The 288,358-nt window shown below is 46.9% G+C and overlaps 3 protein-coding genes and 1 long non-coding RNA gene across 16 annotated transcripts; 1 reads left to right on the top strand and 3 right to left on the bottom strand.

Annotated features, from left to right (window-relative positions):
• Positions 1-157,015: 157,015 nt before the first annotated feature.
• RPLP1 (ribosomal protein lateral stalk subunit P1) lies at positions 157,016-159,476 on the bottom strand. The gene is made up of 4 exons (XM_004421753.3): positions 159,281-159,476; positions 158,498-158,572; positions 157,353-157,470; positions 157,016-157,132 (listed from the first exon to the last, which is right to left on the bottom strand). Exons 1-4 carry the CDS (start codon positions 159,350-159,352, stop codon positions 157,053-157,055), a joined length of 345 nt encoding a protein of 114 aa, XP_004421810.1. The 5' UTR covers positions 159,353-159,476; the 3' UTR covers positions 157,016-157,052.
• A 131-nt stretch (positions 159,477-159,607) lies between these two features.
• Positions 159,608-213,919, top strand: LOC147917591 (uncharacterized). The gene is made up of 3 exons (XR_015551548.1): positions 159,608-159,970; positions 210,939-211,058; positions 213,791-213,919. It is a non-coding gene; the product is annotated as an uncharacterized LOC147917591 (long non-coding RNA).
• Positions 174,443-204,118, bottom strand: KIF23 (kinesin family member 23). Of its 11 annotated transcripts, none has more exons than XM_087428603.1 (24): positions 203,961-204,118; positions 202,327-202,396; positions 201,104-201,232; positions 197,058-197,163; positions 196,405-196,541; positions 195,700-195,809; positions 195,118-195,288; positions 193,737-193,778; positions 192,914-193,026; positions 192,366-192,487; positions 190,995-191,097; positions 186,238-186,317; positions 186,035-186,154; positions 185,691-185,817; positions 185,195-185,353; positions 183,124-183,281; positions 182,255-182,428; positions 181,777-181,956; positions 181,146-181,457; positions 177,835-178,065; positions 176,845-176,927; positions 176,574-176,652; positions 175,839-175,969; positions 174,443-175,070 (listed from the first exon to the last, which is right to left on the bottom strand). In XM_087428603.1, exons 1-24 carry the CDS (start codon positions 203,969-203,971, stop codon positions 175,055-175,057), a joined length of 2,964 nt encoding a protein of 987 aa, XP_087284729.1. In that variant the 5' UTR covers positions 203,972-204,118; the 3' UTR covers positions 174,443-175,054. The 11 variants fall into 11 exon arrangements, with proteins under 11 accessions (XP_087284729.1, XP_087284730.1, XP_014636348.1 ...); XM_087428604.1 differs by having other exon boundaries at positions 181,813-181,956; XM_014780862.2 differs by having other exon boundaries at positions 175,839-175,909; positions 203,961-203,986.
• PAQR5 (progestin and adipoQ receptor family member 5) lies at positions 207,117-286,944 on the bottom strand. Of its 3 annotated transcripts, none has more exons than XM_087428612.1 (8): positions 286,876-286,944; positions 252,728-252,892; positions 234,381-234,508; positions 231,197-231,402; positions 226,893-227,019; positions 219,554-219,650; positions 217,269-217,410; positions 207,117-208,424 (listed from the first exon to the last, which is right to left on the bottom strand). In XM_087428612.1, the coding sequence occupies exons 2-8, from the start codon at positions 252,776-252,778 to the stop codon at positions 208,378-208,380; spliced, it is 798 nt and encodes a 265-aa protein (XP_087284738.1). In that variant the 5' UTR covers positions 252,779-252,892; positions 286,876-286,944; the 3' UTR covers positions 207,117-208,377. The 3 variants fall into 3 exon arrangements, with proteins under 3 accessions (XP_087284738.1, XP_004421808.1, XP_087284739.1); XM_004421751.3 differs by lacking the exon at positions 207,117-208,424 and adding an exon at positions 211,047-214,000; XM_087428613.1 differs by lacking the exons at positions 207,117-208,424; positions 286,876-286,944 and adding exons at positions 211,047-214,000; positions 280,276-280,334.
• Between the last annotated feature and the right edge of the window lie 1,414 nt (positions 286,945-288,358).

Here is a 288,358-nt window from a genome sequence, read left to right as displayed (position 1 = left end):
ATACCAAAACCAGACAAAGATACAATTATCCCTCATAAATACAGATGCAAAAGTCCTTAACAAAGTATTAGTAAATAGAATTCAGCAATATATAAAAGGAATTATACACCATGACCAAATGGGATTTGTTCCAGAGATGCACCTTGGTTCAATATTTTTAAATTATTCAATGTAATCAACCATATTAATAGATTAAATAAGAAAATCACATGATCATATCAACTGATGCAGAGAAAGCATTTGACCAAATTTAACAACCATTCATGATAAAAATTTCTCATAAAAATGAGAACAGAGGGGTATCTTCATCAATTTAATAAAAAGCATCTACAAAATACCTTCAGCTAACGTTATACTTAATGGTGAAAGATCAAATCCTTTCCCTCTAAGACTGAGAACAGGCAAGATTATCCGTGCTCACCACTCTTATTCAATATAGTTCCGAAAGTTTTAACCTAATAAGGCAAGAAAAAGAAAATAAAAAGCAGACAAATAAGAAAGGAAAAGGTGCCCCTATGTGCAGATAACATGATTGTCTACACAGAAAATCTCAAGGACTCTACAAAACAAAGAAAAAAACCCTAGAACTAATCAGCAACCTTGTATCACAGGATACAAGATAAACGTACAAAAATCTATTGTACTTCTATACACCATCAATGGACACCAAAATTAAAAATACAATACCACTTACAATTGCTCCAGAAAAGGGGATACTTAGGGTGGAAATTTAACAAAACATATACAGGAGTTGTACGCTGAAAGCTATACAATACTGATGACGGAAATCAAACATCTAAATAAATGGAGAAACATACTGTACTCATGGATAGGAAGATTCAACATAGTAAAATTGTCAATTGTTCCAAACTAATATACAAGTTAAAGTTTAACACAATTCCTATCAAAATACCAGCAAGAATTTTGTAGATAAGATTATTCTAAAATTTATACGGAAAGGCAAAGAACTAAAATGGCTAAAACGATTTTGAAAAGGAATAGTAAAGTGGGAGGAATCAGTCCACCAGATTTCAGACTTATATAGTCACCGTACTCAAGACTGTATAGCAATGGCAGAGGGACAGACACATAGATCAATAGAACAGAACAGAGAACCCAGAAACAGACCCACGCAAATATGCCCAGCTGATTTCGACAAAGGTGCAAAGCAGTTCAATGGAGTAAAGATGCCTCTCCAACAACTGGTACTGGAGCAAGTGGACACCCACAGGCTTGCTGGGCCTGCTTCCAGACTCGCCAGTGTTTTTACAGAATCTAGATAACAGCTGAAGCAGAGGGAACATGGTAAGAAGCCCGAGCGGATAAGTTGCTCTACGAAATTAAAAGAGCTGAGGGAAGGAGAGGAGAAAGGCGAGACACAGAAAAGCTGAGTATTGGAAAGAGTGTTGATGGGACATTGAGAAGCGTGTCTAGATGGGGAGAGGCCATGGAGCAGCCACGGGGCTGAGAGGGTTGGAGGAGAGGCAACAGGATTTTAAGAAGGGTCATAAAGTGGCTCTCCTTTAATGCCCTGTAAGAGATGCCGTAAAGATTGGAATGACTTTTATTTTTATTTTCTGGACTATTTTCTTTGAATGTGATATCATGGTGAGATTGGACTCTGTGGGGCCCGCCTTATATTAGAGTTACACATTCTTCTTGCTACCTCCTCCCTTCAGCTCTGCGCCACAGCCAAGCCAAGGAGCCAGGGACAACAGCCCTCCAGGCTTGACCTAGACCCTCAGACCGACCTTCCTGAAAATCACGCTCCCATTCAGCTCTTCACAGTCCATGAGGGTGGCACACGGACATCCAATTGGCAGGGGGGAGACTCTTCTTTGACATTTCAGGGATTAAAAAGTAACGTGACAAGAGGGTGCTTTAGGAAGGCAAATTGAATAGGGATGTGCAGAACAGACTGACGGGGGAGAGATGTAGCACCTGGCACGAGTCGTCACCCTGACACAGTGTCTGGCACACACACAGCATATTCTTAGTAAATATCTGATTGATGGCTGGCCCAAGGGTCCACCGACATGGGCTTGAGTTAAGACAACAGAGGAGGAGAACTGACAGAACCGAATGTGAGGCCCGTGGAGAAAAGGATGAGACAGCAGGACTATGAGATTTGAGGTGCCGGAGCCTGGCGAGACATTTTGCTGCAATAAAGAAGCCAGAAGGGGGGACCCAGGGTGGACGGATGACCACAGTTTGGAGTGCTCAGAGCTTCTGATGCTGTTTGGCTGTCGGGGTAAAGCTGTCCAGTGGGAAGATGGACATGGGGTGCTGGGGTCCAAGGGGCAGCTTTGGGGATCCTTCCCACCAAGGCGACCTCGGAGCAATGGAGGCAGAACGACGAAGGTCCTGGCAGTTTGCTGTCTGTGAAGGAAGAAAAAGAAGTTTCCAGTCCTGGACCCATGTCCTTCCAGCAACCATATCTCCTCCCACAGCCCTTCCAGCCCCGGGGGGACAAGGCCCCCACCAAGGCCAAATAAAAAGGTTCTTCATGACACCTGTGCTCGGTTCCAAAGCCGGCATGCCTACATTGCTTCCTGACTCTCTCCTGCTTCTCTCTGGCCTTTATACCCCTTACCTCAGCAGCCACTCTCCCTGCTCCTTCCCCTCCCCTGAACCCTCCCTCCTACATTTTACTCTCTTTCCTCTCTGCTGCTTATATCTTCCTCCCTCATCCCCATCTCTTTTCTCTCCTTTTCTCATCCCATTATTTTCTCTTCTCTCTTTCTTCTTCTTTTCATCTCTCTTTCTGCCTCTCTCTTCCCATCCTCTCTCCATTTCTCTGCCTCTCTGTTTCTGCCTCCCTCTCTCTATGCTCACACACTTAGAAGCACATATGAATTTTTTTTTTTTTAAAGATTTTATTTATTCATTTTTTTCCCCCCAAAGCCCCAGTAGATAGTTGCATGTCATAGGTTCACATCCTTCTAGTTGTTGTACGTGGGACTCGGCCTCGCGTTGGACGGAGAAGTGGTGCCTCGGGGCGCGCCCGGGATCCGAACCCGGGCCGCCAGCATCAGAGCGCGCGCACTTAACCGCTAAGCCACGGAGCCGGACCGCACATATGAATTTTTAAGAGACCGAGAACTCAGGGAGACTCACTGAAAGGAAAGGGCTCTAGCTGACTGGCATCAGCAGGCCTCCTTGGCACCTTCAGTGAGTGATATATTACAGAAATACATTAAGGGGCCATCCCGCTGACAGCAAGCTAAGGTACTATGTCAAGGTACCAGCCCTAGGATGATGAACATCCTCCATAGATCAGGACACCATCACTCTGATTACACTCCAGCACTGCATGTCAGAGTGCTGCAGGGGCGTGATGGACGGTGGGGATCCATCACCAGCTGATGGCCTGTTCCCAGCACAACACTCATATCCAGGAGATGATTTAGGGGCAGAGCCGGGATCCCTCCCAAGATGCACACACAGCAAAAGTGGACTCTTTCCTTTTTACTAAAGAGAGAAGTTTAGGGAGAGAAAAACTTGTAGAGTATAGCTTCAAGGTCAAGGGCTTGGGAATCAGACAGACCTGGGTTCAAATCCTGACTCCTCCACCTAAAGCTATGTGACCTTCGGGCTAATTTTCCTCCTTTCCCGAGGCCATTGCCTTGTATATAAAATGGGGGTAATAATATTAGCCTCCCAGAATGAAAGTGAGGCTCAAATAACATAATACAGGTCAAACACGCAGCACAGAGCCAGCCTGAGGGTCCTGGGACCACCAGCCTGACCTGTTCAGTGTGCACACAGCAGGAGCTGCAAGCCCCAGCCTCCACCAGGCTGCAGCCTCCTGCACATTCTCTTCTCCTGCACCACCTGTACCTTCTCCTCTCTTCTTCCCTCCCTGATGGTTCCAAGGCCAGTGGGGAGGTCCTGAGAACACCCATCTCAAGTCAGCCACCCAGCCTGTCTTTCAGGATTGCCCATCAATCCATCTCCCTACCCATTCTTCATTTAATCGATAGGTGTTGAGCACCCACTGGGTGCCAGACCCTGTTCTAGGCACTGGGGACACAGAAATGAATGAAACAGATGTAAACTCCTGCTGTCATGTGCCAACATTGAGTCCTTCCATCAGTTAATCTGTGTGTCTGTGGGCAGTAGCCCTGCGCGAGGACCCTGTAAGCTCAGCCCTGACCCAGATGGACTATGAGATGACTGTCAGTTTTAACTGTGAGGTTCAAAGAAAATTGCATCATGACAGCTTTTGAAGGGACCGTAGCTATTCCCTCATTTGATCCTAGGGAGCTGAAGCCCCAAGGTGGATGATGAGTTGCCTGAGGTCATGCAAGGAGCATGCGGTTGAGTCAGGGCTGGAACTCAACACAGTCCCAGAATTTTAAAACATACTTTGGGATCTTAATGATGACAAGTCCAATTCCTCCTCTTACAGGGAAAGAAGCCACTTAATTTCTGCCCTTAGGAAAATCCAGCCTCCCAGGAGAGAGCAGACACAGGTGCATGAAAAAGTAGAACTCACATTATGTTCACACGGGACATCTCCTTCTTCTCCACACAGCCCTGACAGTCAAGATTATGATCCCATTTTATAGGTGAGAGGACTGAGGACAGGAAGTTAAGTAACAGACCGTGTCAATTCTGCCTCTCCTCCACACTGTATAGGGAAGAGTAGAAAATTGAGATTTGTTACATATACACATGTGCACACAAACACACATGCAGCTTTATCTTTTAATTTTTAATATTCCATTGTAAGCATTTTCCCATGTTATTAAATATTCTTTGATATATACTTATAAAAATGTATTCTGCAACATAAATGTACTCTATTTTGTCAATCCTTTGTTATCATATATCTCAATTATTTCCAATATTTAGGTCTGATAAATAATGTTGTGATGAACATTCTGATTCTGTCTCCAGTGTTTTCTAATGATGAATTCCTAGAAATGGAACTAAGTTGAAAAATATGAAAATGTTGAAATTCTTCCAGACATTATGCCAATTTTTGTTCCAATTTCATCACATGGTCGCCAACATTTATTTCATCATCATCATCATCATCAATCTTAACAATTGGACAGGTGAAAATGGGATATTATTGTTTTATTTGCATTTCTTTGCCTAACAGTAAAATTAAACATTTTTTCATATGTTAGCCATTCATATATCTTATTTTGTAAATGTTCTTTGCCAATTTTTCTACTGGGCCATTAGTCTTTTTTTTAGACTTTGTAAGAACTCTTAACATACTAAGGCTATTAACCTTTTGCCATCTGTTGCAAATATTTTTCTCAATTTGTCCTTTGCTTTTCTATTTTTGTAGTTTCTTTTTTAATATGTCTTTGGAAGTTTTGTGTAGGTAATTTCCTTTGTGATTTCTTCAATTGCTTTTAAGCCTAGATAGGTGTCACCCACTCTAAGATAATTTAAATATTCACTAATGTTTTCTTTTATTGCTATGGCGTTTCTTATGTTTAATGCTATAATTTATCTGAAATTTACTTGAGGAAAAGATAAAGATCTAAAATGATTGTCTCCTGAGTAGTCGATTTTCTCAACACCAATTGTTAATCCAACCTTTTCATTGATTTGCAAGGCTTCTCTTTCTCTCATTTTGCTTTTATACCCATTGTAAGGTTGGTTTGACAGTTATCAGTTATGTGCTATTGATGCTGGCTGGTTCTTGAGCTCGTGCCACGCTGTACAGTTACGGTAGCTTTAAAATACATTTCAATATTGTTAAAGCAAATCATGTCTCGTTCTTTCATATATTTCTTAGCTATTTTTAGCTTGTTATTCTTTCAGGTTCGTTTTAGAGTTGTCTTGTCAAATTACCAAAAGTTTCCATTGCGATTTTGATCACATTTTTGCTAGATCTACATATCAATTCAGGAAAAACTAATATCTTTTCATTGTTCCTTTTTCCCAACCAAAAACATGTTATGTTTCTCCACTTATTCAAATCTTCTCTTACACAAAACTAATAAAATTTTGTGGTTTTCTTCACAAAAGTCCCATCCAATTCTCATTAAGAATCATTCAGAGGTAGATTATGTTCTTGTTTGCTTTTCTTCAAACTGGACGTTGTGGGTATATAAGAAATTGATTGATTTTTGTATATTTATCTTGTGTATCAGGGAGGAGAATATATTCCCTAGCAATGTCCCCAGTGATTATTCACAAGAAAATGCTCCCCAGGGGTTTAGCTCTTCCCTCACTGTGGGTGTGAGGACAACCAGGAGGCACAGCGATGCCCGGTCCTCCAGCCATCCTCAAGTGTCAGACACAGGGCCAGGGCGTCCATGGGTGCAGGACAACATGGAGGCGGGAGAGGAAATGGCAGTAATGACAGAGCTGTCTGAACAGAGAAGCGCCCATGGATTAGCTGCTGCCTGGAGTATATGGCTTTGGGAAAAGAAAGCCTAGAGAGAATTTCCGGAAAACTTTCTACGTAGTGGGATGTGTAAAACTTCTGGCATGGCAAGTCCTCTTAAGAAAGCCTACAGTAAAGATCCACATGACTCTTTAAGGTTTCTAGAGCCAAACGTAGTTTTCCTTTTACTATACCTCTGTGCTGAGACCGAGCCACATGGATCCTGAGATTACTAGGGCGACCATCCCTTTGGCCACTTTGGCAAGCTCTAGTATAAATTCTAAGAGTTTCTCTATTGATTCTCCTTGTTTTCTAGGTATATGATTATATAACCTAAAATCCATAATTTTTTCTTATTTTCAATAGTCAAGGCGCTTTTTTTTTTTTCTACTTTATGAAATTTTGCCTTGGCTAGAAGTTCCAGGAAAGTGTTTTAAAAAATATTGCTGACAGAGGATATCGTTGTCTTATTCCTATTTTAAGATAAGTTCTCTTTATCAGGTTAAGAAAATCTCTTCTATCCCAGGTTCTCTGAGTTGCGTGTGTGTTAGTTCTTTTCCTCAAGAGTGGGTGTCTCTACGGTCATTTCAGCGGAAGGTAGGAAGAGGCCTTTCTGTCACAACTGCTGCCATCACAGCTACAACTCTGCTTATTCCAGGCTGAGCATGTGAGTGGTTCTGATCCACGTGGAGACTGGGCAGCGGCCTGAAGACCGAGGGCAGGAGAGGGCCCCAGACGGCTGCTCCTTCGTCTCTCTGCAGAAGAGAAACAGCCATCTGGAAAGGCAGTCGATTTTCTGATTAACTCCTGGAAGTTGGTCCTTCTGTGGCACTTTGGTTCTGCGGAATCCAGATATTTATCCCAAGTATTTCCGGCAAGAAATAGCTGAAGCCCTAGGGAGGATTAAATGGATGCCATTGGCTTTTTCATCTTCCTGTTCCTCTCTGTTTTCTCTCCTTTTCTTGTCCCTCTTTTTCCTCTTCTCTCTCTTCCTTTTTCCCTCTGTTCTTTCTTCCCTCATCTCCTCTCTCCTCCTTCCCCCCCCCTTCCTTCCTCTCTCCTCTCCCCTCTCCAGGCTCCCCTGAACTCCGCCACTTCTCTACCCATTTCCTTGTTTTCCTTCTTTGTCAACTTCTTACCTTCTTCCTTCATCTTTCACTCCTTTTCCTCCCTCCTCCCCCCTCTCCTTCCCTTCTCTCTACCTCTTCCTCCTTTTCCACTCACAGCTCACCTTACTCTCTCTCTCTCTTTCCTACAAGAAAAACCAATTAAATAGGAGAGAAAGAGAAATTTACTTGATAATGTTTGGATTGCCAAAGGCTGAAAGAGGCAGAGGCCATTTTATTACCCACTCAGAGCAGAGCCCACATTTCTCGTCAAAGCTTGAGCGAAGGTTGCTGAGAGCTGCTGCCCCCTCACACTTCAAGGTCAACCAACACAAAGCCGAACAGTCAGGAGCAGAGGGGCCCGAGGCAGGTTCTGACGCAGTCTCCTGCAGATAAACCTCCCCCTCGCACACACACACACACACACATACCTGGCTTGGCCCCACCATCATTGGCCTATGCTTCCCTCATCTTCACCTTCACAAATCCTCCCCAACCTCCCAAGCTGAGTTCAAATCCCACCTCTTCCCGGAAGCCTTCCCTGACTGCCCCAGTTATCAGAAACTTCCTTTGTCTAAACTCCTACATAACCACAGGATTCTAGCACTTCAGAAACCTAAAACTCTCCTAGCCCAGCGTCAACCCAACCAGCATACATCTGGGACTCCGGAAAGCTAAATGACTTACATAAGCAAGTCATATCTATTAGCCCCTAATGGTAAGAACAAAGAAAAATATATCCTCTGTGACTGGGAAATCACGTATTATGCTCTTTCCCATCATTTCTCAAAGTATAAGCTTCTCAAAGTCAAGAATCACAACTTAGCATTCTCTTTATCCCCTAAAGTGGCCAACATCAGCTGAACTCATAGTAAACACTCAACAAGGACTTAAATGAATGAATGAATGGGGTGAGCAACTGAATAAATGGGGTGGTGTGTAAACAAATGAGTGATTCAGAGAGTGAGTGAATAAATGAATGACTGTAGGAACAAATCATTATGTTGCTGTTTTAATAACTCAGGCAGGGTGAGAAATGCCAGGGAAATGTCTTTAGTGATGTTTCCCTTTAGAACGATGGAGAAATCTGAAATGAGGCTGAGAGCAGGCTGAGGTTGGGAGGTGTCGGAGTGGAGAGCAGTGAGCACTGGATTTGGAATCCAAAGACCTGGAGTAGGTCCCACACGTGCCTTTCACGTGACATCACAGTGGTCCCTGCTCTGCCCGCCTCTCAGTGTTGTGCGAGATCAAATGAGATCAGGGATAGGACAGCATTTGGCAAACTCTGAAGTCTTATACATACACCTCGTTGTGCCTTTTAATCTTAGTATGAGGCCAAAGGACGTTGATGGTGGCAGGCTGCGTCTGTGTGTGAGCAGGAACCAGGGCCACACTGCTGACCAGGAGGGCCTGTATCCACACTGGTCACTGCCTGGGTCATGCGTTGGCTGCTCTCCGAACCTCAGACACTGAGGACAAGAAGAGACACTCAAAGGTCACGGAGCACAAGCACTGACCAGGGACTTGCTCCTGGGAAGGGCTGCAGGCGGGAAAGGCTTTCCCCACCCCCTGCACCGCCCACAGTGGAAATGGTGGGTGCCCACCTGGTCCCAGGCCTCCACTCTCGCCCACACCCCTGTGGACGGTGGAACTTTCAGCATCTGCATTTTGCTGAAGCACACACACTTACATACTCTGATGAAAGAGTGTATTGGGCAGAGGAAATGGAAACCTTGGGGCCTGATTCACACTTACCAACACTCAGAAAGTCCCCAAAACAGTCTCCACGACGGGGACTCGCCCACCCACCCAGCTGCCCCAGCTGCCTCGTGATGGATGTCCCAATTTGCTCATGGCGGCCCTGTGGAAGGCAAGCCATGCGGAGCCCTGCGGGACAGTCCCTCTCACTACAGCCACGAAGGCTCACGTTTCACCAGAGCCTTGGACCCAGGTGTCAGCTACGCCAGAGGTTTTCAAGTACTTTTTTTTTTTTTTGTGAGGAAGATCAGCCCTGAGCTAACATCCATGACAATCCTCCTCTTTTTGCTGAGGAATACCGGCCCTGAGCTAACATCTATTGCCAATCCTCCTCCTTTTTTTTTTTTCCCCCTTTTTCTCCCCAAGGCCCCAGTAGATAGTTGTATGTCATAGTTGCACATCCTTCTAGTTACTGTATGTGGGATGCGGCCTCAGCATGGCCGGACAAGCAGTGCGTCGCTGCGCGCCCGGGATCCAAACCCAGGCCGCCAGCAGCGGAGCGCGCGCACTTAACTGCTAAGCCACGGGGCCGGCCCCCAAGTACTTTTTAAGCAATAGAAATCTTTCTCTGATTAGAAGCCCTTAAGAAACCCCAGTCATTAAAGCAGATATAAGTGGAGCTGCCTCCATTTGGCTGGATTGGGGATGAAAAGCCTGAATCCCCCTTTACCAACACACATTTGTACTTGGAGTCAAGTGTGCCAACCACTGAAGGCTCCTGAGACATTTCTACAGATTGCTGAGACAGTGCCAAACACAGACCTCTTTTTAAGGGTGGGTAAACTGAGGCCCAAAGGGAAGACAACTCTGGGCCAAGATCAAGCAGCATATCAATGGTAGCAGTAGGGCTAGAATCCTGGCTCTGTCTGCCAGCCCAAGACCGGTGGAGGCAGAAGGGCTGTGCTCATGGGAATTAACTTCTGAATCAGGGTGAGGTGATGAAGAAGCACTAATAGTGGTCATCAGGCAGTCTGCTTAGACAAAATGGTCTTACCCAAAGCCTGCTCCGAATTGCGACACTTGTAAAAGTACTTTGGAATCCTGGGCTACTCAAGGAATCAATCAATGGGAGCTTGAGAGCCAGGGGCCGAGGTTCTAGCTTCTGCTCTTCCTCTGCCTTCCAGAGATCTTGGGCCAATGACTGCCTGACTTGACTTTGACTCATGATCTTCGGGATCCCTTCCAGCTTCTGTACTCCACATATGGGTAATGAGGTGAAGCTTTGTCACCTACAGCTGGTACCAGCGTTCCTCTAAGGAGCAAAAGGTCTCTATCTGGGGAGACACCTTAAAGAGCAGATAGGGAGGTCTGAAAGCATGGGTATGTGCCAGGTCCAAGGCCATGGGGGCAAAGGCCAACCTTCTCTGTAGGAAACAAGGAAAGGAATTAGGGATTGCTTAAAATGGGGAAAGGGAGAGAGAGAATCAGAGAAGAGGGGAGTTGGGGAGCAGAAGATAGTGCAAAGCTGTAACTACCTGGAGTGAAAGGCAAGAAAGAAGCATCCAGTGATGGGGTGGCCAGAATGGCATTTTAAGAATGGAAACACCTAACGTTCAACTTGAAGTTGTTTGCATTGGTGTGACGTAAATCCTTCCTTCATTCCCACCCCTGCCCCACATGTATCTTCAAATAAATCTGCCTCACCCACGAGTGCTCTGTGCCGGCGAGTTGTTCTATGGAAAATGAGAAGAGGCAGAGCTTCCAGTCCTGGGTCCATGTGCTGTGAGATGAAGAGAGTAGGCGTGAAAGCAAGAGCCTGAGGCAGTGAGAGCCAACAGAACGTGGATCCCCTGGAGAGCCTCAGAAATCTTGGGGTCCCTGGATCTCCATGGGGGATGGATTTTGGGGGTCTAAGCCAATCTTACCTGGATCTCAAGAGGCAGAAAAGACCCCACATAACAGATTAGCTCATTACAATCATATGAAATATTTATGTTGAACCTACTATGCATCCAACCACGAGCTCTAGTCTGTGGGAACTCAGAGAAGCCAGAGGCAGTGGTCGTTATCAGCATGCCTACGCAGGACCTTAGGAACCTGTTAAAGATGGAGGTTCCTAGGCCCCATGTTGTAGACTCTGATTCAAAGGGATTTTGACAAACACTGGGATGAGGTGGTAACATGATCCTAGCCCTCAGGAGCTTACAATGCCACTGACTACTTTAGTAACAGGATTCACCTGCAGATCTCTGGCCATCTTGCGGCCCCTGCCTGTTCCTGTTGGTCAAGAGCCCCCAGGCCCAGCACAGAGCAACCAATCTCAGCATCGAGCCACGAGTCTTTGCCTTGGGATCTGAGCTCCAGATGGCCAACGCTGCTGTCATTAGCACAGCAGTTCTTCTCTGCTAATGCTAGCCCTCGGGAATGCTGTACCTTCTAGATGGAAAGACTCATTGACCTGAGCTCTAAAACCCGTGGTCCGTGCCTGATCTCACATCCCCAGTGTCCCAGCCTGTTTCCAGGACCTGACTCCTCGCCTACCTGGACCAACGATTCCACCTGTCCTTCTCGGCCTCAGCCGGCCCCTCTGGAGCAACCGTGGCCAGCTTGCCTTACAGCTCTTCTTCTAGGATTCCCTTGGACACAGCTCAGTTGAGAGAAATAAGACAAAGAGTGTTAGAAGACAGAGAGAAGAGATTCTTCAACATAGCCAAGCATAGCCTGGGATGAAGGAGCCAGACAGAGATAAAGCATCAGGAGGCACACCCAGGAAGTCAGCCCAATGCGAGGGAGAGGGCTCTAAGGGCTGGGCGGTTCCTGAGAAGGACTTAAAAAGGAAGCAACATAGAAAAAAGGAAAGAAAGGAATTGGAGTTTCATTCATTCATTCATTTATTCATGCAACAGACATGTGCTGAGGCGCTTCTGCAGAGGGACACAAGCATAAATGAGCGCAAGCTTTTTCTTAAGAAATGTCCCATCTAGCAGGTGGTGGAATTGGTCCCTGAAGGGTGACAAAATTCCGAGCCGTGGAAAGTCGGTAGAAGAGCATTCCTGCAGGGGGAACAGCTTGAGCAAAAGCTTACAATGCCACTGAAAAAAAAGTGGAAGCAAATGGCAGGCTGAAGAGCCAGTGGGTTGACCGCCTTGAGGGGAATAGAAGTATATGGAAACACCTTCTAACTCGACAGACCTTCCTGTGCTCTGAGCAGGCCTGGGCTGGGTGCTGAGGACACAAACGTGAATTAGGCAGTCTCTGCCCTCAAGCGCCAGAGTCTATATTACCATTCTAGAAAGTGCAAGGGAGCCACATGGCGGACGTCTGCTCTCACAAAGCGCTGCCGGCGATCCCCGTGGGTTACACAGCAGACCCAGGCAGCCTCACCCCTGAGGGAAAGGCCGGGTCAGCTGCTGCTATGAAGATAGCCGGCAGGAAGGGCTCCAGCCGCCTGACAATAGATGAAATTGAGTTTGGGGAGATAGCCTCCCAGCACTGCAATTAAGTCCCTGGCTCTGCCTGGGGGAGGCAGAGCCTTAATGAAAACAGCCCAAGAAAAACAAAGAGCAGGGAGCGCTCTTGAAGACCATCTAACCGAAATGAACAGACATAAAGCACCTATTAAGGCAGGGCGGGATGTGATCCGGGAAGGAGCCGCTCTCCCCTGCAAAACGACCCTGGTCAGAACAGGCCCTGGGGAAACCCCTCCCTCGGATTCATGCAGCGAAAGCATCACAGCAAAAGCTGGGGAATCCTGGAGGGTTTTATTACCTTCTGTTTTTGTTGCTTTTTCGGTTCTCAGTGAGGTCTGAAAAGTCAAGATGGTTCAAGGTGATAATGTTTTAAGCCAAAAAGGCAGGCTGAGATCACCAGCCAGCACTGAAGAACGACTTGTTGGTGGGGCAAGGAGCTTTGGAGGAAAATGGCTGACCCGGGAGTCAGGGAAATTCTGGCCCCAGCTTTGCTCCAACAAGCTGTGTGACCTTGGGCAAGGCCCTTCCCCTCTCTGGGCCCAGTCCTCAGTTAGCCACCTTCCTCACCATGCTGGGCCAGGGTCCATAACTATAAAAATAAGAAATTATTACTTTTAAAGAAGTAGAGGTTGAGGGAGAAGGGCAAGAGCTGAGGCTGTGGGCAAAGCAGGAGCTTCCAGAAGCAGATCTTTGGCCAACGTAACTGGAGGTTGTTAGAAAATGGGGGCGATGGCAGACAGAAGTTCCCAGGGTCGTTCCCCTAGAAACAAACTGTGTGGGGTGGGGTGTGCATTTCACTTGGTTTGGGGGTAGGGCTCAGTGTCCAGCTCCCACCAACGTGGCCTGAGGCTGAAATAACAGTGCCTTCTGTGGATGCTGTCCACTCGGCTGAGAACATCCTGAGTGCCCCGGGAGACGCTGAAGGAGGGAAAGTCAGAGCAGAAAGAGCAACCTGTGCGCCTTGTCTTCAATTCAGGGAGAGGGAAGAGAGAGATCCCAGAACTTGCTCTCCACCCTTTTGCCAATGGATACAGCCACGCGCTGCATAATAACGTCTCCATCAACTATGGCCCACAAACGGCAGTGGCCCCACAAGATTAGCATCATATAGCCAGGTGTGTAGTGGGCTCTACTATCTAGGTTTGTGTATGTACACTCTGCGATGTTCACACAATGACAAAACGGCCTAAGGACGCATTTCTCAGAAGGTATTTCCGTCCTTAAGTGATGCATGACTGTAGTCAAAAAAATAAGAACTCATTTTGGGGTTCCCACGGTCATCTTAGAGCTAGTGGAACAGCGCCTTCCCCACGGGCTCGCCTGCCCCTGCCCAGCATTCCAGACTCACCGACGTTTATGAGACCCCCGGACCTGCCTTCTCAGGCCTCAATCCCAAACCCACTCCATGAATTAGAGTTTTCTCAAAGCGAAACATTCCCGAACACTGGACAAAGGTCAGGAACGCTTGCCTTTGAAAAGTCTTCCCCTTGTTTCTCTCCATTTCCTGGTTCTATGTCATTGCCACAGCCAGAATCTTGATCTGCTCCAGGGGGGTCTGGGAGATGGCCAAGTCTGGTAGTGACCAACTGTCAAGCCAGCAGGGCCACGCCTCCACGAGCGACTAATCACAAGGAATCTTCCCTGGGGTACATGCAGGGCTTTGGGTCAGGGGTCCAGAGTTAGGTGGGAAGGAACTCAGCTGGCTGTGAGGACGGAATGTCTGATTCTGTGGAGGAAGGAGGGAACTCCTCCCTCTGAGTGCCATCCCCCTCCCCTTGGGAGAGCCGAGCTGACCTCTAGCCCAAGGGAGTATGCCGCACGTGTAGACTGGACAGTAGCCCAAGTAGGAGTCTTTGCGCTCAAAAATATATTTAAAGGTAATAATGTAGGTGAAACTAGCAGGCACTCAAAACATGTTTGGAAGGAAGAGTGAGAGTGATCAAGAAAGGGAGGAGAGAGAGGAAGGGGGGAAGGAAGGAAGGAAGCAAGGAAGGAAGGGAGGGAGGGAGAATAGGAGGGAGGGGGTCACTTCAATTCCTGAAGGCTCCATTTCATCATCTGTAAAATGGAAATCCTAGCATGGACATCAGGCTTTTTGTGAGCATTAGGAGGCGTAACTTCTATGAAAACCCCAATATGAAGCTCGTGCTCCACAATATTGAAAAGATGAAGGAACTACCCAGTGACGCACAGCTCATGACAGACGGAGCCAAGCTTGGAGCCCAAGGAAGTCTGACTTGAAAATCAGTACTTTCCACACCAAACTGCCACACCCCAACCTTCTTGGAGATAATGTCACTAACACTTAATCATGTGATCTTTTCAGACAACAGGTGACTCCCACCCAAACGTGCTCAGAATGCCCCACGGACCCCAAATAATAACCCAGGGAAAACCCAGCCCAGGCTGGGATTCACCAGAGGAAATTACCTGTTGAGAGATTATAGGAGATTAGGGAGAGAGGCTGGTGAACCCCAGGTTTCTCTTCAGGCTGATGCCACCTAATAACTTCAGGCCGCAGAGGTACTTTGATTCACTGCCTTGGGAGCCTCCCAATCTTCATCACTTCCCCCACACCCCAAGTTCTACACAGGTTCTCACGGGTTCTCCTTTTTCCTTTAAACCATCTCAGTGCCAGTGCAGGAATCTCCCAGGACTCCCTCGCATCCTCAGCCAGCAGCTGGTAAGTAGACCTTGTGGTCACTCAGGACCACCTATGTTAGGCAAGAAGGTAGGGCGCCCAGGGCCCAGCTCTGGGAGAGGCTGGGAGGTATGATCAGATTTCAGAGTCCATCCCTCTGCAGTTCTAGTTTATCTTACTAAATGCACGAGGAAACAAGAGATTTTCCAATTAAGGTAGAAATTACATAATTTGTATAATTCCCAAGACACAACTTTAGTTTCTTTTAAAATGTTTGGTCCAGACAATAAGGGTTCCTTTCCTTTCATTAAACAAAGAGATCAGAGGGACCTGGAAGCTTTCAGGGGTGGGGAATGAGAGTGTGTTTGCTGAGGGTGTCCACGTCCCAGGCTCTGGGTCTTTAGGGTCATTCAATCCTCAAGACCACCCACAGGAGAGGTAGGACTTTGTCTCTTTCAGGTGAAAAAAACTGAAATTCCAAGAGTATAAATGACTTACCCAAGGACACACCAGCTTCCAACTTAAGGCTGCTTACATTCAAAGCTGGTCGTAGTCCCATTACTTTCTCTCTGGGTTTTTAAAGTCTCCTAAACAAGAACCAATATCTTCCATCTGTGCCCAACATCATGGTGCTCCTCAACTCTCCTGGATCTAAAGTCCTCTGCCAGCTATGCACTTAATTAAAGGCAGAGATTGAGTGCTCCTGGATTTGTTTTCAAGAACCCCTTCAAGGAGCGAATGTTCTAGTCAATAATCAGGGCTGAAGAAATTTTCAATGTTTTTTATTAAAGTTTATCAAAATTGATGGGCCAATTAGCAACCAAGCATCAGTCTGGGCCCCTGCAGGGAATGTTGCAGGATTCAAATGAAGCCCAAGATGATGTTCTTATCGGCCTGGGTGGTTAGATAAGACGTAGGAAACAGCAGAGAGCAATGTGGAGAGTTTTTAATCAAGGATACAGAAGCTTGGCTTCACCTCTGCGTGACATCGGGCAAGTGTTTTAATCTTTCTGAGGCTCCATTTCCTTATCTGCAAAATGGGGACAATGATGCTATCTTCTTACAGAGTTATGATGAGGTTTACGTGAGGCCATCACAGTAAGCTGTGTAGCACAGTGCCAGCAGAACAAGCTCTTAATAAATGCTAGTTAATATTGTTGTTGTTGCAAGGGAGGTTGGAACTAATATTCAATAAACAGCTCCTATGCATCTATGACTATTCAAGAAATCTTTCGATCTTCAACCTCGTTATTCCTCTATTATTTTTCTTTTTTTCTTTTTGCAGGGGAAGTTCACCCTAAGCTAACATCTGTTGCCAATCTTCCTCCTTTTTCTTCCTTTTTCCCTACCAAGCCCCAGTACATAGTTGTATATTCTAGTTTTAAGTTCCTAGTTCTTCTATGTGAGCTGCCGCCACCACAGCATGGCTACTGACTGATGAGTGGTGTGGTTCCACACCTGGGAACCGAACCCCAGGCTGCTGAAGCGGAGCTCACCCAACTTGAACCGGTAGGCCATCCGGGCTGGCTCGTTAGTCTTCTATTATTATCTTCATTTTTTAGTTGAGAAAACCGAGGTTTGGAAACTCATCGCACGATTATTCACTAGCAAAGTGAAGATTTGGGGCTAGGTCTATTTGATATTAGGACAGAAAAAACAGATCAAATCAAACAAACAGGTATTTTTTTAGCACTGTTGGGACCCTAAAATCTCTAGGATGTTCTGGACCAGGCTGTATAATAGAACATTCTGTGATGATGGAAATGTTCTAACTTGCACTGGCCAACACCATAGAGCACTTGAAATGTGGCTAGTGTGACCAAGGAACTGAATTGTTAAATTTAGTTAATTTTAGTTAATTTAAATTTAAATAGCGTCGATGGCCATACTGGACAGCAGTGGTCTAGACTATAGCTCCAGCACCCTCTTTAACCTGGCGTCCAAGCCCCCTCCCCACCCATTCCAATGTCTTGCTGGTGATGACTCCCTCGCTCAGGTCCCCCTGGCCCTGCACTCCCAACTCACATCCCATTTCAATCCCTGTCTCAGCCCCTTGGTTTGGGTGACACTCCCTGTCCCCCTCACCCCAACTCCTCCTCCTGTGTGTGACCTTCAGCTTCTCTCTGCTAACTCCAGAGCTCATGTTGACCTCTGCTGCCTTTATAGCCAAGAGAACGTGGGCGCCTTGGCAGGCATCTGCAAAGACAGAGCTGTCAGAGCGGCTGTTGCTCCCTTAGCTGAAAGGATACAGAATTCTTTAATGGAATCATGCGTTCATACATGTAGAACGACACAAATACCTTAAAGGAGAGGTGAAAAAATTCAGACTATATTTCTCAAATCAAAAAAAAAAAAAAACGGAAAGAGGGGCTGGCCCCGTGGCTTAGCGGTTAAGTGCGTGTGCTCCACTGCTGGTGGCCTGGGTTTGGATCCCAGGCGCACACTGACACACTGCTTGTCAGGCCATGCTGTGGCAGCATCCCACATAAAGTGGAGGAAGATCGGCAAGGATGTTAGCTCAGGGCCAGTCTTCCTCGGCAAAAAGAGGAGGATTGGCATGGATGTTAGCTCAGGGCTGATCTTCCTCACAAAAAAAAAAAAAAAAAGGAAAGAAAGACTGCTTTGGCTGAAATTTTGCCAAGACACCATAACAAAAAGATTTTTGCATTATTTGCTCCCACTTCTTTATTTGCTGAGTGTCAGGATAACAGCACTTTGATCTTCAGCAGGTTTTTTAAAAGAAAGATTTTCTATTGCTTATCCTTTTTTCACAGGTAATTGGTAACATTAATTACCTAAATAGACCTAAAATTTCAAGGTTAAGTGCAATTGCTGATTTGTTGGTTTTTTTCTGCCATCCTAATTAATTCATGGGGATGAAAAGTCCACTGTGAAGAACACACAGAAGGTGAAAACAAATGTTCCAGTGACCCCCTTAGAAACATTACCAATTAAGCCTGCTTTGTGAAAACCATTAAGTGAAATTGACAAAATTTAAAGTATCCCTATATTTGCGAAGGGAGTATAGAATGGTACATGTCTACATGTCTTTCTGTAGGATGTTATCTGTTCATTTTATTTTTGACAATTCCTGCCCCTGTATCTTAAGCAGAACATTCTTTCTCCAAATTAAAACCAATTAAAAACTATTTAAGGAACACTCTGTGACAACAACGTTTAACAGAATTAGCACCACTCACTGCAGAAACAAGGCAGCAGAAGCTGCAAACCCTATCGATGATTTTGCCAATGCCAAATCACAACAAAGTTTCAAAGTTTGCTTCTAATATTCAAATTGGTCTGTGTTGACTGAATATCTCTTGGTGCTGACATGTTTTACTTTAGAGTATAAGTTTTGAAGTTTGTTTAAATAGTTCTTTTTTGGTTATATCAGGAAAGAATGATATTTAGTAATTAATACAGTTTCTTATTTTATGGTACGTGGGGAAGGTGCCACATTAAACTTCTACTTTGAACCCATTTTTACAGATTATGCAGTTGCTTTGAAGGAGAATCTAAAATAGTTATATTTGTGCAGTGAAGAGCAAAAACTAAACCATTACAGTTCTTCAGAAGGGCAAAAGCGGGAAATTGAGAGCTCCATCTGTGCTATGTACCTTACCATGCATTTTACTACATAATTAATTTTCATCTTCCCAACAACTTTGAAAGGCAAGAATGTTTATCTTTTTACAAGTGAGAGGACCTTCACTCAGGGAGGTTAAGTAACTTGTTCAAGGTCAAGTAACATGGCTAGATTCCAGCCTGGGTCTGTCTGGCTCCAAAACCCTCAAAAGGTCAAAGAGGACTCTTTCCCATGAATCCAGGATCACGAGATGTTTCCTGCCCGCCTTAATGACCATCTGAAATGGTGGAGCCGGGGGCCACCGAGGCAGAACTTGGCCTTCTGAGGTGATCTAAGGGCACATTTGGCATTAATCCAATCCCCTGGCCCAGCTCCAAGAGCTGCCCCATTTGCATTGAGGGCACTTGCAACATTAGCTCTGCGATTAGGCTTGTGAGTTAGGTGCTCAAAGGCCAGCTCGGCGCAGAGGAAAGACTTGGGTGTGAGTCCCAGCTCTGCCATGTATACAGACTTTGGGCTAGGCACCAAAACCCATTGCACCTGCAAAAAACTTTTTTAAGAAGTGGGTGGTAGGGGTGGGAAATAATCTCTCCAACATCAAAAGGCTGTCTGGAGGAATAAATTAAGTGAGCTGTGAAAAATCCTTGGAAAGGAGCATATACCCAGAAGGTGCTTAACGAATGTCAGTTGCATGTGAAAGCTATTAAGCCTGCAGTGAAAGGGCACTGCCCCAGGTTCAGAGTGCTGCCTTAGATCGTTGCTGTTCAAAGTGCAGCCTGTAGACCAACAGCATCGCCACCACCTGGGAGATTGCTAGAAATGCAGAATACTGGCCTCTACCCCAGACCTACTGATTCAGAATCTGCATTTTTTAACAAGATTCAACATGCACATTCACGTTTGAGAAGCACTGCCTTAGACCTCCTGGTCTGGCTTTCTAGGTCTCAACCTCCAGACAGGGAGGTTAGCATGATTCACTTCTCGATTATCCCTTATCACAAAAATAGAATTGAAAGGGCCCTTGAAGATCATCCAATCCAGGAATGATCAATACATGGCATAGGTGCGGCCATTCCCTTCCCAGAGACCAGGGCAGACTTTGTTAATCAATCAGGGAATTCTTTTTCACTGAGCTCAGAAGCAGCTGTGTTATCCCCCACAGCACTCCAGGAACACACTCTTTCTCTTGGAGTTGATATGGACATGAAACCTACTTACTACCCCCCCCCATGCTTTATTCATAGGTGGACCTTATCTCCAGTTTAAGCCTGTTTTCCCAGCTTTCCATCCAATTTAACATTCATCGCCTACGAAAGTGTTCAATAAATTATATGGTTACACTGATTAAACAGAAACTGAGTGCCACCAAGTTTAAATGACGTTCCCCAAAGTGGAGAATTCTAGTCCTCTGGCTCAACTTTTCTTTTGTTGTCATGGTCCCTCTCTGTTCCATCATCCACGTCAACATTTTAGACCAAGGGAGAGAAGACTTGAAACCTCACAAAGAACCTAAGACATTACCCTGAGGCACTCAAAAGCCAAGGCAGAAAGACACCAGAAAGTTTTTTTAAATGCTCTGAGACCTTGAACCACACTCCCGTGTGCCCTGGCAACCCAGGCTGTCTCCTGCTGGGAGCTGGAGCTGGGACCTTCGCCACCAGGAAAGGATGGCGTGCCGAGCCAGCCTCACTCCTGTGGACTTTGCCCAGTTTCCCAGCCGCCTGCCTCAAATGCTATGTGCAGAGAGTTCCAAAATAGGAGTGATTTTCTGAACTTAATTTTTGTTCACATGTAATAGGAGACTTATGTCCCCACTAAGCTTTTGTGCCAATTAGCCAGCAGGAAGCAGCCCATGCTTTTGGAAGGCAAATCATTAAGAAATGGAATACAGGGTAGGCATATATACCGGCTGGATTCAATTTTAAGTGAAAATTAATGGCAAATTCTTGTAACCACATTAAGGGCCATTGTCGTTCATTTGAAATCAGTTAAACATGAAAACAATATGAAAACCATCTTGAGTTCATGGAATATAAATATTTGTCTATATTTTTTGCCAGTGCCCCAGAAAGACTAGGAGATGTTGGCAGATTGGTGTTCTGTAAACATGCTCACAAAAGGGAAAAAATAAGGAACCTGACTCTTGTTGAGTTAAACTATTTGTCAACTTTTCCATTTCCTCAGTTAGAAGATAATTAAACAGTAAGCAGATGTCAGAATCTAATTGATTCAAGGAAAGATTGCTCAATGATTTTCGGTGCTTGTAGTATTTGTGTACTGCCTGCAAACAACCCTTGGGTTGGTACAAGAAGCAGAAAGTCACCCAGTTAGTTTCTCTTCCCATAGAGACAGAGGCTCTCTGAACAAAAATATCTATGTACGATCACTCTTGATATCAAGAAGCAAGCAAGAAAGTTCCTGAAACGATGCTTTGGGTGTATCAAACCAGAGAGAAGTGTGGCTTTTCAGAAGAAGGGGAGAGGGAAAAAGAAAGAGAGAGGAGGAGACAGAGAAGAGAGGATGGAGAAGATGGAGATGAGGAAAGGAAAGAGCTGAAGGAACGAGAGAAAAAGAACAGGAGGTAATTCAGAGGAAGGCAGTGTTCGCGGAGGGAGGGGACCGAATACGATCCAACCAAAAGGGCCTGGTCTTCAGAGTCAAGCTCACTGTTTGATTCCATCACTTTCCACCTGTGGGAGCTGGGACCATTTATTTGACCTCAGGAGGTCATCTGACAATTGGGTATGGTAATCCCTGCCCTGGCTCTATCACAGGCCTGCTGTGAGTTGTAAAGTGTAAAAAATATGAATGTCTCAAAATCGTAAAACACAATACAACTGCTTTAATTTTTCATAAAAGAGCAGAGAGAAGTTGGGTGAAAGCGAGTTGAGACAAAGCGAGATCTTGGTGGGTGAGGGCGGGCTCTTCTCTCTGCCTTGTGTTACGCTCCATGTAGGGGTCCCACAGCAGTGTTGCTCTGGATTCAGTGTGTTTCAGAGTTTAGCAAAACACCTATTTCCAATTCCACTACAGAGCCCTCCCCTTAAAATACACGCACACGCACACGCACACGCACACGCACACACACTACTCTCTGTGGGATTCAAATATGTGTCCAGGGAGCCAGGTGAGGAACCAGCTTGAGAAACAATCACAACGCTGTGTTGCTAACTTCAGTTCACTCACACCTGGGCAAAACACATTGTTAGTGGCGTCTCCCTTCAGGATCGTTCTCCTCCCTAGAGGTTGTCAACCGTCCCTTGCAAACAGACCCTCATTAGGGCATCTCACCAGTTACCAAGCATGGCCAGCATGACCAGTACGGCTGAAACTCAGATTCCTATTGTGTAACTTATTAGGTAGTCTGTTCCAAAGAACCAATTTACTAACAAACCATGGGACTCACAGTTCCTCTTCTCTGACACAACCCTACTGTGTGGTCTCAGACCAGCACCAACTGTCTCTGGGCTCCCATTTTCCTGTCTGTGAAATTAAGTTGAAGAGCTTGATCCTAAGAACCTTTCTACTTGTGACATTCAAAGTTCTCGTAACTTACCCATCAGAAATCAAAGGTATGAGGTATAATCTCCCTCCCCCTTCTCTGCCCCTCCAGATTCCTCTCTGCCCTCCAGCACTCTGCTGCCTGCCCTGTGGGCACCTGCTGGGACTACATAAAGGGCTCCGTTGCCCCCTGGCTTCCGCATGGCCTCAGCTAACAGCAAGACCCAGCAGGAGATCAGAAAGAGGAGGCTGAGGTCAGAGTGTTCATTCTCCTGTCCCCGCCCTCCCCAAGCTGACTGCATCGCTCCGGGAAGGTCACTGACCCTGAATCTTCTCTATGGGACTCTCTCCTTGCAGGTTTTGTCAACAGCTTCCTCCCTTTGTTTCTTAGGGCCTCCGGGAGGTAGTAGCTCTACTGTGACTAGCTCCAGGTGACTGTATTATCCCTTGTGGTTCTCCCACTCCCAGACAACACCTTAGTAAGTGGTCCTTTGTAAAGAAACCCTCCCTAATGGGGGAAATCATGGGTGGTCAGCCAAGGGAGAATAAATGGGTAGTCCTATGGGGCTGGGGGGTGATTGAACAGAGGGACCCAGGAAGACCTCCGAGGGAAGATGCAGACCTCTGTGTGACTTAGCCTGTCTGGAAGAAAAAGAAGTTTAGATAGGCAACAGCGGGGTGGGAGAGGGCATTTTAACCAAGAGAGTGGTGTGGAGGCAGCCGTGATGCCTGTCTGTCTGGAGGGAAGACCTCAGTAGAGAAGGAATGAGGGTCATTGTTGGAAAAGCCAATGAAGGCCAGATTGTAGGGACCTTGGGGGCGAGACTGAAGCCTGAGACTTTATTCTGGGAAGACAGGAGGCTTCAGATGGTTCTTGAGCAGGGGAATGGCCCAATCACACCGAGCTATTTTGGGAACATTAATCTAGCAGTGGGGAGCAGACGGTACTGTTACCAACGGGCAAGCCCTATGTAAAGGGCACAGAGAGGATGATGCCAAAAGTGACTCACCTACCCCCCATTTCTCCTAGCAGTGGGGGTACAGGCAGTGCAGGTGTCACCCCCAAAGCAATCTCACATTTATGCCAGCCTCAAAAGAGCAGAGAGTGAAGTGCATCGCATCCTGAAGATGTAAGGGAAAACACATTCTTGGAAGAGCTCTCCTCTCAAAGCCATCCACCCACAGCCCCCAGAATAAGGGATAGGCAATCTGTTTCTCCTGGCATCTGATTCAAAATGCTCCTGAGGCCAGGAGGACCTAAAAGAATACCTCTGCGCTTGTGTGCAAGAACAGCCCAACGGGGGACCATCTGTCTCAGGATGGGCCCAATGTGGGGGCAGAAACAGTAGCCCCCAAAGGGGTGCTATTTCAGAGTTTGCAGGAAAGCATCCTGTGAATATCCCCAGCCACTAACTGGAGATCTTGTTTTAGCTTTCTGCTTAGTTCTTTGCTAAATAGAAACCCCCTAGGTGGTGGGGGCTGCTCTCTAAGAGGTTCTCTGTCGTTGACATCTCAGTGTGGACACGTGTAGGGGTGGAAGGAGTCCAAGGGTTCTGATCACTTGAGACAGTGCAGACACAGTAAGCAACAGAAAAGATAAAGGCATGCAGATTTGAGAGACAGAGACCCCTCAAACTACCTGCCAAAACTTCTGCTCAGGATTAGCCATATATCTCCTCCTTGAAAAGATTGCTTTTAGTCCCAGGTGGGCCCAGGTGGGAGGGCCAACCCTAAGGGCCACTTGCCTAACCATCCCCTGGTGATGTGAGGGTTATTGTAGTGTTGCAAGGGTGGGCTCAATGGTTGCATGGACTAGGGAGGAAGCAATTAGAGATCCTGGATGAAAACAGGAGAGGGCTAGATCCAAGCTCTGGAACATTCAAATATTTAGAGGTCCAGTAGAAGAGACGGAGCCAGCAAAGGAGGAGGGATCACTGAGTCAGAAGGAAACCCAGAAGGTGAGCGTCACAAAAGTCAGGAGGAGGAAGTGGTCAGACGCCTCAAACGCTCATGGGGAGCGAGTGTCATGACGACAACTATGGAGGTCACCAATGAGCTTGACAAGAGCAGTTTCTGTGGAGTGCAGGAAACAGAGGGCTGATTTCAGGATCTCACCTACTTTCTGAGGTAGTTATGTTTACCCCATTTTATAGATAAGGAAGCTGAAGCTGAGAGAGATGATCTGACTTCCCAAAAGCCTAGCTACCCGTTAGACTCTTACCCTGCTGCCTGGGATCATGGGGCCATTGATGGGATGTTGCTGATGAGGTTGATGGTGATGTTGGTGATGTTGCCAGTGACGTGAATGGTGATGCTGATGTTGATGCTGTTGGTCATGTTGATGATGATGGTGATGGTGACAGTGATGTTGTTGGTGGTTGTTCAGATGGGGAAGTTGATAATGCTTGTGATGTGAAAATTGACTGGTCTGTGGAATCAGACAAACTCAGAGCTATATCCCAGCCAGTCAGCAACATATAAGCTTTTCAACCGGTGAGCCTCAGTGTCCCTAACTATAAAATAGAGATAATATTGTCTGCCTCAGAGGACAGTTGTAAGAATGACATGGATGGGAGAGTACCTTGAAGTGCTTGGCTCCTAGTAGACCCTCAATAAATGTCTGTTTAATTCATTTGTCTCCAGGGCAAATTTAGGGAGTACAGTGGCCATTACTGCATGAGCCTTAGCTTCCCTAACTAGACCCATCCCTCCCCAGGCTAACCACACTCCCCAACCAGAGTCAACTCCAGCCTGAAGATCAATCAGGGCCATCTTGGTGACTGCCTGCTCCCCAGGCGCACCACTTTATGCCCACACCTTGCTCTGGCGATGCTGCCCTGCCAGGAGCCCCACGTTCTTGTGTGTCTCCCTGGTGGATGAATGCCCAAGAGACTCTAAAAGGAAGAGGGATGGGAAAGGAATGAACACTCACTGAGCACTATTATGTGTCCACCTCTCTGGTCTCATTCAACCGAGAGAGAGGGAGTGTAGGCTTACGAGTTTGGGCTTTGGAATCAGACGTGCCTGGAATCAAGCACCTCCCCTCCTTCAAGTCTTTACTCAGATAGCAGCTTCTTCAGGAGGCCTACCCTGACCACCCTACTTAGACTGCATAAGACCCACCCATAAGACCTTTCCTCTCACCCTTATTCTGCTGTTTTTTCCACTCCCTTTCCAGGGTTCCATGTTTTTCGTATGTATTGAGTTTGTCTGTCTTCTTCCACTGGAATGTAGTTCCGAAGGGCCGAGACTATTACCTGTTTTGTTCACCAATGCATCCTAACACTTAAAATAGTGCTGGCACCTAGGATGTGCTCACTAACCAATTGTAGAATGAATGAAGGACCAGCTCAACCCTTAGCAAGACAAACATAACAAACAGCTTACCCGCAACTGAAGGTGAACCAGGTCTGCCTGGCTCCAAAACCAGGGCCCTTTGCATACCAACAAACTCACATTTCTCCCCAGTCACAGCCCCTCCGCCTAATTCCACTCGTCATCTCTAGAACCCTTTCGTTTTGAAGTCTCCCTCTGCATGAATCCATTGAAGTATTACAGGGCCAGGCTGCTATTTGAGGAAGGCTGAGTGCTTCCTGGACTCAAGGGACTCTCAGGCCCAGCTCAGGCACCTCGTACGATGAGAGGAACACGGGCTTTGAGGTAAAGCAAAGAGAACGGCCAGTCCCACCCCGCCCTGGCTTGAGGAAAGCCCTTTCAGTTTAAATGCTCTGCAGTCGATTCCAGGTCCAAGGGGCAGGAGGCAGGTCTGCTCCGTGTTTGCTCCAAGGGGTCCACCTACTGGGAAAAGGTAGGTAAGTCAAACAAGCCTGTTTGTTCTCCCAGTACAGCAAACAAAAAACAGAACGAATTCTCCACCAAGGCCTCCCCGCTGGACCCGAGAGGCATGATTAAAGCAATGGGAAGACAAATATTTTCCTGGAGAAAATGATAAAACTTGAGGCAGGAAAAGCAAACAGCATCTTCAAAAGGGCAGCTGTGGAGCTGGCGTGGAGCTACCGCAGGAGCGGTGAGGGAAGATTCTGGAAGGGGGAAGCATGTGGCCTGTGGGCCCCTGGCTTGGAGGGATGGGCTGAGGGAAGTGGGGGCTTTGCTCAAAGCTGCCAGCACATTAGGAGCAGGGGGCAGCTCTGTTATTCATCCTCCCCACCATTAGGATTAGCATTATTGTTCCTGAGGTGGAAAAAATTCAGGCCACATGGTGCAGGACAGGCCAGAGCTTGAGCTGAGAGCCAGACATGCTTGAGCTTGCATTCTATTATTCATTCACTCATTCATTCATTCACTCACTCCTGTGGCCAATCAGTCAGCCCTTTCACACATGTATATTGAGTACCTATGTGGTCTTGAGCAAGTCCTCTATCCCCTCTGAGCCTCCAAGTTCTCATCTGTAAAACGGGCTGGTGCAGGATTGTTGGGAAAATAAAAAGTGATGTTCAAAAATCACTTAGCATAGGATCTGGCTCATGACTGACTCTCCGGTACAGTCACCTCGGGCGCCTCCTCTCGCTGACCATATGGCCTTATCTCCAGCTCCTCCCTCCTCTCTCCCCCCAGGCCCCAGCCAAGGGTTCTCACTGTCCCACCTGCCTATGCCCCATTCACTCGGGCCTCTCAGCCTTTGTCCATGCTGGTCTCCCCACTGCCAGTGCCCTTCCGCTAACCAATTTCCACTCGGCAGTCCCACGGGGACTCCAAATCAAACAGGCTCTGGACCAGCCTCTTCATTCCATTGTCCCCCCAAACCTAATCCTCCTGTGCATTTCCACCAAGGCCCCTCCATGCCACCAGTGCCCTTCCAGAAACCTAGGAGGCCCCATGGACCCTCCTTCCTGCTCCCCCAGGAGCAGGCCGTTGGCCGTCTGCAAGGTCACACAGTCTTGGCCCAGCCTCCTGCTGTTCCCAGCTTGCCTTGCTCACTCAGGACCTGCCTGGACATCCACTTTCCTCTTTCCCTTTTTGGCCTTATATGTCCTACTGAAACTAAAACTGCCCTTCAGCACTTCTTCTTCCAGGAAGCCCTCCCTGACCCCCTCAGGCTGGATTACCTGTCTTCCCTGTGCTCCTTCCCAGAGCACCTGGGCTTAATTTGGCCAACTCATCATCCCATCCGGCCTGGACCTGTCTCCTGCTCTCTTGGTGAGCTTCTCCAGGCCCAGGAACATGGCGCAGTTATCTCTATGTCCTTGGGTTTAGCCAGGGCTTAGCACTTGGAGGACTCGAGAAAGGTTGGTGGTGCTTGACTCGGGGCTAGGCACTAGAGCTGAGACCAAAGGCGGGAGCTCTGACAACGTGGGACAGGTGGACTCACCTCATCAACTGCAGGGAGGATGGGGGAAAGGGGGTGTCAAAGACAGCTGCCAAGAGAAGGAAATGCACACGCTGAGATGGAAGGAAGAGGAAAAGTTAGCCAGAGAGAGGGGGTGGAAAGAGATCCCCAGGCAGAGGAAAAAGCACGCGCAAAGGCTGGGAGGAGGCTCTGATGGCCCCTGGCAGGCGTGGACGACTGTAGCAAAGAGACCTCTGGAGGTCTCTCTGAACCTTTTCCTACAGGGAGGGAAAGGCCCTGCGGGGTCCTGAGCTGAGGTGGGGCATGCCCACACTGTGTTTTGGAAAGGCACGGTGGAGTGCTCTGTGGACGGACAAGAGAGTCAAGAGATGTCACACTCGGTTAGATGGCCAATGCCAAGGTCCATGGGAGAGATGCAGGAGCAGGTGGCGGCAATGCAGAGAAATGGATGGATGCTGAGGTGTTTGGAGGTGGAGTCAACACAACTTGGTGATAGATTGTGTGTGGGACACAAGGGAGAGAGAGGGGTCAAGAATGACAGTGTGAATAAGTGAATTCTTTGCTCAAAGTTTCCAGCCAACCCTCCCACGGTGATCTCGCACTTCCCCAAACTGAGACAAGAGTTCAACCACCAATAGCAGATTGGCCAGGGTCTGTCCTCCTCTTGCCAGAGCAGAGATCTCTGCTGGACCACTCAGTTGTCAGCAAGTTCTTCCTTTCACCGGGTTGAAAGGAAATCTCGTGCTACTTCCACCCATTGGCCCTGGCTCTGCCTTCACATAAGGGGAAATGAAGGAGTGAGAGGGCAGGGGAGAGGACCAGCATTTAGTGAGCACTTCCTAGGTGCAGGCACGGGAGGAGCACTCTCTCTAGGAGGCTTCCTTTACTCTGGCAGTAATCTAGGAGGTAATTGATTACCATGCCTAACAGCTAGGGGCAGAGCGGACTGTGTGGGTTCAAATGCCAGTTCTGCCACTCTATCTTTGTGATTCTGAGCAAATTACTTAACTACTCTGAATCTCAGTTTTTTCATCTAAAAATGGGGCTATTAATTATCCCTAATTCACTGGGTTGAGCTTATGGGCCTAAAGCACTGATCGCGGTTTATATTATAGGTTCAATGCATATTATCTATTTTTACTGTCCCATTTTACTGATGAGGAAACAGCAGGTGATCACGTGCTGGGGTTGGGATTCAGACCCAGGTCTCTTGGCCCCAGGGCCAGTGTTCTTTCCTTCACCCCACCTACTGCCTGCAGTGCAACTAAGAGGCCGGTCTGCAGGAGTAGTCCAAATGGGGAGCGATCTGTGTACCAGAGCCAGCTGCTGGTGGTGCCATGAAGGGGTGGGGTGGCAACAGCTAGAGCTGGGCTGAGAGGAGCAGGATTGGGGGATCGAGGGTGGAATCTCAGACCCTCGGGCAGGCAAGAGGAACACCTGCGGAGCACCTACTGTTTGTAAATCTTTGTGCCAAGTCCTATGGGAAACAAAGCATGTCCTCTGCCCTCGAGTATTTGCAATCTGCTTGGGAATATGAGACACACAAACATGAATCCATTAATTGCCAATAAATGGCCGTATAGAGAAATCAACACCTAGTGCATTTGATCTTGTTGTAATATTAGCCCAAACCCAAGGCCTGCATTGGGTCCAAAATGATTAAGTGCCTCTGGAGCATCCTGACTTGGCAGCAGTCCCTGTGAAAATGACCCAGGGGTTTCAGGTGTCCCCAAAGCTTCATGTGAGCCCACATAGGGCTGTGGCTGCTTCCGAAGCGAATGCGATCCTGGGATCAGAGATGGAGGTGTAAAGTTCAGGCCAGCAGAGGTAACAGGCACAGGGCTCGGACTTCGTTTGGAAAGGTACCAGCCCTGGGTGCTACATTTCACTAGGAACGCAGACCAAGAATGTCACTTGAGAGGTGAGCAGTCAGAGAGCCGTGCCCCTTGAAGAGCTGTCTAAAGAAAATGTGATCCCAGGCCTGGACAGAAAGGGAAGGCATGGCTGAGTGTGGGTGCCGTCTTCAAATACCTGCCACGTGTGAGTCAGCCTAGAGAGCAACAGACCCGTCCATGTGTCAGCTCCACCACATACTGAGTTGGGGGACCTTAGCAGGTCACTTAATTCCCCTGAGCCTCAGTTTCCTCATCTCAAAGAAGGGAATAATGGAGTGTTCGTGAAAGTTAAACGAGACGGCAGAGCTGGACACATAGCAGTGGTCAATAAAGCTTCATCTCCTTCCATCTCCAAGACACTGGAGGCCTGCGTTGAAAGGCGAGAGCATTACCTGTGGGGAGGGGAAGAGGTAGCCACAGGCGCTCGTTAGCACATGTGCAGAGGGCAGAGCCCCAGTGAAATGACGCAGCAGGATTCAAGGGCCCCAGAATGAGGTTCCGCAGAGGGGACTCAGGGCACCCATGGTCACGATATAAGCACCAAGGACTGGATGCTGCAGTTGAGGAGGGGTCGCACCAGGGGGCCTCCGGGGGTCACTGAAGACAAGCTTCCCTGCCTCAGCTCTCCTTCGAGGGCCCATTGCTCCTCCCCTATCGCCCTCAGCTCATCCCCATGACTCCATGGAAACAGCCATCTCTAAGGTCTTGGTTTGGGTTCCCCAGGAAGCAGACCTTGAACAAGGACACAGGTACATATAGTATAATTGAGAGGTGATCCAGGAAGTGAGGATGGGAGTGGGGACTGGGGGAAGTGAGACAGGGAAGGGAGAAAAGCTAAGCAAGAGCAATTACTGAGCAGGTCACCACTGTGACCAACTGAGATGAAACCTTCTAGACTCCCTCTGAGGAACTGAGTGGACTGAGCTCCCGGAGGCTGGGAGGCTGGAGCAGTGATCCCCCAACTTGCATCCCCCAATGGTGAGGGCTGCCCTGGGGGCATTTGCTTTCCTGCGTTTCCAAGTTGTGCCTGCCTGCAGCCAACCTGTACTGGGGAAAGCCCTCAGGCAGCGACACAGAGACCTACAGGCGCTGTCACTGTGTTCCGGGAACAGTCCGTAGCTGCAGAATTCTGATGAACCCAGAGGGTATGCGATAGGGAGTGCACGAATTTGCTAGAGTCACTGCTGACCCGACATAGTCAATCAGTGGTCTCTTCTCAGGGCATCTCACTGCACTGCCACGCACGCTCACGACCTGCCTTCTCGGGCTGCCCGCTGATACCACCCAGGCAGGTCTTCCTCCCGCTACTCAGTCTGTTCCTCCTTGGGCACATCTGCTCGCTTCTTTCTTCTCTCGCTCTAAGTGCTGAGATCCCTGGGGTCCACTCCTGAGCCCTCTCCCTACCTTACTCTCCTTCAGTGTGCCTCACAGGGTCTCACATGAGAGCCTGCTGGGGAATGGGTCAAAATGCAGGTTCCCAGGCCTTGCCCCCAGACCTATTGAACTGGAATCTCTGGGAATGGAGCCCACGAATGTGCCTTTTAACAAGCTCCAAAAGTAGCGTTGCCAGATAAAATTCAGGATGCCCAGAGGTGCATGCCACATTTGAGGCATACTTATACTAAAACATTACTTATTGTTTATCTAAAATTGAAATTTAACTGGGCATCCTATGTTTTCATTTGCTAAACCTGCCAATCCCATCCCAAGGTGCTTCTGATGTACCATAAAGTTCAAGAACTTTTTTATCTACTCTCCTGGGTTACCTTATCCACATCCCCAATTTCAATTACCAGCTACACGTTAGTGACTCAGATTTTTCTCGCCCAGACCTCTCCCCTGAATTCATAGATCTGATGGCCCACTGGACATCTCAAATTTGGTGTGTTCAAAATAGAGCTCATTGTTCTCCACCTCCTGCCATACCTGCTCCCCAAATCTGCTCTTCTTCCTTCTTTCTCTATCTCAGTTGGTAGCCCCACCATCCCCTTGTTGCCCAAACCATAACCAGAGGGGTTATCTCAATCACTCCTTTCTCGCCCCCATTGCGCCATAGTCAGTCACCAAGTTGTGTTGGCTATATCTCCCAAAGTCCCCTGCAACCATGTAGTAGACTGAATAACGGCCTTCCAACTATGTCCACAGCCTAATCCCTGGAACCTGTGAATGCTAATTTATATGGTAAAAGGGAATTTGCAAATGTGATTAAATTAAGGACCTTGAGATGGGAGATTATCCTGGATTATCCAGGTGGCCCCTGGATACCCACCACCATCCTTATAAGAGGGAGGCAGGAGGCTCAGAGTCAGATAGAAGGTGATGTGATGATGGAAGCAGAGACTGGAGTGATGTGTATTAAAGATGAAGGAAGGGACCACGAGCCAAGGAATGCAGGTACCTCTAGAAGCTGGAAAAGGCAACGTGGGAACAGATTCTCCCCTGGAGAAGAAGAAGCCAGAAGAAGCCTCCAGAAGAAGCCAGCTCTGCCAACACCTTGACTTGAGGCCAGTGAAGCTCATTTTGGATTTTTGACCTCCAGAACTATACAAAAATAAATTTTTGTTGTATCAAGACACTAAATTTGTGGCAATTTGTTACAGCAGCAAGAAGAAACTAATACAGTCCATCAACTTCTTTAGCATTGCCCTGCCTGCCTTCTATCCCCCATCCACTGCAACCTCCTCATGAGGGTCTCCTGCTTCCAGCCTCGCATGCTCCATAGCACCACCAAAGTGGTCTTTCCTGTGCTTCATGCCCTTGGATGCCCCTCCATCAGTGAAGAAAAGTCCAGACCCATTGCCAGCTCGGCTTTCAGGGTTGGCCCCTCCCACCTCTCTCTCCTCATCTCCCTCCATTCTATACTTTCAGACTGCTGGCTTCTGAACTCACTTCCTGCTTTAATAAGCCCTGGTTCTCCTTCTTTCTGACAAGAATGCCTTTCCCCAACTTTTGTTCTTGCCAAACTCCTATTCATACAGCAAAATCCAAGTCGGATATAACTTCCTCCAGGAAGCTTTCCCTGGCTCTCTCCCTGTCCCTAAAAGAGTTAATGAGAGCCCACCCTAACCTCATCCAACCTGTATTCCTTGACCACATTCCCACTGTTGTGGTTTCCCCACTAGTCCTTGCCCTACTAGACTCTGAGCTCCTTGAGGACTGGAACACCTTCCTGTTTGCTTTCGAATCCCCAGGACCTAGGAGATACTCCGCACATGTTTGTTGAATTAGAGCAAAGACAAGTTTCTCTCCATGCCAACATTCTATGACTTTATGCTACTGTTATTTCAGGCTTCCTGCAAATCAGCTGTTCCCTACAAAGGAGCAGAAAGACCTCTTTTTTTTCCATTCCTAGTTCCTGTTAATTCACTCAAGATAAATAAAAATTAATAGGCACTCATTTGTCATGTGGACTTAATAATCCAAAATTACATTTGTCTTGGCCCAGAGTGTTAATACATCTCATAATATTTGCAATTTACCAAGAAAAATTTAGGATCCAGTGTCTCTCTCACTTAAATGAATACATACACACACACACACACACACACACGCGCGCGCGCGCGCACGCGCAAATACTGGCCTGAGGTCTGCAGAAACTAGGGAAGGAAGACAGAACAAAACAATGGACTCTGAGACTCCCCAAAGAAGGCCCCACCCAGACCAGGACACTGCTCCTTGTCAACCAACTGTCCCCAGTCCTCCCGGCCAAACCTACTGGGGGAAAAGACAATGGGGTTCCTGGAAAATTGTAGTGGAAGGGACATAACTTTCTTTTTAGCTCCATTCCTAGACAGTGAGCCTTGAGGCCCCTCTCCTTTCCAAAGAAGTCTGGTCATCGACCTATAAAAGCCCCCAGCAAAAGGCGCAGGAAAGAGAGAAAGGCATTTTTCTTAGCACTTCACTCCACAATCCTCTGCCAGTCGCCAAGATTTTCTGGGCTGGTAGGAAGCTGCTTTCCCTCCTTCTGCTTGACGGACTCCAGAACCCAGTGGTTACCCAGCCCTGCCCAGGGAAGATGGAAGAGGGGCGTCAGCTTGGCGCCCACACAGTCCCCGAGTGGAGTTCTGTGTCATGTCTGAATGAAGGACTCCGTTGCTAGAGGAACTTCAAAACCACAGGTTGGAAAGTGGTATCTCGAGTGTTTGAGTTTGATTCTAAAGCAAGAGGTATGATTTCAGAAGCAGCAAAGTGCATGAACGTTTAGTCCATAGACAGTAGCCCACAGTCTTCCACTGATGGTTGAAGAGATTTCAGACAATTCTAGAGAGTGGCAGGGGCAGGAAAGACACAATTTCTTAAGAGGAAGTTTGACAGGAGTCAGCTGGTTTGGGAAATGGAGCAGAGGGTTGGAAGGCCTGCAGATCTAGTTCAGATCCCAGCTCTGCCCAGCAGCAGCTGTGCTGGGCTGACTGTCAACTCGGCCTCTCACCACCTTCCTCCATGGTCTCCTCTGGGAATTAGGGTTCCCAGGTTCCCCTTCTGCATAGGGTCCTGATGAGATACTCTGCCAATGAGACACGCATGTGAATTTGGAAGGCGAAGGAGAGGAGAGGCCATTCCTCTCCAAGGCAGTTGGAGGTAGACCCGCGGGCCCATGTGAGGTTTGCAGCTGATTCCCGGCCAGCACCTGCCCTCACCTGCTCACAGCTGCGGGCTGTTGGCGCCAGCTTCTCAGAGGTTCCACACAGCTTCCAGGCGAGCTCTGGAGAACCATCTGTTTTGGAACCTGCAGATGAACCAGCAATGGCTTCCCGACCTTCACTCGTCCACCCTTCCAGCAGCTGCATCAGCCTCTAATTCCCTGAATTAACACCTTTTGTACTTGGGACACACGGAGTCCATACAGCAGCTCTGCAACCTTAGACGAGTCATCCTACCTCTCAAAGGCAAAATGGGGTCATTAACACGTACCCATGAAGTCGTTGTGAGGATTAAACAAGAGAACTCATGGAAAGTGCCCAGCCCGGCCCTGTCTCCTCCCTTACCAGGCCTCACATTTCTCTGCCCTTTTACATGTCCCCTACCCCGCAAAATGGCCATTTTATGGCTGGTTCTTTGTGAGGAATCTTGTCAATGAGACTGACCAGCATGAGGTTCAGCAAACAGTATTACTGATACGGAACCAAGTGGGCTTGCCTCCTGGTGAGTTAAATAAGACTCTACACCAGTGGAAGTTGTCTCATAAAGTAAAGTGTATTTGCAGCAAATAGGAGACCCTGAGGATTCATTTCCAACGTCATGGCGTCCCTGAACAAAGGAAAGCAGGAACTTTTATTTGGTTGGGGAAAGAATATTCAAAAGGGAGAGGCGGGTACTGGCTTGCACAGGCTCTGTTGGAGAATATGCTTCCACATAATGAGGCCTAAGCTCCTCCTAGAGAGATCTTTGCATTAAAAATAAGGCAAAGGTCATGGGCCATGGGCGTAGCTCTTGCACAAGGCTTGGTCAGTTTCAGGATGGCTGGTGGTTACATCTCCTTAACACACAAAAGAGAAAGAAACAACTTGGAAGAACAGTTAATTGCTTCCAAACCCACCTTTGAGATTCTCGAGGCACCTAGTCGGTGACATTATGACCAGTAATAAAATGGAAGAGATCGAGCCACAAAGAATGAGGTAATAGAGAAGAAGAGACCGAACATGTGAGGGGGAGCTGATCCAGGACGTCCCTCGCAGGGGAGGGGAGAGCCAGAGCACAGAGGAGGGGGTGATGTGTGAAGCAGGAGAGACCCTCTTCCAGCAAGAACAGGGAGAAGGAGGCCAGGTGGTTGTGGGCACCCCAGGTGTGCAGATGGGGCAGGGGCGAGTTGTCGAAGGCAGTTCCCATCTAATGGCTCGTTTTCCCTATGAGGCAGGAGGCCGGGCGTTGCACTCTATCCTTCTTCACAATCCAGAGCACTGACAGTGATTGCTCATCTGTTTCCCACGTTAGGCTGTGAGCTCCAGGAGGGCAGGGGCCCTGTCTGACTTGCTCAGCACACAGTAGGTGCATAAGGTGATGGGTGCTGAGATGGAGGATTGAGGAAAACAGTGGAAGCTTGAAATGGCTGTGGAGGAGACTGGGAGACGGGGCTGACAACTCATGAGAGGATTGCCAGGAATTCCAAAGAACTCCAGAAAGTGTGGATTTCTTGCACGTGCATGTGGCAGTGATCCCAGGGGAGATCAGGGACAAGCTGGTGGCAGGAGTGAGAAGGGTGATCTCTGATTTTATTGGACAGGTGTAGTGGGAGGCAAGCAGGGACAAGGGATGAGGGTATGGGCACAGGTGCTGAAGTGTGGCTCCCACAGTCTAGGCTGACACAGGGGACATAGACTAAGACAGGAGGAAGCTGATGGACAGGAAGGAAAGAGAAAGGTCAAAAGCCTCAGCGACTTGATGAGGGGACCCAGGTATAGTGAGTGAGGGGCCTGGAGGTGACTGGTTGTGGTGGGGGGAGGCTACTATCAGGTTGAATTCCGGAGAGAACCACAACAAAAGATGACAGGATCCAGTGGTCCCCAACCTGGCTGATCATCAGCATGTCAAATCCAGTTTCTGAGTCCCATTTCTGGAGTTTCTGGGACCTGGGAATCTCCCCAAATGGTGCTGATGGTCAGCCAGCTTTGGAACTCCCTAGCCTTTAGGGGAGAACTGCAGGCATGAGCATGGAGGATGGTGATGGCTATTAGATCTGAAAAGGGTTAGGAAGCACATGAGTGTGGGTGTATCGTGATGGATATGTCATTCACAAGAATGCTGAAGTCCCCTGGGATGATGGCAGGCCTTGGGGAGGAGGAAGACTGTGATCAGTGTCAAGGCCCTAGACAAATGCAGGGGCATGTTCTCATAGGGATGATGGCGATGAGATGGTGTACTGGCAGCTGAGCCTCCATGTGAAAGATGGAGCTGAGGAAAGAGGCAAAGATCATCCCACAGAGCCGCCTCCGTTTCCTCAGAGCTACCAACCAGCCCCACCAGCAGGTTTATACCCTGCCCTCAGCCCTCCACGAGATGCCACGGGACTGAAGGAAGGGAGAAACATGTCTGCCGCATCAGGATCTCAGCGTCTTTCAGGGAAGGATGGCGACTGTCCCCTGCCCAGCCCTTGGACTGTTTTCAGCTCCAATAAGAATAAGGGTGTTGGCCAGAGGCCTTGAGGATCTTTCAGCAGGAGGCACTTTGTAGCACTTCGTGCAGTTTTAGGGCCTGGTGGCAACTGTGACACCGAGTTGCACAGGGCTGCAGCCCCATATTCTGCCTTGGACCCAGCCCCGCTCTGACACCGCATCACGGCACTCTGGACGCATCTGGAGGCAGTGCCCTCGTCACGGACAACGGCTGGAACGGGGAGACTCACTCAGCAGCCTCGAGAGCAAAGGGCACGACAGGTGCGGACAGGGCAGGACAGAAAGAACTGGACAGGCAGAGCGGTGACTGCATCGTGATGGGGGGGAATCTCAGAAGTACTTGAGAAGACTTTGCCGGTGGTCCTGCCGAGCAGGTGGAGAGAAGAGTATGTGTGTGCAACGTGGCGGCCTCCCCTGTACACACCATCTGGCAAGGCCCCGGGACACTGGGATCACACACACCCTGTACCGTTTCTCAGTGGGCTGCTCGTCACAATCACTCACCTGCTTATCTAAAATGCAGATTCGTGGGCTCCACCCCAGACCAACTGTGTCAGAAGTTCTGGGGCGTCTGTGACATCGTGACAGCACTGTTTCCACATACACACGTTGTCTTGTTCAATCCTCAGAACAGCCCTGTGCTAAATGTTACTGTCCCCAAGTTGCAGGGGGGACAACTTGAGCTCAGAACAGTTCAATCACTGTAAGGGCATGTGGCCAGTAAGTGGGGGAACGTGGATTAGAACTCAGTTAGCCCTGGCTGGGGAGTCAAATCGTTTTCCACAACAACTGCAACTTTTCTTTCCTCAATGGCAGAAGCCTCTATTCAAACGAAATCTGACACAGGATCTCAGGACACAAGAGAGAGAAGAGTGGCTGGAGCCAAAGTGTGGGACCCAGAGCCACCCTCCGCATCCCCACCACTGCCCCTGAGGCCTCTCCACCACAGCCGCAGCCCCTCGGCACACCACCTTCCCAGCGGGAAGAGAAATAGGCCTGCGGGGAGCCGGGAACAGAGGAGCCAGGATACGGCAACAGGGTGGCTCTGACGGGGGTGGGCCATGGCCCGGGACTCTCTCCAGATGTTCCCAATACAGATCTCACTTCCCCTTGTGGTTCCACCAATGGGGGGGCTTTGTAAGGAGTGTGTCCTACCTTTGGGCCTTGGAGCTATGAGGCTAATCATGGCAAGCAGCTCTCAGCCAAGTCTCTAAAGAAATCAGGCAGCAGGTCTGAAAAGTTCTGAAAGACGTCCATCACTCTGTGAGCCATGAGTTGGCAAGTGCCTTCGGGAAGCAGCCTCTGTGGCAGGTTTGTCACACACGTTCTCCTAACCCTTCCTAAGGGACAGAGGTGTGAGGACCGAGGGGAGGCGGGTGGGAGAGGCCAAATGGGGTGCTGCATAGAGAGGTGTGTGTTAACTTCAGAAAGAGAAAAAAACAAAAACTCTCTGCCTTTCTGCAGCTGCTTAAACGCGCTAAGCCTGCCCAGCTCTGCTCTGACCGCCCGCGTCCAACTTCCTGACAATAAAAACATCTCCTTTCTTCTCAACTTCTGAGCATCCAGGACCCTTCCCTCCTCCTGAGATACTGCCTCCTGGAGCCGAAGCCAATGCATATGGCGGTCACCACTCCACATCACCATGGCTGCTCAGGTCTGAACCCCTCTTCTGCTCCCATCATCCCAAAGGGATCAACATGCAAGAAGGGAACAGCACTTAAAGCTCATTGTTGCCAGTGCCATTATTTTGATTCCTAATCCACCCCAGCCCCAGCATCTTGAGAGCCAGCCTAGAGAGGGCTCAGGCATCAGGACGCAGCCAGAGCTGTTCAGCAAGAGCTCTCTGGCCACCTTCCTGCGCCAGCTTAAGGCCCAGCAGCGAGGATGGTAGTGACGACACAGAGAGCCCCTGACAGTCCGTGCTGGCCCCAGGCTATAAACACTTTCTCTCCTGCCCTGCCGAGGGGGGAACAAAGGTGAGCCTGGATGCAACCTTGCAGAGCTTGAGGCCCTGCAGCCTGTCCCCAGGGAGGCCCCTGTGGCCGGTGTGCCCTGCTGTCCTCCCTGCCACGTACCCTCCCACTGGGCCCAGCCTCGGCTACTCGCAGGATTCAAGAGCGCACAGGCCAACCCTGGGTGGCAAAGGGGAGGACGCAGAGCCAGGGACGGATTGTTATAAATAGGCATGCGTGACTGAGAAGGTCATCGGCCAGAGGGAAACATGCCAGAAATTCTACAAGAGAGACAGACATGAATTATCTGAGTGGCTCACAACCTCTCTCTCTCAGGGTGAGAACAGGAGCAGGTTCCAAGGCAGGGCAAGGGCCACAGTCACCAAGCCAGTGGCTGAATAGGCTCTGGGATTGAAGAGGCCCTTTCACGTTGCATTTATTTCTTAAGGAGGCTGGCTTTTCTCAGCACTCACGGGAACCTGGCCATGCGAGCTGGAGGGCAGAAGGGTCAAGGAGGCTGAGGAGGTCCTTCTCCCTCTCACAGTCTCCTGCTCCTCAGCCCGGCCCAGGACCGAGCTAGTGGGTCTCAGCAGGGGGAGATGCCCCCCGGGGACATTTGGCAATGTCTAGAGACATTTTTGTTTGTCAGGCCTGGGGAGGGGATACTACTGGTATCTAGTGGGTAGAGGCCAGGGATGCTGCCCAACACCCTACAATGCACAGGACAGCCCCACAACAAAGACTTATCCAGCCCCAAATGTCAATAGCGCCCACCCAGGTGAGAAACGCTGGCCTAGCCCCTCTCCCGGCCCCTCCACCTCCAGACAGCACCTCCTTTCCGTTCATTTCCAAGGGCCCTGTCAAGGCAGCCGGAGCACACAAGTACTCATAGCTACGCAAATAGCAACTCCTTATTTGCGGTGTTTGCTCAGCCAATATTGACTCTGCAGCCTAACACTGGTGCTATTGAGCCGGGGTTATTCTCAATATTGTTTGAGCAGCATTAGAACAGCCTGTGATAACCGGCAGCAGAACAGGAAGCTGCGCCTCCCTCCTCGGCACCCCCCTTCCCCCGGCCGCACCCCCTCCGTGGGATGCTGCTATAAAGACAGAGGAAGCTGTGTGCTCATGGAGTCAAGCGGACCTAATGCCTGCTCCTCTACTGAGCAAACACGCCAGAGGTTAGACAGGGAGCGTGCTCTCCGGCTAAGTCAACACTCCGGGGAAGTTGGAGCAACTGAAAAAGGTTAGACGGGGAGGCCGTCCTTTGGGGTGGGGCCCGTGAAAAATGATGGCAAGGCAGCCCCAGGCTATACGCCAAACCCTGCGGTTGGGATCCACAGGGAAAGGCCCACAGGGACTGGGGTTCATTGGCTCCAGGTGACTAAGCAGTGAGATGATGAATCCATCCACTAACCAAGCACTGATTAGGTCAGGGCCTACTAAGTGCCAGTCACTGCGCCAATTAGGAGTGGAAGGTTAGAGTGGGAGGGCCCTTGTGGACAACGTACTGCAGTCGCCATGTTTTAATGATGAAGACCTAGAAAAACAGCTTCCATCTTGGGGCTTGTCTTTGCTGTAAGGAAGTAACCAGCCGCTGGGCACGAGTTCAGAACCAAGAACAACCCGCTCCTCAGAAAAGCACTGTCCCTGCCAGCTGGGCTCAGGTCCTCTTAACAGGAGCCAAGATTGAATAGGCCACAGCAGAAGACCTTAAAATGGAGTCCAGGAGAGGGACTACAGGGACCTCTATTCATATCTGGACATAAGGATGGATGTCGGGTTCTTCCTGAGAGGCATCTCAAAGGGGTCGGGGGACCAGGGGAGAGAAACCAGCAGCCAGGCCTGCACAAGCTGCATGGGTGAAATTAGAGGAAGGCATGTCTCCTGCATTCCAGATGGGGAGCCCAGAGCACAGAAACAAAACTGCGAAACCAGTGTGGAAGCAAGGCTCCTGAGAGGTTCTAATGAGAGCCGTGCTCATGGGTTGCGTGCCACCTGCCCAACCACAGCCAGCGACTCCATGGCGAGACCAGACAAGCCATGGAGTGTTCAGAGAGGAGAAATCCACATGGAGTAACTGGGGCAGCTTTTCCTTGCCCACAGTAAAGCAAACTTAGGCTTAGCTGTACATTTGGATCTGGGCCCATTGTGTGTCTCTAGGTCAACATTAAACAAGTTGCCAGAATCATCGAGGGGGCATTCTAAAAATTAGCTCTGGCCAGCACCTAGTGTCCTGGGAGCGCCAAAATGGTCATTTGCTAAAATTAGTCATTAACATTTTCTACTAACTGCTCTCTCTGAAGACTCAGAAAATGAAGGGGAACTCCTCAGGAATCAGCTGTTATGTAGGCCCTTATGATGACCTAGACTCTAAGCTTCAGAAGCTCTTCATTTTTAAAAGTACATGGCCGGCATTTTCTACACGTGGTTGAATAATTTCCTTGAACAGCCAAGTCGTTCCAGTTTTCTCCCACAGCAGACACATTAGCCAATGCACCTGCCCAGTCTGTGCCCCCTTCTCTGAGGAATGCCTTCCCACCCACAGGACCAGTCCCTGTAGCCATGTTTATGCACCTGAATGCACCCTGTTGGAACAGAGATAGACACCCGCCTGAGGGGAGGCACCCCATTGGCCGGCCATTGGCCAATCAGATTCCTTCTTCTGAGAATTTGGATTTAGACTCTTGGTCTTGGGTCCATGATCTGAGAGATCATGTCCCGATTGAGGTGAACGTTTTTGGACCTAGAGAAGGCCAGTCTGCAGAGACAAGAATGAAACAGACCGACCAAGAGAGCCTGAAATAAAAGACAACAAGGCTCCAGAGAAGGAAGGACACAGGAAACAGCTGTCTGGGTCTCTGATAAGTTTCCAGTAGCTCCATCTTCAGCCTCTCATGGGGACTGGTTGTCATCCCTGCCCTTGGGTTCAATGAGATTCCTCGTAGCCTTCCAACAAATTCATTATTATTATTATATTGAGGGCTAAGTTTATAATAATTCTGTTTCTTGTTTAGCACTGAGTATCTTCCCCACTCTTAGTCTAATTTGACTCCTTCCCCTCCTGATATTCCTATGTCTTCCATTTTTAGTGCTTCCTTTTAGTGTTTCAGGTAATAATAACCAGCAGTGTGCCCCAGTGATGAGCAGATGAGTAAGCTGTGTAACCTAGATACCACGTTCCACTCAGTGGTTTGTTCAGCCTACTTCAATGGAGGCTGTTAGTCTATCAGTCAATAATCAGTCATTTAACCAACATCCATCAAACTATGCTCCAACCCCAGCAAAGATATGTTGAAAAAACAAACAAATATTTAAAGACCACAGAGCAAATGTAAGCACATTTTTCCATTTTCCTGTCACAACAGAGGAGTGACTCTGGTGTGCTACCAGCCCCAACGCAGCTAGAAGTCGTCACTTATACCAACAATCCAGTCGGAAAGAGAGGTGCCCAGACAGGCACAGCTTTTACTTAGCCAGCTGTGGAGAGGTGTTAGCTACTTGGTGCTCATGAAGGGAAACAAATCATCCTGTTAGCCCCCAAGAGAAGTGGAAATGTAGCTGGACCACCCCTAGTATCAGGGCTTCCCTCGGGGGCTTGCAACTGCCCTGACCCAGCCACAGGAGAAGACCTACCGGGGATTCATCCCCTCCTATTTTTTTGGGCACCTTTTACTACGTTTAAGGAATCTCAAGGGAACATCTCCCATCCCCAGAAGCTTTAGTATTGCTCTGCCTCTCAATTCTAGTATTACCATTATAATAATAAGATTATAACCACTAACATACTAAGATTAAATTTTTAAAAGCATCTAACAAATCACTCAGCCTTGCCTTTAATGCAAAGAGTCTTTTTCTTTTCTTTTTTTTTGCATATTACCTTCCACAGGCAGTACTTTCTCATTTGCATATTACCTTCCACAGGTAGTATTTTTCTTATTTGCATATTACCTTCCACAGGTAGTATCTTCTCATTTGCATGTTACCTTCCACAGATAGTACTTTCTCATTTGCATTACCTTCCACAAGTAGTACTTTCTTATTTGCATATTACCTTCCACAGGTAGTATTTTTATGTAGTCATGACCCTAGCATACATAGCAGGTTGTGATTTGCTGTTTGATCTTACCTGCCACTTTTCTATGTATAAGCAGTATTTCCCAGGCTCATGTTCCCCACGCATGACCTCCAGCCCCACTCAAAGCTCTACCCACTTATTACCCCATGGAGTACCTGTATTCCCCTCCTCTGCTTCTCCAGCTCCCCTTGGCGCCTCTGCAGTGGAGGCCCTTGCACTTGAAGAGCTGCGGGAGGGTGCCTCACTGCTGCTCACAGGACCTAAGGACCAGCCAGGGAGGCCCCTTCCACCAGGCACAGCCGCCCCAGCTGCACACTGCCACTCCTGCCTGGATGTCCAACCCCTGCCCATCACCCACTCTGCCTTCCTGGGTACCACCATTTCCCCAGAGCACTCCAGGCCTTTGCAGGGGCCACATCTCTCTTCTCCATCTTTGAACACTCAGCACCTAACACAGAACATAGCAGATGGTCAAAAATATCAGGTGAGAGAAAGAGTGAATAAATGAACTATTGCTTTGTGATGAATAAAGGAGCCATCAGGGCCCCCGGTTTCCTCTTTCTGCACCTGCTTCCCCTCCACCCATAGTTCTCCACCACCCTTGCCAACGTACGTGCTTTGAGGGCTCACTCCCCAGCCACCCACGCCAGAGCGCTGCAACCTGCAACACACAAGAAGGGCCAGGTTGCAAGGGTTGGGGCTGGTTCAGTTTGTTGCCTGCACAGGGAAAGGAGCAGCCCAGAACTTTCCCCACAGTTGTCTGTTCTCTCTCACTGGTTCCTGTCCCAGCTCTAGCTTCCCTTCCCATCTTGCCAAGAATTCTTCCCATCACATCTGGGAATTTCCTTCCCTCATTCACTTAAAATAGGTATTGAGCGTCTGCTGTGTCCTAGATGCAGACAGAACCCCTGCCTTCAAGGAGCTCCTAGTCTGGTGGGGCACAGAATGAAAATAAATACAGTAATACAATCTCCTGGAGCAGAGGGCTGGGGAGCCTCATTACAGAACATAAGTCACATTTCCAGCTGTTCACGTGAGTGGCTTTTGTGCTGTGCTGTGCCCAGGTCCCTTAGGGGCCTGCAGTGGGGTCTGATGTTCTGGTCCAGGGGTGCCCCTTCAGGTTAAGCATTGCCTTCTTCCTGCATCTGCCTTCAAAGGTGAATCCCCACCCCCAAAGGAGACCCCAAGCAGGCACTCAGACTCGGCGGGGATCTGAAGCTCTCCTTCCTCTCGGAAGGGTGAGGGTTGCAATAACGTAAACGCTTGTCAGGAGTTGGGGAAGAAGTGTTAGGCTGAGGAAGACACAGAAAGGGGGCCTGAAGCTCCAGCAACCCACTTCCACAGGCAGTGTCAGCTCCAGGGGAGGCGACCTAGGTCTCTGCCTCCCTCCCTCACCTCATAACCTCATGCCCTGTAGGATGTCACGGGCCTCGTTCCCCAACCATCAGCAGAACTTCCAATCTGTACGGAAACCTGTAAGGTCTAATCCAACCTGCTCAGTTTACAGCTGGAGAAACTGAACCCAGAGAAAAGTAAAAGGACTGAGTCTCTCTTTCCCTTTAATTTTGCATTGACTCCTGTGCTGCAAAATGACACAGGGACATGTTTATCTCCCTCAATCAAATAACTCCATTTCTGAGAATCTCCTCTAAGGAAGTACTTTAACTTAGCACAGGAAAAGCTTTGAACACAAAGATGTTCATCACAGCATCATTCCAACTACATGCACCAGAAGACAGGGCCGGCTCCGTAACTCCCCTTGATGGAAAACAGGTTGCCACATATCCACTAAAAATTATAGTTCAGGCCAGCTTTTAATAAATGGGAAAATTCTGTTAAGATATTGGAGAGGAGCAAAAGACACAAATTTTTATATGAGCCTAACTATGTCAGAAAAGCAACTACACAAAACCAAGACTGAAAAGAAAAAATTGGTTTCTTGTGTGTTTTGTTTTGTTCCCTGTGTATTTTTAAGTAGTTATTGTAGGTAGTGAGATTATAAGAGAGTCTTCTCAAAGAGACTTTCAGATTGGAAAAAATTAAAATCATGTTTTTAAATGATGATATTGGGGGGCCATTTTGCCAGGAAAGGAAAGATAGTTCCTAGCAGCCTGATCAGCTAAAGTTGCTTCTCATAATTATTACAAAGGCCACTGTCAGAGCCACCCTTTCCTTAGATGATCCTGTTGGACCCCTGCTAAACACCAAGTACTCATTGGGATGTATTCATTCATTCATTCATTTAAGAAAATTGACTAAGGGCCGACTGGCACTAACAGTGCCAGGCACTGTATTGGTTGCTGGGGATACAGGAGTAAACAAAGCAGATGGGGTCCCTGCCTTCATCAAGCACACTGTCTAATGATGGAGGCATTAAAAGGGTCTGCACATAACTAGCATAAACTATGATAAGAGCTACAAAGAATGTTCTACCAATTGGGATTGAGTTTGGCTGCCAGGAATAGAAATCCAACTAAAGTGATGAAAACAAATGAGGGTTTTCTCTCTTACATAGAACAAGTCCAGACGTGGGCAGCCCAGGGCTGGAGTGATGGCTCCCACAAAGCCCTCAGGGGCCTAGACTCTTGCTATGCTTCTTCTCTAACATAAGAGCATCCTTAATATCCTTAACATAAAGATCCAAGACAGCTGCTAGTGCTCCAGCCATCACATCTCTTCCAGACAAAATGAAGGAAAAGTGCAAAGAGCAAAACGCAAAGAGAAAACATAGTCAACTTGTTCTCAATTTCTCAACTTGTAGCTGCCAGGAAGGCTGTGAGAGGTAGTCTTTTAACTGTACACATTGCTTTCCTGCTAAATCAGGATTTGATAAAAGATGAAAGTAATCATGTATATCAGGAAGGAACCAGCAATCTCTGCCCCAGATGATGTTGTGAGAGCAAAACACGGAGGGATTTAACTAGCTCAAGGCCATAACATTTAAGCTAAGTCCTAAAGGATACATGAGAGCTGGATAAGCTAAGGGTTGGGGAAGAATTCCAGGCCAAGGACCAAAAGCTCAACCCAAGAGGACAACCCTGCTGTGAATTCAGCGAGGCCCACAAGGAGAGCACTGAGTGGGGTCAGCCCCGGCTTCAAGTCCTGACTCTGCAGGAATGTCACATCCCTCTCCGAGCCCTTCCGGCTGTAAAGTGAGCACTCTGCGCTTGGATCCTCTGAAATATTTACTAGGGCCTCCGCGAGCTTATGCTAGGGCAGGGAGAGGGCACACCGCTTTATGCCATAGCCCCATCCTCTCCACCTTTCAGACAAGGTGGACAGAGGAAACGAATGCAGTGCGAAAGCCGTAAGGGGAGAACTGGATCAGGGAAAGAAACCAAGCCCCCCTGGAGGGTTCAGAGGAGTTCACGTCTGGTCACCGCCAGCCTCGCATCAACCCTGGGATGGTCCACTGCAGAGCCAGCAGCTCTGCCTGCAGGGGTGGACAGCGTGGTTGCAGGCATCCCTGAAGGCCTCTACATAGACGTGATTATTGACGAAGGTACAGATAGGGCTGGACTGTGTGGTTCAGAATGGGGAGGACCACCGCTTACTCAGCATGTTCTGCATGCCTGGCGCTGCACAGCTTCACGTTTATCATTTCACGTAATTAATCCTCGTAATTGTTCGATCAGATAGGTATTAATTATTCCCATTCACAGATGAGGAAACTGAGGCTCAGAAAGGGAATTTGTGCACATGATGATTCAGAGTGACTATAAACACTAGCGAGACGATGCTGATGAGAGTCCTTTGAAGATCCCCAGTCTCTGCCTGTGACTGTGCGACTTGGGTCAAGCCTCCCCTTGGGGCTCATCTGTAAAATGAGGTCCCCTTGCTTTGCACTAACAGCAGTCACAGCTCTCAGCATCCAGGGTCTGCCCCACGCAGGCACCTTCCCCACGGCCTCTTGTTGCATCTTCATGACAGCCCTGCCAGGTGCTGTTAGCCCAGGTCATGGTCCAGAATTTGACCCATGACCTCTCTGCTCTCTTCACCACACGGAGGGGTGTGTGGAGCCGGGCTGTGGTTCCTGGGCCAGCTGCGGGAAGACACCAAAGGAGGCCTGTCACATTATTACTATTCAGGTCAAAACACCTCCCTGTGTTTAAACAATTACAATCCATAATTAGTTGCCATCACAGTGGAACAAGCCCGCTGTGGTTTCACAATCACAGTGACGGCTTTATTTAGCTACAACAACCACAGCGGGGGGCCACTGGAATCTTCCTCAAAGAAAACGTCTCGGCTTTGGCTTCCCAACCTTCTCTTAGCCAGTCTCCCTCCCAGTCCCACAAGGACACACCCACCCCACCCACTGATCCCCACGCTCTACCACTGTCTCAGAGTGGGCTCCTCACACCCATCCTTGAACTCTTCTATAGTTTATCCTTCCCCCTCGGTGCTTGTACAATCCCTACCCATCCTTTAAAGCCCAGCTGGGGCCTCCTCCTCCAGGAAGGCTGCCTTGACTCTTGCAGGACCATTGGCCTCACCCGCCTCTCCACTCCTATTGCTTCCCCAAGTGATTGGCTCACTAGTCTCTCAATGTGGGGACTCAGGGGCCATGCAGAAGAGAGAAGGATGGGAACACAGACTGTGGAACAGGAGGAAGAAAGATGGGCCACACCACAGGCCTTGGTACCACGTTCCTGTGTTCTAAGGAAAAGAGAGCCAGGATGGGTGGGAGGGAGAGGCTGATGGAGCCAGCTCGGGGGGCTCTTCCTGCTCCAGTGTGGAGGGGTCTCAGCAGGATGAACGCTCTATATTCCTGAGGATTGGGGAGGTGAGGCTGGAGATGTGCCCTAGGGTGAAGCGGGGTTCTCCCTTAGAGATGCTGACCTAAGAGAGTGCTTTCCTGTCAAAGGCCGCTGATGGGCTCTGCAAAGCCAGGACATCAGGGGCCAGGACAAGAGGATCCCACAGTGCTGAGAAACATTCAGTGGCTCCCTCGCCAACTGCTGGAAGAGATGTTGAATTTTTCTTAAGAAAGCACAACTCAGAGTATTTCCACCCAATAGGCTTTTTTAACAGGAATCTAGCATGAGGTTGGGCATTCGGGGCTTGGAATCCTTGTACTCTGAGTGAGAGGTGGGTCCACAAACAGCCCGCCTGGCCGGGGGGGCTGGGGACAGGCGGCCCGTCAGAGAGGGCCCAAGAGAAGCTGGCGTCTTTTCCCTTTGCCTGAGAAGTGGCCCCCCACACTGCTCACTTTCAGACGTTAAAGGGTTAAACCTTTAAGAGCCTCCTGTTACTTCTGGCCCAGGCTCTAAGACAGGCACACCTAAAATTACGAGGTGACTTCAGAAATCAGGAAGTCCAACCTGTGTCTCACGGTGAAACCTTCACAAACCCCCTGGTGAGCAGTAGTCCAGGGACTAGATTCCTATCTCACTCAACAGAGGAAGCAAGGCAGCTCATCAGAGGCTCCAGGCCAGGCCGTAGGAGAGGGAGTAGGCACTCTCTCCATTCTTGGGTCAGTGCTTTCCCACCCTGGGGGGCTACATCCCACTTCCCATTCCCATGGGGCCTGGCTCTCAGCTGTTTGTCCACTGACACCCCCCCAAATACGGCACCTAACAACGGGCTTACAGCATCAGTGTCCACCATTCTGAACCAAGGCCTGCACCACTAAGGCATGACAGGGGTCAGGGGTCTCAGTTGACCTCTGGGGTCTTAACCTCCTCCTCTTGCAAAGGTCAAGTTGAGCTAGCTTCCCTTCAGCTCCAACATTCTTTGGTCCCATAAAACATTTAATAAGGGGCAGGGGAGGGAAACGCAACTAATTCTACACATCGTCCATATATTTTTTCTTTTTTACATTTTTATATCCAGTGACATGGGAGTGGGGAGGGGAGAGGGGCCAGTGCAGAACCAGCTCACTGGCCTCTGAAGTAGCTTAAAGCCAGGAATGGGTTAAAGGGGTGGGGTACCTGTGAGAAACCAGAGGATTAGGGCTTCTCCCTCCCCAAGGCCGTGAGCTGGAGGCCCATGCCGGCCCTTGTCTGCCCCGACCCACTCAGCCTGGGCAAGCAGGTAAAAGAAGGTTCTGGCAGCAGCTTGTTCAGGTTTGAGCCACTCTTCTCCCCAAGGGGCCGGGCTAACTCTGGGCTCTGCCAGGACAAGGGGGGTCATTCACCCAGGCCGCCCATTCCTGAGCCAGCCATAGCCCAGACAGCAGACAGGACTGGCTGAGGTCCTCCTGGGTGCAGACAGCTGGCCAGGCCTCCCTCCAACTTTTATTTGCTCAGACTGCAAGTCCCACTCCCTCCATGCAGAACCCCAATAAACCCCTCCCCAGAGCTGCATCCCTCCTTGGAGAGCCTACGAACCTTATATTCTGTGCCACTCAGGCTGTCCGCTGTTCCACCTCGTGGAATGTTTGCTGGTGGACAGACTCCAGCCCCCAGAGCAGAGGCCAAGACCTGAACTGGGGACAGACCAATGAGGGAAAGCGAATCAAGCTCTATGCGGGAGTGCCAGAAGGAGTCAAAGAGAGAGGCATCCGGCAGACATTTATCCTTCCCTGCCCTGCTGCCCCAACTTCATTCATTCATTCAAAAGCTGTGTGCCAGGCACCGTGTTAAATGCTGGGATGTAGCAGTGAACTAGACACAGCCTCTGACTTTGTAGTGTTCATAGACCAGTCAAAAGGGAAGATATTAAACAAGTAATTACATAATGAATTAACTAACTGCTGTTATAAGTGATGCTGTGAAAAATAAGCACAGATGCTGAGAGAACACTTGCCCGGAGGCAAGGTCACAGGGAAGGTCACAGGAAGTTCACAGAAGAAATGATATTTTAGCTAAGGCCTAAAGATTGTCTTTAGTGGGGAGGTAGGAAAATGGAAATAGCCTATGCGAAGGTCCTGAGACAGGAAGGAGCTTGGAACATTCCAGAAATCTATAGAGAGTCAGTGTGATTGGAGCTCAGAGCCATTTGGAGAAGAGGAGGCTATGATGAGGCTAGAGCAGCAGCAGGACTTCCCAGGCCAACAAAGAATCTATCTGGGCAGGTAGGGGGCTCATAAAGAATTTCAGCAAAGAAACAGTTCTCTGCCTTTTAACTTGGCCATGGCAATTTTTTCTCCTGGCCTAGACCAACTCTCTTCCAAAGAGAAAAAAACGTCGGGACTGGCTCTTCCTATCCAGAATTCGTGCCATGTTAACATCCCGCATCTGCACAGCTCCGTGAATGATTACAGCCTTACAAATAAATGATTGTCTCTCTCCACACTCACAGAAACACCATCAGGTAGATGTTTTAGCCCCACTTTGCAGATGAAGACAATGAGACTCAGTGAAGTTAATTAACTTGCCCAGAGGTCCCCTGCACCGTGTTCTGTTCAAGAATCCATGGTAGCCCGAGGCAAAGACAAAGAAGAAAAACCCGCGTTCAGTAGGTACCAGGACGCAAGTGTACATGGAGCCTAGTAAGAAGGAAAATCTAGCGACAAAACAGTATCAGACATTCCAAAGCATAAGAAAATACTCAGGATCCATCTGCTTTTTTGAATTGCCTCCTGACTGATACAGGTACAGGTACAGATGTAGATGCAGAAATAGATAATAGATATAGAAAATCAAGAGTTGAAATAACTGATTTATTCCCATAACTCAAGATCTTAAACTGCTTGTTTTAGGTGCTTAGCACATTCTAATAGGACGATTCTAAACTAAACTTCAGATTCTAAAATTTAATAAATAAATAAATAAAAGGTTGCATCTCTTCACTTAGAAATGCTCCCAATTTCAATGTCTATTACAACTTCAACTGAAATGATAAATAATAATAACATGAGCATGAACCCTAGATCACAAACCCAGGTGTGCAAGAAATATCCTTCTCTTCCATTCCTCTAATTACCCCAGTGCAAGATCTTGAGCCCCCTCAGAGGAAGAGTCTGGGCCTCCACTCCATCAGGGACCCACTCTCATTGCCCGTGTCCAAGGGCAGACACAGGGTAAGTTTGCAAAAAAAGAGAGAAGGCAGAAACTGCATTTGAAGAGAAAGCCCACCTAGAAAGCAGAACAGAGACAGATTCAGGGGCGAGAGTAGGGGGCTGGGCAAGCCTATCCTTTCCACATAAAATATTGAGTGCTGGAGTCAGACTTAGCATCAGAAATTTGACACTCATGCAAAATTCTGCTGCCAGAACTGCTGCGCAAAGCCGCAGGGAAACTGAAATTTAAAAAATGAATCCTCAGTCCTACGGCAAATTAGTCATTCAGTGAATTGATCATTTGGCAAATTGGCTTTTAGCAAATTGATTTTGGGTGTCTAGGCCTGCTCCCGGAAGGCTGTCCACCAGCCAGCAGAGTGTGCAGAGCCTGGTGGATGAGAACACAGCTCCCAGGGAGCAGGCCTCTCCCCTTTGCCTCCCAGGAGAGAGACCGCCAGGCGCGGCGGAGGCCCAGCAAGGAGACGCGACGTCACGGGATGCTGGGAGGCCTGGCTGCCTTTCTGGCAGCCTTAGATCTGGGTCCGTGAGATGCATCTCTCCCGCCCACAGTCAGCTGTGCACGAAGACCAGCAGGGTGTGACTTGAGCCACTCTGGAGAAGGGGAGCAAATGCATGCTCCATCCCAGGGGCCATGGGAGGGTCTCTACATTGAAGAATTGGTGAGGAAAACTGAGGCTTGGAAGCAAGAGACAGCTCACCTCTGCTCCTACAAGCAGAGCAGCAGCCAAGACCTGCTGACTCCAGAGGTCTCCTTGCCTCCCCACGTCCTGCTACCTCCAGCAGACAGCAGTAGCTCCTGTTTCTACGAGGCTCCCCGGCTGGCCACGGGCTAGCTTCTCACAGGGTGTCCCATGGGAGCATCACTCACATCCCAGGATGTGGGACCATAAGGCTCCCTGTCCAGATGAGGAAACTGAGGCTCAGAGAGTTGAAGTGAGGATTCCATAAGGTAATCCTCATTAACAGATGCCTCTGTAGCCTTCCAGAAAAAATGAAAAAAAACCAAGGTCTCTCCTGGGATATATATGCATAAGCTTTTAAAAAACTGACATAAATGGATTCATACTTACATGTTCTTCTCTACACCTTGCTTTTTTCATGTATTAAACGATCACTTACAATTTTTTAGCAACTGCACCACATTCTATAGCATGCAATTCCACGATCTATTTCTCCAGTGTCATCTTGAGGGGTAGCGCAGTGGTCTCTGGTGTTTGCTGTTACATATAGCTCCCTATAACATTTCCAAAAAATACGTCCCAAGGATTTTGTGAATCTCTAAATTTACTAATATTGGTACAATACATAACTTTTCCCAGATGATAAAATTTTAAGTTACCTTGAGTTTCCATTTTCTGGCTTCAAATTTCCCTTTCTTAGACCCCACGACCTCCCCCTCACTGCCACCCCACCCCAGCCGTTGGCTTTCTTTGTTATCCCCTCCTGAGTGTGAGAGTTTGAAGATGGTTGGAGAACAGCCAATCCACACTGAGATGAGATGCTGGACTACGGATGGGACCCTCTGCAAGCCAAATCTCTTTCTCTCCCACGAGCCTTGAGTGCCAACAATTCACATCCAGCCTCAGCCAATTTACAAATGGCGGCACGTAATGGACCTTGATGTCATTTATAGGTAGTTAAACCTCAAAGCTTAATCTATGAAACCCAGCGATCCCCTGTACCTCCTTAAACTTCTGCCGGGCCACCCAAATCTGAACATCTGCATGAAGACCTGCTGATGGATGGGGTGGGCCTGTGTGGGGCCCTGCATTTGAACCATACCCACCGTGGCCCTCCTGATTCACCACAGAGCAGAGGGCTGACAGGTTTGCTGAAAAAGCCACCCATACTCAAGGGGCACCATCCAAGCAATGTTTTATCCCCATGCTCTTTTCGGCCAGAGCACATGCTCTCCAAGGCTTCCTCCTCCTCTAATATTTTGTGGTTTGAGGCCCAAAATCCTTTGGGCTACAACTTCCATAAATTAATAGAATAGAGTCATGACAAGAAATCAGCAAATCCTGACCAGTGAGCCAGACACTCAGTGGTCATTTAGATCTACAGAAGGATACACTGACTATCTTACTGAGTAGACATGTCACTGAGTGGTCCATCAGAAGGAGAGAGGAGGGTGGAGCCCAGAAAGGTGGACCAATGATGTCTAAGATGATGAATTGATGTCAGTGGAAGAGGAGGAGGAGGAGGAGGAGGAGGAATCTTTACAATATTTCAAAGCTCTCTCACAACCTCACTGTATCCTCACAAGGCACATAGAGCGTGTATTAAGAGTTTCATAATGCAGACGGGGAAGTTGAGTCTCATTAAGGTTCAGCACTCGTCCAAGTTCACCCACCCAATTTGAACACAGATCTTTCATGGTCGGGAGCCAGCTGTGTCCACTGATAACCATCTGCTGCCCTGGGATGCTCACACGCACATCTCAGGACAGCGATCTTTGCCCATGTCAATGGCCAACGTGTTACTGCTGCCAGATAACAGGTGAGGCAGCCTCTGCGGTCAAGATGACAAAGCAGAAAAAACAACCCTTGACCCTACCCAGCATAAACTCTTCCCCACCAGAACGGAGAGAGGGGGAATTCCCAGCATCACCTACTCCCAAGCAGCAGACCCTACTGATTCTAGTGCAATGTCAGAGCTGTGGCCACCCTCCCAGCCTGGGGCACTATGCTCACTGACCCATCAGCTCCACCCTTCTCTTTCTCCTGCAGACAGTGGGGGCAGGGATAAATATGGTCAAAGGCAGGCTCTTATCCCAAGGTCTGCCCACTTGTTCTGCCCTGAACACTTAGTATTTTGTAATCATAGCATCTAGTGAGCACTTTGTCACTTTTTGTTGAATTAATGCATGCATGCACGAAGGAGGGAATGATTGAACAAAATTCTAGCACTGTCTACTTATCACATCAGCTTTGCATCCACTATCCCATCTTATCCTGGGGGTACCCCTGTGAATGCAGTATTGGAATCCCTGCTTTACAGATGGGGAGACTGAGGCCCAGAGAGACAATTGTCTCACATGAGATAATGGCAGAGCTCGGGCTAGAATCCTAGCCCAGGCTCCTACTTTGGTGCTCCTCCCTTGTGATGGCTGTTGACCGGGTCCAGTATCTCAGGGACAGGAGCTTTGCCTCCAGAGCCAGCCAGTTAGAGGTCCCCTGAACCACCAGAGGTGACTGATGAGGCTGGAACTACAGGAAAGTCCCCAGAGAAAAGGAGTTCTCACCCCCGTGCCAGGGAGCACTCATGACTTTCCAAACAGGCCTCCACACTTTTCCCAAGTTAGCTTATAATTTCTAGATCTGGAAAGGACTGGAAACCCCCTGTCCATTACCTTTCTGATTGTGACTCACTCTGGGGGCAGGGAGGTGGGAGAGGTGAGACGCTCAAATCTCCAGTCCCACCAACCTCAAAAACAGAAAAGGCTCTCCTTCAACCCCACAGTCATTCATTCAACAAGTTTGCCTGACCACGTGTGATACGGAGCACTGAGTTCCCAGAGTTGTGCTCAGCTGTGCAGGCCGGAGCAGGCACTCACGGTCAGCACCGCAGCCAAGCCCCTCTCCCGACAGTCCACCATCATCGCTCAGGCCAAGGGTGCCATTGACCTTCCCGCCAATGGTCACCCGAGGCTTGTCTGGCTTGTTTGTGCAGCCCTTGGAAATGTTCCCTCCTCCTTCTTCCTGGTTCCTCCCCTGACCTCCATCACACCCTTCTCCTACTCCGTTGCTTCTCTTTTCCCTGCGCCCTCTACCCACTCGTTACCGCCAGTGCGCCCCAGAGCTCCCCTCAGGCCTTCATCTCCCTCCATCCCTCCCCTTTAATCATCTCATCTCCACCACAGGGATTCAAATACCACCCAAATGCTGGGGATGCCCACGTCAGTTCTCCACACTACACGAAAAGCTTATTGGGCAACCTCTCCTGAAGTGGCCACGGGCACCCAAAACTCAGCATGTCCACGCCTGAATCCACCCTCGTGCCCCACACCCAGCCTGCCCCTCCTCTCCCACACCCTGCTCAGTGCTGAGCGGCTCCGGGCAGTCAGCCACCGGAGCCAGGAACCTGGGAGTCAGCCTCTCCTCCACCCTTCTGCTCATCACCACATCCAAATGGTCATCGAGTTGAATGGCTTCTACCCACCCAGTGTCTCTCAGAGCTGTTCCCTACTCCTTCCACTGCCCACCTTAATTGACCTCCTCCTCCTGCTCCTCCTTCTCTGTCCCAGACTAGGACAATAACCTCCACACTGGTCTCCACGCTGCCTACAAGCTGCAGCTGGACCGCTCTGGCCTGCCTCCTGAGGCCCTCCATGATCCAAGTCCCACCTTCCTCTCAGCCTCATCTCCGCGCATGTGCATCTGCTCCAGGGGCACCGAACACCTCCAATCCCAGAAGGGACCCTGCTCTCTCCCCCTGCCAGCTTATGTGCGTGTTTTTCCCCTTTTCTGGAAACTTCCCTCCCACCCCTCCACCCCCACCTAGGGAAATCTTACTGCTTTTCCTTCACCACCCAACTTAAACCTCACCTTCTCTGAGAGCCCCACTCCCATTCCTCTCGCCCCCCCACGCAGGGCCAGGCTCCCCACCCCATGCACTCATGAGAGCCAGCACAGGCCATTGTCACAGCACTTGCCACCCTGGATTGTCAGACCTTATTTACAAGTCTCCCACCCCACTAAAGTCAGACCCCTGGTGTTCTGCTCCTTTATCTCTGTATGTCTAGCTCCTGGCGATGTCACGCCCATGGTGGGTCTCAGTGAATGAATGAATGAATAGCGCAGGTGGGTGGACCTGATGGAATAAAGAGATATTCACCAGGGACTAAACAGGACAGTACCAACAAGTCAGGAGAAGGAAAAAATACCAGAAACCCCTCTGCCAGGCCCTAAGGCATTTATAACCAGCTCTAGAGCGACAAGACTTTCAAACACCTAACAAACCAGAATGGCTTACAGTTAGCTCTGCAATGTCCTGATTCCCTCTAGGGTTCGGAGCAACAGGGAACTGGGGAGAGCTGAAGACTTGTTTGGAAGCGGCCTGCCTCTGTGCTATAACCCCAACCTTGCAGCAAAACCCCACCCAGAAGCCGCCATCCAGAGCTCCTGCATTCTTGCTGGCAAAAGCTTGGTGCCTCCTTCCTGCCAGGGAGCCTGACTAGCTGGTGAAGGTGGGTAAAGGGTGACAAAGGCATTCCAAGCAGAAGGGGGACGTTCCCCATTCCGCCCCCATGGTGACGGCCTGGAGTGTCCATCTGCTTGACTTTCTGGAAGACAGGCCTGACTAGGGCTCTGGAGACCAGGCCAGACCCCCGGCTCAAGTGGAAGGGGACCACCACCAGGAGGCCAGGAACAGCATGCAGAGAAGGCAGGGAGGGCGGGCAGGAGACTTGGGGCCAGCCAGGTTAGGTATAACGGTCTTGACCTGACCCTGGTCTTCATATGACCTGGAGGACTATAAACACTGACATGCATGCCAACGCTAGAGAGAAGCCAGCCGATGCAGGTAATCCAGCCACTCCCGGCAAAATTTCACAACCAGCTGGTGACTCAGTGGCCCAAGTTTCCCCTGTCCTGCACACTTTCCCTCCTGGGAGCCCCCTCCTCCCTCCCTCCCACCCCGTCCCCAGGGCCACGCTGTCTCCCCATTCCTGAGTAGCAAAACCTGCTTCCAGAAGCAGAGGTTACCAAAGCCGGAAGGGGCTCAGAGCTTGGCTGGCCCAGACTCCCTTTTACAGAGGAGGAAACTGAGGCCCAAGGAGGGAAAGGGACTTAGAGGCATCACACAGCTGCGACTCCCAGGACAGAGGTCTTTGTGTGGGTTAAGCTCGTAGATCCTTCGTGCACACTGTGGTGTCAATCCAGGAAACAGCTGCTGTTGGTCCTGCCCCCTCCAACTTCCACCCCATCCCCCACCAAAAAGAAAACAGGGGCTGCATTTGAACACAGATGAAAGCTGTGTGCTAAACAGACAAAAGTATAACGGTGGAATTTGAGGCATCATGAGCGGAAGCCTTGGGGAAGGCCAGAGGCCACGCTGCTCTGTGCCAGGGCGGGCAGCTGTATGTAGGCAGTGCCCATTATTCCCTGTCCTGGCTTCCCCTCCCAGCCTCCCTCTGGGTCTGACGTATCACAACTAAGGCAGAGCCAGGACAAGACAGACAGAGTGAGAGCAAGGACTGCTCTTTAGAAGCCATGGTGAGGCCCCTCGGCTCCCGGGCCCCAGTGTTCTCTGCAGTCTACTGAAGGGTGAGTCCACACCTGGCACCTGCTACAGCCCCAGCTCCACCAACACCGGGGATGGCACTGTGCTGGGGAAAGTGGAGACAGGCCTCTGGCGCCCTCTGCTGTTCGGCACTCCTGTCCCACAGCCTGAGAGATGGCACTGAGGCTGGCAGGGGAGGCCCAAGGAAAGTCACCGGTCCCGGGGGTTGCCCCAGCTGGTAGCAGCCCGTCCATGTACTTTCGAAAAGGATCCAGTAAAAATGCCATGCTTAGGCCCTGGGCAGGGCAGTATATGGGTCAGAATACACCACGGTACATCATGGTAACAAACAACCCCCAAAGTGAAATGGCTTGTAACGAGGGTTTATTTCTTGGACGCAAGTTGTCTGGGGGTGATGCTCCATGTTTCCTTTCTCCAGCATCCAGGTTGAGGGAGCAGCCACCATCTTGAATGTTGCTGGCTCCAGGGACAGAAGGCAGGAGACTGAAGGGCCTCAAATAGACCATTGAAACTTCCACTCACAGCTCAATGGCCAGATCAGGTCACATGGCCCCACCGAAACACAAGGGGCCTGGATGTGCCATCCTACCAGGTGCCCAGAAGTCAGGGAGCTAGAAACATTTAGAAACCAGCATTCATGGTCACTAATGATTGGTTTGCTCTTCGGGTCACCAAACATTCTACTCATCCTTGCTCCTGCAAGCAAAACACACTCACCCCACCCCAAGGAATACAGCCCCAAATCCCTCTGCCCCGGGCATAGCATGAAGCTCAGGTACAGGGTCTCACAGTGCTGTGCTGGGGTCCCCATATCAGCACTGAGGTGCAATAATCCGTTTATCACCTACAGGGGTGGCACCTCTTCATCCAGAGACTGACAACCTAAGAATCCAAGTTTTCTGGCTCCCCAAAATTCAATATTCAATAATGTAACAAGTGCAAGATAAGGTCAATAATACACCCAGGAGAAAGAGGAAAAATAGGATACGCACCCCAGCAGACACTGCTCCATGGCCATCCCGACATCCCACTGGCAGACATTTTAAGGGTCCCTGCCCTAGGAGTGGGGTGTGATCCTTGATCAGGCAGGCTGGGACTCTCCCCTGGGTATCTCTCCTCGTGGCTCTTTGTGCCTCTGCTCCCTTTTCCCCTGTCTGTCCAGCTCCCTGAGTTTCTCCTTACCCAGAACCTTAGGCGTTTGTAGCCCTGTAACGGCCACCCCACCCTCGGGTCTACTGGACCTCGAGTTCCAGCATGATACCAATTGCAGTGTCCCTTTGGTCTCAGTGCAAATTCCAGAGAGAGAGAGAGAGACTCTGATTGGCACAGTTACATTATTTAAGACCAGGCACACAAGTCATTGTTACCACCCAGCTTGTGAAAGGACCCGCTGGAGAAGGGGCCGCATGCTGTCTGCACGTCTTGAAGGCTGGAGTGGGGAAGGCAACGAATGCTTGTTTTCTCTGAAACCAATTGCTTGGAGTTGCTTTTGAACGACTCTGAAGAAGACACACAGTTTTGGGTGAGAAAGTGAGGTCTGGCCTTCTCCCACCTCAGACTGCTAATTGCTGTCTTTATTTCTCTAAGTCTCAATTTCCTCATCTGTCAAGTGGGGACAACAATCTCTATCCCTCTCTCTCTCCTTCACTAACCCTTTTGGCCCCTCAGGCCCCTGATGGAACCAATCCCGGTCCAGGTTGCCCGAGCTGGATCACACTCCAGGCTCACCTGTGACTCTCCCAGGAACTTTTGCATTTGTATAAAGAACTCTTGGAGACCGAACAGCCATAGGAAGAAAACTCTAATAGTGAAATGCAAGGCAGAGAGAGAGACCAAAGGGGGAAATATTTTGGTAGAAGGAGGAGAGACAGAGCACTCAAGATCCATCTAGATATGCATTCTGGTCTCTATTGCTGACTTTCCATTTCCTCCTTCATGGCAGAAATGAGTCAAGGCCTATCTTGAATCACAACTCTTGTTACCAGAATCCTCAGGTCATGTTCAGTGGTGAACTCGAGTTTGAGTGATGTGTGGGTGCGGTGCCTGTGTAGGTACCCTGCCTCTTGTTTCCTAAATTCTACCCAAAAGTGACTTGGGCATAGTTTTGATGATGGCAAAACTATTACAGCCCACATTTGTCAACCTCGGGGAATGAGTGCTGGGTTTTCTTCCTTGGAAAACTGCCTTTTCTCCCCACCCCCGCCCCACCTCTTCAGCCAGCTCTGTGGGAGTCTGAAGACCTGCGCTGCGTGTTTATTTCACCGTTTCCGGAGCAGAAGTCACATCTCAGGAGTGACTTGCACATCCATGCGTCCTTGCACTCAGAGCCCACTACACAGGTTTTGGTAAGCAGGGCTGGCGTTTCCCCAAGTCATGGCACTGACTCCTCAGCCCACCTGGTCTCCCCCCAACCTCGCTGCCCACTGCCCCTGGCACCCTCCTTCTGGGATCCTCGTGGGTCTCATCATGTCCCCGGGCCCTAAGAAGACAGGCGCCCTCGTTGCCCTCCCACCCTCGCTACCCTACCCTAATCCTGCTTCCTCGCTCTCTGTGATTTGGGCCAAATTGCCTTAACTCTTTGGTCTGTGACCTCACTTTAACATGAGAAGATTAGAGAAGGCAAGATCCCCCCATCCTAGATCCCTCATTTCCCCCATCTCCTTTAGGGCATATCACAAGATAATGATAGCTAATGTTGGCACAGTGCTTTACAGTTTATACAGCATGGCCACATTTATTATTTCATTCAAAATCACTGAAGCAGAAACTGAAGCTCAGAGGGGTTAAGTGACTCATCTAAGGTCACATAGCTAGTAAAAAAAAAAAAAAAAAAGAATTGGGATTAAAATCCAGGTATCCAGACCATGTACCCCTTCTGCTTCATCAGATGATGCCTCTCCCACACCTTCTGGCTGATGGCTGCCATGCTATTCCCCAGGGAGAGCACCTTTCATGCCAGAGACAGCAAGGATAGACTTAGGGTGTAAACCCTCCCTCACTTCCCTAGGAAAGGGGAGCGAGGGTCACAGAGCATCACCACAAAATGGGTTGCCTTGTAAGCAAAGAGAAAAATCATGATTTTGAAGCTTGTCCACATGCTCACCTATCACTGGCCAGTTCTCTTCGGAGGGGCTAGGCTGGTTCTAATCTGCAAGGCCAGGTTAAGTGGTGCCCTGCCCTCCCTCAGTGACAGACCAGGGCCTCCCCGGGGCCAGCGCCTGCAGGTCTCTCCTCCCGGCAGCCCGCTCCTGGTTTCCCATGGGTGCAGCTCAGGCTCACCCTTCTCTTCACCTCAGTCTCTCTCCCTGTGAAATGGAAATGACCTCTGCTTTTCTGTTCACACTCTCCGGTAGGAGTGGAGAGGAGGACAAGGGGGCATGAGCCGGTGTTTCTTACAGGACGTAGGTCTCTTTATGGAGGTGACATGTGAATAAAAGATAAGAGCAAGAGTGGCCTCAGTGCTACCTTAGAAGGACTCCAGAGGAGATATTGATGCCCTGGCTCATTCTGGGAAATTGAATTTTCCAGATAATTAGAAGCCCCTTCGATTTCAACAAATATCTTCTATTATTCCTGCGAGAGAGGCTCACTGGTACCACGCCTGGAGATGACTTTGCTGGTGTGCATCCTGCCAGGCTGCAAAGCCACACTGCCCTGGCCGGACCGGGGGCCACTGCGGGAGGCAGCGGTAAGTGGACCTGGAGCCCAGATAGGCTGAGGAGTGGCATTTTCAGATAAATCCCTGAGAGCGGTTTGTTTTAGTTCCCTTGGTTCTTTCTCAAAGGGGTCAGGTAGGGTAAAAATCTCAGTTATATGGGGGCTGTAACTCATTTTATCATGGCCATAGAAAGGTGTACTGAAATCAAATGTGCATGAATAACTGCTATTATTTCTGTGGATAAATAATCCTGGTCACCATGATCTGGTACCTTCGTCACTCCGATAAAAAGCTCTCAGAGACTTGGTTTCTCATCTCTAAAATGACAGCATTGCATTTCATTGTCTTCGAGGACCCCTCTAGAGCTAACGCTTGCTTGGAATAATAAAACAAACATGAGATCCTCCAAGACTTAGGGCGACAGAGACTCCAGGTTAGTGGGGGTGAATAATGGGTCTGGCTGAGCCCCCTCCGCCTGTTTCCCTCACTCTTGACTTTCCCCTGGACGTCCGTCACGTGTAGCCCAATGTTGCCACTGCTGACACAGAAACTGGCTACCGTACTAGAATCCAGGCCCCTTCCTGTAATTGTCTCCTTCCATGCTGAGCACCCTCCAGTAACGTGCTTAGCACGTGGGCTTCCTGAGGGAAAGGATCCATCTGTATTAGTCAGAGTTCTCTAGAGAAACAGAATTAATAGGCAATAGGATAGATAGCTAGACAGACCAGTAGATAGATATACACACATATGTATATATGTGTATATATAAATACATGTACACACACATATATACACCCAAATATATATACACGTGTGTGTGCACAGAGATAGAGAGAGAGAATGGGAGGGAGGGAGAACTGGAGGGAAAGAGAGAGATTTATTTTAAGGAACTGGGTCATGCAATTGTGGGGTTGGCAAGTCCAAAATCTGTAGGGCAGGCTGGCAGACTGGACATTTAGGTGAGAGTTAATGCCGTGACCTTAAGATCAGATTCCACAGGGCAGCAGGCTGCAAATTCAGGCAGCATTTCTGTGGTGCTGTCTTGAGGAGAATTTCCTCTTCTTTGGGAAACTCAGTCTTTGCTCTCAAGGCCTTCAACTGATTGGATGAGACCCACCCACATTATGGAGGGTAATCTGCTTTACTCCAAGTCTACTGATGAAAATGTGAATCACATCTAATAGACACCTTCACAGCAACATCTAGACTGGTATTTGACCAAACGACTGGTCACCATGGCCTAGCCACGTTGACGCCTAAAGTAACCATCACACCCCTCTCACTCACCTTTGTGTGCCCACCTGGCACTTAGGGGTGGTCAGTCCTGAGCAGATAAACAACGAGGAGTCCTAAGTGTTCTATGATGTGTCTTGATTTCCATCTTCTTTTATAATTCTTGTCTTTCCATTCTTATTAACCCCAGTCTTCTGGGCCCAAAGACTCAGCCTCATTCAGCTCCGTCCAATGCTCGCAGTCTGGCCATGTTTGGTGGGTGCTGCAAAAAGAAGTGACAGGCCTGGGCTTGACTCCTGGCTCCACCACTCGTCAGCACAGGGACCCTGGGTGAGGAGCTGAATCCCTCAGAGCGTGAGGTCCATGCCCGTGAAGTGGGGGCATGCAGTGCCCACCTTGCTGGATTTTTGTGAGGCTGAATGGGGAGACGCATGTGACAAGCCCAGCTCAGCGTCTGCCGTGAACGGAGCACCCCCTCATCTTAGTAATGCTTATTTTATTGCTTCTTTACACACAATTAAAACTCACTAATTCAGACCTATCAGAGAGGGCAGTCAACGGCTGGAAAGTCCACATTAAAAAATAATTTAAAAATAATGTCATTTTATTACTTTAAAATATATTACTCAATCCAGGCTAATAAAGTGTTGCATAGCAAGCCCTTGGGGGACTTATGTTAATGAACAAATAAGAACAATTTGAGGTTAGTCTATCAATTATTGGTGTGGAAAAGGGTGTCTTCAAAAGTACTTGAAAATGTCTCCAAACAGTGTATTATCCTCTGTAGATGAAGTGTTTCTCCTGCAATCATCTTAATGTATTTTATTAACTCAACAGCTTCTCGCCACCTTGAGAGCGCTCCAGGCAGCTTCGGCACAGGACTGACCAGACCTGGACAGATTCGACATAGCCGTGACTGAGTGTAAGACATTCCACTGAGTTAGGTCAAGACCTTTACTTTATATTCTCTCCTTTTCTCAGAAGCCTGTTTCAGGGCGGCCATTTTGGCCTGTAGCTCCCAGAGGTAGAACTGTTTCCATCAAACAGTAGAGGCTGGACTTAGGAGCTTGGACTCTGGACTCAGACAGATCTGGTTCAAATCTCAGCTCTGGCTCTTGCAAGCTGTGTGGCCTTGGGCAAGCCACTTACCTTCCCTGAGGCACAGTAAAGCAGAGATAAGATGTCCTGCCTCACAGGGTTGCTGTGGGATTAAATTAGGTGATATATCAAAAGTAGCTGATGTAACGTGAGCTGGCACCCAAGCAGGCCCTCGCACAGGTGCCAAGTCTAGAGATGAGTCAGGAGGTCATGGGCACGGTCCTAATGAGGCTCTGGGGGTAGGGAGTGCTGAAACTATTATTCTGGGTATTGGGCCAGTCCTTGGGTGAGTGATGAAAGTTGCCTACAGACAGACAGTGATCTCAGGGCAGGAGCCCAGGAATTATTGTCATTATTATTGTTAGCAACAAAACTGACAATTGTATTTTACAAGAGCCATCCAGCTTCTCTCAGAAGCTCTGCTGAGACACTTTCTATTTGAAGAAGGTTGTGCAAGGGCCACAGTATTTGTCTGTTCCTCTAGGCATTCCGGGTTTGGATTGGGTTTGCTCACCAGAGAACCACAGGCCCAAAATTAGCTCAGCCCCTGCAGAAAGGCCTTCCGTGGGTGAAGGTACAAGTTAAGCCCTTGATTCTACTGTGCACCAGGGTTGAAAACCTCCGATGAAGGGGAGTCTCGTGGGAGACCCTGGGAGCATGATATTGGCCACCACTTATTAAGCACTTCCTCTGGGGTGGGGCTGGGGCTCTACAGCCTCCTTGCTTTATCCTCGCTACATCTGGCAGTGGGGTTGGACAATTGCCTCCACTCCAGTTTCTCAGAGGAGGGAGCTGAGTCCCAGAAGGCAGGGGGACTGGCTCAAGGTAAGCGGTAAGTGGTGGTTCTAAGATATGAGCACAGCATGTGAGCAGGATATATCAGCCTCCAAAAGATGCTCTTCCTTAGCCATCTCAGATTCTACAAAGGCTCCCAGCCCTTCTGTGGACCCCCAGGGCGAAGTTCTCTCCTCTCCTTTGAACTCTCCTAACAACTCACCTGACTCTCTTAGAACTGCTTCCGCCCTTCTTGAATTCCAGCCATGCTCAGGAACGTGGAGCTCCCTCGTGAGGGCAGGCGCTGGGTCTTGCTGATTTTGTTGACCTATGGGTGCCCCACACAAGGCCTGGGCTTAAGAAAGCATTTAATACAAATTTGTTGACTCTGTTGACGGAATTACCAAGAATTTCCCAGAGGGACTTTGGAGAAACTTTGTACCTATTCGCCTCTTTTAGAGGACCCCATTCTAAACACAGCCGCTAAAAGTAGACGGAGAGGCTGCTATGAGCTGGGGCAACCCCAGTGACAGGCGACATTCCCCGGGCCTCCCTGCCAGCCTCAGTGCCGCAAGAAAGGGTGAGACACGGCGGTGGAACACGACGCTGAGCAACTGAACACCGTTGACTCAAGCCAGCCTAAATGGGTGTCTGCTCCTTGTAACAAAAGAGCCCGAATAGAGGCCTATTCTCAAGGGAGGGGGAGCAGGTTGAGAAAGCGGATCGGAGGGTAACTGACTTTGCCACACTTTGGCCCCTGACCGAGACCCCCACCAGCGCACCCAGCCCCCGTAGCCCAACCAGAAGTGGCAACTCAGTGGTGTAACCAGAGTTCCTGACAGAGGGGCAGATCATTTCGTAACTCACTCCTCTTCCATACAACAAAATTATTTTCTGTAAAAATCATGAAATGCAATGAATAACAATAGTATAGGTGCACTAGCTAGGCCAGTTGGCATTTCTTCAAAATTTTCGTTAACTACACATGATTTTGAAAGCATTACATATTTTTACTACATCCAGACGTTGTTTCAATGGCCTCTTCTTTTGCTCATTTCATTTTTTTGTTGTTGAGCTCCACCGCATTCACATCATTTCAAGGTGCCCCACTTGAAATTTCTTTAGAACTTGAGAATAATTATGAACCAGTTGCTGGTTTCTCAAGACTGCAAGGCGTTGCAAGTTCCTACAGGACAAAAAGGTGCAATTATTTATATGATGGTTTTTATACACACCTATCAGTTTGCACTTTGATCCTTTGGTTACAGTCTGATATAATAATAATTTGTGTAAATAATTATTCAGTAACTAATAGGATTTTAATAAACCCAAAATGTCAATAAAAGGTACAATTTTTTGATAAGCCCGTTTTCTAGATTTTGTTCTGTCATTTGAAAACAACTAAAAAATAAATTTCGATTTAAAAATATTACTAAAATTCAGTAAAATATGTCAAGCATGGACTAAAATATGCACTTTCTAAACTAAAATACTACACCCAACAGTTCAAACTCTTTCTCCGTTTTACATTTTAAACAAAAATAACTCCATCGGTCAGCTAGACTGGCTGAAAGAACTCAAGCGACTTTTTTTTTCATCTTTACAATTACTATGCTATCATGGCTCATTTCAAATCTGCTTTTTTGTTGTTGTTGTTGAGGAAGATTTGCTCTGAGCTAACATCCATTGCCAATCTTCCTCTATTTTGTATGTGGGTCGCTGCCACAGCATGGCTGACACGTGGTGTAGGTCCGTGCCCTGGATCCGAACCCACGAACCCAGGCCACCAAAACAGAGCATGCCCAACTTAACCACTATGCCACGGGGCCAGCCCCTCAAATCCGCTTTTTCCACACAAGAATACATGATACCACAGGAGGTTGGCGACAAAATTTACCTGAAGAGAATGCAAACGAGACAAAATAACCTTGTTATAAAGGCGTATGCGTGGGTCTGCATTTCAGGAACCAACTCTACAACTAGTAGTTCTCCAAATTAACTTCCACGTACAATAAAATGTTATTAAAGGATAAGTAATAAAACTGTGCTAATGTGAAGCTTATAGACTTAATAATAATTATTTTTATTATTACTAAACTTCACAGTACGGCAACAGTTGTTTACACCCTAGGCCAAGGAAAGATTTTCGTGGAGGAGTATTTTTTCACTGACATTGTTTACAATTGCCAGTGTACAGTGGCAATAAAAGCAGACCAAACAGCAGGCAAATTTATTGTTTTTTTAAACTCCTCTGTACCTGCTTATTGCCTCCACTAGAGGACCGCACCCCTTGCCCCACCCTTAGTACACAGGCCAAGATACTCTAAAGGAAGCCCCCAAAGGTGTCCTTCAGAGCTGGCTAACAGGAAATACTATGTATTTTTCCTTCATAGACAATGAGAATCGTGTGATTATGTGGCCTTTATTGCTTTGGCGCCAAGAAGTTCAGAGCCAAATTTATAGCTCACCTTGTAGGATTTTACAGCATTTCAATTTCTCCCCTTGGTGTCAACCTAATGTATACCTTCCCTGTCCCAATTTTCAACTTATTGTTTCAAAAGTTTCTAAATGACCTCCCACAGCTTAATTAACTTGCAGAATCCTTCTGCAAGTTTAAATTTTTTTTTTTAACTTCAGTGGTTTTAGGTAGGACAAAAACCTCCAGTTTACCACAGTCCCCACCACTCCCTAACCACTGCCCTGTAGCCTGTCTCTTTCATATCTACTCTCTCCTTAGCCTCTAAAAGCATTTCAGTTTTCAATCTATGTATGTTTTCTCTTATTTATAGCTTCTTGTGAGCCAACTCATACCCTTTGTGGAGTGAAAGGGAACTCAGTCCAGCTTAGCCAAGTATGAGGAGAGCTGTGATCTGGGAAGAGGGGCACCAAGTATCTGGCACTGTGCCAGTCTCCTGCATCGTCTCGTTTAACCCCTCAATAACTGATAAGAAAAGTATTGGCACCATTTTATAACTGAGGAATCGAGGCTCCGAGGAGTTAGGTGCCCCCATCCCAAGCCACACAGCTTCTTGCTGGCAGACCCAGGATGAAAACCCAGGTGGGTCTAGAGCCAGCTCTGTCTACCCCATGGGGGGAGGGAGGAGGCAGACTGGAGTTCTCCCCAAGGGAGTTGGAGATGCCTTAGGGAGGAGACAACCTTCTACTCCTTCTGCTCACCATGGCTTCCTGGCTCCACACACAGCTCCCCCAGAGACGCCCACCAGGAGGCCAGGCAATGCTTGCCCCAGGGCCTCTTCCTGGCGAGCAACCTTTCAGGCCCTATCCTCAGAGGAATGTGTGCTGGGTTTAATGTTCTGTCGTCACCTTCTTAAAATCCTTAATAATTTTTGAATAAGGGGCCACACTACCACCACTTGGAATGACAAGTGACAGTGGCAAGATGGCCCAGCCACCACCAGGCTCCCCCCTCATGGCGCCATTGGTGTGTAGAGGATGCCTCGCACCCAGCAAAGGCTTCTGGGAATCACACCCACAGACCCCAGCTCCTCCTCCTGGACACTGGGCAGCCGGAGTCCTTTGGCTCCGTTGACACCCTCATCTGCCTGAGCTCTGTCTGGACAGTCTCCACAGCAACCAGAGGCTGGTCTCTGCAGCTGAATGAATCAGCAAATATTTATCAAGCCCTGTGCTAGGAATTGTGGGGGAGAATAAGTGGCTTTGCTGGACAGTCCAGTTTTAAAATACCTTTAGTAATAAATACCCAAAAAGAAGGGGAGGGGGGAATATTTGTAAGACCCTATTTCTTTCCCATCCTAGAAGCCATGAGGTAGAAAAAATAGTGTAGTTTTTACATGCACAGATTTTGGAGCCAGAGACTTTTGAGTTCAAACCCCAGCACCACCACTACCAACTGTATGACATTGTGCAATCTACATTCCTCTCTAAGCCTCGGTTTCCCCTCTACAACACGAGAATACTTACCCCTGCCCACCTCACAGAGCTCTTTAAGGATGAAATGAGCTAATGTATAACAAAGAGCTTTGTTGACTGTGCAAATGTTAGGTTGTTCTTTCAATAAACATTTATTAAGCATTTACTCTGAGCCAAAGCCCAGTTAGGCATTAGAGCCTCTCAAATGTAAACGTCCTGGGCTCATTGGGATTCACCCTTTTTTTTTTGCCAACTGAGGTGAAATTCACATAAAATTAACCATTTTAAAGCGAACAGTTCAGTGGCATTTAGTGCTTTCACAATATTGTGAACCAACACTTTTATCAAGTTCCGAATCATGAAAAGCCTGTACCCAGTAAGCATCACCCTCTTTTTAGGGTATATTTTCCCTTGCTATCGTTTTGTCTTTCTCAGGAGTCGATTTCTGGAGCTTGATAGTATCCTAATGTCTCTCTGATCGCCTGCGACTCCAAGCCAACCCCTGGATCCAACCTTAAGCTTCACAAGATGAAACCCAGGTTCCTTTGCCAGCACTGGGGAAACCAGAGCCCTGAGCCTGCCATTTTTAATTACACCAGGGCTGGATGAGCAGGTAATCGCTGTGTATTTCAGTAAATTACCTCTCATAAAGGAGCTATCATGTTTGCTCGTGTGCCCTTCTTTCCTGGAATCAGCTCCCTGTTTGCCAGCACTGCCTCTTCCCAGCAGCCTGTGCGCTTGGCGAATGTCCACCTTGTCAAGCTGGGGGAGAGGCAGGTGCAGGGGGAGGGGGCGGTGTTTGGGCAAATATTGGACTTGGCCACACTTGCTGTCCGTATCAGGAACCCGATTGGTGTTATTGATTGACAGATGCAGGGACCAACTGTTTGGAAAGCTGAGCCCCCTCGGATTGGGGTAGGTGTTTCGGCAAACAGCCCTAATACTGGGCAAACAGGCCTGTTGGAAGAAGTGCCCGGCGTGTTAGCAGAGCAAACCAAGCGCTGAACAAACAGCTTAAAAGAATGTGGCCACCTCCACGTTAATCTCAACCGAGGTATTGATCCTGCTGGAGGCGGGAGAGGGGCCGAGCGGGGAACAGAGAGATACAAACCCAGGCAGAATGTAAATGTTATCTTTAAGCTGCGGCTGTCAAGGCCCTAATGGGCATCTGTTTGGAATTTGTCTTCTTGCAAATCTTTAAATCCAGGTCAGGGCCACGCACAGAATTTAATAACAACTTTTCAGAGAGATCAGGGCTTGGGACTGATTTCATTCTTCCTAAGCCCAGCTGGGACTTTCTGTTCCCAGCCTCGCCTGGAAATTTTCTAGGTGTCCATCCCAAGCTAGAAAGAGGCAAATCTTCTGAACATTAGTCAGAAGCTACAGGAGAGAAGAAGAAAATCCAGAAATATAGGTGCTTTCTCTGACCTCTGAGTTGTCCATGCATGAGGGCTGGTCAGGTGGAAAGAATCCCAGAATGAGCTCCAAGAAACGTGGCCTTGCTGCGGCTGCTGGCTCCGCCCGGCTGGGCCTCCATCGCCACCTCCCTGGGCCTCAGCTTCTGCATCTTCCCAGTGGAGGAAGAAGACCCTGCTGGGCACACGCAAAGGCTCAGGCCAGATAAGCTTACTCAGGGGTGGGAGTACACCCTGTAGCCAGAAATCACTGCCCCAGTGTGAGGAGTTGGGCTGTTTGCTGGGAGATCCTGGGCCCAAGACCCTCTGACATCACCATGTAGCAATCGAATGGACCACGGCTGTGACTATCATCTATTGTTCTAGGCAAGTGGCTACCTGGACCTAGGTGTCCTTTACCAAAAGCTGGACGGGGGAAGGGAATACACGATGTTTGCAAATTCCTTGAAAAGCCTAAAAACCATGCTTGCTTGCCATATAATATTTCTGTAAAAGAATAGAGTGAAAAGTACTTGCTCTTCGGTGTCCCAAGTGATGTAAGAGGGCTGTGATCAGATGTCACCACTGGTCCACAATTTCTCCCTGAGAAAAACCACAAAAGGATAAGATCTTGCCCTCGGCCCCCTTCTCTATCCTGGCCTGGTCCCCTGGTTGTACTGGTAGAGGCTGGGCATACCTCAGCCGTGTACCCCCAAACACTCAGGAGTAAACCCATGCTGAGTTCTGGCCCATACGGAAGACTGCCTCCTCTCTTCAGTGGAGGCTGTGAGCAGGGTGGGTAACTTTGGGGTATTACTTGGCACCGCATTTTGTAAGAGTAAAGGAAGCTTATAAACCATTTTGGCCATCTCTGACTTTTGGCATCTGGTCTCGCGGTGATAAAAGGAATCAAAGAAGGCTGTGGCTCCGAGAAGAGGGCATTCCTAATTTTAATGGATCTTTATACAGGCACTTAACAGAAGGATTAGGCAAAGTGGTTAAGAGTACGGGCTTCCAGGGCCGGCCCCGTGGCTTAGCGGTTAAGTGCGCGCGCTCCGCTGCTGGCGGCCCGGGTTCGGATCCGGGCGTGCACCGACGCACCGCTTCTCCGGCCATGCTGAGGCCGCGTCCCACATACAGCAACTAGAAGGATGTGCAGCTATGACATACAACTATCTACTGGGGCTTTGGGGGGAAAAAATAAATAAATAAAATCTTTAAAAAAGAGCGTGGGCTTCCAAGTCAAGTGCCTGGGGTAGAATCCCAGCTCTGCCACTCACTGGCTGTGTGGCCTTGGGCAAGTTACTCAACTTCTCTGAACTTCAACACTCCTCCTTATAAAATGGAAATCATAATACACTCATGAAGGGATTGCTGTAAGGATTATATAGGCCACTGGGTGTTGGCCCCTCAGGGTAGCCCCTTACCCATGCTAGCTGCTCAGTAAATAGTAGAGAGTTTTATTATTTCTGTGACATGGGCAGGACAGTCTCTAGTGAGAACAAGCTGTCATTGCCAATATGTGATGGTTGGGGGATGTCCCTGTTCCCAATGAGGATGCTACCAGCCTTGCCTAGAAAACCCACCGTCACCCTGGGGTCAGCACAGAGATTTTATTATGCAGGTAGAGAAATGCACTAAATTTCTAAGAGCTTGGCCCATGAGAGCTTCTCAGGCTGACATCCTCTGCAGGTGGACACTACCTGGCTTCCTGTTCCTGCACCCTCAGCCCCGCCTTAGCTCCAGGCAGCGAGAAAGCTGCGTGCAGTGAAGACAAGCTGCCCCCAGCAGAGCCATGGGCTGGTCTATTGCCCTCTGCTTATAGATGGGGCAGAGGAAGCCCCGAGAAAGGGGGACTTGCCCAAGGTCACAGAGAAGGTCAGCTGCTGTGCCAGGTGTTTGTGACAATAAGGAAATGGGCTGATAAGACTGAGTGTTCTAGCTGGCCTTAAAAGAGGAGTGGATGGGGACCTACTTCATTCCCCTCGCCAGAAAGTTATTAATTAATTAGGGTTTCTCTACTGTAATTAGAAACAAATGAGTAAACTGTACCTGTGTGGAGACTCTTGCTCTCAACCTAATGATTAACCTGTCCTCCATGAAATGTCTCTCTCGACAGAGGTTGTCTCAAAACCACTCACTCTGGCAACAAGAGAGTAAACACAAGGAAGCACTAACACAAGGGCAGTCTATGGTGTGGGGGAAGTACAGATAACCGTATTCCCAGATCCCCGCAGCCTAACATCTGGATAAATACAGAAGAACCCCCAGTTAAGGAGAAGGCTCTTAGTCAAGGTCATGCATTTGGCCAAAGTCCATCACGCTGTCCCACCTCCCCAGCCTTGGGCGCCCACTGCCCTAGAGGCCCCACGGAACACGGGTGGAGGCTGCAAGGGTCCAGGCCCCTACCAAACTCCGTCCCTTCCTCCCGGCTCTCCCCTCAGCTCTTTGGGACAGTGACATGGAGGCTCACTGTCCTAAACAAAAAGAGGTTGACAAGAAAAGGAGGAAGCTTGCTGATAAAACCACTGCTGTTTTCAAGGGTCCAGGAAGCATGCCCTCACTGGCCTGGAGGTAAGAAGAAGGGCACATGCACACCACCCACCCACCACTGTCACTGCTGTTGGACAGGGTCCTCTTTTCCTGGACAAGAAGATGCTGGCCACTCCGCAGACCTGGAGGAGCTTCTGTTTGGGGGCAGGAGTGGGTGCCGCAGCCATGGGACCAGGTGTCCCTCAGGGGGAAGGCCTGGGAGACAGAAGCCCAGCGAGCACCCACTTGGTAAGGGGTTTCCAGGCGCCTCAGCCCAGAGCAGATTAAGGAGGGGGCAGAGACAGCTCAGAGTGGGCCTCTAACCCTCCTCAATCCATGTCAGGGTGGAGGAGCCCAGAAACCCCTTATCAAGTACCGCTTTGCCTCACCTGCAGGGACCACCCCCTTTGAAAGCCTAAGTCATAAGGTAGTGAAAGGACTGGACACTGATTCTGTGGCGTTTCATCTCCAGGCACAGGCCACATTCTAGCTGCTGCCGAAAACGCGGACCGTGGAAACAGGAGAAGCAGTTCCCAGCTGCAGTCCCGCTATCTCACTATTACCTACAGTGAGATACTATCCTCATAACTACCAACTGTTTACAGGAAAGACAATTAGACTGAGTCCCCTGATAGGAGAGATTAATAATTACAAGCCAGGAAAAGAGGGAGTTCTTGCATGTGGACCCCATCTACCTGGATACATAGTAACTAGCACCGTTGTTGAAAACACTCAGGTTAGAGCAGGGTTTTTCACTGGAGAAGCGCCGGCTAATTACCACGATAATGTGAACCACACAGCAGCAGCAGCATTGCTGATGAATCATTGAAAAGGCTGAGTGATGCTGAGAATGCTCAATTAATGATCCACTCCTGTAAAAATGCATCTCCACGGCCCGGTGCCCAGACTCGGCCCATTACACTAAAATCACAGTCCTCTGAAACCACTGGACCTTCCACACAGCCTTTAAATATCTTCAGAAGCGTCAGGCTAGCTCAGTCAGTAGAGCATGAGACTCCTATCTTCCGAACTTTAAACTATGAAATAAGTAAACACAAATATAGGACCAGGACAGGCCTCATGGGTGTGTACCCACAGAATCACTCAGGCCCGAGCTCAGAAGGGTCCCTCATGTGGTTTAATGCTCTGCTGTCACTCTCTTGACATTCTTAATAATTTCTGAACTGGAGCCCCCAGCATTTTCATTTTGCACAGGGACCTGCAAATTATGTCACCAGTCTTGCACCAAACTCTTACAGAAAAAAATAGGATGATGGTAATAGAAAGTGAGACAGGCAAATCCACACATCAAGCCCCTTTGCCTTCATTTGAGTCAAAATGCTCCATTCCTCTAAAATTCTGAGCAAGAGAACATCTAAGCTGTAGAATCTTTCTTTCTTTCTTTTTTTTTTTTTTTGAGGAAAGGATCTTATTGCTTTAGCAATCCCTTATGAATAGGTCTGACCCTGTCCTCTAAGGTAACCCCTCTCCTCCTGACCAGAAAAGCACCTTTCTGACCTGCTGCATCTGCAATCCGAGGTCGGGGAGAGTCCCCGCTCTGCCCTGAGACGGTAGAGGGGTTGGACTCTTGCCACAGTTGCCTCCTCCGTAAAAGGAAAGGGGATTGGCGTGGGGAGTGAGGACAAAGTCAGCCTTTCCCCTGCTTCTCAGTTGTTCAAAAATATTCGCCCAGAGAGAGTCTCTATGGCAAAAACAAGTTTTGGAAACTCTGGGTCAAATCAAGTTGATGTTCTGACCTGCAAGACTTCTCAGAACCTTTCAAGAAGAACAGGGAATTGTGACTCTCCAAGACCAGGCTGACAGCACCGCCCAAGCTCATTTGACTGCTTCAATCTAACAACCCACACACTAGGGGAGTATTCACCATCAGGCTCATGGAACTCAATCTAACAACCCACACACTAGGGGAGTATTCACCATCAGCCTCATGGAACTCAAACTTCAGAGCCTCTCACCTGCCTTGGTCATTCTGAGGCTCTAGAAGTACACTCACAAAGTGTTCGCCTGGGCATATGTTTGTGTAACTTTTGCAGAAGTAAGATTTTGCTGTATCCATATTCTTAAAGAGAGCCCCCAAAATTGTATGAGCTTTGGACCCCACAAAATACGCATCCTCCTCTGCACTCATTCCCACATCAGAAGGCCCACTCCTACATCATGCCAAACATCTTAAAATACACCCACATCCCCCATTGAATGTAATTTATAAATAACTCTAGGAGTGGAGTCGGAGAGAGCATAATGTCATTTGCTTAGTAGACTTTTAATTAAACATTCATATTGGTTTTACTCGATTGCAAGGTATGTTAATTTGGGAGGCAACATTTTTTAAATTTCCACTTTGCAATCATTTTCTTAGGCCTGGAGAAAGCTCGTGGGCACTGAGGACCAGGTCTATAGTGCATAATGGATAAAATAGTTACGTTCTTAAAACCGAGGGCGGAGGAGTTCAAGTTTCCCTGGATTAGGGTAAAACCGTGCCTGTACCCACAAGGTTAACATGGGAAACAAAGTAACCAAAGTCTCTGAGCTTGCCTTGCAGAACAGCAGGAGGACGGCTGATAAAGCGAGTAGATTGCTGAGAGCCCTCTGCCTAAGCAAGCATCACGCAGGAGCACTGAGAAGCTAAAATGACTGATTGTAAGCTTCACATGGCACAGACTAAAAATCCACCGCATGCAACACAAGAACCCCCGGAATTTGTACATGTGACCCATGAAGAAATATGAAAGACCTGCCCCTGTGCAGAGGACTCTTAGAACTTCAGCCCCCCAGGCCACCTGCTCCCCCTCCCTGTCTTATTCTCACAATGTGCTTTGGAAAAATACTTGGAACTGCACGTAGGCAAGCCAATCAGTAACCCGTAGAAAGAATAACTTGTTAGCAGAAAATTTATGTCCTCTGCCCAAACTGCTCCTTCTGTCCCAGATAAGGAAGGAACTGAGGTTTTCTTAGATTCCTCAGGAATGGTGCGTTCAGCAGATCTGCTGTGGAGAAGTGCCCAACGTTCTGCCGTCAACCATCCCCTGACACTCCTGAGCCCCCTCCCCAACCCCGTTTGCCTTCTATTAGTCATTTCCAAATCAGTTCCCTTTAAGATGGGTTTTTTTTAGGACGATATAGTCCACCATCTTCCGATTTGCTAGTTTATCGCTTATTCTGGTTCTTTCTCTACCATGGCCTGCTTGGCCTTTTATCTTGCTGCGAGCAGATCGAACCTTGCTCGGTATCACACTTACCAGCCCCTACAGCTGGAGAAACACAATACTAGATTATTTTCATAGCTGTTTCTAAGTCAGAAGAAATGCCTATCTGATGTCTAATTCAGGCTAAAGAGAGATTGGAGTGGTGAGGAGAGGCGAGCCTGGATTATAGAAACTGAACTTCTGTTATTGTCAAGAAACAGCAGGTTTCCCTGAACTGGGTTAACAAGGTGTTATCTAATGAGACCTGAGGGGCTGCTTTCACATCAGGACAAGATTGTTGTGCAATTAGCTTATCAACTCTGTATATGTAAATGAAGGCTTTTAAAGTCCTTGAAAATGTCTCTGGCTCTTAAGTAATTGAACTGTTTCCCCATGATGCTCTTCATTCCCTCCTGCGTGGACACTTCTTCCTTTAATTAAGCATTACTCTGCAAAGCACTGTGCCTAGGGGGTGAAATATAAATAAGACCCAGTCCCTGCCCTCCACCAGCCTATGGTCTAATCAGCCTATTGTCAACCTTGTCCTGTAAAGGGCCAGTAGTAAATATTTTCGGCTTTGCAGACCATCTCTGTTGCAAGAACCCGATCCTACCTTTCTAGCACAAAAGCAGCCAGAGACAACGCACAAATGAAGGAGTGCGGCCATGTTCCAATAAACCTTTATCAACAAAAATTACATGGGCTGTAGTGTGCTGATCCCTGGTCTAATGAGAGAGACAGACGTATAAAGAATTTACTATGTGCAGGTATAAAACTAATTCTGTGCAAGGACAGAAGGGCTAGCCAGGTGTTGTGGATTGCGGAGGGGGGGCAGAAGCACCTGACTGCCATGGGAAGGATGGAGGCTTCCTGGAAGAGGTGTCTGAGCTTATGGAGCCATTGTCTCTTGGTTCAGGCAGTTTTTGTTTCCCAGTTGCATTGTTCTTACCTAATTTTCCTCCCCACCGAGGCTGGAGCTTCTGAGACCTGGCATTTTCTTGTATGATTCTCAGGGCTTAGCCAAAATGGATGCATAGGTCCTGCCTACCATTTCTGAGTCAGCCTTATCCAGTCAAATAAGGTTAATGGTGTAAGAGCGAAACTCTGACACCAGGCTCTCCCCCAGGCTTCAGATAACCATTTCTTGTTTGGGAAACCCCCGTGCCTTTGAGGAGAATTAGACAATGTAATCTCCTCCTACACGCAACCTTGGCTGTAACTCCTTGATTGTTCTTCGAGACACTTTCTCTTTGCATTTTCAATATCCAAATGCCATGTAGTTTATTGTGACTTGTTTGCTCAAGGCTGGGCAAATAAAAGAACAAAGGAGGCTGTGAGCATCACCCCAGTCTTTGCTATCACCTGCTCTCACTGTGAGCTGAGCAGCCTTCAGCACCCCAGCCCCTGCACAGGCTGTGGGCCAAGGTGGCTCGAGATGCAGGGCTGTAAAGATTGGACGGGAGGCAGGCACTTTCTGAAAGGACTCCTGATAGCATATCTTCAACTGCACCAGGAACTGGGAGAAGGATGACACCCCCGCAATACCAGCAGGTCAATGAATTACCCAGTAAAGTGGATGGAGCTGATAACAGCAAGACCCAGAGATTGTTGGGTCAGGGGGTCTCACCAAGAGATGTCTTAGGAGGGTTAGCACCTGCATCATCTCCGTCAGCCCCTCTCCAAAGCCTCTCTGAATTACAATCTAGTCTCCCTGTGAGTGCAGTATGCTGGCTGTGCCACCAGACCACTACTACCCCCAAGCCCCTTCTCTAGAGACACTCTCGGGCCCCCACTGCTCACTTATGCTAAGTATACATCCAGTGGGAGACAACTCACATGAATCCCCCCAACATGTGTATGACTCCCCAGGAAGCTAGAGGAGGTCATACCAGAGAATTCTGGATCCAAAATGTAATTCTTCTCAGTGTATCAAGTGCAGTTAACACCTGCAAGCGCCCTGCTCCTCCGCTCCTGACCAATGAGCACCCTGAGCTACAGTTTTCTCCTCTGTAAATGAGGAACTATCTCCCAGCTGCCCTCCAGCTTCAAACCCCACCCCGAGTTGTGGTGAGATGCAAATGAGCACCCAGCACAGCTCCGGACTGCGGGGGGTCCCTCTCTCATCTAACCCCGGGCAGGGTGGGCAGCATTCTGCAGAGAAATCTCCCTGCCTGGATTGCCCTCCTGCTTCCTCTTCACCTTCCCAGGGGTTACTCATCCTTCAAGCTCTGGCTCCAGGCTGCCTCTTCCAGGAAGCCTTCCGCCATCGCCCCAGCTCTCCCAGCCCCCCTCTCAGAACTTCTACCCTGCTTTCAGGCAGGCTCCCACGAAGTCAAATTTAATAATACCCTGTCCAATCCCACGGTCTCATTACTCCACATGTGTTCATTATCTCCCTAGAGTGAGAGCTCCTTGGCTGGAAACCATGACTTCACTTAACCCCCTCTGTGCATTGCACAGGGCTAAACAAACAGCAAGTGCCCAATAAATACTTGCCGATACAAATCCCAAGGATATGGAAAGGGTCCACGCCCAGCTTCCTCCTCTTTTAAAAGACATGACCATAGTAGCAACTCATACCTGTAAGGCATTGCATATGTGACAAAGACTTGCCACATTCGTTATCTCAATCACTGAGTAGCCCAGGGAGGTGGGTGAAATGACTCCCACAATGCAGAGGTGGAAACAGAGGGCCAGTGAGAGTCGGTGATTTACCTGAGAGCACAACTAGTAAGTGGTGGAGACATGATTTGAACCCAGCCCTTATTACCCGAGCTCATTATTTTTTTCCATGATTTGGGGCTGTGAGTCTTAAAAGCCAAGAAAAGTTTCAAGGGGTGGCTGGCAGTTTTGCTATAGAGAAAACTACAATCTTCGGGAAATACGTAACTTGTTTACACCCAGATGCAGGGATCAGAGAGAAGGCAAGTTTCCACCAGACCTCAAAGAAGCGAGAGAATTTGGACAAAAAGAGAGGCAGGGGGAAGTGGCGGGGAGCAAAGGCATAAAGGGAGCATGCACAAGGCATCTGAGGCAGACGGTGGGTGCGACCATGTGGCCAGAGCCAGGCACGGGGAGCAGGGAGCAGCTGTAAGTAGAAGGCAAAGCTGCCAGAGGGCAGTAACGTAGGGCCAGCCTATCGGGGAAACTCGAACCCCAAGCTGAAGACTGTGACAGCAGGGTGAGCAGAAAGGAGATGGGGGTGGGAGGTGCTTGTGAGCGACCACTCCACAGGTTTCGGTGAGGGACCAGATGGAGAGGGGCAAGTAAGAATAAGCCAAGGTGATTCCAAGCTCCCAAGCCAGAGAGACTGCTAAAATGTAGGTGTCATTAACCGGCACGGGGGTGGCGAAAATCGCTGCTGATTTTGACTGGGACGGAAACAGCCAGTATCACACCGTGTCAAATTTAATAATATCCTGTCGCCGTGCACTATCTCATTATTCCACACATGTTCATTATCTCCCCAGATTGTGTGCTAGCTGGCTGTTGGAAACAACGTCTTCTCTTTTAGCCTCCACAGCTCCTTATGCAGGGCTGAGCAGAGAGCAGGGGCCTAAGAAATACCAGTGCAGGTAAATTTTTAGACATAAAACAGGCCTAAACCCTAAGGTCAGCGGAGGGGCACTACAGAGAGAGGGATATCGACTCAGTATGTCCTCAAAAGCGCTTTGCGGTAGCAGCCAGAAGTGTCCAACAATGCCCAACAATGAAACGCTGCCCCTCAAGGTAGAGAGCGCCCCGCCACTGAAGGTAACCAAGTAGAAACTAGACAACCATCAGAGGCTCCATGAAAGGAATCCCTACATTGGGAGGGAAACCAGACAGACGCGTTCCTACAGCCCCCTCCATCTCTCAGACGCTATGGTTCAAAAATGCTGTGAATTTGATCTCCGGTTTCCTTGGCATGTCCCATTCAGAAATAGCCAGACTGACTTAAAAAAAGAAATCTCTGTGCCTCTTTCTATTTCTTTCAAACCCTTTAAATGTCAAGTTCCAGACCACTGCTCTGCCTTGCCGGGTGGTTGGATACCAAACCCATGAGCGCCGGGTTTAGAATAGCACGCCTGGCGTGGCCAGAGGAGGGGTCTGACTTCACGCATTCCTAATGCACGTCTATTTTTACAGCCATGAGACACACCGCCTTCCCTCGCTGTTCACATCAATATCACACAGGGACGTTGACACAGGGCCATCTGTCCCCACAGACGCGTTCTTTTGGGAGGGGAGGCAGAGAGAACCGGAGGGAGATAGATATGTATTTTTGTTCTAAGTCTGAAAATTGATTTGGGATATGATAGCTTCCAGACTTGAGCTGGCCAGAGATGCCTCTTGCCAATTCCTTTTGGGAATACAGTGTCTTATTTTTTCACCTCCTTCTGAAGTTTAGCACAGTCCATCAGTCTACCCTCACACTCACTCACTCATTCATTCATTCATTCACTCATTCATTTGCCTAAGGCATGCCAGCTCTGGGCCACACATCCTTCCACCATGCATGACTCTTCTGGAAGGCCACAAAAGGGCATGAAGATGGGGAGGGAGCAGGACCGAGAGGGGGAGGAAATGCGGCAAGTCCTTTCTGAGCACCTCCAGTACCCCCAGAGCTGTGCCCAAACTGCAAGTCTGAGCAGGTGGAGTTTTCCCTGAAACCAGGGGCCCTGCACTGAGACAGAAGAGGGGTCCAGACTTGGGAGCCAGAGAAGGAAGGACTTCTCGTGTGCAGGAACAAAAACAAAGTGGTTGCAAGGAAAATGGGTGCTCGAGGGCAGGGCAGCTATGGACCCCAAAACCTGGCCTGAGCCAGCTCTTCTGAGAGAGCCCCCCGCTCCGGGGAAGGAGATCCAGGAATGAATCTAAAGAGAAGCCACACCGGGAGCCCACCCACTTAGGACTTGTTATGGACTCTGGTTCCCAAAGTCTTTGGGGGCCCACTGCACTTTCCCATCTCCCTCCTCTGATAACACATGCACTTTTCCCATGACATGCTGCTCCCCCATCTCTGGTGGTCCTGATGGACCTGTCAATCATGTGACTCTACCTTCCCTAGGTGATGGTGCAGTCCCAGGCCCAGCCAATCAGAATGCCCCTCTGAAAGGAATACAGTGATTAATTCAGAAAGGCACAAATGATCCCGGCGCGACCAATTAGAGGCTTCCCTGGGACTTTTCTGCCAGAGCTAACAAGGAAGATGACCTCCCTCAATTGCTATTGCTAAATCGAGAGAATATGAGCCTAAAACCACCAGTCATCATCTTGCCTGCTCCGTGGAAAGGACCTATGTGAAGAATAAAGCCAGAGCCAGCCCGGTGGCTTAGTGGTTAAGTGCGTGCTGCGCTCCTGGCGGCCCGGGTTCGGATCCCGGGCGCGCACCGACGCACAGCTTCTCCGGCCATGCTGAGGCAGCGTCCCACATACAGCAACTAGAAGGATGTGCAACTGTGACATACAACTATCTACTGGGGCTTTGGGGGAAAAAAAGAGGAGGATTGGCAATAGATGTTAGCTCAGAGCTGGTCTTCCTCAGCAAAAAGAGGAGGATTAGCACGGATGTTAGCTCAGGGCTGATGTTCCTCACAAAAAAAAAAAAAAAAAAGAAAGAATAAAGCCAATCAGAGACCACACAAGCCAAGAAGAGAGAGACAGAGTCTCGATGACTTCCGTCGATCCCTGGTTCCACCGTGCAGAAGCCAAGCCCTCAACTGGCCATTTATGACAGCCAATAAATTCTTTTTGCCCCCGTTCCTCAAACTAATTTGATTTGAATTTGCAACCAACAGTGTCCTCATGGATTACTAAGAACTCCCTTGGGCAGGTGGGGCACTATGAATGAGATCACAGGATTGCTTGTGCCTACCCTCTGAGAGTCTCCAAACCCTGAACTGGAATGTGTACTGATGCAGGCGGCGGGCACCAAGGTCCCTGGTCCAGCCCCAGGCGGCACATTTCCGACCTGACCAGAGGCGCCGCACTCTTCTTGCCAGCGGAGCATCTTCTTGAGCCACTTCCGCCTCGCCCCAGATTTCAGCTGTCTCCGACTTGGTGAGAGTCCCAGAGGCACTGCAGCTTTTCGACCCTGAAGCATCTTCTGGCCTCAAGCAGCTGCGACTTTATTCCAGCTCTGGGAATAGGCTGGACTGGCCCCTTGTAAAGTCAGGGAATGCCTGGACATTTGCAAGAAGGGGGCCTGAAAGAGAGTTGAGGCTCCTGGGGAGTCTGAGCACGTGGGAGCCTAAACCCTGCTCTTTTGGCCATTACTAGAATGGGCGTTATTTATCCCCAGACTGTGAAGTTGGTCACCCCAGCCATGTCCTCTAGACTGCAAGGAAGAGGCCCAGCCTCCAGGCTGTTCGGGGGACCACCCCCACCCCAACACACAGCAAATTTAGGAGGAGGGGGATTAAATGCCACTGGCTACACACAGATGGAGACAAGACACGATGGTCTTGCCCTGGAGGAACGCACAGCCCCATTTGGAGACCATCTCCTGAACAGAAAGCTATAATGCAGTGTGGACTGAGGCACATTTTTTTATTAAAAAACAAAAGTGTGGTAAAATATACCTAACATAAAATTTACCATTTTAACCATTTTTAAGTGTACAATTCATCGGCATTAAGTACATTCGCAATGATGTGCAACCATCACCACTATCTATTTCCAGAAGCTTTTCATCATCCCATATTGAAACTCCACACCCATGAAACAATAACTCCCCACCTCCCCTTCCCCTAGCCCCCCGTAACTGCTATTCTGCTTTCTGTCTGTATGTATTTGACTACTCTAGGTATTTCATATAAGTGGAATCGTACCATATTTGTCCTTTTATGCCTGGTTTATTTCACTTAGCGTAATGTTCTCAAGATTCATCCATGTTGTAGCGTGTGTCAGAATTTCCTTCCTTTCAAAGGATGAATAATATTCCATTACATGTATTAGCACAATTGTTTTTCCATTCGTCTGTTGATGGACACTTGGGTTGTTTCCACCTTTTGGCTGTTGTGAATGACGCTTGGATGAACCCTGTTGTACAAGCGTCCGAGTCTCTGCTTTCAGGTTTTTTTGATATATAACTAGAAGTGGAATTTCTGGATCATATAAACACTCCGTGTTTAACCTTTTGAGGACATGCTGAGGCACATTTGAGGCACATGGATGGAAGGATGGGTGGAGGGCACGAGGAGAGGGAAGGGAGAGCAGAAACTTTAGGTTGAGAGAAACCTCAGTCAGGGTCCCCAGTTGGCCCCTTACTGTGGCTTTGGACCTGTGATTAACCTCCTGCGTCTGTTCATTTATAAAATGGAGATAACACCCCCGCATCATAGGAGTGTGGTGAGGATGAGGTGGAGGAAAGGCATTGCCGTCACAGCTGGCCCCCGAATCCCTCTTGGGTGAAAATCTGTCTTGGTTTGAGGTGATACTTAGCGAGTGCTTCTGACAGAAGCAGGAATGTCACGTACGGTTTGTACGTTATTCGCTAGACAAAGGCATCTGTCCAAAGGGGAAAAGAGGGGCTGAAGTCCAGCCTGCTCACCCTCACCAAGCCAGGGACCACGCACAGGGCCATGCCCCTCCCTGATCGACTCCCCCACAGCAGTGAAACTGGGCTTCTCAATTCAAATCTGACCCACCCTACCCCCTCCAGCATTCTGTGGCTCCCCATTGTCCTAGGATAAAGCCCAAACCATACTGGGTGGCTTACAAGGCCTGCAGATCCAACCCCTACCTGCCTCCATAGCCCTCATTATAGCCACCTACTCCTTGAACCCTGTTCTCCAGTCCTCCTGAATGTCTTTCCATTATTTTAATGTGAAACTCTCTCTCTCTCTTCAGATGGGGAAACTAAAGCTCTGTCAAGGTAGACGCCTTGCCCAAGGTCACACTGCTGGCAAGAAGCACAGTCAGGTCAGAACCCAGACCCAGTAAACCCAAGTTGATGTTTTTTGGCTACAGGTTTAGAGATGGCACCAGGCTAGAGTGCAGAGAGCATTAGGGGTCAGAAGACCTGGGTGTGATACCGGCTCTGCCATCATTGACTAAGTGACCTTGGACAAGTCACTCTTCCAAGAATCTTGACCCTGCCACATACTAGCTTTGTCATCACACAGTACTGTACAACCTGAAGATCTTTAGGATATTGCAGTGGGAGTGTATTATTGCTGCTCTATGGGAGCTGGCTCTTCTGCTCCCTCTGCCCTCAGTGGGAACTCTGTTGTGTCTTATGAATAAAACCTATCAAATGAAGCACAATTTGAAATGGAAAAATCTCTGGCCAGAGCAGCTCAATTTCCAATGGCCCAGGACATCCAAGTGGCCCAAGTATCTGGGGATTGCTAAAGCACTCTGAATAAAACAGACATCCAACTCCAGCAGTTCATTTCCTTAATCAAGATTGGAGCGAAGAGAGCAATGACACTGCAGAAATCTATTTTACAGACAAAGATTGGAAAAATAAGAGAAAATGAATTTCCGTCACTTCAATCTGCAAATTGAAGCTCTTCAACAGCCTGGCCAAATGCAATTACACTTCTGTCAGCATATCCTGCAGTCAGGCCAGGCGAGTGGTGCTTCCCTGCAGAGGGGGGGGGTCAGCTCGCCCCAGGGGTCCCCAGGTTCCTGCTGGCCCCAGCCGAGGTGCTTGGACTCACAATAGACATCCTCTGGGACAGTCCTTTGGGATCTCTCTAGACATGCTGGCCGCTCGGCAATCTTCTCCCAACAGCATTCACGGAGTCCAACACCATTCTAGGACCTTATGCCGAGGAGAATCCGCTCACCCACTCCCACCACCCAGAGGGGAAGGGGCCAGACAGATAATAACCAACTCCATTATAGACCTAAAACACATTGATCCTCTAAACTCTGCACATGATCTAAACTTGTCCAGACACATCCTGTGAGCCACCAACCCCCTCCTGGGCTCTATTAGTTATCTATTGCTGCCTGACAAATTGCCTCAAAATTTAGTAGCTTAAACCAACAGTAAACATCCATTATCTCCGCTTCCATAGGGTGGGATTTGGGAGCAGTTTTGCTGGATGCTTCTGGCATGCATGAGTTTGCAGTCAAGATGTCAGCTGGGGCTCAGTCAGCCGGAGGCCTGACTGAGGCTGCAGGGCCACCGCCAAGGCGGCTCCCTCCCACGGAGCGCTAGCCGGTGCCGGGTGCAGGCGGGAGGCCCGCTTCTCACCACGTGCACCTGGAGCACATGGCTGCTGAGTGTCTTCACAACGTGGCAGCTGCTCTCCCCAGAGTGAGTGGGCCAAGAGTGCGCAGTGTTTGCGATCTCATCGATGACCTCGCCTTGGAAGTCGCACCCCAGCCTTTCTGCAATATCCTACTGGCTACACAGGCCAGCCCTAGACGACGTGGGAGGGCGTGAATTCCAGGAGGCAAGAAACATAGGGCTATCTTGGAGTATGACAGCTGCCTAGGCCTACAGCCCACAGAAATCCTCAGCAGGATCATAGGCTGACGTGTGCATGGTCACTGCACATTAAACAGGGCAGCCAGGAGTGGAGGCGCTCTGGGCGGGGGTGGGGGGGGACGACACACACACGCCATGGAGTTCTGTGCAGCAGGTAAAAGAAAGGGATTAAATGTACACATGGCAACATGGATGCATCTTAAAAACATGGTGCTGCGTGAAAAAAGTAAAATAGGGAATGAGCTCTATAGCATTATCTCACTTTCATCAGTTAAAGATACATGCACATAAAACAACAAAACACATTTTGTAAGAACACAAACAACAAGACACATGTGAAACCTATTAGAATGGCTGCCTGTGGGGGCGAGATGGGAATGGAAAAGCGGCAGGGAGATTCAAAGGAATAATAACAAATGCATAGGGCCTTATGGAGACCAGTAATACTGGAGTGCCATGACCTGAGAAATAAATGAACTCAACCCTCTGTACCTGAGACCCGAACCACCCTTGCACAAGGAAACAGACCTCTTCCCCTATAGCTGGGTCACCCGGAGGGACACCACCTATCTCACAGCTCCCTTCAGGGTAGTTGATATGTTGTTGTTGTTGTTTGGTTGGTTTTGTTTGGCATCCAAACCCTTGTCTCCAACTCGCTTTCTCTCGAGAATTCCAGACTCCATTCCCGGCTGGGTGTTGCTCGAACTGAATTCATTACCGACCCTCCAAATTGGCTCTCCTGTAGGCTCTCTCTCAGGGCAGGCTCCCGCCATCACCCAGCCATGCCATCAGAAACCGCATTATCCTCCATTCTTCTGCCCTCTCACTTAGCCCCACATCTGCTGTGGCACCCTGTAGATACCAGTTCAAACTGTCATCATGCCCTGCATAACAGATAGAGCCTTCCTGTCTGCTAAATGGGAACATGAGTGATAACTTGCCTTTGTATCACCTAAGACACTTTGAGTTGCAAGTAACATACAAACAGCTCAAACTGGTTCAAGCAAACGTGTCACCAAGCCCTGAATTCTATCTTCAGGCTCAGCTCTGGTCTCTGCCTTGGGGAGGCATCACCTACCCACGGCTCTCAGAGAGGCTCTCCTTTCAGGTTCACAATCTAGAGGCAGAAACTCCCGGTCTTACATCCTCTCAGCTTCACATCCTTGAGGGAAAAGTAAGATCTTGTTCCCAAGCATCATTTGCTCTCTTTGGGTCATGTGACCATCCTTGAACCACCCACCATGGCCGGGGAAATGCTCTGATTGGCCAGGCCTGAGTCACATGTCACACCTCTGCACTGGGGTAGTCCCCTACAGAAGCACAAGGAATGAGTGTCGGGGAGGATGAGGCCCCCCAGGGGAATCAGGACATAGTGACCAGATGAAGAGCAAATGGAAAATGGAACCTGGGTGGCTCCATAGTTGATGACCACCACTACCTCATGGACTGGCATGGGGATGCCGTGAGATGACATGCCTGGCACATAGAACATTCTCAGTAATTGTAGCTATCACCAGCATCTGCATCAGCATCAGCATTATTAACTTTGGGGTAAGTATTTGAGCATTCTGATATTTTAAAAAGCTAGAAATTCCAAAAATTAGCAGCACAAGTAAATACAAACCCTTATAATCCTTAAGAGTTCTTAGCAACTTTAGATAATGGCCAGTCGGTACCACCCGTGATTTTATTTTGCTTCCGTAAATTAAGAAGCTTTTACCTGTCACAGCTTTCTAATGAGTACATGTACTATCGCAGACAGCATCTCAGCTTTAAACATCCTATGAAAGTTGATCAAAGCCTTTGGAAGAAGAAATATTCCCATTTATCAGAACTCCTGCAGGTCTTCCAGTTGGTTCTACAGACACAACTCAGGCCCAGGTTTTTCCCAGGGTCTTGTCTCATTCTTCGAGTCTTTTCTATGTCAGAGTCTTCCCACTTCATCTAAAACATGAGCTCCGGGAGGGTGAGAGCCTGTCTACGCATCCCCCCGAGTCCCCTAAATCTGCCTGTAGGGTGAAGAGTCTGAGCTGGTTGTCTGGCTGGCTGGCTGGCCAGCCCACTGTCTGGCCATCCGTCTGACTGACAGTGCAGCCTGGATCCCAGTAGCTGGCAGAATTCCCATCTGTCTGCACAGCCCACACAGCCCTGGCCCTGCTGCCAACCAGGGCTTAGGCCCCCGCCATTAGAGACTCCATTTGTGCCATTAACGGGAACTTCAGCAACAGCTGCCGGCAGCAGGTGCAAAGCCAAACAGAGCCTGGCTCTGGAGAGAAATCTTTTGCCCGTTCAAGCCAGCTGTAGAGACAGTGAAGAGAGGCGGGAGGGGCACCAGTTCTTTCTGAAAGCCAGCACAGAACAGGGAAAGTTTGGTCCGGGCCATTTTCACCATTGAGTCAATCAGTCGGATGGGCCAGCTGTTTGGCCACCCAGTCACACCAGAGCCAAATGCCCCTCATCACAGGGACTGGGATGGTCCCACCTGCTCCTCTCACTTCCAAGGAGCCTTTGCTTACCTCCAAATCCAGACTGCCCTCTTTCCTGGGGACGGGAGGGGACACATGGGAGAGAAGAAAAGGGACCACCATTTACAGCCTCCACCCACGGACTAGCAGAACGCCCATCACCTGGAGCTTTCAGAAACGCAGACTCTCCGTCTCCACCCCAGACCTCCGGAGTCAGAATCTGCGGTTTAATGATTCCTCCAGGGATTTATGTGCACATCCAAGTCTGAGAAGCGCTGGTTTGGAGACTCAGGCCTTCATTTAATCATTCAATAATTTTTATTGAGCGTCCCCTGTATGCCTGGCACTGTTGTAGGCTCCAGGGGTACTTCAGTGACAAAAGAGAGAAAATATCCCGGTTCCTGTGGACATTACTTTCTAGTGGAGAGAAACAGACAATAAGTAAGATAAATACACAAAACAGACAGTGTGCTTGTGGGTGATAACTTCCAAGAAGAAAAATTAAGTGTGGAAGAGGAATAGAGGATGGGGGTGGGGGGGCGTTGTAAAGAGGAAGCCTCCCTGAGAGGTGGCCTTGGAGTGAGGACCCTGGAGGAGATGATCCTGAGGGGAGGGACCGAGGGAGTGGGCCCAAGAGTCCCAGTTTGCCCAGGACCGAGGGAATTCCTAGGCATGGGACTTTCAGTTTTAAGACAGTCCCTGGCAAACAGGGACAGGTGGTCACCCCAGAAGAAGGGTGAGGGTAGTAGATGAGCTCAGAAGAGGGGGACACCATCCTACAGCCTCACTGCTCACAGTGGGGTCCCCAGCCCAGTGGCATCACACCACGAGGGTGGGGGGTCAGAAATGCAGAATCTCAGGCCCCACCCCAGACCTCCTGCATTTTCATAAGATCCCCAGGGGATCTGGGTGCATATAAGCTCCTTCTAGACCTTTGTAAGGACTTCGGCAGTTACTCTGAGTGAGATGGGAGACCATCACGGATGACATGATCTCACATTTAACAGGCTGCTGGGTTGAAAACAGACTGAGAGGGGAGAGGGACCAATTAGGAGAGGCCTGCAATAATCCAGGTGAGCAAGGATGTGGCTGCTGGCCCCAGGCTGGTGATGATAGAGGCTGCGCAAGCAGTCAGGTTCTAGATGTATTTTTAAAGGGGAGTGAGGGGGTGGAAACCAAGTCCCTGAGGAGCTAAGTACATGAGACACTTTCTACGACATGCTTTCTCTTAACCTCACCTCCCTCGTATTTCTTGTAGTAATTTCCTTCCTTCCACCAACATTTTTGGGGGGCCTGGTTTATGGAAGTCCCTGTGCTGGAGGAATGAGACCCTGTCCATGTGATGTGTTCTCTGATGAAGAAAACCCCAGGGGCTCTGGGAGTCCAAGGGAAGAACCACTCAGTCTGGGTGGGGGTGGAGTTCAGGGAAAGTTTCCCCCAAAGGACTTGTCCTCACAGCAAAGCTATATCTCAAGGCGCCCGAGGTGAAGGATGTTGCAGAAGCAGCTCCTGCAGGCACCCAAGGATGGGAGAGAGGGGAGCATTCCCGGATGCGGGACACTGGGGTCGCGCTGCACCTAGGTTCAGTCCTGCCACTTCCCTGCTCAGACCCCCCCAAGGCTCCCCATTGCCCATAGGAACAAGTCTAATCTCTGTAGCCTCAAGTTCAATGCCATCTTCATTCAAGCTCAAACATATTTCCAATTTTATTTCCCAGCTCTCCCCTCCAAATTTAACTCTCCTCTGCGACCCCACCTGGACACATCCACTCCTGGTTCCCCACCAGAACCAGCCCTAGAAATGGGCAAGGGGGCCCCTGCTCTGGACCCAGCCCTTTATGTGGCCCCTCTTCTGGCCACACCCTTCTCCTTGGAGCAAGTAGTCTATGGGGCCATGAGGAAGTGCCCACCCGGAGCCCGCATCCCCTCCTCCATGCCACACTCCAGGATCCGGAACCACGGAACGCACTGCTCACACAGCCCCAGCCCCCCGGCAGGGCCCACATAGGCCTCTTCCCCAGGCCAGTCCCCCTGAAGGTGAACAGGGTCAGATGCACACCCCAGGCCAGCTATTTACAAGGGCGGTGTTCAGAGTTTGGATGTGTGTGCTGTGGTGTCCACTCGGTGTGGATGGAGTCAGGGGTGGGAAGAGAAGGGATGGGCTATAGGCTCTCCCTGCTTCATCTCATTCTGGCGCAAAATTCCAAGGATTCTGAAAATTCTGAATAGGAACCTGCCTTCAGGTCATTATGAAGATACATGCATCCCAATAAGCAGAGAAACCTATTTTCTTTAACAGATTGTTAGTGTGAGTTATGACTTTTTAATCCTTAGACATATGGTCTGTGGCCTCTGTTCGGGCTCTGGCCCCGGGCCCCCAAAGGTTCTGGCCAGGCCTGTGCCATAGCTTTGACCCTGCAGTTCCCCTTGGACTGCTCCTCCCCTCCTCCACTTCTTCTATTTGAACCCAAAATGCATTCAAGGCCCATGTGGCAATTATTTGTCATTTTTGCCTGCCATCAATCCTATCCCCTTTCAGCTGGTGCCTGAAGCCTTCTTTTCTAGAAGAAACCCATTCTCTGTGGTTTGGATGAGGCTGAGTTCCTAGGGGCTAGTCCGCTGGAGCTATCAAAAAAGACTGTCTCCTTATGATGGAGAGAGAAGCCAGCAGGGAGAGAAGAAAGAATAACCAGGGGGTGGAACAGGAGGGAGACAGCCCAAGAAACCCTTAGTCAGCTCCTGGATCCATCCATACCTGATCCTAGCCTACCCTTGGGCTTCACAATTGCCTAAGCCAATAAATGCTCCTTTTGTGATTAAACTGGTTGGAGCTGGATTTCTGTTGCTGGCAACTGAAAGAGCTTTACTAATAATTCTAATTCATAGAGCTGTAGGTGTCAGAGCCTGCAGGGGTCTTAGAAACCATCTGATCAACTCCAACTATTCCACATGTGATGAATCTGGCACTCAGAACAGTGAAATGGTTTGTCCCAAGTCACCCATTAAATCAGGGCCCGAGCTGATACTGGAATGCAGATGTCCTTGCTCCTAAGCCATGATCCCACATTCCTCTCCCCGTCACCCTCCTCAGCCTGCCCAGCCCAGAGCTGCAGCCCCGCTTCCCCTCAGTGTGAGATCCGTTCCCACGCATCTCTGGTTCTTTCCTGCATTATCACTGTATTATTCCTGTATTATCACTTCATTGGTCCCAGTGGGTGTCGCATCCAAATTCGAACAGCAAACCCCTTGAGGAGGAATGCCAGCCTTCCCTCATTCTGAAGCCCCCCGGGATGCCTCTGAAGCACAGCTCCCGGCACATGGTGGGAGCTGAATGCGCCCTTGCTGGTTTACCAGTCAGGGACCTCGATGCCTGATTGGCTAAATCCAGCCTCCTTTTCCATCCAGCGTGCCATCTCTGAGTTAATGTTTCTCACAGGCAAGACTTTTTTATCCAACGAGCTATTTCCCAGGCCATTAGGAGGAACTACAACCAGAGGTAGGAATGCTATGTTGCTTTTTATCGCCATTTCCTTTTGTTTCAATTTTCTGCGAGCGGAGTTGGTTTTTTTTTCTCTCTCTCTCTCCTTTAACAGCCCAAGTGGCTAAATTGCACATCGCCAGCAACTCCTGTGAGTTTAGTCCTTAAGTGTTACATTTCTGTAACAGATACTCCATAAGCAGCACTTATCTTCAGGAGGGGGCTGGTGAGGCACGCTAAAATTACATTTCCATTTCGGTTCCTATGTTTTTAAGCTGTTATTTTAGCATTTCTGACTAGTTCACAGTTGACACCTACTGATGGAAAATTAAATGAAACTTGGCCAAGAAGGAGCCTTCTCTCTCCTCCCCGGGCTGAACGGGCTCCTTTTTATAACGAGACGCAGCTGTGGAGGGGTAGAAAGACTCCTACATTTGGAAATGCAAGATCCCGCCACACAGTCCGGGCTCTGCTGCTAACTAGCTCTTGGACCTGGGGTAAATCACATAAGCCCTCAGCACCTCGTTTGTCTTATCTGTAAAATGGGAATCATACCTGCAGAACCCGAGGTTATTGTGAGGTTTTATATTATGTAAAAATATCTGGCCATACCGTGACAACATGAATACTATACGGTGAAAATTCTTGGCCCATAGTAGGTGTTCAATAAATGTTAGTGGTTTCTAGGTCTTAGTCTTTTTTTTTTCTTAGCCATTTGCTATCCCTTGGATTGGTTTATGCTCCAAACTGGTTAACTAAGTGATTAAATATTGGAATTACGGCATTTCTTTCCGTCCTGATTAAGTTAGCAGACCGTGCCCCAGATATAGGCCCTGGGGTCAGTCTCAATTAAAACCCGTCAGCAGTGCCCTATTGTTCTGGGGATCAAGTCCAAACTCTGTAACTCCATGTGCAGCCTGAGGGAGATCTCGCCTTCCCCTTCCTCTCCTGCCACATCGCCACCTGGAATCTTTGGTCATGTAATTCCATCTGCCCGGGAGACCCTTTTCCTCGCTAACTCCCCTCCAAACTGCCCGAGTTCCAGTACATCCCGTCTTTGGGCTTCCGCCGTGCCTTGTGCCTCCCCCTTAGAACCTTCACCAGTGGTCTTGTGGCACCAGACTGTGAGCGCCTGCGACATGGCACAGGTGGTCCTCTCCATCTTTTATCCTTGGTGTCAGCAAAATGCTTGGCATACAGTAGGAGCTCAGAAAATATTTCTTAAAAGTATAAGAGGATTAATACATGAAAAATAAATAAGAGGAAGTTACCATAGGTAAAGACAAAAATTCTCCTTCAATTAAGATATAAATTCAATGCAATTCCAACTCATATTCTAATGGGATTTTTTAATGAAACCTAAATAACTAATTCTAAAGTTTTTCTGCAGAGTAAATTCATAAGAATAAACAAGATAAGCTTGAAAATCTGCTCTGCAAAATATCTAAATATGTTATAAAGCTTTATCAGTTAAAATAGTTGATTCTGGTAGAAGAATAGGCAAATGGATTGATGGATCAGACTAAAGAGTCCAGATAGAGACCCGTGTGTATAAGAGAATTGGGGATGTGATAAACGTGGCATTTTGTATCAGCAGGGAAAGATGGGCCATTTTAAAAAATGGAAAGTCAACAACCAGCTGTCAATATGAGAAAAAGCAAAAGTTAGATCTCTTCTGGTATCCACCAGGATGGGCCCTGCTGTGCGTGTAATAAACTGCCCCCCAATCTCAGTGACTTAACACAGTGAAGGAGGATTTCTGGCTGAGGGCACATGTCCATTGCAGGGTGGTGGGGAGGCTCTGCTCTCTGAAATCACACAGGAGCCCGCTGTTGGGGCAGCCACCATCTCAAATGTTGCCATGAGTCCGGACAGACTACAAGGTCTTGCATTAGTAATTGAATGCTTGGTCTTGAAGTGACCCCATCGCTTCTGCTCACAACTCGGGCTAGAGCCCCGTCACATGGCCCCACCACTACCACTAGGAGCACAGGAAAGACAATCCTACACTATGCCATGAAGTGAAGAGAACCAAAAGGGCATTGTGGTGAAGGGCACAATGACTACACCCTACCTTCACCAGTTCATGCCCCATCCCCAAAAAAAGTATGTTTAATTATTTTTTTAAAAAGCTGAAGAAAATATAGGGAAAATTTTTTTATAATCGTAGAGAGGAAGATGCCTGGAAAGACTACAGATTTAATTCCATAAAAATTTTTACATGGCAAATAATCTATAAATGAAGATAAAAGACAAGTAACAGACCATAGAAAATATTTGTATCATCATACATAACTGACAAAGTGTTAATATCCATCATATACAAAGAGTTCTTGAAAATCAATAAGAATCAATATGTAAAATAATGGACACATGCTAGACATTCTTGTTTAGAGGACTTTGACAAATAGATATGCTTATATACTGTTATTAGAAGTGTAAACTGATTTTTCTTTATTCTTTTTTGAGAGTAATTTGAAAGTACCTACCAGCATGTTAAATGCACATACATTTAATGCAGTAATTCTCTAAGTCCTCCTACAAAATACTATCTGTAAAGGTATACACACAATGTTATCATTCAAAATATGATTTGCAAGTGTATATGTACCATGTTGGTCATTACAGAATTATCGGTAAAAATATATATATTGTTTTTAGACAAATATTGTACATGCATGCCATGGAATACTACGCTGTTGTTAAAAATTGTGAGGTAGTGTTATAAGTACAGACATGAAGAGATGTTCATGATACTTTTGTTGCGTGAGGTGTCTGGTGCTCATCAATCACTCCTCCTGCCGTCTGATTTGAACTTATTTATAACGAATCCTAAGAACCAAGTAGGATCAGAATATCCCAGTTTATTGACAATTAAGTAGGATGAAAGGACTCAGTGGAGTGTCCAACCTCATCCCATGAACCCAGACCCGACTTTTCACATATTAGAAATCAATTTCAGTTTTAAAAGTCCCAATTATTACAATACTAATTCTTCTGGAATCTTTAAGCATGGAAAGAAACGGGCTCCAGGGGCCACTCAGCCTTGGTAGGAAATGGTATAACTAATTATCCGGCCCAGGGTCACCCAACAAGCGCGTGGCAGAGCAGGGACTGAAAGTCAGATCTGACGATAGGACCCACGCTTTCCCCTGCCAAGCCTTTCCTCACTGCTCTGGATCGTATCCCTGTGTTAAGCCAGATCACCCGGGAGCTGCATTCCTGGGATCAAGCCTTTGATGTCCTCCCTCCAAACCAATCTCTGCCCTAACACTATGGTCTGACCTTCACCAGTATTACCTCTGCTGCTTCTCTCAAGACTGAAGCCAGAGGTCCCTCCTGCTGTTCTACAGGCCCCTTAGGAAATCTGGCCATGTTCCTGGAGCTGTCCCTATTGCCCAGGCAGGCCCTTCCCTATAGGGGGCGAGAAGGCTGTGACCCTGCCCCCATGCTCCCTCCCGTCCCCACTTGTCTCCCCTCTGAGAAGCTCAGAATCATATTTTGCCTTCAACAGCAAACGTGCCCTCAGTCAGAGCTGTGGGATGTGATTTTCCACTCCCGACCACCTCACCACATTTTTGTCTTTCTTCTGCACGGTGAGCCTCAATCCCACGGTGCCTTGTGTTTCGTGGTCCTTCCATGTGGCACGGGCAGCCTGGGCTGGAAGCCCAGCTCCATGAGACCTGGGAAAGTTCAGTTCTTTTTGCCTTGGTTTCCCTGTCTGTACAATGGGAGTAGAAGTCACATATCTCTCTCGTGGGTTCATCCTGAGGATTAAATGGGATAATGCCTATACTGCACCTGTACACAGAAAGCCCTCCATAGAGGTTAAAATCGTCATTTTATTCCAAAATGGCTTAATATAGCAATTCCACGTGGCTCAACCTAATAGGTTTTTTAACAAAAGTGTGTAGGCTGTACATAAATATGACACACTTTCTCACCCATCAGTCATGGCTAGACATGTGGACGGGTTCCTATTTGGTAACTTTGGAGGCTGGCACCCTTGCAGTGGTCTGAAGGTGGTAGGGAGGGACAACCAGGGGGCAGCTGAGAACCTAGGGATAGGAGAGAGGAGACTCTGGAGGGAGACTGGAAAGGGGCAAAGGAAAACTTTCTGGGCTCAGATATTGCCCAAACACACCCCACACCCTGGGCCTCCCTCTGCTCAAGTTGTTCCCCAAAGCCTACCCAAATCCCACCCAGTCTTCACAAGGCGGCTTGCCTGGCCACATTCGGCCTTGCCCACTCCACTGATGTCTGCCCCCCTCCCACACCCCCACAGCAGGGCTTTGCAAGAAGCCTGGGGCTCAGGCCCCTGACAAACATGCCAGCCTCCCCCTCGCCCTCACAGCTAGGGCAGGGGCCCCTTGTCTTACTGCCTCTGTGGCCCCATGAGGCTTAGCATGGTGCCTGGGACAGAGCAAGGATTTAGAAAATGTTTGCTGAAGTGAACATCACTAAGCTCACAGTTTTCCTTGGGGGCCAGTCCTAGCATCCCACCAAGAAGTGGGATATTAATCTTATAAAGCTGTTCTGCTTGAGAGGAAGAAAGGGAGGGAGGAGAGAGGATAAAAGAACCCCTGTAGGACAGAACCATAGGCAGCTCAGAAATTTCTACCCAGAAGGGCTAAGGGGCTGTAGGGAAGGGGGTTGCTTAGAATTTGCCTTAAGCCACATTGACGGACAAGCTGGCTGCTGTAACTCAGATGGCGTGTTTATTCAGAGTGGCTTGCAAGGCAGCTGAGAGAAACGGAGTGGGTGCAGCGGGAGCCACCAATCCTTCCCCAGGCCTCCAGGCTCACCAGCCTGAGATGCATCCCTTCCCTGCTAAATGTCAAGGCAACCCTTTCCCTGGCAGGGACCCGCGCTTTATTTCAGATAACGTGCATCAGCCTGTGATGGCAAATTGGGCTTCATCTTGGCCCCATCCGCGCCGGGTGACCTTGGCAAACCCACTTAACCCCCAGGGCTTCAATTTCCCCAGCTGTAAATTGAGCTCAACCTCTGTGCCCCGCTTCTCCGCATCTTGAGCAAAGCCCAAGAATCCCACAGCCCACCTCCTTGGAGACGTCAGCACAAAAGGGAGAGATTTAGAACTGGAGCCCTGGTCTAAGGTATCAGGGACCCAAGACTGCGCTCTGTCCCCATGAGCCACGCAGGCTTCAGCTGGGGATTACAGAGCCGCTCCGGAGGCCACCGCTGGTGGCACTGCCTGCCCGAGAGGCCCCACTCTTGTCAGAATATTAACACCCTGGATGCATTTGTGCGTTACTCGTGATTGCAACCACGGTTCCAAAAGGATTATGCAGCATGCATATTTATGAGACAAGCCCAGACAAAGACTACCACATTTTAAAAGATGCAATTATCTCTAAAAAGTTCAGCTTTATTTTCATGCTAATGAATACAATATTTTTAAGCAAACCTAATTGGTTTGCCTGGGCTCCCATAAAAGCTCTCAACTCATTAGAGCTCTGAGGTCCCCTTCAAAAAGGGGCTTTAGAGGGAGCTGGGGGGCTGAGGAGGGGGCTGGCGGTCAGGCAGAACATTTTCAGAACTTTTCAGTCCATGCGTGCTGCTGTTCCCCAGCCCCCTCCCTTTCCCAAGCCCTCTGGCTGGGTGACTGGTGAGGCCTTTCAGGAGGGGCCCCCCAGGGAGTCTGGGCGCTGGGAATATGGGAGCATCAGGGGAAACTGAGGGCCAACAGGGAGTCTCTCTGCAGGGGAAGCTAGGCCATTGTCCCCAACCCACCCCACCCCGCCACTCCCACAACACTCACACACCATTGTTGCCAAACCTCTGGCTCCTTGATGGATGCTGGAATTCCACCCAGAGACAGGATCTTCTACCAAGCCATCAGCCCAGACTTCGGGTTCAGAGCAGAGGGGAGGGGCTCCTCGGACCCAAGCCCCCATCCCAGATACCCCTGTACTTTGGCATCACTGGCTTTGGGATTTCACCTACTTTTTTTGTGTGTGAGGAGATCAGCCCTGTGCTAACATCTGCCAATCCTCCTCTTTTTCTGCTGAGGAAGACTGGCCCTGGGCTAACATCCATGCCCATCTTCCTCCATTTTATATGGGACACCACCACAGCATGGCTTGCCAAGCGGTGCGTTGGTGTGCACCCGGGATCCGAACCAGCGAACCCTGGGCTGCCACATTGGAGCGCATGCACTTAACCACTTGCGCCACCGGGCCGGCCCCTCGCCTTCTACTTTTGAGATACTTTCACCTCTATTTTCTCATTACACGTTCTTGTGAAGTACATATCATTTTCACCATTTTACAAATGAGGAAACCAAGGCCCGAAGCAGCAGAGTGAGTTTGTGCCAGCCTGCAGGCCCCAGATGTTCTCCGTGAAGCCAGATACAGGGCTTTCTGTGAGAAGGGGCTGTCCTCTTTCCTGCCTGAGTCCGAGTCCTGCTTCCCTCCTTGTCTCAGCCACCTCTCTACAGTTTGAGCTGGGTCTTTTCTTTATATGCCTAGGTGCTCCCGATTCTCAGCCCCAGGGAACTGTGTATAGCTGTGCGGGCTGTGCACTGTGCAATGCCAGGGAATGCTGTAGTCTATGCATTGTGGACTGTGTGCAATGTAGACTATGGATGGCGCCCCCTGGAGTTGTGCAGCACTATGCCCTACTTAGCATCCTTACCTTCCACTGGCTTCCTGCAGGGCCATTTGGAGATCTTGGGTCTATAATTTGCACAGGAAAGATTTGTGGATACAATCTGAGCTTTTCTGCTTGAAAAACTTCCCTCAACCACCTCCTCGGGGCTGAAATCCGGGCGCCTGGTAAAAACAGAGTGTTGTTCAGGAAATGACCGGCAGGCTCAGAGAAGGGTGAGGAGGGGTTGGAGCAGAGCAAAAACAATGGAAAATGTGGGCTGGGATAAGTTCCAGCTTAGAAGTGAAGAGTTGAGGGAACCGGACCTGGCACTGCCACCAAGTGGCTTCCTGCCTCCATCTCCCCAGCGGCAAATGAGAAGGTGGGACCTGCAGATCTCTGAGGGCCCATCAGGTACAGGCATCTTTTGATTCTGCTGCAGATTTTGCCAGAGAACGGAAGGAACAATGACATAAAACTAGAGTCCAATTGAAAAAGCAGGAGGGTCCTGTGAATTAACCATGTGGGGTGTGACTCCATACCCCCAGCCCACTCGTGGTGGGGGACGCACTCTCAGGGTCGGGCTCAGGGGACCCAGGGAGAAGGCTTGCGGGCCAGCAGAGCAAGTGGGAGAAGCATATAGGGAGGAGGGTATTGACTGAACCTTAAAACCTAAGCCAGCTAACCAGAGAGGAACGGGAAGGGTGTTCCAGAAAGGGCTGTGTGGTCCCAGCAACCAGCAGGACCCAGAAGTGATGGTGTGCTGAGTGGCCAGGCCAGGAAAGCAGGCCAGCTGCTAAGGAAGGGGAGAGAGCAGAAGGGAGGCCTCACCGGGCGCCTTTGGTTTATGTAGTGCCATGGTCATAATCTCCTGCGAGCCTCGCAGCCACCTGAGAAGAAACGACAGCGTTTCCCATTTTACAGGGGTGTAAACGGAAGGCTAAGCAGGTCAAGTTGCCTGTCTGAGAACAGCCAGTGCAGGCCGGGCCCAGAGCAGGGCCTAAGACCTCAGTCTCCTGACCCCCAATTTGGTTATCATTTTCCCTCAGTGACCATGAGGCCAGATCTGCAGGGCCCTGAATGATAAGATGAAGATTTGGGATAGCAGCTCATGGGCAATAGGGAATCTTCGAAAGCCTCTGAGCGGAGAAATGACCTGGAAACCCAAAGTTCGGGAATGAGCATGACAGGCTGGAAGGGTGGCAAGAGAAACAGGGGAGGGCCACTGGGGAGGGCTATTGTCTCGGGTTTAGTGGAAGGTAATCTAGGCCCTCTGATTCTCCCGTGGAGAAGCTGAGTGACATGCCCTTCACTGGGCCTGCACGAGGTCCCCGGGGACGTGACCCAAAGGGCTTTGGGAACTGAACTCCTGCCTTGGGGATGTCAGTGCAGGGACCCGACCTCAGCTCAGAGCCAAACTCGCACACCCTCGTCTTTATGCTGCCTAATTGGCTTAGATTTATCAAAGTAATTTTTAAGGGGGAATTTTATATGAAGGTAATTACACTCAGCTGAACTAATTTTATTAAACAATGCTGCCTTAATGACAAACAAATTTGTTATTAATTTGTAACCAAGCAGCTATTTCATTCAATTTGCAGCATCAGTAATGAGCCCTGTGGCCAGAACAGCCCAGAAGCACCTCTTTCTGAGGAAGACAGCCCAGCTGGGAGGCCAGAACCCAGGACCTGGCCCAGCTCTGCCGTGTGTGTGACTCCGCCTGGCCCTTTGCTCTCTGGGCTGTGTTGCAAAATAATGGCTTGGAGAAGTGCCCAGAGGGGGTGCCCACTCAGCACCTGCAGGGACTGCAGGTCTGGAGGGACTTTCAGTACAGAGTGCCTCAGTTTCCTCATCTGGAAAGTGGGGGAATAGTAGTGCCTGTCTCATAGGTAACTATGAGGACTGTTAGCACATGCAAAGCGCTTCGGCACATAGGAAGCATTATATAACACTTCTAGCACCAGGCCTGTGGGCTGGGGATGGCGGGGAGCCCACAGCCATGGATCCCTGACCTCCCACACCTTCTGGGAGGGTGAGACCTCACTACTGCCAGTGGAAAGAGGCCAGGGAACGAAATTCTAGCCCTAGCTCTGCCCTCGGGTGACCTTGGACTATGTCGGCTTCCTTAGCTCTCCGATGCAGGTTGACCACACTGCCCTGCCTGGTCTCCAGGCCGTCCTACAGGACAGACAGAATCCTCGGGTGGCTCTCAAACATGCAGAATGGGTCGGGATAACCTGGAGAGCTTATAGGAAAATGCTGATTCCTGGGCCCTGCCCCAAGAGACTTGATACTGCAGATATCTCCCCAAATCTGTGCCCTTCCAGAACCCTCTTGAGAACCCCTGCACTTCTGACATCCCTTGCAGGTCTGCAGGGCACTCCACACCTGCTGCCTTTGTTGTCTTGCTGGCCTGTGTTCAGCTGAAGAAAGAGCAGCTCCTCGAAGCTGACTAATTTGCACAGTGAATGGTGAATGGGGGGCAATCTCCATCACCAGATCCATCAGTCCCTCGTCCTTAGGAATGCATCAGGGCAGGGAGGGGGCGGGCCAGTCTGTGCAGCTTTCAGTGTTCACGGGGCCATGCTGACATGATGCCTCTGGGTCCACCTGCCCTGGAGACCTGCTGTCTTAGCTGCTCAGAAACATGATCTACTTGAAAGTCAGCCTTTCAACAAGTAGCTACTAACATGCCATCCGTGTGCTGTCGCATAGATAGTCGCCTACCCAGAGTCCCAAGAACCCCTAGGCCCATCACCCTGCCTGACCTTCTGCAGTTAGGGAGAGGAATATTGTGTCTCCAGAAGGCCTCTGTTAAATCCCAACTTATAAATGTACATGCGTCATTTAGCCCCTTAACAAGGTCTAGGTTTTGTCCAGAAAATTTTTCCTGAGGTTCATTCCCCAAAGCTACACAGACCTGCAGAGCCAGCCCTGCACAGCACCCTTTACCCACCCGGCAAAGGAGCGTGAACTCTGGTCAAGAGCGTAGGCTGAGGTAGAAAGAGCAACAGAGACTCTCACAGGACCCACTGCTTTGGGAACAAGAGGCAAGCCCTGAGGAATGAGGCGCATTTCAGCTCAGCTGGGCCCACCTTCACCCTCATCCAGAAGGTTAACAGGGAGCACTGGCCAGCCCTCCAATAGGCCCGTCAGGGATGACTGGGAACTTTCCTCCACACCCTGCTCAGGCCGACATCCACCGCTTTCCTCAGCCTGTTCCTCTAAAATGCCCTCTCTCCCTCCTCTCTCTCCACCCCAACATCTAAATTCTACCAGTACTTTTGCCTAACTCAATTCCCACCTCCTCCTAGAAGCCTTCCTGTACTTCTCTGCATTTCCCTGCCTCCCTTCTAGTTGGGTGGAGGCCATGTGACCTCTGCTGGCCAATGAAATGTGATGGGAAGTATCCTGGATCTCCTCCAGGCTGAGGCAGTAAGGAGCTTCCTTCTCTGGTTACAAGTAACCGAATCCCTGACTAACCGTGAATTCAGGGCTCTTATTATCTCATGTAACAAGAAGTATCAAAATATGCAACCCCTTGTCATCTCAGGGTTCCAAGATAGCTGTATGATGGTGTATTCATCATCTATGGCTGTGTAACAAATGACGCCAAAATTTAGTGCCTTAAAACGACAATAAACGGTTATGATCTCATGTAGTTCCTGTAGATTAGGACCTCTGGAGCAGCTTGGCTGGGGAGTTCTGGCTTGAGGTCTCTCGTGAGGTGGCAGTCAAGATGCTGGCCAGGGCGTAGCCATCTGAAGGCGTGGCTGGAGCTGGAGAATGAATGAGCTCCAGGGTAGCTCACTCACACTGCTGGCAAGTGGGTGCTGGCAGTTGGGAGGAGGCCTCCGTTCCTCCCCACATGGGTCTCTCCACAGGCTGCTCAAGTGTCCTCGTGACATGGCAGCTGGCTTCCCCCGGGATGAGCAATCCGTGAGAGCAAAGCTAAAGCATCAATGTGTTTTTTGACCTGTCTTTGAAAGACACACACCTTCACTTCTGTCACATTCTCTGCATTAGAAGCGAGTCACTAAATCTGGCCCACAGTCAAGGGGAGGAGTATTTGGCTTCACCTTCGGAAAGGAGGAAAGTCAAAGACTTGATGAACATATTTTAAAAACCACCACAAATAGTGTCCAGACTGGAAGAGAGGAAAGGAAGCAAAAGGCTTCCTCTCCACTCCACTCTGTCATCAGAGAAGGGCTTTTCCCAAGGGCCCTGGCAGTCTTTCCCTTATGCACAATTGGCCAGAACCGAGGCACGTGCCTCCAGACCCATCACTGGCAGAGGGAAACAGAATTCCTTGACTAGTTTAGACCACTCACGAATCTTCCTCTGCGGCCAGGCAACATTTCCATCCTAACAAATTGGGTTTCTAGTAGCAAGGAAGTAGAGGAGAATCGCTGTTGAGTAAGCAAGCGAGAGTGTCTACCATGTTGTTCTAGTAAATGGGAAAAGTTGGACACTGAGATGGTGGATATTCCACAAATAGGAAACCTGGTCACTTCATTAGCTGCTTTCCACAGCATCAACCTAGAATGAATCAGTTGCAGATCTGCCCTGAGAAAGGTATTTACTTACTTTGGTCTGAGTTTTGTCCCTTGAGGTGGCATGGTTTCAGACTCAGAGGACCTGGCATGGAGTCCCTGCTCTACCACATCTGCTACACAACCCTCGACCACAGGGCTGCCTGTGCAACCTGAGCAAGTTCACTTACCCTCTCTGAGCCTCAGTTTCCAGCTCTGTACAAAGGGAATGAGAACACCTGCTTCACAGGGTTCCAAGGACTAATTGAACACGCTTTGTAATCTATCAAGCGTTAGGCCTATGTGCATTCTGATCACTGCCATTTGCTCTGGGTTTTGGGTGAGAGGTCAGATACCACCAGAGGATTTTTGTCCCCTCTTTCTTCCCATCTCTAATTTTCAACACCCGGTGCTCAGCCAAAAAGAGGAGAACTGGGCACAGAGGCCAAATCCCCAGCATAGAAACAGTGGTGCCATTGTAAATGCCTCCAGCAATGGCACCCCACCCAGCTGAGGAAGCCTCGTTCCCAACCCCGCTTAACAACGCACAGCCTGATTTAATATGAGCAGCTGATCTCATTGCTTCCATAGCAAGTTTAATTTGCTGGGAAAGCGAGTTGGTGAAGTTCTAATAATGCAGAGCCGCAAATAATACCAAAGAGAGTTTGCATTATGATAACTTTCCAATTAAAATGGATTAATGGAGGAGAAACGGCAGCAGTAGTGTCTAGACAACATATTACTAAATCCTTGGAGAGGGAGATGGAAAGGAGTCGGGGGAACGGGGAGAAACAAAATAAACAGGGGAACTTCCTGAGTTGGAGGCGCTCTTGTGTGGTGTGACAGGAGGTACCAGGCTTGGGCTCCTGACCACTGGTGCCCCATCTGCTACAGTGCCTAGAATTTCCATCATTTAGGAGACTCAGTCTTAGGACCCAAGGGCCTTTGGTCTCTGGACATCCTTTATTAAAATGCAAATAGCACTTTTAGTTTCCTCCCTGGCCTGTCACTGGGATTAACCTGCGGCTGCCTGAGAGCACTGGGGACAACAGAGCAAAGGCCCTGGCTGAGAGTCAGGAGACCAGCAGAGACCAGACGTGGGCACCTGTAGTGGACATGTCTGGGCTTCACTGCAGGACCTGAAACAATTCCTCCACATCCATACTAGCGACCCTGACCCCTGACCACTGCTGAGTGATCCACGCGGGTCCATTCAGATCCTCTCTCCCTGGAACCTGAATTTTAGACCTGAGAGGAGCAAGGCCTGGGTGGAGCCAGAGCAGGGGCTCCTTCATGCAGGCGCTTCCGGGAGAAAGGGCCACAGGTGGCTACAGCAGCTCTTGAGCAGCCCAAGCCTGCCCTTTGGGGCCAAGCCAGTCAAGTCTCTCCCACTCTGTGAGATGCCCCAGGATCTGTGTTTCTCTCCTTCACTTAAGCTAACTGGTCATTTTCTGTTGCCCACAAACAAAAGAAATTTACTAATATATCACTTCTCATCTGTGGGACCCGGGAAGGCCACTTGACCTCACTGAGCCTCTGTTTCTCTTCTGTAAGATGGGCATGCACACATACCTACCTTGCAAAGTTGCTTACCTCCTGCATTGGTTAAAATGACATGTTAGGGTTGGATCTCCATGTAGGTCCCTCTCAGGTCTGAGGCTGGGAGATTTTGTAAGTGGGTCCTTGAGGGACTGGCAAAGAGGTTGGCTGGACACAGGGGCTGGGAGACCAGGATGCCCAAGGACCCCAGTTTCACCAGCATCACTACCTTGCAGGGCATAATAATGAGCATCTCAACACCAGAATTGAGGCTCCTTCCAGAAATCCCTAATGTTCCCCTATGCCTGGGAAGGAAGGCTCTGATTCCTTGCAAAGCTTGTGAGCCCCTGAGCCAGGCCCTCCTGGGTGAAGTGCTGGCCGTGTGCTGCCCCCTGCAGGCCTCCGTTTCTCATCAACTAGCAGAGGAAAAGCTCATGTGCTCCAAGGCAGTCCCACGTGTAGTATTTAGCTTGCACAGTCATCCCCCGTTTTATCTCATTCTCCCATCTCCCTCACTGTCTACAGATGATATGAATTTACCACTGAAAACAAATAATTCTGGGGAAAAGGAAAAATACGAGGCAAGAAACTACTAGGGAAAAAAAATCACCACTTACTTCATATTCAATAGACCCTCCACTTCATCCCACCTACACACACCCACATACACACACACAGAGTCAGAACTGGGTCCAGGGCAGCATTATATTCCCGTTATCTCACTATCATCAGGGTTTTTCAGGACAGGTAACACCAATCCCCATTTTACAGATGATGAAACAGAGGCTCAGAGCAGTTAACTTGCCCAAGGGCAAGCAGTTCATAACTAGAAGGTATGTTTGAGTCCAAAGACTTCCCTCGTCACCAATGGTTTTCAACTCTTTTTTAAAGTAGAAACTGTGTTCTCAAATGAAATCTCATGCCCAGTGTGTAAAAGAAATGATGACAGCAGAGCTCGCTGGTTGAACTGGTTGGTGGTTGTATGGAGAGGCGGGGGGGAGCTTGTCCAGCCCTGCCGGCCCAGCCTGTCTCTCGGCCTTCCCCTCCCCTGGAGCAGTCCTTCAGGCACAGATGCTGGGACCTCGTTGAATTTAGGGTGAGAACTGCCACTTCCGTCCCAGGCAGGTTTTGTTGGAGGCTCTTGATCAAACCAACGATGTTTTACAATTAACCCAAAAGAAAGAGCTCCAGCTTTGGGGATGTAGCTTGACATTCTGGTCCTGCCACTTATTAGCTGTGCACATTTCTCAGCTAATCTGAGCTCCCCAGGGTACTCTAGTCCAGCGCCATCCAACATAATGTGAGCCACACATGTAATTTTAAATTTTCTAGTAGCCACATTAAACAAAAGGCAAAAAGGTGATATCAATATTAGTAATATTTTTATTAACCCAGTATGTTCGAAACATTATTATGTCAATGTGTAATGAATATAAAAAATTTTAATGAGTTATTTAGCACTCTTTTTCATACTGTCTTCAAAATTTGATGCATATTTTATGCTTTCAGCACATCTCAATTCAGACACTAAATTTACATTGGGCGTACTTGATCTGTATTTAGAGTTCATAAAATTTATAGTTAAAGAAATAAAGTCAAGGGCCGGCGCAGTGGTGTAGCAGTTAAGTTCACGCACTCCGCTTTGGTGGCCTGGGGTTTGCAGGTTCGGATCCTGGGCACGGACCGAAGCACCGCTTGTCAAGCCATGCTGTGGTGGCGTCTCATATAAAGTAGAGGAAGATGGGCACAGATGTTAGCTCAGGGCCAATCTTCCTCACAAAAAAAAAAAGAAAGAAAGAAGTAAATTCACATAGCCAGGTTGTTCCAAACATTTTTAAAGTTTCTCAATAATTGGATTGACTGTTAGTTTTTAAACAGAAATTAAAATTAAAGAAAATTCCTTCGGGTGGCAAGAAACAGAGACCCTCTCAAAATATCTTCCCATAATGGTCTGCGGGAGGGAAGGCTCCAGAAAGCTGTCATGGGGACACGGCATAGGAATTAAAGTCCAGCTGAAGCTCAGAGGCCCCTGGAGAGCTTCGGGGCAGGGCCGGGAGGCCCAGCTGAGCCTGTGCGTCTGATGCGGGGGAGCCGACAGCCCCTCAGAGGCCTTAGATCCCTTCTGCAGGAGTCTCTAGGGCTTCCCTTCACATCGCTCAGCTTCCCCGGCAAGTACTGCTGGCATAGTCAACTGGCATGTCCGCAGTACCTGAGGAATTTTGTAGAAAAGGCTCCACTTTTGGAGAATGGGCTCTTCTCCTACTTGGGTTTTTTCTTTTCCTCTCCTTTTCAGTTTTTTTAAATTGTGGTAAAATACCCATAAGATACAATTTACCATTTTAATCATTTTCAAGTGTACCGTTCTGTGACATGAAGTACATTCACATTGTTGTGCTATGGTCACCATCATCCATCTCCAGAACTTTTTCATCTTCCCAACTGAAACTGTATCCATTAAACACTTATCCCCCTTTCCCCTCCCCCTAGCCCCTGGCAACCACCATTCTACTTCCTGTTTCTATGAATTTGACTACTCTAGGTACCTCAGATGGAATCATACAGTATTTGTCCTTTTAGTACCAGCTTATTTCACTTAGCGTAACATCTTCAAGGTTCATCCACGTTGTAGCAGGTGTCAGAATTTCCTTCCTTTCAAAGGCTGAATGATATTCCAGTGTATGTATTTACTACAATTTGTTTATCTATTCATCCATCAATGGACACTTGGGTTGCTTCCACCTTTTGGCTATTGTGAATAGTGCTCCTATAAACACGGGTGTGCGAATATCTGTTTGAGACCTTGCTTTCACATCTTTGGAGTATATACCCAGAGTGAAATTGCTGTATCGTATGATAATTCTATGTTTAATTCTTTGAGGAATTGCCATATCGTTTTCCACAGTGGCTGCACCATTTTACGCTCCCATCAGCAATGCATGAGGGTTCCAATTTCCCCTGCATCCTTGCCAATGCTTGTTATTTTCTGTTTTTTTTTTTTAATATAATAGCCATCCTAAAGGTTAGGTAGTGGTATCTCACTGTAGTTTTGATTTGCATTTCCCTAATGATCAGTGGTGAGTATCTTTTCATGCATTTATTAGCCATTCGCATATCTTCTTTGAAAGAAGAAAGGAGCTGTTCAAGTCCTCTGCCCATCTCTTAATTGAGTTGTTTTGTTGTTGTTGCTGAGTTGTTGGAGTTCTTTATATATTCTGAACATCAATCCTTATCAAATATACGATTTGCAAATATTTTCTCTGATTCCATGGGTTGCCTTTTCACTTTATTGATAGTGTCCTTTGATGCACAAAAATTTTTAATTTTGATAAGTCCACCTTATCTATTTTTTCTTTTATTGCCTATGCTTTTGGTGTCATATCCAAGAAATCTTTGCCAAATCCATTGTCTTGAAGCTTTTCTCTTATGTTTTCTGCTAAGAGTTTTATAGTTTTAGATTTTATGTTTAGGTCTTTAATCTATTTTGATTTAACTTTTGTACATGGTGTAAGGTAAAGGTTCAACTTCATTCTTTTGCATGTGGATATCCAGCTTTCCCAATACCATGTGTTGAAAAGACTGTACTTTCCTCATTGAATGGTCTGGGCACTGTTGTCAAAAATCATTTGTCCATATATGCAAGAGTTTATTTCTGGGCTCTCTATTCTATTCCGTTGGTCTATATGTCCGTCTTTATGCCAGTACCATGCTGTTTTGATTACCATGCTCTGTAGTAAGTTTTGAAATCAGGAAGTGTGAGACATCCAACTTCGTTGTTTTTCAAGATTGTTTTGGCTATTTAGGGTCCCTTGAGATTCCATATGAATTTTAGGATGGATTTTTCTATTTCTGCAAAAAAATCATTGGGATTTTGATAGGGATTGCACTGAATCTATGGATCACTTTGAGTAGTATTGACATCTTAACAATATAAAGTCTTCCAATCCATGAACATGGGATGTTTTTTCATTTATTTATGTCTTTAATTTCTTTCAGCAAGGTTTCATAGTTTTCAGTGTACAAGTCTTTTACCTCTTGGTTAAGTTTATTCCTATGTATCTTATTCTTTTTGATACTGTTTTAAAGAAATTGTTTTCTCAATTTCCTTTTTAGATTTTTCATTGTTAGTAGATAGAAATGCAACTGATTTTTGTGTGTTGATTTTGTATCCTGCAACTTTACCAAATCCATTTTTCCCTGTTTGTTTCTTAAGCTGGGTGGTAGGTATATGGTTTTGCATGTCTGGAATATTTTATTAAAAGACAAGTACCCTGAGCCACAAACACACTCCCACTAAAGTAACTCCCTTCCAGCTACAATTGGAGGAGAGAGGCAGCCTTTGGGCTCTTCCTGGACTCCTTGGCCCCATAGAGAGCCCATCTCTTCTGTACCCCAGGAGACACCAGCCTCCAAGAAAGTCAGTAATGCTGCCTGAGGATGAACACCACCACCAGGGAGCTGACTGAAGATGCACAGGGGTGCCCCGAGCAGGGTCAGACCCCTGGGTGGGAGGATGGGCTCCACCACTGCTGCTTGTGGGGCTCTGGACAAGTCCCTTCCTGGGCCTTAGTTTCCTCCTCTGTAAAATATGCAGATGGGCTCAATGATCTCCAGGGTTCTTTGACTGTAAAGAAAGTCAGAGGTTGGGCGGGCGAAGAGAGCGTGGATAGAGTCACCAGGCTCTGGCAGTAGTGAGGTTTTCTCATCAGCTTCCTCGCTCACTGGAGGAAAACTCCCCACAGCTTTCTGCAACTTGTCACTTCTTTCTCCAGCCCTTGTGGTTTTAAAACAACAATAAATTACTTGTACTATGATTATTATGCTAATAACCCCTTGCTCTGCAGTTTGTAAAGTACTTTCACATTTGTTGTTCATTTTACAAATGAGGAAACCAAATCCCAGAGAAGCGGTGTTACTTCCCCCTAGCTAGGCTACTAAATAGTATACCTGATCTGGATTAAAATGAATCCCAATTCAGCTGCCCAAAATGCTGTGTGGCCACCCCTGAATAATGAGGCAATTATGGAAGAGGGGAAAGAGAGAAAGGAAAAAACTGAAGAAACTTGAATCATTATTGATTTAATATGGTTCATTTTCCACAAGGTCTAATGGAAATGGAACACCAAGAGGTGGAGTCAGAATGTGATAAAATAATGCACAAATGTTGACAATAGTCCTGATCGGGTTTGAAAAGGAAAGACCAACAGTACCCTCCACTCCCACTGCAGCCCTAAGTCCCCTCTACCTCTCTGTGCCAAAGCGTTTAGCTGGCAAAGCGATGCCAGGCTCACTCCTTCTGTAGCGTCTATCTGTCTGATTAATTTCCCCAGCCACACCCAAATTCCATCATTTCCCTTCCATGTGGGACGCTGGAATCACAGGACAACAGGTAAGGAATGCAGACAGTAAATGTGAGTCTGCAAGATATGAGAAGAGTGGACACAGGCAGGTCAAGTGAGAGAAGCAGAGAGAGAGGGAAACAGAGAGAGACAACGACCGACAGAATTTTCTACAAGGGTGCCAAGACCATTCAATGGGGAAAGAATAGTCTCTTCTACCACAGTGCCAGGACGACTGCATATCTACATACAAACGAATGAGGTCAGACCCTTACCTCATTCCATATTCAGAAATTAACTCGAATGGATCAACAATCTAAATATAAGAGCTAAAACTTTATAAAACTACCAGAAGAAAACGTAAGGGTAAATCTTCATGACATTGGACTTGGCAATGGATTCTTAGATTTGACACTAAAAGCATAAGCAACAAAAGAAAAAACTGATAAACTGAACTTCATAAAAATGAAAATTATCAAAATGTGGAAAGACAACCTACAGAATGGGAGAAAATATTTGCAAAAGCATATGTCTGATAAGTATCCAGAATATACAAAGAACTCTTACAACACAATAACAAAAAGACAAACAACCCAATTAATAAAAGGGCAAAGGATTTGAGTAAACATTTCTCCCAAAAAGATATACAGATGGCTAACAAGCACATGAGAAAGTGTTCAACATCATTGGTTATTAAGCAAATGCAAATCAAAACCACAATGAGATACCACTCCACACCCACTATGATGACTATAATCAAAAAAAATAATGAGCATATTTTTAGTTAGTGAGAATGTGGAGAAATAGGAACCCTCATAACGTCACTGGGGTGGGATGTAAAATGGTGCAGCTGCTGTGCAAAACAGTATGGCAGTTCCTCAAAAAGTTCAACGTAGAATTAATATATGACCCAGCAATTCCACTCTTAGGTATATACCCAAGAGAAAGGAAAACATATGTCCAAACAGTAACTCATACATGAATGTTCATAGCAGCATTATTCACAATAGCCAAAAGGTGGAAACAACCCAAATGTCCATCAGCAGATGAATTTATAAATAAACTGTGGCATATCCATACAACAGAATATTACTCAGGCATCAAAAGGAATGAAGTACTGATACACGCTACAATATGGATAAACCTCAAAATTATGCTAAGTGAAAGAAGCCACACACAAAAGGTAACATATTAAAAAAAAAAAAAAAAAAAAAAAAGGGCCGGCCCTGTGGCTTAGCGGTTAAGTGCGCGCGCTCCTCTACTGGTGGCCCGGGTTTGGATCCCGGGTGTGCAGCACACCGACGCACCGCTTCTCCGGCCATGCTGAGGCCACGTCCCACATACAGCAACTGGAGGGATGTGCAGCTATGATGTACAACTATCTACTGGGGCTTTGGGGGGAAAAAATAAATAAATTATAAAAAAAAAAGGTAACGTATTTTATGATTCCTTTTATGTGCAATATCCAGAATAGGCAAATCCATAGAGACAGAAAGCAGATTTGTGATCTCCAGGGGACAGGAGGAGGAAGGAATGGGGAGTGATTACTTAATGGGCATGGGGTGATGAAAAGTTTTGGAATAGAGAGAGCTGGTGGTTGCACAACATTGTGAATGCACTAAATGCCGCTGAATTGTACACATTAAAATGGTTAATTGTATGTTCTGTGAATTTCACCTCAATTTAAAAAAAGAAAGTGACATAGAGACAGCTAGGCCAAAGCAGCGACAGGGACCTGGAGAGAGGGATTGAGAGAAAAGAGATGGGGCCATCAGGAAAATCTGCGGCCCATTACAAGGAACTTATTAGTACTGTTCAGTCAGCAGGTTGCCAGCTAAACTTAATGTGGATCTATATACAAAGAAAATGCCTCATTCTACATAATGAATATTTAATCATGCATGGGTCGGGCAATTTCACAGAAGTAATTAAAAGCAGTCTTTTGTTTATTGCTCAAAAATGATAGCGACCCGCTGACCGGAGCTGCAGACACAGTGACATATTGAAAACGTTACCTACTGACATATGTTATTAAAAAGGAATTAAGGGAGGCTTTCTTCCCGCCCCTTGGAAGCTAACCATACCTAAGCTGTCCTGTCTGCTCACAGGCAGAGTATAGCTCCACGGGTGGCCCCGCCCAGATGAGGCTGGAGAGCCAGGCCAGCACCCCTTGATCTACAACCTTCCCCGCAAGCCCATAAATTGAAACAGATGAGATGATTATTGAGAAGACCACAGAGAGGAAATATGCTGCCATGTGTAATTTCTGTGGAAAGTTCTCCCCACTGTCCTGCCATATCCAGCCCATTGCAAACTCCTGTCAATTCTACTCCTGTGACCCTTGTCACGGTGCCCTGTTTCCTCCTGCGTACTATTACCACCCTGGTTCAGCTCCCCATCACCCCTGAAGTCTTGTTCCTCCCCTTTCCAATCTACTGATGACTCTTCCCGGATCTGTGGATCAAGGCACTCTTTCCTCACACAGCTCCCTGGCTCCCCATTGTCTGTACTCCTCCTCACCTTGGCATTAAAGGCTCCCATCATCTGGCCCCAGCTGACCTTCTGCATCAAGGTTCTTGGTTGCCTACAACAGAAGGTGACCATGGCTAACTTAAGCCATAAAGAACCTATTAGGAGGACATTGGGGAGCTCACAGAATCGATGGGAAGGCTGGGGAGGTTGGCCAGCAAAGGGCAGAGGTAGAGTCATGTGGGCCAGGGGGCCATCCAGCCAGGTTTTCACTGCTGGCACTTCCACCACTGGCCACTCGCCACCATCCAACAGCCCTACAACCTCCATGAATAACCTCTAAATGACCCCACCTCCTCACATCAGCCTCAGACTCCCAGTCCCAGGTGAGAGTATCCAACCAACAGAGCCTGGTCTCCTGTGGCCTCATCACCACCATCCAGGGAGAAAGGAGTCTGGCCCTCTTTGCTTCCACAGGGAGAGACAAGACCCTCAGTTCTCAGACACACTGTCTGCCCCACAGCTAAACCAACGTTTCCTTCATCCCCCATGCCTGCCCAGTGCTCTCCCATGACTCCAACTCTGCTTTTGCCTTCTCTTTCCCCGTAATGCCTCACCCTCACCTCCTCATAACCAGTTGGATCACCCTTAAATGACCCAATCAAATATCACCTCCTCTAGGAAGCCTTCCCTGATTGCCTTCACCACCCTCAATCTGGATATGATCCCATCTGCACCTCTCTGGTGGCGTTGAGAGTTCTCCACCATGTATTAGAGCTTGTCACACTCCTGGGTTGTCCTCCCCTATGAAACTATGAGTGCCTAGAAGGCAGAACTCATGGCTTCTCTTATCCCCAGGCCAAGCACAGAGATAGCCTGGTGTATGCAAAGAGGCCTGGATGGACAGAAACTGGGTTTGTGGAAGGAGGCTCTGCCCTGTGCCATGTGCCATGTCAGCCTCCTGGCCACATCAGAGGTCAACCCCAAAGAGCAATGAAACTGGCTGTCTTCCATATATGCCCTTACCCAGGATTTCTGATTTTCTTGGCTCATGAGCATCACTGGGGAACCTCCTTAAATTCAGATTCCTGGGCCCTGCCTCCAGGGATGCTGATGCATAGGAGTGGGGTCTGGAATCCGTGTTTTAACAAGAGGCCCTCTCCCATGATTTGGATGTAAATGGTCCACAAATCACATTAGAGAAACTCCACTGGATTGCCTTTACTCTTTCCACCTTTCAAGGACCACCCATGCCACCTCTGGCTGCACGGTTTTTCTCCAGTCACTTCCACAAGAGTGGCCCCAGGGCTGACTTCATAAGCATGCAACCTGTACAGACACACAGAAGCTTCCGTGCTTGTTGGAAGGTCTGCTGTCACCATTGTGAAATCCTTACAAATTTTCAAACAAGGGTCCTGCATGTTTATTTTGCACTGGGCCCCACAAATTATGCAGCCAGTCCTAGGTGGACAGTATCTGATATACTCACTTACACCTCCAAGAGGGGTTTCCGTGTACTGCTGCTCCCATCGTGAAGTGAAAACTGGGAAAGGGCAATGCTTAGTCTAAGTGGCTTCAGACCCTAGTGTGCAAAGGAATTTGGGATGAGTCAACTTATGGTCACCCTGAAATCATAGCACATGGGTGACCACCCAAGACTAAGGCTGGGCCTGACCACAAGGATCTTCAAGATAGAGCAATAAATATTGTCTCCACCCACTAGAATCAAATTCATGACACCATCAGCACCTCTCCCAGCTCACTTAACAGCCTGTCCTAAATCAATGAGTTATATCACCCAAGGTTTGTGGTTAAAACAATGACAACAGCACAACAACCTATGTAGGAAGAAGATTTTACTGGATAATGAATTATTAATATACATATTTTTTTACTGAGGTATAATTTACATGCAATAAAATGTACAGATTTTGCATGTGTAGTTTGATGAATTTTGACATATATATGAACTTCTAACATATATTTACTCATGTAACCACCACCCCAATCAAGATATAGAATATTTCAGTACTCCCAAAAGTTCCCTCCTGCCCCCACCTCATCAATTCCCACCATCACTGCTGCCCCCAGCAACCATTGTTCTGATTTCTAGCACTATAGGTTATCATGTCTGTTGTAACATTGCATAAAATAAAAGCATTCAGTATATACTTCTTTCGTGTCTGGCTTTTTTCATTCAGCAAAATTTCTGTAAGATTCATGCATGTTGTTGCATGTATCAATAGTTTGTTCCTTTTGTTTCTGGAGTGGTATTCTATTGCATGGCTGTATCACAATTTGTTAATCCATCCTCTGGTTGATGACAATTTGGGTTGTTCCCAATTTGGGCCATTATGATTAAAGCTGCTATGAATATTTCTGTACAAGTCTTTCTGTAAACAAATGTTGTCTTTTCTCTTGGGTAAATACCTAGGAGTTAAATTGCTGAGTCATGAAGTTGGTGCATGTTTAACTTTACAAAAATATGCCAAACTGTTTTCCAAAATGGTTGCACCATTATTCTCACACAGAGTATGAGAGTTTCAATTGCTCCGCATCCTCTCCAACACTAGGTGTTGTCAAGCTTTTAATAATTCTAGTGGGTTTTAATTTGCATTTCTCTGATGAGCGATGACATTGCATACTTCTTCATGTGCTTATTGGCCATTTGTATACCTTCCTTTGTGAAGTATCTGTTCAGGATCTTTACCCACTGTTTTTTAATAAGGTTGTTTGTCATTTTATTATTGAGTTATAGGTATTCCCTATATACTCCAAATATGGGTTCTTTGTCCGATATATGTGAGTAAATATTTTCTCCCCATCTGTAGCTTGCCTTTTCACTTTCTTAATCATGCCTTTTGCAGAGCAGTTTTTAATTTTGATGGAGTCCAAAGTGTCCATTTTTTTCTTTTATGGTTAACACTTTTTTGTCCTAAGTAGTCTTCATTTATACAAAAGTTGTGAAGATTTTTTCCCATATTTTCTTCTAGAAGCTTTATAGTTTTAGTTTTTACATTCAGGTCTATGATCCACTTTAAAATAATTTTTGTTTACGACATGAGGTAAGGGGTCAATGTTTATTTTTGCTCCTACAGACGTCCAATTGTCCCATCATCATTTGTTGAAAAAACTATCATTGACCTATTGAATTACCTTGGTGCCTCTAAAAATCGATCAACTATAGAAGTAGGGTCTATTTCTGGACTCTTTTTTTCTGTGTGATGGATCTATTTGTTGATCTTTACACCAATGTTACACTGTTTCGATTCCTGTAACTTTGCTTAGTGATGACCTCTGAGCCCAGCTCTCTCGGACACCCTTTGCTCGTCTCTCCTTCTCTCCAGCACACCATTCTCCTGCCACGTGGGAACGTGCCGGGGCTGAGGGTCAGGGGATCTGGGCTCCAGTCCTCCTCTGCCTCCACGTTACTGCAGTCGTCACTTTTGCTTCCTGGGCCTCAGTTTCTCCATCCATAAAATGGAGAGAAGTTGAACAAGATCCCTTCCAGCAAAAAGACTTGATTTTTAAGTTGACTTCCATGCTCCTGGGAGGAAAAAAAGGATGCGCAAACTGTAGAGGGAAGTTCTCCGGAAAATGCTTCCCTGAACTTCTAAAGCCCAAAATCAGAGCCAAACGCAGAAGGGAAAAGCAGTAACCTGACCCCAGCCTGAGAAAATAACTTTTTTTTCTGGCTTAGTCCTTCTCATGTTCACTTTTGAAGAAAAACCACTTCATGTAAGTCCAGCCCTGCATACAATGTCTGGGAGGCCAAGAGCACGAGCTCTTCCTCACCGTGCCTCCGTCTGCCGAGTCATTCTATCCCAGCCCCAGGCTTCTCCCGCTTCCCCCACCTCCCTCCGTGACATGTGGCATCGTGGTCAAGCCCCCAAGTCAGGCTGCCTGTGTTCAAGTCTCAGCTCTGCTGCCTGACAGGTGAGCGGGCTTGGCCCAGAAGCTTTACCTCTCTGGGCTTCAGTTTCCTCAGCTGCACAGAGACAAGAGCACTGCTTCATGGGCTGTTGTGAGAGTCACTGAGACGATGCACGTCAAATGTCAGCATAATGCCAGGTGTATAGTCAGTGCTCCAAAAATGTTAGTCACTGTGGTGATTGACACTCCTTTCAGAAGGTAGAGCCTCATTCCTCTGCCCACCTTAGTGACTCATTTCTAACCAACGGAATGTAAAGTGATGGTGTGTGACCTCTGACACCAGATCATGAAAGACACTGCCACTTCTACCTTGTTCTTTCTTGGATCAGTTGCTCTGGGGAAGCCAGCCGCCATGTCATGAGGACACTTGAGCAGCCTGTGGAGACCCACGTGGGGAGGGACTTAGGCCTCTTCCCAAGTAGCACCAACTTGCAGCCGTGTGAATGATCCATCTTGGAAGAGGATGCTCCGGTCTTGTCAAGCCTCCAGAGACTCAGCCCTGGCCGACATCTTACTACAACCTCATGAGATGCTGAGCCAGAGCCCCCCAGCTGAGCCATTCCTCAATTCCTGACCTGCAGAAACTGTGAGATAATAGATGATCACTGGTATTTAAAACCACTAAGTTTGTAGGTAATTTTTATGCAGAAACACATAAAGAATTCGGCCACCATTAGTCCTAGTAGTAGTAAATGAATACTACCTCCTATCTTTTACATATCTTATTATCTTTTATCATCTTCCACAGCCTCCAAAAAACCATTCAACTCAAGAGGCATTTATCAAGGAAAGCAAAGTTCGTACCATCTACCAGCTGTTCCCCAATATCTGATTCTTCCTGTTTCTGAAGTAACAGAACCCAAGGTTTAGCGACCATCTGGATTAGAGGCTAGATTCCCCAGCCTCCCTTACAGCTGGCTAGATGTGGCCATACGGTATAAGTAGTATGTGTAGCTTCCCAAATGTGTCCTTACCAGGACTTTGAAGGCGTAACTCTCTCCTCCTTTCTAGAGGTGATGGCTGGAGCCACTGGACAAATTAAAAACTGATCTTGGGAATCGATGCCATGAATGCGGAACAACAGACTAGAAGGAGCCTGAGTCCCTGACACCATGGAGGACCGGCCCTGAGCCGTGTACCTGCATCTTCCACATGAGACAGAAATAAAGTCCTTCTTGTGTAAGCCACTGATATTCTGGGTTCTGTCACTCACAGGAAAGCCTAATTATAAGTCAGATGGGAAAGGATGAGAAAGAAACTAAGGCTTATTAAGGACGTGTGTACTAAGCTATGTCACATTCACGATTTCATCTCAAGTCCTATTACCACCCCAGGAGGCAGATATGATTATTCCCAAATAAATGAGTAAACTAAAGCTCAGAGAAGTTGAGCAAGTTATTCATAGTCACACAGCTAATAAGAAATAGAGCCGGAATTCGAAACCAGAACTGACCATATCCAAACCCAAACTCATTCCATGAGCCCCTCTTATGCATTCAAAACCCTAGGCTAAGTCTTTTTTCATCTGCTCCGGCCGGGCTGATCTCCTCCACCCCACTTAGCACTTCAACTGTACTGTCAGTTGTTCTGTTTCCTCTTTCCTCAAGGACCCAGAATATCAGCTTCTTGAGGCCAGGACCCATCTCAGGAGGCTTCGTTCCCCAAGCTGTGGCCACTAAGCATTTAATGAAGACTTGCTGAATAGACTTAAAAACCTGTGCTCAAGATCCATAACGATGAGAAGAAGGCTGGGACTGGGGCTGGCCTATAACGTGAGTGCCCTGGGCACCCTCGCAAGCTTCCATCTCACTGGCCCTTACTCTTTCATTTTTTTAATATGTATCCTATTACATTGAGAAACACAAAGAGAAACACACAGTTGCCTTTTATCGACCATCATAAACGAGCACAGATTCCAAACTTCATTTCAGCCCGAGATCTTTATGGTGATACTGCCTGCTGACCAATTAAATCTAACAAGATTAATTAAGAAGAGCGGAGGGGGTCAGGCAGGGGTGAAAAGCCAGGAGTCTGAGGACAGAGCTCCTTGAAAGGAGGTAGAAAGGAGGCTCTCTGCCTGGCCTTCCGAGTTTCAGGTATACAGAGAAAAGCTGGAATGCTGCTCGGGCTCAAAGTAGAGGCTGGAAATGAAATGTCTCAGCCAGAGGCCAAGATCAGCGTGATAACCAAGGGCATCAGTCTGGCATTCCGGAGACTTCTAGGTCACCAGAAGTGGTGGCCGGGGGTCGTACAGGAAAAAGCAGGATCTGTGACTGATTTGACCATCCAAAGTTCAGGCTAGGACTAACAGACTCCAGATCTCTCCATTCACTTGAACTACAGTGGCTGGGATAGGACTTCTCTGTGACTCAGTTTCCTCAAGTGTAAAGTCATCACTGAACATAAAAGATCAGAAATAAGAGTATTTTTTTTTTTTTTGTGAGGGAGATCAGCCCTGAGCTAACATCCGTGCTAATCCTCCTCTTTTTGCTGAGGAAGACTGGCTCTGAGCTAACATCTATTGCCAATCCTCCTCCTTTTTTTTCCTTCCCCAAAGCCCCAGTAGATAGTTGTGTGTCATAGTTGCACATCCTTCTAGTTGCTGTATGTGGGACGCGGCGTCAGCATGGCCAGAGAAGCGGTGCGTCGGTGTGCACCCGGGATCCGAACCCCGGCTGCCAGTAGCAGAGCACGCGCACTTAACCGCTAAGCCACCGGGTCGGCCCAGAAATAAGAGTATTTTAAAAAGGTTGTGTTTGCTGTTAACTGGGTGCTCCACCATGTAACTAGCCCTGGCTAAATTACTTCACATCTCCACGCCTTAGTTTCTTTCCCTGTAAAATGGGGATAATAATAGCAGGTCACTGGGGTATTTCAAGGATCAAAGGAAATTATGGGCATAAAAGCAGCTTCATTCCCTGAGCTTTTAGCCTTGTTCTCAAGGCTCTCACCATAAACGCCCTTTTTCTAAAGGAAATTTCAGGGGCCTGTGTCCTTTATAACCAAAGAGGCTAAATAGTATAGAACCACAGAGCACTGTACAAATCCAATAGTTTGTAAACTCCTGCCAGGAAAGTGGATTTTCCATGTAGTTGTGTAACAACACACACCAAGGCTGGGAGGCCAGGCCGACCATTTCAGGAGCTAGTTGAGTGGCATGAGCACTCTTCAAGGAGTTTGCGACCTCACAGAAGCTCGAGTCCTGGGCACTGGGGAGGCCCTTGCTGCACAGCGCCATGTTCCAAGCATGGGTCCAGCTGCCCTTCACAACCTGCCGTCTGGGCCCTGTGCTTCTTAGGAGATGGTGACACCCCACAGCACCAGGCATTCCTGGGTGACGCCAAGTTTTGCACACTGGAGGGTGATGCTTTCTATGTTCCTTCCCTTCCCCTTCAGATGATATTCAACATCTCCCTGGCGTTTGGGCCCAGCAACACATTGGCAGTGTGTATGCACTTATGATGGACAATGTCTGGTCATCCACGACCTGCCTCATCCAACCCTCACAAACACCCTGCCCACAGAGAGGAGGGATAATGAAGCTGATTATTCAGAGGTTGAAATTAGGGCCCAGGGAAGGTAAGTGGCTTGTCCAAAGCCAAACAGCTGGAAATCAATAGAATTGTCTCTCTCTTTCACATACATCCACACGTACACATGTAGCTTTGTTCCATCACCCCATTTTGTCCTCTGAGAAAATTCTACAGTAAGCCCAAGATCTTCTCCTGGATGGAAACAGAAATCTCCGTGCTCCTGATTTAAGAAGCATTCAGAAGATTTGGTCCTAAATGGGTTTTTCTTGAGGGAAGGGGGCTGGGACCCAGGCATTAGACTGGGGTTCAAATCTCAGCATCTCCATCAAGCTGTGGGGAGAAGAGACCATGGGCTGCTGTGACAATTAATTAAAACAACTTGATAACGGCATACAGCAAGTGCCCAACAGATGTCATTCCCCTCCTCTACTCCCATTCCATGCTGCAACCATCTGCCTCTGATCTGTCCCAATCCCACTAATCCCCAGGACCCAGAGCAAGGGCACTTCCTGCAGGAGGCCTTCCTTCCCTGACCATCCCAGGCCACCTGGATCCTTTCCTCTCCAGAGTTTCTATTGCATCCCTGTCTGCAACACATGGTTTAGGTGTCCTTTATTTTCCAGTTGTGTTTTGGAAATTATAAACTATAAGGGCCCATGAGGATGGGGATGACATCTTTTCTTAGATATCCCCTCAGTCGATGGCACAGGGCTAGGCACAAGGTAGGTGCTTAATAAATACATGATTCAGTCTTGCCCCTATGGCATTTGTTGAGTTTCCTGAAGTGTATCACCATTGATCTGATATTGAATCAAATTAAACCTAGAAGAGCTTAATAGCAACCATAACCTGAAGATTTTTTTTGTGCACATCTTCTAGCCTGTGGCAGAGAATGCCAGCTGTCAATCAAAATCCCTTTCCTTTCCACCAGAGTATTAGCACTGTAGCCCAGCATATGACTACCTAGCTATGGACCACATTACCCAGACTCCTTTGCACTTAGGTATGGCCATGTGCCCAAGTTCTTGCCAATGGAATGTGATAGAAGACTCTAAGCCCAGGGCTCTTGCTGCATCGCCCCAAGGGTGCCCATTTTTTTAATTCCTTTGATCTCTTTACATAACCTATCTTAGGGAGAACTCCTATTAAAACCCCAAGTGAGCCATCCCTTAAAATAGGAAGCCATATACATAAAGCAAGTCACTTTGCCTCTGGGCCTCAGTTTCTCCATCTGTAAATGACTCCCTTCCAGCTCTCACACCGAATGAGTCTACAATGGACTCGATCCTCTTCAGCTCCCTGCTCGCCTTCCCCTCTCACCTGCCCCCACTGGCTGCCAGGCGTCTGAGCTAACATTTTGTCTGGGAAACAGTGTCCCTGGCTTCCCTTCCAATACATCAGGTCCCAATTCTTTCTGACTCTCCAAGACCTGCATGCCTCCCCTCATAATGTTTGAATTACAGTTCTGTTCTGTTGATTTCCTGGGGAAAGATGATTTTCTCAGATATTCTGCCACAGACCTGCCTCCCCCTAGAATAGAAAACCCCACAGCCCCATCGCAGGCAGGCTCCCTCTCCATCGCCTGCAGCCTTCCCCACGGAGCCCTGCTGGCCTGCTTTGGGCTGAGGGCGGCCCAGCCCGGGAGCAAGGAGGAGCTGTCCTTACAGAGGCGCCCCTGGCAAAGTGCAGGGTGCTCGCATCAGGACACCCAGCCTGGAGGTGTGGCCCATAGACAGCAGTGCGGCCACACCAGTTAAAGTACTGAGACCCTTCCATGAATAGCCACTGCCTCTAGGCCTCCTCCAAATCCCCCGGGGCCAGCCATCCCGCTGTGTCCCATACCTGGGAAAGGGGGTCTGCACAGGGCAGCAACATTGTCCACATTATTATTTTGGATTTTGTGAGGTTTATGGTGTTTGTCAGCTTTTTAAATCTTTTATTTTATTTTAATTTATTATCTTATTCTAAGTAAGCATTCCCTCTTCTTTTGTATGAGATGGTCAGTCAGGAGTGGCCACGAGAGGAGACAGAGAGAAGGCTCAGGAAAACAAAGGCTATTGTCCTCACAGGTCCTAGAGATGGGAGGTACATGGGGAAGCACCAGGGCCATCATGAGGCAGAAGACAGGAGCAAGGGAGCACTGACACCAGGGCCTTTAGGGGGCTTTCTGTGCGAAAGGCATGGCAGGCCAGGTGAACGGCTTAGGGCTGGCTAGTTGGAATAATTCCTGTAGGCTAGGGGCCGTCTCTAGTTGCCTGGTACCTGGCGTTGGGATGATTAAGGCAAAGGAATATTGACTCCTGGGGTGTAGGAGCCAGACACAGGAGGTAAGACTCTGCATTTGTTAGTTTGCATATCAAAAGTGTACTCTCTAAGAACTGGAGGGCCAGTCTCTCCCCAGCCAGAAAGGTTTTCTAAAATGTCAGAATATCATAATATACAGAAAATAGATAGATATAGATATAGGTAGAACTTTATACCTAATTTTGCTTTCATAACTACATATTCTTTTTCTTACACAGGGCCCCCAAGTTGCACGTGCCTCAAGCCCTACAGAACCTGAGTGCCTCCCCACCTTGGTCAGTATTGGCCACAGGAGTGTGGATAATGGAGCGGTTCATACACCCTGGGAGCAAAACACCCACCCACACTCCCTCCATCCGCTCAGTGAACCCTGCTTGTTATGGGTTATGGGTTGAATTGAGTCCCCCAAAAAGATATGATGAAGTCTTTTATCCCCAGGACCTCAGAATGTGACTTTACTTGGAAATAAGGTCTTTACACATGCCAGTAGTTGAGATGAGGTCATACTGGAGTACGGTGACCCTTAATCCAATATGACTGGTGTCCTTACAAGAAAAGGAGAAGAGACACAGACACACAAGAGGAGACGATAGCTGTGTGAGGACAGAGGCAGAGATGGAAGCGCTGTAGCTGCCAGCAGAGGAAGGCCGAGGATATCTAGCAAACACCAGGACTGAGAGAAAGGCACGGAACAGATTCTCGCCTCCAGATTCAGAGAAAGCATGGCCCTGCCAACACCTTGAATTTAGACTTCTGGCCTCCAGAACTATAAGAGAATAAATTTCTGTTGTTTAAGCCATTCCAGTTTGTGGTACTTTGTTACAGAAACCCTGGGAAACTAAGACACTCCTACAGGAAGCCACTTCCTAGATGATGTTAGCTGAGACCTTGTCTCCCCAGCTCCTGGAGAAATGGTGCCAGCACAGATGACAAAACAGGCAGATCAAAAGAGAGGTGACAGGCAGAACTAGGGCAGTGGGTTGGGGAGGTAACAAGGGGCTGGACAAACTCTGTAGGCCCCCAGCTCAGAGCACCAGATGCTAAGCATCAGCCGCAGGTTTGATTGCAGCAGGAAAGTCGGGCCCTAAAAACAGCCCCTTGTGCTCAGGGAGGCAACGAGTTCACCCTCCTGACCAGGCTCCAAGGGGCCTCTGGGCCAAGCCCCGAGATCAAGCCACTCCCCGTGGGAACTGGAGCAGCCTTTGTCCTCAGAGGTTGAATCATCTAAGCATGGGGAGCAGAGTGACCCAGGCACCTGGAGTCCAGGGAGAAGCCCTCTGCCCCGCTCATTCAGAGCCCAGAGCCCAGGGAACCTTTGCATGCAGCAGCAGGGCCATCAAGGCAGCACCAGCCAGGGGCACCATATGGCTAACCTTTCTGCTCCCAGCTCTCCCGGCAGCCGGGCTGAACATAATTGAGGTCTGTGAACAAAGAAAGACGCCAGCTACGTGAGACGGGAAGGGACTGTAACGTGTGACACCAGAATGCTCAGGGCAGCGAAGGGTTATCACTCCTCACCCAGGGCCTGCCTGGTTGTCCTCACGATGAAAATGAAAGAGATCAACTCAATTATCTCAAAGGCCTTTTCCACCTCAATTTTCTCTAACTACGGGTACCCCACACCCTGCCAGGGGCCTTGCACTCTCCTGCTCCCTCCTGGTTTCCCAGCCCTTCATCTATGTGCTGCAGATCTCCATCCCCAAACCCGTCATTAAATCCTGCCGTGCCCCTGCCTCATCCCAGGTTCTGCTCTGCCACAGAAATTCTGCACCAGCTGGAAATCCAGTAAACTAATCAGGTCGTGGAAGGGGGGGTACAGTAACCCTCTCTATAAGGTTTTACAATTAAAAAGGAGGCAGACTACCTAGAACAGCGGCCACGGCTGCTTTTGTTCACCACTGAATCGCTAGCACCAACCACAGATCTGACACGTTGCAGGTGCTCAAAAAATATTAGTTGAATGAATGAATGAATGGCAATGGTAGTCAATGCAACAGAATGCACGAGGCTAGGATGGGGAGGAGCAGAGTACTTCGTGGGACCCTTCAACTCAAACTTTTAAACACAGAATCTGCTCTGTCCCCAAACCTTGAGATGAGCACCGAGCCTGTTAACGCTCCCGCCTTGCTCCCTCGCATCCTAAGAGGCCCCATTGCCTCCGAGACAGGAGGATGCAGACCTAGCGCCCAAAATCAACCCCAAACAAGTGGTGAGACTTGCACGGCTGCACGCAGTGCGTATTTTCTCCACTGTCTGGGGCTAAATATGAAACAATGAAAATGAAAGGGGGTGGGAAAGGAGACTTGTTGAAAGGAGAAATCAAAGAGGAACCAGCCATCAGCTTATGTTTAGCAGTAAGGAGGATAATCACAAAGGAAATTAAAAGTGAGTTTCCTTGAAGGAGAAAGAGGGAGGAGAAAATCTGTAATTGGTTCCCTCTGCTCTGCAGTCACAGCACCTGCCCTCCATCTGCACCCAGAGGAGAAGTGGCCAGAGGTTGGGGGACTGAGCTACCCAAACTCTTCCAGGCAGCCTTGAAATGCAAACACACATACACAAGTGCACGCACACACGCAGGGTCCATGCATGTGCAATTTAAAAAGCACAAAGCTTCAATACTTAGAGGCCAACCCTACGGCCCATTCTCCCATCCTTCATCTTGTACAAACCTTCAATCACCTGGAAGGAGAATTTGTAGGCCAGGTGTGGTGACTCTCCAGTATGCCGTGTTCAGCTGTGAAGGGTGGAGCAAATAATTTGTTACTGACAACAAGATGTCCAAGTCTGTGAGTGGTTTATTTAATTGTATAAATTGGAAAGGATTCAAGGTTATACCCGTAGTGTCATCACTCTTAATCCCACGTATGCCCTTCTGCTTTCTTGTAGGACAGGCAGGGGTGGGGTGGGCAGCCTGGACACGGAGCTGTGCCTTACTCACAGGGGTGAGCAGCCCTGCTTGATGGTCTTAGCCATGGGTGTGCAGCAGGAAAATGTTGATAGTCTCTGGTCTAGAATGTGGACCCCAGCAGGCAGAGAGAGCTTGAAGACACAACTCTGAGATGGGATTTGGCCCATCAGCAACATTTATTGAGTACCTGGGGCCTCATACTGGTGGAATCAGATGGTGCAAATGTGAGCAAGTCAGAGTCAGAGGGAGACAGAGAAGGAGGGAGAGGCTGCCTGGGTTCCCATCGGCTCCAGGCCTTTGTGAAGCCATCCTACCCCTGTGTTCTGTGACTCACCCCTCTGCTCCCCCAATCAACACACTTCTTGCTTAAGCCAGTTTGAGTAGAATCCTGTTACTTGCAAATGAAAAGGCTTTGGGCAAGGCCCATTCCTGGGCTTACCAGCTGTGGGGGCATGGATGCGAGGGCTGGGGATCACGTAGAGGCCCTGAGGAGGTAGGGAGAACTCATGGGGCCTGCTGGGCTGCGCAGTGGCTTTCCAGCTGTGCTCCTTGGAGCTGGAAGCGCTCTGGAGAGGACCTCAGGGGCCAACCTATTTTCTGTTCCAGCTAAAGTTTGGTTTGAAGGAAAGTTCTCATGGCTTTACTTCTTTACTTTTCCTTCTTTCAGCACAAGGCATCGGCAGGAAGTAGAGACTGGATGGTTTCTAACTGTTCCCACTCACTCATTCTACTTTAATAAACAGAAATTCCAACTGCTTATTATTTTAAGCTGAGTCACCCAAGGAGGGGCTCAAGCTACGGTTCAGTAGGAGGGCGGCCGTGCTGCACACGTCCAGGTGCTACTGTCCAGTGCCGCAGTCTGTGGAGGGTGCCCTCGCTAGGCCCTTGCTGATGGGCAGCGGGAGAGAATTAGGAGACTTTGCAAGTGAAATCTCAGGTGCAACAGAAGACTGCATCATCAGCCTCGGACACAGAGACCGAGGCAGAGCAAACGCTCCTCACTGAGATGAAAGCCCTGGCCGTGGAGATCCCTGCTGGGTGCCACGGGGCCCCGACATTCCTGTAGAGTGGACACAGTGGGCAGTGCAGAGTTGGAGGGCTTTCCATCCAAGAAGGAACTTTCAGAGACCCGCTAATCCAGTACCCATTTCACGGAACAGGAGACTGGAGGCCCCGGGCGGGAAGGACTTGTCTGTGGCCACACAGGGAGTAACTTGTCATCTGACCCCTCCGTTCAGATAATGTCCCCTGAAAAGCCAGCTGGGTCCTTCCCTAGGTCACTGAGCCAAGTGTCCAAAGACTCAAGTCCCTTCTTCCAAAGGGTTGCAAGGCATTTTCAGCCCCTTCTCCCCTTCCCCCAGCTTCAGGAAGCTGTGGCCTGATGCTGGAGCCTGGTCTAGGACTTGACACCCAGTCTGTCCCATCCAGGGCATCGTGGGACAGTAGAAAGAGCACTAGAGTTGGTGTCCAAAAGCTGTCTTTGACTTGACTCCTCTGTGTGGCCTCAAGGACACCACTTAACCTCTGGTTCTCAGTCTCCTAATCTGTACAGTGGGATAATACAATCTGTCCCGCTGCTTCTCAGGCTATGAGGATTAAACAGGATGGAGCCTGGGACCAGGACGGCCACACAGGTGTCAGGAGTGGGCGATTATTCCCACTACCACACAGAGCCTTCAGCCTGGCTGCCTGGTGAGGCCTTCCTGGTCCCACACTGATCTCTTACAGAATTCCCCTGAAACAATGGCATTGCTGCAGTGCCCGGCACAGACCCTATACACCAACACTCAGAACACCCCATCTTGTTTTGATGGGAAAGGGGGCATCTGGAGCCGTCATAACTGAGGCTTCCACACTGCCAGGGACCCACGTCGCTGGCACCTCCAGGCTGTTATCAAGATTTCAAAAAGTCTGATGGAAGATGTTTCCCCAGGTAAATTCAAGGGCCAATTTTCTTTGCTTTGGGCTAGAATGGTCTTTCAATATGCAGTAGTAACACCCATTATCTCGTGTTAGCCTGAAGGTCTGCTTGGTAATACAGACGTTTCTGATTAATGTAAATGTGCACCCTAATTAACTGTTATGTGATAAATGAGGTTTTTTTGACAGGAAGACCTTTTTCCAAAAGATAGAATCCCCAGCAATTCCACTTTGAGGTATTTCTACTAAGAAATAATTCCGAATACATGCAGTGATTTATGGACAAGGCTATCTATTGATGCACTGTGGACAAACATTTTTTAAAAGTCCAACAATTAGTTCAAGTTTTGGTGCATTCAAATGATGGGATTGTGTGCAGTCACTAAAAATCACCTTGTAGAAGAATATTTAATTACATTGAGAAATATTATTTGCATATTGTTGAGCAGAGGATAAAAGCTTACAAAACAGTCCATACAGTATGATTCCAATTTTGTACACTAAAAAGAAAGATTATACAAACCGATGTTTAAAACAGTTACTCCTGAGAGTGAAATTGAAAGTGACTCTTATTTATTGTTTTCTGTGCTTTTCAAGTCTTCTACAAATAATATGTGTGATTTTTATAATTGAGGGGAAAAGGCAATAAATGTCATTTTGGGAATCTCTGCAAGAATAAAGTCTCTAAAAGGGTCTTGAAAGTTGAGAGTCTGAAGAGACCACAAGAGCAAGCCCTCCTCCTTGCCTTTTAACATGACAATTGGGTTACAAAGCTCTCATACCTCCATTTGTCAAAATGTCAAGTTGATACGCTAAGTGTTGGTGAGGATGTGGATTCATGGTGCCTCTTGCACATTGCAGTGGGAGTGTAAGTTGGTACGACTGCTTTGTAAAACCCTTTGACTTTATCTCCTGAAGTTGAACATTCACATACCTAAAACACAACTGCAAACACATGTTCATCGGTAGACATACAAGAACGATCATAGCATCATTCACAATAGCAACACCCTGGAAACTCTAATTGTTCATCAACAGGAGAATGAATAAACAACCTGTGATGTGTTCCCACAACATACAGCAGTCAAATCAAATTAATTGGCGTTTTAGTTGGAAGAGATGAAAAAAGTTCTGGAGATGGATGGTAAGGGTTGCAAAACACTATGAATGTACTTAGATGCCACTGACATGTACACATAAAAATGGTTAAAATGGTAAATTTTACATTACATATATTTTACCACAATAAAAAACAAATTAATTACAGTGAATTTGATAATATGGATGTAACTTAGTCACGATAATATTAAGTAAAGAAAAAAAGAAAGTTCCGAAGATGACATAGAGCATGATGTCATCTTTATAAAGTTAAAACAACTAAAAATAAAAATGCTTTTTGAGAAAACATATAAATACAATAAGAGTACTTAATAAGGAAAGAAGAGAATGATGAACAAATGTTCAGCATGGCAGTCACTTAGATTGGGGAAGAGTCACCTGCCAGCTTGATGTGGGCTATGATCAAGGTCCTGCCTTGGTTGGGCAGTGCAGTCACAGGTGCTTATTACATTAAAAGGAAAAAAATGGGAGGGCGGAAGAAAGAAAGGAAGAGACGGGGGGAAGAGGGAGGAGGGAGGAGGATGGAGGGAAGAAAGGAGGAGAGAAGGGGGTCATGCAAGTGCCAAAGATTAGAGTATGTCATGAAGCAAGGATTTTGATTAATCCAATTCCAGTCACCTGGGGTCCTTTAAAAAAAATGCTAAACTGGGGCCGGCTCCGTGGCTTAGCGGTTAAGTGCGCGCGCTCTGATGCTGGCGCCCCGGGTTCGGATCCCGGGCGCGCCCCGAGGCACCACTTCTCCGTCCAACGCGAGGCCGAGTCCCACGTACAGCAACTAGAAGGATGTGAACCTATGACATACAACTATCTACTGGGGCTTTGGGGGGAAAAAAATGAATAAATAAAATCTTTAAAAAAAAAAAATGCTAAACTGAACAATATATTGTTTAGCAATACATAGACAAGTGAAAACCATTTGTAAAAAGTAAACGAATGATTAACACAACATTTAGGATAGTGGTTGCTCTGGGGTGAGGAGGTGGATGTCTGGGGCTTTCCAGATCCTGGCACTCAATTTCTTAAATTCAGTCGTGGATACACAATTGTTCATTTTATTATTATTCCTGAAGCATACACATACTTTATATACACTCTTTCATATGTATGATTTATTTCGCAATTAAAAAGTAAGAAGAAAGGGGGCATAAATTAATTAAATAGAACACGAAGAAACAATAGAGAGAATTTTTAGTGTTCTCTAAAAACACAAATAATCAAAGCTCTGGCAAGATTGATCAAAAAAGAAATAGAGAAGGCACATATTCAAAATGAAAAAAAGGCTATAACTATAGACACAGTAGGGATTTTAAAACTCTTAAGAGAATACTACAGCCAATTCTATGCCAATAAATTTTAAAATAGACAAAATAAGTAATGCTCTAGAAAAATGAGTAACAGGATATTAAAATGGGACTTTCTCCATCTCAGTTTCAGCTGAGGCTCCAGAGATGGAGAACAAGACACAGTTGCCAAATGCTTCCCCATTCCTAAACAAGATGCCAGACCACCTTGCCTCCGCAGGGTAAGCTAAGGTTTTGTGAAACCAGTTCTGCCCGCACTGGCCTTCACCCAGGCCCAGCTGCTAAAAGCGTACAAATTAAAGAGGCCTGGAAGAAAGGAGGATGGCTTTGGAGATGGGTGTGTAGGCAGGTGCTTCCCTTCACCTCAAACCAAGGGGTTGAGGAGGACCCTAGGATTGGGGGTCATAAAGGCTTACATACACCTGGACAACCTAAAGGCAAGTCACAGTGAGCTGCCTACAGCAGAGTGGAGAGTAAGGAGAAAGGGCTGGCTTAGGGGGCAGCACTCCACTAACAGTGAGTGAGGAAGCTTGCGTTTACCAAAGGACCAGAGGGAAGGAGATAAGGAGGAAAGCAGTCTGCCCTTTGGGGGACAGGACTAATCAGAGCCGGTCTGACGGGGAAGACCAGATGGCCAGCTGGTCAAGATGTCACCATGCCATAGGCATTGCAGCTGGAGGTCCCAATGGTCCCAATGAAGTGGATGGCACTCAGAGAAATCCACAAAATGCCAAGAGAAAGAGCCGGCTTTAGACTTCTGCAAGCCTAGCACCATGCCCCTCATAAATGCACGTGTCTTCTAAGACTGTGCCCTTTCCCTTACAACCCCCACCCCAGATAGCCCTACAGATTGAATGTGGTAATCTATCCATCTATCTATCTATGTCTATCTATTTATCTATCATCTGTCTCTATCTATCTATCCTGGCCAAGTGATGCTTATCCCAGAAATGCAAGGAAGATTTAACTTCAGAAAAATGACTAATGTAATCCACCATATTAACACATAAAGTGAAGAAAAACTATATGAAAAAATTTTTGATAAAATTCAAACCCATTTATATTTTAACTCAAAGCTTCATGTTAAAAACAAAAACTTAGAGCATTAGGGATAGTGGGACTTAATAAAGGGCATCTTTGAAAAATATGCAGCAAATGTTGGACTCAGTGGTGAAACATCAGACATATTTTCTTTATTATCATGTTATCTAGAATTAAATCCAACAAAAATACTCAAGACCTATAAGGAGAAAAATGTAAAACTGCATTGAAGGAGGGCCGGCCCCGTGGCTTAGCGGTTAAGTGCGTGCACTCTGCTGCTGGCGGCCCGGGTTCGGATGCCAGGTCCGCACCGACGCACCGCTTCTCCGGCCATGCTGAGACTGCATCCCACATACAGCAACTAGAAGGATGTGCAACTATGACATACAACTATCTCCTGGGGCTTTGGGGGGAAAAAAATAAATAAATGAAAATTATAAAAAAAAAAAAAACTGCATTGAAGGGCATAAAAAGACTTAAATAACAGAGTGATGAAGCACGTCCATAGATGGGAGGTCTCTATATCTTAAAAACAGCTGTTCTCCCCAAATTATGTCTATAAAGTCAATGCCATTCCCACCAAAATCCCAAAGTTCTTTTTTCATAGAACTTGATAAGATGATCTTAAAATTAATATGGAAGGAAAGAGAGCCAAGAATAGCCAGGCAATTTTGAAATAAACCAAAATTGGGGGACTTATCTTGCCAGATATAAGGAATGATTATAAAGCTATTGTAATTAAAACAGTGTGATATTGCTCCAGGAATAAACAAATCATGGAATAGAATATAGAATCCAGAAATAAACTCAAAAACATAGATAATTTGTAACAAGTGGAATTAAAAATCAATGTAATGAATTATTCTGTAAGTAATGAATATAAATAATGAATGAAGAAATTGATCTATAAATGGTACTAGAAAAATTGACTAACCATTTGGGGGAAAAAAAGTAAAATTAGGCCTTGTCCTCACATCGTATATACCCACACACACAAAATCCAAGGAGATTAAAGATCTAAATGTGAAAACAATCAACATTTTCAGAAAAAGTAGGAGAAATATAGATTTTCATAACACCAGTATAGGAAAATATTTTAATGAAGATACATTACAAACTATAAAGGAAATTTCTGAAATGTTGGAATATATTGAAATTTAAAACTTCTGTCTGACAAAGACTTTTATAAATGAAATGGAAAAGACAAGTCAGACTGAGAAAAGACATTTTAACCAACAAAGGATTAGTATCCAGAATACGTAAAGAACGCCAACAAATTAGTAAGAAAAAAAACAAAACCCAACAGAATTGGACAAAGCATATGAACAGGCAATTCCCAGAAGAAGAGAACAGGATGGTGACTAACCATATAAAAATAGGCTTAACCTTACTAGTAATCAGGGAAACAATGGAAATAGCAGAGAGATTCCTTTGCACACTGATCGGATTGGCAAAATCTTGCAAGTCTGATAGCAGACTCATAAGCAGTCGGGAAAAGGGAACTCCTACGCTTGCTGACGGGAGAGTGTGTTGGCACAATCACTTTGAGGAGGAATTGGAGAATATCTAGTAGATTTGAAGATGGGCAAACTTCACAATACAGCAGAACAGTTCTACGTAACCGCTCTAAACAGAGTTTCAGGAGATAAGCTCAAAGATGTTTGTTGCTATCCCGTTTGTAGTAGTGAGAAAGTGGAAATAACCATCATTAGGAGAATGGAGATCTAAAAAGGTGGTTTATTCACCCAATGGATTATCATACAGCAGTTCAAATGAACCAGATACATACAAACTACCGCTCACATTTGCTCACTACACTTGACAGATTCCACCTCCTTGATGTCTGTGGATCTATTTGCTCCTTTCCATCTGCCCTGACAATCCCCCACCATCATTTTTGCCTTTTTGCCTGGATGAGGCAACAGACACTAACCAGCCTCCCTCCTCCACTTTGGCCCCTGGGAGCCACCCAGCAGCCAAAGGCATCTTTCTAAGATGCACACCTGACATGGTCACTTGCCTGCTTAAAATCCTCTGCCTGTTGCCTACAAAACAAAGCCCAAATGCCTTAGCAGAGCCCACGGAAGCCTCATCTTGCTCTCTGCCAACCTTCCAACCCAGCCTCACCGGTTCTTCATGGTTCACCAGACATGCCAGCTGTTCAGCTGCTGTGCCTGGATCATGTGATTGCTCCTTCTGCCTGAAGGAAGCTTTCCCTTACTCAGCCCCTTCCCACCCGCACTTACCCTCCCAGCAAAGTGGATCAGCCTGCAAGTGTCCATACTCCAAGCTCAGTTCAGGAATCTTGGAAGAATCCTGAAGCCCACACATACACACAGTGCCCTCTCCCTGCTCCTTTGCTTTCTCCTGCGATCCCTCCAGCCGCACCTCAAGGCACAAGCCCAGGTTCTCTTCTCTGTGGGAACCAAGGCAAGTCACTGCCCACTCAGAGCTGAAGCCCACCCCTGAGCAACGGCACTGACCACTCCTGCCAGCTGTTCCTGTGGGCTAGTGCATGAGCGAGCTCTGCACGGGGTGAGAGGCCGGTTCTCTCGCCAAGTGCTGCTCCTTCCCAGCCCTGTCAAACTGCATCACTTTCCACGGCTGTTTCCCTACCTCCTTCCTCCACAGCCCTGCATAGAGGTCACACTCTGGGACCAGCACTGAAGACTCACCAATTGAGCCCAGAGGCCAGGCACTCCAGACGGGTGGGGTTCATTGTGGGAGAGAACCCCACCTGGCCCCACCCCAGGAAGAGCCCATTGGGCAGATGCTCAAAGCCCAACTCCTGTGTCTTCCTCCACTTTCCCACACACACAGCCCAGAGAGTCAGCCAAGGGGGCAGAGGAAGGAGTCTGGATCACGGAGGAAGGAGGACAACCAGGAGAGCAAGTCTGGATGCAGCCAGGGAGGAAGGAGCGGTGCCAAATGCTACCGAATGTTCTCATGGGATGGGCCTGTCTGCAAGACAGCACAGGGCCCAGCCTTGTGGACAACGACTCAGAAGTGGTATCATCACCCCCGATCCTGCCCAAGTGGCATCAGGGCTGCAGCCTTGTAAAGCTTTTTAAAAAATCTTTATGATGACCCTTCCTTTCTGTAGAGGGTTGACCCTGTTAAGTGGAAGTCTTGCTGCCTGGCGGGCACCCTGACAGGTTCGGGTGCACACCTGCTTGGAGCAGCTGGGTGCTGGACTGCTCCTCGAAATAGAGGGAAAGTATTCGGACATCCAGGGGAGGGAGGGGGAGAGCACCAGAAAAGGAAAGGAGAGGGAGAAACCAGTAGGTGGGAGAAGTTTGGGGGTGAAGAGGCAAGGCAGAATTTTAAAGTAAGAAAGACCACCGCATGATTCTACATCATGTGCTGGGTGATGCTCATGCGGCCCCTCCCAGGTGGGCGGGAGAGTCTGCCCCCTTCACGGATCTTCATGTGCGTGGAACTCCTGGGTGTGGAGATGGAGATATGGGTCATGTGGGGTGAAAGAGAGAGAGGGTTCTCGATCTGCACCTGGAGAGCATGGGGCTCCCTGGGGGTCTGTGGAATTCTTTGGAGAAGGCAGAGGGGGCTTCAGAATGGGGATTTGAGACATCTGATCTAGATCTTCAGTGCCTTCAGCTGACATCTGGATCGTTCTTGTTAACTGCACAGCATTTAATAAAGTCAGAAAAAACTGTTCACCTTTCCAAAGTCCATCCGAGCCCTCTTACATATCATTTCCTCAAGAGTTTTAAACAGGTAAGTGTGCACATCCACTACACCACGTGTGGTGTTTCCTTGCACTTGGCCACAGACCACAGCCACTCAGAGTTCTCAAGGCCACAGAGATAACGCAGGTGAAAGTCCATTTACAGTTGGGGCAATGGAGGCCCAGAGAGGGAAAGCAGCTTCCTCAGGACCACACAGCTAACTGGCACAGAGCTAAGACTTACTTTTCCTGTCCCCGGGTTCAGGCTCTTTCCGCAGAGCACCGCAGCTGCTTGTGAGTTAGCCTGTAGCCAATTTGGGTTTGAGGGCGATTCATTAAAATGTGTCCTGGGGGCCGGCCCTGTGGCTTAGCGGGGGCGTGCTTTGCTACTGGCAGCCCGGGTTCGGATCCCGGGCGCACCCCGACGCACCGCTTCTCCGGCCATGCTGAGGCCGCGTCCCACATACAGCAACTAGAAGGATGTGCAACTATGACATACAACTATCTACTGGGGCTTTGGAGGAAAAAAAGGAGGAGGATTGGCAATAGATGTTAGCTCAGAGCCGGTGTTCCTCAGCAAAAGGAGGAGGATTAGCGTGGATGTTAGCTCAGGGCTGATCTTCCTCACAAAAAAAAAAAAAAAAAAAGTGTCCTGGGAGTCAGAACGGGAGACAAGGAGGGCTTGTTTCTAAGTGAATCTCCCAGGGCTGTGAGCGCCAAGCAAACACATTCCTGAATCCTTGCCACCAAATTTAAAACCAGAGCAGAAACGTTATAAATGGGCTTTCTCTCTCTACAGATAAGAGAACCACAGGATGTTAGGTCTGCGAGAGACGGGCTAGAAGGATGTTTCCATGCCCGGACTCCCTGTGGCCTGGGAATCTGTACACTCCACCAGGCACCTTAAGAGTTCCATGGGCAGAGAAGAGATGTCTTTATTAGCTTCTTCAATGAACGCTGTAAATAAATCATTTTTATTTCTTTTATCACAGAAAAAACAACATTAGGCATTAAATGAATTACATTAAATGTTTTACAAAATTCTAATTTATAGCTCATCAAGAATCCATTTCTTCAAGGAATGGCCAAATGTTGATAACCATTGAAATTGGGTTCTGGATACAAGTGGGGGCTCATTATACTATTCTATTTTTATGGGTATTTTTTTTTTTTTTTTAGTGAGGAAGATTGGCCCTGAGCGAATATCTGTGCCAATCTTCCTCTATTTTGTATGTGGGATGCCTCCACAGCATGGCTTGACAAGCAGTGTGTAGGTCCGTGCCCGGGATCCAAACCCTCAAACCCCGGGCCAGCAAAGTAGAGCGTGCAAACTTACCCACTACGCCACTGGGCCGGCCCCTTTATGTATGTTTTTAAAATTCTATAATAAAAAAGTCAAAACTATATGTATTTTTTTTAAAAGTCTGCTTCTTAAATAAGTGTCAGAAGTACGGACATCCATCTTCAATATTTTGCCTGCTGGTTTAAAAAAACGCCAAATTGCTGTTAGCAAGCTCCAGTCTATAGACCCGGGCTTGTATCAAAGCTCTCGTTTTAAAGATGAAATTGACAGTGCTTCATTTAAAGTGGAAACTGCGACGAAGCATTTGGAGGCTCTATATACCCCCATGGTAAGTTGAGGCAGCAACCACATCTCTTTACTCGTTGTCACAATCACGTCACACTTGTGTGCATACACATATGCACACACACAAGCACACACACAAAGCAATGGCAGTGTGTTGATGGATCCCCTGTCAATCACTCACACTTCTGGGCTCTCTGCCTCCCCAGCAGAAGTGGGTGCCCCCGAAGCACTGTGTCCATCCTGCTAATCTGTACTTGCCACGTTATTGTAGGATTCCTCACTATTTGTCTGTCTCCCCAGCTAGTCTCTGAGCTCCTTGAAGGCGAGGATGAGGCTGGCCCCTCTCTGGGTCCTAGGCTGGGACCCTGCCCCACGCAGAGCGAGCACTCCATAAATAAATGTTAGATGATGTCAACATCAAACTGTAGCATTCTGGTCTTGAAGTAGAGTAAGGAGAAAGAAAGGAGAGAAGAGAGGCGAGTGGGGAGATGGAGCAAGATGTGTGCTCCTCATCCCAGCTGCACTGCTTATTATCTGTGGGCCCTCAGTCTCTCCATCCACAAAATGGGAATAATAAACTTTACTTTGCAGAGTTGTGGTGAAGAAGAGAGATGATACATGTGCAGTGCCTGGCACAGAGTGGGTGCTAAATAAAAGGTGGCTATGACTAAAATGGTGCCACTGGGATAAAGATGACATCAGATGCAGAGCTGGGGCAAAGGTGAGTGTTGCGAGCAGGAGCAATGAGGGGTTACCAGGCTGACGTTAGCCAAAACTCTAAAGTGCAAGATTTTTTTAAAAAGTCAGGGAGGAGAGAACATTCACAGGTATTTAGTGCTTTTGTGTACGCCATGACTTTAATAAATCCTCAAGTCAACCTGTGAAGTGGGTTGTTTCGCATCTACAGGAGGGAAGGAGGAAACTCGGGAGCAGACAGGGGCAGTCGCTCCCCACGTGCTCTGGGGCGGGGCTGGTAGACTCTCAGGCATCTGAGGCAGGAAGTGTCTATGGGCTCCCAGTACTCTTCCTATTCTCTTTAAAGCAAATCAAGTCCTGGGAGCCACTCAGAGCTCACCCTCTTCGGGGCCCAGTCCCTGAGCCTTTGTTTAACAACAAACACGGTTTCATTCCAGGCTGGACTGGTTCAAGTTGACCTGGACAGAGCTGTTGCTTGGGGGCTGGGCAGAGCCTCCCTTTTCCTTCCCCCTGCGCAGTCAGAGGACACGACCCTCTCCCTTCTCCAGGCCCTGTAACCCCACTCACTTTGCGTTCAGCTCTGAGCACTTGACCCTCGGAGGCCTCTCCGCCCCTTGGAACATGGAGTGAAGAGCTTCAAGGGGCTCAGAGGCCAGAGCGGGGCCTTGCCTGGGCACCCCGAGGCAAGAGAAAGGACAAACCTGGGTGGACATCCCAGCTCCCTACTCACCAGCAGTGTGACATGTGGTCAAGTGACTTCACCCTGCTGTGCCTCAGTTTCCTACAAAATCGGGATAGTGGTGCCGCCTCAAATGTTGCTGTGCGAGTTTAAGGTGACAATGCGGAGAAAATGTCAGGCCCATAGCAGGTGCTCAGGAAACGTCAGTTTCCTATTCTGTCACCCAGAGCATCCCACGTTCCACCACTGTGGCCTTTGCCCTTTCTGTGCACCACTAGTATAAGCCTCATCCTTTTCTATACGTTGATTCACTTTTAAAACCCGATCTCATTTCCACAAATAGAAAAGCAGCAGCACTTGGAAAGCATTTATTCCTTTGTTAATCGATATTTATTGAGTGTCCATCATGTACCAGGTACTGTTCTGGGTGCTGGGGATACAGCAGTGGACCAACCTGGCCCCTCACAGCGCATTCCCATGGGGCAGACAGACAGCGACCAAATAGAGTATGACATTGGGTAGCATTGCTCACTGTCAAGAAAAAGAAACCAAGGCACAGGGCTACACCATAAAGACAAAGGGTGGGGTCCCTGTTGCATTTAGTGGGGCCAGCAGAAGTGGACTCACCCTGAAGCTAATCAGGCTTAAGCCTCAGGGCTCTTCGTGTGTTAGAGTTCCTTCTTGTTTCCATTCTCCATCCTTCACTACGAAATTTTGTACCCCTAATCATGGATTCTTTTTTCTAAAGAGCACTCTCAAAAATTAGATAATCTCCAGGCCCCACAAAGTCTGGTTCTGCACCTCGTGGGCAGGAATGGCCTCTCTGAGAAGGTGACATTTGAACATAGACCTGAATAAAGAGCAAGTAACAATTAAAATGAGCAAAACAAAATTCTTGGCCCTGCGGGAGCCAGTGATTCTAAAAAGTCCCTAATCTATCTGCTTTGTTGAGTTGAGAGGCTGCATGTGAAATTACATCTCAGGCCAGGTCTCCAAAACAAGTTGAGTCTGAAAGTTTCTATGTCTCCCCAGACCCCACCCCCCTGCCACTGCTCCCCCAGGCTGTTGGCCTAAGGCAGGCCTGAGAAGCAGGGCAGAGAGGGTGGGAGAGCCTGGGAGGTTAGGAGGCATCCGCAAGCTTGGTCTCCTGCAGCGGCGGGGAGTGGAAACCAGTAGGAGGAAGGAACCCAGACAGACAATACCACCTGCTGATGAGAACGTGGAGCCACTGGAACCCTCATGCTCTGCTGGTGGGAATGCAGACCTGGTGGAACTGCAGAGCCATCTGGCCACTTTGGAAAACAGTTTGGCAGTTTCTTACCAAGTTAAACACATACTTAACCTATGACTCAGCAATACTCTCCCTGGTATTTACCCTGAGAAATGAAAACTGATGTTCACACAAAAACCAGTACACAGATGTTCATATGCACTTTATTCATAATTGCCAAAAACTGGGAAAAAGCCAGAACAGCCCAAATGTCCAACCACAGGTGAATGGATGAACAGATTGTGGTCTAGCTATGCAAAGGAATACTCCTCAGTGTTACAAAAGCGCAGACAACTGATACAGCCAACAAGGCGGGTGAATCTCACAGACACTATGCGAGTGGAGGAAGCTAGACACAGGGGAGTCTATCTGTTGGATTCCATCATGTGATGTTCTAGCTATAGGAACAGAAAACAGATCGCCGTGAAGGGCACCAGAGAACTTTCTGGGGAGATTGAACTGAACCTTGATCATGATGTATACATTTGTCAAAACTCATTTTTTGTCAACACGTTGTCTATTGGAAAGACCCTCCGTGAGCTGAATCATCCACCCCCTACTTTACATATCAGGAAACTGAGGCCCAGAGAGGGGCATGACTTTCCCAAGGTCACGCAGGGAGTCAGGACTGTTAACAGTGAGTGCTGAGCAGCTAACTGAAGTTCACAGAGCGCCTTCTCCTCCTCCTCTTACTTAGCGCTTGCTGTAGCTCTGTGAGGCAGCAGCCCGGTCACTATGCCCAGGTTAGAGGTGAGCACACTGAGGCCCAGACGGTCGGCAGACTCGCCCAGGTCACACAGCCAGCTTCACTATGGCCCACCCTGCCTGCGCAGCTGCTGGCGGAGCAGGAATGCAAACCCAGGTCCTCTGCTCTCACAGCCCAGTTCTCCCATCTTCCCCAAACATCCTCCTCCTCCTCGCAGAGGGACGTGAGCTGGAGACCCTTCCCTGAAGCCCCAGGGCCCGGAGCCCCGTGCTGGGGCAGGCAGAGCCCATGGTAAGGAAAATGTGGAGCCCTTGTGAGCTTTCCACTGTGGGGCTGCAAGCTGGGCACAGCTGCCCTCCTGCAGAGCACGCCCAGTGGTGCGAGGGAGCGGGTGGGGTGAGAGCCTGGCTTTGCTCAGAAAGATCCGGTTTCCCCTGGATGCTTTTTCCAGCGTGTCTTGCCAGGAGAGATTAAGATCTCAGAGAGCAACATGATGCCGCTGGAGGAGATTAGTGGGTTCCCGGGTGTTGGTCTCCCGAGAAAGGCGGTTTGTTTGGGATCTGACTCCAAGCCATGGGATAAAGCCGTGCCAGGTCCCATTGGAGCTGACATGAGGAGAGAGAAGGCCCCTCAGGCAGGGAGAGACAGGGAGGCCAAACCTAACAGGACTGGGGTTTCCAGAATCCTGAGAGGACCACGGAGGGGGCTCTGGGGTCCCGTGTAAGCCCGGCTCCAGCGTCTCCTGCCAAGGCCAGACTCTGTTACAGGCAGCCCCCTGGGTTTGCTGAAAACGCAGATGGCCTCCACCCCGCAGAGCTGGCCTGGGAGGAACCTGATTTGTTTGCTCCGAGTGGGAGGGCTGGGCCCCTGGGGATAGAGGGTGAAGAATAGCCAATTAGCATGGACGCTGGCAGAACTTTTCAAAAAGTAAAATGTATAATGTGAAATATTACTGAGGTTATCACTATAAGGAGGTCAATGAGGCACCTCCTGGTGACCCAAGAACCTTCAGTAAGTTTCTACTGCCTGCGTGACTTTGGAGTAACGATCAAGGAGAAAGACCTAGGCCCTATGTTTGGGTCAAGTCCAGGGAAGAGAGAAGGGAGCAGCTGAAAGGAATATTAGCTCCCACAGAGGCCGGAGTCTGGAGCCAAAGTGGATGGTGATGATCTGCAGGAATTTGCATCTTAGAGGGCTTTGTTTGGGTTCCCCAGGGGATGAAATAAGGTTTCATGTTTCCAGGGGCTGGGGACTCCAGCTGCCTCTGAGTTACAAGTGCTCATGCGAGGCATGGTAGCGGGGTCAGGGAAGACACGAAAATGTATGTGGCGTGTCTCCTGCCCTCAAGGAGCACCCGGTGTAATTCAGCAGATAGGACAAGCTCGCAGCAAGGGTATGAGAGTAGGAAAGGGCACGCGGTGGGGGGAGAGAGAGAATGACGGAGGAGACAGAGGAAGAAGCAGAGCAAGGAAGGGAACGGAGAGAGAGATTGCTTTTTTTCCCAACCTGGAGAAGGTAACATAAGGAAGCCTTCTGAAGGAGATCACATATAGGCCAAACTGTTGAATCAATAGGATATGGCCCTGGGGCTATGTGGAGAGGGCACTCCCAGCAGGGGAACAGCCCAACAAAGGCACAGAGGGGTGGAGGCTGGGTGTTTCCAGAGCTGAGAAGCTGCAGCAACAGAAGGACCAAGCAGGAGCCCTGCATGATCAGGTTGGCTCAAGTGTTGACCCTGGTCGTTTTTTTATTTGTGAGGAAGATCAGCCCTGAGCTAACATCCATGCCAATCCTCCTCTTTTTGCTGAGGAAGACTGGCCCTGAGCTAACACCCGTGCCCATCTTCCTCCACTTTATATGGAATGCCACCACAGCATGGCCTGACAAGCAGTGTGTCGGTGCGCGACCGGGATCCGAACCCGGGCCGCTAGCAGCGGAGCACGCGCACTTAACCCCTATGCCACGGGTCGGGCCCCAGACCCTGGTCCTTGCTGGTCATGCCAGGAGCTTGCTTGAGGTTTGCAGTCTAGGGAGGGAAACACATATTAAATAATAGCACAAATAAATATAATGTTATAAATGATGATAGTGTTACAAAGATAGAGTTTAAAGAAGGCACTTTCAGAGCCAATATCAGAGAGCACTAACTTAGTCTGGGCACTGATGTCTAGGCTCAGATCTGAAGGATGAGCCACTTGTACTGATGCCCTCCTGGCACCACTTCAGAGCCCCTGAGCTTCATTTTTCACCCCACCTGGCCCCCTGGTCACCAGTTCCACACAAGCTTTGCTCAGATTTGTGAAGGTGCAACCTACCTGAGTCTGGCTTGGGTCCTTATCGCTCCCCCCTCCTCTCTCCTCCTGCCCCAGGCCTTCCTGCCTGGGAGGCGAGGATACCTGCAGGAACCCCTCGATGCTCATGCAGTGAACTCCCCATGGTAACCCTGGATCAAAGGGGGATGAATGAATGGTATCCCTTCTTTCTGGCAGGCCATACTGAGACTGATTTTACAAGGCTTTGCAGAAGGCTCTGAGAGAGGGAGCAGAGGCAACTTCATCTTGCATCCTGTACTGGTTACCCCTTCCCTGCCTCACTCCTCCATCCTGCACTCTGCTTCCTGGGAATCACATTCTTGAAGAAACTCCTCCCACATGGGCCTCTAACGTGGGCTCTGCTTTAGGGAACCCAGGCTAAGATGCCTCCCCATCAGCATGAACCTGCATCTCTGCCCAGGAAGCAGCTCCCTCTGTGACCACGGGCTTGGCTTTCTCTAAAGCAGGGGCTGTCCCAAACTCTCCTCATCTCCAGCAACACGTGCAGATGGACGTTTCCCACCATTGGGCCCCAAGCCCCCAGCCTTTCTACTCAGCTGCCACATCTCTGACTTGACCGTGTTCAAATGTCCAGCCTGGTCCCCATGTTGAGTTCCGTAAATAGCCAGTTGGCGTGCTTATCGAGAATGTGTTGACCCTTATTTTCCAACGGCAGGGAAAACGTGATACACAGCTTACTTGTTGTTTGGAGGTTGCTTGCTCAAAGGCAAAGGGACCAATCCCCCAAACCTGTCTGGTGGCCTATATTTCTGCCAGCCACTCCAGTGCCAGCCTGAGGTCCTGGTGCAGACCCCAGAGCCACCGCCTGGATGCCAGGAGCCTGGGCTCCTAGCCAAATTCGGCCATGGGTACTATGTGACCCTAAACAAGTCCTTGGACCCCTTCGTCTCTTCTCTGTGAACTGAGGAAGGATGGACATTCTCCAAGGTCCTTTGAGCTCCCACTAGGGGATCATGCTCCCTCTAGTGCCCAGAGAAGATCAAGTTCAGGTCCGCCCTGCAGCCACATCCCCAGTTAACATTCTCGCTGTAGATCACTCCTTGATAGAACACATGCATCTTCAATACAAGATTTTGGCTGGTATTTACATGGAAGAAAAAAGTGTGTGTGTATGTCTCCAAAATGCAATACAACATTTTTTAATGAAACAGGGTGCAGGAAAAGAATCGAGATGCATTCCGAATACAATTAGCAGATCCAAATCAAGTTGTGTTTTGAAAAACATGAAAGTAGCGATGAAGTGGATGGTGCCTCTTGGCTGTGGTGGTGCTAAGGAGGCCAGATTCCTGTGTACAGAGCAACTGCTTGTTAATATCCATACTAATTATGGGGTCACCAGGAAGCAAAGCTTTGAGCATTTTACAACCTAACATGATCGTTTGTTACATATAGAAACATTTTACTGGATTTTAGTTATCTAGGAAATTAGTTAAGGGATTAGAGTTGACAGGTAATGAAATAATTCTCCTTTAAAAACAATGGACAGAAAATAAACAATATGAAAGGAAAAGAAAGGAAAGATGTTCCCAGAAGCATTTTCACAGAACAGCTCATTTTCAGGGCTAGATTACTGACATGAAGCACGAGCTACTTGGTGATCTTCCCAATTTACATGGTGGTAGTATTCCTGGGAAATTCAGTGTACATCAAAACCTTGCAAATATACTTGGTGTTTATCATGGAAAGCAGAGTTTAGTTTTCAGCTCAGATAATCATCTACATCAATGTCCTGAAAGACATTCTGAAGTCATGTGGAAAGCAAGACAACTCTTCACTGTGAGATGGCCCAGGCAGTGCAGAACAGCTCCTCACAGGCCCCCCAGTGCCAGCAGCACCCGTCAACGTTGTGACCACCAGAAATACCCCCCCACGTTTTAAGTGCCCCATGAGGCTTTTCCGTCTTCATGGAGAAATTACCCTAAAGAACGCAGTCACCATATGCACTAGGGTAGTGAGGACGGGGCATGGGGAGGGGGCATTTATTATCCATCGAAGGTTTCAAGGACCCCACCATTCTTTCCATGGGCTTTTTCTTAAATTGAGATATATTCATGTACCATAAAATTCACCCTTTTAAAGTGTATAATTCAGTGGTTTTTAGTATATTCACAAAGTTGTGCAACTATCACCACTATCTAATTCCAAAACATTTTCATCACCCCAAAAAGAAACCTTGTACCCATTAGTAGTCACTCCCCATCCTCCTCCCCAAGCCATAGCAACTGCTAATCTACTTTTCGTCTTTATGGATCTACCTATTCCGGACATTTCATATAAACAGAGTCATACAACATGTGGCCTTTTGTGTCTGGCTTTTTTACTTAAAAATGTCTTCAAGGTTCGTCTATGTCGTAGAGCGTATAGTACTTCATTCCATTTAACGACTGAATAATATTTCATTATATCGATATGCCACAATTCATTGATTGATTCATCAGCTGATGGACAGTTGACTAATGGCTATTTTTAGCTATTATGAATAATGCTGCTATGCACATTTGTGTCTAAGTTTTTGTGTGGGTGTATGTTTTCACCTTTCTCGGGTATAGACCCAGTTGTTGCTGGGTGGTATGGTAACTCAATGCTTAACTTTTTGAAGAACTGCCAAACTGTTTTTCCAAAGTGACTACATTGTTTTAAAATCCCACAGCAATGTGTGAGAGTTTCAATTTCTCCACATTCTCACCAGCACTTGTTATTGTCTGTCTTTTTCATAATAGCCATCCTAGTGGGTGTGTGGTGGTATCTCATTGTGGTTTTGCTTTGCATTTCCCTAATGACTAATGATGTGGAGCATCTTTTCATGTGCTTATTGGCCATTTATATATCTTTTTGGAGAAATGTCTATTCAAGTCTTTTGCTCACGTTTAATTGGGTCATCTGTCTTTTTGTTGTTGAGTTGTAAGAGTTCTTTCTATAGTCCGAATACAAGTCCCTTACCAGATGTTTGATTTGCAAATGTTTCTCCCATTCTGTGGATTATCTTTGCATTTTCTTGATGATGCTTTATGAAGCACAAAAGTTTTTCATTTTGATGAAATCCAATTTATCTATTTTTCTTTGGTTGCTGTGTGCCATGGACTTCTGAGCCAGCTGTCCCAGCAGCCCCACCTCACAGAGCCACGCCAGGGAATGGAGGCTGCTGTGATTTGAATGGAGGCAACATCTTTCTAGCTTCAAAGCCTCTTGCTGGGATTCCATAAACAGAGTTTAATTTCTCTGGATAAAAACTCTATCCCTGCCCAGGTTCAAATGCCCTACCAGTCGTTCATACCTTAGGGGAAACGCCTCCATCAGACTCTTCTCTCAGAGCAGACCATGCTGCGGGTATGGAGAAAGTGGAAGACCCTGACCCCGGGTGGGCACCACATGGGTAGAAGGACACAGGAAGGATGAGCTGGACAGTGAGGAAGGCCAAAGTCACCTCTTTGCTGAGGGAAGTCGCCACAAGCTGTCTCCATGAGCCTTAGCTGGGAGCCTACCCATTCCCTGCCTCAGGCCACACTTTTGGGTTTCATAGCAAAGGGTCTGCTAAAATATGTTTGCAGGATGGGGACAGATTTCTAGATTGCTGATGCTAGACTGAGAGGAACCCCAACACTTATCTCTGGCAGCCCCTCCAGCTGTACATGGAGAAACCGAGGTCCAGAGAGAGTAAGAGATACAGTAAATCCACAGCAGGGCAGGGACCACGCTGCCCCCTACTCCTCACTGACCTCCACAAGCTGTTGGCCCGAATGAGATTCGTAGGACTCTGTCGACAAGCAGGGCCCTTGGCGCGTGGGCAGTTTGCTTGGGGAGAAAGAGGCACAGATAGGTGAGTGTCCAGAGGGTGAGCCCATTGAAGGGCCATAGCCGGGGGGCCAGAGCAGCACAGGACCCTCGACCTTGGAGGGCAGGGGCCTCACCTCTTCGGGACACTACCCTGCAAATCACATATGTCTTAATAACAATGATCGCAGCCGTTCATTTGGTGCTCACGGGGTGCCAGGCGCCCTGCTAAGAAAGGTGCACGCATCATCACGTTCATCCTCCTGACAGTCTATGAGACAGATATTAATTTTTTTCAATGAGACCACTGAGGGTCCGAGAACTGAAGTGACTTGCTCAGGATCTAGAAAGAGCTGAGCAGGCTTTCAAATCCAAGTCCACCAACTTCAAAGTTGGTGTTCAGAATGCCCATACGGACTGATTTCTGGAGACCCCTCTAGTTCTCAGCTCTCGGGGGGAAGATCCCTGAGTGGACAGTGGGCTCCTGTCCTGCTGCCTGCCTAATGCAGCTGAGCTTCGCTCAGGAGCTGTCAGAGCCCTGGGCTGTTCCCCAGGGAGGCCTGGGCTCTCCTCTGGTGTCACAGCGCCCCCTGCTGCTCACTCCCGCTCTCTTCTGCAAGATGTTTTAATGCCACAGGGCTGCCGGTCTGCCCCATTCTCTCACTAACACCCCGTTCTCTTGAAAATCCTCCTGGGGCTTGGGGCAAAGCAGAGAGAAAAGTACGAGTGTTTATTCTGGGCTTTGAGGTCTGTGCATAGGGGCCTCCAAACCCCACATCTTCCTTCCTCTTGTCACCAAGCAGGCAAAGAGGAACTCTGGACTTTGTGTCAGACACTGGAGTCAGCAACCCAACTCCAAGTCTCCACAGTCCTGCAGACGTGTGCAAACTGAGTCCCAGTTCCCTCGTCTGCCAAACGGAGACAAGAGTGCCTCCTCTCTGCTGGGGCGTGTCTGGAGTCCCCCACACAGCAAGTACCCAAGAGTTGAGCTCCTTCCTCTCCTTCCTGAGCCTCAGTTTCCTCATCTGCTGATGTTTACTGGGCACCCGGCTTTCACCTGCATTACCTCACTCAGTTATCACAGCAACACATGAGGGAGAAAAGGAAATCCAGGCTCAGAGGAGTCAAGCAATTTGCCCAAAGTCGCACAGCCTGCAAGATGTGGAGGCAGGATTCCAACCTAAGCAGCTGGCTCCAGGTGCCAGCCTTGTAACCACCATACCACAGTGCCTTCCAGCGGCGAGATGCCTTATATACTATGAAATGAGCAGGCTGTGCAGGGCTGAAGACATGGAGGAGGAAGAAATAACTAGTAAGTAGAAAAATGAGGCCACAAGGGGAAGACTCCTGGGGCTTGCATCCATCTTGGCAGACTTCCTAGAGGAGGTGGGGACTGAGCCAATCTCACCACATCAGAGGATCCAGCGGTCAGAGTGACCGGTGGACAGGAGCCTGGTGGCCCTCCCTTTGCCCATCTGGAAAGGATGGTGTTTCCCAGCCCCACAGGAACTGAGAGAGAAAAAGGCATGATGGAACTGTCATGATATTGAACACATTCATTGGGTGTCTAGACAGACCAGGCACAGTACTGAGTGCTTTATGTGGATTATTTCCTTTCATCCCCCAGGGGCCTTGGGTACCTTTTATATGGCCCCTCTACACTTGAGGAAACTGGGTTTTCTGAGAGATTAAGTGGCTTTCCCAAGGCCTCACAGCAACTAAGAGGAGGAGCCAGAATTCTAACCCAGGCAGCCTGACTCAGCCCTGTGCTGTATGCTCAAGCCACAGAGCTACACTTCCCCGCTAAAAAGCCCCCAAAGGGAGCCTCACTTTCCTGTCGTCCCCACGTGGACAGCCCTCCTGGACGTTCTCCCTGATGACTTTGCTCTCAGCTGAGGCAAAACGGGAAGAAGAAGAAAGCCTTCCTTTCTCCCTGGTCCCAGCATCCAGAAGGTGTCAAATGGAGGATGCTTAGAGAATGAACTGGCCTTGCTTGGGGAAGGACTGATTATCTATGTCTCTGTCGCCCCCTCCTGCTCCAAAGGGGAACTTCACAGGACCGCAGCCCTCGGCGAGCACCCAGTGCAGGCTGGAAGAGGGGCCAGCAGCGGTGCTTCCCAAGCCATTCGGGAGGAAGGACCAGGTTGTCGTTTTTTAATCTTCCAATCTGTCGTGGACCATACTTTTTGTAAAATGCAATAAAAATGACTTAGAAAAAAAATGAAATGCTGCTTGAATGCTGCAGCCATGTCAAATCGCTATGACAGCTTCTAAATGCTTGTTCCCAAGTTCTCGGTAAGTTACTTCCTGAACGTGTCTTCAGGTAACAATAGTTCATGAGCCAGCACGGGTCCAGGGACCACACTTTGAGCAGCACTGGTCCAAACGGCCACTGGACTAAAGGCCGGCCGGAGGTCACGTGGCTAGTGATGAGGAATCCATTCCCTGGGCCATGGCCTCAGCAGACGGCAAGGACACCTGTGCCATTCTGAGACTCAGGCCCTGCTGCTGACTTGGGGTGCAGCTCAGGACCTGCTGCTGGAGCAAAGGGGTAGCTTAGGCCCGAGAGAGCCCCAGGGACGGTGCCCCAAAGATGGTGAGCAGCAGCCAGGCCTTGGGCCCTGCCTGCCCTGTCTGTGCAGAGCAGGAAGGCTGAGGCTGTACCAGCCAAGGAGGCCTCTGGAAACGCAGCTCCTCCCCATGACAAGCTGGGGGGTGGAGGGTGGGGGTCATAACCTGATGTGGGGCAGGGATGGTGGACACCCTGGCTTTGAGTCCAGAATTGGACAGCCACATCACCTGGCCACGCTGAGCTTCCTCTTCCACAAAGGTACAGAAGGAGAAGCCCAGACATTCCTGCGGTCCTTCTAAATCGAACACACTGTGCTTGCCGGGGAAGATCTGCTGCCTGCCCTCAGCGAGGGGCAGCAAGGCTAATGCACCGCCAAGAGGAGAAGCCAGACCAGCAGAATGGAAATGAGCATTAAGTAGTGCATTGCAGGCTGCCCCCAGGGCTTCTTCAAGGACAAGGAGGATTCAGAGCTGAAGAGACCAGAGAAGGCATCTCTGGTGGCACAGGTGCCACAGGGCAGGGTGGCACAGGGGATGCCTTAGAGGGGAGAGGTGCTAGGGACCAGCTGGGCGAAGGCACTTGCTGGAACCAAAGGAGCACTTGAGGGAAGTAAAAACGTTAGCCACCAGCCCACAAGGCCACACCGCCTTGCCCCACTGTCTCTGGCCCCACCCCTGCCCCTAAGTAAAGCAAACCCAACCGCTTGAAAGAAAGCAAACAGCTGTGGAGCAAGGAGCAAGCTTCCCACCCATTCCCAGCCAAGGTGAACAGGCCGCGAGTTTGTTGACAGAGAAAAAAGTCATCAATTTTTCATTACCCAGTGAAGGCAACAGAATATCTCGGGATGTCAACAGTTTCCAGGCAACAAAGACAAACCAAATACATAGTCCCCTCACCTGGAAAGATGTTTCCTTTACAAGCACCAGCCTGGATGGGGGCAGGGGGGGAGGCAGGAGGCGCAGCAGGTGAAACCACTTAGCAGCCGCAACAGCTGACTCAGACGTTGAGGGTTTGTGGTTGTCAGCAATGACCCCATTAGCAGATCTTGTCAGACTATGACTCAAGGCCAAGACTGTCTCTTGGGAGGATTCTGGCGCAGGATGTCAGAGCAAGGCTGGAGAGATCAGCTGGCGTGGCTTACTCACCATTTATTCAACAAACATTGTTGAGCCCTCTTAGGACCTGTGTTCCGGCCTAGGGCCCATTCCAGCTGGGGAGATGAGCATGTGGACCACTTCCCCTCACCTTACGGATGAGAAAACCGAGAGCCAGAGAGAGGAAGTGACTGTCCCAAGATGGGACGGCCACCTAGAGGCGGAGCTGTACTTGAACCCACAGCCCCAGGTTCTCCGTGGCTGCGCTGCGGTTCCCAGCATGCTGCAGGACTCTGCGCCTGGAAAGAGGCCCACAAAGTGGCTGGCACAGACGTCGTCTTGTCCAGAATTAACACAGCAAGCTTTCTGGAGACCTTTAGCAAAAGTGCTCAGATACTGAATCTAAAAACTAAAAGGAGATCATTAGAATCTCTTATGGTACGTACATGATCGTTGTTTTTGACTCTCAAGGTGGTTCTAACCAAAACAGAAAGGATGGCCCTTTCCGGAGCACTTTGTCAGGCCTGGAGCTCCCAGGATGTCTCCTCGTGTTTGCGTTAACGTTTCCTAGTGAATGTCAATGGAGACTGAAGAATAAGTCAACAAAGGTCCTCACAATAAATGCCAAGGCTTGTTAGCAGAGCAAACCGTGTGCTTAGCCTGTCTTAAAAGAATCTTTGCAGAGTAAACAGAAGGAAGGCTTTACTTGAGAGTAAACAGAGCAGGAGCCGAGGAGCGCCCGAGGGCTGGAAGGTGACTCCACTGGCACAGGCGGCAGTCATCTTCGCAGGGCCCTGGGAGGGAGCTGGATTGGCTAAGCAGGAGGCAGAAGCGTCCTTGCAAGCCCTTCATGCCGGGAGGGGTGGGGGGACCAGAGGGGTCAGGGGACTTATCTATGGTCACACAGCCAGTTGAAGCAGAACTAGACCTCTCTTACCCAACAGCCTCTGCTCTCCCAAGGAGCCATTTCTCATGAGAAGGCAAAAACCCAGACTCGGAAAGAGGCAGCTGGGGATCCATCTCATTTGCTCTGAGGTGTCGAGGAACTGATATCTTAACCTTCCCAGCACAATTTTTATATTTAAAGACGATTACAAGGAAGCAAAGCCCTAACGCTGGCATTTCAGACAGCCGTGGAAAAATATTTTTGGACCAAATAGGCTACCAACTTTCCATCTGGAAACGTGAACAGTGATTCAATATTATCCTTGGTGGTAGTGGATAAGGAAATGAACCTTAATCGCTTCTGATCTTTCGCCCGCATGCATCTCATAACTTCCTTGATGGCCTTATTTACATGAGCTTCTCATTTTCCCAAGTAAAAAAACATTATGGTTTGAAATCTTTGACCCATAAACTTGTTAGTCTCAAAAACGCAAGTGCAACCACTCACTTAAAATCATCTCAAATAACTTCTCACCAAAGAAAACACCTTCAAATATTCCTCTTTTCATTTAATGTATGGATCCTTCCCTCTTTCTTGAAAGGATGTGAGGGCATAGATCAAAGTGCAAATATGCAGTGAAGCCAACGAAGTCGGTGAAGTTACAAGATCCACAAAAAAAAAATTTAAGTCAGTACCAAGAAAAGGAGGAGGAAGCAAATACATTATTCATTTGGGTCGATTTAATTGCTGAGATTGGGCATCCAACCTGGTGCTGTTTCTCAGCAGCTGAGGCAGAGGAGCAAGCAGGATAAGTCACAGAGCTCCTGCTGTTATAAAGGAGGCACGGTGACCTGTTCCCCAGAGGATACAAACTTTCTCCTGGCCCTAAATTTTAAGAGTTTTTCACACGAGACCTTATTTAGGGAACAGTAAGGACACAGCAGCCTCTATAAGTTTTATGGCAAAAGCAGAAGTGGTTTTCATGTGCTGTTTCTTCCAACAACCTTGGAAGAAAGCCCAGGGCACACCAGATGGCACAGCAGTTCAGTAATGTTCTTATTTATTTTTAGATAAGATGAACCTCAGCAAATTAAGGGGAAAAGTCAAATGTGCTAAGTAATTATACAGGAAGAAGGCCATAGTAAGTGCACTTGGTTTTCTCTTGGCTGGGTCACTGGTGGCCAAATAAACATGCCTTTCCTTTCCAAGGTGTGGACTGACTCCCTCACCCCAGGGCCAACAGCTGGGCACCCAGCCTGCCTGACTCACATGCCCTAGCCCAGGGTTGCTCTAGGATGAAGAGGCCAATTTATCCAAGTAGCCATTCCTATGATTGGCCACTATGAGGCAGCACTGAGCCAGCACCTGGAAAACAAACTTAAAAAGTCTCTTCGTAAGCAAAAACCATCCAGTATGTATTCAATTCCACCAATCCACTAATTCCGTTAATCCTGAAAATCCAATATTTGGCTGTTTCCCACAAATATTTAAGAATGTAAAAATAAAACAGCCATTCCAATAGTAGGAATTATTTCTCAGGTTCTTTTTCATTTTTTGTGTCAATCCATCATATGAGATAGCAAAGAAATGCTAACATTTTTTTGAACAGAAACGATACTGAGTGTTTTACATGTACCATCTCATTTAATCCTACAAGAACTTTATGAGGTAGGTGTCATCAGTATCCCCACCATGCATATGAAGAAACTGAGGCACAGAGAGTTTAGACAACTCACCTAAGGTCACACAGCCCTATTTAGTGGCAGAGTGGGATTTGAGTCAACCCAGGTCGTGTGACATCAGAGCACTTAACCCTGCATACCGAAAGACCTATGGGATCTCACAGCTGGAAGAGGTATGTAGTCCACACTCATTCCTCTAAAGCACCCATTGTCTTCTCCAACCCAGCTTCAGTTTAATGCCCAGCAACGTTTTTCCTTATTTTGAGCTAAAACTGTTTCAAAATTGGTCAGAGTTCTTCCCTCCTACAGCTGCTTGGAATAAGTTGATTTTCTCTTCCATGTTAAATTTCCTCCAATTTTTGAAAAATTAACAATAGTGTTAATTGTTGCCCCCCACTCCTCAAACAGCCCTATGACAAGAACGGGGTCATATTTCCCAATTTACAAATGTGCCCCATCTCATTCCTGCTGGTTAATGAAAGTGCTGTTATCGCCTGACATAGAGATTTCACAACAGATTAGTGGCCTTAATCCACTAACCAGCACTGGAGACCGCAATGCCATTACTAAACCAGACTTAAAAGCTATTAAAGGTAATGCATGGTTGTGGTTTTTAAAAATCCAAGCAATATGGAAAAGAATAAATTCAAATTTATCATCTCTCTCTCATCCTGTCCAACCCCTCCCCTCGGAGGTAATTACTGTTAATTGTTACTTTTGAATCCTCCCAGAATTTGTCTTTACAGGTATAAACATATGCATGTGAATCCTTTTGTGTGTGTGTGAGGAGACCAGCCCTGTACCAACACCTGCCAATCCTCCTCTTTTTCCACTGAGGAAGACTGGCCCTGGGCTGATACCGGTGCCCATCTTTCTCCACTTTACATGGGACGCCTCCACAGCATGGCTTAGCCAAGCAGTGCGTCCGTGCACGCCCGGGTTCCGAGCCGGCGAACCGGGGGCCGTCGCAGCGGAGCACGCGCACCCAACCGCTTGCGCCACTGGGCCAGTCCCTGCATGTGAATCTTTTAGGGGTCATATTATGTATACTGGTCTGCAACTCACCTTTTTTCTTAACAAGGTGTTCTGGATGTCTTTAATAGCAGCGTTCCCGTTAGCAGCTACATGAAAGCCTCCTCTCATGCATTTTCCCCCCTTTTATAAATAATGCTTCAGTGAAATTCTACATATATTTTTGGATGGATTCCTGTAAGTGAAATTCCTGGGTGGAAGGTAATGGCACTTTTAATTCCGAGAGATAGAACACAATTTACACTCCTTAAAAAGTTGTAGTAAAGTACACTCAAAGCCACGGTCTATTTTCCAAGTGTTGTCAACATGATTTATTCTCCAACTGTTAAATCTCCCTTCAACGTCTGAAGACAGTAATTCAGTCTTTCTTTCCAACAATGTTTACTATGCACCTTCTACTTGTCTGCACCGTGTGAGGAGCTGGGTTTCCTCAAACCCAGGAGTTCCAACCCTAATTAACTACCAGACTCTTCAAGAGAGCTTGTTAAAATGCAATTCCCGCCCCCTCCCCCGAGGTTCTGGTTTAGGGGCCTGTGGAGGAGCCCAGGAAGCTGTGTAGCAGTTGTTTGTTTCAGTCGGTTTTTTTGTTTTGTTTTGTTTTGTAACAGCTTCCCAGGTGACTCAGCTAGATGACAGATAAGCAGCCAAAAGCAGAGCAAATCTCACTTCTCTCCCCAGGCAAAAACGCTTTCTGGAAATGAAGGTGCTGGGAACAGTCAGGATCCACTTCGCCAAAGTAAAAGAACAGGGACGTGATCTTAACTAGTAATGCCCAAACGCCGAAATCTGCTGTCGCTGCCCCCTCTCAAAAAAACAGATCTGGGCCGGCCCCTGGCTTAGTGATTAAGCGCGTGCTCCGCTGCTGGCGGCCCAGGTTCGGATCCCAGGCGCGCACCGATGCACCGCTCTCTGGCCATGCTGAGGCAGCATCCCACATACAGCAACTAGAAGGACGTGCAGCTATGACATACAACTATCTACTGAGGCTTTGGGGGAAAAATTAATTAATTAATTAATTAATTAAAAAAAACAGCCCTGGGGCAGGAACAGGTCATTATTCCCAATTTACAAATATGCCCCATCCCATTCCTGCTGGTTAATAAAGTGCTGGAATCTTCTGACAGAAAGGTTTCACAACAGATTAGTTGCTTTAATCCACTAACCAGCGCCCGAGACCGCGAAGCCGCCACTAAACCAGATTTAAAAGCTATTACAAGCCGGACGGCTGCCAATGGGCATACGCAAAAGGCCCCGAGGGCCCGCGCACGCCCCTAGCGGTCAATAGGCCTCAGTGCATGTGAGAAGTTCGGCTTCCCTCGGTCACACTCGGCTTCTAGCCCCGCCCCCTCATCCCGCCCCTTCCTCCCAGAGCGGACGTTGATTGGCGAGCGGTAGACTATAAGAACTGGAGCGCGGAAGCGCGACTCATGCATCAGTGGCGGTTGAGGAGCGTGGTATTTGGGGAACTTGAGGCCGAAGCGAACTGAGACTACATCTGGCCTGTCTCCAGGTTTTCCTGCGTCTTCTCCCATCCTGGGCCATGTGGACGTGACGGGGGAGGTGACAGGTCACCGTACCCACAAAGAAGTTTTCGGGCTCCTGGGCGCCACGCCTTGGTTCTGCTGTCCCACCCACTGAGAATTCCCGGTTCGATAAGGCCTGGCACGGGCATCACCTAGAGGAATCTCCGGACGCCTTCTGGGCAGAGCCAGGTCCTGCGGCTTTAGGATTAAGGAATGTGTAAGGCCAGACCTGGTACCAGCGTCTCGGCCTTGCGTCCTCATCTGGGTGGGTGGGTTCCCATCTCAGGGCCTGAACAGGGCTGGTACCCGGCAACCTGGAAAGTGCGTAGTAAGTGTGAATGCAGTGAATGAATGAGGCTTGTGGTGGGGAGCAGGACACGTTTTCTGCCCCTGTAGGCCTACTATAGTGGAAAGAGCATTTGCTGGTCCAGAGACTTGGGTTCCAGTTCTGGCTCTGCTAATCACTGCTTCTGAGCAAGGTCCTCCTCCTGTCTGGGCCCTGATTTCCTCAAGTGTAAAAGGAGAGGGTTGGACTCTGATAAATATATATTGGACGCCAGCAATAAGCACTGGGGATACAGGTGAGTGAAACAGAGAGCCTTGATCCCCGAACTTAGCCTGTGAAGAGGGAGGAAGATATTGAACAAACTCACAAACACGTAATTACACATCTACTTTTAAGAAGTGGTAGTACAGGGAGCTTAGAGCCGAGATTTAATATAGCCTGCGGTGGGCTTCCTAAGGCTGAAAGGAGTAGAATTAACTGGGGTAGGTAGTCAAAGGGCCAGAGAGAGGGAGGATAGCAAGTGCAAACATCTGGAAGGTGAAAGATGCACATTTCTTATTTTAATTGAGCATCATAATAACCCTCAAAGAATACAAGTCAAAGGAGTGGAAGCTTCAGCGAGTTAAATTGAGTAGAACTTGGAGGCTTGTTTGGAAGGCCATAACTACTTGAGCAATCTTGTGAAAATCACATTGTTGAATCTGACCTGAACAGCCCAGGTCCCATGATGCAAGTTGTATGGTGTCTGTGATCTGACTTTGGGGGATATCTACGGGCTGTTTCAGTAGAACTAAACATATCAGTGCTCTCTTGAAAGCCGCCCATGTCTATCTCAAGCTGAGTTATCAGGCTTGTTTGCAAAGATAAGGACAGGAGGGAGAAGTGGCTTGTAAAGTGACAGAGAAAAAATCGAGGGCTGGTCACTGTACCTTACAAAAGCATGTGTGTGGAGGGGACACCATGTCATGGTAGAAGAAATGCTGGACTAAGACAACTGATGGGGCAGACCCAGCTTTGCCCTGCCCTGCCTTGAACTTGGCAAGGCCATCAAACTCTGAGCAACAGTTTCTTGATATATAAACAGAGCTAATTGAGTTCTGACATGGCAAAGTTTGGAAAGGGAGAACATGTGAAAGTTATTTCTAAACTACAAAGTGCTGCCCAACCAAATTGATAATCACCTGGCTCACATTATTCCGGCAGAATTTTATTGTATGTGCTCCTTCAAATTATGGGGGAGAAAGGATTTGACACATTTTATTTGAATCCATAGCAATATACCAAGTTGTTTTGTTGCATAAATATTTGGAATTCTTTGATTTTAATTAGAGTGTTTCTGTTTTCCAAAAGGTGGTTTTAAAATTTCACATGTGGCTCTGTGTCATTTTTAGTTGAGAGAGAAGCAAAAGAAAAGAATTAGAGTAAAGCAGTCGACAGGAGCTTCAGATTTTTTTTTTACTTATCCCATTGTGCAACATATTCAGTGACAATATGGATTTGTTTTTGTTAAGTTGTTGTTCTTAGATGGCTTGTCAGCACGTCTGTTCCTAAAATTCTCCAGAACATGAGAGGGATCCGAGCCCTTACACCCAATCCTGGCTTCCTGCTGATGCAGGATTATTAAAGCGGGGAGTGAACCAGCCATGGACCCAGGTATACTTTCAGTGGCCACAGGAGAGATGTGAACAGAATTTTGAGAACAATGGAACTGTCTAAACAAAGTAACAAGTTTGGTGAACGATGGGAAGTGTGAAACCAGTTATGAGAAACCAAAGCTGCTGCCCCAGGGCGAAGGATTGGCGGGGAGGGGGTTTGAGGAGTGCAAGGTTAGGCCTGCTGGACCTGGGGATTCTGGGAACCTGGGACACCACCTGTGTTCCCTGTGCCTTATGCAGGAGGGAAGTAACATCTTCGTGCCAGCAAGCATGGATGGGCATGTTCATTTACTCTGTTCATTCCCCTACATGAAGAAAATATTATTCTCATTTTGCAACGAGGAAATCAAGGCTCAGGAGACCTAAAAGGTGGGTGGAACTGGACAGACTTTTGTATTCAATATCAAATTAATAAAAGGTTAGCATTTCCGGGCTGGCCCAGTTGCTTAGCGGTTAAGTTCGCATGCTCTAGTTTGGCAGCCTGGGATTCACAGGCCTGGATGCCAGGTGTGGACCTACGCACCGCTTATCAGGTCATGCTGAGGCAGCGTCCCATATAAAGTAGAGGAAGATGGGCACGGATGTTAGCCCAAGGCCAATCTTCCTCAGCAAAAAAAAAAAGAAGAAGAGGATTGGCAAGAGATGACAGCTGACCCCTGGCAACTCAGGGCTAATCTTCAAAAAAAAAAAAAAAAAAACGGGGCCCGCCCCGTGGCTTAGCGGTTGGGTGCACACGCTCCACGACTGGCAGCCCAGGTTCGGATCCCGGCGCGCACCAGCGCACGGTTGTCTGGCCATGCTGAGGCAGCGTCCCACGTACAACTAGAAGGATGTGCAACTACAACATATATCTACTGGGGCTTTGGGGGGAAAAAAAAAGGATTGGCAATAGCTGTTAGCTCAGGGCCCGTCTTCCTCAGCAAAGAGAGGATTGGCATGGATGTTAGCTCGGGGCTGATCTTCCTCACAAAAAAAAAACAGCATTTCTAGGTGTGTATGTGGATCTCCTAATTTGATTATCAGATCATTCTTGAGAAAGATTTTTAGCTCTATTAGATTTTTACTATATTCAACGGTCCCTTTTTAAAAAACTGAGCCACCCATTAGGCCATCTTTGTCTTGCTATCATGGACAAGGATTCAGTTAATCCCAACCAAACAGCTATTTGGTTGGGATTAACTGAATTTGATATTTATAACATCCCAATTTATCACTTAATTTTCAGCTGCTCTAGATGCTCTGCTTTCCTTTATCTTCTTAATGGCTCTTTAACCCATTCAAAATATTTCAACTAAGGGAAGTGTCGGCATTCCTTCCTTCCAACACTCGAAAGCTGGAGTGCAAGGAATTCCTGTTGCTATCTCAGAAGTCTCCAGAACCCTGTGAGGTACATACTGTCATTACGGATGAGGAAACTGATGCAGGAGGGGAAAAAGTGGGAACATGGGGAGAGATGCTGTTAAAAGAGGAGACTTTCGAGTCGAAGCCTAGTTTTAATTCTACCACCCAGTGACTGGTTTGTAACCCCAGGCATGTCGACATCAGAGCTTCCACTTACCCATATGACATGGTGTCTTACCACCATGGATTGTGGTGCAGAATATGACACAAGAGATCTGCACAGCACTGGCCCTCAGTTAAATATCAGATGAGGAATAAAAGCAAGCACTTTTATCTGTGGGTGTAGATCAGTCATCTTTGTTTTATGATACACACTCCTCCTTGGTCCACAATGGTTCTTTTCTAGTGTGACATCTCCAAAATTCGAACAGTGACAATAACATCTATGTACTTCTCACTGTACCCCCCTACTCAAGGTCCTAAATTTACAATCCCTTCTTTATATTCTATCAGATGTGTATACTTAATGCATCTTTTTTGAGTTTTATGAAAAGGATGTGTTGTATTTACTGGGATTTGCCTTTAATCTATCAGTAAGAATTCCTCTATCTGTAGTGTTTTCACTGCTATAATTTAGGACCATTTAGTTACTTTCTGATAGATGGACCTTTGAGATTTTTGCTATTTTAAAGTGCTGTTTTGAACATTCCCAGAGATGTATCCTGATGTCCATATGTAGTCTCTCTTGGGCAATAGAGGAATGGAATTGTCGCTGGGTCATATGGTGCTCAGTTTTACAAGATACACCAGCCATTTGCCCAAGTGGTTGCAGTAACTTATACAAAGTCTTGTACACTGCAGTACAATGGGGCTAAAGGTCCTGCTCATCAACTCCTCAATCATACATCCTCACCTATTAAATGGACACAGGTAAAGGCAAGATGTTCAAGGGCCCAGCACATAATAGGCGCTCTGAACACAAGAATCATCTTATAAATCCAATTCCCAGGATGCGCTGGCATTTTGACAAGTGAACCAATTGCCACTTCACACCATTGCTGTCACCCCCACCCACAAAAAAGCTACTTCACTTCTTAGTTTTTCAAATAAAGCTTTCAATTCTGGTTTTGACCATTCTGTGTAAGAGAATTTCCCTAATTTCAGTATTGTTCAACTAGACCCAGGGATGCAGCATTTAATGTTCTACCTCAGATGACTCAGCATAGCCCAATAATTTTTAGCCAGGATTGTATCTGGGAATTACCCAGGAAGCTTTCTAAATCTAAGGTCTGGATTACTGTCCCCCTCAGCTCACCAGTGACTCTTATTCACATCTAGGAAACAAGCCCTGTAATCATGAAGTTATGCAGGTAATCTGGGCAAGACCTATGCTCTCTGATCCCCTCTCCTTCCACCTGTCCCCAGTTCTCAATGCTGCAATATGAGGTGCATTCTTAATAGTGTCCAGCTTGTGTAATCTTTCCCACAACTAGATGGTGGCAGGAGAAAAAACCCAGCCCGTGTCATGGCAGAAAAGGCTGAAAGCCAGCACTGCAGAAGTGAGATCTTTACCTAGCACACCCCCAAACTATTGGCAAGACCAAAGCAGCCGAGTTCAGCTTTTTATTGAACATGTTACAAGAGATTTAGTCAAAAAGACCAAAGCCCATGTCATCATCAGACTCCTCAGATTCTTCTTTCTTTGCTTCCACTTTCTTCTCCTCAGCTAAAGGAAAAAAAGAGTCAATTATACACTTCTCAATATTTTAAACTCCAGGCCCTTTAACTTACATGGTCAAAGATACTGTAGACTTGCCTTATGAAACTATGCCTCTAAATTTAGGATTTCTATACATCATCTACTCTTAGTAAATTAAGACCAATCTTGCCTATAATACTTATAAATCTCCACACTCCTCCCTCCAATACAAAAAAAAGTTCCCCACCTGGGGCAGCAGTGGTGGTGGGGGCAGGACCTCCTGCTGGTGCAGCGCCAGCAGCAGGGGCAGGTCCACCAGCCCCCACGTTGCAGATGAGGCTCCCGATGTTCACGTTGGCCAGGGCCTGCAACACACGTGCACACAGGTAAATACTCAGCTCTGTCCTTTTGTTCCAGCACTCACACAGGAAAAAAGGTACCTCCTTTTTGAACTTACACTGATCAATTCCCAATCCGTGTAATTTATCTTCCTTCTCATTTGCTGGAATATGCCAGTGACATTTTCTCTGCTAAATTCTCTAAGACTTAGATAGGAAAACCCACACAGCTATATTAAAAATAGTCACAAAAAACTACTCAAGCTTCAAATCTCATACTTGCATTACTGTTATTTGAGTAGTAAAGCACAACTAACTGAATTCCTTCCTTTTACAGATGAGAACACTGGCCCCAAAATGCTGGCTTTTAACTTGGTAGAAAATTCAAGCTTCCTTATACACTTAAACCAAGATTCTTTCCACAGTTCCATTTCTCCTCTTAACAATGAATGCAATTTTTCAGACTGCTAAGTATTTTTTCCCAAGGGAATTTATTAAATGATATAGGTACAATGTTTTCAATCTTTCAAAGCTCCTTGGAGAACACAAAGTGAACAGTTGGAGGCTACCATCAACTTCACTTACCAGAGGTAAGTAACCTGTACAATTGAAGGAAGCCAGTGCCAAGCTCCTTGGGTAGGAATCCTGCCTTCATTAGTCTTTTATATCTCAACACAGTACAAGTGGTACGTAAAAGCCCACTACACCCAATTTCCATTAAACCACACTATGTACTGGAAAGATTTGCTTGGAACAGCACGGGTGGTAGTATCTCCTGTGTGACCCTTAAGAATGAATGACCTAGTAATTTCCTTTTACCATGGTTTCAGAACAGAAGAAAAGAGAAACCAGAGTCCGAGATCAAGAAAAGAGACAAAGACAACAAGGCAAAACTTTAAATTAGCATGTGGGAAAATATTACTAGTAGAGGAGGTCCAGTGGACTACTGGGACTCAAACACTTTTGCAGGTTTAGCATGAACACCTGCCTTAGTAATTTAATTAACAAGTTTTGCCAAATTTGCTTCTCCATCACTTTGTCACCACCACCTTACCTTTGCAAACAAGCCTGGCCAGAAGGGTTCAACATTTACACCGGCTGCCTTAATGAGGGCATTGATCTTATCCTCCTAAAAGAAATAAAATGGCAGTCCATCAGAGACCAAAGTGTAGCTTTCATAAATGTCTCCAAAATACTGCAAATTGAAAACAAATCACTCAAAACGTGTGTACAAAGCCATGTTTATCCAGCTTAAATATTTTATCCGTATTTCGTGTATACTTATATGAGACGGCCATTTGTTACTCTTTTCGGCTATTACGAGCAAAAGAAATGCATCTGCTTCTGTGTGCCAGGCACCTGGCAAGGCGGCGCGTTCATCACTGCCATGTGCTAGGCTGGACGTGCCCAAGCCACGCAGCTATTTTAAGATACGAGTCGCGGCGGGAGGAGGTGCAGAGCTCACGTGCTCTCCTCCACGCCACGCAGCCCGGCCCCACAAGGCCTACTAACAGACCAAGGGAACGCAAAGCCGTCACGCCAACAGGAGGTGTGAACGGTCCTGAAATATAACCAGGCGCGGACTAGGGTGCCCAAGCGCTGCGGCAGTTCCTCCAAAGGAATAGTCTCCAAGCTGGAGCGCGCAGCCGCAAGCGCGATCCAGGGCCTCCGGGGCCGGCACAGGACCGCGGGCCCAGGCCGCCCCGCACGTGGCCCACCCGAGGGGCGCCCGCACGGAAGCCGCCGCCGAGGTGTCGATGACCCGGCGGGAGCCGCGGGAGGGCAGGGAGCCGGCCGCCCGCAGGCCACCCCGCCGCCGGCCCGGGCCCGCACTCACCGTGACCGTCACCTCATCGTCGTGCAGGATGAGGGCCGCGTAGATGCAGGCGAGCTCCGAGACCGAGGCCATGGTGCGGGCGAGGGCGGGGCGGCGCTGCCGGGCGCGGTGCTAGTCGCCGGATGAAGTGAGGGCCTCACCCCAACGCGGCCTTAGCTTCCTCGGAAGGACCGAGCACCTTAGCGGCAGCTGAGCAAAGAGGGCGTTGCGCCTGCGCACAGCCTCTTATACGGCCGCGCGGACCAATCGGCGCCCGCGCCTGGCGGAAGAGGCGGGGCGAGGGTCGCCCGCGGTGACCCGCTGAAGGCGCCTGCGCAGGAGTGGAGTCGCTTGTTGGCGAGTTCGGAAGTTGCCGGGTAACTATAAGTGCTGACCGCGTTGGTTCGTGTAAAACTCAGGGCTCGTGGACAGGAAAAACCCTCATCCTCTGTAGCGCGTGTGACACTGTTTAGACAGTCATTTAATGACGTCACCACCACCACTCCCGCCTCCCCCTTGCAGGCGGTGACCACCTGAAGAGGAGCAAAGTTTCAGCCTGAGGCCCGTGCTTATCGCAGCGTTTCGGATGAAATGAGTGAACATAGGAGGAAATGAGAAATTTGCAGTGGAACGATAGCAGTAGCGTTTGAGCGTCCCAGGCTCTGAGCCACACTCTACAAGGATCCCTTTAATCCTCACACAGCATAAGAGGTAAGTACTATTATCTCCATTTTGCAGATGGCAAAACTAAGGTGTAGACCTGGTCACTAGCCGAAGATGACACAGGAACCGCGCTGTGGAGCCTCGATTTAGAATCTGGAAGCCTAACTTCAGGGTCTCCGGCTTGTGTGTGCAGAAAGGGTTGGGTTTGGGGATTATGAGTATGTTTCGTCTTCTCCCCCCCCCCCCAAATATAAAAGATATTAGCATCGTAGGGAAACTCTCCACTTTAACTTTATTTTTTATAACTAACGCAGCGGTGATTGGGTGGAAATGCCTTGAGACTGCACTTGAGCTGTTTCAAGACCTCTTGATGCACCTGCTGTCTGGTTAGGTGCTGTATTGCTATTTTGTGTCCTTTGAAGCTAATAAAACTGATGTTGGGTTCATGTTGAGAGCATTTCTTTTAAAAAAATTTTTTTTTAATTGAGGTATAACTGCCATACAACGTTATATTAGTTTCAGGTGTAAAATATAATGACTTGACATTTGTATACATTGCGAAATGATCACCACACTAAGTCTAGTAAACTTCTGTCACCAGACGTAGTTACAAATTTTTTTTTCTTGTGATGACTTTTAAGGTCTACTCTCTTAGCAACTTTCAAATATGCAATGGAGTATTATTAACTATAGTTGCTATGCTGTGCATTGCATCCCCATGACTTATTTTATAATTGCAAGTTTGTGCCAGTTTGTGCCTTTTGACCTTCTTCACCATTCCCCTCAGCCGCCAATCTGTTCTCTGTATCTATGAGCTTTTTTTTTAGTTTCCACATATAAGTGAGATCATACAGTATATATCTTTCTCTGTCTGACTTATTTCAATTAGCATGCCCTCAAGGTCTATCCATGTACAAATGGCAAGATTTCATTCTTTTTTATGGCTGAATAATATTCCATTATATATCTATACCATATCTTCTTTATCCATTCATCCATTGGTGGACACTTAGGTTGTTTCTATGTGTCGGCTGTTGTAAATAATGCTGCAATGGGGGCTGGCCTGGTGGCATAGTGGTTAAGTTCACGCACTCTGCTTTGGCGGCCTGGGGTTCACAGTTTCGGATCCTGGGCGTGGACCTACACACCACTTGTCAAGCCATGCTGTGGTGGCATCCCACGTACAAAATAGAGGAAGATTGGCACAGATGTTAATTTAAGGGCTAATCTTCCTCAGCAAGAAGAGGAAGATTGGGGGGCTGGCCCGGTGGCGCAAGCCGTTAAGTGTGCGCAGTGTTAAGTGTGCGCGTTCCACTGCGGCGGCCCGGGGTTCGCCAGTTCGGATCCTGGGCACGCACCAACGCACCGCTTGTCAGGCCATGCTGTGGCGGCGTCCCATATAAAGTGGAGGAAGGTGGGCACGGATGTTAGCCCAGGGCCAGTCTTCCTCAGCAAAAAAAAAAAAGAGGAGGATTGGCAGATGTTAGCACAGGGCTGATCTCCTCACAAAAAAAAAAAAAAAAAAGAAGAGGAAGATTGGCAACAGATGTTGGCTCAGGACCAATCTTCCTCACCAAAATAATAATAATATAATAATACTGCAGTGAACATGGGGGTGCCTATATCTTTTTGAATTAGTATTTTTGTTTTCTTCTGATAAATATCCAGAAATGGAATTGCTGGATCATATGGTAGTTCTATTTTTATTCAATTCTATTTTAGTTCAATTTTTTGAGGAACCTCCATACTGTTCTCCATAATAGCTGCACCAATTTCCATCCCCACCAACAGTGCACAAGGCTTCCCTTTTCTCCTCATCCTCACCAACGTGTTATTTCTTGTCTTTTTGATAATAGCCATTCTAAGGGTGTGAGGTGATATCTCATGTTGGTTTTGATGTGCATTTCCCTGATAATAAGTGATGTTGAGCATTTTTTTCATGTACTTGGCCATCTGTATGTCTTCTTTGGAAAAATGTCTATTTGGATCTTCTGCCCATTTTTTAATCTGATTTTTTTTTGCTGTTGAGTTGTATGAGTTCTTTATTTGTTTTGGATATTAACCCCTTATCAGATATGTGATTTGCAAATATTTTCTCCCATTCACTAGGTTGCCTTTGCATTTTGTTGATGGTTTCTTTTGCTGTGCAGAAAGTTTTTAGGTTGATGTAGTCCCACGTGTTTATTTTTGCTTTTGTTGCCTTTCCTTTTGGAGTCAGATCCAAAAAATCATCGTCAAGACCTATGTCAAGGAGCTTACTGCGTATGTTTTCTTCTGGAAATTTTATGGTTTCTGGTCTTACATTCATGTCTTTAATTCATTTTGAGTTAATTTTTGTGTATGGTGTAAGATAGTGGTCCACTTTCATTCCTTTGCGTGTGGCTGTCCAGTTTTCCCAACACCATTTATTGAAGAGACTTTCCTTTACCCACTGTATATTCTTGGCTGCTTTGTCATAAATTAATTGACCATATATGTGTGGGTTTGTTTCTGGGCTCTCCATTCTGTTCCATTGATCTGTTTTTCTGTTTTTATGCCAACACTGTACTGTTTTGATTACTATAGCTTTGTAATGTAGTTTGAAATCAGGGAGCGTGATGACTCCAGCTTTGTTCTTCTTTCTTAGGATTGCTTTGGCTGTTCAGGGTCTTTTGTGGTTCCATACAAATTTTAGGATTGTTCTATTCTGTGAAAAATGCTATTGGAATTTTGATAGGGGTTGCATTGAATCTGTAGATTGCTTTGGGTAGTAGGGAGATTTTAACAATATTAATTCTTCTAATGCATGCGCATGGAATATCTTTCCATTTATTTGTGTCTTCTTCAATTTCTTTCATCAGTGTCTTAACTTCTCCTTTATTTTTGATATTTTGAATTATCTACAACTTGCAGGTATCATTTATTACATGATCTGAAACCTAAATTTAATTCCTACCATGAGAAATGGTAATCTTTATATTTCCTCATCTATTTCCCTCTTGGGATTTGCCTAGTTTCCTGTGAAGGTGGTTCAATTTTCTTTTTTCCGGAACCTGCTTTGTTCAGTCAGTGCTATTATCTCATAATCATCCCTAACCAGACATTTCCATTGGAAGCCCAATACAGGGTTCTACTTGGATCCATCTTAGCCATAAATTTAAACATATCTTAATAGCCTGAACTTTCTAAAAAGCTTTTTAAAAACTATCAAGCTTGCTAAAAATAAAACTGTTGTTTTGAGTTTTCATCCAAATCTAGGAAGCAATTTTAGTGGAATTTGGGTGGAAAAAGGTAAACCTATTGAAAAATTCAAATATTTCCAAAGCCAGAATAAGTCAATCCAAAACACAGTTCCCCCACCAGTATATGTTCTTGACAAAAAACTGATCTTTGGCGAATATAATACAACACCACACAGGAAAAAAAAGTTTTGCCCATCTTAAACTATACTAATAAGAAACCTTTTTAAATCAAATTAATATTTTGTTCCCAAAATTATTTATATAACTGTAGTAACAAAACCTGAACCTAAGAGTACAAGAAAGGTAAATTGTAGGCTCTTCTCATTTATGAATGTAAACACAAAAATCCAAAATAAAATATTAATGTCAATTATACCTCAGTAAATCTGGGGGAGAAAAAAACAAAAGATTAATGAATTGAATTCAGTACTACATGTAAAAATATGGTATATTGTGACTAAACAGGATAGTTCAACAATGTAAAATCTATTAAAAATAATTCACTAACAAATTAAAGAGGAAAATCTGTACGAAATTCTTATAGATTCAGAGAAACCACTTGATAAATTTAAGTAACTATTCACATCGACTCTTAGAAAACTGGAATAGAAGGTAACATCCATATCCTGATAAGATATCTACCAAAAATCTATAGCAAACATCATACTTAATGGTGAAACTTTAGAAACATACTCTTCAACCAGGAAGAAACCAGGATGCCTCCTTTCTCTGCTTCTGTTTCAATTACTGTTTTAGAGTTTAGCCATCTCTATAAAAAAAGAAAAAGAAATAAAAGATATTAAAATTGGATACATGTGAACTCTCATTATTCCTAGATAATGGTTGTTGACCCAGAAGTTCCAAGAAAATCCATAGACAAATAATTCAAACTAATAAGTACTTCAGCAAGATTGCTAGATTCAAGATTAATATACAAAACCCAGCAGCATTTCTGCATTCAGCAAAAGTCAATTAGAAAATGTAATATTAAAAAATATACCTCATACAGTAGCAACAAACGTCAGGTTCTAGGAATAAATCTAACAAGATGTGCATGACCATTATTTTAAAAATTATCAAACTTATGGAACAACATCAAAGGCAACCTAAATAGAGTGATAGACAGTGTTTCACAGATGGAAAGACCTTAATGTGGGTAATTCTCTCCAAATTATGTAATTTCAATCAAAATTCCATTAGTTTTCAATGGAATTTGACAAGTTGACCTTAAATTTTAATGGAATGATTAAATAATAACCAAAGCAATTTTTTAAAGTATTGAAGGAAGATTTGCTTAAATTCCATTGGGGACACAAACTTTGGTTTGCCACTGCATTTCTTGTGCCTAAAACAGTAACTGGCACATAGGAGGCATTCACATACATACTGAGTGAATTAAAACTGTGCTATTGATATACAAATAGGTAAACAGACCAACAGAACAGAGAACCCAGAAATATACTCTCATACATATGGAAACTTGGTAGGGTCAGAGGTATGGCTTCATAAATGGTGAAGGAGTGGATAGGGGGAAGAGTACCTTTTTGAAAAAACAGTACTGGGACGATTGGTTTTCTAACGATATGGGAGTGGGGAAAGAATATTTGTAATTCCTTCCTCGCACCATACATAATGTCAAAAACAAAACTCTAAAATTTTAGAGGAAAACGTAGAAGTTTATTATGATATCAGTGTATGAAAATTTCTTAAGGGACAAAACAAAAGATTAATATGTTTGATTACATTAAAATTGAAAACTACACGCCAAAAGATACTATAACCAGAGTTTGAAAAACCATCAAGCCAAGAAGAGCCTAAGGAAACACATGACTAGATGTAGTAAGGTTTCCTGGATGGGATCCTGGGAAAGAAAAAAGACTAGGTAAAAACTAAGGAAATCCAAATAAAATATGGACTTTAGTTAATAACAATATATCAATATTGGGTTATTAACTGTAACAGATATACCATATTAATATGTGGTAGGGGATATATAATATAATTAATATAATATAATATTAGGAGAAACTGGCTGTGAGGTATACGGGAACTTTCTATACTATCCTCACAAACTATTGTAAAAATTAAGTTTATTTTAAAAGATACCATAACCGAAGTGAAAAAAAGTCAGATTAGAAGATACGAAGCCTAAAGTGCCCAAAGGCTATATCAAGTTCTACAAACAAATAAAAGACTAACAACTAGTCCTGTTTTGTAAAACATCAGTAATTATCAACTAAAATTAACTATCTAGGGCTAAGAAACTTTTAGTTAAACTATGAAGATGAGACAATCATTAGCAAAGTAGTTAAAAGCTTTGATATCAGACTTGGGCTTAAATATCAGCTCTACCATTTATGATTTTGGGAGTCCTTGAGCAAGTCATTAACTCTCTCAATCTATTTCTTCACCTGTAAATTGTGGATAACACCTTTGCAGAGTATCAGACACTGAGCACCCAACTAACCACAGCTGTCCTCAAAACTATTCAAGAAAAATGTGAATTGCCCATGCGTTTTCCTGTATTTTGTGTAGTTCAAAGGCTTAGTGGATTCAACGTACTGTTACTTCAAATTCTACTGTCCCACATTCCCCGTCATAGTGAAAACTTCCTATTAAGATGTATTTTCAGAAGACTAAGCAGTATGCCATTTTAAAAAATAAAAAGTAATCAAGAAATAGATTAAATCCAGTAGGGTCTACTGAAAAAGGTTTAACCTTTAGTGCTCTGAAGCATTCTAGAAACATACCTGTTACATTACTTACTACTATATTATTAGTGACAACTAAGTGGATTTTTTTTTTTCTTTAACCTTGGAATCTGCTTTTGGCCAGGACTAATATCGTACCTTCACTATTAATAAAAACAGATTAGGGTGCTGGCCCCATGGCATAGTGGTTAATTAAGTTCGGTGCACTCCACTTTGGCGGCCCCGGGTTCACGGGTTTGGATCCTGGGCGTGGACCTATACCACTTGTCAGCCACGCTGTGGCGGCAACCCACATACAAAATAGAGGAAGACTGGCATAGATGTTAGCTCAGAGTGAACCCCCTCAGGGAAAAAAAAAAAGATTAAACTATCATTTTAGTAAAAAATAATAATAATAAATTCAGCCTCAAAAGAAATCCTAATTTAAGCAGAGAAAAATATATGTTCACCTAAAGAAGTGGATTTTTCACCATGATTTTCTTTTTTTTATAATTTTATTTATTTATTTATTTTTCCCCCAAAGCCCCAGTAGATAGTTGTGTGTCATAGCTACGCATGCTTCTAGTTGCTGTATGTGGGATGTGGCCTCAGCATGGCCAGAGAAGCAGTGCGTCGGTGCGCGTCTGGGATCTGAACCCCAGGCTGCCAGCAGCGGAGCGCACGCACTTAACCGCTAAGCCGCGGGGCCGGCCCTCACCATGATTTTCAATAGTACTTTTTCTAATTTATGTTGTCCCCAAACCATGTTTTTTGTTTAAATGTCTAGAGGAGCATACTTAATACATAGATGTTATGGTTGTCACACAAAAAAAGACGTTGTCAATTTAACATCAAATTCCTTTATATGTTCTAGTGCTTTTTTTTTTTTTTTTACAATTGCAGAATTCTTTTAATTTTTTTATTGAAATATATTTGACATATAATGTGTAAATTTAAGGTGTATAACATGTTAATCTGATACATGTATATATTATAATATGATTGCCATTGTAGCAATAATTAGCACCTCTATCATGTCACATAATTATACTTTCTTTTTAGTAGTTGGAATAATTAAGTTCTAGTCTCTTAGCAGGTTTGATGTTTATAATACAGTATTGTTGTCTATATTCACTGTACTCTGCATTGTATCACTAGGGTTTATTTCCTACTCGTTATAAGTTTATACCCTTAAACAGCATCTGTCCTGTCACCCCACCCTCCATCCCCTAGTGACCATCATTTTATTCTCTGTTTTTACAAGTTTGGCTTTTTAAAATTCCACATATAAGTGATATCATACAGTACTTGTCTTTCTCAGTCTGACTTAATCTCACTTAGCATAATGTGCTCAAGGTCCATCCAGTGTTGTCGCAAATGGCAGGATATTGTCCTTTCTCGTGGTTGAATAATATTCCATATATATATGTACCACATTTTCTTTAGCCATTTATCTATTGATGGACACTTAGGTTGTTTCCATATCTTTACTACTGTAAGTAATGCTGCAGTGAACATGGGGGTGCATATATCTTTTTGAGTTAGTTTTTGTTTTCTTCAGATAAATACCCAGAAGTGGAATTGCTAGATCATATGGTAATTCTGCTCTTAATTTTTTGAGGAACCTCCATACTGTTTTCCATAGTGGCTGCACCAATTTACATTCCCACCACCAGTGCACAAGGGTTCCCTTTTGTCTGCATCCTCACCAGCACTTGTTATCTCTTGTCTGCTTGATGATAGCCATTCTAATAGATGTGAAGTGATATCTTCTTGTGGTTTTAATTTGCGTTTCCCTGATGATTAGTTAGATTAGTTCCCTGATGACATTAGAAAAGATGTGGAGCATCTTTTCATGTACTTGTTGGCCGTTTGGATGTCTTCTTTGGAAAAATGTCGATTTAGTTCTTCTGTCCATTTTTTAAATCTGATTCTTTGGTTTTTTCTTATTGAGTTGTATGAGTTCTTTATATATTTTGGATAGTAACCCCTTATCCTATATATGGTTTGCAAAAATTTTTTCCCATTCTGTAGGTTGCCTGTTCATTTTGTTAATTGTTTCTTTTGCTGTGCAGAAGCTTTTAAGTTTGATGTAGTCCCATTTGTTGATTTTTGCTTTTGTTCTTTGTGCTTTTGGTGTCATATCCAAAAAATCATTGCCAACACCAATGTTGAGGAGCTTCGTCCCTACATTTTTTTCTAGGAGTTTTATAGTATCAGGTCTATGTTTGAGTTTTTTGATCTATTTCGAGTTAATTTTTGTGAGTAGTATAAGATAAGGGTTCAGTTGCATTGCTCTGCATGTGTTTATCTAGTTTTCCCAGCACTATTTGTTAAAGAAACTATCCTTTCCCCCTTAGGTGCTCTTGGCTCCCTTGTCAAATATTAGTTGACCATACAGTCAACTACCCTGCATAAGCAGACGTTAATTCTGGGCTCTCTGTTCTGTTTCATTGATCCCACTGGTCAATGTGGCTGTTTTTGTGCCAGTACCATACTCTTTTTATTACTGTAGCTTTGTACTACAGTTTGGAATCAGGAAGTGTGATACCTCCAGCTTTGTTCTTTTTCCTCAGCGTTGCTTTGGCTATTCAGGGTCTTTTGTGGTTCCAAATAAATTTTAGGATTGTTTTTTCTATTTCTGTGAAGAATGCCATTGGTATTTTGATGGAGATTGCATTGAATCTATAGATGCTTTTGGTAGTATGGACATTTTAACAATATTAATTCTTCCAATCTATGAACACAGGATATCTTTCCATTTCTTTGTGTCATCTTCAGTTCCTTTCCTCAAAGTCTTGTAGTTTTTGTTGCATAGATCTTTCACTTCCTTGGTTAAATTTATTTCTAGGTATCTTATTGTTTTGATGCTATTGTGAATGGGATAGTTCTCTTTATTTCTTTGTCAGATGTTTCATTCCTAGTGTATAGAAATGCAACTGATTTCTGTATGTTGTTTTTGTATCCTGCAACTTTAGTGAAATCATTGATTAGTTCCAACAGTTTTTTGGTTGAGTTTTGGGGATTTTTCTATGTATAGATTCATATCATCTGCAAATAGTGACAGTTTTACTTCTTCCTTCACGATTTGGATGCCTTTTATTTCTTTTTTTTTTTTTTTTTTTTTTTTGGTGAGGAAGATCAGCCCTAAGCTAACATCCATGCTAATCCTCCTCTTTTTTTTTGCTGAGGAAGACCGGCTCTGAGCTAACATCCACTGCCAGTCCTCCTTTTTATCCCCAAAGCCCCAGTAGATAGTTGTATGTCATAGCTGCACATCCTTCTAGTTGCTGTATGTGGGACGCAGCCTCAGCACGGCCGGAGAAGCGGTGCGTCGGTGCACGCCCGGGATCCGAACCTGGGCCGCCAGCAGCGGAGCACGCACACTTAACCGCTAAGCCACGGGGCCAGCCCTGGATGCCTTTTATTTCTTTGTCTTGCCTAATCGCTCTAGCTAGGACTTCCAGTACTGTATTGAGTAGGAGTGGTGAAAATGGGCATCCTTGTCTTGTTCCTGATCTTAGAGGAAAAGCTTTCAGTTTTTCTCCTTGGGGTATAATGTTATCGGTTGTTTTTTTGTATATGGCCTTTATTATGTTGAGGTATGTTCCTTTTTTACTCATCTGCCCAGGGTTTTTATCATGAAAGGATGTTGTATTTTGTCAAATGTTTTTTCTACATCTATTGAGATGATTTTTATTTTTCATTTTATTAATGTGATGTGTTACATTTATTATTTGCATATGTTGAACCATTCTTGCATCCCAGGGATAAATCCCACTTGGTCATGGTGTATAAGTCTTTTTATGTGTTTTTGAGTTCAGTTTGCTAGTATTTTGTTGAGAATTTTTACATCTGTATTCATCAGGGATTTTGATGTCTAGTTTTCTTTTCTTGTGGTGTCCTTATCTGGCTTTGCTATTAGGGTAATGCTGGCTTTGTAGAATGAGTTGGAAGTGTTCCTTCCACTTCAGTTTTTTGGAAGAGTTTGAAAAGGATTGATGTTAATTCTTCTTTGAAGTTTGGTAGAATTTGCCAGTGAAGCTGTCTGGTCCTAGGGTTTTCAGTGTTGGGAGGTTTTTGATTACTGATTCAATCTCTTTGCTTGTTACCAGTGTGTTCAGATTTTCTATTTCTTCCTGATTCCGTCTTGGTAGGTTATATGTTTCTAGAAATTTATCCATTTCTTCTGGGTATCTAATTTGTTGGCAAATAATTGTTCATAATAGTCTCTTATGGTTGTATGTATTTCTGTAGTATCAGTTGTAATGTCTCCTTTTTCATTTCTAGTTTTATTTATTTGAGTCTTCTCTATTTTTTTCTTAGTCTGGCTAAAGGTTTGTCAATTTTGTTTATCTTTTTGAGGGACCAGCTTTTAGTTTTGTTGATCCTTTCTATTGTTTTTCTCATCTCTATTTCATTTATTTCCAATCTGATCTTTATTATTTCCTTCCTTCTGCTAACTTTGGGCTTAATTTGTTCTTCTTTTCCTAGTTCCTTGAGGGGTAAAGTTAGATTGTTTGAGATCTTTCTGATTTCTTAGTATATGCATTTATTGCTATAAACTTTCAAAACTGCTTTTGCTGCGTCTCATAAGATTTGATTTGTATTTCCATTTTCATTTGTTTCAAGATAATTTTTTATTTCCCTTTTGATTTCTTCTTTGACTCATTGGTTGTTCAGAAGTGTGTTGTTTAATTTCCACGTATTGGTAGATTTTCCAGCCTTCCTCTTGTTGTTGATTTCTAGTTTCACACCATTGTGGTCAGAAAAGATGGTGTGATTTCAGTGTTCTTAAATTTGCTGAGATTTGTTTTGTGCCCTATGATATGATCTGTCCTGGAGAATGTTCTGTGTGCACTCGAGAGGAATGTGTATTCTGCTGCTGTGGGATGGAGTGTTCTATATCTGTCTGCTAAATCCATTTGTTCTAGAGTATGGTTCACTTCCACTTCCGTGTAGATTTTCTGTCTGGATGGTTTATCCATTGCTGACAGTGGGGTATGGAAGTTCCCTACTTTTATTGTATTGTTGTCCATTTCTCCCTTTAGATCTGTTAGTATTTGCTTAATAAATTGTGGTGATCAGAGCCTATGTGTGTCTTTTCAGCTGAAATGAGTTTCCTGCAGGCAGCTTAGAGTTGGCTCTTGTCTTTTCATCCATCCAGCCACTCTGTGCCTTTTGATTGGTGAATTCAATCAATTTATATTTAGAGTGATTATTGATATGTAAGGACTTACTACTGCCATCTTATCGTTTACCTTCTGGTTGTTTTGTATCTCCTTTGTATCTTTTTCCCTCTGTTTCTGTCTACCTTTGTAAAGTGGTGGTGTTCCATGGTGACTGTTGGTTCACAGCCTTGGGAGCTTCCCAGTGAAATTGGAAACCGGCCTCCATACACGCAGGGCAGGGAGAGACAGAAGAAAGAGGCAGGGCACTCCAGGTTGGTAGGTGGCAGGTTTAAAATGCAAGGGAACTTAAGTACGAGACTTTCTTGCATGGCCACAGACAAGTAGGTCTCTACATCCACCTGCCAGAATCTTAAAAGTTTATATAGAGGCCTTAACTGGGTCCAGGCACATATACCATCCAGATGGTCCTATAACACATCACTGTCTCAAGGCTGTGTCCTTGGGGCAGCTTCCAGCTCAGGGAAGGCAAGCGGACCACACATTCCAAGGACCGGGGCAGGGTGAGGAGCCCAGCTGGCGGTCATGTCCTCTCCATGACCTCCTCCAACGCTGATTTGTTCACTCTCCCGTTTTTTATGTTTCATGACTGTACTCTAGATTTTTATTTTATGGTTACTATGTGGCTTACATAAAGCATCTCATAGATAAAATAGTGCTTTTTATGCTGATACCAATTTATTGTCATTCAGCTATAAAGTTTCTACCCTTTTACTCCTCCCCTTTTATATTTTTGGTGTCACAATTTACCTCTTTTTAGACTGTGAATTCATTGAGAAATTATTGTAGCTATAGTTATTTTTAATGCTCTCTTCCTTAAGCCTTTGTACTATAATTAAGTGGTTAACACACCTTTCTAATATAGAGTTACAGTTGTCTAATTCTATTTTTCACCTTTGCTAGAATATTGTGTACTTTCATTTGCTTTTATGTCACTAATTAGCATCTTTTCATTTCAGCCTGAAGAATTCCTTTCTGCATTTCTTGCAAGGCAGATCTAGTGGTGATGAACTCCCTCAGTTTGTCTGTCTGGGAAAGCCTTTTTTTCTCCTTCATATCTGAAGGATAACTTTGCCAGATAAGGTATACTTGGCTGGCAATTTTTATCTTTTAGCACTTTGAAAATGTCATTCCACTCTCTCCTGGCCTGTAGAATTTCTGCTGTGAAAGTGCTGATAGCCTAATGGGAGTTCCTTTGTAAGTTACTTTCTTTTTTGCTCTGGCTGCCTTTAAGATTCTTTATCATTGATTTTTGACAGCTTCATTATAACGTCTTTTGGAGAAGCTCTTTTAGCATTAAGATAATATGGTGTTCTATTAGCTTCTTGGACTTCTGTGTCCAATTCCTTCCCCAGGTTTGGGAAGCTCCCAGCTATTATTTCTCTGAGTACACTCTCTGATCCCTTCTGCCTCTCTTCTCCTTCCGGTAAACCAATTATTCTTGTGTTTGGTTTTCTCGTATCTGACAGCTCTCCTAGGGTAAATTCACTTTTTTAATTTATTTTTAATTTTTTTATTTATTTGTGAGGAAGATCAGCCCTGAGCTAACATCTGTCGCCAATCCTCCTCTTTTTGCTGAGGAAGACTGGCCCTGGGCTAACATCTGTGGCCAGCTTCCTCCACTTTATATGGGACGCCACCACAGCATGGCTTGACAAGCAGTGCATTGGTGCGTGCCCAGGATCCGAACCCCAGGCCGCTGCAGCGGGGCACACGCACTTAACCTCTACACCACAGGGCCAGGCCCCTAAATTCACTTTTTTTAAATCTTAGTTCTCTCTCCTCCTCTAAGTGGTTTCTAAATTCCTGTCTTCCAAATTGTTAATTCTTTCTTCAATCTGATCTGACCTATTTCCTAATGTCTCTAATACATTCTTCATCTCATTCATTGAATTCTTTCAGCTCTAGAATTGTCTAGTTCTTTTTAAAAATTTTGGTCTCTTTGGTAAAGAACTGTTTCTGTTCATTAATTTATTCCTAAGTTGAATTGCCTTTTTAAGTTTTCTTATAGCTTGTTGAATCTCTTCATAACAGGTATTTTGAATTCTTTATTAGATCGCATATTCTGTGCCTTTGGGTTCAGTTGCTGGAGAATTATTTTATTTTTGTGAAACCATATTACTGTGATTTTTCACAGTGTTTGATGAAATATGCCTCTGTTATCACATTTGAAGCAGCACACATCTTTCTCAGTTGTTTTGATTGTTACAGTTCCAGACTGACAATTAGAAACTTTTCTTTTAATTTCCAGAAGGTGGCACTATAGCTCAAGTTTTTGGTTTCTCTTTACCTGAGCTGGCTCTGGGGCTGCACTCAGAAGCGTGGGTAGAAAAAGCTGGCAACAGAGTGTGGGTAGGTGTCAGCTTAGACCCTGGGGCTTTGTGGGTGCCCACAGCCCGGTAGGAGGATCCTTAAGTGAGAGTACTCCCAGTGGTCTGTGGGTGGACCTCCTGCAGAATTCCCGAAGCAGACAGCAGGGAACATGTTCCTTCAATGCCCTGTTATTCTTGTCCGCCTCTTTCCTCTCCCTTCCCCCAGTTACGGAGGTCCCTCCTCAGAAATTTGTGCTGCTGGAGAGAAGTGGGTCCCTCTAGCTGCGACCCACGCAGCCGGGTGGTCAGTCACTCACTGCTTTTGCTTTCCACCTCCTGTGAGGGACGTCCCTGTTGTCACCAGCTAAAGCCCAGGGTGTTGCAGTGTCGCCCTGGGGAGGGGGACTGACTCCTCAATTCCTCCTTCTCTGCCTCCAAACTCGTCTCTGTCCCGCTCTGACGGCTTGCCTGGCTCTCCCATCAGGCCGACTGGACCTCCACAGTCTCTATCTCCTTGCATGTCTGCCCTGTTTTGTACTCTCCCGGTTCACTTTTTCCCCAATTGTGCAGGTGGGGGTGGGGCAGGCTCACCGACTCCCTTGGATCCGCAGTCCCCTCTCGGGGCCTACCCACCTACTTTCTGAATCACAGGTGGGTAGAAATCTCCTGGATGTTCTGGTGTAATGTGCAGAGGGACTTTCGTTCCTTTATGAACGACTGATTAGTTGTAAATAAAAGGGGAGAGAAAAAAGGAATGACTCCCGGCTGCCGTGATGCTGATGTCACTCTCTCCTCTACTCTTTGTTTTTAAGTTAGGTAGAATATCAAGAATTAAGTCAAGTGAATGAAGCAATAAAAGGGAAGATTCCAAGTCAGTCTGTGTGTGAAGGATTGTCTGTGGGCTGCACTGTGAGCTGAGGGGAGATTCCTGCTTCTTGGTAGGGGAAAGAGTCGCTTTCAGAGCCGTTCCTTTATGCCCTAAAACAAGCACCCCAACATGAGAGAAACTTCTAGTGCTTTCTTTTAAGGCATCCCACAAATGAGTGCCAGCTAAATGCAAGGCATGATGCTAGGTGCTGGACTGTGCATTAAATGACTATCACACGACTTTGTATTCCTTAGTGTTTTTTATTTAAATCTTGTGGCATATCTAAATGTCAGAAAGTGAATATATACGTACAAAACAACTTCCTAAAATCGTTTTACTATTGGCCAGTCACTGACACCTTTATTTTGAAAGTTTGAATTGTCATATGTCTAAAGTGCATTCTTGCAGCTAATCAATAGCAGCATTTGTGTTGTTTATAAACCTTAAGAAATATTTAGACAAGAGCCGGAAAAGTCACAATAAAAAAGCGTGATCTAGATATAGTCTTCCTTAATCACCCAAGAAAAACACTTGCATGAATTAGTTTATAAGTATACAAGAAATATACAAAAAAAAATAGCATTATAAAAGTTCATACAGCAATGAGAAAAGGGAGTCTTTCTCTGCAATTAATATTAAATACGGCAAGGCATATAATATAGTTTGTTGACTCCTAGAGGTCTTTGGAGCCATAGAGGAATCTCTGATCTAGGCCAGTGTGGTGTATCTGAGGTCTGTGATATTCAACAAAGCTGGAGTTCTGTAAGATGATTCAGAAGGCTCCTTCTGGCTTGGCTTTGGAGAAATCACCAACACAAACAAAAATGTTCTTTCCTTACTGAGACTTTCAGTTCATGGCTTCTTGCGCCTAAAACGTGAAAACCAGCACTTAGTGTTGAATTTTGCAATCAATGACACATCTGTAGCAAATGAGTCTCTAGGGGGTGCTTTAAGAGAATTCTTGTTTTATCATGGAAAAAGGTCAAATCCTTCTAAGAAAGCAAATAACTTATAAAATATGCTTATCTAGTATTAAATTTAAAAAACAGGACTTCCCATCTTTATCCTGTTGCAATGATTTCCCATAGTGCCTAAGGAATACATGTGTTAAAAACGGACAAATGGGCTTGTATAGGTACATCTCTGAAAAGGAGTTTTAATAATATGGAAAAAGAATGGGCCAGACTCTTGGGTGTGTGTTTTGTAGAAGTCAAAGTGTGATTCCTTTCCCTACGGTAAATTCCACCATTGCATTTTATTTTAGTGAACACTTACTGCTGTAACAAGACTAAGAGGTAAGTCAGGGGAGAATGAGTTACACGAAGAGCTGTCGTCCCTGACTAAAGGCCTTAGCCGCCCCTCCTCACAGGTGATCTCAGTTCCACCTCTGAAAGCTTGATATGAACAGGAGCGAGCCATCTCCCGTCATGTCTGTTCTTGCAGCTCTCAGGGCTCTCATCAGGCCTTCCGAGGTCCTCAGCAGTGCTGCTGCCTACTGCAGTCGGCCAGGAGGGCCCAAGTATTCCAAGGGGTAAACAAAAATCACATATTGCCCCTTACAACAGAGTGGATGGTAGGGAGGAGAGGTGGTGGACATCTAGCGGGGACAGACAGGGGGCCCCGAGTCGGTACTCACTTGGGCTGTGCGTGATGCTGATAGCCAGGCCCCAGCAGAGATCCCGCTTTCATCTCCACAGCCACAGCACACTGACGGGGGTCACAGAGAGGGAAGCGTGAGCGCCTCTCAGGAGCCCCCAGAACACAGTTCTGTTTAGATAGGTTCAACCAGGTGAGATCAGCACTGCTTCCCAGTTCAGGGAAGACACCTACGTTAGAACACCGCTCAGATACTTGCAATTTATTTGACACAGGCCACAAAGATTGTGTGCTGGCAGGGTCTTTAGAGATCATCCAGGTTAATTTCCTCATTTTAGACAAAGAAGAGAAGTTCTTGAGAAAGTTAGTGGCCAGGGCGAGAGGTTGGCCTCCTGACTCCCACCCTCCCGCGCCCTTTCCATATGAGCCTCTCATGAGGAATAACACTTCCTCAGGGAAGTTCTGCTTCCGAGAAGATGCTCATCAATCTGATGTGAATTCTTGTTATTCTAGGGTGATAGCATCTAACTTTATTCTTGGGCCCCATCCCTCTACACTGAAAACAGGGGCTTTGAACTGAAGAGCTCCAGTAAGAGCAGTCCTAAAGAAATAGAATACCTTTGCGGGTTTGCCAGGAACAGGCCTACAGGCTGCCCTGGCAATGTGAGATCAGACCTCAGCTGCTTCAAAGAGCATGAAAAGCAACAGCCGAGGGGCTTAAAACATGACACCCTGATTTTTACTAAGCAGACAAATATTTAATTTTTACCCCTACCCTTGTTTCTACATCAGTCCATTCAGACTCTGTACCATCTGGTTGGGCAGGTGCTGCTGTGGGAGATCTTCGTTTTCGACTACGGAAAAAGGGGAAATATAATGCAACAATTATTTTTGCACCTAAGAACAGGAAAAATATTAGAATCAAGGAAATACCCTCTACACTTCTTCAGAGAATCAGTGATACATTTTATAGGATATTCTATTCCTTGAGAATGAGCACCAAAGAAAATGACAGCCCTCTAAAGAGATGTTTGATGATCACTCACCCAGTTGGTGATTCTTGTTTTAAAGTCTCAACTTCAGTAAACTGAACAGATTGTCCACCACCCCTTGTTTTATAAACATCACCCTAAAGCCAAGAGAAAAGGTCACTGTTAACACCTTGGTACATCCAATGATAAACACACATATATATACTTTAAATTGAACTTAACACTCTACTATTTTATGGAAACTCCCGTCCACAAAACCAGATGGTGCGTGGGACTGCTGGATCTGTATTATTAAAATATTTTAGAAATTTGAGTATGTATCTCTCACTAAACAAAGTTGTTCAATGCAATATAATCAGTAACATTCTTAATTATGGAAAAAATATTCCTTTTTCTTCAACCTATAATTTAAAATTTAACTAGGCTAAGGATCAAGAAATCTCCCAGAAATTTCTAAATGTTCTAAGGCATTAGCCTTTCTTCTCTAGGTGCACCATCCCCCTCATATTCAATTGACAACATACTCTTAGTTGTAACTATAATTATAATAAGAACCATCCTCTAAATTGAATTTGAAATGAAAAACTTTTTCTTATCCAGTCTTGTCTTTTACTTCCCTGATTACTGACTCTGATTGAAGGAAATTCTTCTCAGGCAAGGGAAAGGGCTTTGAGTAGCTCAATACTAAGTAATTTTGGTGGGTTTTAATGTGGGCTTTTTATCTTGAACTGACAGAAAGCAGTGGGAGTTCTTTGTTTAGGTTTACTTTTTAAGTAAGGGTTAAAACTAAACATACATCAATTAAAAGTAAATAATAGATCTGGAGTTCCTCTAACAAACCTGAGACTCTAAGCCTCATTCAACAGAAAGCAGATTCAGTCCTAATTCAGCGGGTTCACAACCTAAGCAGTTAATTGAGTTCTCTAACAACAAGGTTTATGTTCCAGTTGACGCTGCCTGTCAACTGGCAGCATATCAAAAGAATAAATCATTTGTTGTTGACGTTTTTATATATTTTTTTCTCCTGTGTAAATTTGTTTTTACCTTAATGAGTTTAGTCTCAATCTCCCCATCGGAGGCTAGTTCCTGGTGGGTCAGCATGTACTTCTCACACTTAGCTAGTGCCTTTTCATTTGCAACAGATACTGTGATGGCATGAGGGACATGTGGCTGCATGACTGTTTCAGTTTGCACGTTAGAGGCAGGCTTATGATCTACCCATCTGTCTCCTGCAGAGCGTGATCGTCTGTGTCGGAGACGAATTGGTGGTACATTCTGATCAGGTTGAAAGGGGAATCAAGAAACAAGCATAACCCAGAATTAATAGAAGCATATTATTAGAAGTGCAGCAGGTTTGGCTACATTAGTTGGTGACAGTATCAAAACAAACGCATGAACCTTTTCAAAAGCTAAATATGTCATTCAAGTAATTTAAATGTTCTCCTTGTTTTTAAACACAAAACCAACAAACATCTTTTAACACCAGCTTATACATTACATACAGTCATGTGCTGCATAACGACATTTTGGTCAACGACGGACCACGTATACGAGGGAGGTCCCACAAGATTAGTACCGTAGAGCCTAGGTGTGTAGCAGGCTACACTATCTAGGTTTGTGTAAGTACACTCGGTGATGTTCACACAACACAATCACCTAATGATGCATTTCTCAGAACGTATCCCTGTCGTTAAGCAGTGCACGACTGTATTCTATCAGGGAGCTTCCCTTTCAATAAAGAATGGAAGGAAAAATTCTGGTAATGCTGCTAGTCTTTTCTGCATAGGTGGTGTTCTGGACAAATAATAATTCATTTTGCCTTCTCAATCAAAAACCAGTATTTGTGCCTGGTATTGTGAGGTAATCTCTTACATCCACAACTATGTTAAAAGCTTCAATAAGATCAATAAAAGCCCTAAACATATCATAGACCTCTAAACAAAAGAGAAAACACTCCTTGCACAGACAGACCAAAAAAAAAAAAAAAAGCTGATGGAGCTGTATAGTACAAAATGGTAAAAGCATAAGGTATAATAAGAATCGTATGTATAAAATGATTAAAAGAATGTAAATAAATACTTCTGAGTATTTTCAGGTAAGATTTTAAAATCTGAAAACAGAACTTAACGAAAAGATCAAAAACAATGGCTAAAACATACCAACAATTTTTTTCCCCAAACATTTCATAAAGGTTCCAAGAACCAAATAAAGAATGTAGTGTCAAATCAGTCTCTGTCATACAATAAAAAAACTAGTTGCTTCCAGTCAAATGTCATGTAAATTTGGGTCAGTTAAATTGAGCACATTCAGCCTGAGAGAAAATATTTCACATACAGGGCATGGTTAATAGTTCAAAAGAATGAGTTATCTTTGGGAGTTTTGCAAACATCTTCTGTTTCTAAAACTGAAAACAAATCAGCCTGTCGCAGGCCAAATCCTTCAAAGCTGGTCAAGCATGAGGATCCCAATTTCAAAATGCATATCTGGAGAACTGGAGCCTTTCCCCTATATAGTTATAAAGAACAAATGAAGCACTAGTGACAAATCACGATACTATCAACATGGGCAATACAGTTTGCCACTAAGGATGCCCAGGCCTCACAGCAAGCAGGAAACTTGCCGTTCTTAAAATGGCTTAACATTGAAAAAGAAAGTCTGATTCTCATGATCTATCATTTAACAAAGGTGATGGTTTTCTTGAAACACATTTAGCAATAAATACATTCTGAAACAAGCTGCAGAGAGATGGCAGTCCTTACAATCTACTGTCATTTATGAAATAAAGTTTCTTCCTCACTGAAGTGTAATTCAGTCCACCTGACATAATTTTTGATGAACAAACCTAGATGCGTCATAGATAACTAGCCTAAACTTTTCTGCTGCACTTCTAAAGAAATTTTGATTTCAAGTGAGAAGTTAAAGGATCTCTAGTAAATCCTCTTAAATATCTCATAGCCAAAATTAGATATTATATTAATGTTGACAAGGCATAAGTAGGCCTTGAATCGTTTCCAGTCTATAAACTTTCACGAAATAAAGGGGATTTATTAGAGTTGATCAGAAAGACCAGTCACCATAATTTGCTCCCTAAAAAGGTTTAAAGCAAAATCTGCAAAGAACTTAAGACACTTTAGAGTCACCTATTGCTTTGGTAAATACCTTGCAATTCATCACCATCCCTTAATAATCAGGAATGCAGACCACCTAAGTGCAATTTGTCTGTACCTTCAATTATACAAGAAAATCTAAAGCAAATATTTACTATAAGATTGATTTGTTTAGAAGAAAAATTCTAAAAGAGCTCTAGTAAGATTTTACTAAATGTAAATTCACAATATTAACTTGGTCCATTTATTCAGATTCAAAGGAAAACTTTACCTTAACCCTTAAGAAGAAAATATAAACATGAATTTGTTTAAACATCCTTGAATGAGGCAGAGCCCTTGTAAATTGAGATAAAGGTCTTGAGATTAAAAGCAATTTATGGGACATGTAAGCCTTCAGTAATTAAAACTGGCCTGGACTCTTCAAAAACACTGAATGTCATGAAAATCAAAAAAAGGAGGGGGCTTTTATATTAAAAGAGATTAAGGAGACACAATAACCACATGTAATGCATTCACCTTGGTAGGATCATAGATTCAAAAAAGAAAAGCCATTTCACAACTGGGGAAATATAAACATGGACTGTATGTTAGAGGATATTTATTCAATTAATGTTACCTTTCTTAGGTGTGATAAAGATTGTGGTTATGTAGGACAATGTCCTTGTTCTTAGGGATGAAGTGTCACAAAGTCTGTGACTTACTTTAAGGGTTCAAGAAAAAATGTTTCCAAATGTATATAAAGTAACAATTGGTAAATCTAGGTAAGGGGGAAAAGATGATACTGTACCATTCTTTCAGTTTTTCTTTGGGCTTGAATTTTTTTAAAATAAAAGTTTGGGAAAACAATTTTAAAAAAGAAAGTTCAAAAGCAGCAAAAACTTTAATTTGGGGAAGGAAAATCAAAAGAAAAAAATGGAAAATGTGCTCTAAGACACTCACATTCCCTGAGTCTGTGGATGCTCATTAGTTTATGCAACTGAAAAGGCGTTTCCTCTGGGATGCGCCCAGCTGACCTGCGTTCACTGAACACGAGGCATTACTTCTGTTGCCAAATGTGTCTAGACTTTTTCAGATAATGAGCTAGGCCTCAATTGCAGGGTCATTTTGAGCTTTCAAATTAACAGAAAAATTAGACCTTTATTTGTTATATTGGAGCACACCCATCTTTCTGTTGAACTTTCTGAACCAAAACAAAAAACAAGATTAAAATCTGTTGCTATGATGCTGTAAAATAATGCTGGCACTAACCCTGTAGCAGTGATCCTCTTCTATTTCTATCTCATTTCTGAGTGTGGGAACCACCTCCCTGCCTTCAGTCCAGTACATCCCTCGCCTTCTGTCTGACACGACACAAGTGTTACTTTGTCCTGGCTCCTGCTGCCTACGCCTTGCGATAGATGTGACATTGAGAGGTGTGTTGTACGGAGGTATTTTCTGCTCCCATTCCGTAATACAGGAGGCTACAGAAATGCTGCTGCAAGAGTTAGAGCGCCTATGTAGCTGTGGCTGGCTCATGAGCTGCTGGCCGCTGGAAATCTGAGCAATATAGTTACCAGAAAGCTAAAAAAATTGGAGAGAAATTAATGAGTGAGACTGAAAAACTGAGAGAAACAATTCATTGCTTTTCTACAATTTTAGCACATGAAAACATTATAATTATTTGTACTAAGTTACTAGACTTTTTATATTAAATTTGTACTAAACTTGTTTATATTAAATTTAAAAATATTTATAAATAGAATAAAAATATTTACAAATAGAAATTTGAGAAATATAGTAAGTAAATATAAAACAAAGAATTGATTCACATAGAAATAGTCACCTAATCTGAACAGATTTTCTCTAGTACTACGTTACGACACAACTACAAATAACTTACAGGTAGTGGTGATGGAGAAACAGATCTTTGACTAACTTTTTCTCGATCCCGCTCCCGAGATGGTCTCTCCGGCTTTTCAGTTTTGGGCTCAGTGACAATAGCCTTCAGTTGTTTCAGTTTTTCATCTTTGACCCAGAGTTTATTTTGCATCTCCAACTGTTTGGCTGCCACTCGACGCTCCTACAGATTATCAGTGGCAATATATGTCCCAGTTCAGTTATACCAAACAAGTGCACCAGATTACCAAACACTTTATTCCCTAAAAATGACAGTTCTCCAATTCTTCCTGAGTTAACTGTGCTTCATAATGTTAATTAATCTATCATGAATTTTAAGGGCAGAGAAAGGAAACAGAATGAACTGAATAGTGGCTGCTCTTGCCATTGCCACCCAAACCCTACTCCCCAGCACAGTAATTCAGAACACTGCACTGTGAAATGACTCGTCCCTCTCGAGAGCACTATAGGACAGCACTCACGCATTCCTTCTCCCACTTCATTGTTGTTTCCGTCACCATGCCTTGCAACCTGGCTTCTAATCTGCGTTTGTCAGAAAACTGTCTCTGAAGTTTCTGATTCTGGGTTTCAAGTTCCTGTTGCAGAGTCCTCTTATCTTCTTCATAGATAGTAGTAGTTTTCTCTAAAATCTCAATCTGGGAAGGCAGACCATTATGTTCAGTATCTGGTATACAGATATCTCACCCAGCTGTAAAGAAATCTCTTTCATGATTTGCTTATGCAAGCACAGCTTTGGGAAGAAGAATCATGGAGGAAGCATTTTCCTCTGAAATTGCATCTGAATTCCTACTTCCATCCCTATAAATGAGAACTTTTAAACAAGTTCCTCACTGAAAGATGAGGTTATAATTGACTTCATGTGGAAATTACTTTCCTCTAAAATTAAGGCATAAAATTTTATTTTTTAGCCTATTTTCAGAATAGAGAACAATATATTGGTTGAGATTAGCTTCTTTCTAGAAGGAATGTGTGTACCCCCTAAGTGATCCTCTGTAAAAGAGAGAACAAATATGTATTATACAGTAATAAATCAAAAATCAAGCTATAACCAAAGCTAAACTCCAGAAAGCCCTCTAGAAGGCTCACCTGTTTGGGCCAGAGAACATTCTCTTCAATTGCTAAAGTCTAATTCATAAAATTAAAGAGTGTGTTATCCCTTTTATGCTTTCCACTCCCATTTCCTCTTTTTTGGGGTGGGATGAATACTAGTAAATAACCAAGCAATAACTCTCGGGGAGCACGGTTACCGGCCCCTACAGCAGAAAGGCTACATCAAGACCAGTGCTCAACAGCCAGCACATACATCCCTCATAATAATCCCCAAACAAACCTTATATTCCAAAGTTTTGTTTTTCTTCTCCAGTCGTTCTATTTCCAGTTTCTGTCCTGAGATCACCTTTTCTTTTTCACTTAGTTTTCCTTGAATGTAGTTGTCTTTATTTAAAACAGCATTGTCAAATTCTTGCAACAAAGCTTTAAAAGTAATCGCTGAAAAAAAAGCATGTGGGCCAAGTTTACCCCAATTCCAAAATAACCAATGGAATCAACTTTTATTAGCTGTTAATAAATAAAATGTAGCTATTCAGGGCTATAATCACCAAGACAAAAAACAACAAATGTTGGAGAGGATGTGGAGAAACAGGAACCCTCATACACAGCTGGTGGGAATGCAAACTGGTGCAGCCTCTATGGAAAACGGAATGGAGAGTCCTCAAAGAATTAAAAATAGAGATGCTCTATGATCCAGCCATCCCACTACTGGGAATCTATCCAACGAACCTGAAATCAACAATCCAAAGAGGCTTATGCACCCCTATGTTCATTGCAGCATTATTCACTATAGCCAAGAAGTGGAAGCAACCTAAGTGTCCCTCGACTGACGATTGGATCAAGAAAATGTGGTATATATATACAATGGAATACTACTCAGCCATAAAAAAAAGACAAAATCGTCCCATTTGCAACAACATGGATGGGCCTGGAGGGTATTATGTTAAGTGAAGTAAGCCAGAAAGAGAAAGACAAACACTGTATGATCCCACTCATATGTGGAATATAAACCAACACACGGACAGAGAAAACTGTAATGTGGGTTACCAGGAGCAGTGGGGGTGGGAGGTGGGCACAAGGGGTGAAGGGAGACATATATATGGTGATGGACAAACAAAAATTTACAACCCCAAATTTCACAATGTTAAAAACTATTAAAACATCAATAAAAAAAATGTAGCTATTCAGCAAATCTCTCTTTGAGAGTTACTCTATAATCAGAAATCAAGTTTGGAAGAAAACCTAGAATTTGATTCTGAAGTCTAAAAAGAGCCATTCATAGAAGCTTTCTGTTTATTACTGAAAAAACACTAAGTCTTTCATTTTGCACCATGGCATCCCCTTCCCAACCCTACAGGTAAATAATTGGCTTCAGAACAACAAATACTAACAGAAAGAACACTCGAGTTAGGATGAGTTAGATCTGACTTGAAATCCCTAGTACACCACTTACTAGTTATGTGACTTGGGCAAGTTATTTAATTTTTCCAAGCACATTTCCTCATTTCAAAATGGGGATTCAAATACCACTTATCTCACACCTTTCTTATGAAGATTAAAATGAATTGATGATGATAAAAATAGATACATTCACTGAGCACTTAACTGGGTACCAGATTGTTCACTGTTCTACGTGATTTTTTGTACATTATCTCATTTATCCTCACAACACCCTCTGAGGTAGAACAATTACAATCCCCATTTTGCAGATAGGGAAACTAAGAAATAGAGGATTAAGTAATTTGCCCAAAGACACAGTTATTAAGATGTAATATATGTTAAGTGCCTTACAAAGAAGTAACTAGTAGGAACTAAAAATAAAGTAGCTACTAGTCCTTTGTGTCCATCCCTGTTAATTTAAAAAGGGGAAGAAATACATACCCACTTTTTTTTGTTGTTTTACTGTCTTGGAATATAAAAAAGCTGTGGGAAAAGTTCCTCTCAGTCCAACTGAACAATGCCTTGAGCATTACAAAGTACAGAGACAGAATAACCCTTCCTTAAAGATCTATCCCAAGGGCTGGCCTGGTGGTGTAGCAGTTAAGGTCACGCATTCCGCTTCAGCGGCCTGGGGTTTGCTGGTTCGGATCCTGGGCGCGGACCTACTCACAACTCATCAAGCCAGGCTGAGGCGGTCTCCCATATAGAGGAGTTACAACTCTACAGCTATGCTACACAACTGTGTACTGGGGCTTTGAGGAGAAAGAGGAAGATTGGCAACAGATGTTAGTGCAAGGCCAATCTTCCTGAAGAACAAAAAAAAGTTAAAAAAAAAATCTATCCCACCACAGAACTCAGACTCATTGCAAATTCCTGGAGTTAAAATGACTGCACCCCGTTTTTGCCCTTACATTGTTTGCTGAACTCGTCAATCATCATTTGTCGGAGGTGATGTCGTTTCTCTAATGCTTCAATCAGCCTGGGAAGAGTCTGCTCATCATTGACATCCAGAATTTCACAAGATGGCAAAGGTGGAAAACTCTGTAAAATCACTTCCGTAACCAGTGGTTCTGGATTGAATTATAAAAAGTTACACAGGAGAGAAAGAGCTTATTTAAACAAGTTTAGCACTGTGATTGGAGCCCCAGTCCAGTTAATGGTGTACTTTGAGTTGTCATAACCATACTTCCTTAAAAATGAGAGTTACGAAAAAGGAAAAGTGAATTAAAAATGAGAGTTACAGTATGTAAAAAAGAAATCTCATTTATACTTGGGTTCAGACTTTTTTTGCCCTTGGTTCTTGAGGGGAAGGGAAGTAAACAGTTCTCTTATGTGAAATAGATTAAAAAAGAGCGAGAGAGACCGACAGACTAATCAGTGGGCAAATGACATAACCCCAAATCATACCATCTCCAACTGGACCTCCCCGAGCCTGGTTTCTGTACCGCCGGCCAGGCGTTAAACCACATATTGCCTTGTCTACTGGTCTTGCTACTTCCACTTCCTGGGTCACTTCTGCAAATCTCATGACTTGCTAAGATACAAAACAAATGGAGTTTTTTACAAATAAGCATATCCAAGTCCTTCTTCGAAATTACCAAATGAAACAATAGATTGGTCATTCGTTCACTTCTGTAACTAATGGTTCTGTATCAATTTAAAAAATGTTCAAAATGTCATTCTTCACATCCAACTAGTAGTTTTCTCTACAGAAACTTTGAGACTTTATAGGATAAATACATTAAAATTACCAAGCTTTCTTCATAATCTTCAGCCTTTGGATTCACACACACGATCAGGCGTACTTTTCCTTCCCCATCAAAGTAGTTCTTGAACAGATGCGTTAACTTTGAATCTCGATATGGAACCATCTGTAAATACATTCAAATCCAAATACATAAGGCCAAACCCGCACAGAATGAAACCACACAAACGATTAAAGGCTGCTGCTTACCTTGTTCGTTCCATACATCTGGTTCTCCCTCAGGACTTCCATACATGTTCTTAGCGTCATTAGTGACTGGTTAATGTTACCTGACAGAAAAATACACACAGAAGACATCTGAAAACAACAATAGAGTAGCTAGGGTGTGGTCTGTTTGCCTATAAAATCCCTACTTCATAGAACTATTAGATGGAAATTACAAATAACAGATTTTAGTGGCTCAATTTTTTTTTTTTGTGAGGAAGACCGTCCCTGGGCTAACATCCATGCCCATCTTCCTCCACTTTATATGGGACACCGCCACAGCATCATGGCCTGACAAGCGGTGCATCAGTGCGCACCCGGGATCCGAACCTGGGCCGCCAGCAGCAGAGTGCACGCACTTAACCGCTACGCCATGGGGCCAGCCCCAGTGTGGCTCAATTTAAAGAGCTGTCCGTGCATGGTCTGGCAGTATTTCAGGAGTATTTAATAGCAGTGTTTCAGGAGAGGATAATACCATCCTTCAGGGAGTCCATCAAAAGGATTCTCCCCTCAATGCTACATTACACTTCATGACCCATAAAGTTTCTTCCAAATCTGAAATTCTGTGAAAGAGTATACGGGATGCAGACGTTTAATATCCTCATATTAAAATATTTTCTCTAAACCATGACCATTTCAGGCAACAGTTGGCTCCATCAAGACAGTGAAGTCTCTCCTGCACCCAGAGGGGCTCATTGTTTCTAACAGTCAAGTGGTTTAGGATCCAGCTAACTCTGTCTGCTCTATGTCTAAACAAGGATTTTTTAGGGGGCACACTTATTACTTCTGACCACTCTTGTTTGGATTTCTGAGCCAAGGCAAGTCTGAGAGATTAATCAAGCCTCCAATAACGCAGGAGATTTCATCTCAGATTTCACCTCATAGACCCCAAAAGCACAGAAGAATTTGTTCATTTTGGAACCTTGATTAAGGTCAGCTAACTCCACTATGCTTTCATCCTTAGCCACCTCTCAAAATACAGAGCTCATCTGTATCCCTATAGTATTCTATGATTCATGATTTCTGTTCCTTGACCCCAACTCCCAATGTCCGTTCTTCTTCCTTTGTGCTCTCCAGAACCATACTCCTGTTAGCATACTCCCATGCATCCTCAGCCCTCTCATAGAATGATCCAGTGTGCGATCCATGTTGTCCATGGGTACATTTCAGGGAGTCTACATACTTGGATAGGAAGTAAATTACATCTTTATTTTTACTGACCTCTGAAATTTAGCAATTCCTTCAATTATGAATGTAGGCCCAAAAAACACAGTAGTATTAGTAGTACCTGTGATTTTTATCAATAGAAATCAGATATTTTTATAGCACATTACAGTTTATTCCTGATCTCAAGATATTTATGTTCATTACTATGAAATTATGTAGCTATTAGACCTGCTGGTGGGTCTGATTTATTTAAGGCATCAGTAAAGAAGCACATAAGTTACTGTATGGCAAATGTTTTAAGAATACTTTTAAAAACGTATTTCAGTCTGATTGGTTTCCTTTATAATCCTATTTATTTTATATTATACATTCAGAAATATTATTCTGAGAAGTGTCCACAGGCTTGACCCTGCAGCCATGGCACAAAGCCCCGCAACTTCACCTTCATTCCCAGAAGGGGAGTACTTCCCCTGCAGCCCTGTAGCCTGTGTGAGTAAAAGATGCTTGTTTTCTAACACCTGACATTTTATAAGGATGGTGAGCACAGGGAGGCCAGCAACATGTTCCTGGTTCGTCACTGCTGCCTCCAAATATTCCTCCTACTTGCCGGCACGTGGGTCATTGTGTATCTCTGAGGAGGATCACCCTAACGTGCTGTCCGAGGGCCCCAACCTCCTTAACGCAGTAAATCTTTATCTCTTTACCAGTGTAGCCGCACAGCCATGCCCAAACCCGAGACCTTATCGCTCAGAACTGCACCACCTCTGGAAACCTGACACTGTCATATGCCCTGTGAGATCATAGAAAATATATAGTTGGTCTCTGCCTCTGGTTCCTGGCACAGCACTCCAAAAACCTGTGTAATTCCCTAAGTGATAAGAGCACCAGGAGCAACTTTTGTTCTGAGGTGACTCGGGGGGGGCTCCTGGATGGGGACTGGTCATCAGAAAGACCAAGCCATGATTAGAAGTTTGGGATTTTCAGCCCCACCGCTCATCCTCCAGAGAGGAGAGAGGCTGGAAATGGGGTTAATGATCAATCATGCCTACATGAGGAAGCCTCCATAAAAATCCCAGTAGCATGGGCTTCAGGGAGCTTCCAGGTTGGTGAATACATCCACACCAGGAGGGTGACTCACCCCAACTTCATGGGGACAGGAGCTCCTGCGCTCAGCACCCTCCCAGACCTCACCCTTTGTTATCTCTTCATTTGGCTGTTCATCTGTATCCTTTATCATATCCTTCTATAAAATGGTAAACGTAAGTTTTTTCCTGAGTTCTGTGAGCCACTCTAGCAAATTAATTGAACCTGAGGAGGGGGTCATGGGAACCTCCCATTTGTAGCCAAATCAGGCAAAAGCTGTGGGTAACCTGGGCTCCTGCTACTTGCGATTGGCATCTGAAGTGTGGTGGAGGCAGTCTTGTGGGACTGAGCTCTTAACCTGTGGGATCTGATGCTACCTCCAGATAGATAGTGTCAGAATTGAGTTAAACTGTAGGACACTCAGCTGGTGTCACAGAATTGCTTGGTAACCAGAAGTGAAGTGTTGTGTATAAAAGTAAAGGAGATAGACAGGAGAGAAAGACGAAAGGGAAGAACTGTTTTTTCCCCAAAATAAGAAAGAGGAAAACTGATTTTTCCTTTATATGCCCTAACCACAATATCCTTTTCTTCTAGTTTTCACTGCCTATCTTTTGTCACACCTGCTCCTCATCCATATTAACATTGATAGTCCTTTGTTTTTTTTTCCCCCCAAAGCATCAGAACCCTCAGGTTTCTACTTTGCTCCCAATCTAGCTAAACCTCTTTTCCCATCAAGGTTAGTCCTTCCTCTTGTGATCTGGATTCCAGATTCTCTATCTTGTTATATACAATGTGTGTGTGTGTGTTATTTTTTTAGTCATTTCATAATCCCTCAAGTCACCTAGCTACCAACCTTCTCTCTCCTTCCCAAGCTCTTTAAATTAATCATCTCAAGGACTGTTGTTCCTCAAGGCTCTGCCCTCAGCTTGTTCCTATCTCTTCTCCATAAATAATCTTATCTCCCCCATCGCTTCACTGGCAAAACCTAAACCTACAAACTTCAAGTCAAATCTCTCCTTCTAAATCCATGTACCTCTGTATCTTACTAGGCACACCACTTGAATAAATTGAACACATCCAACACAAAACTCGTTAACTGCCCACCTGCACCTCAAACTGCTTTTCAATCAAGGTCGTCTTTGATTTGTCCTCTCCCTTACTCTCCATATCCAGGTAGACCTACTTCCTAGCTAGCTGTCAGTTTGGTCTGATGTTTGCCTCCAGGTCATACGACTGCTCATTTGAATTACTGCAAAAGACTCCTAACGGCTTTTCATTATCTCTAGACTTGCTCCTGGTAAATTAATTCTCTACACTGGGGAAATGATCTTTCAAAAAGAACTAATCCTTCATTGACTTTAAGGGGAGGCTGTATAACAACAGAAAGACACAAGTTTTGAGAGTCCAACCAACCTATGTTTGAACCCAGGCTCCAACTTTGGAAAATTACTTAACCTCTCTCAACCCATTTGTTCATCTGAAAAATAGGTATGATAAGTCAGAATCAAGAAATCAAGTTCATGCATAGTAGATATGGTGATACACACTAGTCCTTTTATAATTGGTAGCCACCATTATTCCTTCAAGATAAAATTCAGACCTTTTAATATGATGGACAAAAGTCTTCACTACCTTGCCTTGCTCTTCTCTCTCAGTTGTCTTGGTTCACCAACCCACACCCTCTACCCTTCAGCAACCTTGACCCTGCCATATTCTCTCAGGACGTGGTCTCTTTACAAGTGGCTGCCTCCTGTGTCAGGGATGATGCCTTTAATCCTATCGTTCATATAGCCTCACTCCTCACTTTAAGTGTCAACTCTGTGAATTCTTCCCCAGACACCCCCTCACACACACCTCCCTGGATGAGACAGCCCTGCCCAGTACTCCCACAGTACCTTGTGCCCACTTCCATCATACTCTACTGGAACCGTCTAGTTATCTGCCTGTCTTGTACTAGCTGAGCTCTCTAGGGCAGGGCTCCATCCTTTATATCTGTGTTCAATTCCTGACACACTGTAGGTACTCCATAAATGTTAACATAAAACATAACATGAATGGCTATACTAAATGAAAGATTAAAAAAAAATAATAACCCACAAATTTCGTTTCAATTGGCTTTTGTGTTCAAATATTTTTTCCCATCTCCAGAAGTCGACTTTTACCATTATGAATGTTAGAATTATAGCGAAATCACTTAATTTTAAGGACCTACTGACAATACTAACAATAGATATAACAGACTCTCTCAATATGAATATAACTTATTTTATACTTATTTTAGTCACTTTTCCTCATTCTTAAAGAAATGAGCGCACTGTAATAGATCAACAGCAAACCAGCATAACTAAAGAAACAGCACTGACCCCTAAACAGCCACTAAATTATCAAATTGAAGACAGTTATGCTTAAACCAGCTATCGATAATCAGATGACAAACTGGCACTGCAAGCTCTTGGACGTTGTAGCAATAAATAAGTACTGTGCTTGCTCACCGGCTTCACGTAATCTGTTCCCTTCTGCTTTTGTCCGGTTAGTTCTTTCACTTCCAGCAAGATCTACCAAGGACAACTGGCTTATAGTGATTTGTTCTTTTTCCTGAAGGGAAGATCATAATGCCAATAACATAACATGAGTTACAACTGGTTTACAATGTTCTTTAAATATATTCAAATCAGCAAATTATTGTCTTATGAATATAATATTTACACAATACAAAATGTACAGGAGGGGCAAAGGATACATGTTTTGGGGGAAGAGTTTGTGAAAAGCATATGATAACTATAGTCACGACATTAATGCTTACTCGCCCATTGTCTGGGCTTCTACGTTGTACTGTAAGCTCGTGAGAGCAGGGACTCTGCATCTCCCGCACCTTGCAGTGTCTAGCACTCAGGAGGAGCTCAAAAAAAAAGTCTGCTATACAGTGAGTCTAGAACAGGGCTATCCTAAATTTTTCTGTAATCATATATTTAATAATTTTATAGTCTAATAATTTCATAATAGTCTAATTTTTATAATAAGAAATGAAAGTCAAGAGGCACATAAGTGATATTGTAATATGAGATCTGATTCAAAGGAAATCAAATGTATATGGAGCTTGACTTATGAGCATTTTCTAGCTAACAGGTATTGAGTGCTGACTGTAAGGCGAGCACAGACTAATAACTTCACATGCATCACCTCCTTTAATCCTCACATTATGAAGAGTTTCCTACAGGTAGGTCAGACAGCTAGTAAATTAATAGGAATCAGAATTCGAATCCCGGTGGTCTTCAGTACCATGCTGTACCATCTCCTCCTGCCATCTAGAAACCTTCATGATATATTTTGAATGGAATTATACTTTCATAGCTTAAAGTTATTAAATATTTATATTTGGGCTCAAGTGCTGTTACTGCTTGATGTCAGCCTTGTAGCATGACAGGCCCAGCAGTAAATAGTGATCAGCAAATGGGGGGCCCTCCTGGCCTGTCCCCCAAAAGAAGACAAATTAAGAGTTGGCCATCTCCTGAGCTTGTACCTACCCTGGAAAGTTAATTGCTGACATTTTAAAACCATTAACTGAATTTCCACATACAAAATCAGTCTTCAGAGATAAAACGACTCACACATTCTTATTTTATCTCCTCTATTAAAGACATTTATAAAGAAACCCTTTTCACAGCAAAATTCCAGATTCTAAAATTTAACAGCCAGTTTCCCAAAACTATGTACTCTATCTAACAGAACAATTAAAAAAAAAAGTAATCACCTACATATATATTAACTCAAAAGCAATCTTCATTGCAGTGAAACCTCCCTGGTTTAACTCTAATTCCAAAAAGGATTCCATTAGAAGAAAAACTCACACACTACAACTTTACCTGTAAGACATTGTCTCCATCTGCATCCAAGGGAGCCTGAACTAATTTAATGTTGAATACGCTATGGGAACGGCTGGACTCACGATTCAGATGTGTGTTAGCAATACGTCTCTTTTTCTGGCCTATGATGACAGAGAAGTCATTGATCAAACCTAAATTCAGTCATGTCAGTATACATGCTTTCTACTAAAAAGTAGTGTGGTTAAATTACAGTGGCAACTCTCAGGATTATATTTATCATTTTATATATATTTTTTTCTTTTTCTTTTTGTGAGGAAGATCAGCCCTAAGCTAACATCCGATGCCAATCCTCCTCTTTTTTTTTTTTTTTGTTTTGCTGAGGAAGACTGGCCCTGGGCTAACATCCGTACCCATCTTCCTCTACTTTATATGGGACGCTGCCACAGCATGGCTTAACAAGCAATGCATCAGTGCGCACCCGGGATCCAAACCTACAAACCCTCGGGCCGCCGAAGCCAAGCGCCTGCACTTAACCGCTGCGCCACCGGGCTGGCCCCTATATTTTTCTAATTTTAGCTGTTTCTAACCTCTCCAGAAAACTTCAAAAGCCTCCTCAGTAGATTTCACTTCTACTTCTGTACATCCTGCAACATACATGTTATGGTTCTTATCTTCACGAAGCAATTTAGATTGTGGAGGTCTATGAGAAAGAAAAAAACATTAGTGTCCTAAGTTATAAGATACTAATATCTCAATTTAAGACTAGGACTACAGTGCCAGGCAACGTGACATCCATTCTTATAATGGGAAGAAGCCTAAGCAAGACCCCAGAAAAAATATTAAACTTGGATAAGAATAAGGATACATAGTCAGGATTAGTTACATAACAGGATAACAGGGACCTATTGTTGTAAAAGCTTTGCTCTAATTTGTTCTAACAGAGTACATGAAACAACACTTACTAAACAATTAGAGATCAAAGTATTAGGATAGCAACATCACATGCACAGGTTAAGCATCAAGATCTAGCATTTTCCTAATTTTAAAAGAACAACAGATGGAACTGGTTCTGACCTCAGTGTCAGCAGAAACAAATTCAGAAAGAGTTTGGTATATACCAGGAGTGGCAATCCTTTCAGAGTGGCTGGTCAGGTTCTAGTCTGAATGGTCGGATAAGGATGGGAAAGGGCGACTGCCTGTTGGCCTCAGTTGGGAATGGTGAGGGTAGAAACGTTTACCAGCCACCATCACGCAGTAAATGGCAGGTTCTTCAGGAAGTAAGAAGGGCTTAGAGATAGCAGCCAGCCCAGTGCCAATGAACAAGCACCTCCATGCAAACATGCCACAGATGCCAACCACTAGTATAACTGCACCCTTCTCCTTAAGAAAAGAGTCAACACCATGACATACACCAAATCTGTGTTCCTCATGGGTGTGCTGCAACTGTTCCACCTACCAAAGGAATAAGGCAGAAGTTACTGTTTCTGCAGCAGCCATCTCACAGCAACATGTTCTGTCCCGAGTATGTGACAGTCATGAGTCATATCTTAAAAACCCTCCACTTGTAATATGTCTCCATTGTATTAAAAAATACTAAATGCTAAACAGCTCAAAAAAGCAGGTCAAACGCCACTCTAACAAATTAAATCTGAATTCAGTGCCCAGTAAGCATCCTGTGAGCTCATTCAGCGAGTTACCAGAAAGGTTACAAAGCATACAAGTCGCATTTGTCATTTTTCCTTTTGTATAACTAAATAAAACCAAGATAGGCTCCTTTGAAGATAATCTCACTTAGAACAAACCAAACAGAAACCTGGCACATGTACAGACATGAAACTGATGGGTAGCAATGAATGACATCACAAACGTTTATGAAAATGGATACACAAAAATGATACTTTGAAACAAATGGGAAAGTAATTAGCCTATAAATTGTTTAAAGTAAATAATTAAGTTGATATACCGACACCTGTTCTCAGTCTAAAGTGGGCTGTTTCTTCAATAATGTTCAATTAGACATACACACAAAAGTTAAAATATAAGACACGGGTCTTCATATTATTTACATCCTGAGGAGAGGCCCTAACGAAGACAGCATTGAAGATAAGCATTTAGCTTAAGAACAAAACCATCAACTCAGGAACAAGATACTAATGTTCAAATGAGATTCCAGAGTCAACTCTGGCACAAATGCAGGTTTATTGGTTGTGATGCCAGGTTGTAACTGTCTTCAATCTCAGCAGGGCAAGACCCAAGGAAATGTAAGGAGTAGTCTTGTAACTCTGGCAGAATGACAATAACAGATGTCATACTAATCAGTGATAGAAGATCTGTGAGTATTAGTTGTACAGACAACAAGCTTTAGGCTCCAATCTGTAGGGATCACCAAGACAGATGGTTAAAGTGGCTACAAACTCCCAAGACTAAGTGTCAGGTTCTTGAAAGGCAGCCCCAGGGCACATCCACAGGGACTCTTCCTTATACAGTTAAGGTCCTTCCCCAAATATCTTAGCCCAGGGCCAAGAGTCTGCAGAAGTAATGTCTGAGATAAATATTTGGGCCTCTCTTCTCCTTAGATCTCTTAACCCACTGGTTCCCTAGTACAGCTGCATATCTAGTTAATAATAAAACTACTCATTGAGCACCAACCACATGATATACAAGTTATATTTCATTTTGAAGACAAAAGCAAGCATTATCTGCACTTATCACTGAGGAAACTAAGGCTTGCTGAGGTGAGGTGACTTCCCCAAGGTTAAGCAGCTGAGTAGGAGCTCTCTTCACTACTTACTTAGGCTTTATGGGATCAAAGGGCACCTCTTCCAACAGATCATATATGTAATTATTATATATTTCAATATAAGAGACAAATACACCGTAGACACTATCTTCATCAACTTCTTCTGCTTTGCAAAAGTCTTTTACATTTATCATATCTGCAAACTCTGGATCTACTTGTCGTCTGAAAACAGAAAAAAAAAAGCCAAAAAGTCTGATCTTATACATTGTAAGTCAACATGGAAAGTAAATGATCCCAAGGAGAAACTAGAAGATATAACATAAATGACCTGCCATTACAAGCAGAAACGCACAAAGGAACTTTATTCATACTCAGTCAGCCCACCCCCATGTCCTCCCAGATACACAGAATCCGTTTTCACAGCCTCTCCCACCCAGAGTGGCACCTTCTCTAAACAGATTCAAGGGCAGTGTGCTCAAATCCAAAGACACCTCAGCAAGTAACTTATTTAAGCACATTCCTCACCTTTGACCTCACTAAAGTCAAATATCATGCTCTCCATTCCCTACGCCTGAGGAAGCCACTGCCAGGGTCCCCCTCAGGCCAGTGTTGGGCACAGACGTAATCACTTACTTGCTCGAGGGGGTCTTGGGATTGGGCATGCCTTCTCGTTTCTGCCGCTCTAACAAGGCGTCAACTTCGCACTGTATGTCCATGCTATTCCGATCATTAGATTTAAAAACCTGAAGTGGGGGCGAAAATCAGACCAGGATTTTTAGAATTTGATTTAAACAGTGTTACAACAAGACACAGGCCCCAAATAGAGTCACTCTTGCTAAGCCCCATGTCACCAAACCCCCTAAAACTTAATTACAGTGTTGGCCTTTCCCTGGAAAGGAACCTTAAACCAGTCAATCTGGAATTACCTGGTCAGCACTAGTGAGGGCATCCGCCTCACAGACCCCTGCTGTCCCCTAAGGGAAGGTGACCTTACCACAACCAATCCGCTTTTTGCTAGTGTAACTTCCTTGTCCCACCCTCCTTCTGCCTATAAAAGCCTTCCATCTTGTACAGCTCCTTTCTATCTGCTAGATGAGATGCTGCCTGATTCATGAATCACTGAATAAAGCCCATAAGATCTTTAAAATTTACTCAGTTGAATTTTATTTTTTAACAATAGTAAGAAACACATATAAGAAATAACATTTAATATTTAAACATATTTAAGGTTTCAAAATGTATCCAATGTTTTAATTCTCCTTTAATACTACTGTATCCACAGGTATCTTGGTCTCTATGTCAAGTGAAATAGTCACAACACAAAAGAAATACACTTACATATCGTTTAGCTTGAAACGACCCTATACTATTAAAGATCATATCCAAACAACGAGGAAGCAGCCCTCCTTCCCCTGGAGAACCAGTCATCGTGTAAGTTTTTCCACTTCCAGTCACACCATATGTAAAAAGGAGACCTACAATGCAGCAAGTCACACTGAGTTAAGTCACACTTGGTTAGATCTTCAAAGTCCTCCACTTGTAATATTTCTTTATCATATTAAAAAACACTTAAAATTAACCAGCTCGGAAAAGCAGGTTTAACACTACCCTAACAAATTAAATCTGAATTCAAGGCCAAACATAAACCAAATATATAAATATCAAAAAAGTTTTATCAGGGGCCAGCCCAGTGGCGCAGCGGTTAAGTTCACGTGTTCCACTTCGGCGGCCTGGGGTTCACCGGTTCGGATCCTGGGTGCCGACCTACTCACCACTCATCAAGCCATGCTGAGGCCACGTCCCACACAGAGGAACTACAAGGACCTACAACTAGGATATACAACTATGTACTGGGGGCTTTGGGGAGAAAAAAGAAGAAAAAAGGAATATTGGCAATAGATGTTAGTTCAGAGCCAATCTTCTTCTTCAAAAAAAAAGTTTTATCAGAGGAGGAGAAAAAGGAAAATACAATAAAACTCTGAGAATCATACCATTTTTGCCATGAATGAGGTCATCTACCAAGGGATTAGCCACAACATCAAAGAGCTCCTTCTGGGTGGTATGAGTGCCAAATACTTGTTTAAATGAATATTGAGTCTGTGGAGAAGGAAAAAATAAAAAGCACATAAATGGAATTCCACTATATCTAAGCTAGAAATACATCTGTTTAAATTTATTCAGATGTTTCTTTATGAACATTTAAGATCTAGACATGCAAATAAAAAATATGAATGTTCTTTTAGACTTGGAAGCCTTAAAAAAGTCCTGACATACCTAAATTATATTAATGGTAAATTGGTAAACATTTACAGATATAACCACTGAAGAGAATGTAGAAAAGTCTAAGTCCACTAACGCTTCATCGACTTGGGCTGATTTTTTTTTCATTAAGTGACTAGATCAAAAGGTATTAACAACAATTCAGTCATAGACTTGTGAAAATCCTCAAGCATTACTTTATACACTATTTTACCGCTTTCTAATTTTTTATAAAGGTGTCACTTAAAATGGCATAGCAGCATAAAACCAAGTGTTTGGATGTAATCTTTTTTTTTTTTTTTTTTTGGTGAAGAAGATTGGCCCCGAGCTAACATCCATTGCCAGTCCTCTTTTTGCTTAAGGAAGACTGGCCCTGAGCTAACATCTTTGCCAGTCTTCCTCTATTATGTATGTGGGTTGCTGCCACAGCATGGCTTGGTATAGGTCCGTGCCCAGGATCTGAACCTGCGAACCCTGGGCTGCCGAAGCGGAGCACACTCAACTTAACTACTACGCTACTGGGCCGGCCCCTGATGTAATTTTTTTAAAACCAGAAATGAACTGTAAATATAATATCATCTGAGTTCTTATATGAAATCAATTTTAAATACATTGTGACCTTTGAAAAAGCAATAATAGTTCAATTATCAAGTCTCTTTCAAAATATGATTATTATAAAGTATAACCCTATTACCAAAAATATTACCAAACTCCTACTTAGAAAGTTACATTGGGGTATATAAATATATTTTAATGTAAGTTCTATTATTTTTTAATTTATTATTATTCTATTATTATTATTTCTATTTTTGTTATTTTCTAGTTTTATTGGATTGCAGACATTGCAATTGTTTCTGTCAGTTTCCTGAATTTCTTGCAGTTTTTGCTTCATGAATGTCGATGCTAAGTTATTTGGTGCATGAGTATTCATTAGATTTTATTATGGATTATAGCCTCTGTCAAGTGGGCCCCTTTTTCCTGTTTTACACCCTTTACCTTAAATTCAACCTGCTCAGATATCAATATCATGTTTCTTATGTTTTTAAAACTAGTAGTTTCCTAAAAGGAGACATGTACAGTTAGTACTCAAATATATAATAACAGCAGCAGCAGCTGACACTTAGCACTGACTATGCCCCAAGCGCCACCTTAGCATGGTAGTGAATCATTCCGTTCTTAGAGCCTCTGATGGAGGTACTTTTATGCTCATTTTATAACTTGTTAAAGATCACACACCGCCTTCAGCTAGGCTAACTCTCACCTCTGTGGGAGTTTTTATTGCAATCCTGTAAAAGAGCTGTCGAGTTCACAAGAAGAACAAAGACTCTCGAAACTGAAAGGGTACACACAGGCCAGTGCTGAGAGGTTAGTCAGATGACCTCCCAGTCCTCATGAACAAACCCCTCTTTTCCCCGTGAAGAAAACTGAGGCCAAAGGAGGAACTTGCCCAATCCAAATGCATGGAGCTAATGAGCGTCAGAGCCATTTCCAGTCCAGTGCTCTTTCCATTACCCCGTGTTGCCTTCTGTCACAAGGCAGTGAGAAACTTTAATCCCCACCAAACTTTTTGTACTATTTATACATACTCAAAACTAATAAAGAAATGAAATTCACTAAGTCAGTTTTCAACTATTTTACATCCTCAAAGGCTTACTCCTCCATGAAGTCTTCCCAGACTATTCATCCATGCTTAATCTATATTTGAGTGTTTAGAGAACAGGACAGATAAGGTGCATATCCCCATTATACCAGGGGAAAGAGACAATAAAGTAGTAAATAAATCTACAGATTGTGCTAAGTGCTATCAAGGAAGCATATAGAGTGCAGGCCAGGAGGTGGGGGGAGGGGTGGAGAGGTCTGGACACACTCTCTGAGGAGGTGATATTTAAGCTGAAACCAATGGATGAGGAGCCATCCATGCTAAGAGCCACGGGAAAGAGAAGTCCAGGCCAAAGGAACAGCCCTGAAGCAGGACTCTGGCTTACCCAAGGAACTCAGAGGATGAGTACTAAGAGATGAGGGTGGAGAGACAGACAGGAGGCAGATGAAGCAGGATTTTGACCATTTAAAGACTTTATTCCTTGAAAGGTTTTAAACAGGAAGATGGTAAGATCTGATTTATGCTTTAAGAGATCACTCTGGCAGCTCTGTGGAAAACGGACTAGAGAAGAAGATCCAGAGAGGAAGCAGGCAGTCCAGTTAGACTTCAGTGATACTCAATAGTATGGTCAGCAAGCCAGTGCCCCCTCTGAGAAGTGCGTGTTTCAGGCTAGGAGGAGGTAATTACAGAAACTGAAAGTAAATGTTGAGAAACTTTTGCAGTCATCTGACGTGGCTGCAATATCACAGCATGTAATCAGTGCGCTCATCTCCTTGAGCAGATTGTAAAACCAGCTCTCAGTTATCTAACTCAGATGGTTAATTCCATGTGGCAAAGCTGCACAAAATATCAGTCACCATGCACTGAAAACAAAAAAGCTGTTCCTTCACCCCAGATCGTTTGAGAAGCGCTGGTCTCGTGGTTAATAACAAGGCTCAGACAATGGCGGTGGCAGTGGAGACAGAAATGAAAGGACAGTTTCAAGACGCGCACTGGAACAGAACTGATCGGATCTGGATGAACGGGGTGCGAGGGTGACAAGAGAAAGGCAGGAACAGGGCTTCTGGCTTGAGCAAACAGACAGATGCTGGTGCCATTTACCCGGAAGAGAAGACAAGGGAGGAAGTGACTGAGGGGGAAAAAAATCAAGAGTTCTTTTGGACATGTAAAACTTGAAATGCCTATGTGACATCCAAGCAGTGGAGTTAGAGTTTAGAGCTAGAAAACAAGTTGAGGCCGGAGATAAAAATTCCAGGATTAGTACCATATAATTAATTAACATAAAGCCCTGGAAAAGAGTAGATAGAGAAGAGAGTCCTGGGTGTAGCCCAACCGGTATTCAGAGGTTGGAAAAGGAGGAGGAGCCCACAAAGGGTGGCCAGTGAGGGACGAGAACAGAGAGTTAGAGGCAGGGGAGTGCTTCAGGAAGGAGGGTGCTGCTAAGAACTAGACGATGAGGAGGACAAAGAGGTGTCCATCACAGTTAGCAGCAGAGGCCACTGTTAGGCTTTTGATGAACAGTTTGACTGTAGTGTGTACAAACAAGTAAATGGCAGCTTGAAAGGAGAGACAACAGCCTGAACTAATCCTTTCTCCTGCATTCCCCGAGTCCACCTCTTTTAGCACACCTGTTTTTCTGTCTTATCTATGAGTTACTTGTTACCACCCGTGCCCCCAACTAAGCTGTAAGCTCCATAAAGGCAAGGACTGTGTCTGAACTCATTTTTAAAAATCTCCTTCCACCCTCCAGCTTAGTGCAACGTGTTCATTGAACTGAATTGAACTCACTTTGCTCAACCTTTTATTAAAAATAAAAACATTCATAAGAGGTTGATTCAAGTACACAATGCCTATTAAATGTTATTTTAATCTCCACACACGAGATATATCTATATTTCTGCCTAGCACAATCATGTATCATTCCACATTAAACCATTGCTAACATATGTGCTAAAAAACAATACATATCCAGTACAAAAAATTATCTTCTAAAACCAATCCTCTATCTCAGGTTTACCAAAGGTGTGTCTGTCCATCGCAGAAATTAAAAACACTGTAGATGTGGTGATTATAGTGAAGTAGTTAAGTCTTTCAAAAAAGTGGAAACATAAATTTTGTTAAATTTAAAAAATGGAAAAGGCATTCAGGGAGGAACAGCTTCATTCCAATAGGAATTACCTCCTTATAGTCTCCATTTCGGTTGAGTCTGTAACCCTCAGGAGTATGAAGTTGAACGGTTGTATTATTGATCACTTCTATGCAACACTCTTGATCAGGAAAGCTCAGTGGGCGCACCCTACAGTATACCTGAAAGTACAAGCAGGCGCTTAGAGAACAAAGGTTGACTTTTTACCTGACTGTTCATTTAAGCTGCCTATTCATTCCCTCAACAAACACTTGGTCTCTCAATTTAAGAGATCTATATAAACGTAGTTCTGAAAACTAAAACCTGCTACCTGAAATTGTCAAATGCAAACAGATATATTAGATATGAGAGAAGATTTTAAATGCCATAAAATTAAAATAATTTTGGATAACAAAAGCATCAAATCACACAGCTCTTCACTATAATATTGGCACAAATTTAGTAAAGTTATACTACTACTAATATAAAAATCTCTCTAAAAATAACATATCACACAATGAAAATTATTTGAAAAGCTGTTAGAATTCTTTGGAATTGGATGTCAATTAACACTTGCCAGCTTAACACTTAATATACAAATAAGTGCTAGATCTTAAATTTGGTCTTCTTAATCAGAGATAGGGTTGAGGAAAAACTGTTCAGCTGTATGTGCAAAGCATCTGGTTCCCTCTCCTCAGAGGGACAGACACACTCTAGTGCCAGTGAAGGGGGATTTAAAATACCCCAGGGCAAACCCACCTTCTTTGATTGCCATTTACTTTTAAAAGCAAATTCCCAAGCCTGAAACTGTGCAGTACACGCAATTAGGAGTAGTCATTAGACTAAATTATGCTGCTCTGTACCAGAGGCTTTATGAAACTCATCCCAAAAAGCATGGAGTTGGGGCTTTCTTCATGAAGCGTGTCCTCAGTTACTATATAACCATCCAAAAGACAGGAGAATGCTCGTCCAACAGAAAGTTTCCCCCATCCCAGAGAGGATGAAGAATTCTCTGGGATAGTTGAATATTGTTCATTATCTAACTTTAAATCATAATTAGTTATAGGAGGTATGCAATCGACAATCAAAGACTTCATTTTACTGGACTATTGAATCCTACATAGAAACAAAATTTCAAAGCTGGAACCAGCCTTACCCATTTAACTAAATGTTCCTTGACTCCACTTCTACATCTCCGTCCCTTCCAAGCATACACATAAGAAAGAAAAGGACTGAAGAAAGAATACACACATGTAAATTTACAGGGAGACCTTACCCCAACTGGGTCTTTAAGACTCGTTTGGGATCCTTTCTTCACTAGAGGTTTCCTGGGTGTCTTAGTCCTCCTGGTCATAGATAAAAAAGCATTTCAGTTCAACACGAACATACAAAAACCTCACCTATAAGTCATACAGAGACAACCTTCCTAGGGTTTATAAAATTACTCCTTAGCAATTCCAAAACACTACATCCCAAATAACATGAATAAGAATAAATTCCAGTAGAAGAGTGTTTGTGGCATGCATAATCCAAAAGTAATTAAAATAGGTTTAGGAGACGTTTCGCTACTAAGTGTACCTACTTACTCTTTGAATAGTTCTATATTTAAAATAGTTCTCTATGGAAAAATAGCTTGTATATTTTCTTGAGCAACAATTTTACAGAGGCACTACCAATTTGAAAAATCTACAGATAACTGACCACACTTATCTTGAAAGGTATTTATATATGCACACAAGCACACACACTGCGCCAACAGCCATTGCCAAGGCAGACTGACAAGCTATTAACTTCAATAAATTATAAAAATGCAGATGGAGGAATCCACCTTTTCATCAAGATTTATGTCTCTACTTTCAAGGAACAACTGGTTATTGAATTCTCAAAACTATCATCCTTTGTCCCCAAACAAAATGTGCTCCCCAAACTGCAATATCTTGCTCCCTTAGAGACAAAAGAAGATATTTTGACTTATTTCACCATTTCTCTAGCATGCCACTTTTTCCCCTCCACATTTATCTATAGGCTAGATGAACATTTAACACTAAAATTAAGTGAAATTATTGGCTTGGACTATAGATCATTAAAATATTTTCTCAGTATTTTCCCAGATGAAACAGAAGCAAATTAGTGTTTTAAGTGCAAAGTATTATGGTAGCTTTACTTAACTTTTTTTTAAGATAAAGATCTTTACTTTGGCCACTTGAGGAAACAAGCTGCCTTTTGCAAATGACTAGCTACATGAGGATGATAATTATAAAGTCAACCCCCTTCTTTGCACAGTATTTCTCTACCCAGTAGCCAGTCAAGGAATTATGCGGCGCCTAAAACGTCACCGACTTGGTGAGGAGTGTGGGCGTGTGCGCTCGTGTAGGGGCGGGGGCCGTCTGCGGCCAAAGAACAGAAGAGTAACTGGCCTATATAAGGGCATGGGCTCGGCCTCGAGGACGCCAGGGCTCTCAGGGGACTGAGACCCCCTCCCCAACCCCCCACACCGGGGCACATCACTCGGCGCCACACGCGAGACGACCCCCGCCCACGTCGCCTCCGACCCGCACTAACTCGGCAAAATGCAGCCCGGAGCGCGGGCGCCCAGGGAGGGAAGAAGAACCGAAGAAGGGCGGGAGGCGGCGGTCCCGGAGCGAGGCGGACGGCAACCCGGTTACGGGAACGGCGTCGGGGCGCAAACCTCCTCCCGCCCCGCGGCGTGGGGCGACCTCTCCGGGCCGCGGGAGGCCAGGGCGGGGCGGCGGGCGCCGGCTCCGGGCGGCGAACGGACGGGTCTCTGCGCCCGGGCTCCCAGTTTGGGGGCCGCGGCCCGGGCAGCGCGGGGCTGGGGGCGGAGGGCGCGGAGCGCGGCGGGCGGCGGCGTGAGGAGTGGGGGCCCCTGCTGCGCGGCCCCGTACTCACGCTGGCTTCATGGCGGCGGGCTCCGCGCTGCCCCGACGTGCGCGGGACGCCGGGCTCGATCGGGCGGACTGGCGAGGACGGCGGGCCGCAGGGACAGGCTTCGGCAAGCGGGGCTCGGCGGCTCAGGCGCGGCGCTGGGGGAAGCCGGACGACGCCGCTGCGGGCCCAGGTGAGCTCGCGCCCGGCGCATTTCAAACGGGCCAATCAGCGCTCGTCAGCGGGCCGGGGCGGGGCCGCGGAGGCGGTGACTGCTCTGCCGGCAGTGACGCTCGTCTCCTAGGCGACCGACGCGGGAGGGGGCAGAGAAGGGTGGCTGTCCGGGCTGCGGGCCTTGAGGGCGGACCTCGGATATGAAATCCCACCCCTTCCATTTTCCGATGAGGAAATTGACGGTTTGTTTTCCTACAGCACAAGAAGGACGGTGGAAGGGCAAGTCCCGGGTTGACTTAGAGGGGTCAGCAATGTCGTTCCCGCCCAGGAGTGTCCTGTTCTTGTGCTGTGCCCTGCCCAGAGTCTCAGACTCCCTCTCTGGCTTCTATATCGCTACATCATCTCGGCCTTCTCTCTCTCTTCTTCATCTCTCCTGGGCTCACCCTCTCTGGTTCCTCCAGCTCTTTCCTATATATACATTGTTTTCTCAAATTGTTATTAATATTTGATCCTGGGCATACAGAGATGAAAAAGATTTGGACCTTGCCCTCGAGGAGGAACGTCCTGAACCACTTTCTTAGTTAACTGATTCTTTCTCATTTCGACCTTTGCCCCTAAACTGATGAGTATCAAATATGCATCTACATGTGTGCCCTGGTGGAAGTCTAGTCCCATCTTCACAGCTTCCTACAGGACCAGACACCAGTAAGGATAGGCATAATGTAATATCCTTGGCCCATATTGTTTGACATAAAGATGATTCTGATTTTTGCTGTTACAAACATAGTTATGTGAATAAACTTGGAAATTCATCATTTTACACAATGCAAGTAAATCTGTAGGATAAATTCCTAGAAGCAGAATTGCTGAATCAAAGAGTAAATGCATGCGTAATGTTTCGTAGATATTGCCAGATTGTCCTCCATAAATGTTGTCCAAATGTACACTCCCACCAGCCACGTATGTGATAGTGTTTCTCCACAATTCTCAGACAACAAAGTGTTATCAAACTTTTCAATAGATGTTGATCTAATAGGTGAAAAATCACAATGTAGTTTAAATTTTCTTTTCTCTTATGATGAATGAGGTTGAGTGTTCACATATTCAAGAGCCATTTGTGCTTCCTTCTCTGTGAACTGTGTTCATATCCTTTGCTTCCTTGTTCTGTTGGGTTGTTAGTTTTTCTTATTGATTCGTAAAAGCTCTTGATATATTAAAGAAATTGGTCCTCATCCAAAATGTGAATTCAAATATTTTTATAGTTCATAATATGGTTTTTAATTTGTTTATGTTGTTTTGTGACAGCCTAGAAAAAATTTCGGGTAACCAAATTTATCAGTCTTTTCTGTTATGGCTTCTGTTTTGTGTCATACTAGAAGTGTTCCCCACTCTGAGATAGGAAAAAATATAAGATAAAAAAAAACTAATGCTTTATGGCTGTTTTTTATGTTTAAGTCATCAAACCTTTAGAACTTTATTTGCTGTCAAGTGAGAGGTTGGGATCTGTATCGTTTAGAAATTGGACTTGGCTGCTGGCTACTTACCTCTTAGTTGCTCTTCAGTCTGGCTTTGGCCTTAGTCTCTCCACTGGAATTCTTCTCACCAAGATCACCACCTTCTTGATGATAAATCTAATTGACCCTTCCCCACCCTTGTCTTACTTGACCTCTCAACAGCACTAAAAAATATTTCCCATTACTCTCTTCCTATACCTTTGTTTTTTCTCATAGCTCACTAGCCCGTTTCTCAGCCTCATTTGTGAGTTCTTTTTTCTCCCTTAAATGTTATGCCTTAGAGTTTTGACCTGGTCACTAGCTGGGCCCTCTCCTCAGACACTCCCAACCACTCCCATGGCTTCACATACCATTCACATTTGTACTTCTAAGCTCCAGACCCATATAACTAACTGCCTTCTGGATTCTCCACTTGGGTGTCCCACAGGCATCTCACACCTAAGACATCCTAATCTCTTCCCCAGACCTGCTCCCCCTCGGTGGATGGCATCACCATCAACCACCCACCCAAGTCAGAGGCTAAGGTACATTCTTTGACTTTCGCCTCTCCTGTTCCAACATTGAATCACCAAATCCTGACAGTTCTACCTACTAAATAGCCTTCAAACCTCTCCACTTCTCTCCATCCCCTTGGCCATTACCATGTCTCATCTGGATGACTGCAACAGTATTCTATCAGGCCTCCCTGCTGCTGCCCTCCAATCTAGGCCCCTCTTTGCAGCCAGCTCACCTCTGAATCCCAGATGGGATCTTGTCACTCCCCTGCTTGAAGCTCTGCAGTAGCTTCCCATTACTGGAGACCCTCAACAGGGCCTTGGGGCTCTCCGAACTCATCATCATTACCCCCGCACTCCTCCAGCCTTGTTGAACTTCAATGCCCTGAACACACTGGGCTCACACGACATTCCTTCTGCTGTCAAGTTCTCCTCCCTCCCTCCCTCTGACAATGCCTCTTTATCCTCAGTTCTCAGCAGATCTTCCGCCAACTACCCTGCCCTAGATACTGGACCCCTGCCCTGTATCCACGGTCCCCTGCACTCCCCCAGTCACTGCACCTGTTGATTTGCTTCAGTGCTCACATCCCAATTTGCAGTCACTCTTGGTTTATCCCCACAACCTCACTAGATGGCATTGTGGCATCCCCAGTGCCTAGCCATGGAGGCACTCCACGAATGTTTTGAAGGAATAAATGAACCTATCCCTTCACAGAACACCCCAGTCGAGGACCCAGTGACATTGCACCACCCCTAGCTTCTCTTCAGGCCGGTTTCCTCTTCCTCCCTCACTTCTATCTGTATTAAAGATACCTCTGGCTTATTTTCTTTAAAATGCCAATCCATTGTATCATTTCTCTGGGTGTGCCACAGGCACCTTACACCTAACACATCCTAATGTCTTCCCTTGAAGGGCTCCCCATAGCCAGTAAAAGATTTGCATTTTCCCCTAGAATTAGAATTAGAGATCCAGCTGAGGGTACAAGACAGGGAGGGAGTAGAACTGGGAGGCTTTTTTTAAAAGTCAGGTTTATTGAGGTATACAGTAAAATTTGCCCTTTTTAGTTGTGCCATCTTTGTATTTGACAAACATACACCATCCTGTAACCATCGCCACAATCAAATCTGTAATATTCCCATCACAACAAAACTTCCCTTGTGCTGCCCCTTTGTAATCCATCACCTTCCCCTCCCCCCAGCCCTTGGCAACCACTTTTCTGACTTCCTTCCTAGAGTTTTCTCTTTTCCAGAATGTCTCTTCTTTAACTCAGCATGATGCTTTTGAGATTCATCCATGTGTTGCATGTATCAGGAATTTGTCCCTTTTTTATTGCCGAGTAGTATTCCATTGTATGAATGCATGACAATTCATCCATTCACTAGCAGATGGACATTTAGGTTGTTTCCACTTTTTGGTGATTATGAATGAAACTAGCAGAATTATTTGAGTAAAGGTCTTTATGTAGACATGTGTTTTCATTTCTCTTGGATGGGGTTGCTGTTCTTGAGGTATGTGTAAATTTAACTTTACAAGAAATTGCCAAACTGGACTGAGAGGGTCTTTTGGGATATTCTGAGACCCAGTTTCCAATATGGGGGAGGGTTCCCCATACCAACAAACAATTCTCAGACACTAGCAGGATGTCCAAGAATTCAACTCAATTCTGACACTATGTACTCAGAGATTGCATCAGATCCCACAGGTTAAGGGTTCAGTCCTACAAGACTGCCCCTCCCCCACTTCAGACACCAGTCACAAGCCCAGGTTGTCACCTGTACTTCTGACTGGCTATAAATCAGAGGTTCCCATGACCCCCTCCTTGGGTTCTATTCATTTGCTAGAGTGGCTCACAGAACTCAGAGAAACATTTCACTTACTAGATCACCAGATAAGGATAAAACTCAGGAACAGGCAAATGGAAGAGATGCACAGGGCAAGTATGTGGGAAGGGGCGCAGAGCTTCCACGTCCTCTCCAGTCTTGCCACGTTCCCAGGACCTCCACGTGTTCACCAACCAGAAGCTCTATGAACCCTGTCCTTTTGGGTTTTCATGGAGGTTCTATTACGTAGGCAGGATTGATTAGATCATTGGCCATTGGTGATTGAACTCCATCTCCAGCCCAGAGGTCAGGGGGGTGGGACTGAGAGGTCCAACCCTCTAATCACATGGTTGGCTCCACAGGCAACCATGCAACAAGCATCCTTAGGTGCTTTCCACAAGTCACCTCATTCACGTAACAAAGACACCTTTATCACTCTCAACACTTAGGAAATTCCAAGGGTTCTGGGAGCTGTGAGCCAGGAACTGTGGACAAAGACCAAATATATATGAATCCTCTGAATGACCAAATATATATTTCTTATAAATCACTGTATTGCAGTGTCTTATGCAAATCACTGAAGACAGGCTGACACTATACAGGTTTAAAGCCATAAATTAATCCAGCTAGCCAGCTAAGCAAGTCCAGCTGTGGGAACCAATGGCCAGAACCTGCTGAAGCCCAGAGTGTTTGAGGGAAGTTGGTAAAAAGGAGACAGGACTACTGTGGGAGCCGGGACACACCCAACACACTCAACACACACAGTGAGAGAGTTCTGGCCCCGGCCCTGCTGCTCACTCAGTGGCCCTGGAAATGTTACAGCACAAAGGGCATGACCTGCTCACCGTGAGACAAAAGCCAATTGTCAAGAGACAAGATAGTGGCAGAGAAAGGGCATTTTATTACAGTTTGCTAGCAAGAGGGAAGATGGCTGACTAATGTCCAAAAGAACCATCTTGTTTTTTTGTGTGTGTGTGAGGAAGATGGGCCCTGAGCTAACATCTGCCAATCCTCCTCTTTTTGCTGAGGAAGACTGGCCCTGGGCTAACATCCATGCCCATCTTCCTCTACTTTATGTGGAATGCTGCCACAGCATGGCTTGACAAGCGGTGCGTCGGGGCGCACCCGGGATCTGAACCGGCAAGCCCCAGGCCGCCACAGCGCAGTGCGTGCACTTAACTGCTTGCGCCACCAGGCTGGGCCCCAAGAGAACCATCTTAAGGGGCACAAAGTCTTACAGCAGTTATATAGGCTGGTGGGTTATTGGGGAGGAGGTTAGGAATGTTGACCTTCTGGTCTTACAGACTGGGAGTGCCACACCAGATCCTTCAGTTTTCATTGACGATGGCTATCAGCATAGACTCTCTGGGGGTCATCACATTCCTAAGGAACTCAAAAGAACAAAGTTGTCATCTTATCGCAGCTGGGAGGTACATGCACAGGCAGGGGTTGTAAAATCTACAAAGCAGTTAGATCTTCTGGAGGCTGCATATCCAGCTGGGTTAGTTAGTCAGAGGTCATTCAGAGTTACAATAGGGTTTCTTTTCTACCATATGGCTTCCCTTATGTCAACCTTGTCTTGAGCCGGTATCATAATGGTTGGACTATATCAGTGCTTCTTAAACTCCTTTATATTAAAAATCACCCAGGGCTTTTGATAAAAATTCAAATCTCCAAGACTCCCCCCACCCCGGGTATTTTGCATCTGTTCATTTGGACATGAGAATGTGCATTTTACATGAAACACATTTTTGAAAGGCCGGATTAAATTATCTTTGAGGTCCCTTGTTCCATGCTCTGGAGGAGGCAAAAGTTAAGCTAGTTTTAGAAATCTGTTGCCTGGCACGAAGAGAATGGGCATGATAACTCTCTGTTTGTCTGAACTGCATTTGTGACAGAGTGAAACATTCATACAAATACCAAGGGGGAATAGGAAAGCCCCTTGGGCAATCTCCCAGGAAGAACATTCAGGAGACATTCCAGAATTCTTCAAAAGTCAAGTCATCCAGACGTCTTCTGGAGTTATACATTTCAGGAACGAGTGGCCTGGTTTCCATCCTTCCAACGGGAAAAGTGCCTACTGGCCTTGGGACCTTTGCTCTTACTGCTGCCTCGACCTGAAACACTCCCCCCACCACATGCTGGCACAGCTGGCTCCTTTCTACCCATCAAATCTCTCCTCAAATGTCCCCTTATCAGGGTGGCCATCCACTCTCACCTGCCCTACCCCCCCTCCCTATTCTTTCACCAGTCTTATTTTCTTTATAGCACTTACCACTCTCTGAATTTATCCATCTATCTTGTCTGACTGACCGATCAGAACACCAGCTCCATGAGGGAGGGACAGCGTGGCTTTTGTTCACTTCTGTATCCCCACTTCTGAGGACCGTGTTGGTTCTATATACACCAGGCACTAAATCAATATTCACTGAATGAATGAGGAATGCACATGTATACAGCAATGTCCCTCTCATGATGAATGAACATGTTTGCAGTGTGGCAGGTGAAACATAACCAAATCAAGTGGGAAACAGGACAACTTTATTATAATAAATAAATTTTATTTCTTTTTTCCTCCCCCACAGTTTAAGAAAACCAGACACTAGTGTAAGTTGGAAGAATATCTCTGAGTTTGGACATGGGTCTTTGTCTTTTCATCCATAATGGATTGTTGACTAGAAAATCAGAGGCTGGCAGTCAACTAATATGTTATAAAGTGTTGTTATACAGCGTTAATAGGTGCTTCAGATAAGAAGGGTACCATGGTCAAAACAAATTTGGGACACAGTAGATCCAAATGAAGGGTTTCTGCAACATATCTGACAACACCATTGTATTCCCCTCTGCCTTCCTCAGAACCTCTCCTATGAGCAGGATTCCACAGTAAACACTTGGACAGAGATTGCAGCAGACCAAATATTTAAATCACTTTGCACTGAAAAGGTTTCTAACCTTCCCACTTCTAATTCTAATCAACAATGACAAATTCATTTCTTTAGAAAGAAGATGGAGAGTTACTCTAAAAACTGAGCAATGGAAAATGAAACTCTACAGTGAGCGAAGGGGGATACAGTTGACTCATTCAAACCCATTCACGCTTTATCACAACATAATGTCTGGTAAGTTTAGAGTCGTGTTTCTCCAGCAAAGGGAGGGGGAAGAGGGACATCCCACTAGCAGTGTGCCTGCCCTCTACATAATCCCTTTTGAGACAGTGGCATGGTGAGCAAATTGCTACCAATGGGAGTATGGCACATCTCTAAAGTGTATTGAGACACCAAAAAAAATTTTTGTAGAACCGCTACCCTAAAAGGCATCTTCCCAGTGAGGTCTCCCACTGATGCACTGCCAACCTTTTTAATTTTCTGGGATGGCTGAGGCAAAACTACGCTCACGGTAGACTTAATACATAATGATAATTAATATATTTGAACCCATTCTCACTCCACATTAGAAGCTTCCAGTGTACTGCAAACTGTTATAAAGTTTTAATTTGTAACACTGTCCAAAAGTATACCATGGGACTAAGTTTACCAAACTTATAAAAACATCACGATAGGGCCAGCCCAGTGGCGTAGTGGTTAAGTTCACACTGTCCACTTTGGCAGTCCAGGGTTTGCAGGTTCAGATCCCGGGCGCGGACCTACACACTGCTCATCAAGCCATGCTGTTAGTGGCATCCCATATACAAAATGAAGGAAGATGGACACAGATGTTAGCTCAGGGCCGATCTTCCTCACCAAAAAAAAAAAAAAAAAAAAATTATGAAACACTTGGTCTTATTTTGCTGATTTCACATTTCATTTTCATCATTAAGTATGATGAAAAAGCAATATAACCAAAGATTAAATAATCTAAAAGTCCTTCAAATTAATCACCCATTATCTTTCAACTATTTCTGAGCTAAACGAACAACATTATTTTACTCGCCACGAACAAGAGAATTTACAAGCCTTCATGTCTTTGGCATTACTAGAACAGGGACTTTAAACTTTGTACCTTTTTGACCATAAAAAAGAAGTTACAGTAAGATGAACTGGAAGTCCATGGACCCTGCTGGAGTAAAATTCTACTAACGATGTCAGACTGTTGCCAGAAAAACATTTTGTCATGCAGCTTGCAATTAACGTACCAAAAATTTACCAGCCCATATAATTTTATCAGTCTACCTCCCCCAGAGGAAGTAAACAGATAATAAAACTAATGAAGTCATATTTCTTGACCACTCTCATCCAATATAAACTGTTACTTGTCCTCAGAGGATTGGATGATGAGCTATTTACAAGGCCATTCAAATGTCAGGGCCAGTTAACCATAAAGTCAGTATTCTAAGATATGGGAGTGTTCCTGAGTCAGCAAAGAGGAGCCTGCATTGTGATGGATGGCCCCCTAAGTCATTAGCAAGTGCAGATCAGGGGTTGATGCCTCTGTTAAAAATTGCTTTGCATCAGCATTTCTGTACTCCCTGAAAACACAATGAAATACTGAACTTTAATTAGTAATGCAACAGATGAGAAAATGCTCAGTGTTTTAATACTATGCAGAGTAGAAACCAGGGAACACATCCTTAGGTGGTGAGTTGCTGATAATTAGATCAATCAAAACAAAGCTGAGAGGCCCAGAGTCTTCTGGAATTCATGACACCAGCATTTCTTCAAGTTTGGCCCATGGCCCTTCTGCATTAGAATTGCCTGGGGACTTGCTCCAGTGCAAATCTCCTCTAGGAAACCTACATTTTAAACCAGTAAAGCAAAATCTCCTGGTCTGCCCCAGGAATCTGCATTTGTCATAGGCTCACCACGTGTGTCTGATTCACTGTAAAGCTTGAGAATCACGACATTTGACCAACACTTTGGCATGGTCTTTAGCATCCTCTGCACATGAACACTACATTTTGCAGCATATTTGAAATGCTAAAGCAACATCAAATGTATGGCATTCCCAAATATAGCGTACCCCAAATACAGGTGACAGACGAGCACAACCAACTGGGATTAACTCAGCCAACTCCCACAGTGTAACACCTTTTACCTACACTGCATAATACTTTGCAGCATCTAACTGGCAACAAGAAAACAGAGCAAAACAGAACTTATGACAGCCACCCATAGGCTGTGGGCTTTTAAGAAAATCCAAATCTACAATGACATGGGAAATTACACTTTGAAGCACAATGGACTTGTAGGAAAAGAGGACTCTCTTTCTATTCATTCTCTTCACTAGGTGAGGAAAGGAAGAAGACCCCTCCCCAAACCAGGTCTCCTCTTTCTGGAATGCCTTCCCAGTCCCCAGGGCTCCCACAGACCCAACTTCTTCTTTCTCAGGTCCCCCCACTGACCTTTCCAGCTCATACTCCTCCCACTTCAGGAGCTCTTCAGAGAGACTTTGCAACATGAAACTCATCAAATGAAGCAAGTTCCATTTTCAAAGAGCAATACTACAACCATATTCATAAAGCTTAATCCAACTGTTTAATAGTAAAGCTAAAACGCTAGTGTGCTTAATCCAACTGTTTAAATAGAATAGAAAAATCTATTTTAAATAAATCTAAAACTTAATGAAATATTAATAATTTGCCTGAACGAGGACTTAATTGAACCCATGTTCCTCTCTGAAAATCACACATACAGAATCAGTGCAAATCTAGAGAAATTTCCCCAGTTAAATACCTTATTGACATGAACCCACTCAAAAATGCCAAGACGCCAATCATTATGAATGTTTTAGGCCATTGCAAATAGGTACCATGCCACCAGCTTAGGTGGTTCAGACGTTGTAGCTTAATGTTGACATCTGGCACAAAAAGCTTATGATCTGAATCATGTTTCTTTTTTACGTAATTCTGGCTCAGGAATCCGATACAGAGCAGCTGAGAAATAAATTATGTTGCTGAGGCTGAAGACAAGGCACAGAAGTATGGCTCCAGCTATCTGAGGGAAAGACAGGGGCCTGGAGTTGGCCAGGAGCCATTCCTTCCTCAGAGTCTTGTCCAGAAGTATGGCTTCCATCTGCACGTGTGTGGCCAGGATCACACACACATGGAACAGCTGGTGACTGTGACCTATGGCAAACACACAAAAGGCCACTGAGCTCAGCAATAAAAAGGAATGGACTATTGATACATGCCATGGCATGCATGCTAAAAACATTATGCTGAGTGATAGAGGCCAGACACAAGAGACCATATATTGTATGATTCCATTGACATCAAATGTCCAGAAAAGGCAAATCCATAGAGACAGAAAGCAGATTAGTGGTTGCCTCGGGCAGGAGGTGGGAATGGGGATTAACATTCATGGGCATAAGGGATCTGACTGGCTGATGAAAATGTTCTAAAACTCATTTGTAGTGATGGCTGTACAATGTGGTAAATTTATTAACAATACTATTGAATTGTATACTTGAAATTAGGGAATTATGTGATATGTAAAATATGCTTCAATAAATTTATTTTTAAAATGTAATGTGAGAAAAATACAAAGGCTATCAGAGCAAACCAAATCCATTTTTGAAACAACTTGTCCACCAGTCCTGTTTTTCACATGAAAAAGTTGGGCCTCATGTTCTGGCAAAGGTCATCTCTTGAGAGGCAGGCTCATCCGCTCAGATTCTGACTTCAGTGCCAAAGGAGAAGCCAGCTACATTTTCTGTTGGCCACTTACAAGGTGGTCCTCTCCCTCCTAGTGGTCAATCCCAGAGATGACCAGGAGCTCTTCCTCCCCCATGACCTGCAGGACCCCAGCTCACCTGGTATGCCTCCACAGAGGGTGGGAGCCCAGAAGTGGGTGGTGGGAGTGGGCAGGGACATGCGGATTTGGTGGTTGGTGACAAAAGAAGTCCGTTGCCCAGGGCTGGGGACTGCTTTGGGGGACAACCCTCAAAAACCAGGAGTGAGATGAGAAGACCACATGGGTCATGGGCTGAATTGTGTCTCCCTCTCCGAAATTCATATGTTGTTGAAGTCCTAACCCCCAGGACCTCAGAATGTGACCATGTTTGGAGAGAGGGTCTTGACGAGACAAGTTAATATGAGGTCACTAGGGTGGGGCCCACTATGATTGGTGTCCTTATAAAAAGAGGAGATTAGACACTGACATGCAGGTACACAGAGGGAAGACCATGTGAAGAGAGATGGAAAAGAGGGCCATCTGCCAGCCAAGGAGAGAAGACTCAGAAGAAACCAACCCTGCTGACATCTTGATCTCAGACTTTCTAACCTCCAAAATTGTGAGAAAATAAATTTCTGTTGTTTAAGCCACTCAGTCTGTGGTTCTTTGTTGTGGCAGCCCCAGCAAACTAATACAACATGAGAGTTAAATATGGATACTCTTTCAGTACAAAAAAAAAAAAAAGAGTTTGGAGTCATACCCCCAGGACTTGTCCCAGAGTAAGTATTTAACAAATATGTCCCAGGAAGGAACCAGCCTGGTCACCTGCACTACTCAACAGGAGCAGAGTTAGGAATAAACATGCAGGAGAGTTGAGCCTTCTCAAGTGGGTGGCTGATGAGATCCTACAGCAGGGAGCCGCCCGCCAGTGCCCCAGTCTCCGTCCCCCAGGAAGGTGTGCCTGGAGGTGCCACCCCTGCCTCACTCAAGCTACACTAATGGGCTGTGTATGACTTCCAAATCTGTGTCTGATGCAGCACAGTGGTTCCTTATCCAGCAGAGAGCTGTGCTCTCCAAGGGCACAGGGCCAAGCAGAGAGAAGTGACAGCTGGGCTCACCAACTGAGGCTCAAACCTGTCTCCATTAGGGGATGAGGTAAGATGGGAAGAGCCATGAGCAGTGGACGCATCTGAAATGTGACTGAGGCAGGAAGAGTGATTTCATCAATCCTGCCTGACAGGAACAGGGAGGAGCTTCCTGTGGGCCAAGGCTAACCATGCAGGTCCTGGCCCTTCCCACATGGGCTAGGGCTCTGGGGCTGGCTCTGGAGAGAGAGCCCCACATCCGGAGACTCTGTTATTTAAGGACAGAGAACTTTCCAAACCCTTTGTGAACATAAAGATCTGTCATTAACTGCTGTCTGGCAAATTCCCCCCATAGGAGTGTTTTTCTGCTCTGTACCCCTAGGCCCAAGAGGATGGGATAGAGGCGAATGAATAAAATGTTATTAAGAAGCCAGGGAGTTGGCAAAATAAGGTCCAGGGCCATTTTCCCTGCAGCCCCAAGACTTCATGCACAGCCACCCCTACTTCATCCAGGTGGGGCTGGGGAGGTGGACACGGTTGGTGAGTTCCTGTAGGCAGGTGCCAATTCCCTGACCTCTCATCTCCCTCCTTTTTTGAAATCTGCCCTCTAAGCATTTTACTAGCTGTAATCCCTTCTGGCAGGAGCAAATAAGTAAGGGAGACAATACTCTAATCAGAGCGAACAAAGCAGATCTGGCCACACGTCTTAGGTGGGAGGAGGTGGAAAACTGTGGACGAAATGGGCTTCGGAGGAACCAAGGTTCCTGCCCACCATGTGGGGACAAGGACTGACCCGTGGACCCCCATGATAGCTTATCTAAGGAGCTCTCATCAGCCTCACCAGACATGATGCAAGGGGACCCTCTTCCAGCCAGTCCCAGAGCCAGCGTGGAGGAGACATTCTGCAGCACCCGCCCCACTTTCCTCGACAGAGAGGGAGGGAACTTCCCAGCAGGTGTAAACGCCTGTGGCTCTGACACCTCCTCTCCTCTGAGCCACTTCTCTAACTGTAGTGAGCTCCGGCTCACCTGGAGAATCACACGGCCTCTGAGTGAGTGCTGGGCCCTACCCACCAAGTTTCTGGTTCAGGACGTCTGGGGTGGGGCCCGAGAATCTGCACCTTCCCGGATGATGCTGGTACTGCTGGTCCGGGGACCATACCTGAGCACCACTTCTCTACCATGATTCCCTGCCCCATCGCATCCACCTGAGCAAGACAAAGACAGACAAGTTCCCCTCCTCTACACAGCCCCCTGCCATCTGGTAGCCTCATCTGCACCCTGTCTTTCCTCTTCCTCTTCCAGGGCTGCCCTCAATGTTCATCCAATAATGGGATTTGACATTCTAGATAATAATGGGACTCCCCTAACCCCATACCCCGTAGGAATGCTCTAGAATCCCACACCTACCTGCTCTACATCCTCCCCCACCTACCTGACAATTCACTAGCTACGTACATCCTGGCCTCTGTCAACTCACAATTTCACTCCCCTTGGCCTGTGCCTGGAGAACTTCCTAAAGAATTGCTTCTCCCCCTGCCCCTGCCTCCCTTTAGCAACTGCATGCACTGGTGTCAGGGACGGAACCCTCCGCAGGCAGGAGGGAGGGCAGGGCAGCAGGGCCTCCGCAGACTCACCGACGTAGTCGAAGCGTCCGGGGGCCAGGCGCTCCGGGAGGTGCGCAGAGTAGAAGAAAGAGGCCAGGAGGGTTATGGCCGTGTGCTTCTGGTGGTACAAGGTCGCTGCATTCTGTGCGCTCTCCCCCGGGAACAGGAATAGCTGCGGGTATTTAAAGAAACATCAGGTCTTGAGGAGGAGCCTCTTCCTTCTCATCACCGGCAGATATCTCTGCACAGGCGTGCGGCCTCCGCAGGCCAGGCCCTCACCTCCTCAGACCTGAAGCTAGAAAACAGAACTCTCAGGAACTGTGTGAGCAGAATTTCTATTCTGAGTGGGATCAACTGAGACCCAAGGCAACTGTATTTTAATCCTCCACACGCTAATGAGAGTCTTTGGGTTATTTAATTACAAAAGAGACAGAAAGAAAGAAAGGAAAACAAAAGAAGAGAAGAGGAAAGAAAAACCCTATTAGATATATTGCTATGCTTTCTTCTGGGAGTAACTATGAGTTTAGTAAAAAGTGGTCTATTCTGGGCCAGCCTCGTGGCTTAGCGGTTAAGTGCCTGCGCTCCGCTACTGGCAGCCTGGGTTCCATCCCGGACGTGCACCGATGCACCGCTTCTCCGGTCATGCTGAGGCCGCGTCCCACATACAGCAACTAGAAGGATGTGCAACTATGACATACAACTATCTACTGGGGCTTTGGGGAAAAAAAAAAAGGAGGAGGATTGGCAATAGATGTTAGCTCAGAGCCGGTCTTCCTCAGCAAAAAGGGGAGGATTAGCACGGATGTTAGCTCAGGGCTGATCTTCCTCACAAAAAAAAAAAAAAGGTCAAAAAAGTGGTCTATTCACACTTGAACTCACTTCTAACCAGCACATCCACTGAACTGATGCTCCTAATAAAGGCTTTAAGGCCTAGAAATCCCTGGAAGGCCTTCAGAGTCATCGAAAAGTATTAATTACAGCCATTATACTGTTTTGGAGTTCAGTATAGTTTTCGTATTATTGTTGTAAATAACACCAGCAGCCACCACTTACCAAGGGCACTAGGCCAGGTCTTTATTGCATCATTTGTCGGAGCCTCAACAACTGTCATAAGGCAGACTCTACTGCCCCCATTTTGCAGATGAGGAAGCTGGGCAGGATGGTGAATGCAAACCACTAATTAGTAGTGAAGTCAGGATCTGGATCCCAGCAGGCTGATTCCAGAACCTGTGTGCTCATCAACATCTCCATTTAGGATAAGACCGCCCCGCCCCCTGGCACTGCCCAATGGCTGATGCAGCCAGGCATCAGGAGCACACAGCACTCGTAATAATGCAGAATCTGTGCTGCATGATTTGGTAGCACATCGGACCGGCTTATTCTCTCTGTTCTGGTTTCCTGTGCGTGGTCTGTGTCCTTGAGGAAGGAGTCGGGGAAGACCCATCTCTGGGTCTCCCCCAGGACCACATAGGTGGAGCACAGAGCACGTGCTCAATGCCCCAGCTGGTGGAGCCATGTGCCAGGCATTGATCTGTTGATTTCATTAATCCCCTTTACCCCCCTGTGAAGGAGGTTATGTTAGCCTCATTTACAGATGAGGAAACTGAGGCTCAGAGAAGTTATATGCATTGCCTAAGGTCACATAGCCAGTGAGCAGTGGGACTGGGATTTGAACTCAGGTCCATCTGATTTGAGAGTACATGGACTTTCCCCCTTCCTGTCTTCTCATCTACACCCTCTTCCTTTGTGTTCTCCATCTAACTCCAATCTCTCCTTTAAGACCGTCATTCATGCTTTTTCCTTCACTACTAATAATCCGTTAATTGATGATAATATATAATAATGCATTTATTGGACTCTCGGCACCAGCCAGCACTTTACATGTTATCTCAGGTAATCCTCCCCACAACCTGATGAAAGGAGGTGTTATTACCATGCCCATTTTACAGATGAGAGAAAGCAAAGCATAGAGATGGTAGATAACTTGCCCAAAGGCTTGCAGCAAGTAAGTATTAGAGATTTGCCTCCAGAGCCAGCTCTCCTGGTCACTCTACTAAACCCCAGGCTGCTTCCCTGCAGCCCTCCCTGATTGCTCCTGAGCCCCCAGTCAGTGCTGGCCACTGGAGCATCTCCTACGGTTTGTCAGGACCTCTGTGTTCATGCCGTCTCCTCACTACTCTGCGAGTGCCAGTAAGGGAGCACGTGGTCTCAACTCCCACGTGTCCTACAGTGACCAGCGTGGTGCTGACCCCCAGGAGCTCAGGAAACAAATGATTCCCTGACGTTGCCAACAAGCAGAGGAACCGGGCCCTTACCCTGTAGAAGATGGGGACGGAGTCCCAGATATAGGGATAGGCAAAGGCGAGGACGCGAAGCATCTTATAGAGCCTGGGCTTCTGGACTTCAAGAAACCTGAATTGGGGAAGGGAGGAGGGAGAGATGGGAATGAAAAGAGTTTCAGTAAATCACACGCGCACACACACAGACACACACACACTAAAAATAGCCCAGAGCAAGCAGTCAGCAGGAGGCAAGCGTTGCTGCACAACCTCCTCCTGTGGCAGCAGCTTCTCCACCAGCCTTTTCCATTTCTGCCACCCCAATGGCAGGGAGCCAACCCCAGACGTGAAAAGATCTCAGGGGAAACCATCTCCTGGCACCGCACCATGATGAGCAGAGGTTTCCATATGAGGCCAGGAGGAGCATGGGCCGAAGAAGCCCTTCAAGGGCCCACTTATCCAACTGCCCAAGAGCCTTTGGAGTCCAGGAGCCACCAGGACAGGGGACGTGTGGGGCACAGGCGGCCGCAGGGGCACAGGCTCCTGGGCGAGCGCATCTGTAAAGGTTGAGATGTCTTAGTAGTCAGAGCCGCCTGGGTGATCACTGTGCAGAAGGCCTGGGTTCACTCAGGTGTTTAATCACTTTGAGAGCTCTCCAGAATATTTAATACCACACACAGGGATACTGCCCCAGGGAAACTGACTAAACGTGGTCTTTGCTTCTTTCCTCCATCACCACCCCCAGCTGCCTCCAACCCAAAGATAGATGAAGCCAACATCAAAACGAGTGGTCTGACTGTCAAAGTCAGGCAGGTCGTCCGGGACAGAACATGATGGGGCCTCAGCTGGGCTGGGCCCAGCATGGGGAGGCAGCAGCAGCTGAGGGTATGGGGAGCGGGGCAGCACCGATGGCAGGGAGGACACGGGAGGGGCAGGGAGAATCTCCACACCAAACCACAGCCCTGAACTGGGGCCCAGGTGAGGGAGTGCTGATGCCCAGGCTGGTCCGCCAAGGTCAGGTGCAGGGCAGGTACCCACTTCAATATCGCAGAGTGTTGTGAAGGGCTGGGTCCCCCCTTGGTGCTCACAGGCTGCAGGGCAAGGCCAGAGGCCCCCGCATGGGGGCGTTGCAGAGCCGGGGTGCTGAGGCTGCTGGGATGGATGCTCTAATGTGGTCTGGAGGACAATGGAGGCACTCAGCCCTCAGTCTTCCCCACAGTTGTCCTTCATCACGCTCTCTGGAAGGGACAGTTCTGTGTCCCATTGCTGCTCCCCACCTCTGCTTCCCAGACCCCCTGTCCCAGCCCGCAGACCTCCTCTCTCTACCCACAACATGGTCTGCTGCCCCCCAGCCCAGGCCCATTTCCCCTGGCAAGGCTGTCCAGTGTAGTCAGCTGACTACACACCCCACTGCTGCCCGTATTCTTGGGCATGCGACATGGCAGAGACTCCCACATCCGCCTCCCAGGCAGTTGGGGAGCCCTCCTCAAGGGCAGGAGTTAGGTCTGCTCAGGTCTGGATCCCCCACACCCAGCTCAGAAGCGTCCTCTGGCAGGTGTGTTCTGCCTAGTCCTCAGGGCAGCCGAGCATGGGGATCTCTGTTCCGGGGTAAGAGGTGGCCATTGTGGGCCCCGAGAAGCCTCCTGGCCACCAAGACAAGCCCCCACTTCACTCAAGTTCACCAGCATGTCTCTCCTTCTTTCCTGACCCTGCCTGTAAATCAGAGAAGCACACGGCGGGCATCGGGTAGAGAAGGAAGAAAAGCTCAAGGAGGAGAAAGAGAAATAAGGGACCTCAAATCATCACCCCCCCAAACAAGAACCGCAGCCTTGGAGAAAACCACAACCCCCAGGCCAGGTGCAGTGTCCAGTGCCTTGATTTTGCATGCAGTGTTTGACCTGGACACTCTGGGTTCGAATCCTTTCTCTGCCCTTCGTGATCATGTGACCCCAGCAGGTTACATAAACTCTGTGCTCCTCAGACTCCTGGGGTGTAACACAGGGACAACAACCATCGCCCCTCACAGGCTTGTTGCAGGGATTTGATGAAATGATACAAGGTGCTTACAACTGTGCAGCACAGAGCAACACTCACTAAATGGCAGCTTTTAAAAAACTGTGTGTTGTGGGGATCTGTTCTCTCCCCCTCCCCATCTTGTAGCTATGTGGTACCAGAAAATAGGAATAGGAGGGTACAGACGGTTCCAGGGGACCTGTCTAATAAGAGGCAAAGCTGGGATTGAAACCCAGGGCTGTCTGGCTCCCAAGGTTCACACCCCCACCACTGCGTGGCCTCAGATCACTACCCAGCCTCTGTCCTTACCTGCACCCTCTCTGCCCCAGGCGGGAAACAGAACCCCAAGAACAGGCCCGTCTCAACAGCCTTCTCAGTCTCCCCTGGCAGACCCTGTCCAACACGGGAAGCCCGCTCCCTCCTTCCCCGGTCGCTGCCACCGCCTACCACTTCTGGGCTAATAGATGCTCGCTGTTAAAGCGTGCCCTTGCTGCGGCCACTTACACAGGAAGAAAGCCGGCTCTGGCTGGCGAGGGCCATCCCCCAAAGCATGGACCTCCTGCGACTTGAGACAACATTTCCCCCGGCCTGATAAAGCGCTTCCCCAGGGGCAAACGAACCAGCCTCTCCAGCTGCCAAGCCGAGTCTACAGGGGAAAAAAGGAGAAAAAGCAGAAGAGAAAAGAGATAGCAACAGAGAATTAAAGGCAGAAGGGCCCGCAGCCACATAGAGGAGCCTCCCACTACCAAGGTGCAATTCCAGATCAGGCCACACGGTGTCGCCACAGCCAGAGATTACGAGCTGGAGGGGCGAGAGTCACAGAATCCTCCACAGCACCCCACGCCTAAAAGTCTCCAAGCCTGGGATGGCAGTCCCTGCCCCCAGGGTTGAGGGGCCAGTTTACAGGGAGTCAGGCCTCCTCTGCCTAGAACCAGGGTGGCAGGAAAGACTGGATTTTGGGACAAGCTTCCATCAAGAGAGGGTTGATGGAATACCAGTCTATTCTAAAACCTGATAAATCTTACTGCAACAAAGCTGGAAGGATTTGCAAGTGAATTCTGGAACTAGTGCTTGAAACTAGCAGGCCTTTGGAAACATCATTCTATTGCAGAGGTCTGTGTGTGAGGGGGGTGGTTATGGCTATTTTGTTGTATGGGTGACATGGCAGGAAGATGGACATTTCCGTATGCTGGCCCTGACCCTAGCGGTACTTTGTCATCTGGCTGAGCCCTCTGACCTCCAGATGTGTCTGAGAACCAGTGTCTGCTGAGCCTCCTGTCTCCAAACCCCCTTCCAGGCTGCTCCATGCCGCTCTGGCTCTCAGGGAGCAGTTCACTTTCCACCAGGGATGAGAATTCATCTCTCTCCCTCAGCACCAACCAAAAGGCATTTCACTGAGTAAATATTTGTCAAAAAAACAACGGTTGGATGCTTTGGATGGATGAACAAGAAAGTACCTACAGTGACTTGTGATGTGCAGCAAACACTATGTAACTAACGTTCCTGGCGAGCGAGGACGCCTTCCTGGGCGTGTGGGTGCTCGGCAGGCATGGCAGGCCAGGTCTTCATCACCCCCACCTGCTCCTAGAGCCACAGAGGTCACACATTCTCTCAGTTCCCCTCTCAAATGCTCTAGACAAGAAAGCAGTTTTCTGGAACATGTTCACTTGAACTAAATTCCATGATACTAAGGACTAAAACTCAGTTAAGGGAGTCCATGGTTCTCTATGTGGAGATTTACCTTAAGGACATGAGATGTAATGTAATGAGTGCCATTTAGACCATGATGTTCCGGTAAGCACGTCAATAACTAAAAACTACTACTGAGGTTCATGGTCTCCTTCTGGGCTCAGGGAAGGAGAAGGTGGTTCTCTCTTGGCCATACCACGGACTGACGGAGCGGGAGGGAGACGCAGGGGTGGGCGTGGGGGAGGAAGGAGGCAAGAAGAGGAATCTTGGAAAAGACACGGAAGCACTGGCACTGTAGAATGCCCCAACCAGAAGGAACCCAGAAGACCTCTTCTCAGATGCCCTTGCTTAAGGAGTGGACACCGAAGCCCAGAGGGGGCTGAGACTGGCCCGAGGCCACACAGCAAGTCTGTGAAATCCAGGCCTCCAGATGGCCCTTGCCCTCCTCTCCACCTGCTTCTCCTGAAGTTAATCAGGGCCCGAGTCTCTCCCTGCACATGAGTCATCCTTCTCCCTCCTCAGAGACTGAACACGGAGGCAGGAGACGCAAACAAACAGGACAGGCCTTGCAAGAGCAGGGACGCCACCAGCGTGGAAAGAGGCCCCGTGAGAAGGAAAGCAGACAGGCCCCAGGAATGGGACATCCCACTCTCCCTCTGGCTCCGAGAACATGGCGTTCGCCCCCTTTCGCCCTTTCTGTTCCAGCACTGCCTCCCCCTGCCGCACTTCAGCGGCTGCTAACATGCCTGGAAGCCCCTCAAGTCCACGGAATTGTCTTCCCAGGAAGATTACTGTCCTTCCTGAGACAGGGCCAGTCCTCAGTGGGCACAGGCGGTCCCGCCTTTGGGGCCCCTCTCTAGGCACTTGCAGCCTTGCCGGCTCTGGCAGCTCAGAAGCTCCTTGCTGTCTCCCAATGCGGTCCCATCCTCTCCGGCCCCTTCACCCTTGACCGGGCTGTTCGCTCTGCCCACAAGGCCCTTCCCTCCTCTCCAGCTAAAGTATTCAACCTCCCTCAATACTCCCTAATGCCACTTCTCAGCACCCTGTGTATCCAAGCAGGTGTCATATTGTATTGCCATTATTTGTTAATGTTACATTCTGTAACGCTACACACACTCTGAGGGCCATTTCTCCCGGCCTTTAGAGGAAACGATGACTCCATCTGGGCTTTTTGGGGGTCTGCAGTCTGCCTCTCTGACTGCACTCTGAGGGCAAGGACTGTGCCTCACTCCTCCTGGTGTTCCCAGATCTTAACATGATGCCTAGAGCGTGGTAGGCATTTAAGCAAAGTTGAGCGGTTGGTTGGATGGACAGATGGATGGTTGGGTAGGTGGATGGATAAATGGATGGGTGGTGATGGATGAATAAATGGATGGATAGATATTTGGGTAGGTGAATGGATGGATGGACGGATAGACGGACGGACGGATGGATGGATTGGTGAGTGGGTGGGTGGATGGGTGGATGGATGGATGGGTCGAGGGATGGATGGAGAGATGGATGGATGGATGGGTGGATGGATGGATGTGGAATAGCCACAGATGTGTCCTATAAATAAACAGAAATAATCCATTTCATTGATAAAAGAGAGGCCCCCAGACATGGGCATTTAAGAGATTCCTGGCCGACCTGCCCTGCCATACAAGTTTGTCCAAAGGTAACAGGCATGCCATATCCAAAGACCCATCCATTGTATCTGAACAATCAGGGAGGACACCTGGCTAGAAGAAAACAATCTACCCTGGTGGCTTAGAGGTGATTCACGAAGCTTAAAAAAAAAAGAGGCAGCAAATGTTCCAAGAATTTGTACCAGGAGCTCATGATGAAGCAATCCTAGATCATGAACTCTGGGACCTTTTCTTCCACACCCATGAAGACTTCCCTGGCCCTCAGCCCACAGTGCTCACCTTCCTCTGATCTTAACTTCCAAATATCAGAGCTACACGGCCCTGCAGGAGCTAACCATACAGGACAATGACTGTCCAAGGACCAGATCCAGGTGTGTCACAGAGGACCAGGCCCCTCTGTGAGCCCACACATCCAAGCACTGTGCCCGCGGGGCATGCATCATCTCTCTAGGGCTGTTTTTTAGCATCATTGTTACTTTCCTATGTGTGTTATGCCTTGTCTCACCCAAGCAGAGACCCCATCTCTTCCCCTCCCCATCCTCTGTGCAGCCCTCACAGCTCTGGCCTGGCACGGAGGCTGCGCTTCAGAAAGAGCTTTTAATCACCAGAGTCCTTGAGGAAATGGGGAGATCTGATTCTGTTTTCTACCCCTCTGGGCAGACCCTATCTCCTCACAGCTTTAGGGGAGCTCTGTGATGTCCAGGAAGAGAGAAGAGAGAGTTTACCCCCCATTCCCACCCCCAGGCCTTTCCATGGGATGAAGCAGCACAAAACCAAGAGTTGAGACTGTGCCCAGAAATGAGACTCACTCCCACGCAAAGCAACTCCACGCTTCCAACCTGTCTCCAGACAGATAAGTGGAGGGCAAGCTGGGGCAGGTGTTCCTGATGCTGTTTAAGAATCTATTTTTTTTATTTCTAAAGAAAACCAGTTTGTCAAGTTTGTGAAACTTGCCTATCTCTTGATCCCACAAAACCTAAGTGTTACCCAAAGAAAGCTGGACCCAAAATCACTGCAGAGAAGTTACAGAAGCATACCTCTCCCTCTCCTGGGAAGGGGAGGCTGGACGGCTGCAGGTAATAATAATTCTTCGAGGCCTGCTGCTGTCTAATAGGGAGACGGCAAACTGGCTCACAGGAATTGCAGGCGGGGGGATGGAAGGTCAGGTGTGACCTGCCAGGCTGCCTTGGTGCTTTTCCTAACCCACTGAAGGCCCCAGCCCAGGACGCACCCAGCGTCCTGGCACCATCTAGACCGGGCTGTCGCCCTGACACCACCATGTGAGAGGTTTCCTAAGTAATTTAGGGAACTGGAGCGTTTGGGCAGTTCACTTTTACAAAGAGCTGATTAAACCAGAGTAGTTATCCTTAAAACAATGTCTCTTGCACCAACACTCCAATGAGCTTTCTTGAGTGAAAAGGAAAAAAAAAATGGAGTTAGAGCCAGTGTGACTCATGGCCATGGGGCTTCCCCTGGGGATGTGTCAGACATCTGAATATCCTCTGTCACTCATCACATACATCTAGAGGCGGGCCCACTCAGTCACTGGAGCAGACTGCTCACTTATGGGGCACCTGCTCAGGGCCAGCTACGTGCCAGGTGTTCTGTGTACGTTACCTGTAATCCTCACATCCATCTCACAAGGTAGATGTGTTGGACCCATTTTATACATAAGCAAACTGAGGTTCAAGGAGGATAAGTGACTTGTCCAGCAACAGGACCAGCTACATAATTTGTAGGGCCCAGTGCAAAATGAAAGTATGGGACCCCCTTGTTCAAAAATCATTAAGAATTTCAAGACAGCAACAGCAGAGCATTAAACCAAGTGTGCAGCCCTCCTGATGGCAGGGCCCCGAGCGACTGCAGAGGCTGTGTGCCCGTGAAGCTGGTCCTGCCCGGCCACAGGAAGTCCATCTGGAACTGAGTCCCAGGCCCCCAAACGCCCTTTCCGCTGAGCCCGCCTCATCCGCTGTCCCCTCCAAGAGTCCATAGGGCTACAAGCTCGGCCCCCTCCCCGTGCCACCTGGGACAGAGCAGCCAGGTACCTGGAGTAGCAGGAGAGGCCGGTGCTGATGATGGTGTTCAGCACAGCCAGGGTCACGTAGTAGTCGTGGAAGGTGGTGCGCACCAGCGCGTCGGGGAACGTATAGGCAGAGTAGGCGATGGCTGAGCCTGGGGAAGGAGAAGCAGCTGTGAGCAAGAAGCCAGGACGCAGCACTGTCTGGACTCCTTGGGAGGATCAACCCAGCATCTGGCTGAGCCCTCATCATCCCCACAGACCATGAGTAGTCCTGCCACTCCTGCCTTGCTTAGGCCATCATCACCCCTCCCCCAATGTCCTCCTCTCCCTTCTCTGCCTACCCAAATCCTATCCTGAGATTACCATGAGCTCAGCCTTGCTCCAAGGGCTTTACACATGTTAACTCACAGCATCTTTACAACCATCCTCTGACATAAATCCTGCACTTATCCTCATTTTACAGATGAGGAAACAGAGGCACAGAGAGGTTTAGTAACTCACCTGGGGGCACACTGTTCGAAAGCAGCAAAGCCAAGCTTCAAACAAAAGCAGTTCAGCAACAGTCCCTGCTTTTAACCATGTGCTATGGCCCATGATAGCCCCGGTGTGCTCAGCTTTGCTCTGAGTATGCACATCTCACCTGCCCAACGACATGGGTGCTCCTAGTGGACAGATCAATGTTGGGGGGAGGGAGGGCCCTTGCCGAGGTGAGGCGTATCACATCAGTGGGCTGGGGGCCCGGCCAGCTGAGAGGCTGCGCGTAAGAGGCTGGCCTCGGTGTCTTGTTTTGTTTTAGGTTTTGGGGTTTGTGAGAGAAGGGTTACCTAAGGACGTTCTAGAGACCTGTCTGCTGAAGCTTTTATTTGAGAGCAGGGGAGATTACTATCCTTTTCAAAGGGGCCAAGTGTGTCCAGCAGCCTGGACCAGATGGCCTCTCCAGGCACCCTCATCTGCTGAGGTCCTTCTGGGAGAGGCAGCCACAGGCCTGTCAGCCCAGGGCCTGAGGGATCAGGCCTAAGGTCACCTGTTATTCCAAAGACATAGCGAACCTTGGAATCCTAGCTCAAGGCTGAAATAGGCCTCAGGCCACGCAGGTCCAACCTCTGCCTCTGATCCATTCAACAGATGGAGTCTAGTGAAGCCAAGTGACATTACGTTCCTAGGGTCACATAGGCAGAAAGGGCCAAGAATCACTGCCTCTTGGTACAGTGCTCACCACGCCAGCAGGCTGCCTGTGAGATTCCAGCGGGCAGACAGTCTCTTCTCTCAGCCCGATACTATGAGGAGGTTCCCATCTGGATCAGAACGCATTCGCCCTATGTATATTGACCGAGGCCAAGGTGTGTGCCAAGCTCCATGGGCAATACGAGAGCAAGGGAGCCTCAGACCCTGCCAAAAACTACAGTGGGAAGCAAAACGGATCAGCGCCTCTAGGCAGGTTCCAGTGTGAGGTGGGCGTTCAGGAGAGGCGGGCATCCAGCAAGGGGCTGATGTTGGAAACATCCTTGGAAGATGGGGGACTCTGACAGGTGCCTGAGGGCAGGGAGGCTTTCCAGGGAGCAGGAGCGGGAGACAGCTCTGGATGCCAGACCAGGGAAAGTGAACTTCCTCCTTCGTGTGATAGGGACCCCCCAGGTTTTTGAGTGGGGGATTAGAATGACCCAAACCTAGTGAAAGTGCCTAGGCCAGCCTAGAGGGAGGGGGCAGCTGGAAGTCAGGGAGGAAGCTGGAGCAAATGCCCCCCTCCAGGGACTGAGGGTTTCCACAGGGATGGAGGAGCGAGAAAGGGGAGGAGGGGTGGCTGCAGACAACGAAGCTGGGGGTCCCAGGTGGAATCCATGGGCTCTCTCAACTGATTAGACCTTCCTTCCATGTTTCCTGAGCACCCCCACGTCAGGCACTGCGCTACGGGCTGGAAAACCAAATGTGCAAGACACGTTGGTCCTTAGGGAGCTGTTCCCAGTGAGGAGCAGAAATGAAGGAATCACTGACAGGGCTGGGGGCCAGAGTTCCATGGAGGTGGGTCCAGCCTGGGGGTGTGGAGGAAGCCACAGGCAGGGCCCCTGAGGCTCCTGGGGTCCTGGGTCTGCCATTTACAAGCTGTGTGACCTGGTAATGCACCTTCACTGTGGCTCATCATTCTCACCTACAGCGGGGGCATAACGATAGTCCCTACCTCAGGGAACTGACGTCAGGGCTAACAGGATGATCGTGGTAATGGACACCCTCGATGCTTACTAAGTGCCAGGCGCTGTCTGACATGCTTCACTTACTAAACTCGTTTAATCTTCATAACAGCCTACAAGGAAGATATTATGCCAATTTTGTAGATGAGAGAATTGAGGCTTGAAGAGGTTAAGAAACTTGCCCAAGAGCATATAACTATTGGGGGGTGGTGACAGTCAGGCCACTAAGCACAGCATTATGCCACCCCTCATGATGTGTGTCAGGTGCTCAGCACAGAGCCTGCCACGTAGTGATCACTCCAGAAGGCTTGCTCTTATCACAAATGAGCCTGGGGGAGGTGACTGAGGGCTACAGGAGGTGTAGGGCTAAGGAGCTTGGACTTCAGCCCAGGCAACTGGGAACCTGAAAGGTTTTAAGTGCGAGGGGTGCCGTGGTCCGAAGGTGTTGTAGAAACCTCCCCGGGGCAGCTGGCTGGAAGTGCTAGCGTGAGGGTCTGAGCCAAGCCAATGGGGCAGAACCAAGTGAAGAAGATGCACGAGAGACTCAGCTGAACTTGCTACTGATTCCAGAGGATGGTGGAAGTGGGATGGGTGAGGAGGAGCGAGAGGGAGGGGAATTTGAGGAATAGTGACAGATTTCTAACTTGATGAGAATAAACGCAAGGGGCAGGGGCAGGGAGGACAGGGCCAGTCCCAGTCACAGGGCTCTACGTGACACGCACTTCAGGTGGGCAGTTTAAACTAGAGAGGGGGGTGAGGAGTGCCTCGTCCCTGGGTGTTAGGGGATGGTGATCACCCAGGGAGCTGGACCATGTGAAATCAGAGGCCCAAGGACTGATTCTGAGCTCACCCACCTATGGAGGAGAGCAGAGGAAGGGGAACCAGTGACAGAGCATGAGAACATGGACGGTAGGAGGGGAACCAGAGGCAGTGATGCAACAGAGGCCAGAGGAAGGGAGCGGGTTTGAGGAGCACAGAGGGGCCCCGTCAAAGGCCTGAGAGAGAGCCCACGAAGACTGCATGGACTCTGGGAGTCCGGAGGAGGCAGGGCCTCAGCAACCACAGTTTTAGTGAACAGTGGGGACTGGGCAGCAGAGCACTGAGGAGCGGGAGGTGAGGCAGTAAAGACTCTGTGTACGTGTGTATATATGTGTGTAGGTGCATGTGTATATATGTGTACGTATGTGTGTATGTGTATATGTGCGTGTATGTGTGTGTACAGGTGTACTGTGTGCATGTGTATGTGTGTGTATGTCTGTACGTGTTTGTGTGTGTGTGTAACTTGTGAAGGAAGAGAGGGGAAGAAATAGGATGGAGGTGGGCTCCTCATAGACACCTTCTTGGGCAAGGGAGGACAATGACGCTGCTTTCACACCTGGAGCAGGATCAGGAGGGAGAAGAGGCTAGAACTAGGACGTGAGGAGAGATGGACGCCCACCACTGGGGGAGAGGAGAGGAGAGGAGACGGAAGGAGGGGGCATCAGAGTTAAAGGAAAACACGAGGAGGTGGGAGTGTCAATCAACACCCAACCTCACGAGCTTTGGTTTCCCCACACTATTCCCGGGCACTGTGAGCCAATCTCCAACTCCCCTAAGCCTCTCGACAAATGGGGTTCGGGACCCCACCCCTCTTCTCTGCCAGGCCCAACAGGGCAACACGGCTGTGTGGAGTTGGCTCACCCTGTTACAGTGTCAGAGAACTTGTGAGCCAACTGTTAAACACGGCCATCATTAAAAATTAAATGACAAACTTACAATTAAATAAATCATATTAACAAAAGTAATAAATACTCAATTACCGTATCTGTATAGAGGAATTACTATGTAATGGTGTGCTACGTCTCTCTCCCCCCGCCGTGTTCAGTGATGTCCTGTTGGTGGCTTGAAGTGGGCTGTGGTGGGAGTATTTACACCACACAAATCATCAAACTCCACAGATGTCCCCAGAGAAGCAGCTGTTACACATGTGCCAGCACACCTCTGGAGAAGTTTCTTACAAAACACTCATCCGGAACCTGGACAGGCACTGGCATTCCCATGACTCTTCTGCAAGCCCATCAAAGCTTAATGGTGACCCCAGCTGCCAGGGAAAGGGGAAGGAGCCCAGTGACAGGGAGGGAGGGAGAGGCAGGGCCCCACGTACCCAGGCCAAAGAGGTTGACAGCGCCGTAGTCCAGGAAGTAGCAGATGTGCCGGGCGTTCTTGGACATGGAGCTGAAGGTGTGTGCACAGCTAGAGGCAAGGGGGTACACACAGCTGGTGCCCATGTACACAAGCAGAGGCCAGGAGTAGCTGTCATTCTGGATGTCTGTCACATACAGCACAGTCACAAACCTCCACATGAAGAACCTGGAACACAGCATGGCCTGCTCGACTTCCACGGCTGGGCCTCCTCTTATACTCCTCGCCTGACTATCTCCTGCCTTCCATTCCCCTGGGGATAACTGATCCCTGTGTATCTCACTTTGGTAAACGCCGTGAGGGAGGCAGGGTGAGTAGGGTCCTTTTTCGGTTGGAAATGAGCAGGAGGGGCAAGAAGAGAACCTTTGGGTTTATCTAGTCCAGGTCCCTCCCCCACTCGTGGTGACAGAATCTCTCTTACAGCATCTTGCCCAAGTGATTCGCCAACCTCAGCTTGAATGCTTCCAGGGATGAGGAGCTCACCACCTCCCAAGGCAGCTCCGAGTGTTGGAAAGTTCTTCGCTGAGCTGACATCTCTCTTCCGGGAATCTATCTCCATTTGATTAGCCTTAGGTCTCCCCATCAGGACCATCAAAACCACGTATCTTAAGGCGGTCTTCATAACTCCTCCCCACCTCTTTGAACTTTACATTCAACAACCCCAGTGCATCCAACCATTCCTCATAGGATCCACATTTGGCCTTGTCACCATCCTGTGGTTTGTCTATGTCCCCCTTGCAGGCAGGCTCCTCAAACAGAAGCAGTCCCCCAGGTAGGGCCTTGAAAGTCTAGAAGACAACAGGACCTTCTCCTCCTTCCTCCTCCACTAACATCACAATCACTTTTCTGAGTGGCCTCGTCCCACGCTGAGCCTAGCTCTTGGGGCTCCATCTCTACAGATACCCCACAGTTCTGCCTCAGACCCGCCTCACCGATAACCCACGCAGGGGGGTCCTGCCTGCAGAGCTGCCCACTTCCACCAACCGCTCCTAGAAAGCCGGCGCCTGTTCCCACTAACTCTCCCAGGGCAGGAGACGACAAAGCTCTTCACACAGGAACCCAGGAGGGTCACTAAATCCTCTGGCTACCCCGTGATCTTTTTCCTCCTGTCCCAGCAGAAATAAAACTTACCCTATTCGCCCTTTCTCAAAATATATCCTTTTTTTTTTTTTTGTGAGGGAAGTCAGCCCTGAGCTAACATCCAAGCTAATCCTCCTCTTTTTGCTGAGGAAGACCGGCTCTAAGCTAACATCTATTGCCAATCTTCCTCCTTTTTTTCTTCCCCAAAGCCCCAGTAGATAGTTGTATGTCATAGTTGCACATCCTTCTAGTTGCTGTGGGACACGGCCTCAGCATAGCCGGAGAAGTCGTGCGTCGGTGTGCGCCCGGGATCCAAACCCGGGCCACCAGTAGCGGAGCACACGCACTTAACCGCTAAGCCACCCGGCCAGCCCTCAAAATATATCCTTTCATCGTCTCAAGATCATTCCCCAGTCCCAGTTCCTTAGGGCATCTCACTCCAGGCTCTCCCAAGACCTTCCAGCTACTGTGTGTTGCTCAATGGGATCATCTCTTGGGTCCTGGCAGTGTAGGGGTGTCGTACGCAGTGGGGCACCTCAGCCAGTGTGGCTCAGCTACAAAATAGCCAAGAAGTCACCCCAGGGATCCGTGCACAGGAGCTCGAGACCCACAAACAAGGATGGTCAGGCCAGCACTCTTTGTAGAGGCACAAACCTTAAAACAGCCTAAATCATCCACAAAACAGAACACCACGCAGCTGTTCAAAAGCCTGAGAGGTGTGTGGGTCAGACAGAGATCTCCGAGGGAAATGAGCAAGGGAAGAGCGGGGAGAGGAAGGAGCTGGGGGCTGGGTGCTCACACGTCACGGATGCCCACGTCGCTAGAAGAGCTCTGGGAGGACCGACAAGAAACAGGTCATCTGGCGACTCCAGGCAGGAGCAGAGGGGCCATGGGCAGACACTGACTCTATTCCCTTCTGCAAGTTATGATTTATCAGCATTTAGACTTTTTACTTAAGTTTTCTTAGGTTTACTTAAATTTAAAACGACCAACGGCCTTCTGGAGCAGGATCTTGCTGCCACTCTGACCAGTCTAGAGGCCCCAGGAATTCTTTACAGACGGCCCTATTCCACCCCAAGCCTAAGCTCTCCCTCCTCTCCCCGGGGAGAGTCCTGGCACCAAACAGCCTTCCCCTGCATTGTGGCCCTGGGCCTGCCTTCTGACTTCTGATCAAGCAGGCTGCCTTCCTCGGGCCCATCTCTGCTCTGACACCCTGGGGTCCCTCCTACTATCTTGACTTCTTGACATGTCTGAGAGCGGGTGTCCAGAGGCTAGTCTGTGCCGGAACTTGACATGTGTATGTGTATGTATGCAAGCTACCCCCTTCTCTGGGCCACATCAATGTCAGCCACTGGTGGTCTCAGTGCGACAGTGGCCTGCATGACCTCTGAGGTCCTTCCAAGCCCTGACATACTATGATTCGGTGTTCTGACCCTGTCACCACTCTCCTCTCTCCCCTCGTTATGCACCTGCATGAAGTGTGTGAAGTTGGTGTTCGGCCCCCACCTTCCTGGCTACTCCCATTTCTGCGTATCGGCTCCCCAGAGATTTGCTCTTAGCTGCTCATTACAGTGCTGCCTGACTAAGTGCCTCACAGCTGCTGTGGTTCCAGAATGATTACGGGGCACCCACAGCCCTGTGCCTGAGGCTTTTTCCAATGTCGTCTCCCATAATCCTCACGGCACCCCCGGGGAAGGTGCAGACTGTCGCTCTGCTTCGCAGATGGGAAAATGTGAAGCTCAGAGAGGTTAAGTGACTTGCTCAAGCTCCTGACATTTTAACCAGGGCTTCTGGAAGACCCAGAAAGCCTCCAAGACTGAAGGGGATAAGATCAAGTCAGGCCCTGGAGCAGAAGAGCAGGGAAAGACTGGGGAGCCACCGGGAGCCCCTCGAATCCTACCACAATCCATGCCCTAAAGCTCACCCCAGCTCCACACCCAGCACCATGGGGGAGTCCCCAAAATCCCAGCACAGAATCTCAGCCTCCCAACCCAGCTGTGTTTCAAAGAAGCCCCAGTTCCCAGAGCTCCTCAAGGAGAAGGCCAGTCAAGGGGCCTGGAAGGTACCAGAAAGGCAGCAAGTGAGTCCAGATGTTGAGAGTCTCATTGGTCATTTGGAAAAGGCTGAGGACACAGGCAGTGGCGGAACTCTGTGGATGTCGGTAGCCAAAGAGGATGCCCTGCTCATGGAACACCTGCAGGGGGAAGAGAAAGGGGCACAGAGGTGAGACGAGAGGGTGGTGGGAAGGTCTCAGGAGGAGCCCCTCCGGTAGCATCTAGTTTCCCCCCAGGCTGTGCACTTGTACCCTTGAGCCTGGAGCACTTGACCCCAAGTCCTTGGCCTGTCAAGCTGTTCCCCTCCATTCCTCCCTCCCTCCTGTAGCTTCTAAAATCCTATGTCCTTCAAGAAGCCCACAGCAAGCTGGAGGAGGGAATTCAGTCCCTAGCTCCCGTTGAGAATCCAGCCTCTCTGGCATTCCCAGATGCACTTACTCTTGTCATAAACATCGCCTAAGAATTTGGTTTTGCACCCTCTGCCTGGGGCCTACAGCCCGGTCTTCGGATGCCTTCGTGGTTGGCTGACATATATGCTGTCTGTCCGAGCCGACATGCCCCAGATGTCAGGGGCTGGTGGGAAGATCTCTGCAGAAGATCCCCCGGTGCTGGGATATATTCACCAAGGCGCTTCATAAAGGCCTTTTGATGATGAAGACTATGATGGCAATAGCCTGGGCCGAAGTAGAGGAGAAGGCTGGCCACAGCAGGGCCCGCACAGCCACCCCACCCCGTGCAGCCCACTTGGCAAGTCTCTCAGTAACCATCCCCATTGAGAAACTTGGGCCAGTCAGGTCAAATACAGGGGATCAACCTGCCTGGAGGACCACATTACATCCATCACAAACGGTAATTGTGAAGACCAGGCAAGATCGACAAAAGCGCACGATGCAATATTAAGTGAAAAAAAAGTAGAATGTAAATCGTATTCCTGCCATGATTATAGAAACTATGGGAATTTAAGTAGACATGGTGGGGCAGAGGCTGGGAGGAACACAGAAAAGTGAAGTTTCATTGTTGAGGTGGCAGGATTTGCAGGAGGTTTTTTCCCTTTGTGTTGATTTAGATCTGGGTTTCTCAATCTTGACACTACTGACATTTGGGGCCAGATAATTCTTTGTTGTGAGGGGCTGTCCTATGCATCGTTTAGCAGTATCAATGGCCTCTCTTTAATAGATGCCGGTAGCACACACCATGCCGCCCTCCCAAGGTGTGACAACCAAAAATGTCTCCAGATACTGCCAATGTCCCCTGGGGGCAAATGTCTCCCCCAGTTAAGAACCACTGATTTAGATGAATGTTGTATAACCTTGGAAGGTAAATCATAAATGAGTAGGTTAATTGGGGCAAATAATAACAATGATGACAATAGTAATCATAACATAAATCGAGTCACAATAAATTGTAAAGGTTTCTCTTTGATTTTCTAGGCCTGTGGGAGGAATGGAAGGCTGCGGGAATTCCCACCTAGCCATCCATCTCTCATTTGGGTTACCAATTCTTAGTCTAAGAGGAACTCGATTCAAAAACACACAATATATAACATAACTTGTACTCTCTCTTGAGGTCCTGAGTCAAGAGGGCACATGGAATACTGGAGACAGTAAGAGGTTATCTGAGTAAAGAGTCATATCTGGGCCACTGAGGTGCCCTGTGACCTTGGCCACACTCTCGGCCTCAGCGTCCTCACCTATGACATGGGAGGCGTCAGCTAGCTGGATGGTCAGTACGTCCCTTCTCAGTTCAATCCTGAGTTAAACTGGTCAACTGATCATGAAGTTGGTTCATGGTCCAGTGAAGAAATACTATTTGAATTAGGCTTTGGTCTTAGCTAATTAAAGCGATTTGTTCCAGTTTTTGATCCACTGTTCAATTCTGCTGACGTCCGCGTTCACAGTGGACAGGCTTCTCTAATGGGTGGCAGGAATCTTGGCTTGCAGCTGCCCGCCCCACCAGGGCTGCTGACAGGGAGGCAAACAGGCCCATGGCCTTCAGCCTTTGATCCATGTGAGGAGGCTGGCGTGTGCCTGGTGGGCATGAGGAAGACCCTCCAGCAGAGACTAGGGGTCTATCATTCTACTTCTCACATTTCTTTCTTTCTTCCTTTTATTTTTTATTAAAGCATTGGCGTCTTGTCAAAATGCAAAGACTCCAGAAAGGAGCAATTGTATTAATTACTCACTCCTTCATATGAATGAGCTTAGCAGATCCTGTGTAGCAGGGGATCCCATGACAAGGGGCCTGCAGAGCCCTCGGCATGTGGGAGTGGTGGCCCACAGGGAGGGAGCAGGGGGCGCTGCAAGACAGCTCGGATACAGCGACGGCCACAGGTGGGCTGGGGATGGATGGGAGGCAGAGGGGGAGACCACCTACACTTTGCCCCAGGTGACTCAGGGAGTGACCTCTGTTCTCTCTTTGGACCCTGCATTCTGGGAGGCAAGAGAGGATGCTGACATAGTCAAAGCCAGAGGGGAGCAGAGGGGCTGGGAAATCCACAAACTGGACAACGTGACCACACGAGAATCTGCCTCAGACCCGGGGAAGATACCTTACCACCAACGCCAGGCCAGGCCCAGATTAAAAGAAGCTGCTTCCCTCTGACCTGCTATCCTGACCCCAGACATGGAGGGGAAGCCCATTAACCATGCCATAGCGGCAGGACTAAAGCAGCCCCTCCAAAAAAAGGCCAGATGGATAAACGATGGATAAGAGAAAGGAAATCCCTCTGTCCCAAACCAGCAATGTTCTGACCTGCCCCTCCCCTTTCCAACTTGAACCCGGACTTATTAGGCCACATTGCTAGGTCCGAGCCCCTCTGAGCACGGGAAGGAGGCACGTTCTCCACCTTCCTGCTCCCGCCTTAGCCAAGCACTTTGCAGCTAGTGGATCTTAACAGAATGCATGCTATGTAAATCTAAACAAACGAAACATTTGAAAACAATTTTGTATTCACAACCAGTCTGACCCCAGAAGGCAAATTGCAATCATTGCCTTAATACGCTGAAGCTGGGCCTCGTCTCTAAGCGCCCCCAGGTTAGCAGGCCCGGCTTATTTGCACAGCCGAATTGATTTGCAGGACTCCGCCTTGCATCCCTGGTTGCAGGCTGGGCAATTTAGAGTGAAATGAATTCAAATTGTGCACAGCCTATTATTTAGAAGTGAGAACCCCAGGGCACCGGGGCGGAAGGCGTGTCAGTGGGGTTCCTCTTAGTGCCTGCCACGGGCTGGGCTTCCAGGAAGGAGCCTGTGCACCTGCTAGCTGATGCCTGAAATTCCACCGCCACCATTTTACACCCACAGTTTTTCTAGCTATTAAACTGCAAATCACCTGGGGAAAATAATCGGGCATTCTGGCTGGCGGTAAATAAGAGTGGATTTTGATAGCAGGCAAAGGGGAGAGGCAGAGGAGGGTCAGGCGGCCACAGCAGGGTCAGTGTGGTAATCTGCATTTCCTGTCCAAATCTCACAGAATCCTCACGACCTTGTGAAGGAGCGTCTTCTATTGTCCCCATTTCACAAAAAAGGAATCTAAGGCCCAGGGAGGTTATGGCATTTATCCAAGTTCCCAGAAGTAGTGGCAGCAAAGCTGAACCCTAAATTTCTGTGGTGTGATTTTGGACCATCACATACTTCTCTGAACCTCAGTATCTTCTTCTTTAAAGCTGTGTTGTGGACTGAATTGTGTCCCCCATAAAATTTCTCTGTTGAAGCCCTAACCCCCAGTACCTCCGAATGTAACTGTATCTGGAGACAGGGTCTTAAAAGAGCTGATTAAGTTAAAATGACGCCGTTAGGGTGGGTCCTAATCCAATCTGACTGGTGTCTTCATAAGAAGAGGGAATTTGAACACACAGGACGACCCCAGGGGTGCACACGCACAGAGGGATGACCTCGTGAAGAGGCAGCGAGAAGATCTCTCTCAGGAGAACCAAACCTGCCAGCACCTGGATCTTGGACTTCTGGCCTCCAGAGCTGTGGGAAAATAAATTTCTATTCTTTGAGCCACCCACTCTGGTACTTGGTTATGGCAGCCCGAGCTGACTGATACAAGTGGTGAGGTTGAGTGACAAAGTCTCTAAGCCAGAGCCTCTCAAACTTTCTTCTGCAGGTGTGTGCAGATCACCGGGGGCTCTTATTGCAATTCAGTGGTGCTGGGGTGAGAATCTGCATTTCTAACCAGCTCCCAGGGCATGCTGATGCTGCAGCTGCCTCTGGCTTCACAGCCCAAGCTCCTGCCTTGGCATCCAGCTCTCATCTCCATGTCAAGAATCCAGTTCATCACAAAAGACGAGGTTCCCTTTAGGTAAGAGGGACAAGATGAACTCAAAGCCAGGGCAGGGGGTAGTTAGAGACCAGCAAGGAGTCCAGTGAGGCGTTTGTGGGCAGAAGGCATGGAGAGAAAGGCGGGGGGAAGAGGGCAGGCCATGAACTACTACATCAATTATAATCTGTCATTTAATGACTGCCTGCAGTGTGCCTGCACTGGGATGGACACTTAGCCAATGTCTCACGCAGGAGGAGCCATGCTTAGACCTGGAAAGAGAGAACACTTAGGTTCTCAATTAAAAGAGCATAAAACATCGCCTGTACACAACTCACATGCAATTACTAGAAGTGTAAAAAGGTTGAATTAATAGCCAACCATTGTTGGCATTAAGCAATTACAGGTAAATGCCAATTAAGAACATTGGTGTGATGTTCTTTAAAAGATAAGCATCCAATATTCAGTGAAGCGTAAGGATGCTTTTCATACATGCTACACAATATTTATAGAAGATGATGGTAAATTTAGAAGACAATGGTAAATTTCTTCTGGCCAAACATATAAGATGGATAAAAAGTAATGAAACAAATTATCACTCTCTAGGATGAAGGATCCAAAGGATATTAGTACTTTAGTGAACAATAAAGTGAAAAAAAAGACACAAAAGTTTTTAAAAGTATATATCACTCAGTTCAAGTAGGGTGTAGCAGGGTGAGAAGTACCACTGAATGACTAGCATCACACAGAGTGCTGACCTACAGAAGAAAGTGAGGAAGTTGAAACAATGGAGCATTCCATTGGTTTTACATTTTTTTGTAAAAATACAGTCTTTATGAACTAGGAAAACGATTTTCAGTTTTAGGCATTGATTTAAAAATCTGCCATGGGCAAGCTTGTGATAATAGTATAACATGACTGGAAAGTCTGTGGTAGGCAGAATAATGGCCCCTCCAAGGTGTCCACGTCCTAATCGCCAGAAACTGTGACAATGTTAGGTTATACGGCAGAGGGGAATTAAGGTGACAGGTGGTATTAAAGTAGCTAATCGCTAAAAGGGGGAGATTATCTGGATTCTCCAGGTAGGCCAAATATAATCACAGTGGTCCTTACAAGTGGAGGAGGGAGATGTGACTATGGAAGAATGGCCAAGAGATGCGATGTTGCTGGCTTTGAAGACGGAGGAACGGGCCAGGAGCCAATGCAGCTGGTGTCTAGAAGCTGGAAAAGGCCAGCCAGATCCTCCCGTAGAGCCCCCACCGACACCTTGACTTTAGCCTCGTGAGACCCGTGTCAGACTTCTACAGAACTGTACGATAATAAATTTATCTTCTTTTTTTAAGCCACTAAATTTGTGGTAATTTGTTACAGCAACTATAAAAAACTAATACCAGGTCAGAATTTGACCAAAAATTCAAAAGCATTCTTAGAGCTGGAAATGGCAGCACATGGTTTTATGGTAGGAGAACTGATGACTTCCTTTGGAGCAATTCAAAGATGATATGACATTCTCTGAATCTTCCCCAATATGGGACATCTCGCTGAAATGTGTATCCAATTTGACCATAAACTACTCTTTCTCACATAATGGGAATACCAAAAAAATGCCGGTGAACACTTAAATTTAGACAGGATACAGGATGACCGAAAGCAATCAGTGAAACAACAGAAGGTCCTCAAATACTGAGAAATCCCATCTTTGGTGGGAAATGACATTAATTTTGAATCTGAGTGAGTTCTTCACAGATATTATGGGATGTGATGGGATGTTACAAAAGCCTACAAAAAAAGCTAGGTTTGGCTATTTTACTTTTAAAGGGATTAAAAACATATACTTATTATTTTAAATATGAATAAGGTTTTTCTAAACCAGAGGAGCCACACGTGAAATATGCAACAGAAATGATATTTCAATAAAATAAAATTTTATAATTTTAAATTAAAAGGAAATTAAGTAAAATTTTAATTAAATCATTATTAATGTAATAATTGATTATAATAGATTATAATTTAATTTATAATACAAATATATAATATAATTTAATTAATTTTATATTATTAAAATTATTTTTAAAATTATTAATAATTTTTAAATTATTATTAATTTTTAAGAAAATTAAAAAGGAAACAAAAATGTCTGTGGACTATGAAAGAGAAGATTCACATGCAAATAATTCTGAAATTAATTCCTATAGAAATTATTTTTCTAGATATTTAGACTGAGGTATAATTTTGAGCATAATACTGCTATTTTCAGTTCTCTTTATAATACCTTGTTTTCTTGATAAAGGAAAAATCAAGTAAGTACTATCTGGATCTACATATTGTCTTAAGGGAATGAAAACAACAATATAAAAGATAGTGATACATATGAAACGAAAATATTTAATAATTTTTCTACTTAATTATGATTATCATATGAAACCTCATTACAATGTTTGAACTTGATATGTAAAATTTATAGTTCATTCTTGATTCTAAATGTGGCTTTAAGAATTTTTTTGATAATTCCAGTTGCTCTACATCAGCAGAACTGAGCAGAAACTCAGCAGAAATTTCCCCAAATAAAATTAATTTAAAAAAAACTAAGAACCACAATGACTCAAGAATAATGGTCTAATTTGGCATCACTGGTAATGAACACAAATTATGTGATAATGTTGATTACAACAATATAACTCATAATTTTGCTGAAATGAAGGCAAGAAAATTAAATTTTACAGAATAAACGTAATAATTTTTGAATTATGTACGTTATTTTATTACTCAAACATCACTAATCCATCAGCATACATCCAATATAACGTGCAATAATAATGAAATTTAGTTGTCTTTGATATTTTGCTGACTTTATATAAAAATCTATAAAAAAAACTATATAAGATGAAGGGATCTTTGCCAAAGTAGAATTTACGTAACTGAGTGTTAGCTTCATTTGTGACTTCTACATATTTAGACATATGGTCTGTGGCCTCTATCTGTTCTCCTGATTCAGGCCCAGCACACAGTAGAGGCAGAGCTGGTTTCATTTGATTATGATGAGAGCACCGCAAGGTAAGAGTGGTCAACCCCATTTTGCAGGAGAGGAAACTGAAGCTCAGTGAGATGAAGTTTCCAACGCCATAAGAAACAGCAGAGCCAAGATGCAACCTCTACTTTGTTAGACTGCAAAGCCTGTGCACGCTTCACTCCATCCAGCCTAGTGGAAGCAGGGACTGCTACAACCATTTTATGGAAATGCTAAGTGTTATCAAAGTTTTCAGCAGGAAGAGATCACTGGACCCAGAGCGATGAAGGAAGGACCTGGAATAATGGCTGGAGGACTTCGGCTTCTGGCAGAAGGATGGTCAATTAGATGTCATGAAGGATCCTTCTGACTAAAACAATTAAAATGCTGGATGAAGTCTGCATCGTATGTATTAGCAAGATGGCACAAAAGCAAGGAAATCACAAAGCCCCCAAACAGAGGGAAACCAGGAACACTGTGAGTTGGCTGTTTTCACCATCAGAGTTTCAGCTGCCAGACTTTGTAAATAAGAGATGAAGCCCAACGCCCATCAAAGGCAGGGAATCTAACAGGAAACCTCACCACTGACGCTAGGACTCTAAAGACAAGTGAATGTGAAATAAATCCCACCAGGGACAAGAAGATGTTACTCTGAAAAAAATCTGTCCCAAGAATTCAGAACCATCAGCTAGTTTTCATATGGGTTTGTGATCCTAATCCACACTACCTCTGTGGTCCAAGAAATCTCAAGTGGAAAAATTAAATTGGTTACAAATAAATAGAGGTCAAAGTTTTGTAGCTCCCTCAGGTAAGTAACAAAAGCAAATATAAATCCTCTCTGAAGAATCTGTACTTAATACAAGGATACACACAATTGGAAACAAAACACCATGAATGAGAAACAGTAAAAACGATAGACAGCAGAAAGAGAGCTCAAAGAACAGCTATTGAAATATAAAATAACTATGTTCAATATGTCTAAAGAAATAGCTTAAAAATATAAACAAGAGGCTCTGCCCAGTGGCGCAAGCGGTTAAGTGCGCATGCTCTGCTGTGGCGGCCCAGGGTTCGCTGGTTCGGATCCCGGGCGTGCACCGACGCACTGCTTGGCAAGCCATGCTGTGGCGGCATCCCATATAAAGTGGAGGAAGATGGGCATCGATGTTAGCCCACGGCTAGTCTTCCTCAGCAAAAAGAGGAGGATTGGCAGATGTTAGCTCAGGGCCGATCTTCCTCACACACACACACACACACACACAAAATATATACATATATATGAACAAGAAATAGATTTTAAAAGAACTCAATGTAACTTTTAGAAATTAAAAAAATAATTGAAATAAAGAGTCATTGAAAGGATAAATAGACTAGACCCAGCTGAAAATTAGTCAACTGAAAACAGATCCAAAGAAAGTATCTGGAATGTAGTCCAAAGAAATTAAGAGATGGTAAATGTGAACAAGCAAATAAGAGACATAGAGAATATTTCTCGAGAAGAAGAAAATATAAGGTTTTATTGTGATATGTGAAGAGATAACTGATAAACTTCTAGAATTGTTGAAAGTCACCAGTCTTCAGATCCAAGAAGTTATGTTAGGTATGGTAGAGACAGTTGGTGCTCACCAAATATTCGATGTGCTTTCCTACATTTCTCAGACTTTCTTGCAGTTAGGTTGGATCATGTGACTATTTCTGGTTAATGTTACTTCTAGGCCAGGGCAGTTAAAAGCAGTATGCCTTCTGTAGTAGATACCGCAATGCACTTAGGAGGGAATTCTTCCCTGCTTCAGAACTGAGCCACTCATCTGTCTATGAGAATTGAGTTTAGCCAAAGGCCTCTACCCTTGACCACATTATCCTCCCTGCCCAGGAGCAACACACATCCACTGATGATGGATACGAAGACCTGGGCTGCTTTTCTCAGTTGGGATAAGTCTGCTAGGCCAACCCCATCCCAGAATGCTCTGTGTGACTGGCTGAGGCCTCTAATGCAACTTCTCCTACCCACATCCTGCTTCCCTCACCTCCTTATAGGTGTTGTTCCTGAGAACTCTCCCTGATAAACTTCCTGCCTGGAAATCTCTGTCTCAGAGTCTGTTTCTGGAGAACCTAACCTAAGACATCTCTCTCTCTCTTCCCCTTCTGTGGTAAAATAGGAGGCAACATGTTCCATATGGTGCAGCTATGAGATGGTAGATCTCCCATCTGCCTAGGTCCCTCACAGCTCCCCACTGAGCACTTAGCTATGAAACGTGAGTGTGAAATAAACCTTTGCTATGTTAAGTCATTGGCTATCTAGAGGATTTTTAAACTCAGCATAGCCTAGCCTTTCCTGCTTAGTACAGTTATTCATGTTAAACTAGCTGGAGTAGCTACTAAATTAGTAAATATACAGCATATTTCTAGATATTAATTATAAAACAAGTGGAGGGGAAAATAAAATATTATAAGGAAAAAAGAAAACAAGAATGTAAAACTTAATCCAAAGAAAGCAAGAAAGGATAGGATAACCAAACAGAGAAAACAGGACAAATGGAAAGCATATAAGATGATCAAAATATATGCAAATATATCAATAATCCTTATAAATAGAAACAGACTAACTGTCCAGTTAAATGACAAATATTGTCAAACTAGACAAAATCCAACTATGTGCCATTTACATGAGACATGGTTAAAATATAAGGATAAGGAAGGATTAAAAGTCAAAGAGAAAAAAGAAATAAACCAGACAAATAACAAAAACAACAAAGCCGGAGTCACTATATGACTATCAGACAGATTCTAAGACAAAAAGCATTACTAGATACAAAAAGAATCACTACAAAACAATAAGAAATTTACTTCACCAGGAAGATATAACAATTATAAACTTGGATGTACCTAAAAAACATAGGCTCAAAATATACAAAGCAAAAATTGACTTATCTACAGGGAATAATTCACAAATCTGCCATCATGGTGGAAGATTTTAACACATCTCAATTATAGATAGATCAAGCAGAACAAAATTAGTAATATAAAAATATTTGATCTTATGGGACATATATGGAATACTGCTCCCAACAGTTGGAGATTATGTATTATTTTCAGGTACACTTAGAAGATTTATGAAAATTGATCAGGTGCTAGGTCATAAAGCTAGTCTGAACAAACTTCAAGGATTGGGATAAAACAGACGGCATTCTCAAACCACAATCAATTAAGTCAACAACAAAAACTCCATACATTTGGGAACCAAAAAAATACACATTTCTAAGCAATCATATGTCACATAAGAAATTAAAATGGAAATTAGAAATTAATTAAAACAGCACATGTGGACTGCAGTTAAAGGAATACTTAGAGGGAAATATATATACTTACTTGCTTACATTAGAAGGCAGAGTGCTTGACTTAAGAAGCTACAGCAGAAAGAGCAAAATAAACCCAAAGTAGAATGAAAATAATAACAGCAAACATTAGAGATATAAAATACATAATAGAGAGGCTCCACTGAGCCCAAATCTGCCACTTTTCAAAAAAGTGTACTTGTTTTTTCAAACTGACGAGTTTAATCAAGAAGAAAAGAGAGAAAAACAAAAAACGATCATGTCAATAGACACAGAAAAAGCATTTCACAAGATCCAATACTCTTTCATTATAAGAAAACACTCAACAAAATAGGAATAGAACTTCTTCAACCCAGGAAAGGCCATCTCGGAGAAACCCATAGCTAACATACTTAATGGTGGAAAATGGAAAGCTTTCCCTCTAAGATCAGGAAGAAGACAAGGATGTCTGCTCGCACCCCTTTATTCAATATCGTAGTGGAGGTTCTAGCTAGGTCAATGGGACAGGGAGAAGAAATAAAAGGCATCTAGATTGGAAAGGGAGAAGCAAAACTCTCTCTATTTGCAGATGACATGACCTTACATATGGGAAATCCTAAAGGATGCACTAAAAAACTATTAGAACTAATAAATGAGTTCAGCAAGGTTGCGAGATATAAGATCAATATACAAAACTCAGTTTTATTTCTATATACTAGCAATGAACAATCTGAAAATGAATTTAAGGGAACGATTCCATTTACAACGGCATAGAACACAATAAAATACTTAGGAATAAATTTAACAAGTTTTTTTTAACAGTGCAAGACCTGTTCACTGAAAACTATAAAATATCACTGAAAAAAATTAAAGACCTAAATGAATGCAAAGATAACCCATGTTCATGGATCAAAAAACTTAATATTGTTAGGATGGTAATGTCCTCCAAATTGAGCAACAGATTCAATGTAATCTCTATCAAAATCCCAGCTGCCTTTTTTTGCAGAAATTGACAAGCTGATCCTTAAATTCGTATAGAAATGCAAGGGACCCTGAACAACCAAAATCTTGAAAAAGAAGAACAAAGTTGAAAGACTCACATTTCCCAAACTTATTACAAATCTACTGTAATCAAGACAGTGTGGTACTGGCATAAGAATAGACAGATCAATGGAATAGAATTTAGAGTCTGGAAATAAACACCTTTACAGTCAATTGATATTCAATAAAGATGTAAGACAATTTAATGAAGAAAGAATAGTCTTTCCAACAAACGGTGCTGGAACTACTTGATACCCACATATAAAAAAATAAATAAAGTTGGGCTCCTATCTCATACCACATGCAATAATTAACTCAAAAATGGATCAAAGACTGGGGCTGGCCCCATGGCGTAGTGGTTGGGTTTGGCATGCTCCGCTTCATCAGCCTAGGTTTGGATCCCAGGCGCAGACCTGCACCACTCATCGGCCATGCTGTGGTGGCAACCCACATGCAAAGTGGAGAAGGACTGGCACAGATGTTAGCTCGGGGCTAGTCTTCCTCAAGCAAAAAAAGAGTAAGATTGGCAATGGATGTTAGCTCAGGGCGAATATTCCTCAGCCAAAAAAAAAAAAATCAAAGACCTAAATATAAGAGATAAAAGTCTTAGAAGAAAATATAGGAGTAAATCTTCATGACCTTGGATTAGCCAAAGGTTTCTCAGATATGACACCAAAAGCACAAACAACAAAAGAAAAAAATAGATAATATCAAAATTTAAAACTTTTATGCTTCAGAGGGTAGCATTAATTAAGTGAAAAGAGAATGTAGAGAATGGGAGAAAATATTTGCAAATCATATATCTGATAAGGGACTTGTATCCAGAATATATAAAGAACTCTTACAACTCAATGACAAAAAGGCAAACGACCCAATTTAAAAATGGGCAAAAGACTTGAATAGACATTTCTCCAAAGAAGATATACAAATGGCCAATAAGTACATTAAAAGATACTCAACATCACTAATCATAAGGGAAATGCAAATCAAAACTACAATGAGATACCACCTCACACACATTAGGATGGCTACTATCAAAAAAAAATAGAAAACAACAAATGTTGGTGAGGATGTAGAGAAATAGGAATCCTTGTGAACTGTTGGTGGGAATGTAAAATGGTACATTCATTGCAGAAAACAGTCTGGTGGTTCCTCAAAAAATTAAAAATAGAATTACCAAATGATCCAGCAATTCCAGGTATATACACAAAAGAACTGAAAGCAGGGTCTCAAAGAGATATCTGTACACTTAGGTTCATGGCAGCATTATTCGCAATGGCTAAAACATAGAAGCAACCCACTGTCCATCGATGGAGAAATGGATAAGCAAAATGTATATACATACAATGGAATATTATTTGCACTTAAAAAAGAAGGAAATTCTGGCATATGCTACAACATGGATGAACCTTGAGGACATTATACTAAGTGAAATAAATAAGCCAGTCACAAAAAGACAAATACTATATGATTCCACTTATATGAGGTATTAGAGTAGTCAAAATCAAAGACAGAAAATATAATGGTGGTTGTCAGAGGATGGGGAGAGGGGAAAATGGAGAGTTATTGTTTAATGGGTATAGAGTTTCAGTTTTACAAGATAAAAAGAATTATGGAGATAGATGGTGGTGATGCTTGCACAACAATGTGAATATATTTAATACCACTGAACTGTGCACTTAAAAATGATTAAGATGGTAAATTTTATAAGTATATTTTATCACAATAAAAAGTTAAGCATAGAGTTACCACATGACCCAACAATTCCACTGCTACTTGTGTACCTAAGAGAACTGAAACCATGTCCACACAAAAACTTGTCCACAAATGTTCATAGCAGCATTATTTATAACAGCCAAAAAAGGGGAAACAACATGTCCATCAACTGATGAATGAACAAACTGTGGTACATCCACACAATGGAATATTATTCAGCCATAAAAATGAATGAAGTACTAAGACTACAGCAGAGATGAACCTTGAAAACATTATGCTAAGTGAAAGACATGCACAAAAGGCCACCTGACGTATGATCCCATTTATATAAAATATCCAGAATAGGCAAATCCACAGAGACAGAAAGAAAATTAGTGGTTGCCATAGGCCTGGGAGTGGGGGGAGTGGGAAATGACTGCTAATTGGTACAGAGTTTCTTCCCAAGGTGACGAAAGTGTTCTAAAATTGGTTGTGATGGTTTTGTGCAAGATATTTTGTGTCAACATACTAAAGTATGCTGAACTACATACATTTAAAGCGTGAATTTTATGGTATGTGAATTATATCTCAACAAAGCTATTATAAAAAAATCTTTCCACAAAGAAAATTCAGCTGTAGAATTGAGCTGGACCCTGCACAACTCCACAGGTTGCCATTCAAGTAGACTGAAAGGTAAACGGTGCTCCCTGGGAGCAGAGAACACAGTGGCCCTGCTCAGACAATTTCACGGGTGAATTCTACCCACCGCTCAGGAACGTATAATTCTAATACGATGCAAATTTTTCCACAGAATAAGTAGGCAACACTCTCCAATCTGTTTGTGGTTAGTATAACTTTAATCTCAAATCCAGGCAAGGGCAGTATAAGAAAGAAAAATTACAGGCCAACTCTAAGAAGTAAAAATTATAGGCCAACTCCTTAAACAGATTTAAGGATCCTAAACAAAATATTAGCTAACTGATTCCAGCAATAGATTAAAAAGACATCACAACATGACCAAGTTGTATTTGAATGCAAAGTTGGTTTAATATTAGTAAATAATCAATGTAATTTACATTAATAACTTAAATGAATCATATATGACAATCTCAAAAGATATATTGATAGAAAAGATGAAAGATATTGACAGAAAGAAAAAAGGTTCTATAAAATTCATCCTAATTAAACGGAAAAAATCCTAGGAAACTAGAGACAGAAAGGAATATCCTTAGCCTGATAAAGGTTATTTACACACACCCCTAAACACACAGAGAGCTAACATTATATTACATGATGAAATGTTGAAAGCATCCCTTTTGATTAAAATCAAGAACAATACAAAGATGCCTGCAATCAGGATTCCTATTTTTTGTTTTGTTTTGTTTTTTTTGGTGAGGAAGATCAGCCCTGAGCTAACATCCATGCCAATCCTCCTCTTTTTGCTGAGGAAGACCGGCTCTGAGCTAACATCCGTGCCCATCTTCCTCTACTTTATATGGGATGCTGCCACAGCATGGCCTGACAAGCGGTGTGAGCCGGGGATCCGAACTCGGGCCGCCAGCAGCGTAGCGCGCACTTAAACCACTACGCCATGGAGCCAGCCCCTCCTATTGTATTTTAATAAGCTCCCAGGTGATTCTGATGGTGGTGATCCAAGCACCCACTCTGAGAAACCTGAGGCTGGAGAAACCATTTGCCCATTGAGACGGCTCCTTGTTCCCGGGTGCCCAAGCCCACAAACCCAGCACCACTCCCAGCCATTTCTCAGGCTGTGCTTCCTTTCTTTCATTATAATCCCACTGTTCTATTTCATTTTTCCTAGATCTTTGCAATAGCCCTGTGAGACTGACCTAACAGATATTATCTCCATTTTACAGATAGGGAAACTGAGGCTTAGAGAGGCTACGAGTCTTGCCCAAATTCCACAGTAAGTGGCAGAGCTGCAGTGCAAGGCTGGGGATTGCCTTGCTTTTCCTGTCTACGCAGCACCTCAGGAAATCCTGGCCCCTAAACTAAGGCATCCAGGACAATGTGATGTGTTTACCTGTAGCCTGTGGGCCAAGGCTGCAGTTAATGATTCTCAATTTGACACAAAATGCCCTCGTTTCCTGGCAGTGTCATGCGATGTTCCCATAAACTTGCTGTCTAGACTTGTCTGTTTTGTCTCTAAATCAGATCTGTGTAGCAATCAACACCTAGACATTTATTCCATTTCTTGAGCTGTTTGTTTAAATCCTACTCCCTAATGTACCCAGGCCTGTTTTTAGGCACAAGGGAGACTCGAAATTATGAGGCATATACCCAAGTCCCACCTTCTAAGGGAAGGGAGAAACTGACCTTTCCGGTAAGCAATCTATCAGCCAGGAATGTGCCAGAATTATAACCCTGACAATGCCGAGAGGTGGGTGAGGTTCAGAGAGGGTAGGGAAGTGGCCCAAGCCACACAGCTGGTTGATATCCAAAAGGAGAGGCAGCCATACAGGTTCCAACCAACAGCTGAAGGGGCTCAGGGAAGGGAGACGGCACCTGCAGCTCCGTGAAGAAGGAAGTCAGAAAGGGGAGTGGGGGGTAGGGGGAAGGAAAGCCTTCCTCAAATGGAGATCAAGAGACGTGAATGTCCAATCTGGGGCTAGAGAAGAGGGTCCATGGATGGGAAATAGTGGAGCAGGTGGGTAGGGGTCAGGCGTGGGAATACCAGGCTAGGGAGCAGGGGTCTGAGTCGGTGGGAGGGGACACACTCTACCCCCCGAAGTGCCCTGGAGGGCATAGGAGAGTTGATAATAATGACAGCCAACATTATTGACTGTTCATCGTGTGCCAGGTACTTAACATGGGTTATCTCATTTAATCCTCACCACAACCCTAGGAAGCAGATACTATCATCATCCCATCTTACAGATGCAGAAACTGAAGCAGAGAGATTAAGTATCTTGCCCAAGGTTACTCTGCAGACTGAGTATTGGAACCCACAGAGCCCAGCAAAAGTGCGCTTAACATTTGTGTGAAGTCTCCTATTTTAAATATGCATGCAAGTTATGCATTTTATCCTGAATATACTTGCATCTGTTTTAATATCAAAAAATACCTTTCCCCCTTCCCCACCAAATCCTCAAATAAAACCACCCTCCAGGCAGGCAAGGCCATTCTGTTTTCTCTGTGGCTGCATGAATTTTGGGCCTGATGCTGGGAAGCCCAGTAGTGGATGTGGGAACCCACGGAAGAGTCTGAAGAAACAGCGGATGTGAGGTGTGAGGTTAGTTCTCTGCCTCTGACTGGTGCCATTTTACTAACAAGGATACTGTCATCTCCATCATTTATGGAAAATTGGACAGAGAAGACATGTTCATCTTTAGCCCTCAGGGGTTGTCTGGTCCTCATCTTCAGAATCCCCTTACATTCAGAATCCCAGCAGGCTACCCAAAGTAGAGGCCATTGAGACCACTCTCTCCCCTTGGCTTCTTTCCCAGGCACGTACTCCAAACCCAACCTTGGCCCAAACACCCGGGGAGACATCCAAGCGGACACCCATGATCCCAACCCCAAGAGTCCCCACACCTGCCCCACGGTTTCCCATCTCCAGGCCTCTGCTCACACTGTCCCTCCACCTGGAATGCTCTCCCCACCTCCTAAATTCTACCCTCCCTCAAAACCCGACTTAAAGATTGCTCCCTTCATGGAGCCTTTCCTGATCCCTTCCTTCCCACGATGGAAGTGACCAAGCCCTCCTCTGCACCTATCTGTCCCTCTTAGCACACACCCTAACCCACTTATCAACAGAAGTGCTCACGTTTTTAAATCTTCCTGACCAATGTCTGAGCCCCTTAAGGGCAGGATTTCATGTGATTATTCTCTGAGTCCTGCACAGAGTAACACCTTGCACATAATAGTCAATAAAAATTTCATAAGTGAGTGAATCAAAGGACCACTCTGCATTACCAGCAATCACAGCCGCTAGTGCTCTGCAGGTAGAATCACTGGTGAAACGCACCAGGAAGAGACGTTTGTGGCCCTGTGAGAAGAGAGGCAGGCGCTCTGCCCAACAGCATCATGGGAACCAGCCTCAGTTTTAACGTCTGTTACCTACCGCATGCCTCATCTCTTCGCACCAAACAGCTCTGCATCGTTTCTGATTTCCCCCCAACGCCATCTTGCTGGAATCACCTAGCTTTACCGGCTTTTAGAGAGAGGGTCTGTCAGTCTGTCTCCTCCTATGCTTCCATTCGTGATGCTGAGGTCGTTAGGATTTATTTTTCTGGGGAAAGTCCTAAGTGCTTGGCAATCAGCTGAGCAGGAACGAGCCCTCCCCTTCCTCTGTGACATCCTCCAGATGAAACTTTCCACCATGAAGTAACACTTTTTCTTCTTCAGTAGAAAAGGAAGGAAATTTGACAATGAAATGAGGGTGTAATGAAACAATGTTTTCTTTGCAAGGGAAGGAGGCGGTGGTTTGCCATACCTCACAAGCAGAATGGCCTCACCTAAGGCTTATTAAAAATGCAGATTATCAATGAGTACCAGGTGTTTTGGGATGGCTGCAAGTGAGTTCCCACACCCAGGAGTCCATTAAGAGGCAGGGCGAGGGCAGTCAACAACCCTCATCGCCTCAACCTACGGCTGGCCCGGGCCTCCTGCAAGTGACGAGGGAGACAGCAAAGCTGCCCCTGAGGTGACTTTGCCCCGGCCAACCTTCAAGCATGCACGGGAGGGTCCTAAAAAATCTTCTACCCAGCCAGGTGCTTCTACACAACAGGTTTCACCTTTTCAGCTTGAATCTGTCATCTCATCAATGACTGTGCTTCTGGATAAAATGCAGGTGTCACAGGGATAGGTTACAACTTAAACAGTTTCGGGGTCACTTCTGTCTCCAGGGTCGGTGCAGGTGGGGGAAACAAGAGGCTGTCTGTCATTCCCCAAGTGAGTCTGGGAGGGCCCCCTTGAAGAGAACGGGCCTGCACAGAGCAGACAGGTTGAGGACAAGGCAGTCACCCTGCTCAGAGCTGTAGTCACGGCCTGGACCTCAATCACTGGAGGGAAGAGCACATACCTGGGGCACCTGGTCTATGCTGAACAGCCTGGGGAGCTTCAGGCTCAGCATCCTGAAGCTGGGTTGGGAAGGTCAGCGGGTGACAGCCGCTCCCTGTCACCAGGCCTCCCTCAAAGTTCTGACATCGCCTGGGTGCCTCTGGCCAGCCGGTGCCAGGCTTCTTTCCTGAAAGAGGACAGAGTGAAGAAATCCAGTCAGTCTAAGCCTAACTCCAGCTGGATCAAGACTGTCAGGTTATTCAACTGTGGAACACACGCTTGCTTGTGACGGCAAAATAATCAAGCGTCCTTAACAACAGCAGCAAAACTATCAGACTGCCAAGTCATTTACTCCAAGAGTGCTGGAGGGAGGTAATTAAATCATAATATGGGCAATGGTAAAATTGTAGAGCGGGAAAGGGCCGTACAGGTCACCCAGTCCCCTCATGTTGCAGGTGAGGGTCAGAGAGGTGGAGTAACTTGCATAAGGCCGCACAGCCAGGGGAAAGCTGGAGCTGCTCACTCTCCACAGCACCATGTGCTGCCCCTGGGCAGACGGTGTGATCCCAAGTCTGTGTCCACCTGGTGGGCAGAAGGGGACCGAGAGCTGTGCTCTCACCCAAAGAGATGCAGCTTTTCCAGAAGGCTGACCAGAGCGTGGCTGCCCTGAGACACACACCAGAACCAGACGAGGCAAATCGGAAGCACTTGCTGGAGACAGAGCAACTCGGAGTAACAAGGTTGGTTAAATGCAGGATTAAGACTGCTTAACAGCTGTGAGGAATGTGAACTAGAGAAACCTAAAGCCCTCAGGCCAGGCCCAAGACACAGAAAACTACAAGCTGGGTTCAGCAAAGAAAGAAAGAGCTAGACATTTACCAGAGTCAACACCTGCTCTACCCCCATGATCACTGGGCCAAAACCTGCTGCCTCCTTACAGCCCCCCTAGAAGGGATCTGTCCCTGCCTCTGAAGGCCCCAAGACCTTCCCTGTCCCTCTTCTGTGGCACTAACCACATCTGCCTGCACTTGAAGCCACCTGCCTAGGGCTCGTCCCCCCGCAGGATGGCTGGAAACTCGTGGTGTGTGCCTGGCTCATCCTGGGCCTTCAGCAAATGTGTATTTGATGAAGCATCGCTGTTTGCCGTCTGAACTTAGTGTTTTTGTTTTTGTGGTTTGTTTACACTTTTGCTTATTATAGTTATGTTCTATGTTATTATCTGGAACTATGTAGCAAAATACAATGTCTTTATGTTTCATTGTCATAATTATGCTTCCTTCTTGAAAACACTGATGTTAAGTATTATTCACAATAGTCAAAAGGTGAAAACAACCCAGTATCCATCAGTATATGAACGGATAAACAAAATAACAAACAAAATGTGGTCTACGCATACAATGGAATATTGTTCAGCCTTAAAAATGAATGGAGTTTGGACACATGCTACAATGTGGATGAACCTTGAAAATATTAGGCTAAGTGAAATAAGCCAGTCACAAAAGGACAAATGCTGTACGACTCCACTTTATATGAGATACCTAGAACAGGCAAATTCACAGAGACAGAAAACAGAATACCAGGGCCCGGGGGAGGGAGGAATGGGAATTAGTGTTTAATGGGTACAGAGTTTCTGTCTGGGACGATGAAAAGTTCTGGAAATCAACAGTGATGATGGTTATATTATTGTGAATGCAATGTCACTGAAGTGTACATTTAAAAATGGTTAAAATGGTAAGCCAGCCCTGATGGCCTGATGGAGTTCCGTGCTCTCCACTTCAGTGGCCCGGGTTCGGTTCCTGGGTGCAGAACCACACCACCTGTCTGTTAATAGCCATGCTGTGGTGGCGGCTCACATAGAAGAAGCAGAAGGACGTACACCTAGAATATACAACTATGTACTGGGGCTTTGGGGGAAAAAAAAGAGAGAGGAAGATTGGTAATAGATGTTAGCTCACAGCAACTCTTTCCCAGCAAAAAAAAAAATGGTTAAAATGGTAAATTTTATGCTGTGCATATTTTACCACAATAAAAGTTGTATTATTTCGGGGCTAGCCCAGTGGCGCAAGCAGTTAAGTGCGCACGCTCCGCTGCGGCGGCCCGGGGTTCACTGGTTTGGATCCCGGGTGCGCACTGACACACAGCTTGTCAGGCCATGCTGTGGCGGCGTCCCATATAAAGTGGAGGAAGATGGGCATGGATGTTAGCCTAGGGCCAGTCTTCCTCAGCAAAAAGAGGAGGATTGGCAGATATTAGCTCAGGGCCAATCTTCCTCACACACATACAAAAAAAAGTTGTCATATTGCCAAATTACAGACTAATAAAGAAAATAATTTTTTTAAGCACATGTACATTTTACCCAGTTCAAAAAATAAGTTAATACTTTGCAAATAGACAAACAACACTGAGGTAAGTGGACCATGGAGACCTTAGTTCTCTTGGTTTTCCAGGTCTAAATCACCCAGCCTCTTACATTCCCAGAAGCATCACGAATTCACCCAGGGGCAGGAGAAGAGGTGAAGGTCTGGTACCGGGAGAAACTGGCACACTGGCAGAGACCTCCAACAATAATGGGACCAGGCTGGTCTCCAGAGACCTGCCCACCTTGGTCCTCTGCTTCTCCCCGGAGTTGACTCAATGTCATGAGCAAGAGAAAGGAAAGAAATGGTCCCTGCTCTCACAGCACACACCATCCAGGTAGGATGACCAGACTAAACATACAAAAATAAGGGGTCATGAAAGTCGTATATGAATCATCCATTTCCTCATTCAGCCCCTGTTTACTGCATTTGTATCATGTGGCGAGTATGGGTAAGGGCTAAATGTTTAGTTGATTATTATAAATGTATAATCATTCTCTGTGGTCTGCTGCAGCGTGAAGGAGAAGGTGAGAATTGAACAGAAAAACCGCATAGGTTTGTGGCACACAGAATAGTGGGAAATAAGCATCCTCCATCCATTCCATTCCTTAGTTGTACAGGAAAAAAAGGTGAATAAGACAGTCCTCTGTCTCCAAGAAATGTATAAAGAAAGAGATGAGAGAGATATACCCCCAACTAGCCAGCACAAGTCACCTTGAGCAGGAGGGAGCTCGCGCCCTCTGCACCAAGCCTGCACTGGTCACTTTGCCCACCTGGCTCATCGCATTCCTCCTCACCATAGCCAGCTCAGGAAGCCAGATAGAGCGGGTAAGGGCCTGGGTGCTGGATTCAGGCCAGTTGGATTCAAAGACTGATTTGCCATTTCCTATGCAACCCTGAGCAAGGAACTTAACTCCCGTGCCTCAGTTTCCCCATCTGTAAAACGGAAATAATGGTAGTACTTTCTTCATAGGGTTGTTGTTACATTTAAAAGAGAGAACCCATGTAAAGGACCTGCCATAAAGGAAGGGTCTAACAAACACTTGCTATTATTATTAATCTTCAGATAGAAAAATTAATTTTATATTTTACAGTCAGGAAAACTGAGGTGCTGAGAAGTTAGGGGGCTTGCCCAAGATCACACAAGTAGGAGGTGGTGGAGCTAGAATCTGATGTCTGGTTTCAGAAGTTTCCTTTCAAGAGAGAACTGACTTTGGTTAAACAGAATTAAGTCCTATCACAAAGCACCAGGACTTAATTTCTCTGCTACTGAGAGAAGACAGAAAATACAGAGTGTTTCCAAGGGCGTTTATAACCCAGATGCTCACCAGTGACCCTCTTTGCCAATTAATCAGGTTGAGACAAACTCTCAATAAAACCAAACTTGACCCTGCTATTTCAAAAGTGGGAGATTCTTGTGTCCTGTTTTCCTGCCATTCAAAAATAAGGACTCTCCCGTTAATACGTTGTTTTGCATCTAAAATGTAAACCTTTATGTTTGTCAAAATTGTGAAACATCCGTGGATGATCACGGGAAATCATAAAGCATGGATCATGATCCCTACGTTGTACCTATTGTTAATCATTCAGATATAATTGAACATAAAATCAACTCACAGGTCTTGTTAGCCTCTTTCCATCATAAGCCAAGCTTTTAATTTCACCAACATTATAAAAACTGGAGTGTAATTTCCAGTGTTTCAAACAGCAGCTTGGTTTCTTGTCTCTTTTTGCAAAGGTCTAGAAACAAGACTGAATGAAACAAAAAGGTTTCAGAGAGTTCCCAAATCAAAACACGATGTGGAGTTTTGCTAATATCTCAACAGTATATTAATGTTCACTTAAGATTTCACTTAAAAGAGGGTTCCACAGCTTCAAAATATGTTTTAAAACAGCTAAAAGGGTGAAATGGGCTGTAATACACTTGCAAGGACCTGCTGAGTTCTCCTGAAATTGCCCTAAAAAAAAAATAAAGCAAATCATAACAACAAAACCACCATTAGGAGGTTTCAGGCTAGTCCGCTCACATTTAAGACCAAGTGAAATTAATAAGGGGGGAAATTTCTGACTCCCTCATCCCTCTCAGGCTGGTGCTCTATCCATATTCCTGGAGGTCCCTTCCCAGTAAACTTGAGCCTACATGCTGCGTATCCCAGGCCTTGAAGAACATAGCCAGCAAATGTTATAACCTCCCGAATATGTTTACATCTAAGGTCGCTGAATATAAGCTGATGGGCTATTTTCCCAATGAGAGGGTCCAAAAAAGTGTATAACTTCTAGGGATGCAAATGAACTGGTACACAGTCTTTCTCTCTCTCTCTCTCTCTCTCTTTTTTTTTTTGTGAGGAAGATTAGCCCTGAGCTAACATCCATTGCCAATCCTCCTCTTTTTGCTGAGGAAGACTGGCCCTGGGCTAACATCTGTGCCCATCCTCCTCTACTTTATATGGGACGCCACCACAGCATGGCTTGACAAGCAGTGCGTCGGTCCACGCCCGGGATCCGAACCTGCGAACCTCCTGCCGCAGAAGCGGAGCACATGAACTTAACCACTACACCACCGAGCCGGCCCTCGCAGTCTCTTTATAACATTAATTTATTAATTTAGTTAAACATACATATTTAGAATCCCTACCATATCCAACATACTAATCTTAAAATATTGTTTTTCCACTCATATTTCATAGAAATAAGTGTATTCAAAATCTTCAGATGCATCTTTGACAGCAGTATCTTCACAACCACAGCCACTTTGGGGAGTCACCTAACACAGTTTAAGTGAAAAATATTCTCATTTCCATCTAAGTTATGTGAAAGCTGCACTTTTTGAAGCTGTGTTTAATGCTGTTGCTAAAAAATGTATCCCAAATGACGAGTATTCATCTGCTCTTATTACACTGTCTGCAATTTGCTTTCAAACACTTTATACAAACAGTGCAATAGGAAAATGTTTTAACCCATACCCCTGGGGTAGAGGTTAACTAGCATTTGAAAGACTAACCATAAAACTCACACTCCAGAGGCCACAACTTTGGTTCGGTTGGGGTTATTTTTGGTCAACACCAGAGGGTTTGCTAATTAGCACAACAGACGCTGTCTCATTGGAGAAATGAGTGGAATTAGAGATACTTTAATCAGTGAGGAGTGTGGCATGAGCAGGGACAGCTACAGGATGCCCCAGAGTGGCTGCCCCTCTGAGCCCAGATGAGCCCTTTAGGGAGGATTCCCTGAACCAATGAGAAGTTCAGCTGACACATGCCACTAGATAACTGTTGCGTCAACCTCACGTGAACTTTCAAGAATAAGAATAAGAGGGGCCGACCCCATGGCGTAGGGGTCAAGTTCCGCGTGCTCTGCTTCGGTGGCCCGGGTTCACAGGTTTGGATCTTGGGCACTGACTTGCACCACTCATCAGCCATGCTGTGGCGGTGACCCACATACAAGATAGAGGAAGACTGGCACAGATGTTAGCCAGGGCTAATCTTCCTCAAACAAACGAAAAAAAGAATAAGAATAAGGCCCCTAAAAGGGTAGATTCCTGGGACTTCACCTGCCTACAGAACAGGTCATCATTCCGTTTTGTGCCTGCTGGCTGAAAAATATTTGTAGGGCAGAACTCAGCCTGAGACTCTCACTGTGCTGTGCCACCTGGCGGTGAGGCTGTGGGGGTCCTCCAGCTCTCATGGACCTCTCAATACTGACAGAGCCCAAGACTGGATTTCAACGAACTTCAGACACTCTCAGCTGGAAGTCACAGCACTATTCTGTATACCAGTAAGACCGAAAAGAATGCTGCCAATTATAATCACGAGACATCACTAATTGGAAATGGATCCTGATTTCAAAGCTGTTAAATGTAAAAAAAAAAAAAAAAAGTGCACATAGGAATTGATGAAATGCAGTAACTGTCAAGGAGTGACTGGCTTAGGTCAGTTTGCATGGCTCCTCTCTCCACACTTACTACTCTGCTCTTTAAAGGGCTCATGAAAGGCTCCTTTACAACAAAACCAGTACTTGCAACTGGGAGACCATATTCCTAGGAATAAATCTCAACCTCTGTTACATTTTTTGCCTCTCACTCTTTAAATTGGTTGTGTGTGCCAGGTGCCTTCTGCAAGGATGGGGAGAGTTTCAGGTTACTGTGTCTTCCCCATACAGCCCATTGTTCAGAAATAAAGGAACAGAGTGACCCTGAATATGAAAAACTCTGGATGGACCCAACTATAATGCCACTTCCTCTCTTCTGAAAAATATTATGTTGGAAAACAAAAAAACTCATAGTCGGGCACGTATAGCAAAGGCAAAGAATGCTGTTGGGTAGGGAATTTCTCCATTGCTTGTTTTTAGACAACTAGAAACACGGGCTCAGGAGGAGGTTACCTAGTCCAAGTTACCACTGCACGCATCAATTGCATTAACAGCATTTCAGACAAGAGGTCATACATTTGATCCAAAGAAGCAATGTTAACAAAGGGAGTTCAGGTTCCCTAAGAAGACAGTGGGGAGATGACTGGAGAGGGAACTGGCATCACCTTTCTGCCCTCTGCCCATTCTGGCTGGCCAGTCCTAGGCTGAGCAAGCACCAGAGTGGTCTGATAAGGCCCCAGCTTCCTGAGTGTGGCAGGAGGCTGCTGATGAGGGTCCGGTCCGAGCTAGCTGAGAACAGACAGTGCGAGCTCTGGCATCTGAGGCACATATCTGATCCTCTCCTCTCCCTCCTCTGGGGCTCCTGTCTAGATCTCCTCCACGTTAAACAGGAAACAGCACAGAGCCCAGGAGGCAACTGGGGCAGAGTTTCCATCCCATCACTGTGCCAGAAGGCCCCTCCCAGAGGACCACCAAAGGCTCCTCACCACCACAGAGGACTGAATTTGCACCTGGGGGAGGTTGGGGGGCGGGGTGGGCAGAGTCTAGGATCAGCCCCAACCACCTTCAGATTCTTGTTTTACCTTAAAAATGCCTATGAAAGTAAAAATCTTTTGTGCATCAAAGGACACTATCAAGAGAATGAAAAGACAGCACATAGAATGGGAGGAAATATTTGCAAACCATATATCTGATAAGAGATTAATATCCAGAATATATAAAGAACTCCTACAACTCAACAACAACAAAAAAACCCAATTCAAAAATGGGCAAAGGACTTGAATAGACATTTCTCCAAAAAAGATATACAAATGCCCAATAAGCACATGAAAAGATGCTCAGCATCACTAGTCACTAGGGAAACGCAAATGAACACCACAATGAGATATCACTTCATACACATTAGGATGACTATTACCAAAAAAAAAAAAAGGAAAAGAACAAGTGTTGATGAGGATATCCAAGAAATTGGAACCTTAGTGCATTGCTGGTGGGAATGTAAAATGGTGCAACTGCTGTGGAAAACAGTATGGTGGGTCCTCAAAAAGTTAAACATAGAGTTCCCATATGACCCAACAATTCCACTTCTGGGTATATACTATGCAAAGGAATTCAAAGCAGGGACCAAACAAATACTGGTACACCCACGTCCTATAGCAGCATTGTTCACAATAGCCAGAAGGTGGAAACAACCCAAATGTCCATCAGCAAATGAATGAATAAATAAAATGTGGTTTATACATACAATGGAATATTATTCAGCCTTAAAAAGGAATGAAATTCTGATACCTGCTACAACATAGATGAACCTTGAAAACATTAAGCTACGTGAAATACACCAGACACAAAAGGATGAATATTGTGTGATTCCACTCACATGAGGCCCTAGACTAGGCAAATACATAAAGACAGAAAGTAGAACCGAGGCTACCAGGGGCTGGAGGGTATGGGGAAGAGGGAGTTGTTTAAAGGGTACAGAGTTACTGTGTGGGATGATGAAAAAGTTCTGGAAATGGATAGTGGTGATGGTTGCACAATATTGTGAATGCACTTCATGCTGCATGAATTGTTCACTTAAAAACGGTTAAAATGGTAAATTTTGTTATGTATATTTTACCACAGTAAAAAAAGTATCTAAAAAACAAGCATGTGAGTTTTGTAGTCTGCTCCATAACTTAGCTATGTTTGTATTAATGTAAAATTTTATTTTCTCCAAATCTTCCGGAAGAAATATAAATCATAAACACATATAAATTGTCTCAGTCCATTCAGGTTGCTATAATAAACTACCATAAACTGGATGGTTTATAAACAACAAACATTTATTTCTCACGGTCCTGGAGGCTGGAAGTCCAAGAGCAGGGTCCCAGCACGGCCGGGTTCTGGTGAAGGGGCTTTTCCGGATTGCAGACTGCTGACTTCTGGCTGTGTCCTCCCACGGTGGAAGGGGCTGGGGAGCTCTCTCCGGCCTCTTTTACAAGGGCACTAATCCCATTCATGAGGGCTCCACCGAACCCCACCCAAAGACCCCACCTCCTCATACCATCACATTGGGCATTAGGATTTCAATATCAACGTCTGAAGTCGGGCGGACGCAAACATTCAGACCAAACCAGATACCTATACACATACACATACACAGTCACGCGTCATTTAAGGACGGGGATACGTCTGAGAAATGCGTCATTAGGTGATTTCATCATTGTGCAAACATCACAGAGTGGCCTTACACTAACCTAGATGGTATAGCCTACTGCACACCCAGGCTATATGGTACTAATCTTATGGGACCACCGTCGCATATGTGGTCCATTATTGACCGAACACCGTTATGGGGCGCATGACTGTATATAAATCATATACAAGCTATTGCTGCAAAACCCCGCCTTCTTTGAGAGGCACAGACTAGTTCAACACACCCTTCTTCCTGTTCCACAGATGAGGACCCCAGTTAGGAAACTACTTGTCTGAAGTCACTCAGCGGGGGCCTGGGAAGGTCGGGATTGAACGAGGTCTGTAATGCACAGTGGGAACGTGTGCACAGATGCACAACAGGACCCAAAAGACCAGCAGCCCCACCCTGCCAGTGCCAGTCCCTAAATCCACCATGGGGAGAGAAGAACCCCAGGAGAGCGAGCTGGGAGCGGCTAGGGTCAGTCCTTAGCCAGATGAGTCCTTGCACCTGAGCTCCAGCCTGGCCACAGCCAGGGTCAAAAGCCCACCTCAGCAAAATTACAAACAACTTCCAGAAAGCTCACTATTAGTTAAAACCTCGAATATTGGGTCTGTTAATGCAGTGTTTTTCAAACTGCAGGTCACAACCTGTCAGTAGATCATGAAACCAATTTAGTGGGTCATAACTAGTGTTTAAAAATAGAATAGTATGTAGGCCGGCCCATGGCTTAGCAGTTAAGTGCTCGCGCTGCCGCTACTGGCAGCCCGGGTTCGGATCCCGGGCGCGAACCAATGCACCGCTTCCCTGGCCATGCTGAGGCCGCGTCCCACGTACAGCAACTAGAAGGATGTGCAACTATGACATACAACTATCTACTGGGGCTTTGGGGGAAAAAAGAAAGGAGGAGGATTGGCAATAGATGTTAGCTCAGAGCCGGTCTTCCTCAGCAAAAAGAGCAGGATTAGCATGGATGTTATTTTATTTTATTTTTTTTTAATGTACTTAACATTTATTAAGTACCTATAGTGTACCAGATTTCATGCTAGGTCCTAATAGAGATATTGCTATAGCTACAACTTTTCTTCCCATGAGTTCCCACTTTATTTTTATGAGGAAGGTGGTATAAAGAAAACAAGTTGATATTTTAAAAAATTTAAACTATTTCAGTATGTGATTCTATCAACAACATGTACAATGTTATTCAAGATATCAATTTGATTATTAGCATGGATGTTAGCTCAGGGCTGATCTTCCTCACACAAAAAAATAAACAAATAAAATATAAAACTGTTTAAAAAAATAGAATAGTATGGAAAACAATAGAACAGAAAATATCAGTGTATTGCATAGAGTACAGATAAGTATTGATTTGTGATATTACCGTTTGTTATGTATGTCACGTTACATATATATGTTTGTTATGTTACGTATGACCATGTGTGTGTACTGGGTTATAACATAAAAGGTATTTCTTACTGAAGGTCACAGTCAAAAGAGTTTGAAAAAGTGTGCTAATGTCACAGGCCACCTGCACTGAATATGGGGAGCTATGGCTAGTTTTTCATCTAGAGTCACACACACTATGCTACGTTGATGGAGTTGAGGGGCCAAGGCTTCCAGGTATCTAGACAGAAGAATGGCTGGACGAGAAGCCCCTCCTAACATATCTTGGTATGTTGTAACAAGCCCCAGGGACCATCTGAGCTTGGAGAACGTTCTAAAGGTGGAACCCCAGCTCCTCAGAAGCCTTCTGATGAGGTGTGACAGGAGCGGGGCACAAGGGCCTTGAGGCTTGGGGTAGACAAGGTCAGGTCTCCCCTCGGCCATCTCAAGGTACGACTAATGGGGCTCTCAAGGGGCTAATTCCCCTTGCCTCATTTTTGTCATCTGTCAAATAAGGATACTGATACCTACATGGCCAGGGCTGTGGGAAGCTAAAATGAGATCATGGATATGAACATACTTATTAACTACAAATTCTAAATAATACCAGTAGCATTACCATTACTAGTGCTGCTACTATTACAATAAATAGCAACACACTCAAGAGAGTGGACCATGAGCTGCAACAACTCCTAGGATGGGAGTTTTTAACCTGAGTCCATGGAAATTCATAGGCCTCAGGAAGTTCATAAAATTAGAGGTGAAATTGTGTGTGTGCATGTATGTGCATGTGTGTGCATGCATATATGTGTGTGTGTGTCTACACGAACATGTATGTGTATGTGTCACTGGGACAGGGGCCATGGCTTTCAGTGGAATTTCAGTGACCCAAAACAGTTCAGAACCACCAGCCCCATGCAGTGCCTGGTGATCAGAAGGAAAGCCACACTCCCAGGTAACCTGGAGCCCAGAGGAAATCCCCCTTCCAGGCCAGGGGTCACTGGGCCGGCTCAGAGTGGAGAGAACAGGCAGACCCTCTGGGTTGTGTCTACCAGTCAGTGAATGAGGGCAGTGTTCCTTCACAGAAATCTGTTCCTGCCCCCACCGCTGCCCCACCCTGGAAACTGGCCCCACTGGCTGGGAGAGGCATTCCCCCAGCAGGTGCACTCCCAAGAGAAGCTGGCTCTGCAGGCTGCCTGGCCTTGTTCTCTGACTCGGGAATATCCACACCCACGACAACCAGCCCAGCCACACCCCACAGTGAGTGTGGTGCTCACCTGCTGACCCAGCTCTCCCCTGGGCCGGGCTGGTGAGGAAGGCCATGGGGCCCGGGCAGGGCACTGTCAGCCAGCTACTGAGGCGGGGTGCTGCCAGCACCGCTACCACTGTGGAGCACCCAGAGTGGGCACAGGCTGGGGTGATGGCTGACCCCCAACCCTATCCCTGGAACTCCTGGGAGTCTCTCTGCTCTGGCCAGGCTTCGGGCCTGTCCCCGAGCCTTGAACATCCTCCCGCTGTCCACTCTCTGACCACCTTCCAGGCCCAGCCCACAGTCGGCCCCCTCCAGGAGGGAGCCTTCCCCAGTTGCACCTCCCTGCTGTTCTCTCCTTTCCCTGAGAGCCTCCAGATGCAGGAGGGGTGGCAATCACAGACTGTGGGGCAGGCAGACCTGGACTCCAGTCCAGGCTTCTCTGCTCACTAGCTGGAGCCTTGAGCATGTTGCCCAACCTTCCCAGCTTAGGTCCCTGTCCCTAACTCACAAGCTGCAGGAGGAGTAAATGAAATGATGGACATGAGGCTCTTTGCATAGAGCCTGGCCTGTAGCAAGCACCCCCAATAAATGGCAGACACTATTATTAGCTTGGGTACATATTGTTCTCGAATTCTTTTAGGTGTGGTTGTTTTGGTAGCTACAATTTAGATTCCTTGAAGACAGGGCCAGGATCTGTTTTTATATAAATGAAGAGACTCAATAAAAACTTGTTGACCGTTCTACTCAGAGACGGTCCATTCATTCATGTGTCCACCCATTCACCCATTCATCCATGTAGTGAGTCTGCTATGTGCCAGGCACTCCACTGAGAGCTGGGGACACAGGGTGTAACCACAAGCTGAACCTTAGAGGAGCCCCCTGCAGAACAAGGGAGATGGGCAGACCAGTGGTGGGTTAACTGGTGGGTTAGATGCTATGCGTGTGATGGAAACAAAGTTGTACGGAAACATCCGGGTGGGGGAGCCATCGGGATTTGTGGGGAAGCAGGGAAGGGTTTTACAGCTTTACAGAGGAGGTGATATTTGTTTGACATCAGAAGGAATCTTTTTTTTAAAAAAATATTTATTTATTTTGTGTGTGTGTGTGTGTGTGTGTGTGTGTGAGTGTGTGAGAGGAAGATCAGCCCTGAGCTAACATCCACGCCAATCCTCCTCTTTTTGCTGAGGAAGCCTGGCCCTGGGCTAGTGTCCATCTTCCTCCACTTTATATGGGACACCGCCACAGCATGGTCTGACAAGTGGTGCGTCGGTGCGCGCCCAGGATCCGAACCCAGGCTGCCAGCAGCGGAGCACGCGCACTTAACCGCTAAGCCACGGGGCCGGCCCTAGAAGGAATCTTTGAGTTTGGAGAGGGCACAGCTGGCAGGAAGAACAGCTTGAGCAAAGGCACAGAGGCATGTTACAGGAACAGCAAGTCACCTCTTTGGGCTCCTTTAGCAGAATGGAAGGTATGTGTCCTCTTCTGGCTAATTGGGGGCAGGGTTGGGGGAGTGTGTGCATATGGTGGTAGGAGGGAGCCCTGGGTTGCCAGGGGGCGGGGTGGGCAGCCCCACTAGGGAGGAGTTTTCTATTTATTTTCCTTCTCAAACATTTTCCCATGCGTGTTCACTCACCTACTTTCCGGCAGGAGGCTGCCGCTTGGGCAAGAGGGGAAGGGAAAGGTGAAGCACGGGGGCACTCTATGGGATGTGGGGGTTGGCTCCTTCCCTTCGCCCAGGAGACCTCTGCTCACTCCTAAGGATTCAAGCATCCCGCCACCCAAAGCTGTGTCCTCAACTCTCCCCTCTCGAAACCTGTCCTTGCAGGGACCCCTCCTCTCCTCTCCCCGCAGCCCCTGACACTTGAGATTGCCCAGGTCTCTGTCCCCTGCCACACGCTCTCTCCCTGTTGTCATCTGCACCCAAAGCATTTCCCTGGGAGCCCAGACCCAGCACAGGTGCAGGTGCTGACTCAGTACCCAGAGTCCCCGAAGCACTCGAGCCCTGTCCTAGGCCCCGGGGAGACTTCGACTTCTCAGACTTCTCCGAGTGCCTCGAGGAGCTTATGGTCTGGCAGAGCAATGAGAGGGCCAGGAAACTGTCCATGTCCAGGCACAGGAAGCTCCAAGGAATGCAGAGAGGCAAGCAGAGCCGGATGCAGAGCGGGGCAGAGACAACGCAAAGGAGGGGAGTAGTGGGAGGAAAGAGTGCGGAGAGCAGAGACTTTCGGCTTCTAAAGTGTTTTAAAAATAACTGGCGCAGTACTGTCATGGTGGATACACGACTGATGCATTTGTCAAAGCCCATCCAACGTACAGAGAGTGAACCCCAATGTAAACTATGGACATGAGTTAACAGTAATGTATCGACACTGGTTCATCATTGGAACAAAATGTACTACACTAATGCAAGATATGAAGAACAGGGAAAACTTGGGGAGGGAAGGGGGCACATGGGAGCTCTCTGTACCTTCTGTGCAATTTTTCTATAAACCTAAAACTGCTCTAAAAAATAGTCTATTAAGAAAAAAAAAACCTAGGCCAACATTAAAAAATCAAGGACCTCACATAAAAACCTGGCCTCCAGTTTCTCTTAACAGATCTGAAGATCGACAGCCCTGGGCCAAATTCCACATGGTGACAAGTGGCTGCCCCTTCTTGCAGCGTAAACATGCTTGGGTTTGCAGCAGCCCCCACACTCCCGCCAGGGGGCTCTGCATTTGGGGCCCTGGTGGTAAAGGTCAGGTGTCCGATCATAGGGAGACAGCGGGGTCCCTGAACACCATCTCCCGGGGGCTGGGAAATGGTGACACCCATGAAGGAAGGGAGAAAGACCAGGGCAGTTTTCAGACAAGTTAGGTTTGAATTGCAGTTTGAAAATATGTTACCACGTCTTGGAGGTGAAGTCGAGGCTACAGACCAATTTAGGAGGCAGAGAGAGGTGACTTTCAAAGGAGCACAGAGAAAGGACCCAAGGGATGAGAACAAGTCAGGCTCATGGGACTGATGGGGCAAAACTGACAGCTGGGGCAGGGGGCGGTGATATAAAGGATTCACCTAGTACCTCAGTTTCCCTGATAGGGCAAAGATAGGGATTGTGGTGAGAGAAAGCGGTGAACAGGGCTTACAGAGGATGAGGTTGGGGGCAGGTGTTGCGGGGCATGTCAGGGAACCAGGCAAGTCAGAGGCTGGGGAGCAGGGAGCTGCTGCTGCTGGGAAGGGAGCCCATCAACCTGCTGAGTGAAAGCAGTCCCTGTGCTCTCTCCCGGGCCCTGGGGCTGGGAGCAGAAATGGAGAGTGGACAGGAATATGCTCTGTCATTTACCCACTCTTTCAGCATACACTGACTGAATACCCACCACGTGTCCAAGGCTATGGTCAGATATGGGGATGGAAAAATGGATAAGACGGTTCCATCCCTTAAGAGCTCACATTCTAGTGCAGGAGATCAGCACTAACAACTGACAGAAAGCACATCTGATTAGTGGTTAGAACCAGATGCTTCTAGAAGTACACAGAGGAGGGACACCCCACTAGGGAGTCATGAAAGACTTCTTGAAGAAATGAAGCTTGAGCCAAGTCTTGAAGAATTAACAGGAGCCCAGCGGCCATGGAGGAGAGAGCATGCCAAGCTGAGGGTGCAGCAGGAGCCAAGGCCTGGAGGCAGGAAGGGTACAGAATTTGGGGAGCTGTCCACAGTTCAGCATGGAGGGAGTGCCAGGCGTGCAGTGGCAGGTAGCCAGGGCGGTCCTGGAGAAGAGCCCAGAGGAAGACTCAGTGTGCACCCCATTGGAATGCAGCGGGAATAAACGCACTAGGGGGCTGGGGAGGCAGGCCGGAGGTCTCAGGGATCGTGATGGGAGAGAAGGTGGTGATCTTAGGCTGGGTAAGGAGAATTTTGAGGAGTGGGTGCAGGCCAATTTCAAAGCCTGGCTCCATCATTTACTGTGTGCCCTTGGGCAGATTACCTAATCCCTGAAACTTGAATTTTCTTATCAGTTAAATGAGGATAATTTATAAAAGTATCAATGGCTCTTGTGAGGATGAAAACACATGGTATCTAGTAGACAACAATGGCTAGTCTCCCCATCACATCCTAAACCCTCTCAGTTCTGCATTCCTGCTCCCTCATGCTCCTTCTGCCCTCGGTTTATAATTTTGCTTGAAAACAGGCTATTTCCCCTTTGGCTCTGACCCACCTTCCTGACTGGAGCTGTGGCTACTGGGCGCTCCAGTGCAGGGAGGGGTTGCCATGGTGACCTCCCAGCTTGGCTTTAGGACTCAGTGAATGAAGGGAACCTTTTCTTTGTTCCAGCTATCCCAGCTATTCGAGATATTTACCGCTGGGCCATTATTGCCCATCTGAAAAAAGCTGATGATATTCTTTAGCACATTGGAGAGAAAAATTGGAAACAATCCAAATATCTGGCACTAGAGAGCTGGCTGGGTAAGTTATGGTACCTCCATGCAAAATCGTACTGTGTGGATATTAAAAATGTTACAGATCTGTGGTTACTGACAGGAAACGGTGCCATGACATGTTAAATGAAAAAAGCAGGTTATGGAACAGCATAAATCTTGTAACACATCTACATAAAACTCTGTTACATTTAACTGCTAGTATTTATAGACAGAAAGTTTGTTTTCACAGTGGTTCTCTCTAGATGGTAGCAGTCAGCTCTAAGGATATGCTTTAGTCCCTTTCTCTTCCTTCTACTTTTCTGTAACACTAGAGTTTGCCCACAAGGAGCATATGCATTATTATTTTTTTTTAACAAAGCACAAATGCTATTAAAAGGAAATAAATGCCATTAAGTAAATTTCTCCAACGCTTGGCCAGTCTCGGAGAAATTAGCTATGTGAGCCAACCCAGGAGCTGCAAATATTGGCATTTCCTCATACACCCACCTGAGAAGCCTGTATCTGAGCCCTCCTCCTTATGCCCCCTTCCTGCCTGCTGGCCCAGGGGCAACACGCCTTGCAATCCCCCATTCAGGGTAACTGGGGCCCAGGTCCTAAAGCCAAACAGCTCACGTGTCTTGGAAAAGCCACCACATTTCCCCAAGCCGAAGGCCTAAGGGGGCTCCCTCTGTCATGACCGTGGTGAAGGAGTGCCCTGTACGAGGAGCACTGGAAGGTCACAGTCTGTAGACACATAGTGAGCACTTTCCGTGTGCAGGCACTGTACTAACCCCAGAGACACAGGGAGATGGAGGCAGACAGAGGCCTGCCCCCGCGGGACTCCTGGTCTAGTGGATGTAGGGCTCTAGGAAAGGCTTGGAAATCCACATAACTCCTCATAGGTCCTACAAAGCTCAGCTCTCCTGACTCACGGTCCACGCTTTACTCTTCTACTACAAAATCGTGGGGTCCCCTCTGGAAGGCCCCAGAAGACCCCACTCCTTCGCATACCCTCAAGCCCTCCGCAGCCCCAGCCTCACCTCCCACCAGCCTTGCCATATGCCCCATGCCCCATCACACGTCTCCACCTGTGAACATACCGGAGCTGTCACATCTCCACACTTTGCACCTGCTGCTTACTTGGGGTGAGACACCTCTTCCTCCACTTTCTCTTCACGAAATTCTACCCATTCTTCAAGGCTAAGCTTAAGTATTACTTGCAAGGCTCTATGTCATCCCATTTGCAAACGTCACAGTGAAATACCAGTGCCCTGGCTCCCCTCAGGTCAAGACCAGCCCAGTGTGTCTGGTTCGCTGCCGTGTCCAAGGTGCTCAGCCCAGCACTGGGCATGGCGTTCCCGTTGAATGAAGGCATGTTTGCTGAACGACTGAATGACTTCTGCAGCGCACTGCAATCTGAACCCTAGAGGCAGGGTCTGGCCCATTTGTCTAGAACCTTCCACCTAGTGGTGTCATGCTCTTATCATGAATATTGCACTTCAGTGCCAAAATGGTGTATTTTGCTTGGTCCACAATTTTTATTTCAGAATTTTTAAGATCTGAAATCTCAAACCAACTGTAAAAAAAAAGTATGAGACAATTGAGGAAATCTGAACACTGGATATTTTATGATAATGAGAAATGATCAGTTCTTAAGGTGCAATCATAGTACGATGCTTATGTTTTTTTAAAGGGTCCTTTTCATTTTATTTAAGTAATTACAGATGAAATGGTACGATGTCTTGGATCAGCTTCAACAGAATCTGGTTGGGAGCAGGGGTGGTGGGTACGGCTAGAGATGAAAGGAAATTGGCCACGAGTTGATCATTGTTGAGCCCAGGCATGCAAGTTCACTATACTAATCTCTCAATGTTTGTACGTGTTTTTAAAAGGAGACAATCACAATGTCAAAAAAACCTGAAATGTGAAGTATGTCTTGTGTCCGTCTCAGATGCTGCATGGCAGTAGACACAGCAAAACGCTGTTGCAAGAATAATTATTACTCTCGTCACAGACTTTCCTAACGTGAAATATCAACACGACAGTTTTGAAACTGATACAGGAAACGTTGCATCAGAATCTCCATCTGAACAAGATAAAACTAAAGAACTTAAGGACAAACCGGAAATGCTTTAGAAACAAAAACTATGGCTCCTTATAAATAAAAGACTGTGGTCCCTGAAAAAAGCCAAAAGGCCTCGTCAGCGGAAAATATTCAAAGATATCTCACAAGTATATCTCCTCACCATTCTCCAGCAAGGGTAGAGTCAGGAAAAACTTTTTCCTAGAAAATTTTATAGATAAAAAACATACTCATGACATGACAATACTGCCAAGGTACTTTGATTTTAAGATTCTGCTTTAAAAGTGATCAAATAACATTTCATTTTCAATTTTTCATGACTAGATTTTGTGTTTTTGAAGTCTATGGACTGTAATGTTTTGAATACCTCATTTTTGTTTATCTGCTAATATAGACCAGAATTATAACGCCTATTTTTAAAAATTCACACTTTTATGTTCTAAAATGTTACACATTTTTGTATTTAAAATTATTATATATTTGGTTTTTTTAATTTCAATTTTTAAATGCCATCTTAGAAAATACAAATATTTATCTCAGTATTATGTGATATACAGAGTAAGTGGGCCCTGGCTATTTTACTCCAGTATAACCATTTCCACGCATTGTTGGAGCTGGACAGGTGGGTGCCAGGCATCCAGCCCATCGGTCCTCCACTCTGGATATACCTGAGACCCACCCAGGGAGCTTTAAAACATCCTGATGCTCGGGCCCACCAGAGCTCAGTTAAGGTAGGCTCTCCGAAGGTCAGGGAGGGAAGGTGAAACCCAGGTAGAGCACAGCGAGTTGAGACCACTGAGATTCTAGCCCAAGGTGAGAACAGAGCCCACCAGAGCTGGTCTGCTGAGCCCTGCAGAATGAGGACCCGAGCGCCTACACTACACAGCTCCTTGGCCTCCAGGGTGGGTGCTGTAGCAGGTCCCTCCGCACAGGCTGGGAAAGGATGAAGTCCCTGCCAGGTTGATGGAAGGCGAATGCAGGCCCTGACTGTTGGGGTTCCCCTCACCCTAACAGGGAAATGTCAGGCTGCTGGGGAAAGATGATCTTGCTTCTAATCTGATCAGAAACTTAAAGTCTGAGATAAGGCTGTCAGCCTGTGAGAGAGCCCAGATCAGAGCAGGAAAGAAAGGAAGGAGACCCAGTGAAGATGGGGTGTCGAGAGCTTTCCCACATCCTGGGAAAGCAGGTCTGGAAACCTGGAGGAGGTCATGCAGCCTCTGAGGGCAGAAGACCAAGACCCCACATGGGAGCTTCTGGGAGGCAAGCCTTAGCTCAAGCCACAGAGGCACTGTCCCCCAGTGAGGAGGGGCCGCTCCATGGGCACTGAGCTCCTCACCTGGAAAATGTCCAGGTGGAGTCTGGGGTGCTGACCCTGGGGAGGGGGATGAAGTTAGGGGTAAAGACAGGGGTCTGGAAAACCTCTCCAGCAATAAGTCCCACACCCATCCGTGCATCCAAATAGCCCAGGGGCTTCCTGAAAACACAGAACGGGCTAGATGAGCTCCCCTCAGGCTTTCTGTATCAGAACCTCAGGGGGGTAGCCTGCGAATCAGCCTGGTTATCAACTCCAACGGTGATTCCCACGCACGGTCCAGTTCTGGAACAAGTGCCCCGAGCTTCTGTGACTGTTCACCTTCACACGGCCCGGAATCCACTCGGGAGATGAGACACTCAGAGCCCAAAGTGAGCGGAAGTCAAGGAGCTAGGGACCAGTGCTTGCAGGGGAAGGTGGAAAGCAGGTGCCTGGAGGGGAGACAGGTGGAATGGGAGAGAGTTCGGTGATGGGCACCCGAGGACGCGAGTTTTGGATTCAATTCCTCATCTCCTCAGTGGGCACATGCTCAACACTCAGGCCCTTGTTGAGGGGGGTATAAGAAATCCTGGCTGCCCTCAAAGAGAATCCCTTCTTTCTGAGGAGACAGGCATACGTAGTAATAAACCGTAAGGATCAATAGGAAGGAGGGAGGGAGACTTCTCTGAGGGGCCTCCTGCCTCCTGGACACAACCACCAGAGCCCCACACACCCACAGTTGCACCGTCCTCTGACCACTGAATCGTGCCTTGCACACGCTGCTCCCTCTGCCTCCAGATGCCCTTACCTTCATTCCTTGTCTGCCTGGAAAATTCCACCGCACCCTTCAGCGTCCACCCGAGCCCCACTTCATCAGACTCCAGTGCCCCTCACCTCCCCTCTACCCCCAGGTCATGGGGGCCTCCTCGGACGCCCCTGCCGCACCCCAGGCTGCATGGCTGCTCCTGGAGCACGTCTATCCCCCTCCTGGATGGCAGGATCCCATCATGCTCAATGACGAGTCCCCGGAACCAAGCACAGTGCCCGACACGCTGCGGACAGCTCAGAAAAAATCTGCCCAATGAGTTCAGAGAAGGGACCCTGAGCAAGGATGTCGGAGCAGTCAGGGAAGGCTCAAGGTGGAGGCAGCCTTGAGGTGGACCCCCAAAGAGAGAGAGGGCTTGCTTTGGCAAACAGGAGGGAACAGTGGCCCCAGGGAGAGGGACTTTAGAGTAAAGGCCCAGGGCAGGGAAGGTGAGCTGGCACGGTGAGCAGGGAAGCCTGCTGGTGCTGAATTCAGAGAGACAAGAGATGGGAGGACGGCCCGGGGAGAGGCGCAGGGAGCAGCCGTGACACAGCGCCCTGGGTGCGTCCCCCCTCCAGGCTCACAGTGACCTCCCTCCGCTCCCTCCTCACGTGATTTGCATTCACAAGAAGCTCTCCTGGGCAATCATTAACCCTGAGCTTCCCCCAACGGGACTGGGGGAATTGTTAACCCATTAAACTGGCAGGCGACCCATTTCACGTAATTATTACCCAAAGAACACACCCCACGAGTGTGGGGGAAACAGTCAGGGGCAGCCAAGGAGCCAGGGAGGTGTGAACCGGCACAGGAAGAAGGTCACATGAACGGGACAGGTGACTGGCTCATGCCCAGACCTTCAGCCAAGACTAGAGGACGTTGGGGGACAGAGAAGGGCACAGGGCCCAGATGGGAAAGGGTGTGAGCTGCACACAGCCCCACAGCCAACAAGGAGCTCAGACAGGTGGAAGCCTCCATAACATACAATTATCCCCATCGGTGATGGGTGACTCTGGGCTCTGGAGTCAGGCTGACCTGGCTTAGGTCCTAAAGTCTCTCTAGGCCTCACTCTCCTCTTCTGTAAAATGGGGATGATGATGTTGCTTTCAAAGCCCATTTATTGAGCACTTAGTGTATTCACGAGCATTTTACATGCCACTGAGTTTCCACAGTATGGCCCTGGGTGGGCACTTCTATAATCCCTAGAGTGACCACCTCTGTGGTCTGTTTTGAGCGTTAACCAGAGCCTGTGTGTAAGGGTGTGGTGCACAGTAGGTGTGCAATAAAGGGCACCTGCCGTGGTGACACTGTTATAACGGAGCACGTTCCTTCTCTGGCCCGCCACAAGCTGATCCTCCCTCCTCCTCACAAGGACAGTATGTTTCCCACTAACCCCATGTCAGCAGCAGCACGTTTCACGAGGTCTGAATGCAGCAGTGGATTAGAGCCCCGGTGGCGGAAATGTGACACAAGGTCATTATTCCAGCATTATGAAGCACAGCCTTTTTAAAGGGCTGAGGCAAAATGCGTTATTCAAAGACCCATGGAGAACGGGAGCAATGGGTCCTTCCAGATCAGCCCCAAGAACACGCAGCCAGAGCGTGTTTCAGGAAGGTGTACACAGTTAACCTGCCTACCTGGGCCGCGGCCACCAGACCCCTCTGAGGTTCCAGGCCGGCCTTGCACCCCTGCCCTGAGGCCGGCCCAGAACCCAAGCGGCCCCCAGAGGCAGCAGCGTGGAATCAGCAAGCAGGCGACGTGGGGTGGGCAGGGGAGTGGGGAGGTGGGAATCTGGCCGCAGCTGTCCCTCAGCCCTGGCCATCCCTTCCTGCCCCCAGGGCCCCAATGGCCACTGGTTATTGTGGAAAGTGATTCACTTTGCCCAGGGATGGAAAGCGGGGCCTCTACATGAAAAGAGAGAAGGAAAAAATCTTTTCTGTGGTTAAAATGCCTCTCCCAAACGTGTCCCCACAGTGTCCCACAGAGAGCCGTGAAGCAGGAAGTACCTCGAAGGTAGAAACACGCTTGGAGCTAGGTCCCTATATCTCCTGGCCCAGGAATGCCACACTGGGCCGGCATCTGTGTAAGGAGGTGGAAAAGTGGTCACCTCTGCAGTGTGAGTCAAGGGCCACCCTCCACACCGTGAGGCTGGAAATTTCACCATTAGAGATTCATTTCTTTGGGTCTTTAAAAAAGGGCCTGAGAAACATGCTGATACTTTGGGGAAAGGGCAGGGGTTGTGGGAATTAGCTGAAATCACTAGAGGAATTTTTTTTCCTCTTACTTTTCAAGCAGAGGCCCAGATCTTCCTCCCTGCGCAAGGTGAATTCATTTCCACAATAACTGGTGGAAGCTGGCCCACTTCCGAGGGATAAACCAGAGCAGGAGCGGGGGAGTGGGGGGCAGAGAACACAGCTGTGTTAGGGCCCATCATAAACAATCTGTGGGAACAGAGCATTGAGCAAGGAGTCTGAAGATCTGGTCCAAGTCTGACAGAGCTGTCCCTGGCAGGCCCTAGTGACTGCACAAGCTGTGTGAGCTTCCTGTGCCTCAGTTTCCTCATCCTAGGGCGGGAAAATAGAGACGGCAATACCTGCCCAGCACCCGGAGGTGCTCAGTGAGCAGAACTGAAGGCAGGACTGGGCACGACCAGGGGCTCACCCAAAGCAGGAATCATTCAACCCCCCAGGGACCTGGGTCAGCCTCGTCCTCCTCACACCAGTAGGACACTGGAAACAAAACTGGGAGCCCAAACAAAGCCGTCTTTAGTGGACCAAGGCCCACCTTATCAGGAGAGGTGCTTTCCCTTTGAAAGTCAAATCTGAGGCCTTGGGGACAATGAGGCTGTGTCCCTCCCCTTCTCCAGCCCAGCCCGTGAGAGTGTGGCCACTGGAATTCACTTCCTCAGAGTCCTCTCCTGCTCTTTTCAGGCCCTTAAGGAAATCTTGAGGATGGTAAGCAAGGACTTGACCATTAGAAGGAGCATAAAAGGCACCTAAAAGGCAAAACTGATGCTTCTAGAAAAGAATCCAGGTGTGAAACTGAGGCCCAGAGACGTTAGGTGGCTTGCTCAGGATCACACAGCAAGCTAGTCCTAGAGAAAGTCCAGAAGCCCCAGTCTTGTTAAGCTACAACCTAGAAGCAACATTCCAGCAACCTGGCATCTGTTGGACTCAGAGGCACCGTCCCCGGTAGGCAGGTGAAGATTAAACGGAGCCAGACCAGGCGGGAGGAGGGAGGAGGCGCACAGAGCCCGTCACTTGCCCTCCCCGTGCATCCTCCCCGCAGCCTCGTGGCTGAGCCAATTTCATCCTTCTTCACACAATTTCCTTTTTTTTTTCACTTACAATTTTTTTTAAACCATAGGTCAGGTTCTAGACAGGATGTGTACCAAAAACATCTAAGAAATAAACTATTGACTTCTCAGATTTCAGAAACTGACGCCCTCCCCTCTTGGCGCCCTTCTCACAGCGGCAGCTCCCCACCTCGCCGTTCACAAGAAGGACTCCCCGCGGGGAGAAGCATTACTGAGCCCTGATCTGGGGAAACACTTGTTTCCTGCCCTGGGGTCAACCGAAGGATACTTGAGGAGGCAACAAACCCCCACTGGAAGTTTTCAAAGCCTCACAGTCCCTCACAGAAATGCAAGGTCACCGAGTCCATCTGGTCCCATGCAGCGCGCGGCCCCCCAGGACTCCCCTCCTGGCAGAGAGGCTTCGAGGCGCGCAGCTCCCCCAGTGCTGACAGAGCCCGCAGGGACTCCGCTGCCTCCCGTCCTTTCTCACCTTGGCTGCTCACCTGTCGCCCCCAGGGTAGCCATCACCATCCTCCTGCCACCCCGGAGGCCTGATGCTCCATCTCCCCGGGGACACCTGGCCTGCAGAATGCCAGAAACAGGGGCCTCCACCCTGGACTTCCTTCCCCTTCCTCTGTCACCTTTTCCAGACTCACTGTCTGCTTGAGCTCTTCCTCTTTCAAGAAGTCTTCTCTGCCAGCCGCAGCTGGCTCCCCCCGTTCTCTGCACTCGCTGCTGGGGCTCTATGGCATATGGGTGGATGGGTACACGGACAAGAGAGACACTCGCCACAGACTCGGACCACCCACAGCACCCGGCCCAGCGCAGAGCTCACCAGAACTAGGTATGCACTTGCTGAACGTGAGGTTATTTCCTCACAAATTCCACTCTCAAAAGGCAAACAACTCTCTAGGCAACAATACAGAGAAATCGCAGGGTACCATGAGCAATCGCCACTTGTGTGCACGCGTTTATGAACATCCCGTGGATTTATTGACTTATAGCTCACAGGCCTGGAATCTAGGCCAGCATTATTAGACTAGGCAAATTCCCCTCCGTCGCCCCCACAAACAAAAAGACTCTGTGTGACTTGAACAAGACCCCCAACCCCTATACAGCAATGCCACTGCCAACCATCCACCGTTATTGCATGATTCTCCATATTTTGAAGACTTTTTGGTCTTCAAGAACTCTTCTCCCCATTCAAATGCCACTGGACGGTCAGAACCAGTTGACAGGTGTGGGCATCTGCTCCCAGGGGAAGGAGGCTCTGGGAGAGAGGAGGGGTTCTTCATGGGGGAGGCAGAAAGCACCAGGATGGCGGAGGCTCACTTGAGACAGGCAGGGAAACACCTCCTCTGTGTAACAGGCAGAAGGGGGGAGGAGGGTGCCGGTGCCAGGGGTTGGTGGTAGCTAGTGGAGGGAGTGAAGGCAGACAGCTGAGTGCGTCCAGGGATGGGGCTGTGTTAATGCGAAGTCAGAAAGGTGGGGACAAGGGAGTTTACTGTCTTAGCAAGAGTTGGGTTGGACCCATGTCACCGTTTAGGTTCCTCATCATAAGCAGCTTCCCAGCCCTACCCCGAACCCCCCGAGGGAGTGAACACCAAGTCAAATTACGCCTGGGAATTAAACAATTGTTTTCAAAAAGCACCTACAGGGCCCACCCTGCATCTTTGACCCTATCCCCATACCCCGCCAAATTCACCTCCTCATTGTATATTTTTCTCCAGCCTCCCAGTTCTGATCACCGCCCCCCTCCCACACACACACTCCCCTATGCCTCCCACTCTGTGCTCCTGTCATTCCCACCAGGAGCCTCTCCTCGTCTCCAGCCCACCTCCTCCAGGAAGTCTGCCCTGAGAGCTTGCTTATTTAACCACTCACACGGTGACAGTTCTGGAGCCTCCCTGGGACCTGCAGTTTACTGACCCTCATGCTCTGTCCCTGCCCAAGGCTCCCTGTCGTCTCCACGGTACCCGTGGGATTTTAATTTATGGAGATGACTGAATGGCACATGGAGAGGCTGATGCCATTGAAAAAAGAGCTCACTACTCACATTTCCCAAGAGAAGGGGCACACTGCACAGGACCACAAGGGCAGCACTAGGTTTTGGTCAGGAGGCAGAAGCAGGAGTGAGAAGAAGGCTAGGCCAGAGCCTGTATTAGGGTTTCCACGGAAAAGGCGAGGCAGGGCGGGGGAAGCAGTGCAGGACTGGCTGGTTTGAATAGTCCCAGGGGGCTCCGGGGCATAGCAGCTGTCCCTAGTTATCGGGTACCTGCCTGGGATGGGTCAGGGCAGGGGAAACAACGGCGGGTGTGTGACAGCGAGATAAGGAGGTGGCTCAGAGAATGGGCTCTGGATCACAGGGGAGGCGTAAACAACTTTGGCCGTTGAGTGTGGCCCTGCGATTAAGGGATACCAAATGGACAAATCCAGAATCTAAGAAAACACAGAAGAACACCCGTCATCCACTCACTCCCCTCGCCCAGCTAGGCTTCTAGGGTTCGCTGATCCAATCTCTCTCTCACTGACACAGCAACCCTCCTGCCCCTCTAAGTGTCTGTTACCTCATTAACAACCCCACCCCTGGACGAACTCAACTATGCACCTTCACTCCCTCAACTTGTCTCCAACCCCCTGGCATCGGCACCCTCCTCCCTTGGTTCTGCCTGTTACACAGCAGAGGTGTCTCCAGTCCCAGGTCCAATCTGGAATGCACCTCAATGCTTCCTCGGGGAGCCCTGTGCCTGGGACCACCCCTCTCTACTGAATCTCTCCCATCAACATTCATAATTCTTAAAAAATAGTAGTAACAGCAAAAAACTCCTTGAGCAGTCAGGGGAAAAAAACACTTGTAATTTATATTCTAGATAAAAGACTAGTTTCCTGAATACATAAGGATCGCCTCCAATTCAATAAGAAAAAGACCAACCATCTGATAGAAAATGGGCAAAACATATAAATAGATAGTTCACAGAAAAGGAAATACAAATGGCTCTTATATCTATAAAAACATGTTCAACCTTATTCAGAGCAAGAAAAATGCAAATTAAAACTATATTGAGAAACTATTTTTGTCTTCCAGATTGGCAAATTATCAGTAAGTTTGGTAACACTCTATGTCGCAAGGTGTGGAAAAATGAGCATCCTCATACATTGCTGGTAGGAGTGTACATTCTCATAAATTCAAGGAGAGAAACATGCTGATATCTTTCAAAATACAAACACACATACTTTCTGACCCATCAATTCCACTTCTGGGACTTTATCCCACATGTACCCACCTACGTTGCAAAACGACTAGAGCACAAGGGGATTCAATGGGGGACATTGTGACGTCCAAAAGACAGGACATTAGTGGGGCCAGCCCGGTGGTGTAGTGGTTAAGTTTTCGTGCTCTGCTTCGGCGGCCCGGGGTTCACAGGTTCAGATCCCGGGCACGGACCTACACACTGCTCATCAAGCCATGCTGTGGCGGCGTCCCATATATAAAGTAGAGGAAGATGGGCACAGATGTTAGCTCAGGGATAATCTTCTTCACCAAAAACAAACAAAAAAAAACAAACAAAAAAGACAGGACATTAGTTAAATCAATTAGGTGACATCCATATAGTGGAACATGATATAGCTGTCAATGAGATTGAAGACACATGATTGAAGACGCTGTCTTGAATCTCAGACAGCTAAGTGGGAAAAGAAGGAATCAGGGGGAGGAGAATGCATCCAGTGTGCTGCCACTGGGGGAAAGACCTACCACTGTATTTACTGGTCTGTGCATGAAAAAGTTCTGGCAGAATATGCAAGAAGTTGGTCAAGCTGCCTCTGAGGAGGGGAGGGAAGTGGGAGGCTAAGGGAGATGGGGGATGAAGACTTTTCACAGGGAAATCTTCACAATTTTTGAATTCTGAACCATGTACATCTATTTTCTAAGAAAAAAAGGGGAGGGGCAAACAAGCAAGATTAAATGAACGAATAAAACCTTCCCTAACCCACTTCCCTTCCTGCCTTCCACACTCGCTCTCCTCAGCTCCACTGACACATTTTCGGGACAGCCGTCTGCCCGCTGTCTCCCTTCCCTCCCGCCCGTTCCTCAGCCGCCTCAGTCTGACCTCCCCCACCAACGGCTCTTTCTGGTCTTGAAATCCGGCGGCCGCTTCCCAGTTCTCACCTTACTTGCTCGGGCTCCGCAGACTTTCCAGTGGACCACGCGCTCCTCCCTGAACCCTCTTCCGCGGGCTTCCACGGCGCCGCACACTCCGGGTTGCTCTGCTCCCTCTCTGGGAACTCCTCCCCAGCCTCTGCAGGCTCCTCCTCCTCAAGCTCCAAATGCTGGTGCTTCTGGAGCTGACTTCCAGGCCCTCCCCTCTGCTCTGCTCTTCTTGGTTCACGCGCTCTCCCTGGGCTATCTCATCCACGCCAAGGCTTCACTCATCATCTGTACGCATCTAACTCCCAAATGTATATCTCCAGCCAGACCTCTCTTCTGAGCTCAGGGCCCCAGGTATCTCCAATCCAACATGCCCAAAATGTAACTCGACAGTTTCCAGCCAGTTTCATCCTCCACACCCGGAAGGCTTCCTTGCCTGCATTCCCTCTTGGGTATCCCTGGAATCCATCCACTCTTCCCCACCTCCACCACTGCTCACCTAACGGCAGCCTTCTTCATCGGCTCCGCCAGCCTCCTCGCTGGTCTCCCTCACACTTTCCCACCTCAGGGCCTTTGCACACACTGGTACTTGTACCCTGAATACTCTCCTCCACTCTCCACCCTTGTTTTATCTTGATTAGTTCTTATCTATCTTTTAGAACTGAGATTAACGTCATTTCCTCAAGAAGGCTTTCCTGACCACTGGACCAATGGATCTCAACTGAGGGTGATTTTGCCCCACAGGGGACATTGGGCAATGTCTGATGGCATTTTTGGTTGTCACGACTGAGATGGGAGTATGTGTGTGGCTACTGTCATCTAGTGGGTAGAGGCCAGGGATGCTGCTAAACATCTTACAATGCACAGGACAGGCCCCACAACACGGAATTATCTGGTCCAAAATGTCAATAGTGCCGAGGTGAGAACACTGCCCTAGACTAAACCATATCCCCATGACACACTTTCATAACACACTCCATTTCTCCTAGTGCCACCTATCATGATTGTGATTAAATCTTTACTGTGCAAAGGTATTGGCCAAGCTCCATTTTCTAAGCTTTATGAGATGAATAAATGAGTTAAAGTCACTGGCTCATGTTTCTCTCTATACCTCCATCAGCATGGAGCCTTGAGCTTGACAGTGAAAATATGTGGACTGACATGAAATGCCAGGGTAAGGATTGGCCCATACTTACCACTGTGTCCTGGCCTCCAACTCCGCTGGGTCCTCTGTGCCATCTGACGGCAGTCCTTTCTCTTGCCCTCGACCAGCTTCTCTCCCTGTACCACAGCACGCAGCCCTGTACAGTTCCACGGGCCCCTTCAAGCCAGCCAGGCCCAAGCTTCATCTTGTCAAACCCCCTCAGCACCTTGTCAAATTGGCTGCTCCTCCTGTAAGCTCACCCAGGCAGCGGCACCAGCATTCACCCGGCGCCAACCCCAAAAACCTGGGCACCCTTGTGCAGCACATCCTCCCTTCAGACTGCTCCCTCCACCCACCCCAACAACGTGGCTTCAGTGTTACCTAGTTTTCTCCCACTTGGTTCTTGCCTTAAGCCTCCTTCCCTCCCAGTCCATCTGCGACATCACTCCCGGCTATGTCCTCCTAAGACGACAACTGGCCTGTATCACTTCCTGATTAAAAACCCCTTCGATGCTCCTCACCGCCCACAGTGCAGAGCCCATGCTCCCTAGCCCGGCCCAAGACCCCCCTACTCCAGCCCTCCACAGCCTCATCTCCAGCCACACCCTGCTTCAACCCCAAGCACAAACGCCCCCGTGCCACTTGTTTCATGCCACAGTCTAGGCTCTCCCATCCCCTCCCTTCCCCTCCCCTCCCCTCTCCCTCTCCTACCCTTCCCCTTCCTCTACGTCCATCCCTGGAGATCTCACGTTCATCCTTATAATCTAGTTCAAACACTTCATCCTCAACAGTATGGCGGTTCCTCGAAAAAATTAAACATAGAATTTCCATATGATCCAGCTATTCCACTTCTGAGAATATGCCCCCCAAAATTGAAAGCAGGGTCTCAAACAAATATTTGTATACCCACGTTCATAGCAGCACTATTGACAATAGTCAAAAGGTGGAAGCAACCCAAGTGTCCACTGACCGATGAATGGATAAACAAAATGTGGGATATCCACACAATGGAATATTACACAGTCTTAAAAAGGAAGGAAATTCTGATGCACACTACAACACAGGTGAATCTTAAAACATGATGCTAAGTGAAAGAAGCCAGACACAAAGGTTCACATGTATGGTTCTACTGACATGAGGTACCTCGACTAGTCAAATTCACAGAGACAGAAAGAAGAATGGTGCTTACTAGGGGCTGGCAGAGGAGGGAACGGGGAGTTAGTGTTTAACGGGTACAGAATTTCAGTTTTCTAAAGTGAAAAGAGTTCCAGGGTTGAATGGTGATGATGGTTGCACAACAACGTGAATGTACTTAATGACACTGAACTGTATGCTTTAAAATGCTTAAAACAGTCAATTTTATGTTATGCATATTTTACCACACTAAAAAAAGGCAAAAAATAAACCCAAACCCACCTTTTCTTGTTGAAACCCTGTACACACTACCACCACCTCCCCAAATGCACGCTTTCCCCCATCCATTCCCAACTCCCTGCTTAACTCCCCAGGTGCCACTGCCCAGAGAGACCCTCCTCCGTGCATGCTCACACGCGTCGTAGTGCACTGCAACTACAGACTGACCTCTCCGTCCTCCAGACTGAAGGTTTCTGCAGGCAGGGACCATGTCTAACTCACTGCTCCTTCCCCAGCATCTAGCCCGCAGTCTAGAGCAGTCTGTAGTCCTTCAATGAGGACTGTAAATGAATAACCCAAACCAATCGTTTTGGGTTAATACTACCCCAAATCTCACAACCTGCTGTCCCCAGAACAATGATTTACTTCCAAGATTCATCAGCAAAGCCCTCCCACTCCTGGAGAAGATAAATCCTGGCCCTTCCATTAAGCAACAAAGTCAGAAGGGGCTTCCATGGACAAAGTTAATAAACAGCTAAGCAGGGAGGAATAAACAAAATAAAACCACGCCGGGTCGGGGCAGGCCCTTGCCTCTAACACCACCATGCTCGCCTCTTCCTCCTGTGTCAGCGGGGAGACTGATTCACTTCCTGTGTCCACTCCCAGGGCAGCGTGAGAGGGGACCGTTGAGAAGCCTAGTCCTTAGAGCACATAGAGACGATTAGTCACAGGCTGGAAGGCTGCTGACCTTAGCGCATGGCCGACCACAGGGCTGCCTCCCCAGCCCCCCACCTTCTTACGTAACCCAAGGTCTGGAAGGCAATGAGAACTTGGCCTTGGCTCTCAGCAAGAGGCCCAGCCAGCCCAGAGCCTTCCCTTTTCTCATTGCTCACATCCACCCTATAAGCCCTTGGAGCCCCCACCTCTGGACTCCTCATTTATACATAGTCCACATTTACAGAGCAGGGGCTGGAAGGAGAAAACTGTCCCCTAGGTCCTGAGGGTCATCCTTGGGAGGGTCTTCTGAGATCATCTAACCCAGTGGTTCTCAACCAGAGATGATTTTGCCCCCATGGGACATCTGGCAACACCTGGAGACATTTTTGGTTGTCCAGAAGGAAGAGGGAGGTGGTACTATGGCACCTGGTGGGTAGAGGCCAGGGATGCTGCTCAACAGCTTACAATGCACAGGACAGCTCCCACAATACAGAATTATCCCGTCCAAAATGTCAGTAGTCCCTGATCTAAGCCAAGCTGTCTCCTGTACAGAGAAGGAAACTGAGGCCCAGGAAGCGACCGGGCCACACTCACACTGTGAGTTAGATGTGTCAGAATTAGAATCCAGGATCCCACCAGCCACACCAGCCTTCAGCTCCCAAGAGTGCAGTGACCAACACAAGGACTGGTGGCAAGCTGGCAGAGTGGCTGAATTTGGAACCACGAGATCTAGAAGCCCACCATGGCTGGGCTCTGGGCCTCTGGCAGGCTCCCAGCGAATCCCACCAAGGTTAGCCTGGCCACGGGGCTCCTAAACAGTCAAGGAGGAAGAATGTCTTAGGGGGCTATGGTGTGTCCAGGCAAAAGGCCCGTTGAGGCTTAGGCAAAATTTGCCACTCAAGTCCCCGTAGAGGACACTGGGGTGGCCCTGGCCTGGTGTCAAGGCCAGAAGTGAGGACAGCTCTATAAGATAAACCCTGGCTTAGGGGACAGGGCATGGGTGGGAATCACACCTCAAATCACTGCTTTGGGGGACACTTTTTTCCTAGATGCCAAAAATGACTGTATCTCTCACACCTGTTGGCTCCTCAGTGCCATTCTGCAAAATTTCAAAATAACATCTGGAGTTACCCTTGTCCTTCCCCCAGGAGCCAACACCATGTCTCCACCCACGGGCCAGACACCAGGGCACAGGTCCAGGCATCAGAGCTGATGGTGCAACCCCATTATTTATGAAGGACTGACTCACATCACGTCACAACAGGCGTACTTTTCCATCCACCGTTGCTGAAGCCACCAAACTGGCAGTGATAGTGGCGATAAAGAGAAGGCCAGGGGACAGGAATGCGTGAGCTATGTCTCAGGTCAAGGCCTCACCCTCTTCAGGGGAAGGGAGCCCATAGGGAGTGGCTGGGGGGCAAGGCTGGTGGGGGGACCTACAGTGGCCTCAGACATAGGAGGAGTCACTGCTGCAGATTCATTTCTTCAGGCAAAGCATTATCACTGTTCCCTCCACCTGCCCTGTCTCCTTCCTCCAACAAGCTGGTAAACTCCTACACATCCTTCAAGGCCCAACTTCTGGAGTCCCTCCCCAACATCAATTCCAACTCTTAATCTGGCAAACCACATTGATAGTGGAAAAAGATTTTCTCACATACACATGAGAAAATAACAGTCATCTCTCATAGTTTGCGTTGAAACTAACGGAGCCCTTTGGACCACTCACTCTCATAAAACCATGCAGATTCTATCGTCTCCATTTTACAGATGAGGACATTGAGGCCCAGATTAGCAAGTTCTCTTCCCGCAACCCATGGTTGCCCCATGGAGTGGTAAGGAGAGGAAGGAGGCAATGATGATTAAAGTTTCCAAATAAAATTTCCTGGAGGGATGGGTAAGAAGTTGGGTATAGATGGAACATAGGGCCTCTGCCTCCAACCCAGGCCAGGGCCAAGCTGGGATGTGCTCACTGGTTTAAAAAAAAAACAAGTTTCCCCAAGTGGGTAAGGATGTCAAGGATCCTCAGTGGTGACGGTGGGCACCCTTGTGGTCCAGTTTGTCAGAGTGTCCGTTCTGCTCACCAAGGGCAAAGATCCGTCAGCTGGAAAAGAACCTCTGCTGTTTCAGCTTAATTCATCCCATTCTTGTCGGGCACCTTCTGCGGGCCGGGTACTATAGCTACAGCAGCGAACAAAACAGGTCCCTGCCTCCTGCAGTTCTCCTGGCTCAGCAAGGAGCTGGCTCTCTCTTGGAAGAGCTTCCCGACCAGATTTTATTTCTTCCTGGAGATGCCCTCTCCTGGCCTACCCCTTTCAGGGGAAGAACCTCAAAGGAAGGGGGAGAAAGAAACGAAACCCTGCTGTGTCAGGGGCCCAGCAAAAATGGAGAACCAACCATCTGGCTTTAGAAGACTGTGGTTTGAGGTTCAGGTCCACCACTTTTCCCCAGCAAATTACTTAACCTCTTTGAGCCTCCCTTTTTTCTCACCTGCCAATAGAATAAGACCTACTACTCTACTGGTTACCATGGGGGTAAAATGAAATCAGAGATGCGCTGATGTTAGTGATGTTAGCTTTTCTCTGACCCACTGACCTCCCCGATCTGTTCTCTCTGGTTCTGCGTGGGAAGGGGCATCTTCCATTCCCATTTCCACTCTGAGCTGAGCCCCCCTTGCAGCCTAGGCTGGATGAAGCCCATTCTGCTCAAATCAGCAAGGGATCTATGTCCCTTGATGCATGTCCCTGCAGGGCGGTGGGCCACCACTCTCCTGCGCTCATCTGACTGGGGCTTGGGAAGGGCTGGGGGAGTCAAGGGAGACAGGGAGACAGGACAGAAGCCGGGACTCCTCGTGGCTGGGCACCTACTTCAATAGGGCCCAGACGGACCCCGCTGGGCAGAGGGCCGCCGCCTCACCCGCACCCCGCCTCGCTCAACCCAGTCTCCTATCGTATATCCGGCCCGAGGGGGCGGGAAGCACAAATATAAACATCTCTTAAGAAATCGCCAACTCTGCAGTCCCCTTCTAAGGATATTTTTAAGGGACTGGGGGACGTGGGGGAGGGACGCAAACGCTCAGAACAGTGAGAGACGGGGAAAGTGAGAAAGCAAAACTCAACCGATTTCACCGAGCCCCTGTGCGCCCGCAGCAGCCGCCCCACCTTCGCCCCGGCTCCTGGCACTGCGGGAGGCTGGGCGGAGGGCGCGCGGGAGAGGGGCTGCAGTTCACCGCCGCCCGGGGCACGGCCGTCCGGGCGCAGACTTTCCAAGAACCGCCCTTGGATTGGCCGGCGGGCTCCGAGGGAACGGGGGCGCCGCGGAGGTGGGGTGCGCAGGGACCGGGAGGCTGGCCGGTCGCGCGCGGCGGGGACCCGCGGGCGGCACAGGCGAGGAGTCCCGCCCGCGGTTACCTGGCTTCGAGGGTCCCGGGCGTCCAGTGGAGAGGGCGCAGGGACACTCCTCCCGGGCCGCCGCGGCCCCCAGACACGCGGCCGCTGCACCTGGCCCGGCCGGTCCGCGCCTACCCCGCGGTCCCCGCCCCGGGTCCCCTCCCGCGCGGGGCGGGGCGGGGCGGGGCGGCCGAGGGAGGAGCCGAAAGCAAGGGGTCCCCCTCCCCTCGTGGGGCCCGCACCTGACGACCTGCCACCGACCCTGAACTCCGTGACCTCCAAACGGTCGCCCCACCACTCGCTAGCCTGAGGTGAGACCAAAGTCATGCGCCCAGGTGGCGTCAGGGGGTGCGCATAGCCCCCTCACCGCGCCCCCCCCCACGCCCTTCACACCCACCCGCACTCCCAGGGCTGAGGGCTGGCAGCCCCAAGGCCTCCTTGAGGGCACGGCCGCTGAGCCTGCCCTTTCGAAGAATGCATGGGGTGGGGCACAGGGAAGGGAAAAACAACTGGGTACCCGCAGCCCAACCCTAGTGTCTTCTTCCCTGGCGGGAGAGGCTCCGGGCTGTTCTTGGCCCTGCCTTCAGTTCCACCTGCTCTCATCGGAGTGTCCATGCCACGAGGAGCTGTGTCACCCTTCACCCTTTCCCAAGTCTCCACTTCCCAGGTCTGGACGGTGCCGGGCCTGGACCTCTGCCACTCAGTGGACACAGCATAAGAGGTAAAGGGACACGGAGGTCACAGAAGAAACACTTGGCCCAGGGCCCCAGACTCTGTGGCTACTCCCAGGTGCTGAAGGAACAGGTTGCAGCCACTTCCTGCCCCCACCGCTCAGAGTCCCAGAGGAACTCGGAGAAATCCAGCCCTTGGACAAAACTCGCAGTCTGATGTGGGGTCGTGCAGCCTTGGCCCCAGACTCCCTGAGCTCCTGCTCCCTGCTTTGCTTTGTTTGCTAAGTGTGCAGGCAGTAGAAGGAGCACTGGACCAGGAGTCTGGAGACTTGGGCTCTAGCCTCCAGTTAGCTCTGTGACCCTAGATAAGTCTCTGTCCATTTCTGGCCCTCAGTTTCCCCATTTGCCGCGAGTGAGTTGCGGTTGATTATCTGTAAGGCCCTGTTTATGGATCCTGAATCATGCTATTGGGCCTCTTGCTTATTAGGTTTTTCTGCGGCTGCATGTCTTCTAAAGGTGTGTGCATGTGTGTCCCTCAGTCTAGATTAGCTTGTCCTCTCAGACCTAAGTTCTTGAAGGGAAAGTGATGAGGCTGAACTAACAGGTGGGCAGTCATCCTGTGCAAACCAGAGCGTGACGGGAATGCTGGCTTAGGGAGTGGATCCCAGTCCCGCTTATGCTGAATTCAGAGTGGCCTCAGACAAGTCCCTCATTCACAGTCCCTGCTCTGCCTTCCCAAGGGTGTTGAGGGACTAAATGAGACGTCAGACATGAAGCCCTCTGAAGGGGGAAGGCAAGGGATTGTGTGCTTTCTGACGTCACCTTTTGATGCC

This window comes from Ceratotherium simum, chromosome 3 (genome assembly GCF_057802395.1).
Source record: "Ceratotherium simum simum isolate JZ-2026a chromosome 3, ASM5780239v1, whole genome shotgun sequence".
In the NCBI taxonomy this organism is placed as follows: domain Eukaryota; kingdom Metazoa; phylum Chordata; class Mammalia; order Perissodactyla; family Rhinocerotidae; genus Ceratotherium; species Ceratotherium simum.
Note: the sequence above shows the minus strand (reverse complement) of the source record. Positions and strands in the feature narration are given on the sequence as shown.

Bases quoted from the DNA above. Each gene is read 5' to 3' on its own strand.
- RPLP1 (XM_004421753.3), bottom strand. From the start codon at position 159,352: ATGGCCTCGGTCTCGGAGCTCGCCTGCATCTACGCGGCCCTCATCCTG. The intron at 158,573-159,280 runs GTGAGTGCGGGC...TATTTCTTTTAG, and splicing joins ACGATGAGGTGACGGTCACG to GAGGATAAGATCAATGCCCT. The intron at 157,133-157,352 runs GTGGGGAACTTT...TTTTTCCTTTAG, and splicing joins CACCACCACTGCTGCCCCAG to CTGAGGAGAAGAAAGTGGAA.
- KIF23 (XM_087428603.1), bottom strand. The intron at 195,810-196,404 runs GTAAGTGTATTT...CCCCCACTTCAG, and splicing joins CGTTTCAAGCTAAACGATAT to GTTTTTAAATCTAATGATCG. The intron at 193,779-195,117 runs GTAAGTAGTGAA...TTCCTTTGGTAG, and splicing joins TTTGATCCCATAAAGCCTAA to GTGGAACAGTTGCAGCACAC.
- PAQR5 (XM_004421751.3), bottom strand. From the start codon at position 252,778: ATGCTGAGCCTGAAGCTCCCCAGGCTGTTCAGCATAGACCAGGTGCCC. The intron at 234,509-252,727 runs GTATGTGCTCTT...TTCCCCCTGCAG, and splicing joins GCATAGACCAGGTGCCCCAG to GTGTTCCATGAGCAGGGCAT. The intron at 217,411-219,553 runs GTAAGGGCCCGG...AAATACCCGCAG, and splicing joins CCGTCCCCATCTTCTACAGG to CTATTCCTGTTCCCGGGGGA.